The following is a 283,077-nucleotide window of genomic DNA, read 5'->3' as shown; positions in this document are numbered from 1 at the left end:
GTGTTATTGCTTCGGTGCCTACGTGTGTGTCTGAGCGTGTCGTCGTCCCCATGTATCTGTGAGTGTCCGCCGTCCCCTCCGTGTCCGTGTGTCCCTCCGTTTGGGGGTCCGTTGGTGTTTGTGCAGCCCGCGGCAACCCAGAGGCCCCTTCTCCTGGCCCTGCCAGTCCCGGTCTGCCTTCCCCGCTGCTCGGGGCAAATTCCCAAACCCACCCCCCAGATCCCTCGGAGCCCCAGATGGGGTGGAGGTGGGGATGTGAGGGGGTGGGGGAGGGATGAAAAAGAAAGCCACAGCGGGAGGGGGAGGCGGGGGTTGACCCGCAACCCGGGCCGAGCGGGGCGGGATGACTATATTAGGTGGCATGAAACTCCGCGTGTCCCGTGGCATGGGGAGGACCGGCCAATGGCGAGCCACAGAGGGCCGGTCCCTCCTTCTCCCCCTTAGGGCCTGGCCCACCTGCCCCCCAGCCCCATCCCGAGGGCCGGCCTGGAGGCGGCGGGATGGCTGTCCCCCGGGGTGCCCTCTGAACCACCCCCCCCCACCATGTTTCCCAGCCCCGCCGGGACCCCCACGCCCTTCTCGGTCAAGGACATCCTCAATCTAGAACGGCAGCAGGCCGAGCCCGGAGGCCTGGCCGGCCTGGACCTGTCTCCGCGGCCGGACCCGCCGCCGTCGCCCTCCTCCTGCATGCTGTCCTCCTTCAAGCCCGAGGCGTTGGCAGCCCAGGGCCCGACCCCCGCCCCAGCCCTCGCCCTCTCCCAGCCGGGACCCCCGCCGCGCCCCTCGCCGGCCTTCCCGCCCTCCTTCTACGCCAAGAGCTTCGCCGGGATGGACTCGGCCCAGGGACCACGGGCGGCCCCCAAAGGTAAGGTCGCCACCCGGGGGTCCAGGGTGGGCTCAGCGTCCAGGCCCCGGACCCCTCCGGGGATCCCCTCCGTGGAACCGGACCGGGTGGGCAGCGGCAGGGACGGGGCCGGGAATCCCCGAGAGGCCCCGGGAGGGACGGGAAGACTTCAGGTCCTTCCCGGGAGTCCGGGGGCCACCTGTCCGTCCGTCCTCTCCCAGCTGGGATCCGGAGAAGGGACAGTCAGGAGGCAAGGGGTGGGGTTCTCCCGGGAGAACGGGCCCGGCCCCGGGAAGGCCGGAAGGCTCCTTCTTCGGACCCGGGGCTGGACAGACCCCCCGGGGCTGCCCCGTGCCGGGAAGCCCGCACCGACCCCGCGATGGGGCCCGTCCTCCGGACGGACCGGTGCCGATCTCCATGCCGGCCGGGGGCACCGACGCTGCAGCCGGACAGGGCCCGCACCAACTCCTCGGCCGGACAGGCCCGCGCTAACTCCAGGGCCGGGCAATTCCGCCATGACCCTGACGAAAGGACTGACCCCTCGGGCTCTAACTCCAGGGCCGGGCAGTTCTGCTCTGACCCTGCCGAAAGGACTGACCCCCTCGAGAGGACTGACCCCTCGAAAGGTCTGACTCCTCGGGCCCTAAGTCCAGGGCGTGGCAGTTCTGCTCGGCCCCTGCCTAAAGGACTGACCCCCCGGGCTCTAACTTCAGGGCCGGGAAGTTCCACTTTGACCCTGCCGAAAGGACTGACCCCTCGAAAGGACTAACCCCTCGGGCCCTAACTCCAGGGCCGGGCAGTTCCGCTCTGACCCTGCAAAAGGACTGGCCCCCTCGGGCTCTAACTCCAGGGCCGGGCAGTTCCGCTCTGACCCTTCAAAAGGACTGACCCCTCGGGCCCTAACTCCAGGGCCGGACAGTTCCGCTCTGACCCTGCAAAAGGACTGGCCCCCTCGGGCTCTAACTCCAGGGCCGGGCAGTTCCGCTCGGACCCTGCCGAAAGGACTGAAGCCTCGGTCACTAATTCCAGGGCCGGGCAGTTCTGCTCTGACCCTGCCGAAAGGACTGACCCCTCAAAAGGACTGACCCCTTGAGAGGACTGACCCCTCGGGCCCTAACTCCAGGGCCGGGCAGTTCTGCTCTGACCCTGCCGAAAGGACTGACCCCTCGAAAGGACTGACCCCTCGGGCCCTAACTCCAGAGCCGGGCAGTTCGGCTCTGACCTGCCGAAAGGACCGACCCCTCGGCCGGTCCGGCAACCCCGCGGTGACCCTGGGGTCCGACGGACCTGCACTCACCCTGCGGGTGGAGGATTTGCACTCCGACCCCGAGGGTGGACAGGTCGGGAGCTGACCCTGCTGGTGCGCAGATCGGAGCCGGTCTCAGCCGCCAGACAATCCGTAGCTTGTCAGCTCCCAAACTGTCCTTTCCCGGACACCGACCCCGAGGCTGGTCAGTTTCCAAAGGACCTGACATTTCCTGGCTCTCTGGGGAGGGAAGCGGGTCTCAGCCCGCTCTCTTGGCTCGGTCTGAGAGGAGGTAGGATGAGGGGGAGGGTTTTTTTTGGGGGGGAGGGGTCGCAACCCCCACTCCCTGAGTCGGGATCATCGCGATCCGCAGTGGGGACCGGCCCGAGGGAGAAGGAATCCCGGGTCCACCGTCGGGACCGGCCTGTCGGAGACTAACGATCATAATCCCTCTGCTCTGCGCCCAGTAAGCGCTCAATAAATACGACTGAACGAATGATATTCCTTAAATGCCACGCAGTGCATTCAGTTGGGTTCCATCGCATTTACTGAGCGCTTGCTGTGGGCAAGCACTGTACTAAGCGCTCGGACGGTACAATCCAGCAACTGTACTAAACCCTGGAGTGGATACGAGCAAGTCGGGTTGGATAGAGCCCCTGTCCCCCGTGGGGCTCACAGTCTCAGTCCCCCTTTTACAGGGGAGGGAACTGAGGCCCAGAGAAGCGAAGTGACTTGCCCAAGGTCACGCAGCAGACATGTGGCCGGGGTGGATTAGAACCCAGGGCCTTCTGACTCCCAGGTCCGCGGTCGGGGCCGGCTAGGGGGAAAGGAGGCAATCCGGGCCTGATGTCGGGACCGGCCGGCCGCGGCCCGGGAGGGAAAAGAGCAGTGTGACTTAGTGGCAAGAGCCCGGGCTTGGGAGTCAGAGGACGTGGGTTCTAATCCCGCCTCTTGTCTGCTGTGTGCCCTTGGGCAAGTCACTTCACTCCTCTGGGCCTCAGTTCCCTCATCCGTAAAATGGGGATTAAAACTGTGAGCTCCCCGTGGGGCAACCTGATGACCCTGTATCTCCCCCAGCGCTTAGAACGGTGGTCGGCACCTAGTAAGCGCTTAACAAATACAATAATAATAATAATAATAATAATATCCGAGCGCTTAGAACAGTACTCGGCACGTAGTAAGCGCTTAACAGATACCATAATAATAAGATCCCAGCGTTTAGAACAGTGCTCTGCACATCGTAAGCGCTTAACAAATGCCGTAATAATAATAATATCCCAGTGCTTAGAACAGTACTCGGCACGTAGTAAGCGCTTAACAAATACCATAATAATAATATCCCAGCGCTCAGAGCAGTGCTCGGCACATCGTAAGCGCTTAACAAATGCCATAATAATAATAATAATAATAATGATATCCCAGCGCTTAGAACAATACTCGGCACATAGTAAGCGCTTAACAAAACAATAATAATAATACCCCAGGGCTTAGAACAGTGCTCGTGTGAGCCCATTGTTGGGCAGGGGTGGTCTCTATCTGTTGCCGAATTGTACATTCCAAGCGCTTAGTACAGTGCTCTGCACATAGTAGGCGCTCAATAAATACGATTGAATTAATGAATGAATGACATAGTAAGCGCTTAACAAATACCATTGCCAGTCTATTTGTTTTATTGTCTATCTCCCCCGTTTAGACTGGGAGCCCGTTGTTGGGCAGGGATGGTCTCTATCTGTTGCCGAACTGTACTTTCCAAGCGCTTAGTACAGTGCTCTGCACACAGTAAGACCTCAGTCAATACGATTGAATGAATGAAATAATAATAATAATAATAATGATAATACCCAGGCGTTGAGAATAATGCTCGGCACCTAGTAAGCGCTTAATATTAATAATAATAATAACAATTAGGGTATTTGTTAAGCGCTTACTATGTGCAGAGCACTGTTCTAAGCACTGGGGTAGATACAGGGTAATCAGATTGTCCCACGTGGGGCTCACATTTTTAAATCCCCATTTTTACTGATGAGGTAACTGAGGCACAGAGAAGTTGTGACAGTGCTCGACACATAGTAGTAAGCGCTTAACAAATGCGCTTAACAAATAAATAATGCCCCAGAGCTTAGAACCGAGCTCGGCTCATAGTAAGTGCTTAATAAATATCATAATAATAATAATGATACCCCAGTGTTTAGAACAGAGCTCGACACATAGTAAGCACTTAACAAATACCATAATAATAAATAATACCCTAGCGCTTAGAATGGTGTTCGGCACCTAGTACGCACTTAACAAATGCCGTAATAATGATAATAATAATACCTCAGCGCTTAGAACAGAGCTCGGCTCATAGTAAGCACTTAACAAATACCATAATAATAAATAATACCCTAGCGCTTAGAATGGTGTTCGGCACCTAGTACGCACTTAACAAATGCCGTAATAATGATAATAATAATACCTCAGCGCTTAGAACAGAGCTCGGCTCATAGTAAGCGCTTAACAAATACCATAATAATAATAATAATAATAATAATAATACCCCAGCGCTTAGAACAGAGCTTGGCACATAGTAAGCGCTTAACAAATACCATAATAATAATAATAATACCCCAGGGCTTAGAACAGAGCTCCGCACAAAGTGCTTAACAAATACCATAATAATAATAATAATAATAATAATACCCCAGGGCTTAAAACAGAGCTCGGCACAGAGTAGGGGCTTAACAAATGCCATGATTATGAGCATTGTCGTTATTACTAAGGGGCTCGACAAATACCATGATTATGAATATTGTCGTTGTTACTAAGGGGCTCGACAAATACCGTGATTATGAGTATTGTCGTTATTACTAAGAAGTTTAACAAATGCCATGGCTATGAGGATTGCCGTTAATACTAAGGGGTTTACCAAATGCCATGATCATGAGTATTGTCGTTGTTACTAAGGGGCTTAACAAATGCCATGATTATTAGTATTGTCGTTATTACTAAGGGGCTTAACAAATGCCATGTTTATGAGTATTGTCGTTATCAGAAAGTATTATCCTGGTCCGATGTGGGGGCCGGCCAGGCCGGAGGGGAAGGGGGAGAGGGTGGGAAAGCCGCTGAAATCCAAGGGGGAGGGGGGATCCAAGGTGATGGGGTGGTCCCCCGTGGGGCTCACAGACTCAATCCCCATTTTACCGAGGAGGGAACTGAGGCACCGAGAAGTAATAATTGTAATAATGATGGTCTTTGTTCATTCATTCATTCAATCGTATTTATTGAGCGCTTACTATTTGCAGAGCACTATACTAAGCGCTTGGCATGTACAATTCGGCAACAGAAAGAGACCATCCCTGCCCAATAACGGGCTCCCAGTCTAAACGGGGGAGACAGACAGCAAAGCAAAACAGAACAAAACAAAACAAATAGTCTGGCGTGGATATCGCCGAGAGAAATAGAATCATAGATATAGACACCTCATTAACAAGATAAAATAGAGTAATAAATAATATCTACAAATGGGCACAGTGCTGAGGGGAGGGGAAGGGGGAAGAGCAGAGGGAGGGAGTAGGGGGAATGGGGAGGGAGAGAGGAGCAGAGGGAAAGGGGGGGTTCAGTCTGTGAAGGCCTCCTGGAGGAGGTGAGCTCTTAAGCGCTTACTCTGTGCCAAGCACTGTTCTAAGCAGGGGGTAGATCCAAGGTACTTAGGTTGTCCCCCATGGGGCTCCCAGCCTCAATCCCCATTTTACAGAGGAGGGAACTGAGGCACAGAGAAGTGATAATAATAATAACGATGGTCTTTGAGAAGCGCTTACTCTGTGCCGAGCACTGTTCTAAGCACCGGGGCGGATCCAAGGTAGTCAGGTGTTCCCTCGTGGGGCTCCCATTCTTCATCCCCATTTTACAGAGGAGGGAAATGAGGCCTAGAGCAGTGAAGTATTGATGCCTGACTCCTTGTTTTGTTTTGCTGTCTGTCTCCCCCTTTTAGACTGTGAGCCCATTGTTGGGCAGGGATGGTCTATCTGTTGCCCAGTTGTCCATTCCCAGCGCTTAGTACAGTGCTCTGCACCCAGTAAGCGCTCCATAAATACGATCGAAGGAATGAATGAATGAAGTACCGAGGGGCTGACCCCCTCGGCGGATGGGGGGAAAAGCGAGAAGGCCTCGAGTGGAAGGGGAGAGGACCGTCCAGGACTGTCGAGGCCCCCGACGGCGGCGACTCTGATGGCTTCCGTGTCGTTGCAGGCCGGGGGTCGGAGTCGGAGGCCCCGGGGAGGCCCGGAGACCCTCGGCGGCGGCGGGGTCGTCGGAAGCCCCGGGTGCTCTTCTCGCAGGCGCAGGTCTTCGAGCTGGAGCGGCGCTTCAAGGAGCAGCGGTACCTGTCGGCGGCCGAGCGGGACCAGCTGGCCTCGGCCCTGCGGCTCACCCCCACGCAGGTCAAGATCTGGTTCCAGAACAGGAGGTACAAGTGCAAGAGGCAGCGGCAGGACCAGAGCCTGGAGCTGGTGGGCATCCCACCGGCCCGGAGGGTCGCCGTGCCGGTCCTGCTCAGGGACGGCGACCCCGGGCCCGCCTACGGCCTAGGCCTCGGCCCCTACGGCTTCGACGGCTACCCGCCCTGTCCGGCCTACGGAGGCTACGGCTGCCCCTCCGGCCCGGGCCCCGGCCCCGGCCCCGGCCCGGGCCCCGGACAGGCGGGACAGGCCTCGGCACTGACCGCCGCCTTCGGGAGCTTTGGCGTCGGGGATTTCAATCCGGGCCCCGCCTCACGGCCGCAGAGCAACGCCGCCCTGTCCACCCTGCCCGGGATCCGAGCCTGGTAGCGGGAGCCGTCGAGGATGGCCCCCCGGAGGGACGAGTGGACGGAGGGACGGGTAGACGGGTGGACGGAGGGACTGGAGGACGAGTCGTTGGAGGGACGGGTGGACGGCTGGACGGCTGGACGGCTGGGCGGAGGGATGGATGGACGAGTCGACGGAGGGACGGATGGACGGAGGGACGGGTGGACGGAGGGATGGATGGACGAGCGGACTGAGGGACGGGTGGACGGATGGACAGGTGGAAGGAGGGACGGGTGGACGGGTGGACGGGTAAACGGATGGACGGGTGGGCGGATGGACCAGTGGATAGAGGGACAGAGGAGACGGGTGGGTGGAGGTATGGATGGACGGGTGGACAGAGGGACGGAGGGATAGAGGGACGGATGGACAGGTGGACGGCTGGACGGAGGGATGGGTGGACGGATGGATGAGCGGACGGGTGGACAGAGGGACGGTGGACGGCTGGACGGAGGAACGGAGGGACGGATGGACCGACGGGCGGACGGACGGATTCCCGCGGCCCCCGGCGACGGCGCGACACCGGTCATCGCCGGTCAACGGGGCCGGGCCCGGCAGGCCCGGACAGTGACAAGCTAGCCACGGCAGGAGGCCGCCAGCCACCCGCCCCGAGCCCCCGCCGGACCCCGGGACAGTCCACCCCGATGACTTCCCCTCCCCGCCCCTGGCCGATCATCGCGAAAAAGGCCGGGCCGGGTGTCCAGGGGTCGGGGTCACCCGCTCGGACCCTCCGGCCACCGGCGGGGACTTGGACTCCCTTCTGCGAGAGGCGGGAGGCTCCGCAAGCTGTACGCGGGGGAGGGATGCGGGATGGTCATTAAAGAGAGCGGCCGCCCCCTGCGCCTCCATCCCTGCGGCCTTGGGGAGGGGCCGGACACCTTCCCGGGAGAGGACCGGGCCGGGGGCGAGGGGACGGGGGGGGGCCGCGGCCTGTCAGGGACCCCCAGGAGGGACCTCCCTCTTCCCCCTCCACGTTTGGTCCCCCCACTCGGGACCAATCCACGGGCTCCTCCTTGACCCCTCCACTGGCTTGACTTCCACTCCTCTAGGAGTTGGGGGTGGATTGGGGGGGTCCTCCGCGGGCTGACCCCGCATATACCTTCGCCCTAAGGTGTCAGGGGGGCTGGAGTGAGGCCCACAGACCGGACCTCACTGGGAATCCCCCCGCCATAAGCGCCTCAGTCCCAGAGGTTACTCTGCACCCAGCACTGCGCTGAGCGCTTGCGGGGACCGATCAGGTCGGACGAGGTCTGCAACCCCGGTCCTCGAGGGGGCGGGGGGGTCGGATGGGTCCAGTTCGGGTCTCTATCCCGGAATGGACGAGTGGGAATCGGGAATTCCTCCATCCTACAGAGCGGAGCAGACGACGGCCCTCTGAATCCACTCCCTTTTTGTTGGGGGGAAGATGGTGGTGTAAACGGGGCAAACCCCCTCCTTCTCTCCCCCTGGCAGTCTCGATTCGTCCCGCCTCGTCCCGAGGCCCGGGAGGACCATTTTCTTGTCTTCTCTTATGCCGTCGAGTCATCTCCGACCCATAGCGACGCCGTGGACACCTCTCTCCCAGGACGCCTCACCTCCGTCTGCGGTCCTTCTGGGATTGGATCCACAGAGTTTTCTTGGTCGAAATATGGAAGCGGTTGACCACTGCCTCCTTCCATGCAGTCAACTTGAGAGTCTCCACCCTAGACTCTCTCCTGTGCCTCTGCTGCCTAGCACGGGAGAGTTTTGCCTTGTAGCAGATGGCCTGCCACTCGCTAGCCGCCGCCCCGGCTAGGAATGGAATGGACAGGCCTCTGCTTGACTCTCCCTCCCGTGGTCGTGACTGGTAGAGGACTGGAAGCTCTCCAGGTGGGACCCTGAGAGGGCCGGGAGGACCATGCCTGACCCTGATTCCTGCTGCCGAGGGCTTCCGTCGCTCCCCCAGAATTACAGGTCCCCGGCCTGGAGGTTTAGGGAGGGGGAGAGGGGCATCGGGTGGAAGGGAGGGAGAGATTCTACAGTGGACTCTGGTGGGGACCAGTTGGGCCACGGGCGAGCCCAGTCCTACTCCACTGAACCCGTCCCCTTGTCACTGAGACCAATTCCGAGCCAGGGGCAACTCGATCTCTGCAAACTACTTGCAAAAGAGGAGCCCGTAGGTTGTGGCCATCACCTGCTGGCCCGGGGCGCCTGGACTTGCTCGTCTTAAGCCCTGGCCCGGCTGCTGGCCTGGGTTGACCACGTCCTCTTCTCCTTGCTCCGCCCAAGACCTCCCCTTTTCCCAACCTCCCACTTTCCAGGATGAAAAAACGTAACATTAGAGGTAATCATCATCATCATCATGGTAATGGTATTTGTTAAGCGATTACTATGTGCCAAGCACTCTACTAAGGGCTGGGGTGGATACGAACAAATCGGGTTGGACACGGTCCCTGTCCCATGTGGGGTTCACAGCCTCGATCCCCATTTTACAGATGAGGTAACTGAGGCTCAGAGAAGTGAAGTGACTTGTCCAAGATCCCACAACAGACTAGTGGCAAAGCCTGGATTCGAACCCATGACCTCCCGACTCCCAGACCCGTGTTCTGTCCACTAAGCCATGCTGCTTCCATTGGTGGGTCTTATTTTTAATCCCGATAAATAACGGGTTTAAATGACAAACCTCGGGGGTTGACTTGAGGATTTTATTTTTAGGATTCCTACAGCAACGTCTACCTATCCAAGACCTTCTTCGAGCAGATCCCTCCTTTCAGAAGTTCACCTACTCCCCAGTTGGTTCCCAGCGGCTGGACAGACGGGCTCCCTGGGGATGCACCCAGCGGGATCAAGGAACGGGGAACCGGGCTTTATGTGGGGTGTCAATCTCCAGCCTCAGCCCAGTTTAGCCTTGTGCGAGTGTGGAAGAGAGCGAGGGCTGCGTGCGGGACCCAGAAGTTTCATGCGACTCCCAAACGCTAAGCAAAATGGAGCCCAGGGTTTGTTACCTGAGGAAATCTCGGGTTCTTAACAGAGGGGATAGAGGGGGAAAAAAACCCAGCAGTGAAATATTCATAACTCGTTTAAAATAGCCAAGCCTTCCAGGTAGCCCACTCCAATAGATATGTGGATTCTGTTGACAGAATTGAAGATTTGAACCATTGATCACCCAAATGTACTAAATCCCTTAAAGTCCGACTGGCAGAATTGGAAAGACTTCGTCAGTAGACCCCGGCCCATTTGACAGTGGAAAAGTTAAGAAAATATCAATATTTAATTTTGGTGTTTTGGAGTGTTTACCCTTATTTCTACCCCCACAGTCTTGCTTTAAAAATGAGGGTTAATGTTTGACGAGCCTGAAAATCTCATTGTTAGCAGTCCTTCCAATAGTAACGCAGAGCAGAACTTCTGAACTGGAAGGCCCAGGGCAGGATGGGGCTGGGCAGGATGGGGTGGGACTAAGGGGGCTGGCCTGATTCAGGGGACCCTCAATCAATCAGTCAAATCAATGGCATTTATTAAATGCTTAGTATGTGCAGAGCACTGTACTAAGCACTTGGGGGTAATATTAAATAAACGGTTGATAGACAGGTTCCCTGACCTCAGTGAGTTTACATTAATAGAAATAGTTCACATTAATAGAAATAAATATACTATGGATATGTACATAATACTAATAATAATGATATCTGTTAAGTGCTTAATATGTGCTAAGTACTGTTCTTACCTCTGGGGTAGATACAAGGGTGATCAGGTTATCCCACATGGGGTTCACAGTCTTAATCTCCATTTTACTGATGAGGTATCTGAGGCATAGAGAAGTGAAGTGATTTGCCCAAAGTCACACAGCTGATGAGAGATGGAGACGGGGCTGAGGGAGGAGTGAATAAAAGGTGCAAATCCAAGTGGAAGGGTGACACAGAAGGGAGTGGGAGAAGAAGAAATGAGGGCGTAGGCAGGGAAGGCCTTTTGGAGAATAAATGCTTTAAATGAGGTTTTGAAGGTGGGGAGAGTGATCATCTACTGGATGTAAAGAGGGAGGGCGTTCCAGGCCAGAGGCAGGACATGGGTGGGGTTGGCAGTGAGATAGAGGAGATGGAGGTACAGTGAGTAGGTTGGCATTGGAGGAGCAAAGTGTGTGGGCTGGGTTGTGGTAGGAGAATGTGAGTGGCTGTGGAGTCTCCTAAAGGATTCAACTGGCACAGAGATGTTGGTTGCAGAATGGCTGTGCTCGGCCCTCAGAAACACCCCCGCTCTCAGGCCCCGCCCGGACAGTTGGACCAACAGTAAACGGGGACTCTTCCGGGGCTAGCTCAGGGCCTCCAAAAGCCCTGTTAGAAGCTGGTAGCCTCCGGGCCACTGAGCAGAAAGACCCTCCCGGTGACCCTCATTCTGCAACAAGCCCTTTCCCTTGGCTCCCTGCCCCACTCTAGCCAGGGACTGGGACCTCAGGGACCAGGGTCACCCTGGTGACACGAGTGCCACCAAGATGGCCATGAGCCTCACCCCTACCCAGATCCTCCCTGGTTTCAAAAAAAACAAAAAAAGGTATGTGTTAAGTGCCTACTATGTGCCAGGCACTGTACTAAGTGTGGGACAGATACAAGCTACTCAGGTTGGACACCTTCCCCAATTCCTCTAGACTAATCCCCAATTCCTCTAGACTGTAAACTCTTCGTGGGCAGGGAATGTGTCCGGGATTTTTATCTCGTATTCTCCCAACTGCTTAGTACAGTGCACTGCACACAGTAAGAGCTCAATAAACGACTGACAATCAATGAATTTCACAGATGAGATAACTGAGGCACAGAGAAGTGAAATGACTTGCTCGAGGATACCCAGCAGACAAGTGGCAGAGCCAGGATTAGAATCCAGGTCCTCTGACTCCCAGGCACATGCTCTTTCCACGAAGCCATGCTGCTTTTCTCCCCCTCTCTAGAGGCCTTCCGTGCTGGTAGCCCAGGAGCTAAGAAGCCTGAAAGCACCTGTCTCAGTGAAGGACGGGCTGGGAGGGAAAGGGAACGGGCAGACAGAGATTAGGGGAGGCCCCAATTCCACTTCTTCCTCACTCTCTGCAGCTGCCTGGTGTGAGTTTTCCTTCTCTCTCTGGGCCCCCTGGCTCAGTTGATCTGAGGGAGGTGCTGAGGGACAGACAGGAGCCACAAGGTGGGAAAGACAACGGAACAGGAGACGCAGCATTGCTTAGTGGAAAGAGCATTGGCCTGGGAGTCAGTTGACCTGTGTTCTAAACCCTTCTCTACCAGCTGCTTGCTGTGGGACCTTGGACAAGTCACTTAACTTTTCTGTGCCTCAGTTATCTAAGCGCCTACTTAGACCGTGAGCCCCATGCGGGACAAAGACTGAGTCCAATCTAATTAACTCATATCTACCCCAGCGCTTAGAACAGTGTCTGACACATAGTCAGTGCTTAGCAAATACCATAAAAAAGGAGCCAAAAGAGCCTCGTTCACCCCCACACTCGTGGACAATGAGAAAAGACTGCAGGGACCACGGGGAGCCTGGCGGGAGTGAGACAGGAGCCTGATGGTGTGGGAGGCCCAGTGGGCAGGTGGGCAGGCTGGTGAACAGCCCCTGGTCTGAATATTTTTGTGGAGGATTGACCATTTTGGACAGCGTGGCTGCTGGAGGGTCAGTTGGTCAGTTAGAATCCCCTGTAGGCAGAGGGAGAGTTGGCCGATAAAAGGACACATGGCTTCCACATGGGCTTCCGTGTCATGGAGATTCATGTCGCCCACACTGCCCTTGGGCTTCCACGCTGTTTCTGTTTGGAAACAACACTAAAGACCTGCAAGGAGATGTGTACAAGTCCCTTTCTCTCCGGAGCTTCGTATCTTTACTTGTGTTTTCATCTCTCATGTCCTCTGTCTCGCTCTGTTGGTCTTTCTCTGTTCTGACCCTGCTTCCTGACTCTTCCATTCATTCACTCATTCAATAGTATTTATTGAGCGCTTACTCTGTGCAGAGCACTGTACTCTTCCACTTGTCACTCCCCAGACCCTCGTCCACTCTGGCACTGCCAGTCAGCCCAGCCTCCTGTTCTGAGCACACTGCTTGTCTCCACCTTCTTAATGAATAATAATAATAATAATCGTGATATTGGTTAAGCGCTTGTTATGCGCCAAGTACTGTGTTAAGTGCTGGAGTACATACAGTATAATTAGATTGGACATAGGTCCCATCCCACACGGGGTCCATGGTCCAAGGAAATATTGGATAATCTGCTTGCTTTGGGAATATTCATTTCCCTGTCTGGGACTGGGCCTTGCCCCTGCCCGACTATCAGTTTGCTCTCCCGTTGGCTGTGCCCAGAGAGAAACGCATCTTACCCAACCTGACTAAATGCTGCTAGAGTGGGACTCCCTTCAGTCTCTTTCATAATAAGAATAATAGTAATTATGGTACTCCTAAAGCACTTACTTCATGGATACACTACCAACACGATTGCAGATGGAGAATGGGGCATTCTTGGAGAGTCACTACGGGTCGGAAACGACTCGACAGGTTAAGACAAGATGAGCCAAGCACTGTTCTAAGTGCTGGGGTAGATACAGGTTAATCAGGTTGGACACAGTCCCCGTCCTGCATGGGGCTCACACTCTTAATCTCCGTTTCACCAAAGGGGGAACAGAGGCCCAGAGAAGTGTAGTGACTTACCCAAGGTCACATAGCAGACATGTAGCGGAGCCTGGATTAGAACCCAGGTCCTTCTGACTCCCAAGCCGGTGCTCAAGCCATGAAGCCAAAAGTCTCCCAATCCAGTCCCCTGATGCAGTTTTGGGAAATCTGAATTCCCGAGGTTGTAAATGCCGCGACAGCGGGAGCCACGGTCTGTTTTCCTGGGGTCTCTCTTCCCCTGCCGCCTCTTTCCAAGTGGTGGCCGAACGGATCTCTTGCAATGAGCCCGTGGCCAGGAGCAGTTTGCAGCTCTCCAGGTAGAGGAGCCTGTAAAAGCCAAGCCGTCAGCCCAGGGGAAAAGCAGAGCAGTCTTGGGAGGAGCCTGGGGGCCCTGTTTCTTACTCCCCTGACAGAGGAGTGAGTCAATCATATTTACTGAGCAATTTCTGTGTGCAGAGCACCGGACTAAGAGCTTGGGAGAGTACAGTATAAGCAAGTAACAGACACATTCCCTGCCCATAAAGAGCTTACGGTCTATAGGGGAAGACAGACATTAATCCAAATAAATAAAATTACAGATACGTACATAAGTGCTGTGGGGCTGGGAAGGGAGATGAATAAAAAGAGCGAGTCAGGGTGATTCAGAAAGGAGTGGGAGAAGGGGAAAAGAGGGCTTAGTCTGGGAAGGCCTCTTGGAGGAGAGGAGTTGTGCCTTCAATAAATCTTTGAAGTTGGGGAGAGTCATTGTCTGTTGGATATACATTCATTCATTCAATCGTATTTATTGAGCGCTTACTGTGCGCAGAGCACTGTACTAAGCGCTTGGAAAGTGCAATTTTGGCAACAGATAGAGACAATCCCTACCCAACAAAGGGCTCACAGACTAGAAGATACGAAGAAGGAAGGAAGAGAGTGAGGAGTGCTCGGCTCAGTGGACCCCAGGGCCAGCAGCAGAGCCTGGAGTGGGTGGGGAGGGAGGAGAGGAGGAAGGGAATCGCTGAGGGTCTCCTCTCGGCCTCTCCCAGTCCCAGGATGGGTCTCATCCTTGCCTCGCCCCGGCCCGGCTGTCCCAGGAGAGGGTGGAATGGATAGACTGGAAAATTGGAGTTCCTGGCCCGACCAGCCAGGAGTCTGCCCAGCTCTGGGAGGGGCCAGATCAGTCAGCTGAGGCCCTAGACCAGGCTGTGGGAGCCTCCCCCAACCTCCTGCCTCTCCTCCCCCAGCAGCAGCCCAGAGCTCAGCTGACTGTCCCGAGCTGAGCAAAGCTGGCAGTACACCCGAGATGGCCCTCACACCTGCGGTCTCGGTTGCCTTTGCCCTTGAAGACTTCTCCTTGAGCCACAGAGATGCCCAGAGGGACCAGTGGTTGAGGCTGGAATTAATTGGGTTTAGGAGGCGGGACAGCGGCTTCGGCCTTCTTGGCTTTTCAACCTTGAAAGGGTTCCCCCCGCCCAGCTCAAGAAAATGAAGTTTGGTCCCTCAGGGATGATCTTCAAAGTCACAAGAGCACAAACTTTAATACGTCATTCGCCCCCTGATCCAGCTGGGCCAGGCTGCGGCTGAAATGAAGACCCTGGAATCCACCTTTGTGCTTTCATCGCCCAGGCACTGCAGGGCTCGGGACCGACCGCAAATATCAAGAGGAAAGTTTCGTTTGAGCTACAGGTGCTGGGCCTGTGGGGGCTGACGATAAATCCCCTCTGACACCATCTTGCTCCATCCTCGTTCGGCCATCGACCCAAGACGGGGCGGATCGCATTCCGAGCCATTTGAAGGACCTCGGCCGCTCAAGAATGCATTAGAAAGCCAGGCCTTTCCTATCCCAAATCTCCTCTGAGACCATTTCCTCCCCCTGTTGTATCAACAAAGGTCTTAGACTACCATCTGGTCGCTAGAGAAAATGAACTGAGCAGGTTCCAAACATCAGCTAAGAGAATCCCAGATTTAGCAGAGGCTTTCGAGGAAAAAAAAATGCTTTCATGAATTTCTTCCTGCAGACAAACGCGGCTCTTTTGAAGAGCTTAAAACTCCTCTAATGATCTGAGGATGGAACCCTGTGTCAACAATTCGTGGTTCTGGAATAGGAATAGAGGTGGGGGTTGCATTCAGTACATCTGCATGAACAATTGGGATTTTGTCTCTTCCTCTCCCTGAGTGGTCCTTAAAGGAAAATAAGTGGGCAAATGGGAATGGGAGGATCAGTGGGGGAGGGAGATGAAGCAGGGAGAGGAATCAGCAGGATTGGCTGGAGAAGGGGAATGGGAGGGAGAAAGGGTGAGGGGGGAAGGAAGCAGTGATAGCTTGGGAAAGCAGCCAAAGTAGGGAGGGGGAGTCCCAGGCCAGGAGGATTCTGACTGTCCGGGGAGGATGCTGGATGCGTGCTAGTCGTTTGAGTGAAGATCGAACTTCTGAAGCTAGGACTTTTACTGGAGGCATGGCCTAGTGGCTAGAGCATGGGCCTGCGACTCAGAAGGATCGGGGCTCAAGTCCCGGTTCCACTACTTGTCTGCTGTGTGACCTTAGGCAAGTCACTTCACTTCTCTGGGCCTCAGTTCCCTCATCTTTAAAATGGGGATTAAGCGTGAGAGCCCCAGGCAGGACAGGGACTGTGTCCAACCCGATTTGCTTGTATCCACCCCAGCGCTTAGTACTGGACACACAGTAGGCACTTAATGAATACTACCGTCATTATTATTTCTTCGCTTCTCCGTGCCTCAGTTCCCTCATCTGTAAAATGGGGATGAAGAGTGTGAGCACTATGTGGGACAGGGACTGTGCCCACCTTGTATCTACCCCAGTGCTTATCTACACATAGTAAATTCTTAACAGTACCATTATTATTATTATTATCATTACTGATTGGGATACTATATTCTCAGTGATGGGTTGGCTTCGATCTCCCCTTGAACTTTTGCAGCGTGTCCCAGCAGGTCAAGGGGGCGGTACGTGGGCTTGCCCAAGGGTCCCGTATTCTCATGGCTATGGAGCACGTACCCTGGGGAGGGAAGGAATCCAGAGGCTGCAGGCTGGGCCTGGGGGGGAACCGTCACATGTGACATTGCGGCTGAACAGGAGTTCCAGCTGGCCTTTCTGCTATTTGGAAACTTTCATTCAATAGTATTTAATAATGTAATAATAATAATAATGTTGGTATTTGTTAAGCGCTTACTATGTGCCGAGCACTGTTCTAAGCGCTGGGGTAGATACAGGGTAATCGGATTGTCCCACGTGAAGCTCACAGTTAATCCCCATTTTACAGATGAGGTAACTGAGGCACAGAGAAGTGAAGTGACTTGCCCACAGTCACACGGCTGACAAGTGGCAGAGCCGGGAGTCGAACTCATGACCTCTGACTCCGAAGTCCAGGCTCTTTCCACTGAGCCAGGCTGCTTCCTAAGTAAGCGCTTAACAAATACCATTATTATTATTATTATTACTAATAATTACTATTACTACTAATAATAATATTATTACTACTAATAATAATAATCCAGAGATCATCCAGTTTGGGAAACTGGAGCCCTGAGGGGACCCGTGGGTTCATAGCGCCCCCTAATGGTCCAGAATCGCATCTGCAGAAATGCACTTTGAAGAGGCTTCGTGGACCAAACTCCAGAAACATCCCCGGGAGGGAAATAATAACAATAATAACAATAATAATGGCATTTGTTAAGCGCTTATTACGTGCGAAGCACTTTTCTAAGCGCTGGGGAGGATCCAAGGTGATCAGGCAGTCCCACTTGAGGTTCCCAGTCTTCATCCCCATTTTACAGAGGAGGTAACTGAGGCCCAGAGAATTCATTCATTCATTCATTCAATAGTATTTATTGAGCGCTTACTATGTGCAGAGCACTGTACTAAGCGCTTGGAATGAACAAGTCGGCAACAGATAGAGACAGTCCCTGCCGTTTGACGGGCTTACAGTCTAATCGGGGGAGACGGACAGACAAGAACAAGGGAAGTGACTTGCCCCAAGTCACACAGCTGACAAGTGGCGGAGCCCGGATTCGAATCCACGACCTCTGACTCCCCCGAGCTCTTGCCACTGAGCCACGCTGCTTCTCATAGCCACTCACAACCCCGAGACAATAATTACAGAGCCTGGAATGGCTGGAAAGCCGGTGAGAAGAGACCATTCTTTCTTGGCCGGGCCTCGGGCTGCTGGTTCCCCAGATATTTGGGCCCCTGCTTTCTTGGGGGCTGGAGATGGAAGGGTAGATGATCTAAAGCAGGAAGAGTAATAATCATGGTGGTATTTGTTAAGCGCTTACTACGTGCCAAGCACGGTTCTAAGCACTGGGATAGATACAAGCTTATCAGGTTGTCCCACGTGGGGCTCACAGTTTGAATCTCCATTTCACAGATGAGTTAATTGAGGCCCAGGGAAGTGAAGTGACTTGTCCAAAGTCACACAGCTGACAAGTGGCGGAGCCGGGATTAGAACCCATGACCTCTGGCTCCCAAGCCCGGGCTCTTTCCACTAAGCCAGGCTGCTTATCTGCCCAGGGTCTGGGATGGGAAACCTGCAGCAGGCAGATTGGCCTGCCAAACCAGTTCATTCGATCGTATTTGTTGAGCGCTTACTGTATGCAGAGCACTGTGCTAAGTGCTCGGGAAAGTACGATATGATAAACAGACACAAGTTGGAGTTTGGGAGTCCAGTTTCAGTAAGCCTGCCCTCAGTCGGCAGCCTTTCCTACCTGGCTTGCCCTTCAGCCTAGACAGGATAATAGTAATAATGACAGCATTTGTTAAGGGATTACTATGTGCCAAGCACTGTATTAAGCGCTGAGGTGGATACGAACAAATCGGGTTGGAGATGATGCCTGTCCGCCTGCCCCATGTGGGGCTCACAGTCTCATTCCCCATTTTCCAGATGAGGTAACTGAGGCACAGATAAGTGACTTGCTCAAGGTCACAAGCAGATATACGGCGGCACCGGCATTAGAACCCAGGTCCTTCTGATTCCCAGGCCTCTGCTTTATCCACTACACCACAGGTGCAAGCGAGTAGGTAGTCAGGGGTGTACTGAGCACTCAGCCACCGAACACAACAGTCTCTTCCCCCTTGCCGGGACCACATCCCAGCAAACTCCCCTCCCCAAATTGCCCCGTCCCCAGCCCCCCGACGTCCCCAGCTCCTCGTTCTTCCCAGACCCGAGGAGGAAGATTTCCTGGCGGGGTCAGGTTGAAGAGGGTCCCTTCGTGCTATTCGAACATCCCCCTGTTGAAAAGCAGAAAGTTCAAAGCTTTCATGTTGTTCTATATTTACGGCGTCTATCTGGAGGGCCGGGTGTGTGCTGATTTCTCTGGAGACGTTCCTCGGTTCTGCCCTTTGGGGCTTATCACGAGGACAGCGGGAGACATGGGGTGTTATCATCCAGCCAGTCTCACAAATGCTGACTGGCCTCTCCCCTTTAGGCAGGAGCCGACTCCGAAGAAAAGGGCGGTTCATCCAGGCACTGCCCACCGGGCCTCCCCGCTCGGCCCTGGCACGGAGGCGCAGACGGCCGGCACGGGGGCATCAATCGGCCTCGCGAATCAGCAGATATCCTCGGGTATCGAGGACATCCGCCAGGAAAACCGAGCTACGCCCTACACATTTAATAATGTTGGCATTTGTTAAGCACTGTTCTAAGCGCTGGGGAGGATACAAGGTGATCAGGTTGTCCCACTTGGGGCTCACAGTCTTAATCCCCATTTTACAGATGAGGTAACTGAGGCCCAGAGAAGTTAAGTGACTTGCCCAAAGTCACACAGCTGACAAGCGGCGGAGCCGAGATTTGAACCCATGATCTCTGACTCCCCAGCCCGTGCTCTCCCTAGCTGGAAACTTTTCCCTCACCCATCCCACGGATCTCACACTACAGCACCGCGGCTTTTCTCTTTTTTGACTCCCCTCAGTTGTCTCATTATTAAACAAATCGTTTCTGGGATATGGCAGAGCTGAACCGTGGGGGTAGCTGCTTCTGGGTTCTTTCTTTGCATCCGGTCGCTCCCTCCAGTTGCCCTTCCCACACGTCTCCGAGGTCAGGAGGTAAGTCGCCCTGTCCCAGCTCTGGGGCCGCAGGTTTCCAGGCAGGGGAGGCAGTCACCTCTGTCGGGGCCTAATTGTTCTGCCATTAAGTCTTTCTTGTTCAAGGTCAGGCTTGGCAGCAGATAGCCCAGCTGGGGCTTCAAAGCGGAGCCGTTTCTGGGCCTCTAAGAGAGGAAATCGGGCCTCGGAAGTGATGAAATTAAGTCTCTTCCCAAATTCACACTTGGTACACTGGCCGGAGCAGCTGGCCTGCCTCTCACCGACTAGGGATTTGCCGGGCAGCGGAGGCTGGAGCCAGATCTGAATTCCCGGGCTGAAGGCTTGGTCTGGGCAGGGGGACAGAGATTCCTTGCCTCCCCAAAGAGGAGCTCAGAAAGAGAAGAAAATGAGACCACCTGCCCCCATCTCGAACCAGGCTAAGAACAAGGTAGACCCAGGCAGGAACTCCAGGGACAAAGTTCATCCCTTCTGACCCTTACTCTAGTCAGTCGATCGTATTTATTGAGAGCTTACTGTGGGTAGAGCGCTGTACTAAGCGCTTGGGAGAGGTGCAATACAACAATATAACAAACACGTAGTGTGCCGGCCCCATTCCCCCCACCCCGCCTCAGCCCACTGCAGTCCACCTATACCAGCCCAACCCATCTTAAGTCAGCACCCAGTCTAACTGGGTCCCAGCCCAGCTTGGGCAAGTCCCTTCACTTCTCTGTGCCTCAGTTACCTCATCTGTAAAATGGGGTTTGAGACTCTGAGCCCCACGTGGGACAGGGACTGCGTCCAGCCCGAATTGCTTGTATCCACCTCTGCGCTTACAGGAGAAATGCTTTGTGACATAATCAACCAACAGTATTTAATTAGTGCCCAGTACAGTGCCTGGTACACAATAAGCGCTTAACAAATACCAAAATTACTATTACTATCAGAGTACATATTTTATATACTCTATCCCTTAAGTACTAATGATGTTTATTGAGTGCTAATTGCATGATGCCCCTCTCAGGGTCACACCTGGAGAGATTCCAGTCCTCTACAAGTCTCGACTAGGGGAGGGAGAGTCAAGCGGAGGCATTTCCATTCCTAGCTTGGGCAGTGGCTAGCAAGCAGAAGGCAATCTGCTACAAGTCAAAACTCTCCTGTGCTGGGCAGCAGCGGCACGGGACAGAGTCGAGGGCGGAGACTCAAATTTACCGTGCGGAAGGAGACAGAATGAAAAACCACTTCCATATTTTGACCAAGGAAACTTTATGGATCCACTACCAGAATGACTGCAGATGGAGTTGGGGTGTTCTGGAGAGATGTGTCCAAGGCATCACTACGGGTCAGAGACGACTCAACAGCATAAGATGAGACAAAATTTGTGGTGGGCACTGTACTAAGTATCTGGGAGGGTACAATACCTATCTCCTTTTCCTTCTTCCTCCAATCTGCAAATTAGTGTCTCTATTTCCTGTTAGATTTTAAGATTCTTGAGGGCAGCAATGTTATCTAGACTCTATTGTTCTCATATTAATGCCTGTCTCCCCCTCTAGACTGTAAGCTCGTTAAGGGTAGGAAATATGCTGCTAATTCTGTTATAGTATACTCTCCCAAGCGCTTAGTACAGTGCTCTACACAGAGTAAGCACTCAGTAAATGATTGATACTCTCCCATGCGCTTAGTATAGTAGTGCATAGAGTAGGCACTAATTAAATACTGTTGGTTATGTCGCAAAGCATTTCTCCTGCCCTCTTCTGCGGGCAGACTCTCGACTTCAGCTCATCACGCAGCGGCTGCTTGAATCTCTCACTATCTCCCATGTTCCTTGACTGCTCTTCCCAGCTCAGGGGGTTACAAGCCCCGCTCAACCCTGGGAGACTGGCTCCATTCTGGTGTTAGGGATTCTGTCATGTCGAGGTTTGAGCCGGTGATGTGGATGAAATTACTTGCAAAGCCAGGAGCGCCTCCTTAAGTAAGCCTAGGCCTCACAACTGTAGAGAGAGTTGGACCCCATGACAGCCCCGAAGATCTGCAATTCGGGCTGGATCTTGTGGCTGCAGGCTTTGTTCCCCGTACCCTGCCTGCCATCGCCCACGCTGGCCGTTTCTACTCTCTACTTCATCACCATCCAATGACAGAATTCACTGGAGGCCTTCGGCACGGTTTACGGGTGACAATATGCCAGACGGATGGGGCCCAGGAGCGGTCAGAGTGAAACGGGAGAGGACAGAAGGTTCTTGAATTGTGTGGGGTCGGGGGAGGCGGAGAAGAGGTGGGTGGGGAAGGCCAGGAATCGCGATTCAAAGGAGATGAATTTGTTTTGGAGGAGAGATGAAGGAAAGTTGGTTTATACCGATGAGACTTTCCGTACCACTCTCTGTTCAATCAGTTTTATTCATGGAATGGATCCAAGTCTAGGGTCTGACGCATCTTCTTTCCCCTTCTCCCCTCCCCTCTCCACTTTTCCACTTTCCACAGATCAAGGCATGTTGGGTGGGAGGTAACTCAGCTTGATTTCCGAGGGTGGCGGGGTCCGGCGCCGAGGGTCTCTTCCATCTTAGTGTCCGGCCAAAATCCGTTCCCTTCAAATCGAGAGTCAGAAAGGGCAGCAGAGGGGGGACCGGCCCGAGCCCCAGGACCGTACGAGTTCACAGGTCATCTGCCCTGTGTCTCCCCAGGAAAAAAAGGCGCTCGGGTCAGGCTGAGCTCCTCCATCTAGAGAAACGGAAAGAGGCGTTTCTTCAGGATGTAGAGGACCGTGGCCAGAAAGAGAGCGAGGGCCAGGAAGATGAGCAGCTTGTCCGTCAGCTCCCTCCGGTTGTACTTCGTGATGAGCTTCCGGCCCAGCTGGATGGTCCCGGACATGGACTTGAACTCCTCGTTTGCGTCCAGGATCGTGCGGGAAGAGTTGGCTGAAATGAAAGAGGGGGAAGGAGGGGTCAGGCTGAGCGGACCCACTTGGCTGGGCGGCCCGGGCGCACGTCTCCTCTCTGAGAGCTGACAGGAAGGATCGCAGATTTGAACGAGTCAGCCAGGGGATGGGAACAAAAGTCTTAATAATAATAACTACTGAGGTATTTGTTGAGCGCTTTCTATGTGCCCGGCACTGTACTAAGCACCGGGGTGACTATGGCCAAATCGGGATGGACACAGTCCTTGTCCCATCATCACGATCCCACACGGGGGAGGTTAATTCTAGTCTCGTTATCACCCTCAGCAATGGCATTTATTGAGCGCTGACTGTGTACAAAGCATAGTACTAAGCGCTCAGGAGAGTACAATACAGAGCTGGTAGATATGTTCCCTGCTTCTCCCATGGACTGGGCACATCCTGAGCAGAAGTCATGGACCCTTCCGAACGGCTGCCCGGCCTCACACCACGTCGATTCGGTTCAGGGTGGGTGGGAGGGAGCGGGGCAGAGGAGCCCAAGGATCGTCGGCGGCTTGCAAACCGACTCAGAGGAGATTCATGCTTTGGTTGCCCCCCATGCTTCCCTGGAACTGTCTCCCAGACTCCCTGGAACTCCATTGTCCCCGACAACGGCACCAGGGAGAAGCCCGTCCCAAGGGAGGTGACAGGCATCCCACCTATCGGGCAGGTTGTGAATACTGCGCGACCCGAGTGATCGGAAGCCTGAAAACTCCCGTTTCTTGCTGCCGTTGACTGCTTTTTGCCTTCTTATTATGCTATTTCTTCCCTTGGGTGTCTGTCTCCAGGCTCCACAACCCTTTTAGATCGACAGCTTGGGACCGGATCTGAGTAATGATCCCTGAGTGGCTAGAGCACAGGCCTAAAAGTCAGAAGGTCATGGGTTCCGATCCCGGCTCCGCCACTTGTCTGCTGTGTGAACTTGGGTAAGTCCCTTCACTTCTCTCGGCCTCTGTCACATCATCTGTAAAGTAGGGATTAAGACTGTGAGCCCCACATGAGACGGGGACTGTGTCCAACCCGACTTGCTAGTATCCACCCCGGCGCTTCATAGTAAGCGCCTAACAAATACCCTAACTATTATTATTACTATTATTCAGCCATTCTCCAGTGCTTTTTCACTCCATGCTCAGCCCCCACGGCACTTACATCCATATCTGTAATTTACTTATTTCTATCAATGTCTGTCTGCCCCTCTAGACTGTAAGCTCCTTGTGTGCAGGGGACATGTCTACCAATTCTGATGCATTGTACTCTCCCCTTCACTTAGTACAGGGCTCTGCAAACGGTAAGGGCTCAATAAATACTACTGATTGACTGATTATTGATTGCTTTGCACCTAATATGTGCTCAATCAATGCAATGAATCCTAATCGTCATCTGCCCAGTTTGCTGAAGAGCCTGGGCTTCCGGGCTGAAGAGGGGAAGGGTCGTGAGTTGACGGTCCATCTGGCCAGGGTGGGGGAATGGAAGACCATAGGGGCCTGATCCACTTTTTGGGGGGCTTTAAATGGTATTTGTTAAGCATTTGCTATGTACCAGGCACCATACTAAGCACTGGAATTAATACAAGCTAAATCAGGTTGGACTCACACGGGGCTCACAGTCTTTATCCCCATTTTCCAGATGAAGGAACTGAGGCCCAGAGAAGTGAAGTGACTTGCTCAAGGTCACACAGCAAACAAGTGGCAGAGCCGGGATCAGAACCCATGTCCGTTTGACTCCCAGGCCCGTGCTCTATCCACGAGGCCGCCCTTCGGGCAACCCCCGCCGGAACGTACCCAGAGTCTGCATGGCTTCCTCGCTCTGCCGGACCTGCTGGGACATCATCCTGCTGATCCCCATCAGGCTTTCCGTGATGCTGCTGGTCGTCTGGGCCAGGCTCTCCTTCGTGCTTTTCCTGCAATCCAGGGGCAGGGAGGAAACCTCTCAAGAAAGGCCCGCTCCCTCTGGGTTCCGCGCCTCGTTTCCGCATTTACACGGGCTCAGCCGGCGATTGAAAAGGGAAAGGGAGAGGGGGGCTTCATACCTTTGTCTTAAGAGGTCCCCGCCTTGCAGAAGTTCATCTTTCTCAAAATTATCAATGGCGATTTTGCAAGCCAGATTGGCCTTCCTCCAGGCTGCCTGATTGCTGAAATCAGAACAATGGGCCGACTCAAAGATGCCGACGCGTCGCAAACCTGCTCGGGGCTACTTGCACAATAATAACAATAATAATGCAGAGCACTGTTCTAAGTGCTGGGGTAGATATGGGTAATCAGATTGTCCCACGTGGGGCTCACATTTTTTAATCCCCATTTTTACAGATGAGGGAAGTGAGGCACAGAGAGTTAAGTGAGGTGCCCAAGGTCACCCATCAGACAAGTGGCGGAGCCGGGATTAGAACCCTCGTCCTCTGACTCCCAAGCCCGGGCTCTTTCCGCTAGGCCACGCTGCTTCTCTTTAGGCCTTGGGTGGTCCCCGCACGTACCCCTGTACACCGCCACGCTCATCCGCCCGAACGGGCGCTGGATCCCGCAGCGCACCCTCTGGGGGTGGCACTTAGGGGGAGGGCGAGCATGACTCCCCTGCTCCTTACCTGTCCTCTCTGCCCAAGCAGCTGCAGAAAATCTCCAGTGGGGCAGCTTTCAGATGCAGTGGCGGCAAGATGCCCGGATACCTCTGCGACCGGCCCCCCACCCCCCCGGGGCCTGGGAGTCAAAGGCTTCTAATTCATTCGTTCATTCAGTCGCATTTATTGAGCGCTTACTAGGTGCAGAGCGGTGTACTAAGCGCTTGGAATGGACCACTCGGCAAGAGAGAGAGACAATCCTTGCCCAAAGACGGGCTCCCAGTCTAAACGGGGAAGACAGACGGCAAAACAGAACAAAACACGTAGTCTGGCTCTGCCATGGACCTGCTGTGTGACCGTGAGCAAGCCATTTCATGTCTCTGTGCCTCAGTTTTCTCATCTGCAAAATGGGGATTCAATACCTGTTCTCCCTTCTAGACTGCGAGTCCCACATGGGGCCTGATTATTTTGCACTTACTCCAGAGCTTAGTAGAGTGCTTGGCACATAGTAAGGCCTTGACAAATGCCACTGCTAATATTATTAGTAGTAGTAATCATAATCAAGCCCAGTTTGCTTTACAGCCAGGGTCAAAGGTCACAGCACGCACCGCTTTTTAGCCGCAACTGGCTAAAACACCAATCGGTGTCTCCTCTAAAAGCAGCAGTGTAGTCGGCTGGGGCTTTCTGGATTACTTTAAGGTTCCTCCCTGACCCAGGGGGTCACTATATATACAGACCTCAACCACCCGACCACCCGAAGGACACACAGCCCACCCCCTGCCCGCCCCTCCCTCCCTTCCCAGAGAGAAGGCATCGAAACACGTTGGCCCAGACTGTCACAAGGACCCTCAAGCACTCATAAAACGCCTCAAGGACAAGAGCCAGAGTGAAAGAATAAAAAAAAAAAGGAATCGGGGCCAGAGCCGACCGTAGGAGAAACCCGGGGAGAGGAAGGGAATTGGAAAAGGAGAGGTGATGAGCGGAAAGTCATCGATTGACTGACCCAGGCGAAGGCTGGGGATGTCTGCTCATACATTCTGAAAGAAAGAACTGTAATGCAGAGTCCCGGATTCATCAGGGATGAGGGGATCGATGGCTCCTGCAAAGTAGGGGCTGTGGCCCTCTGGATTTTCATCTACCTTTCTGGCTCCGTTCGGAGGGGTAGCTCTGATCCAATCATGCCAGCTTGGAGACGCTCAGCTCCTCGCAAACCTAATCGCTCCACTATTTCGAGCCTCAACCAACTAGAACCGACAGGGCCGACCTCTCGTTGACGTCTTCCCTCTGGCCTGGGGCGCCCTTCCTCCTCGAATTCATTCTTTCGGTAGTATTTATTGAGCGCTCACTGGGTGCACAGCACTGTACTAAGCACTTGGAAAAATACAGTCCAGCCATAAAGACATTCCCTGTCCACAGTGAGCTTATAGTCTAGGACTCAAATCCGACAGACAATCACTCCTCTCTCAAATCTGACAACGACTCTCTCCGCCTTCAGAGCCTTACTGAAGGCCCATCTCCTCCAAGAAGCCTTCCCTAAGGCCCCCTTTCCTCTTCTCCCTCTCCCTTCTGCATCACCCTGACTTGCTCCCTTTATTCACCATCCCCAGCCCCACAGCACGTACGTACCTATCCACAATTTATTTATATTACTGTCTGTCTCCCCTTCTAGACTGTAAGTTGGCTGCGGGCAGGGAATGTGTCTGTTTATTGTCATACTGTACTCTCCCAAGCGCCTCGTTCAGTGCTCTGCACACAGTAAGCGCTCATTAAATACCATTAATTGAATACATTGGTGCTAAAAAGAGCTAAGAGTTCCACCTACCTGAGCATCTGCTTTTTGTGATTCTCCACTTCCTGGAGTAAAGCTTGCTTCTCAGATTCTTTGTCCTGTTCCTTAGCCATCTGCTCAAGTTCCTTGGAGGTGAAAAGTTGTCCAAGACGTTACGATATTTCCAAATACATTGTGAGACCCCCAAAATGGCTGATTCGGCCGATTCCTGCAAACCCTGGGGTGGGATCAATTTAGTACCGCGTTCCTTTCTCGACCCGGAGTCGACGGACACCTTATTTGCTCAAATAACTGCCCGACTTGGGGAATCGTTTTGGCAACGCAAAATGAGGGGAGGGGGCTCATGTGCAGGGAATCAAATCTAGCAGTAATGGGAGCAGGATGAAAAAGAGGGGAAGAAAAAAAGGAGGGGAAAAGGAAAAGAAAGTTGAAAGGACGCTTACTTTGCCCTCTCTCAAGTGCTGCATAAAATACACACTCAGTGAATTAAGGTAACTCCCTCTCTCCCTCTCCTCCTCTTATCCCCATCTTGGTAATGTCACTCCTTTTCTTATCCCTAACAATGCCCCCATTAATGATTTTTAATTTCCTCTGAAAATCAGAGGTGGGAGGAGGGGGAATTAAAATAATAATAATTATTATTATTATGGTATTTGTTAAGCGCTTATTATGTGCCGAACACTGTTCTATGCACTGAGGTAATCATCTTGCCCCACGTGGGGCTCTCAGTCTTAACCCCATTTTCCAGATGAGGGAACTGAGGCCCAGCGAAGTTAAGTGACTAGCCCAAAGTCACACAGCTGACAAGCGGAGGAGCAGGATTAGAACCCAGGTCCCCTAGAAATCACACCGGAGCCGTTTCCAATGAATTACTCATTCTTTCATTCAATCGTATTTATTGAGCGCTTACTATGTGCAGAACACTGTACTAAGCACTTGGAATATACATTCAGCAACAGAGAGGCTACCCTACTACAACCCAATAGCTACCCTAAGCACTTACGTATTTATTCAACATTTACGTATCTTCAGCCGAATATCCTATTATTTCTTTAGCTATTACCTCTTGTTTTTTCCTGCCTCTACTGTTTTTACCTCCTGCACCCCTCATTAAATTGTACCCTCTTTAAAGCCCGGGCCTGGGAGCCAGAGGACCTGGGTTCTAATCCCAGCTCTGTCACTTGTCTGCTGGGCATCCTTGGGCACGTCACTTCACTTCTCTGCGCCTTTTCCCTCAGCTGCAAAATGGGGATTCAGTACCTGTGCTTCCCCGACCAGGTGGGTTGGGGATTGAATTTGGCCTAATTATAACAAATACCATAAAAATATCAATCAACGAATGATCTTGATTGAGTGCTTACAGTGCGCAGAGCACTGTGCTAAGCCCTTTAAGGAAGGGAATGGGTGTTTTGCTCCTGAAGAATACTCCCAAGTGCTTAGTAGAATTACTTGTAATAGCACTAATTACTACTACTGGGAGCACAACGCTCTGCACTCGGTAGTCACTGAGAAGCAGCGTGGCTCAGTGGAAAGAGCCCGGGCTTGGGAGTCAGAGGTCACGGGTTCGAATCCCGGCTCTGCCACTTGTCAGGTGGGTGACTGTGGGCAAGTCACTTCACTTCTCGGTGCCTCAGTTCCCTCATCTGTAAATTGGGGATGAACACTGTGAGCCCCATGTGGGACATCCTGATTACCCTGTATCTACCCCAGCGCTTAGAACAGTGCTCTGCACGTAGTAAGCGCTTAACAAATACCAACATTATTATTATTATTATTCAATAAATACGGCCCAAGATTCGGCATTGACTCCGCGTGCCTGAAAAATTTCACCTGGAAGAATGAACTAGCACAGCAAAGGTTAAGATACTTCAGATGATTCTATATATGAAATATACGTGCCATATACAACGGTAGAAATCCTCTTTTTGGAACATTTCTAATCACTTCTACCGAAGAGAAAGAAAGAAAAATTCTCAAGAATTAAATACAGTGTAAACTGAGGCACTAAATTCTGGAGATTTTTTTCCCCAAGTGCCACTAAGTGAGCCTTATTCCTCATCGCTTTAAATTAAACCTTGAAACGGTTTTCCAGATCTGTTGTGCTCACCTGTATTCTGAGCCGCAGATGTTGAAACTTCTCTTTCACTTTAGCGTTGAGTTCTGTAAGTGTGCTCAGGGGTCCCGTGCAATCTCGGATATCCTAGGAGACATTTAAAATATGAGGGATTTTCTTCACCCAGTGGCACTGGAAATAATAATAATAACGTTGGCATTTGTTGAGCGCTTGCTATGCGCAGAGCACTGTTCAAAGCGCTGGAGAGGATAGAAGGTGATCAGGTTGTTCCACGTGGGGCTCACAGTCTTCATCCCCATTTTACAGATGAGGTCACTGAGGCACAGATTAGTTAAGTTGGTATTTGTTAAGCGCTTACTATGTGCCGAGCACTGTTCTAAGCGCTGGGGTAGATATAGGGCAATCAGGTTGTCCCACGTGAGGCTCACAGTTAATCCTCATTTTCCAGATGAGGTCACTGAGGCCCAGAGAAGTGAAGTGACTTGCCCACAGTCACACAGCTGACAAGTGGCAGAGCCGGAATTCGAACCCCTGAGCTCTGACTCCCAAGCCCGGGCTCTTTCCACTGAGCCACGCTGCTTGGCCCGAAGTCACAACAGCTGATAAATGGCGGAGCCGGGATTAGAACCCACGACCTCTGACTCACAAAGCGGGCTGTTGCCACTAAGCCACGCTGCTTAATCGGGCTCATTCATTCAATCGTATTTATTGAGCGCTTACTTAGTGCGGAGCACTGTACTAAGCGCTTGGAAAGTAATCATGTTGGATACAGTTCCTGTCCCACATGGGGCTCACAGTCTTAATCCCCATTTTACCGACGGGTTAACAGTAGCCCAGAGAAGCGAAGTGACTTGCCCGAGGTCACACAGCAGACGAGTGACGGAGGTAGAATTAGAACCCAGGTCCTTCTGACTCCCAGGCCGGCGCTCCTACCCCTTGGCCCACACTGCTGATCGGATCATCCAGGATCTAGCCCTGGGCTCCCTCAATCGATCATTCAACCAGCGTGGCTCAGTGGCAAGAGCCCGGGTTTGGGAGTCGAAGGTCGTGGGTTCTAATCCCGGCTCCGCCACTTGTCAGCTGTGTGACTTTGGGCAAGTCACTTCACTTCCCTGGGCCTCAGTTACCTCCTCTGTAAGATGGGGATGGAGACGGTGAGCCCCACTTAGGACAACCTGATTACCTCGTTTCACCCCCAGCGCTTAGAACAGCGCTTGGCACAGGGCACTTCACAAATGCCATCATTGTTATTCTCCTTCTCAGTGCTGAATGGTGATGGTATTTGTTAAGCGCTTACTACGCGCCAAGCGCTGTTCTAAGCACTGAATAATGATGGCATTTCTTAAGCACTTGCCGATTTGTCCATTCCAAGCGCTTAGTACAGCGCTCTGCACATAGTAAGCGCTCAATAAATACTATTGGATGAATTAATGGTATTTAGGCCCTTACTAGGTGCCAAGCACTGTTCTAAGCGCTGGGGGAGATACAAAGTGATCAGATGGTCCCCTGTGGGGCTCCTGGCCTTCATCCCCATTTGACAGAGGAGGGAACTGAGGCCCAGAGACGGGAAGTGAGTGGCTCGGGGTCACACAGCAGACGAGGGGAGGAGGGGGGATTAGTAGTCTGTGCCAAGCACTGTTCTAAGCGCTGGGGGAGACAGAAGGTGATGAGGTGGTCCCCCGTGGGGCTCACAATCTTCATCCCCATTTGACAGAGGAGCAGCGTGGCTCTGTGGAAAGAGCCCGGGCTTTGGAGTCAGAGATCATGGGTTCGAATCCCAGCTCTGCCACCTGTCAGCTGGGTGACCGGGGGCAAGTCCCTTCACTTCTCTGGGCCTCAGTGACCTCATCTGTCAAATGGGGATGAAGACTGGGAGCCCCACGGGGGGGCCACCTGATGCCCCTGTGTCTCCCCCAGCGCTTAGAACAGTGCTCTGCACGTAGTAAGCGCTTAACAAATACCAACATTATTATTATTATCTGAGGCCCAGAGACGGGAAGTGACTGGCACAGGGTCACACAGCAGAAGAGGGGAGGCGGGGGGATTAGTAGTCTGTGCCAAGCACTGTTCTAAGCGCTGGGGGAGAGACAAGGGGATGAGGTGGTCCCCCGTGGGGCTCCCGGCCTCCCTCCCCATTTTCCGGAGGTCATCGAGGCCCGGGGGAGGGAAACGACTCGTCCAAGGTCACCCGGCCGTCGGGATTGGAACCCAGGACCGGCCGGCCCCTCCCGAGCCGGGGAGGCACCGGCGGCCCTGGGCGCGGCGGAGGGCGAGGGTGGGAGCACCTGGATGAAGGCCTTGACCTCCAGGTCGAAGCGGACGAGGTCCTGGTGGCAGAGGCGGAGGGGGACGGCGCGTCCGGCCGCCATCCTGGAGGAGGCGGCGGCCTCGGCGGCCTCGGCGGCGGCGGCGGCGGCGGCGACTACGGGTGGCCCCGCGGCTCAGCCCCAAACGCGTTCTCCGCCCTCCGCCCTCCGCCCTCCGCCCTCCGCCCTCCGCAGCGCCACCTGGCGACGCGGACCCGCCCCGCCGCCTCCCCCCCCCCCCAAGCCTTCTCCGCCCGCCGCAGCGCCACCTGGCGGCGCGGACCCGCACGGACGCCGGAGCCGGGAGACCGGGCCGTCAGGCAGCCCTTCGCTCGGATTGATAGAGCTCTTACTGTGCGCAGGGCACTTCCTTCCCTTCCCTCTTCCCTCTTCCCTCTTCCCTTCCCTCCCTTCCTTCCCCTTCCGTTCCTTCCCTTCCCTTCCTTCCTTCTTTCCTTCCCTCACTCCGTCCCTCGCTTGCTTCCCTTCCTTTCTTCCCTCCCTCCCTCCGTCCTTCCCTTCCTTCCCTCCCTTCTTTCCTTCCCTCCCTTCTTTCCTTCCCTTCCTTCTTTCCTTTCCTCCCTCCCTTCCCTCTCTTCCTTTCCTCCCTCCCTCTCCTCCCTTCCTCTGTCCTTTCTTTCCTTTCCCTTCCTTTCTTTTCCTTTCCTTCCCTTCCCTCCCTGTGTCCTTCCCTTCCCTTCCCTTCCCTTCCCTTCCCTTCCCTTCCCTTCCCTTCCCTTCCCTTCCCTTCCCTTCCCTTCCCTTCCCTTCCCTTCCCTTCCCTTCCCTGTGAGTCAGAAGGACTGGGGTTTCAATCCCAGCTGGGTGAGCCTGGGCAAGCCACTCCACTTCTCTGGGCCTCAGTTACCTCGTCGGTAAAATGGGGATGAAGACTGTGATCCCCACGTGGGTCAGGGACTAATAATGATGATGGTATTTGTTAAGCAATTACTATGTGCCAAGCACCATTCTAAGTGCCGGGATAGATACAAGATAGTCAGGTGGTCCCACGTGGGACTCACAGTCTTAATCCCCATTTTCCAGATGAGGTAATGGAGACCCAGAGAAGCAAAGTGACTGGCCCAAGGTCACGCAGCGGAGCCGGGATTAGAACCCATTACCTTCTGACTCCCAGGCCCGCGCTCTACTAGGCCGAGCTGCTTCTACTGCTTGGACGGCGTCCAACCTGATCAGTTTGTATCTTCCCCAGCGCTCAGAACGGTGCCGGACACAGGGCGCTTACCAAATACCCTCATTATTACTATTATTAAACAAGGGCCGTGAACTCGTGGAGGTCGCAAAAGAAAGCCGCCCACATCTGCAGTGCCAACCCACCCAGTGTCGGACGAGGTATCGAGAAATATTACATCTCTTCCCGAGGGAATCAGCTCCCGCCCTCAGCTCGGTTCGGTCTTAAAGCTCTTCCTTCCTTCTTAGCCATTCCATAAAATGGTCACTCCTTAACGATTCCATAGAACAGTCATTCCGCTGCCCTGCCAATGGGCGGACGGGTAAACGGACGAGTGGCTCGACGGGTTCGAAAGGAAGGGAAGGGAGGCCGGACACCAGAAGGCAAACTCGATTCAGACCCTTTTTTTCTTTCGGTAATTTTGTCTTTTTATTTTAAATTACAAAGGACGTTGCATACACTGATGGGTCTGTATCTGACTAGAAGTGCAGGTGCTGGAAAGTGACAGTAAACAATGTCAAGATTTTAATTGTGCCTCGTTTTCTTTTTTTTTTAAAAGAGAAAAGAAAAAAAACCGCACGACTATCAACCAACATTTAATAGAATAAGTTTCAAAACAGATCATGCGTTAACAAGATAAAGATCTTTCTAACAAAGAGAGACAAGACCAGTTCCAATAAAAAGTTTCTTAGCTCCAGTCGGAAAAGAACTACAGGATATTAACGACAGCATTACAAACAGGACCCCAAGCAACTATGCAGAAACGGGTTGCCGCCCGGTAATCAACGAACGCCTTGAATTCTCGCCCCTCGGTTCTTCTCCGTGCCTGTGGGTGCCGCAGCATTGGAGTTCGTGATCGACCACAAATGCTTAGCTATAGGATCTTTTCATCCCGTGAGCATCCCGGGGAAAGGCGACCAAAAAAAAAAAAAAAAACAGGCAGTGGAATAGTGCCGGAAGAACAGGTTCAAAAAGCAGATAAGGTACATACATACATACACGTCGATGCTTTTTGGTTCCGAGAAACCCAGTAGGGGTAAAAGGGGGGACGGGAGGGGGACGGGAGGGTGAGGGGTCACGATGGGGTCCAGGGTCAGACCCGCCACCCATCTCAGAAGTTACTCTGACTGTGTGCTTACCCTGGTATGGAAGAGGCAACCTAGTTTAGCCAAACTTGGCACATCAAGACATCCAACCTCTCTGCCATTCTTTTCGGATGACCAACCCTCCAATCCTGAAATACTGACAAGTTGGAAGCAGTTTGACGTCTCCGCTCTTTCTCCATTTTTTTTATTTTTTATTTTTTTGCTAAATAAAAATGGGAATTTGGCATAACCAAGTCTCTCTCTGACTTGAGTTGGCTAGCTGGGCAACAGGACAATGCTTAAACGCATAGTCGCCCGTTGCTCTATGGAAGAGGATGACTTATAGCACATTTTCAACATCTCTCCCTCACGTGATCTTCCCCCCCCTCCATAAGATAAAAACCTCCATCCCTGCGGCTGACCCACAAGGTCGCGCCCCGGTGGGAGCCCGAGTGATCACGAAGGGGTGGAGTTTTCGGAAAACGGTAATGCCCTTGAGTGAGATTCAACGAATCCACGATTGCAGCACTGGGTTTGCAACGCCCGCAGCATAAACGCCGAACGGAGCCCAACTGCAGTCCTGTGCAAAGTTAGGAAAAGACCCGGGGCTCCGGGCGGACCCGCAGTTCGCTTAGAGAGCGGACCGAAACCTTTTTACATGATTAACACTGAAGGCCATCGATCAGTGCATTCTCAAAATTCAGACTGCAAGGCTATCGAGAGATGCCGACCCCGGTGCTAACACGATTAGACGATGCTTCGACAGAATTTCAGGAAGACAAGCGGTAAGTCTGGAAATATCCTCTTACGCTTTAATTATTTCCTACTGAAGGCAACTGGTATCCAATTCTTGGACAGTTAACTCAGTCTTAGCAGCTAAAATGACAAGGTGGAAAAGATGTATGGAATTTTCAAAAAAGCACATCCATTCTTGACATTTTGGTGGATAAACTAACAGCTTTATTAATGAAGGCAAACATCAGAGAGTCGTACGAGATTCTTTTTTTTTTTAAATAAACCCAAACGGACAATATTGCGTTTCCAAAGTGCTTCTGATTCTCATAAAGAGACTCCTCATCTGTTTTAGCGACAGAAACCTGTCCTCTTCCTTTCAGAATGGAAACATGAAATGGAAGAATAAAGCAGATGAGCTGAACCATGCTACTGTTCAATGGAGACTATTGCTCTTCAGCCAAAAAGTCAAGCTGGGTGATGAACTCGGGAGAGTCCGAATAAAGGAGGGAGTAGAAATTAGTGCGAATCCCCACCTCTGCCCTCGCATTCCACGACCGTTTAAAACCGGGTTCCCGGACGGATGCGAGACGAAACAACTGTGAAGAGGGAGGGGATTTGCAGCCAGATCCATCTGAATTCCTTCACGATGCTTTTATTATAGTTTTGATTCTCTTCTTAAAAGGTGCAAGAGTTCAGGATTTAGGGGGCGGGAAGGGGGGGGGTAGGGCTGAAAACATTTAGTTAGAAATGTACAAGTAAGGCACGATATAAAGCCACATCGTCATCTGTCATGAAGGATACGAGAAAGGACGAGAATCATACATGGTACGACAGAACCGGGTATCGAATCGACGGAAAATGGCGCCCAATTCGAAACTCTGACGAGCTTTTGGCCGGACCGGTTGGAGAGCACGATTTACTAGGGAAATAAATGCTTCAGAGAATCCAGTGTACTTGAGATGACCAACAAAGACCGAAAGCAAATCTTAGTAGGACTCGAATGGTCTCTTTTGGATGACGGGATTATCGGGAATATGAATTCACCGTGCCTCCACTTGAAAGAGGATCCGGGACTTCGGCGTGTTCTGCATACCATGTATGAGCGCTGAAAATCTTTAGAGAATTTGGCTCTAAGGATCTTCATCCCAGTTGCATGCCACAGTTTCCCAAGACAGAACAGGTAGAGTGGTCTGGGGTTTCTTCCACCCTAAAGGCGGGTGGGTGGAGGAAGAGTGTATGTGTGTGTGTGTGTTTGTGTGTGTGCGTGTTGGGGAGGGTGAGATACAAATACACCAAATGAATATACTTTAATGATGAGAGAGGAAGCAGATTATTACTGGCATTAAAGTACAACCATTTCTAGACGGTTTAAATGCCACAGAGTCCCCTGGTTAAAATGTAAAGCTGCACAGCTTGCCTATGTCATCTTTACGATAAAGTTAAAACAGCTAAAGGATTTAACTTTACTCTACATTTTACTGCCAGGTTTTGTTTACATCAAGTATCGCTGCAGCATTCTGACCAGCCCAGATTTAGCAGCAAACGGCAGGAATCATATAAAATGCAATTTTTTTTTTTAACAAAGTGCTTTTCTAAGATATACATACATATATAAATAGGTACAAAATAAAGTGTCAACATTAAAAAGCTCAACTATTAAAAGCTTTTAACTATTAACTTAAGTAGTACATAGAAAACACTGAAATGCGAAGGTCTGGAATTCATTAAAACAAATGTCTGAAATGATAGACCACAAAAACCATTTCTGGTTTTGAGAGTGGTGGGAAAAAAAAAAATCACAAAAAAAAATCAAAAAACAAAATCCTTAACAGAGCAGCTCTAAAAGGGGCATTTTATAAGCCTCTCCATTCAATCTACCAGGTAAAAGATCTTTACCTGACTGCAAAACTGCCATATTTTAGAATACTTTATAAATCCCCCAGATACATTTTCAGTCATGACTTCTTCTCGTCAAGTTACAGACCTGTACTTTGCCTTACCCCACATGCAAAAAAAAAAAAAAAGGAACTTTTTTCAGCCAACTGACATTTTTCAAATCCTTTGAGAAAACGGCTACTTGTTGCGTTTACTCTGAGAGAGCCCTAATCAAGCTCATTTCTACCAGCCTCAAAGAAAAGCAGTGTGCATCACAATTCAACTCCGGTATCTTGGCCTCCTTTGGAATTTCTTGGAAGTGTCATGATAAGGAGGAGGCGCTGTGAAAATCTGACTCTTCCCTCCCTTCCCTCCCCCCTCCCCAAAATAAAAGAATTAACATTGCCCCTTGTTTTATGATGAGCTTCGGAGTCAAAACTTCATGTGCTACAGCTCAGGGACGCAACAAAGAAAACACTGTGCAGAGAGCTGCAATGAGGAATTAAATTCTCCAAAGGGAAAGTGGAAATACCGTATACTGTGAGCATACGAGTCCTGCAGCCCTGCTGGTCATTTTTTTTTTTTTTTTGGTATTTTTAATCCCTCTAAGCGGGGCGGGGGCGGTTAACCGTGACTTTTTTTACAAATTTGAGGTGGGGGTGTCAGCGGGGTTGGGGGCGGGGAAGGGGGCAGGCTTTTGAACCCAGATAATGATTCTGTCTCGACAGAGGACTTTCTCATCAAGAGGTAAAGCTTTAAACACAGTTTAAACACTGACTAATGAAGCTGATTTTTATATGGGCAAAAGAGCACCTAAAAACTAAATGTGTTAATATTCCTCAATCATACAAACTACAGAATTAACAAGAATAAGTCACGTATAAGTCTGAAGAAGCTAGTTTTGAAATATCTGTACAAAAATATAAAAATCTATAAATCTTTCTGTTTTAAGCTTGTGTTGATCCTTGGAAATATTACATGCACAATAATACATCGATTGGAAAAGTGGCAACTAAAGAATTAGATATCTGTAGCTTTTTCTTTCTTTACACATATATATATACACACAGTACGATAAAAAATAATCTGTATTTTGGTTGTTTGGTGGAAGTATACTACAACGAGCTAAATAAACTTTTCTGAATTCTCAAAGTCAAAAACTATTTTACCAATAGCTTACTAAAATCCAAATATATTAAAATTTTCTACAATAAGTGCAGAAAAAAAAAAGATTTACAAACTCCTAAATGGCCACCAACTTATCTACTATGGAAGCGAACTAGGGAACGGCAAAATAATATTTGGATGTATGAATGCTCCTTCTGTAGATAACTGGACCCAACAGAAATAAAATTCACAGTTCAGTAAGATCCCTAACCCTGACCTTTAAATTTTTTTTTCTTTTTTCCTTTTTTTTTTTTTCATACATTCAGTACAGTATCATGTAAGCTGTGCAAAACTTTCCTTAGACTGGCAGTTGCCATATCAGTTGCATTTGTCTTTGGTACAAAAAAATAAAACAATCGCATTAATGTGCAAGTATTTGTCCCCTTCCGGCCAAGTACCGAAATTGAGTCTTCTAGAGCCGTCTTTTTATACAATACACAGACTCTGTGGCATATATATCTACATTTCAACATTGTCCTATATACATTCAAAAATTTGTAAGAGTTGGAACAAAAACGTTTAAACCCCGTTATTATACCGTCTATACATCTTGGTTTCCCCTCCATTAGGGTTTTCATCATACAAAACGTTACCAGTTTATAGCTAGAGTTTCCCCCCCTCCCCGAAATACAAGGCACAAAGAATATACTTTTTTTTTTCTTACTTGCACGGACATATAATAGATATATGTCTCTACGTATATATCATATTGAGCTCTGAAAATAAAGTCTAATATGGCACAATAGCTTGAATGCTATGTGTGCTAATGTACAAGTGAGATTAATGGTTGCAGAAAAATTAGGACACGAAGCAGTAACTAAAAAAAACGAAACACAACAAAACGAAAAACCCCACTAGACAGTTTTTAAAAAAAAGTGCTTCCTCTTAAGTTTTGTGGTATTCAGAGTATAAACCCGCCACAACATTTGGCATTCGCTGACACTTTCCCAAGCGGAAGGCGTTTTGCACCTGCAGTTCGAATCATCGGATTTGGGACCCTTTGCTCAAAGACCCTTCGGTTTCCACACCGATGCCAGAAGTTGTGCGAGAACTGCCGGTTTAGGCTCTGAGAATGCTGTAGTCGAGCATTTTGGATCATGCTTCTCTTATACTTAGTCACTAAAACGATGTAACCTAGTTGTAAATGTTTACGCAATGCGAAACCGCCATGCAGAACAGAATGAAATTTACAACGGAGAGCACTGGACGGTGACAGACGCGTCCCCGGCCGGACAGGTCAGGGGACAGAGTCGGGCCCATTACACTTTCGACGTCGGTATCCTCAACCCTACGAGTCCTCCGGTGGGATTGCCTTCCGCTGTCTTCTCTAAGACTTGGTTCACGAACTCGGAGGTTTGCCCGGCAACTGGGAGGCCTGGAAGGTGACAGGGGGAGAGCTCCCGGTCAGTTCATTCAATCGTTCCATCCTATCTGTTGAGCGCTTACAGCGTGCAGAGCACTGTACTGAGCGCCTGGGAGAGCACACTGCAACAATAAACAGACACGGTCGCCGCCCGCAACGAGCTTACAGTCAGCTAAGCCGGCAGTGGTGACGTTGGGGGGCGATCCTGGCCCCCCTCCCCATCTCAGCTGGCTCTCCTTCCCCCTTCTCTGGGGGAGTGAAATCTATCCATCAATAATAATAATACTAATAATAATGGCATTTGTTAAGCCCTTTCTGTGTGTCAAGCATCATTCTAAGCGCTGGGGAGGATACCAGCTAATCAGTTTGGACACAGTCCCTGTCCCACGGGGGGGCTCAGAGTCTCGATCCCCATTTTACAGATGAGGTAACTGAGGCACTGAAAAGTGAAGTGACTTGCCCAAGATCACACATCAGAGAAGTGGCGGAGCCGGGATTAGAATCCAGGTCCTTTCGACTCTCAGGTCTGTGCTCTATCCGCTATGCCACGCTGCTTCTGTGGTATTTACTGAGTGCATACTATGTGCAGAGCACTGTACTAAGGGCTTGGGGGAGAATAAAACAAGAGAATTAGCAGACATGCTCACTACATATACTGGGCAGTGAAACCTGACTCCTTGCAGGACTGTAACGGCGTTGTGGGTCGGGGAACGCGCCTACTGTTGGATCGTCTTCTCCCGAGCGCTCAGGACAGTGGTCTGCATGTAGTAAGCACTCAATAAATACCACTGGTTACTGACTGACTGCGCCTACCTGTTTATGTTGATTGATTCCAATAAAACCAGCAAGAGAAGATATACCCCCACATCACAGTGTCCCAAAATATTCCAGAAAACAGTGGCTTGGGCCTGGGAAAGGCTCCCCCCTCTTCTCCAAGTTCACTTCTGAACATACGTATCGGGAACCAAATTCATGTGAACAGACAGGGCAAAGCAAGCTTTCTTAACCACCCAGGAGAGAGGCTGGGTGGTCCGTTGGGCATTTTTCAATAAGCATACGACTAACCTCGGGAAATCTGAAAATCCGGATGGACCCTGCTGTGAAAATATTATTCTTATTATTGTGGTATCTGTTAAGCGCTTACTTTGTGCCAAGCACTATTCTAAGTGCCAGGCTAGATTCAAAGTAAGGAGGTTGGACCCAGTCCCTGTCCCATATGCCGCTCACAGTCTTAATCCCCATGTTGTAGATGAGGGAACTGAGGCCCAGAGAATGACGTGACTTGCCCAAGGTCACCCAGCAGACACGTGGCAGAGCCGGGATTAGGACCCATGGCCTCGGACCCTCAGGCCCGGGCTCCTTCAACTAGGCCAAGCAGCTTCTCCCTAGGCGGAGCCAGGATTAGAACCCACGTCTTCTCTCAGGCCCGGGGTCTTTTCACTGGGTCACGGTGCCCCCTATAAGAACATATTGTTTTTCCCCGTGTTCAGGTGGGGTCTCAGGGCCAAACGTGACCATTCAAGGATCTTCTCAGGAGAACCTTCAGGGGATGCTCCTGTCTCTCTCTAGCTAACCTACCAACCCAGCGAGAGCTACGGACGTTCCTCCACACAGATACCAAGCCAAGGGGCTGACCGGCTGGAAGCGCAAAGTGAATCGAGCAGAGCCCGGTGACCACTATGTGGGGAAGCGTGTCAGGCACACCGTTCGGCTGATGCGATGTCGGGGGGTGGGCCTCCGCATGATTTTACCTGGAAGTCTCCCAGAGACCTCCGGGATGGGTTGGGGGGGAGCGGGGAAGTGGGGGGATGCCCGGGTGAACGGCACCTTTGCAGGCTAGCATGGACGATCCAAGTCTGCAGACCTCAACCAACTTGGTTTTCTAGGATCCTACCCAGCTTCGCCCCTCCCTATGCCTCGAGACTCCATCTCCACGATTTGGCTGGATCTGGGCCAAACCTTACTGGACAGAAACATTAGGAACAGGGCCAGAAGATCTGAATAGCTATTTCCTGATGAACTAAGAAGACTAAGAATCAAGAAGGGGGGAGAAACATTTCAGTGAGACAATGAAACGAATCCTCACATGCTGCAGCCCAGCTGTGGGCTGTACTGAGTGGCCAGTTGAGTGTACAGAACCAGAAATGGGGTGACTCTCAAAGCAGAGACTTTGTTTTTTTAAAAAAGATGGTATTTGTTAAGTGCTTATTACGTGCCATTAGAACGCTGGGGTAGATACAAACTAATCCGGTTGGACAAAGTCCATGTCCCATGTGGGGCTCAGAGTCTTAATCCCCATTTTACAGATGAGGTAACTGAGGCACAGAGAACTTAAATGACTTGTCACAGCACGGATTAGAGCCCAGGTCCTCCCGACATCCAGGCCCAGGCTCTATCCACTAGGCCATGCTGCTTTTCCTTTGGGAAGGAGAAGGAACTTTGGCAAGATTGTGAAACTCCAAGTCAGAAGTGGTGTTAAACTTCACAAATGGCAAATGGGGCAGGCCGGCAAGACCATGTGTCAGTCAGGTCAGTGAGGATGAGGTCCTTTCCTGCACACCTACAACCACAGCGGATAAATCAGTGTTGTCTTCCAGATTACGATTCCTACCTACAACCTGAGAAACAGAGCGAGCAGCGATATTCTTACAGCTACAAGGCTAGTTTATCATTAAGGGGAGGAGCCGGGATTAGAACCCAGGTCCACGGGCCTGGGAGTCAGAGGACCCAGCTTCTAATCCAGCTCTGTCACTTGTCTGTGGCGTGACCTCAGGCAGGTCACTTCGCTCCTCTGGGCCTCAGCTTCCTCATCTGTAAAATGGGGGATTAAGACTCTGAGCCCTAAGAGGGCAAGGGGCTGTGTCTGATCCAATTTATCTTGTATCTACTCCAGCGCTCAGTACGGGGCCCGGCACAGAGTAAGCACTTAAATACCATAAAAGTCAAAGTGAGCAAGGGCCAATGAGACAACAAAGCGACACGGCTTGATGCAAATTTAATTTACGAGGGCCAAAAGGCACGAGCTCGACAACGGCGCCGGTAAGAATTTATGGGATCTATGTTCTACGTCGGAAGAGTTAAGGATCGCCGGTGCCGACTCGTCGGCTATCTGCCTGCAACAATCAGGAAGTGAGGAGCAAGTTGACTTTCTTACCCAGGGTGTCTTTAATGAGGATATCAAGCTTCTGCCCCATGTTGGGTCCTCCATCTTCTCTTGGATTCTGCACTCGGTTTACAATCTCTTGTTTGATGGAGTTGATCACAAATAACAAGTTATCTATAATGAACAGAAGAGGACGTGGAACCGTGAAGGCATGGAGTTTCTACTTTGGCAAAGTTACACACGCTCTGCTTTGTGGGTGGAATTTACGGGAGCTCTCGAAGCCTTAGCCACGGTTCCACTTTTGCTTTCCCCATGAATAATAATAATAATAATAATAATGATGGCATTTGTTAAGCGCTTATGTGCGGAGCACTGCGCAGGGTATGCCTTAGTAGATACTAGGCCTCGGAGCCACCACCAAACAGTGATTTCCTACGGAGACAGAAGGGGAAACCGTGTCGGTTCAAAGGTTACGTTACCGTATTCCGTGTTGAGGCCCCACAGTTTCACTTTGTTGGCTTCATACTGGGCTTTCTTCTTTAGCCTGCAAGCCCTGTGAAAGAAAAAATAAATAAGCTAATTTGGGCCTTTTCCCCACTTTTAACATTCACTCCTCTAAGTGCTATCAAATCCGTAAACCTTTTTCAATCAAGAGCCGGCAGATTCCCCTCCTAACGTTTACGGAATCGGATGGGAAAAGGGGCTTCATCACAAAGTCTTCACACACACATCGGCTACTAACCCGAGAAGATTCTGATTTCTAAGGCTCGGCAGAGACCAAGAAGTGTCCTTTCGTACTGAAAAAACACCACGATTTAATTTTCGGGGTATCACTCATTTTTTCTTCCTCGGAAATACAACGGACTTGACGCTTTTGCCAAGCGGAAAGAGTGTATGACCCAAAAAGTAACAGAAAGAGCCCTGCTGCTCTAGCAAACAACTGAATAATCCTAGCTGTCAGGATTCATTCATACAGGTAACAATCATCTCGTGTTTACCTGGATGCTAGCTTGTTCTTTTCTTTCCTTGACCTTGGCCTGGCAATTAAGGGAAGTTCACTGACTGGTGTCAGGTCACTAATCACCTTATTCAGTTTCCTTAATTCATTGCCAATCTGAAGCAGTTTTTTGGGATTTGGAGTCAGGTCCTCCACGTCTGTTCTTCGGGATTTCTTCACTGCATATTTCCCTATTGGAAAGCAGAAGAGGTTTATGCTGGGCAATTGTATTTAGCAGAAGATGATTCGTTTGCATGACTACCCCTAACTTTCCCAATCTTCCCTAACTCTGGCTAGCCACCTACAAGATAAGTTACGTGTCCTTCTATCAGTGTAGTGCTTTTTTAAAGTCCTACGCACGTGGACCCAAAGTATTGATTGCTCAGCTAATGAAGGGAAAAGAAGCATCAAGCTGGGGAGTCTGAGGAGCCCTACTTCGGAGCACACTGCTCAGCCCACATGAAGAAGGGGTTAAGCCAGGTGCCCCAAACGCTGCCTGCCTCACTCCCCCCCGCCAAAACCAAGCTCAGAGAACCAAGAGAGATGGACTTGCCCTCTGCAGTACAAAAGCCAACAGGGAACGCTTGAACGTAAAGAGAGAACCACAGTGGTGTCACGGAAGATGAAGACGCTACACCATTTAGGAATGAGAAGACCTGAACTAGTTCTGTCAACTGCTCAGGCCTGGAACCGAAACTGACAAATCAAGAGAACGAAGATTTCCTGACGAAGGAGGGCTCACGAAAAGAGGTACTCGGTTCATCTTCTCCTGGAGAGATTTTCTCAGGAATCAACCTCACGATGACCCGATCTCTACAAGGGAAGCATACATCCCTCACGAGGACAGGTACTAAGGAGAAAGGAGGAGGAAAGAGTAATAGGATCCGAACAGACCCGCTGCACCGGTTCCAACGTCTGACAAGCCGATGATCACGGGGGCTTCACTGGGCGTGCTGGCTGTGCTACTGGGAAGTCACTGGGTCATCTGTGATTGGTAAGATCAATAGCGAGGTTTTCTTCCAGGACAGAGAGTGCCCCTTAATCGGCTTTGCGATCACCAACGCCGTCTTCTATTTCCCAAGGAAGACGTCTGAGAGGCACCTGCGGTCGGAATATTAGCACTTGACTGAGTAGGTGGGTATCCGGCAACATGATGCACAGACTCGGGCAGCGGGAGCTGGATGGCCCACCGATTGAGACATCCAATCTTCCCTCGGTGATCAAATCGATGGATCCAGAGTGAAGGCCATACCACCTTAACGGACGGGTCCATAGCAAGGAGAAAGATGACACTTTGCAAGGATGCTTTGCAACTAAATCGGGGAAGTCTTAATGAGCAAGGAACCTTTTAGGGCCGTACCGGCGTGAACCACTTTCCCGGAAGCCAACATTCAAGAGACCCTTAGCCGACGTCACCGGAACTGGTTTGGTAAGGGAGACTAAGGTCAAGGGATTACCCGCGGCAGAGCGTCAACACCTCACAGAGCCTCCTCACAACCCTAACGGGCTCTCTTCAGACACCTCTACCGGGACCCGAACTGGTTTGACGTGACTGACGTCGTTCTATTCAAAACTGCCATCCCCAAAACTCCTATACGTCTCGCAAGAGTCTTCGAGGATCCGCACGCCCTCGGGCTGTTTCCCGAAGTTGGATGGTCAGATCGGCAACTGCTGAAGACCGGTGATGGCTCCATCCTCTTCCCAGGCAAGGAGGTGCTCCCGGCAAGGACCTCATTAAGGCATCCTCCACTGCTGGGGACGTGGCCCTAGGAGAACCTTTCAGCCTGACGGTGCACTACCGCACTCAAAAAAAAAATGGTCAAGAGATTCATTTAAAGATCCTGGGAAGCCCAACTTCAAACAACACGGCAGAGGTGAGGACTACTGCCGGCCAACGGCGACCAGCTGGCCATTTGGGAATCCAGCAGTGGAGACTGGGGGAACTCTTTTAGAATGGGGGCTTCGGAAAGCAGCGTGTCGAAGCGGCAGGGCTGAAACGGCGCTTGACGCGGCCCCAAACTGGAAAACGGCCTGTGAGGGGGTCCGGTGTGAGGGGTGCTTTGAAGTGACAGCTCCTTAGCATGGCAAGCCTGGGTGAGCAAGGGGACTGACTCTCCTCCCTAGGCAAAAAAAAGCCATGATATATTTATTCTCTAGGAACCCCTGGAGGAGCCCAGCCCTGCTGGGGATGGAACGGGACCCTGGCCAGTGTGCTGAAATCCATGGCCCTTGGCCACATCCACCCAGCCAAGTTAACAGTCGGTACCTTCAAACAGGGAATGGCCTGAAAACATTTTTGCTCGAAGCCCACACTTACCCTTGGGTATTTCTTTTTCCCCTCTCCACCCCAGCCACCAAGTTAGGATTAACCAGTGTAATTCCCCAGAGACACGGAGGGACAATAATATCATCCGCCACTATCGCAGTAGAAACGAGGGAAGGAATCCCTGCTGCTTTTGCAGCCAAGAACAGAATTCCACTTACTAACTGTAGCAGCAGAAATAATACCAATTAAGCGCTTCTCTGTGCAGAGCACCGTACTAAGTGCCGGGGGAAAAGTACACAGACCCTCAAACGGGAGGTCGTGAAGTTTCGCCTGAATTCCCTGGGGTCAAAATGAAGTCTTTCCCTGTTCCATTCTTAATTAAAGAAATGAAAGAAACTGATGAGATGTTCTGCCATAAAAAGAACTGCAGTTTAGAAGTGGGATCCTTCTGGGAGGTCAGAGAATGCAACAGAAAGACTCAGATTTGGCTCCCCCTATTCCATCCAGCCACGTCCTCCTCCCTCCTTTCCTCGTCACCTGTCTCACCCCTTCTCCCTGTCACCGTTGGTCTCCGCTCCTCTCCACTTCCTCTTCGCCCCTTGCCCTCCTGATCGCTTTTATGGCAGCTAGATGGAGGAGAGGGAGGTGGGGTAGCCATTCGGCTGTATTCCTTCCCCACCCCCGAGGGAAGAGGAAGAACAGCGCGGAGAGGGGGTGAAGGGCAGACACTGCTCTGGGACTGGCCTTAAGAACGGGACGCGACTGAGGGCAGGGCAAAGGCTCTGCTAAGCTACCCAACCTTTCTCCACCATCGAGTTCAGCTATTCAGCGGCACCGAATAAGCCGAACGAAAGCGAGGGGATCGCGACCCCAGATCTGTGCCGGCACGGAAGAATTCTCGGGAGGTCCCTCTTACCGTGATGTAAGCCATTCTTCTGGTACATATTGCTCGGCAAGGTATCTCTACTCCACTCCGACGGCCTCAGCATCCTCTCCTGTTGCGACGGGGTAAGCTGCTCGCTGTACTCCCAGAAGTATCTTCTCTTGCCTCTTTTCCGGGAAGACACCGCTGTCATCTCCTTTAAGTCTTCCACCGAATCATTTTCATAGCCTTAAGCAATATCCACAGATATTGTAGTTTAGAAAATGCTAAAGCGGGACTGAAAAGAGTTCCGAGAAACTACCCACCCTGAAGAAAGAGGAATGAAATTCTCCGTGCACTTCTTTATGGCTACGTTAACCTCTGATTTAAATGCTCATATCCCCAGGGTACTTAGGCAGGGTTGTACAAGGGAAGAGAAGCAGCGTGGCCTAATGGACAGAGCCCGGGCTTGGGAGTCAGAAAGACCCATGTCCTAACCCCAGCTCCACCACTCATCTGCTGTGTGACCTTCGGCAAGTCACTTAACTTCTCTGTGCCCCAGTTCCCTCATCTGTAAAATGGGGATTAAGACTGTGATCCCCATGTGGGAAAGGGACGTGTCCAACCTGGTTAACTTGTATCTACCTCAAGTGCAGCTTAGTACAGTGTCTGGCGCATAGTGAGCATTTAAATACCATTAAAAAAACCCTCAAAACCAAAAGCCATCTAACTCCCTCGGAATTCAAATTTAAATGCTAGATTTTCAGAGGTCCAGAGTGTCTTCGCCAGAAGCTTTTTTTCTGTTCTAGAACTTCCTGTTACTCAGGTTTGGGGTGACTCGGTGAATTTCCCATGCCATCCGTCCCAGTGAATTTCCCACAGGACAACTGTAAAGGCATCTCAAACAGCATGCACCATTATCACCATCTCCTTGCCAAGTTTCTGCTCTGCAGCCAAAGAAATTAAACTGCCAATTAGAATCATGATGAACGGTCAAACATTTACTGTTGTTAAGTTTCTCAACTGCCAGGTATCTTTCTGCAGAGCAAGTCTGAAAATGGTATCTAATGGTCTGTACACTGGCTCTGCCACTTGTCTGCTGCGTGACCTCGGGCAAGCTGCTTCACTTCTCTGCAACTCCAAAATGGGGATTTTAGTATCTGTTCTCCCTCCTACCCATACCGTGAGCCCCACGTGGGGCCCGATGATCTTGTATCTACCCCAGTGCTTTGTACAGCACTTAACCTATAGTAAGTACTTAACAAACACCATCGTTATTATTATCGTCCAAAGGAAACTTTCAGTCAATCACTCAGTGGTATTTATTGAGCGATTACTTCAGGCAGAGCACCGTGCTACTGGGAGAGCACAATACAACAGATTTGGCAGACGCATTCCCTGCCCACAGCGAGCTTACAATCTTTCCCCTTTAGAACAGTACCACAGACACACGATTAAAACCAGGAGCACTTCCAGTTGGCCGGGCCCCATTTCAAGACGGTACCTGGTTCGGAGAAAGTATCGCTGATATCGTCGTCCTTGTCGTCCTCGTAATCCTCCTCCTCCTCCTCCTCCTCCTCCTCGTTTTCAGACAGCTCGTGCTCACTGCCAAACCCTTCGTCGTGGTCCTCGTCCTCCACGTCTTCCTCCTCCTCCTCCTCCTCCTCTTCTTCCGCCGGGGGAGCCTTGGCCGGCTGGTCCCCCAGGCCGTCTGAGACGAAGAGGGAGTAGTTGTGCTCTTCCTTCTTCTGGGTTGGATCGGAGACGGAAGCGCCGGTGGCCAGGCCGCTGCTCTCCCCGGCCACCATCAGCCCCGGGGCCTCGTGGGGCGGGGGGGTGAGCAGCAGTTCCTGGGCCTCTTTAAAGGGGAGAGCGGGCGGAGCGGCCCGCTGGAGGCCCTCCGGCCCCTTCTTCTCTTGCCTCTTCGCCACGGCTCCACAGTAGCAGGTGTTTTCCTTCGCCGCGTCGGTGGGGACCTGGCTCGTCGTCAAGGGCCGGGTCTGCTGTACCGGATTGATCTTGACTTTTGCTTTTTTCACATAGTCCTTACATTCAACATGAATATTCACCTTTTCATTATGAAACACGTTGGCCTTCACCACGATCTGTGTGCTCGAAGTGGGTCTGCTCGCTTTCTGGACACAGTCTGATAAAGGGAGCTCGGCCTGAGGGGTCTTCGACGAACACACCGGGGCGGCCGCTCTGTTCGTGATCTTCTTCCCGGGGAGCGAGGGGGTCAGGGGGTTTGGTTTGACACTGAAGAGCGAATCAGGGTAATAAAGGGAATCCGACACAGGCTGAGAGTCCTCGCTGTTAAGCTGGGCCAGGGTTGGAGTTTTACTTATGACCTCTTCGTCTTGGTAGGGGCTGGAGAAGTCATCGAGGCCCAAGTAGTCCACTTCTTTCGTTCCCCAGATGTCGCAGCTGGTCAGTTTGGTGTACTTCGTCAGGTCTTCACAGTACGTGTCCCACTGTTCCCAGTTTGAAGTGAGGGCCGCCTCGTTATCCAGTATATCGGTAAAGGACTCTAGGTTTTCGATGTCTTTGTAGTCCTCCAAAGAAAGGAAGTTGTCTCTGGGATTCTGTTGGTAGTTCATTTCTCGGTCCTGAGAGGGAGAAAACGGAAAGGTTGTCACATGATCTCATTTTGGAGAGCAAAATATCTGCCCTCTCCAGACTCCCACCTCAAGAATCTCATGGCATTTAAAGGTCTCCAATTGACAATTAGCGGTAGTGACTTCAATAAGTGACCTTCAAACCCTTATCTCCCCATCCCTCGAAGACCGCCAATGGTTGCCCGTCGAACGGAAACTCCTTTCCGTCAGTTTTAAGTCGCTCGATCAGCTCTCTTCCCGCCACACCACCTCGCTGATCTACGCCAACCCGATCTGCACACCCCGCTCCTCTAACACTCTGTACCTCGATCTCGTCTATCCTGGGCCTGACCACCGACCCGTGTCCTCCCTCGGGCCTGGGACTCCCGCCCCTTTCAATCAATCAGTGGTACTTACGGTGCTTACGGTGTGCGGAGCACTTGCGCGAGTTCAGTACGACAGAGTTGGGGGACACGTTCCCCTCCCACAAGGAGCTTACGATCCAGAGGGGGAGACGTGAGCGCTGAGAGGCTGTGGGTGGGGTGAATATCAAGTGCTTAAGGGAACAGAGGGCAGTGTTGCGTCGGCGATAAAGAAGGGAGAGGGGGTAGGGGAAATGAGGGCTTAATCGGGGAAGGTCTCTTGGAGGAGATGTGATTTTTAATAAGGCTATCACGTCTGATATATCCTTCATATCCGACAGTCTACCACCCTCCCCACCATCAAAATCCTCCGAAAAATCACATCTCTTCCAGGAGGTCTTCCCTGAATAAGACCTCATTTCTCCTATCCACCACTGCCTCGGCATTAACTACGCACTCGGCCGTGGAACCCTTAAGCGCTTACACAGTCAACCCAGCCCTAAGCAGTTATGTCTTTCTCCTTACACTGTATCATTTTCTCTATCTGTAATTTATTTTAACATCTCTCTACCCCTGTAAACAGTACGCTACTTGTGGGCAGGGATCCTTAGAGCAGGGATCCTTAGAGCACAGGCCTGGGAGTCATCAGAAGGTCGTGGGATATTTATTACCCTATTTTATTACCCTATTTATTTTGTTAATGAGGTGTACATCCCCTTAATTCTATTTATTGTGATTAAGTTGTCTGTCTCTGTCCATCTGTCTCCCCCGATTAGACTGTAAGCCTGTCGATGGGTAGGGATTGTCTCTATCTGTTGCCGAATTGTACATTCCAAGCGCTTAGTACAGTGCTCTGCACATAGTAAGCGCTCAATAAATACTATTGAATGAATTAATGAATGAATATAATCCCGCCTCCACTATATATCTGCTGTGTAACCTTGGGCAAATTACTTCACTTCTCTGGGCCTCAGTTACCTCATCTGCAAAATGGGGATTGACAATGTGAGCTCCACATGGGACAGGGACTGCATCCAACCCGATTTGCTTGTATCCTCCCCAGTGCTCAGTACAGTGCCTGGCACATAGTAAGCACTTAACAAATACCATTACTGTTATTATATCGTGTCGACCTACTCTATCACACTGTACTTTTCCGAGCATTTAGTACAGTGCTCTGTACACAGTGAGCACTCAATAAAAACCATTGATTGACTAATCAGAAGTCGCAATTGTGCTTATTTTCCATTCCATCCAATCCCCACCTTTCCATAGGATATGGGACACTGGGGGAAAAAAAAGAGTATCTTGAGGTTTGAATCTTTTGTTCAGGTTGAGTTTTTTTTAAATGGTATTTGTTAAGTGCTTACTATGTGTTAGGCACTGTACTATGCCCTGAGCTAAATATAAAGAGCTTATACACAGTCCCTGTTTTACACGGGGTTTACAGTCTGAACTGCCACTTTACAGATGAGGTAATTGAGGCACAGAGAAATTAAGCGACTTGTCCAAGGTCCCAGAGCAGGCAAATGATGGAGCCGGGATTAGAACCCAGGCCCTCTGAATCCCAGGCCTGTGCTCTATCCACTAGGCCACTCTGCTTCTCAGGTCTCCAATACAGGGTCAGTATTTACCACTGGCATTGGAACACAGGCAGGTTTAAGACCCAAAGGGCAAAAATGAATGACAAGGCCATGCTGCTTCTCAATGTGTTGGTCTATAAGGAGATTCTCAACCTCTACTACTGAAAATTTCTTCTAGTTAAGAAGACATTTAAAGTCTTCTTCAAAACCATCACATTGTGTGGAACTGGTAACTGCATTCGGCTTCCTCATTTTCCAGAATTCCACGTGGCCACTGGTTAATCAGGCCAACAAAAGTCTACGGAACAGTGCTCTTCCTTGGCAGTGGGAGATTCGCTGAAATAGCCAGGGAGCTTATCATTCTTCTCAACAACGTCTACTCTTGAGAAAACTGTTCTGTCTACCATCGCTCATGTGATTTTAGTTCATTTAAAAAGTACCTGAAATGGGCTTACAAAAAAAAATAAATAGATCAAACCTGACCAGACCTGTGTGGCCCTTCTCCCTAAAATTCCCCAGCTAGAAATAAAAATATCCATACAACCCATACTTTACTAATCGGGGCCCCCCAGAAGAAACACTTACCACTTCATACATGAAGTCTGGGTCTGAACTGTTGGCCAAGAGATCTGTGCTCATCAAAGTCTGTTCTGAAAATGAGTGGCTTCGAAAGGCATCCCCAAAAGGTGGGTCCATTCCGCTTACACTGGGCTACGACAAAATATTTTGCTTTTAGAAGGCTACACGCTTCAAGGATCGCTCCAATCATTCCCCTTCAACCCTACTGCTTCAATACCACCTTGAGCACTCCCTTTCCTTTCTCCATCATCCAGCTTCATATCGGTCGGGCTGCTTTAACGAAGCTCACCATACCCGTCTTTCAAATAACTCAGAATATCCTGAGCGAGATGGATGGTGGGTTTGGTTTAAGGTACCAGTCGGTTTGCCCTCTCGAAGCAATGCACTCAGAAAATTGGTAGAAGATAAAACTGGTGCTCATAAAATTGATTTTACCTGCCAGGACCATTTGTAGAATAAACACTTATGAGACAAGGAATGACTACCCTTCCCTGAAACATCATCCTCAAGCGACCGGAAGGCAAAGAGGCGACTTGACCACTTAGTCTGTGAATGGCTATGAATGGGCTAATGTGTCTACTATAGAGTGATGAACCCTGAAGGTCATGGCAGGAAAACAAGCAAGGAAAAACGGGCGAGAGAAGGCACGGGGTCAGGCAGATGAGAAAGCAGCCTGAGAGGCCAGGTTCTGTAGGAGAGACAGAGAGAGACAGAGGGAGAGACATGGATGGAGAGACAGAGAGACAGAACGAGAGATGGATTTTGTAGAAAGAGAATTGGGGAGAAAAGGGCCGAGCAAGGCGAAGGTGCTGGATGTGATGGACAAAGGGCTGAGGTAAAAGACAGACAGAAGTAGTTTCAAATTAAAGACGGTCCACCCTCACATCTCTCACTCCTGCCTCAGTTTAGCAGGGCCCTCTTTGAGGTTTCTGAACCTTACCGAAGGGGCCAGTTTGGAAACTCCTTGGTACTGGAAGGTACTATGGTATATGATCGGGGTGGGAGGGAGGGGTGCAACTTTCTTAACCTTGCAAGAATCACAGTGGCTCCTGGGAAGAGCAGGATTGCTCTTCATGCCCTCAAAATCCATGGCCATCCCTGAGGTAAGGAATTCTAGCTCACACAAAGGAGCAGCAGTGGAACAGAGTGGGCCCGGAGACAGGTAAGTCTGGACGTTGGGATCGGGTTTGAAGCCAGACTATGTCAGGGAAAGGAGCGCCACTGGGAGGAAAGGATGGAGAAGATTCGGAACCTAAGGATGCAGGTCTTTGCTGAGTTCAAGCCCCAAACTCCCCTTCCCGCAAAGGGATTCAGAGATTTACCTGAGGCATTTCCAAGCCCAGGTCCAGTGAATCCAATTCCAAACTTCTTTTTTGCCTTATCTGTAGAGTCTTTTCCAGCTTTCCTTTACTTTCGGGATGAAATAGACTGTCTGCGATGAATGGGTAGGTTTTCCTGGGACAACTTCTGTTCAGCTTCTTGGATCTTGGCTTCCTTTGAATGGTTCTGAAATTGAAAATTAAGAAGAGAAATTTTGCTGAGTGCCATTTGGAGGCTTAATCAACCACTTCAATCATATTTATTGAGTGCTTACTGTGTGGACAGCATGGTACTCGGCACTTGGGAGGGCACAAAATAACCAAATCGGTAGACACGTTTCCCTGCCCGCTACGAGCTTACAGTCCAGACGACGAGCTTTAAGCACCTCTTCAAAAGGATGGAATACCACAAACCAAGAGACTCTAAACTGGTCAGGCTTCAGACTACAGTTCACCCCAAAGCCTACCTTTAAAGCCCGCTCACCGTACCCACTGGTCCCCCCACTCTAGACTCAGAGCTCGTTGTGAGCAGGGAATGTCACCCTTTACTCTTGTATTGTACTTTCCCAAGCGTTTAGTACAGTGCTCTGCACCCAGTAAGCGCTCAATAAATACGATTCACTGAATGAATGGTCACACCATCCTGGAATTCCTCCATTTTTCCCTCCTCATGCCTTAACTAGACTGTTGTTCTTTCAGGGACAACAGTCCCAGTTTAACTGGGACAACTGGTCCCAGTTTAAAGGAGCATCCACCCGGCTCGCCCATACCACAGGAGAATTCTGGAATTCCACTGTAAGAATGATTACTTGTTAAGGAAAGCTCACATTGCAACCTCTGCCCTACAAACATGTGAACCGACATTATTCATTCAGTCGTATTTGAGCACTTCCTGCATCAGAGTACTGTACTAAATGCTTGACATTATGGTAAGAATGTCCCCCTAATTTTGTCATCATGTTCTCCCGGAAATACACAGTGAAAACACGTGTTCGGGCGGAATTGAGTGTAAATAGGACCTCCCCTCTGCAACTAAACTCTTGCTGTAAACTCACTAGTGACAGACGTGTTTGTGCAACATTTACAACCGGACGCAACTCCACGGAGGGATTATGTGAGGCCCGGGTGACCGGTAGCTCTGACCCTGACAGGCTCTCTTGTTTATCGGTTTGGGGAGTTAACAAAGACAATCATCACCTACTGTTCTCCTCCCTTTCCCCTGCCTCTCCCATGACCCCATCCCACTGTGGTCTAGGGATCTCCTGCTTCATCAGGAGCAAATGCGCTCACTCCTCTAAGCCGTCACCGTCTGCTGACCCGGACTCCTCGGCTGCTCTCTCGAAGGGGTCTCATTCTCTCCACCCCCACCTCGGGAAAGGGGAAGGAGGTGGCCTACTCAGCGTTGCTTCCCGTCTCTCTCTTCCCCTCCTTTTCTTCATTCTAACTCCACATCTCCCCATTCTCTATCACCCTGTATAGCTAATGCTTCTTGTTATCTATTGGGTTCCACCTCCGGTTTACCGGCTGATTTGGACGCCTTCCTCTCCTTCCTACTCTCATTCCTGTCTCCTATTTGGAACTCTGGAGACTTCAACCCCCATATTAGACGCTTAGTACAGTTCTCTGCTCACGGTAAGCGCTCACTAAGTACCATCGACTGGTGATTCCTCTGACCCCCTCTCACACCGTCCCCTTCCTTCAATAAACCAGTCCTATTTACTGAGCGCTTACTGTGTGCAGAGCACTGCACTAAGCGCTTGGGAGAGTACAATATAACAGAGTTGGAAGGCACATTCCCTGCTCACGAGAAACTTACAGTCACTTCTCAGTGCTGCCGAGCTCTTGCCTCACTCCACCGCGGCATGGATCTCATCATTTCCGGACAACACGCCAACTCCAACCTCCCCAGATCCCTCCTATTCTTCTTCGATCATAACCGTCTGGTCCGCCCCTTCGCCCACATTCATTCCTCAATCCTCACTGTGACGTCCCAGACCGAACATCCACTCAGACTGTTTTAACTCTCACAGGCACATGCTTCTTGAACTCCTTAAATCGCCCATCCTTTGATGCTGAAGTCCACACCTCCAAACTTGTCCTTTCCACTCAACTCTCTTCGTCCTCGGTCCCTCCTCCGCTCCTGCGGAAAGGAAGTCAGCCTGGTGTTCAGTCTACTTCCTCAATTCCTGCACTCGCATAGCGGAGAGTTGCTGGCAGAAAACCAAGCACCAGGCTGACTCTTGTTGCTTCAGCTCTATTTTCTCCTGCTCTAATTCAGCTCCCTCGTCTCTTCACCAACTTGCCTATTGACTCCCACCAACTATTCTGAATTTTTAACTCCCTCCTAACTCCCCTGAGTCCTCAACCTACTCTCCCTATGCCAGGAAGACCCCCCCAAACTGCTCTGGTGGTAGGGCAGACCCCCACCAGGCAAGAACTCTCCAAACCTTCTCCATCACCTCCTCACCCCTTCCTCTTTATCCTCCTTCCCAGCCTCCCCAAGGAGGTCTCCTGCCTGCTTGCTACTTGTGCCTCTGAAATCTTCCCCCCTCACTTCCTAAAAAGACCAGCTCCGCCTCTCCTCCCCTTTCTTCCAGCTGTCTTCAACTTCTCCCTCTCCAATGGCTCCTTCCCCTCGGCCTTCAGATACTCTCAGCCTCCCCTACACTGTACAAAAAAAGCCTACCCTGGATCCCACTGCCTCCTTCAGCTATCGGTCCTCTCCCTGTTCCCATTTCTACCCAAATGGAGTGTCCACACCAGCCGCCTTCACATCCTCATTAGCAGCTCTTATCTGGGTCCACTACAATCTGGATTCCAGCCCCTTGAATCCACCGAGACAGCACTCTCCGAGATCACCGATGGCTTCCTCCCGGCCAAATCCAACGGGTTCTACGTGTCCTAATCCTCCTCGACCTCTCGGCCGCCCGCAAAACTGTACATCGTTCCCTCCTTCTTGAAACCCTTTCAGACCCTGTTTTTACCAACAAAATCCTCACCTGGTGCTTTCTTTAACTCACTGAACTCCTCTCGGTCTCAATTTCTGACTCCTCTCCCTCCTCTCATTCAACTGTATTTATTGAGAGCTTACTGCCTGCAAAGCACTGTACTAAGTGCTTAATTCCTCAGCTGTGGAAGTCCTGCAAATAGCTCTGTTTGTCTCACACAATGCTCTCTTCAAGGGAGCTAATCTACTCCGTGGTTAACACCCACCTGTACATGGCTGACTCCAACAATCTATTTCTCCAACCCCAATCTCAAATCCCTCATTTCCTCCTCCCTCTAGGACAGACATATCCAAATGGCTGTCCCACTGATGCTTCTACCTCAGCAAGCCCCAAAGTGAATTCTCACTTTTCCTCTTCAAACCATTCCTTCTTCTAAACTTTCTTATCGCTACCGAAATCACCACCATCCTGACTAATAATAACTGTGATATTTGCTAAGCACTTACTCTGTGTCAAGCACTGCACTAAGCACCGGGGTAGATATAATATCAGGTCAGACCCAATCCCTATCCTACCCGGGGCTCACAGTCTAAGGAGTAGGAGGGACAGCAGGTATTGAATCCTCATTTTACGGATAAGGGAACTGAGGCACAGAGATGTTAAGTGACTTTCCCATGGTCACGCAGCAGGCCAGTGGCAGAGCCAGCATTAGAACCCAGGTCCTCTGACTTCCAGGCCCATGCTCTTTTCAAAATCTGTCACCTTGGCATCATCCTTAACGCCTCACTATCTTTCAGCCATCATTTAGCCCGTGAGCCCGTTACTGGGCAGGGATTGTCTCTATCCGTTGTCGAATTGTACATTCCAAGCGCTTAGTACAGTGCCCTGCACATAGTAAGTGCTCAATAAATACGACTGAATGAAAGTTCAGTCAACCGCTAAATACTGCTGATTCTTCCTCCAAGCCTATCCTGGTTCTGTCCCAACCTGTCTACTCACACGGATACCATCCCGGTCCAAGCTTTTGTCATCAATCAATGGTATTTTCTGAGCGCTCACTCGGTGCAAAGCACCGTCCTAGGACCTTGAGAGAATACAATTCAACAGAGTTGGTGGAGTCAGAAGGACCTGGGTTCTCACCCGGCTCTGCCACGTGTAAAGAGTGTGGGCAGGGAAGAGTGTCTACCAACTCTGTTGTATAATCCCAAAAGCTCAGTACAGTGCTCTGCACACCGTAAGCGCTCAATAAATACCACCGATCGATGGTATTCTCCTAGAAATGCTCTCCTACCTTGGTTCTACTAACCGGATACTCCCTCTGGTTATCATCCTACCTCTCTGCCTGCTCCCAGTCTCTGACAGCTTTGGCCTAATTAACACTCGGTTGTTATTACCCATATTTCCCTTATTTTTGTGACACAGCTGGTTAAGTCACTTAGGACAGAGAAGCCAGATGGAGCCATGACCCTTGTGCCTCAGTGTTCCACCTCAAAGACTGGGAAAGGCAACGTGACTCCAGCTTTTTCAGTGAACTGCCAAATGTCAAAGTCACTTACAAAATTGATATTTCAGATTTTTGCTTCTGAAAAATCTTTCTGCTACGCAAATACAGTCTCAGAAAAAAACCCTTTGAACCTTGAGGTTCAACCATTTTCAACGGATGGGGCAGTTTCTCCGATTTAAATACTCTTTTAATCAATAACTCTTTAAGGGTCCGAATCCTGTCAGGTAAAATCATTTCATCTTTCCAGAGTTCAGGAGTTATTGGCTCTTCAGTGAAGAAAGCAAAATCCGAGGGGAATCACGGAGACGGTTTTATTTCGGCTTTTCTTTTACGATTTCAAATCCTCAAACGACCAGGAAGATCACAGTCAGAAAATCAATACATTGAGTTTTATTTCGGCTCTTCTTTTACGATTTCAAAATTCCCATGCAACCCGCAAGATCGCAGTCAGAAAATCAATACGTTGACAATTATTTTTAGAAGGGTTTTGACACGATGTCTCTTACCCTATGTTCCCTAAGTGGAGCGAGTTCAGCATCCTAGAAGTAAAGACGGCACATATGTATATATCTGTAATTTATTTACTTACGAATATTAGTAACTGTCTCCCCTCCTAGACTGTGAGCTCGTTGTGGGCAGGGCAAGTGCCTGTTTGTTGTAGTATTGTACTTTCCCAAGCACTTAGTACGGTGCTTTGCATACAGTGAGCGCTCGGTAAGTACGACCGAATGAATGAAGACATTTAGAAGACCAAAGGTCGTGCGCTTCATTATTCTGGGAGAAGGGGTGGAGAGTGTAATGTTGAAACAGAAGTCACATTTTTAAAAATATTCTTAAACCAACACTTGTCTCAACACGCTTGGCAACGACCTAGAACAAGGCGCTTCCCGAGGCTCGGCATACACACCCCGAAGGGGCTACGGAGTGCGAAGAAGGTGCCAGGTGAAGAAACGCACAAGGGCAGAGCGCTGTCTTTCCGTCCCCTTGGCTCTTCTAAGCCGGCCTACCCGTTCACGAACCCCGGCCCGTCTGCTCCCCCATAAGAGCCCAGCTGCCAGGTTGCCCCTACTGTCAAAATGCAAAGTTGATACCTAGGGCCTAGACTATAATTAGCAGCGGCAGATCCCTGGGATAATGGCCGGCGAGAGAAAGAAAACAAAAACAAAACAGATCTTGGGCTCAACTCGGGCTGACTCTGGGCTAAACCCCCAAAATCGCCACTAACCCAAGCCTCTACCGTGGACGCCACGGTGCTTAAGGGCATTGGCCGTGGAGTGGTCTGCTCATCGTAAAAATTCAAAGATGAAGAAGGAAGGCCCTAGTGATCCTGAAAATATTATCTAACCTCCACTCCACTGATGCTGTCCTTTCCTGGTTCTCCTGTTTTTTTTATTGTAAAAAAAGGCATTTGTTAAGCACTAACTACGTACCAGGCACTGTACTAAGCACTCGGGTCGACAGCAGATAATCGGATTGACATAGTCCATGTCCCATATGGGGTTCACATTCTTAATCCCCATTTCACAGATGAGGGAACTGAGGGGCAGAGAAGTTAAGTGACTTGCCCAAGGTCACACAGCAGACAAGTGGCAGAGCTGGGATTAGAACCCAGCTCCTTCTGACTCCCATCCTCTTTCCAGTAGGCTCTAGCTTATGTGGGCAGGGAATGTCATTGTTTACTGCTGTTCAGTACTTTCCCACGTGCTTAGAACAGTGCTCTGCACATAGTAAGTGCTTAATAAATACAATGGAATGAATGGCCACGTTGCTTCTATTATCCTTATTCATTTAATCATATTTATTGAGCACTTTCTGGGTGCAGAGAACTGTACTAAGCGTTTAATACTAGTCCATTTCCCCTATCAGAAATTTATTTTAATGTCTACCCTCCTTTCCCCTAGATTTAAGCCCCTTGTGATTGGGAACAAGTCTACCGATTCTATTGCATTCTCCCAAGTGCTTAGTACAGTGCTCTGCACACAGTTAGTGCTCAATAAATACCACCGAATGAAGGAATGGATACCGCTAGATCTGTGTGCGGCTGAGGGAAAAGACAGACAGCTTTAATGGCAGAAACAGATAACAAATCTGCCTGTAGCTGGAGGAAACAGATGTTAGGGAGAGCAAGACCTAATAATAATAATAATAATGGTGGTATTTAAGTGCTTATTGTCTTCCAAACGCCATACTTAGCCAGTCAGCCGATGGTTTTTACTGAGTGCGTACCGTTTGCACAGGATTGTGCTAAGCACTGGGAGAGTACAATATAACTTTGCCCACAGCGAACTTAGAGTCTAGAAACTACGCGCTGAGGTAAAGGCAAGACAGATAGAGGCAAGACAACCAGGTCGGACATAGACCCTGTCCCTCGGGCTAAGGAGGAGAACAGATATTTAACCCCCAATTTAGAGATGAGGAAGCAGACACAGAGATGTTAAGGGACTTGCCCTAGGATGCACAGGAAGCAAGCGGCAGAGCCACCGAACATCAATCCGTACCTGCAAATAAACCAAGAAGCCCGTACTTGCTCAGATCAAGCTCCAGCTCTTGCGGCTGGGGGGTACCCACAGACAGGCAGCTATATTTAGGACACCCAGCTACGTACCCACGATCTGCCCCGGCCAACCCACCGATCCTATTTACTGAGCGCGTACTCTGTGTGCAGAGCACTGTACTGAGCGCTTGGGAGAGTCCAATAGAACGGAGTCCGGGAGGCCCGCTCCCTGCCCCCAGGGAGCTGGGCAGCTGCCCGGTCCTCCCTACCATCCTCTCCTCGGGATGGGTGGAGAACAGAGAAGGTTAAAGAAGTGGGGGAAAAGGAAGAAAGGGGCAGTGCCAGGATGGCAGTCCAGTCCGGGCCACGGCTCGTTTCGGGCAGAACAACTTTCCCGTTTGCGTGCTGTACTGCGCTCACCCAAGCGCTCAGAATAGTGCTCTGCACATAGTTAGCATCAAGAGATACCATGGGTTAATCAGTTGAGCCATAGTGGCATCTTAATGATCTAACCCAGCAGTCCCAGGTTGGGTAAACTGAGGGCACGCCTGTCTCTAACATTACATTCGGGGAGCGGGGAGGGGAGTGGCGGACATAATGGCTTCAGAAGGCCCAAAATGTCCCAGTCGGAGCCGATTCTTTCTTTCCCTCCGTTACCTAAGGGATGGGATATCCGTTTGTCTTTTGTGCCAAGAGCCACCCCATGTACTCCAGGAGGACGGAGGCAGGAAAAAACCCCCGAAATTCTTTTGTTGGTTTTAAAAGTCAATTAGATTTCGCTCCCCGATTATGTGGTTTCCCTTTTATCCCATCCCTGGCCATATTCGGCCCTTTCTTTCGGACTTTCGTGAAAGCTCTGGGACCCGGTTTAGAATTTAATAGGAAAAGAGCCGAGTGAGATTGCTCACAGACTACAGAGAAAAACCAACACCCCTTTCAACAAAAAGCGAGGCTCCTGAAATACTGAGCCGGTCTGCTAGTTCCCTCTCCCGTTCTCTCGGTTTCTGCCGCTCCTCTGCCACGCAGAGGTGGCAGCTGATGCCATGTTTGCAGATGAACTTCCCCTGAAAGAGTGACAGCATTCTTACGAAGCACTGGTTTCGGGGAACGTAAGGGGGTCCTGAAAAATCCGAATCAAACGGCAGGAAAAAAACCCCTCTAATTTTCCCTCTGCTTGCTGAAGTTTGGGGGTCTGATCAATTTTGGAAAAAGAGAGAAAACAGGGAGAAGAGAAAGACAAGACAGCTTAGGATCAGCAGGAACGCAGCCTCGCCTTTCAATCAGTTAATCAATCACTGAGAAGGAGCGTGGCCAGGTGCAAAGAGCCCAGGCCAGGGAGTCAGTGGACCTGGGTTCCAATCCTGGCCCCACGGCTTTGACTACCATCTCTACGCAGATGACACGCAGATCTACATCTCCGCCCCTGTCCTCTCCCCCTCCCTTCAGGCTCGCATCTCCTCCCGCCTCCGGGACGTCTCCACCTGGATGTCGGCCCGCCACCTAAAACTCAACGCGAGCGAGACTGAGCTCCTCATCTTCCCTCCCAAACCCGGTCCTCTCCCAGACTTCTCTATCACCGTCGATGGCACGACCATCCTTCCCGTCTCTCGGGCCCGCGATCTCGGTGTCATCCTTGACTCGTCTCTCTCGTTCACCCCACACGTCCTATCTGTTACCAAGACCTGCCGGTTTCACCTCTACAATATCGCCAAGATCCGCCCTTTCCTCTCCACCCAGACGGCTACCTTACTGTTACGGGCTCTCGTTATATCCCGGCTAGACTACTGTGTCGGCCTTCTCTCCGACCTCCCTTCCTCCTCTCTCGCCCCGCTCCGGTCTATTCTTCACTCCGCTGCCCGGCTCATCTTCCCGCAGAAACGATCTGGGCATGTCACTCCCCTTCTTAAACACCTCCAGTGGTTGCCTATCGACCTCCACTCCAAACAAAAACTCCTCACTCTAGGCTTCGAGGCTCTCCGTCACCTTGCCCCTTCCTACCTCTCCTCCCTTCTCTCTTTCTACCACCCACCCCGCACGCTCCGCTCCTCCGCCGCCCACCTCCTCACCGTCCCTCGGTCTCGCCCGTCTCGCCGTCGACCCCCGGGTCGCGTCCTCCCGCGGTCCCGGAACGCCCTCCCTCCTCACCTCCGCCAAACTGATTCTCTTTCCCTCTTCAAAACCCTACTTAAAACTCACCTCCTCCAAGAGGCCTTCCCAGACTGAGCTCCTCTTCTCCCTCTACTCCCTCTGCCACCCCCCCTTCACCTCTCCGCAGCTAAACCCTCTTGTTCCCCTTTTCCCTCTGCTCCTCCACCTCTCCCTTCCCATCCCCACAGCACCGTACTCGTCCGCTCAACTGTATATATTTTCATTACCCTATTTATTTTGTTAATGAATTGTACATCGCCTCGATTCTATTTAGTCGCCATTGTTCTTACGAGATGTTCTTCCCCTTGACTCTATTTATTGCCATCGTTCTCGTCTGTCCGTCTCCCCCGATTAGACCGTAAGCCCGTCAAAAGGCAGGGACCGTCTCTATCTGTTGCCGACTTGTTCATCCCAAGCACTTAGTACAGTGCTCTGCACATAGTAAGCGCTCAATAAATACTATTGAATGAATGAAAGTCACTTAACTTCTCTGTGCCTCAGTTCCCTCATCTATAAAATGGGGATTAAGACTGTGGGTCTCACGTGGGACGACCTGATTACCCTGTATCTACCCCAGCGCCTAGAACAGTGCTCTGCACATAGTAAGCGCTTAACAAATACCAACATTATTAAGTACTTAAATACCATAAAAAAAGAAATCAATGGTATTTACTTCTTCGTTCATTCATTCAATCGTCTTTATTGAATGCTAACTGTGTGCAGAGCACTGTACTAAGTCCTTGGGAGAGCACAATATAACAATAATCACACACATTCCTGCCGGGCAATGAGTTTACAGTCTAGAGAAGTCTTCTCCCGGCTGGACTGCTGTTCAAAGCCAGGTGGGGCATACGGTCTAAGTGTAAATGAAGACCCCAAGCGGATTTCGCCCAAATCGGAGTTGCAGATTGGCAAATACTGGGGGCAGCACTGAAAAAAAATCAAAGAACACTTTCTGTAGTCTCTCATTTCATTTTTAATCTCATCTACATAAACAGCGAGCAACCCTTTTTTTACAGTATTTGTTAAGCGCTTATTAGGTGTCAGGCACCGTATTAAAGTGCTGGAATACACACAAGCCAGTCAGGTTGGACGCAGTCCATGTCCTATATGGGGCTCGCAGAACAAATACCATTTAAAGAAAATAAAAAAGGAGAAGGGCAAGTGCTGGAGTGCCTTAGAGACAATGTTCAGGAGTTTCCGCTTGATGTTGAGAGGGATGGGAAATTATGAATGGTTTTTTGAGGAGTGGAGAGATGAATGCATAATAAAATTATAAATATAGGATCTGGGCAGCAGAGTGAATGAAGCATGGATTAAGAGGGAAGAAGTTGAAGGCGGGGAGATCGGTGAGTAGAACCACAACAAAAACTGCCAGGAAGGAACGGTGGCGGATTGTTTAAAGACAAGTGAGCCATACCTGATTGGCCTATAAACGGAGAAAGCATCGGGGCTGCAGTTAGGATTAGTGGGGATCTTGGGCTCAGATCCCAGTAGGGAAATAGGAAAGCCCTGAGACTTATGTGAATTAGACCTTCTACTGAGGAGGAGGAGGGGAAGAGGGAAAGAGAGAGGAGAGAAAGCGGGAGAAGAAAGTGGGAAAAGAGAGAAAGCTGGAGAAGAGAGAAAGCGGGAGAGGAGAGAAAAGTGGGAGAAGAGAGAAAGTGGTAGAGGAGAGAAAGTGGGAGAGGAGAGAAAGTGGGAGAGGGGAGAGAGAAAGGAGGGAGAGAGTGAAAGAGAAAGGAGCCCTGGAATCCAACTATGTCTAAAAATAGAACTTGTTAGTTGTGTCCTGACTACACCGACCAGAGCCCTGAAGTCTCTGGAAAGTACAAAAACGAGAAGTCACTTCTTGGTAAACTGGACCAAGGCAAAAAGAGAGCAGACGAGTCATAAATTTCCTAATTAAAGAGAGTCAAGAAAAGCAGTGTGGTCCAGTGGTTAGAGCACGGGCTTGGGAGTCGGGAGGACCTGGGTTCTAATCCCGGCTCCGCCACTTGTCTGCTGGGTGACCTCGGGCAAGTCATTATTTCACCTTTCTGTGCCTCAGTTACCTCGTCTGTAAAATGGGGCTTGAGACTGGGAGTCCTTTGCGGGACGTGCAGTGTGTCCAATCTGATTACCTCGTATCTACCCCAGTGCTTAGAACAGTGTCTGGCACATAACAAGTGCTTAGCAAATACCACCAAAAAAAAGAGGAGTCAACCGATGAGAACATATCTGAAAACCCAAGCCTGTGAAAAGTCAAACTGCAAAAGAGTCAAGACCAAAAGTATATAGCAAGAGGGCAGAGAAGTGGTAATCACTAAGGAAGACGGTGTCAGGAAAAGGCACGTAGTATAGAGTTCTACACAAAGTGCTCAGTAAATACCATTCCAAGCGCTTAGTACAGTGCCCTGCACATAGTAAGCACTCAATAAATATGATTGAATGAATGAATACCATTCATTGACTGACATACTGGTGGAAAAGCATGAGCCACGAAATAACTTCTGGGGAACAGAAAAGGACACGGATGGCAAATTCCTCTGGGGAGATAACGCGGCCAAATGAAGGAAAACCATTCCAAGTGGTCTTCAGAAGGATCTCAGAAAGAAGCCCTTGTTCAAGCAAACCGGCTTGCCTGAAGAGGCATGAATTCCGATGGTTTTTGCAAGTGGCAATTATTAAGAGTTCTCCTTCGGGAAACTCGTCGGACGAACCTGGAGTCTACAGGGCGAGGGGCAGAAAGGAAAGGGTCTAGTATGCAGCTGGTGAGCTACAATCCGGGATCCAAATCCAACCCAACTGGCACTTCTGGGCGCTCCCCAAAGAGCCTTCAGGAACAACAAGGACAAATAGTTCTGATGACAATCTGAATGGCAGGAGCCTCTCACCATTTGCAGTGCCATGGATCTCCTCTCCGCCTGTAGCCAAATCTCTGACTTTTGGACGGCTATCCCTCCTGCTGGCCGGGAGCTCTTCCACTGGAAGGCTGGCACAACTTTGCAAACAAAGTGACCGCTTCTCTAAAGACCACCTGACCGGTGTGGCCCAGAGCACACCCCCGACACCAGCACCAGGATTCCAGGGTCTGGCTGAAAATCAGAGTGGCTTCCTCCCTCCCACCAACCCAGGAGAGAGACCCTCCCACCCACCCACCTACTCTGTAAGCTCGTCCTCTAGACTATAAGCTCGCCGTGTCTGTTACATTGTTATATTGTACTCTTCCAAGCACTTAGTACAGTGCTCTACAAAAATCGCTCAATAAATGCGACTGACCGACTGACCTATCTCGCCGCCGACCTCTCACCTACGTCCTGCCTCTGGCCTGAAACGCCCTCCTTCTTCCTATCTGACAGACAATTACTCTTCCCACCTTCACAGCTTTACTGAAGGCCCACCTCCTCCAAGAGGCCTTCCCTGACTAAACCCTCCTTCCTCTTCTCCCACTCCCTTCTGCATCGCCCTGACTTGTTCCCCTTATTCACAGCCCCTTCACGCCCCACAGCCCTTATATGTACCTATCTGTAACTTTATTTATGCATATTAATGTCTGTCTCCCCCTCTAGACTGTAAGCTCAGAGTGGGCGGGAAATGTGTCTGTTTTCTGTTATATTATGCTTTCCCAAGCTCTTAGTACAGTGCTCTGCACACAGTAAGCATTCGATCAATATGACCATCTGACCTATTCGGTGTTGGTGCGCCCAACACTTAGAATTCTTGGAAGGTCGTGGCGGCTTGGATCAAATGCACCCCTATCTGAAGCAATGAGGAGGAGGCTGAAAACGCTGTGAGGTGCTGCTGCTGTTAAATAGTTGTTTTTGCCAAATTTACCGTTACTGCTTTCCCAGCGGTTCTGTCATCGGGTTGGTTCCCTGCCAAAATTTTAGACTGGCACCTCCTGCCCCACCCCCCGTCCCCGCTCGGCCAGGGATACTGTCTGAATTATTATCTTTGGACCTTGTCCCAGCACCGAGGACAGAGCTCTGCACATGTAGAGCGTTGAGCAAAAGGTATAAATATTCAGCACCACTTAACTGAATCCCTCACGGGGGTGGAAGGGGCTAGGTCCCCCACCTGATGCAGGGGGTGGTTACGGAGAAACGGTTCCCTGCCTTTAAAGAGGCTACGGCCCAGTGGAGACTTGAAATATTTCAAAATGCACTGAAAGAAATAACGTGAGGCAGCCATAAAGGCTGTGAATTCAAATGACAAAGACGTAACTGTACAAGCTACAGAGTTGTGCATAAATATAAATCTCTATATAATATAAAGATCTATCTGCTGTGTTGGAGGCGCTCAGTGACTAGAATTAGGTAGGGTCAGTCAGTCGATCATATTTACTACTAACGATAACTAATAATTATGCTATTTGTTAAGCACTTACTATGTGTCAGGCACTGTTCTAAGCGCCGAGGCATTTTCATTCATTCATTCCATCTCATTGACTGAGCGTTTACTGTGTGCAGAGCACTGTACTAAGCGCTTGGAAAGTACAATTCGGCAACAACTAGAGACAATCCCTGCCCAACAACGGGCTACTGAGCACTTGTTTCGCGCAGCACATTGTACTAAGCACTTGGGAGAGTACAATATACCAATAAACGGACACATTCCCCGCCCACATTGATCTTACAGTCTAGGGGAGATTAACCTTCCAGACTAGGGTTGATCTGGCCTCTTGGAAGACACAGTACTGGCTTGCCAAAGAGGACTGAGGAAGTGGAATTTTCAAGGTTCAGAGTCAGAGAATTGGGTCGGGAGTGAGGGCAAGGGAGGAAGAGGGGGGACAGGCAGTGAGCAGATCTGTATGACCGGAGAAGGATGAACAGGGATGTAGCGAGAGATGAGGGAGATATGGGAAAGTTGGGGGTCGTGGAAGTCTTGGAGACTGGAAGCCTAAATTCGGGTGTCTCCGACGATGCACAGAGCGGCTGGGAGCCACCATGGGCTTCGGAGGAGGCGTGACGGGATCAGATTGATACAATCTTATTTTTTTTGGTATTTATTAACCACTTCCTACATGTCAGGCGCTATACTAACCGCTGGGGGTAGATACAAGCTAATCCGGTTGGAGCCGGTCCCACACAGGGCTCACTATCTTAATCCCCATTTAACAGATGAGGGAACTGAGGCCCAGGGAAGTGAAGTGACTTGCCCGAGGTCACACGGCAGGCAAGGGGCAGAGCCGGCATTAGAACCCAGGTCCTCGAGAGCCCAGCCCCGTGCTTTATCCACTAGACCACGCTGCTTCCCAGTATAAGGGGTCTTGGTTTTGCTGGTCAAGCTGATTAGAAGAGGGGAGGGGAAAGTCGGAGAGGACCGAAGCCCAGCAAAGTCGTCGCGGCAGTAACCTGGATGACTTGGGCCTCGACACAAATGGCAAGTTTCACGAAATACTGCGGAGGAAGAAAGAGCAGAAGCAGCATTGCTATCCGGGGAAGACTTCTCCAACGCTATCTAAAGAACCAATGATTTCTTTTCCCCAAACAGGCAAATCACCTGACTAGAAAAGAGTGATTCATTCCCCTTTTGAGGGAGTTAAAGCAAGGCTTGGGAATAAAGAAGTGGTTACCATCAGGTGATAGATTACTGCGGCCTAGTAGAGCACAGGCCTGGGAGTCAGAAGGACCTGGGTTTGAATCCTGGCTCCGCCGCGTGTCTGCCGTGTGACCTTGGGCTAGTCACTTCACTTCTCGGGGCCTCAGTTACCACATCTGTAAAGTGGGGATTAAGACCGCGAGCTCCATGGGTGGGACGAGGACTGTGTTCAACCTGATTAGCTTGTATCTACCCCAGCACCTTAAAACAGTGCCTGACACAGAGTAAGCACCTAACGAACACCATCATTATTATTAATGATTAAAAAACAGAGTTCCCCAATCACCTCTCTTTCGACTAGGACCTTGTTCATTAGTTCCCCCTACTGTAAAGATTTACTAGGACTATCGAATCCATGAGAGAGAGGAAGCTGAGTTTTCAAGCCAGAAAACGGTGGTCGTGAAAGAGGACGAAGACTCCAACTTTGGCCAGAAGCAGCCCTCAGGGCAGACCACTTGAACCAATCTCCAATTCACACCGTTCCACACAGAATCTGGAGATACCCAACTGGCCAACTTGGAAGGCCAGGACTTGGGAAGGCTGTGGGTCCATCCCAGAAATTAGAGGCGATGGAAAAAAAAAAAAGATTCTCAGTTCATGCAGGGGAAAGGTCAGGATGGAGTGGAACTGTGAGAGGCAGAAAATGCCTCAAGCCATCATTTGCGAGTTTGGCGTTCCCACTCAGTAGCAGGGTCATGAACAGGATGACTTGGAGAAGATACTAGTGTTTACTATACTCTCAACTCAAGACACATCGAGGGCAGGGAATGTGTCTGCTAATTTTGTTGCATTGTACTCTCCTGAGCACTTAGTAGAGTGCTCTGCACATAGTAAGTGCTCAATAAATACCATTGATCAATTGATAGATATAGGCTTCCATGTGACTAGAGTCCAGTGCTCAACCCCTAATAGTGAATTAATCCACATGAAGTGGAATATGCATTCCCGAAGGACCCTCCTTTAAGTAAATGCTTAATTAAATGAGCTTCTCCGAGGGTCAGGCAACGTCTCCAATTCCCAACTGTGTATTTTCTCCCACCACTTAGTACAGTGCTCTGAAGCCTCTAAGCGCTTAATAAATATTACTATTACTTTTTAGGGGAAACCTGTACTGCAGTGATTACACCCTAATAGACGCCCACATGTGCACAACCATTTCTTCTGACACCTCATCACCCGTCTTTTTATTTACATGGTATTTGTTAAGCACTTATTATGTGCCAGGCACTGTTCTAAGCTCTGAGGTAGACACGAAGTAATCAGGTTGGACAAAGACCCTGTCCCACATGGGGATCTCAGGCTTATTCCCCATTTTACAGATGACGTAACTGAGGCCCATTTAACAGATGAGGGAACTGAGGCCCAGGGAAGTGAAGTGACTTGCCCTAGGTCACCCAGCAGGCAAGTGGCGGAGTTGGGATTAGGACCCGGGACCTCTGATGCCCAGGCCCGGGCTCTATCCACTAGACCACGCTGCTTCTCTAACCAGATAACTAGACAGAGGAAAGTCCTCTGATTCTTCCATCATGTTTCTAACCAAAATGGATAGTGAAAACACCTACTACAGAAGACTGCATTCGTTCAATCATATTTATTGAACACTTGTGTGCAAGGCACTGTACTAAGCGCTTGGGAGAGTACAATACAACAGAGAGACACACTTCCTGCCAAGGAGCTCAAAGTAGAGAGGAGTGAGATTAATATACATAAATAATTACAGATATATATATACACACACACATATACATATATACACACACACACACACACACATATATATATATATGCTGTGGAGCTGGGAAGGAGGATGAATGAAGAGAGCAAGTCAGGGTGACACAGAAGGGAGTGGGAGGAGAGGAGGGTTTAGTCAGGGAAGGTTTCTTGGAGGAGATGTGCCTTCAAAAAAGCTCTGAAGTCTTTTTGAAGGCACAAAAAGAGAGCAATTATCTGTCTGATATGAGGAGGGAGGGTGATCCAGGCCTCAGGCAGGATGTGGGCAGTGAGATAGATGAGATGGAGTTTCAGTGAGAAGGCCAGCCTTAAAGGAGCGAAGTGTGCCGGCTGAGTTGTAGTAGGAGAGTAGCGAGGGGAGATAGGAGGGGGGGCAAGACGATGGTGAGTTTTAAAGCCAATGGTGAGGGGGTTTTTACTGATGCAGAGATGGATGGGCAACCCCCGGAGTTTCTGAAGGAGTGGGGAAACACGGTCTGCACGCTTTTGAAGGAAAACGATCTGGCCAGCAGAGTGGAGTACAGACTAGAGTGGCAGGGAGGTCAGCAGCAAGGAGGCTGATACGATAATCAAGGTGGGCTCCAATAATCACCTGACTATTGTCATTTTTCTCCACACGAATACTGTTACTAATGAAATCCCTATCATTCCATCCTAGGTCCACTTCTTGGCCTCATGAACTTTTGGAAACAATGTTGATGCCTCCCTCATTTGTTTCCAAGTGCTCTGAGGTCAGAGAACATGTGTTTCGCTGCTGCTGTACCCTCCCGACTGCTTAACGTGCTGCTCGGCCTTCAGTTGGTGTTCAGTGAACGCCGCTGACTAGAGAAGCCTTAGCCTCGTTGCTAGAGTGAGTGAGGAGAGGCCAGCCAAAAGTGAGTTAAGGTCCCGGCCCTCGACTGCTGTCTACACTGGTGAGATGAATGCGAGAGCACGGGCTCCGGTGGAGAGTTCAACGGTGACACGGGCTCCCGTTTCGGCCGAGAGAGCACTTCTCTGAGAAGAGATCACACCGCTCGGCAGGCCAATTCTGCAATTGCTAGAAAGGTCAAGAGAAACAGCGTGACCTACTGCAAAGAGCCCGGGCCCGGGAGTCAGAGGACCTGGGTTCTAATCCCAGATCTGCCACTTATCTGCTGGGTGACCTTGGGCAAATCGCTTCACTTCTCCGTGCCTCGGTTACTGCATCCGTAAAATGGGGAGCCCCAAGTGGAACACGGACAGTGTCCAACCTGATTATCTGGTATCTGCCCCAACACTTAGAATGCCTGGCACATAGGAAGTGCTTAACAGATACCTTTATTATTAGATTAAGAAGCTGTCGACAGGAGCCGGGAGAAGGAAGGCATGGTGAGTTAGTTAACTTGAGAGGAACAAAGCGTGTCACCTGGGTTGTGGTGGAAGAAGACAGACCGAGTGCTTGGTTAGAAGGTTCTGCTTCACGTGGAGAGAAATGCACAAGCATTTAAGGTTTTTCAGGAGTGGGGAAGCGCGTGCTGGAAGACGTTTTAGAAAAATGATCCGAGCGGCAGAGTGAACTTCAGACAAGAAGAGAGGAGACTAGATTCGGGGAGATGAATGACGAGGCAGTAGTGATAAAGAAAAATAATAATAATAACAGCACTTGCTACTATGAACCGAGAACTGTTCTAAGAGCTGGGGTAGATTCAAGTTATTCAGGTCGGGATAGTCCCCATCCCACATGGGGCTCACAGTCGAAGCGGAAGGGAGTAGGGCTTAATCCCCATTTTGCAGTTGAGGTAACTGAGGGGCAGGGACGTTAAGTGACTTGCCCAAGATCCCGCAGCACACATGTGGCAGAGTCGGGATTAGAAGCCAGGTCCTCTGGCTTCCAGGCCCACACTCTTTTCACTGGGCCACGCTGCTTCTCTAGTGATGCTGGCACATGACAATCGATCAATCAGTGGTATTTACTGAGTGCCTACTGTACATAGAGCGCAGGGCCTGGACCAGCAGGGTAGAGTGTTTTGATGGAGAGGAATGGAAATGTTATGAAGAACCGACGGGACTTTTCAAGGGGCTGAATCTAGGGCTTAAAAGAGAGGGAGGAGTCAAGGATTACCTCAAGGTTGCGGGTGTCAGAAACCAGAAGGGTGGGGGTGTTGTCAATAATGATGGGAAAAGCTTGGGGGTGTAGAGGATTTGGGAGGGAAGCCGAGTTCAGTTTTGGACACACTGAGCTTGAGGTATCGGAGAAACACCCGTGTGGTGATGCCCTGGAAGCAGGGGGAAATGTGAGATCGCGGAGAAGGAGAGAGGCCAGTATTAGTGAGGTAGATTTGAGGAATCACACACACAGAGGTAGGGTAGTTGAAGCCAAGGGCTGCCGATGAAGGGAGTGAGTGTAAACTGAGAAGGACGAGGGACCCAGAACCTGCACTTGGGGGACACCCCTCTTAGGGGTGAGGGACAGAGAACGAGTCGGTGAAAGAAACTGGGAAGGACAGGGAGAAAGGTAGAGATTGCGTCAGGAAAACCAGGGTTGGATAGTGTTTCCAGAAGGGTAATGGTCTACAGTATCAAAGGCAGGCTCCAGGTGGTGGAGGATTAGGACGGAGGACAGAGTCAGATTTGGCAAGACTCTCTTGGAGAGAGACGTCTCAGTGGGCTGATGGGGATGGAAACGATAATAATAAAATGGAGATTAATAATAATAATAATAATAATAATGTTGGTATTTGTTAAGCGTTTACTATGTGCAGAGCACTGTTCTAAGCGCTGGGGTAGACATAGGGGAATCAGGTCATCCCACGTGGGGCTCACAGTTAATCCCCATTTTACAGATGAGGTAACTGAGGCACAGAGAAGTGAAGTGACTTGCCCACAGTCACACAGCTGACAAGTGGCAGAGCCGGGAGTCGAACTCATGACCTCTGACTCCGAAGCCCAGGCTCTTTTCCACTGAGCCACGCTGATTAAGACTGTGAGCCCCACGTGGGGCCACTTGATTACCTCGTATCTTCCCCAGCGCTTAGAACAGTGCTTAGCTCATGGTAAGCGCTTAACAAATACCATCATCATCATAATTGTGGTATTTGTTAAGTGCCAGGCACTGTACTAAGCGCTGGGGTGGATACAAGCAAATCGGGTGGGACACAGTCCCTGTCCCACGTGGGGCTCACAGTCTCAATGCCCATTTTGCAGATGAGGTAACTGAGGCACAGTGAAATGACTTGCCCAAGGTCACAGAGCAGAAATGGGGTGGATCTGGGATTAGAACCCACGACCTTCTGACTCCCAGGCCCGTGCTCTCTCCACTATGCCATGCTGCTTCTCCGGCACGGTGGATAGAAAAGGTTGTTGGAGAGGAAGTGGAGGGAATGGGTGAAACTATCCCATGCGAGGAGTTTGTACAGCAATGGAAAGAGGGAGATTGGGCGATGCAGTGGGAACAAAAGAAAGCTTTTTTTTTTAGGACAGGGAAGACACCCAGGGTGGGAAAGCTGAGAGAATTTCTCCCCGAGGTCCAGTGAGATGGGTCCAGAGAGGTTCGGGACCTGAATACTGTTTAAATTTTCACTGGACTCTTGATATTTTTGAATTGTTTGATTGTAACCTGTTCCTATTGATTGGACTGTGTCCTTATTGTGCTACGCATCTGTCCTCTTCCCCTAAAGTCAGGGCCTGTGCATTCATTTGATTACCTCAGCATTTAGTACAGGGCTTTGGAGACTAACTGTTCCTGCAGTTAGTATTAATCACAACAACCTCCCAACTATCCAAGACACGAGGGTGGGGGAAATCCATCAACTGCCGTTCAACGGGGGATTAACCACTTCTCCCGAGAGTTACATTGAAGTGTTTCCCCCTATCTGTTTTGAGTAAAGAGGTGGCTTCAGTTTCTAGATCATTCTGGATGGGGAAAGGGAGGGTAGAGAGAGATTAGCTTTCTCTGACTAGGTGCATTTGACAAGTTTCATGGATCTGACCACAGGACTTTATAACTACCCGAAACAGGGCTCTTCATTCATTCAGTCAGTCCTATTTATTGCATGCTTACTGTGCGTGGAGCACTGTATTAAGCACTAGAGAGTACAATACAACACATTCCCTGCCCACGACGAGCTTAGAGTCCAGAGGGGACACAGACATTAATATAAATTACAAATATGTGCATAAGTGCTTTGGGGCTGGGAGGGGATGAACATAGGAAGTCAGGGTGACGCAGAGGAAGTGGGAGAAGAGGAAAGGAAGGCTTAGTCAGGGAAGGCCTTTTGGAGGAGATGGGCCTTCAATAAGGCTTTGAAGCGGGGGAGAGTCACTGTCTGCCGGATATGAAGAGGGAGGGAGTTCCAGGCCAGAGGCAGGACGTGGGTGAGAGGTCGGTGGTGAGATAGATGAAAGGCTCTCGACCACTGCTCTCCAAAGCACTGGTGGAAAAACACACCGCGGCTTCACTCACTGCACCTCCATCTCATCTATCTCTCCGCCGACCTCTGGTTCACGGCTGTCTCTGGCCTGGAACTTCCTCCCGCTTCACGTCCGACAGACCATCACTCTCCCCACCTTCAGAGCCTTCCCCGACCGAACCCTAGTTTCCTCTACTTCCCCTCCCTCGTGCCGTCCTTGTACTTGGATTTTTTGGTCAGTCCCATGGCCGTGATTTATTTCTATTAATGCCTGTCTTTCCCTCTAGACTGTCAGCTCCGTGTGAGCAGAGACTCTGGCTACCAACTCTGTTGTGCTGCACTCTTCCAAGCTCTTGGTACAATGCTCTGCACACATTAAATGCTCAATAAATACCACTGATCCATTGATAACTGGCTAAATTAGCACCTAGATTCAGGGGACTCGAGAAGCAGCTTGGCCTAGTGGATACAGAACGGGCCTGGGCGTCAGAAGGGTCTGGGTGCTGGGTGACCTCGGGCAAGTCACTTCAGTTCTCTATGCCTCAGTTCCCTCAATCTGTAAAATGGGGATGAAGACTATGAGCCCCATTTGGGAAAGAGATTTGGTCCAACCTGGTTACCTGGTATCTACCCCAGCACTTAGAAGAGTACCTGGCATAGAGTAAGGGCTTAACAAATACCATAGAAAAGGAGAATCTCTCGTCCCAGCCAATCTTTACGGGCTACGATTTTTGACCATCCACGACTAATCCCCCCCACACACTTCAAAGTCTTATGGAAGGCCCATCTCCTCCAAGAGGCCTTCCCAGACTAAGCCCCACTTTTCCTCATCTCCCCCTCCCTCTGCGACGCCTTGACTTGCTCCCTTTGCTCTGTGTCCCTCCGCCCCACCCCAACACACCAGCTCGACAGCACTTAGGTATGTATCTGGAATTTATTTATTTGTTTTGATGTCCGTCTTCCCCCCTCTAGTCTGTGAGTCCGTTGTGGGCAGGGAATGTCACTGCTTAATGTTATACTGTACTCTCCCAGCCAGCGAGTATGGAGCTCTGCACCCGGTAAGGGCTTAATAAATATGATTGAATGAAAATACGATGCAGTGAATAATTTCATGCACATGTCTCACATCCTGCAGGGATGTCTCAAGAGCCACCTGCTCTGGGAAGTTCGGGGGGATACCCCTTCCTTTCCCTCCGCTAGCCACACTACACGCAAATGATAAGGCTGGTTTACCAATGGGTCTGACCACAAAGACAAGACCGAGAGGTGGAAGGTAGAGTCTGCGGTGGGGCTTGAACAGCAGGGTAGGAGAGCCCACTGTCGGGGGGCAGCTCCCCAATCAGTCGTACTTATTGAGTGCCTACTGTGTGCAGACCATCGTACTAAGTGCTCGGGAGAGCACAATACAACAGAGTAGGGAGACGCGTTCCCGGCCCATCAAGAGGTGAAGGTGCTAAAAGAGCTGAAGAAAATTGCTGGGAAAAAAAAAAAGGTCCAAATGAGGAACCCGGGGAGAATGCCGAAGAGAATCTGCCTCGTCGACCAAGATTAGTCAAGAAATGAGAGCCTGTGATTATATAAATTTCGGGAAGGGATTCAGATGACTGCTCTCTGTCGGATGCATTTGGGGCACTTTTTGCTATTAATATATACAGTTGTGAAAGGTAACCTTTTTAACACTCAATATGCTCCCCCAGAAACATTTCCAAAGTCCAAGCTGCAATTTAGAACAGAATAAGAATGGATAAGCTCCACATTTAAGAGAGGAAGGCACAAACTACAGCTGAAACCTTATCTTCGAGACCGAGGGCAAACCTTAGTGGCCGAAACTAATCAATCTGCTCTCTTTTAGAGCCAAGGAAATCCCAAGCCTATTCCAAAGCTGCTCGGTGAGGCAACGCTACTCTCTCACCGGGGTGGCCTGTCAACCACATCACGTCCATCAGTGCTCCTACAGGGACGACATTCAGTTCTCGGCCACTTTAGAAAACCGTATTACATTTACATCGTACCCCATCGGGAAATAAACCGCATTTAATTCTTGCCCAGTGGGCACAATGCAGAGCACCGCCTTCTTTCTCGGTCACGTCCCTTCCTCCGTCACTCCGGGAACCACAGCGTCGGAGAGGCGCTGAAAACCTCCACCCTTAAAGGGATTCCTTTTGGCACATGCTACAGCAGGCAATGTAGATCACCTCTGACCTCCCCCTTCTAAATGTTTCCTCGATTCCTCAATCGTAACGTCCGTGAAAAGCCCAGAGCTGGTGCAACTTAGCCCTAAAATGCCAAAATCCAAATTAAATGTTCTTCTCAAAAATCGGTATCGTATCACAGATTTCAAAGAAAAGGAGAAGTGATAACTGACGGACAGCAACTTCCTTGAACGAGCAGCATTCGGACCTATCTGCTTCTTATTCGTCGATTCAACTTCACATCCCCAAAATCCAGATGTCCAGTCAGGACTGCAGAAACGGGTAGAGATTCATTCATTCGTTCAATCGTATTTATTGAGCGCTTAGCGCGTGCAGAGCACCGCACTAAGCACTTGGAATGTACAATTCGGCAACGGACAAAGACGATCCCTGCCCAACAACGGGCTCCCAGTCTAAAAGGGGGAGACAGGCAGCAAAACCAAAGGAGATGTTGGACAATCACAGGTGCGTAACCGAGTCATCGGATTAAAAATCCAAATTTTGATTTCCGTAAACTGATAAACCACATTCGTGATCTGGCCGTCGATAAGAGGCTAAGTTTAGGAGGAGCGGTACACAGATGCCAACAGAGCTCTACAACTCACCGGGGACGAGACCGATTCCCCTCACTCGCCCAGGAATTAGGAATATTCCTTCTGTTTCCTCACAGCCCAGTGTGGCACGTGCATACACTGCTTTGGCATGACGTATGAGCTCAGGAATACATAACTGAGAAATGGCAGAAAGGAGCAGTGATGCCTTTTCTTCCCCGAATTTCTTCAATACCTAAAACAGGTGTTAATCGGAGCAGCCGCTCCATGCCAACAGCCAGGACTTTGCCCATCCACCTTCATATCAAACAGAAACTACCGGCGGCTTTAAACTAGCCCATCTCCACGGCCTCTCTGCGGCTTTCCTAGTCCAACCCAACCTACACATTTTGCTCCTCTAATGCCGATTTACTCACCGTACCTCAATTTGGTCTCTCTCACTTGCCCACCCCTCGCCCAGGCCGCGCCCCTGACCTGGAACGCCCTACATGACAGGCGATCACCCGCCCCACCTTCAAATCTTATTGAAGGCCCCTCTCCTCCAAGAAGCCTTCCCCACCTAGGCCTTCATCTCCTCTTCTCCCACTCCCTTCTGCGTCACCCTCGCGCTTGGATTCGCACCCATTATTCGCCCCCTCCCTCGGCACGTAGGTACACATCCTGGCCTAGCGGTTACAAGACGGGCCTGGGAGTCGGAAGGAACTGGGTTCCAATCCCGGCTCCGCCACTTGTCTGCTGTGTGACCTCGGGCAAGTCACGTGCCTTCTCTGGGCCTCAGTTCCCTCATCTGTAAAATAATAATAATAATAATGGTGGCATTTGTTAAACGCTTACTATGTGCAAAGTACTGTTTTAAGCGCTGGAGGGGATACAAGGTGATGAGGTTGTCCCACGTGGGGCTCACAGTTTTAATCCCCATTTTACAGATTCATTCATTCATTCAATAGTATTTATTGAGCGCTTACTATGTGCAGAGCACTGTACTAAGCGCTTGGAATGAACAAGTCAGAAACAGATAGAGACAGTCCCTGCCGTTTGACGGGTTTACAGTCTAATCGGGGGAGGCATGAGGTAACTGCAGCACAGAGAAGTGAAGGGACTTGCCCAAAGTCACACAGCTGGCAAGCGGCGGAGCTGGGATTAGAACCCATGACCTCTGACTCCCAAAGCCCAGGCTCTGGGGCTTAAGACTGTGAGCCCTACTTGGGACAGAGACTATGTCCAACCCAATTATCTCGTATCTACTCCAGTGCTTGGGTGAGCACTTAACCAACACCTTACTATTATTATACTCAAAATTTATTGATTGATTTATATTAATGTCACCTCCCTCTCTCTACTGTAAGCTTGCTGTGGGCAGGGAACGGGACTACCAACTCTGTTTTACCGTACTCTCCCAAGTGCTGAGTACAGCCTTCTGCACACACTGAGCACTCTATAAATACAACCGATTCCTTGGGTGATTGATTGATTGACTGACAAGGACCCGCCTGGGGTTCCAGCCTACAAGATCTCTGCTCATTTCCACGGAAATACTGCAATAACAGCCTTTGGGATGCTGAGGCCAGTAGCAAGGGGGATAAATAATCACATCACTCAATCCATAGTGCTCATTGAGGGCTTTCTCTGTGTAAAGCCCGCTTTTAAGCACCCGGGAGATCTCAACTGATTTACCGGGCACGATCTCCAGGTCTCTCTCTCCAGCCACGACCCCTCTCCTTCCGTTCATTCAGTCGTATTTTACTGAGCGCTTACTGTGTGCGGAACACTGTACTCAGCGCTTGGGGGAGTACGCTATAATAAGAGACACTTTCCCTGCCCACCGGGGGGGTTTACGGTCTCCTCTGGAGTCTCGTATCTCCTCCTGCTGTCAAGACATTTCCACTTGGATGTCCTGCCAACAACTCAGACTCAAGTCCAAAACAGAACTCCTCATCTTCCCGCCCAAACCTTAGCTTCCCTCTGTCTTTCCCATCCCATTCCCGTAGACAACACCACTCTCCTCCATCCCAAGAGCCCGTATCCTGGGCGTTACTCTTGACTGTCTCTCTCATTCATTCATTCATTCAATAGTATTTATTGAGCGCTTACTATGTGCAGAGCACTCTCTCGTTCAACCCGCACGTTCGGCCCGTCACCAAACCCCGTAGGGTCAGCCTTCACGACATCGCTAAAGTCTTCCTCATCAAGGGTATCTACTGAGTACCTCCCGCATGCAGAGCACCGTACTGAGCGCCTGGGAGAGTACAACAGAGTTCACAGACGTGCTCCCTGCCCGCAACGAGTTTCCAGAGACATGCTTACAGTCTAAAGAGTTTAAATAATAATATTGGTATTTGTTAAGTGCTTACTATGTGCAGAGCACTGTCCTAAGCGCTGGGGGAGATACAGGGCAATCAGGTCGTCCCACGTGAGGCTCACAGTTAATCCCCATTTTACAGATGAGGTAACTGAGGCCCAGAGAAGTGAAGTGACTCGCCCACAGTCACACAGCCGGGAGTCGAACCCATGACCTCTGACTCCGAAGCCCAGGCTCTTTCCCCTGAGCCACGCTGCTTCCCCTCCCGACTGTCACTGCGCTGATCCAAACCCTTATCAGCTCACCTTGACTACGGCATCCGCCTCCCCATTGAACCCTCTGCCTCCTGCCTCTTCCGACTCCAGTCCCTGCTTCACTCTGCTGCCTCAATCATTTTCTAAAAAACAAAGAAACAGAAACACTCAGGCCGCATGTCCCCACGACTCAAGAAGGTCCGGTCGCTGCCCGTCCATCTCTGCATCAAACGGAAACTCCTTACCACCGGCTTTAAAGCCCTCCATCAGCTCGCCGCCGCCGCCGCCGACCTCCCCTTGCTGACCGACTACATCCCGGCCTGCATACTAAGCTCCCCTAACACCAACCTACTCCCTGAACTGCCATTTCATGTCCGGTCGCCGACCCCTCGCCTGCATTTTCCCTCTGGCCTTTCCCCTTCGTATATGACAGACCACCTCTCTCCCCACCTTTACAGCCTTCTTCAAAGTCACGTCTCCTCCAAGAGGCCTTCCCTGATTACGCCCTCATCTCTCCGTATCGCTTATACGCTTCTTGATATTGCCCTTGCTATTCACCCCGCCACCTTTAAGCCCTTGATATTCGCTCCACCCTCAGCCCAAGACCCCGTAGGCCACATATCCCTAGTCAGGCAGTCGATCGTATTTATTGAGTGCTGGGTGCAGAGCACACTGCGCCGAACTCTTAGCAGAGTCCTATATAACAATACGGCAGATGTTCCCCACCCACAACGAGCTCACGGTCTTGTACCGGCAGTCTCCCTCTCTAAACTGTAGGCTCCTTGTGGGCGGGGAACGTTTCTGCCGACTCTGTTGCACTGTACTCTCCCCAGCGCTCAACACGGCCCTCTGCACGCCATCGGGGACTGACGATCCCTCTCAGCAAGGAATTTAAAAATCTAGCGGCTTCCTCCTCTTGAGGATGAGCCGACTGATGGGTTTCCATTTCACGCTGACCTCGCCCTCCCCGTTGAGAGCGAAAGTGTTCTGAATCCGTCGGAGCGAGACCCGAGCTCCAACACGGAGCTGTACCCTCGCCCCCAAAGTGGGGGGCCTCAGGAGTGGCTAGCGAGGCCCGCTGCCGGGTAGCCGTCCTGGAGGAGGCAACTTAAAAGGAGGGAGGGGAGATGGTCACAGCTAACGAACCTTCTCCCGGGGCCAGTTTCTCCTGGGGGGTGGCATTTGGGGGGCCAGGGCAGGGGGTGTAGCCAATTCCGATGGAGGGCACGGGCTCATTCATTCAACAGCATTTATTCAGCGCTGACTATGTGCAGAGCACTGTACTAAGCGCTTATAAATGAATAATTTGAATATAAATTAAAATGATATATCTAGACATATCTATATCTATCTACATCCAAATAGACATATACATATATAGATATGATTGAATGAATACGAATATAAATTGAAATGACAGGCATATATACTTATCTATCTACATCTACACAGGCACATATATAGTTATAGGTATGAATGAATGAATAGGAATATAAATTAAAATGAAAGGCATATATCCATATCCATATCTACCTATACCTATATAGATACATAGCTATATAGATAGAGATAGACATGATTGAATGAATATGAATATAAGCTAAAATGACAAGTATATATACATATCTATACCTAGATAGTCATATACATAGATATAGATAACGATTGCATGAATGCATATGAACATAAATTAAAATGAGACCCATATACAGATATAGATTGTAGATATAAATCTATAGAGATCTGGATCTATACAGATACAAATCTATATCGATCTAGATCTACACAGATACATAGATAGAAATCTATTTAGGTCTAGATCTAGATCTATATAGATACACAGATATACAGATGCATAGAGATCTAGATCTATACAGATACCTAGCCACCAATCTATAGAGGTCTAGATCTATACATAATAATGTTGGTATTTGTTAAGCGCTTACTATGTGCCGAGCACTGTTCTAAGCGCTGGGGTAGGTACAGGGTAATCAGGTCGTCCACACGTGAGGCTCACAGTCTTAATCCCCATTTTACAGATGAGGTAACTGAGGCACAGAGAAGTTAAGTGACTTGCTCACAGTCACACAGCTGACAAGTGGCAGAGCCAGGATTCGAACCCATGACCTCTGACTCCCAAGCCCGGGCTCTTTCCACTGAGCTACGCTGCTTCTCTATAGATGTAGATCTATAGAGATGTAGATCTATACAGATACATAGATATACATCTATAGAGATGTAGATCTATACAGATACATAGACATACATCTATAGAGATCTAGATCTATACAGGTACCTAGCTATCAATCTATAGTGATCTAGATCTATACAGATACCTAGCTATCAACCTATAGAGATCTAGATCTCTACAGATACATAGATATCAATCTATGTAGATCTATACAGATACCTAGGTATCAATCTATAGAGGTCTAGATCTATACATAGATACACATCTATAGAGACCTAGATCTACACAGACACATAGATATCCATCTATAGAGACCTAGATCTACACAGACACGTAGATATCCATCTATAAAGCTCTAGATCTACACATAGACACACACCTATAGAGATCCAGACCTTTCCGGACACATGGATATCCATCTATAGGGATCTAGATCTAACCAGATCCCTAGCTATCCATCTTGTTCATTCCAAGCGCTTAGTACAGTGCTCTGCACATAGTAAGCGCTCAATAAATACTATTGAATGAATGAATAGCTATCCATCTAGAGAGGTCTAGATCGATACATAGATACACATCTCCAGAGACCTAGATCTACACAGACACCTAGCTATCCATCTACAGAGACCTAGATCTATACAGACCCCTAGCTATCCATCTATAGAGACCTAGATCTATACAGACCCCTAGCTATCCATCTATAGAGACCTAGATCTATACATAGACAAACACCTTTAGAAATCCAGACCTATCCAGACACATCGATATCCATCTATAGGGGTCTAGATCTATCCAGATCCCTAGGTATCCATCTAGAGAGGTCTAGACCGATACATAGATACACATCTATAGACATCTAGATCTACACAGACCCCTAGCTATCCATCTATAGAGACCTAGATCTACACAGACCCCTAGCTATCCATCTATAGAGATCTAGATCTATCCAGACCCCTAGCTATCCTTCTATAGAGATCTAGATCTATACATAGACACACACCTATAGAGATCTAGACCTATCCAGACACCTAGATATCCATCTATAGAGAGCTAGATCTATGCAGACCCCTAGCTATCCATCTACAGAGGTCTAGATCTATCCAGGCACCTAGATATCCATCTATAGAGATCTAGATCTATACATAGATACACACCTATAGAGATCTAGACCTATCCAGACCCCTAGCTATCCATCTATAGAGACCTAGATCTATCCAGACCCCTAGCTATCCCTCTATAGAGACCTATATCTATCCAGACCCCTAGCTATCCATCTATAGAGACCTAGATCTACACACACCCCTAGCTATCCATCTATAGAGACCTAGATCTATCCAGACCCCTAGCTATCCATCTATAGAGACCTAGATCTATCCAGACCCCTAGCTATCCATCTATAGAGACCTAGATCTATCCAGACCCCTAGCTATCCATCTATAAAGGTCTAGATCTATACATAGATACACACTTATAGAGATCTAGACCTACCCAGATCCCTAGCTATCCACCTAGAGAGGCCTAGATCGCTACAGAGATACACACCTACAAAGACCTAGATCTGCACAGACACGCGGCTCTCCACCTATAGGCCTCCCTAGATACACAGGTACAGATCTGTATCTAAAGCTCGCTCTCTCTAGACAGAGACGGAGAGAGGACACCTAATAATAATAATAATAATAATAATAATGTTGGTATTTGTTAAGCGCTTACTATGTGCCGAGCACCGTTCTAAGCGCTGGGGTAGACACAGGGGAATCGGGATGTCCCCCGTGGGGCTCCCGGTCTTCATCCCCATTTGACAGATGAGGTCACTGAGGCCCAGAGAAGTGAAGGGACTTGCCCACGGTCACCCAGCTGGCAAGGGGGCAGAGCTGGGATTCGAACTCATGACCTCTGACTCCCAAGCCCGGGCTCTTTCCCCTGAGCCACGCTGCTTCTCTGACGTTGGCATTGGTGAAGCGCTACCTCTGTGCCCAGCCCTGGTCTAAGCGCTGGGGCAGTGTGGCTCAGTGGAAAGAGCACGGGCTTTGGAGTCAGAGCTCGTGAGTTCGAATCCCAGCTCTGCCACTTGTCGGCTGTGTGACTGTGGGCGAGTCACTTCACTTCTCTGGGCCTCAGTTCCCTCATCTGTAAAATGGGGATGAAGCCTGTGAGCCCCACGTGGGACAACCCGATTCCCCTAGGTCTACCCCAGCGCTTAGAACAGTGCTCGGCACATAGTAAGCGCTTAACAAATACCAACATTATTAGGTGGTTCCCCCCGTGGGGCTCCCGGCCTTCATCCCCATTTGACAGATGAGGTCACTGAGGCCCAGAGAAGTGAAGGGACTTGCCCACGGTCGCCCAGTTGACGAGTGTCTGTCCGTCTCCCCCGATTAGACTGTGAGCCCGTCGTCGGGCAGGGACTGTCTCTATCTGTTGCCGACTTGTTCATTCCAGGCGCTCAGTCCAGTGCTCTGCACACACAGTAAGCGCTCAATCAATACTATTGAATGAATGAGTGGCGGGGGCGGGATTCGAACTCATGACCTCTGCCTCCCAAGCCCGGGGCTCTTTCCCCTGAGCCACGCCTGGGGGGGGGGGGGGGTCTGCAGGGGTGTGGCCGGGGCGGCCCCTCCCCCCTCCCTCGGGAGCGCGCCCAACGGTCCTCCCCCCCCCCTCCGCGGGAGCGCGCCCAACGGCCCTGCCCCTCCCCGCCAACATGGCCGCCGCGCCCCCCCCCAGGCCCCGCCCCCCGCGGCCGCCCATTGGCCGCGCCGCCCCCCGCCGCGCGCCGCCATTGGCCGGCCGGCCCGTCGCTCCGGGCCGCCGCGCGCCGCCATTGGCCGGCCGGCCCGTCGCTCGGCCCGCCCCGCCCCGCCCCCCGGGCGCCGCCTCGAGGCGCCATATAAACAAACGTCCGGACCGGGCCTCTCCCCCGGCCCCTTCCCCGCTGCTTCTTCTCGCTCTTTTCATTCTCCCCCGGCGCCGCCCCCCCCCCCCACCTCCCTTCGGCCCCGCGGAGCCTGAGAGACGCCCCTCCCCGCTGCCGCCCTCAACCCGACGTCCCGCCGAGGGCCGCGTCCGCCCCGGAGTCCGCCCCTCACCTGGCGGGAACGCGAGCGGGGCCCCGGGGGGGGGAGGGGCGGGGCCGGGGGCTGCGGCTAGGGCCCGGGCCGGCGCGGGGGCCGCGGCCCCTCTTCCATGCCGCTCCGGGTTTGTTTTGTTTATGTCCTTCCTGACGGCTTCCCGGAAATCGCGTGACTCGCCCCCCTCACGTGGGCCGGGCGGGGAGGGGGCGGCGGGCGGCGACCAATGGCGGGCTCCGTTCGGCGGGCGGGGCCAATCGGCGCCGGCCCTCGCGTCACGTGGGGCGGGGGGGGCGCGCGCCGCCCGGCGCGCGCGGGCGTCCTCTCGCGCTCGTGCGCGCGCGCGCGGGAGGAGGGGGGAGGAGCCGGAAGCGGAAGTGCGGGCGCCGGGGCTCGCGCCCCCTCAGAGCGGCCCGGGCCGCGGGCGGAGATGGCGGCCGGGGCGGGGAACGCACCGAGACCCGCGCCACCTCATCCCCTCCGCAAGCGCGGTGAGTGAGGCCGGCGGGGAGGGATTGTGCGCGGGAGGGGGCGGGAGGGGCTTCTCCTCCGCTCCTGAGGCCTTCTGACGGCCCACTTTACCCCCTCCCTGGGGGGGCGGGGGGGAGGGTTGCGTATGTGGGGTGTGGGTGTGTTTGTGGGTTGAGTGTATATGTGGGTGGGGGGGGTTGTGTGGGGGGGGGTGTGTGGAGATGTGGCTGTGGGCTGTGGGTGTGTATGGGGGTTGAGTGTGTATGTGGGTGTGTGTATGTGTGTGTGGGTGGTGTGTGTATGTGGGTGGTGTGTGTATATGGCTGTGTGTATGTGGGTGGTTGTGTATGTGGGTGGTGTGTGTATGTGGGTGGTGTGTGTATGTGGTTGTGTGGTTGTGTATGTGGGTGGTGTGTGTATGTGGGTGGTGTGTGTATGTGGTTGTGTGGTTGTGTATGTGGGTGTGTATGTGGGTGTGTGGTTGTGTATGTGGGTGTGTATGTGGGTGTGTGGTTGTGTATGTGGGTGTGTGTATGTGTGTGTGGGCGTGTGTATGTGGGTGGTGTGTGTATGTGGGTGGTGTGTGTATGTGGGTGGTGTGTGTATGTGGGTGGTTGTGTATGTGGGTGGTGTGTGTATGTGGGTGGTTGTGTGGTTGTGTATGTGGGTGTGTATGTGGGTGTGTATGTGGGTGTGTGGGTGTGTATGTGGGTGTGTGTATGTGTGTGTGGGTGGTGTGTGTATGTGGGTGGTGTGTGTATATGGCTGTGTGTATGTGGGTGGTTGTGTATGTGGGTGGTGTGTGTATGTGGGTGGTGTGTGTATGTGGTTGTGTGGTTGTGTATGTGGGTGGTGTGTGTATGTGGGTGTGTATGTGGGTGTGTGGTTGTGTATGTGGGTGTGTATGTGGGTGTGTGGTTGTGTATGTGGGTGTGTATGTGGGTGTGTGGTTGTGTATGTGGGTGTGTGGTTGTGTATGGGTGTGTGTATGTGGGTGGTGTGTGTATGTGGGTGGTGTGTGTATGTGGCTGTGTGGTTGTGTATGGGTGTGTGTATGTGGGTGGTGTGTGTATGTGGCTGTGTGGTTGTGTATGGGTGTGAGTGTGTATGTGGGTGGTGTGTGTATTTGGGTGTGTGGTTGTGGGTGGTGTATGTATGTGGGTGTGTGGTTGTGTATGTGTGTGAGTGTATGTGGGCGGTGTGTGTATGTGGGTGTGTGGTTGTGTGTGTGGGCTGAGTGTATGTGTGCGGGTGGGTGGGTGTAGATGTGGCTGTGAAGATGTGGTGGGGTGTGTATGTGGGTGGTGTGAGTTGTGTGGGTGGGGATGTGCAGGTTTGAGTGTGGGGGTGGGGATGTGGGTTGGGTGTGGATGTGGGTCGTGTGGGGGTGTGGATGTGGGTTGTTCATTCAATAGTATTGATTGAGCGCTTACTATGTGCAGAGCACTGGACTAAGCGCTTGGAATGAACAAGTCGGCAACAGATAGATTCGGTCCCTGCCGTCTGACGGGCTTAAGGTCTGATCGGGGGAGACGGACAGACGAGAACAGTGGCGATAAATAGAGTCGAGGGGATGAACATCTCATTAAAACAGTAGCAAATAAATAGAATCAGGGCGATGGACATCTCATTAACGAAATAAATAGGGTGATGAAGATCTATACAGTTGAGCGGACGAGTACAGTGCCGAGGGGAGGGGACGGGAGAGGGGGAGGAGCAGAGGGAAAGGGGGGAGAAGAGGGTTTAAGCTGCGGAGAAGTGAAGGGGCAGAGGGAAAAGGGGAGCTCAGTCTGGGAAGGCCTCTCGGAGGAGGTGAGTTTTAAGTAGGGTTTCGAAGAGGGGAAGAGAATCAGTTTGGCGGAGGCGAGGAGGGAGGGCGTTCCGGGACCGCGGGAGGACGCGGCCCGGGGGTCGACGGCGGGGTAGGGTTGTGTGCGTGTGGGGGTGTGTATATGGGTTGTGTGCCTGTGGGGGTGTGGGGGGGTGTGAAGGTGGAGGAGGGTTGTGTATGAAGGTGTGTGTAGGGGGGTGGGTGTGGAGGAGGTGGGGGGGTGGCCCCTCTCACGATAATGGTGATAATAATAACGATAGTCTTGGTGAAGCGTTTACTACGCGAGCCCCACATGGGACAACCCGATCACCTTGGATCCCGCCCCGTCGCCTGGAACAGTGCTCGGCACATAGTCAGCGCTCAACAAATGCCGTGGTTATGATGATGGCGAGGGGCGAAGCGCTGTTCTAAGCGAGGCGACCCGAGGCGGTCGGGTCGTCCCACCTGCGGATTGTGGCAGAGGACGGGACGTTCCGGAGAGAGTAGATCCGTGCGGTCGCTGGGAGTCGGAAACCGTGAGCCCGTCGTCGGGTAGGGATGGTCTCTCTCTGATGCCGAATGGTACCTCCCAAGCGCTTAGTACGGTGCTCTGCACCCGGTAAGCGCTCAATAAATACTATCGAACGAAGGAATGAAACCCGGAGGGACCCAAAGACCTCCGGCTCCCAGCGGCGATGTACTGTTGTTGTTCTTCTTGTAGCTGTATTTACCCCGTTATTTCTCTCCAGCTCTTAGTGCAGCGATGGCTTCTAAGGGCTTCCAAAATATCATTCCTGCTGTGAGATTCCTTTTCCCCCCTCTGCCCACGCGGCTCAAAAATGGCTCCGTTCTCCTGGGTCTCCTTTTGGCCCGGCCTGGGCCAGATATAATAATGTTGGTATTTGTTAAGCGCTTACTATGTGCAGAGCACTGTTCTAAGCGCTGGGGGAGATGCAGGGTCATCGGGTTGTCCCGCTGAGGCTCACAGTCTTCACCCCCATTTGACAGATGAGGGAACCGAGGCCCGGAGAAGTGAAGTGACTTGCCCACAATCACCCGGCTGACAAGTGGCAGAGCCGGGATTCGAACCCATGACCTCTGACTCCCAAGCCCGGGCTCTTGCCACTGAGCCACGCTGCACCCAGGGTCCCGGCAAGCAGAACTGGATCGATTCATCTCCCTAGGGCCGAGACTTCGAAAAGTGAGGGCAGAGCCGGGAAGCCTGGCCGAAAGATGAGGACAGTCGGTCGGTCGTATTTATTAATGGTAATAATGATAATGATGATGGCATTAAAGTGCTTAGTGTGTGCCAGGCACTGTACTAAGCACTGATGAGCACTTACTGTTGCAGAGCACTGTAGTAAGCGCTTGGGAGGAAGTAATAATGATGATGATGGCATTCGTTAAGCGCTTACTATGTGCAAAGAAACACTGTTCTAAGCGCTGGAGAGGATACAAGGTCATCAGGTTGTCCCGCGTGGGGCTCACAGTCTTGATCCCCATTTGACAGATGAGGGAACTGAGACCCAGAGAAGTGAAGTGACCCGCCCAAAGTCACCCAGCTGACAAGCGGCTGGGCCGGGATTTGAGCCCGTGACCTCTGACTCCCAAGCCCAGGCTCTTTCCACTGAGCCATGCTGCTTCTAAAAAAAAATATATATATATATATATATATTAAGCGCTTACTATGTGCAAAGCACTGTTCAAAGCGCTGGGGGGATAGAGGGTGATCAGATTGGCCCCCATGGAGCTCACAGTTTAAATCCCCATTTTACGGAGGAGGTAACTGAGGCACAGAGAAGTTAAGTGAGTACAGTCCAATCATATTACAGACACATTCCCTGCCCACAACGAGCTTGCAGTCAAGAGCGCTTAACAAATTTTTTTTTTTAAAGAATCAGCGTGGCTCAGTGGAAAGAGCCCAGACTTGGGAGTCACAGGTCATGGGTTCGAATCGTGGCTCAGCCGCTTGTCAGCTGGGTGACTGTGGGCAAGTCACTTCCCTTCTCTGGGCCTCAGTGACTTCATCTGTCAGATGGGGATGAAGACTGTGAGCCCCACGTGGGACAACCTGATGACCCTGGATCTCCCCCAGCGCTTAGAACAGTGCTCTGCACATAGTAAGCGCTTAACAAATACCAACATTACTATTAGTATTATTATTAGAGGGCAGAACGTGGCAGCCTGGTGGAAAGATGAGGGCAGAGGTGGGCGGCCTCTTGGCCCAGCAGTCTCTGGCTGGCGTTTCTCTCTGCAGAGAAAGAAACGGGATTGGAAGCCATGGAAATAAAACCACTCTGAGTCTCGCACCTGTCGTCCGATCAGTCAGTCGGTGGTATTTATTGAGTGCTTACTGTGTGAAAGACGTTGTCCTGAGCATTTGGGAGAGGACAGTTCAATTCCTTCTGAATGCTTGGTGCAGGGGTCCTCTCTCCCCGTTGACCATAAGCTCCCTGTGGGTCAGAATCGCATCTACCATTTCTGTTGGCTTTTTCAATGGTATTTCATTCATTCAGTAGTATTTATGGAGCGCTTACTATGTGCAGAGCACTGTACTAAGCACTTGGAATATACAATTGGGCAACAGATAGAGACAATCCCTGCCCGACGACGGGTGTGAGGCGTTATTCTAAGTGCTGGGGTAAATGCAGGGTAATCAGGTGGGACACAGTCCACGTCCCACGTGGGGCTCACCGTCTTAATCCCCATTTTCCAGATGAGGGAACTGAGGCCCAGAGAAGTGAAATGACTCGCCCAAGGTCACGCAGCAGGCAAGCGGCAGAGCGGGGACTAGAACCTGGGTCCTTCTGACTCCCAGGTCCTTGCTCTGTCCGCTGGGCATTGCTCTTTCCCAAGTGGTCTGCACACATTCGATCAATAGTATTTATTGAACGCATACTATGTGCAGAGGACTGAACTGAGCGCTTGGAATGTACAATTCGGCAACACACAGTAAGTGCTCAGTGAATACTGTTAATTGATTTTTTTTTTCTTCTTCCTTTTCTTTCTAGGAACTTTAGCAAGGTGGCTCTTGTCGGATGTAATAGGCTGCAAATGAAAACGGACTCTTCCGCGATGCAATGAAGGCGGTAAAAAAGGATCATGTCACAGACTTGGAAGTTAAGCGTCTGCCTTTATGCAAAGTGGTTTTTGGGGTTTTTTTGGTTTCATCTTGCCTGTTTTACCGTTCACAGGTCACTCAATCGCATTTATTGAGCGCATACTGCGTGCAGAGCACTGCATTAAGCGCTTGGGAGAGTACAGTGTAACAGCCATATTCCCAGCCCACAGCGAGCGTAGCAGAGATTTTTCCGGAGTTTCCGCCGCGGAGGGAGGGCCCCTGGCCAAAAGTGGTTGGTAGGCTATGGAATAAAAACTCATTACTGAGAAAACAGTGAGGAGCAACAAACCAGGCAGATCACCGGCTTTTGAACTTATTTCCCCTGTAGTAGCAAGGGCTGTAATATTCATTCATTCGATTGTATTCATTGAGCGATTAATAATAATGATGGCATTTGTTAAGCACTTACTCTGTGCAAAGCACTGTTGGGGATACCAGATTACAGTGTTGAGAGTAAGTACAGTACAACAATGAACAGCGACATTCCCTACCCTCAGCGAGCTCTCAATCTACAGTGCGGTGCACTGGAAATGCAGGGGAATCAGTCAGGTGTATTTATTGAGCGTTTACTGGGTACAGAGCACTGTCCTAAGTCCTTGGGCCAGTATAGGACAACAGAGGTGATAAACACATTCCCTGCCCACAGCGATTTCAGTCTGGAAGGGGCAGTAGACATTAATGTAAATAAATTACGGATATGGACGTAAGGGCTGTGGGGCTGGAGGAGGGGAGAATACAAGCAAATCAGGGCGACACAGAAAAGAGGAAATGAGGGCTTAGGGAAGGCCTCTTGGAGGAGGTGTGTCTTCAGTAAGGCTTTAAAGGTGGGGAGAGTCGTTGCTGGATATAAAGAGGGAGGGTGACCCAGGCCAGAGGCAGGACTCGGGCGAGGGGTCGGCGGCGAGGTAGGCGAGATTGAGGTACAGAAAGGAGGTTGGCACCAGAGGAGAGAAGGGGATGGGCTGGGTTGTAGTAGGAGAGCGGCGAGGTGATGGAGCACTTTATAGCTGATGGTAAGGAGTTTCCATCTGACGCGGAGGTCGGGGGGCGATCACTGGAGGTCCTTGAGGAGCGGGGAAACATGGACTAAATGTTTTTTGAAGAAAAATGATCTGGGCAGCAGACTGGAGCGGGGAGAGACAGGAGGCGGGGAGAGCTGCGAGGAGGCCGATACGGTAATCGGGGCGGGATAGGATGAGTGCTTGGATCAACGTGGCAGCCGTTTGGATGGAGAGGAGAGGGCGGATTGTAGCGATGTCGTGGAGGTTGAACCGGCAGGATCTAGTGATAGATCGAATACGTGGGTTGAAGGAGAACGACGAGTCGAAGATAACGGGATAGTGGTGCTGTCTACAGTGACGGGAAAATCGGGGCGGACAGGGGCCGGGTGGGAAGGTAAGGTCCTTTTGGACATTTCAGCTGGGCGTGGAGCGTGGGGAGCGGTGGGGTCTGTCGGGCTTAGGGAAGGAGGGAGTTCTCGGCCGGGGGAGCCGCGTGGGTGAGGTAATGACAGCGAGAGAGATGAGGGCGAGAGGCGTAGTTAGGCTAACTTGGGAGGAACCGAAAGAACGAGGCGGAGAGATGCGGTCGAGGAGAGCACAGATGCAAGGTGGAGCGAGTGGGTGGAGAGCCATGAAGCCGAGTGTCAGGATTCTGGGTTCGATGCAGAGGGACACGGGGAGAACGTGATCCGTCCAGGGACGGGTGGCATAGATTGAAGCTCGCTGTGGACGGGGAAGGTGTCTGTCGACTGTGTTAGATCGAACTCTCCCAAGTCCTTAGTACAGTGCTCTGCACACAGTAAGGGCTCAATAAATACACTGGATTGACTGGCGTCGGGGGAGGCTGGATAATTCGGCCCTCAAAACTGGTGTGTGCTCGAGGGTCAATTCTGGTATTTCGAAAGGAAGGCATTTTGTGAGGCGATTGAACTAGTCCACACAACTATTTTAAAGAATATTTTTAATTAGGGTATTTAAGTGCTTATAATGTCCCAGGCACTGAACTAAGCACTGGGGTAGATTCAGGGCAATCAGGTTGGACACAGTCTTAATCCCCATTTTACTGATGAGGTAACTGAGGCACGGAGAAGTGAAAAAGGGTGGAAATGAGCTGTCTGAACTCCAGGAGTCAGTGAACTTCCCAGGGCGGTCCCCCCCGCTGCACCCTTTGTGTGTCCTTTGGCTCCTCTCTCTTCCTCCTCTTGCCTCCCCTCTTCTCCCTTTCCCTCCCTGCTCTGCCCCTCTCCTTTCGTCCCCACAGGGTGCACGTGGGCGTTAGCTCCAGCTGCCGGAGAGCCTGGCATCTTACAGACCAGGCATCGGGGACTGCTTTTTGAGGAGGGGAGGGAAGCAGTCTAGTCCAAACTACACCTGTGGGCAGCAGTTGGGGAAGCGGGAAGAGGCAGAAGGTGGCGCGTCAGGGGTGAGGCATCTTGGATGCAGGATCGGGGAGGGGACTGGGGCAGGGCCATGCAGAGGGAACGGAAAACACCACAGGACACGCGGGCTGTGGAAAACGGGCCCTTACCCTGCCCGCTTCCAAGGGCTGAGTTTTCAGTGCCTCTGGATGATGGACCTAAAGGGGGACCCCTGGCCTGACCATCTCCTAAAGGGGTTTGCCCCACAGAGGTCAAACAGATCAAACAGGGCCTTCAGCATCCATTGGGCTACGATTTGTACCACTTTGATGGATCCAAACTTTTATTTTTTTTATGGCATTTGTTAAGCTCTTACTGTGCCAGGCACTGTATTACGCACTGGGGTAGCTACAAGCTAATCAGTTTGGACCCGATCCACGTCCCACGTGGGGCTCAGTCTTAATCCTCATCTTACAGAGGAGGTGCCTGAGGCACAGAGAAGTGAAGTGACTTGCCCAAGGTCACAGCAGTGGTGGAGCTGGGATTAGAACCCGTGTCCTTTTATCCCTGGGCCTGTGCTCTGTCCATTAGGCCATGAGCATAAAATCACTGGGTTTTGTAGCTTCTTTTGTAAACCCTGTGGAACACGGGGAATAAGCCCCTTCTTCCCAACTGTCATTGTGGGCAGGAATACAACTCTGTTGTATTGAACTCTGAGTTCAATATTGAGTTCTGAGTACTCTGCACACAGTAAGTGCTCAAATACCATTGATCGATGACACCTTCCAGGGCTTGCAAACCCCCAAATCTAGTCACCAAACCAGGATCTCTTCTTTGCTGGTTACTGAACCCTTCCCCACCCACCCCCATTAAACCATCTGCAGTTTCCTTCCCAGCGGGAATTAAAATGTGATTGCCATTTCAGGCAAGATACTGGGAGTCCAGAGAACCCAACTCCCCTAATCCGGTGGAGAAAGCAAGCTGTTAATGGATCAGCACGTGAGATAGTAGAACCTAGAGTCCACAGCAACTCATGGCCTCGCTTTTAGGCCCAAAATAAACCAGGTCTTCGAGAGTGACGTTGCCATTTGGAGAGTACAGCGCATCCCCCGGTGATGTTGATAATAAATCCCTCGAGTTGATTAAAAACTTGTTTTCTGGAGTGCTTGTCCACATCAGTTCTCCATTGCCTCCCGCACAACCCCTGCAAGTCTGGGAGGAGCAGGAATCTTTGTCCCTACTGGACTGAGGAGAGAAAGGCCTAAAGAGATTGAGCTAGTTACTGAAGGTCACACAGCAAGCTCGTGTAAGAGCCAAGACCAAGCCCGGGTCCCTTGCCGCTTGACCCCGCCCCCCCTCCTCTCTGGCCCTCGTGGCCTCCGGAATAAGCCGAGACTCCCTCCCGCATGCCCAACTACTCTCGGGGTGGTGGCCTGCTCTGTCAATTTGGAAATAAGGAGGAGCAACCTACCGAGCCAGGAAACCCACCCGTGGCTTGTCCCACAAGCCAAAGAGGCCTGTAAGGGCTCCGTCGTAGTTTGAGCCCTTACCGTGTGCAGAGCACTGTTTTAAGCTTGGGGGACAGAAGAGTGTAAGTAGACATCATCGCTGCCATCAAGGAGCTAAAGATCAGCAAAACAGGCTGAGCTAAAGGCTTCTGGCGCCTCTATTTGGAAAGAAAACAGACACAGGGCATCCAGAGAAAGTAGAAACATCTTTTATTCTAAAAGGTGAAGGCAGAAATGAGAAGATCACAGTCCTGCAAATCCAGTTTGGGAGAAAATGCCACCCATTACAGAACAGTGGCTCCCGACCCTTCCTCCCCCATCTGTTGCCCCGAACCCAGGGCTGCCGCGGGGTGGATGGCTGGAAGTCTCCTGTGGGCAGGAGCTGTGCCCATCACACTTCAAACGGGGGAGGGAGAGAAGAAAACACTAGCTGATACTCAGAGCTCCTGGGGACAGAAGGGGCACAATCTCCGCTCTGACAAGTCACCAAAAGAAGTCCCCCTTTCCCTGCAGCGGGAAGTGTGAAAACACACACAAACACACTCTCTCTCTGTATTTGGTACAGTTTAAATAGGGGAGGCACTCTGTGTTTGACAGTGTAAAAATGCAGGAGAGAGAAAACAGTGGACTACTTGAGTAAGGCAATTCCAGTGGAATACTACATTTAAGGAAGGCGGGTTAAGGCAGCCTCTGGTCCTCTCGCAGATAGAGGGACGACCTTCCCTGCAAAAGAAAATCAGGTGGGTTACTCTTGTGGACGGGGACAGTGGCAGAGCTAAATCCTGCAGAGCTTCACCGTGAGTGGGGCAGAGAGCGAGACGGAGCCCAGGACACCTAAAGACTTTGGCCACGTAAAATGGAATGAGATGGAAGGAGAGAATGGTTCGTTGTCAGTTGGTGTGTGTAGGGTAAGATCGGGGCAAGTTCGGGGCTTCTAATAAAAGGTAGCTGCCGTGGATGATGCAGTTTTGGAATCGGATTAAGCCACGAGGCTTCATGGCGCAGTCGAGGGGCAGGGTAGGAAGGCTTATTTTTGGTCAGACAGGCTTCTGTTGTACAGTTTGGCCTGCTCGGGAAAGGACTGGTGGCTTGTGGCACACGGCTCCCTTCACATTAGCAGATCTGTCCAGGATCCCCTCTCAGCAGCTGTGTCCAGCAATGTGCATTACCAAACTGCCTCTCTCCCCCACCCCCCGTCCCTGCTACTCCCATTATTCCAAGCCCTCCAAGTATGGAGGCTGAGCAGGTCTTCCGATACCCATACTTTAGGCTTTCAAATAGCCGGTCTCCCTCACTGCAAAACCTGCCCTGGTGAGATTTACCTAGTTCACTGTGAGCCCGGAGACCATCCTCCTCCCCCCTCCTCAAGGCCAGTGATGCTGGAGATACCAGATGGTTTCATTCTTCAATTGGGGTCCAAAGAGAGGATTGAGTTGGGCCAGGATTGCAATCAGCCAGCTGCAAAAAGGAAAACAAGCAGTCAGAAAGGTCGCCTGCCCTCCTCAACGGCGGCCCGGGCCGCGGAGGGCCACGGGCTGCGTCCGACGGCCTACGACCCGCCGCCGCGGAAACCCCACCTAAGGTCGCTCGCCTCCGTCTTCCCGCCTGAGACACACAGAGCAGATTCCCGAGAAGAGAGACGGCGACCCCGGGGCGGGGAGCGGCCCCGGAAAGTCTGGCAGGCAGCCCCGGCCAGTGAGTATGGAAGCACTTGGGTGTCCGGCGCCGGACTCGGCCAACACAAGGCGGCCGCTCGGCCTCCCGGGGCCGCTGACCTGACGCCGACGGAGGGAGATGGAGGCAGAGGCCCCGCCGCCCGCCCGTCCACCGGTTCCCCCGGGCTCTCCTCCCGGCCTGCCCGCCGGCAGCCTGGAAACAACGGCTGTCACTAGTGTGACGGTCACGGAAAATTCCCCGGCCCCGGGGAGCAGGGCGAGCCGACGGCAAAATGGGGCCGGGTTTGATGAGCAGGCTCCCGGTTCCCCCGAAGCGGCGACTGAGCCAACCTGCGTTAGTCCCAGCTAGGCCTCAGCCTCTCTTTTATTACGAGAAAGAGGGAGACGAACCAAGCCCCCACCAGACCTCTGACCGCTAGTAATCCAGCCCGAGCCGGTCCCTGCCGGCCGCTGCCTGGGCCAACGGGCGGGGGGCGGTTCCGGTCGCAGGTTCGGGTTGAGGGGAGCGGGGACCGGGAAGCAGGCAGCCCGTCCCACCTCCTCCTTCGGGGGATCACAGAAGGCTCGGTCCTCCTCCCGGAAAGTGAAACACGGCACCCTCCCCTTACGAACTGGGGTCAAAGACCTCAGAAATGTTCCTGCCGGTGTCATTAGGAATTTCACAGAGGAATCTTCCCCCTCCTCTACCGTCCGAGCTCGGCTTCGCTCCTTCCAGCCAGGCTCCAAGCCCCGCGCGTCTCTCAGCTTGAAACGGGAAGAGATGGAAGAAAAAACTCTTTCTGAATTGATGGAAGTGGGTGGAGGGGGCGATCAGATTCCATGGGAGAAGTTATTATTTCATGCATTCCGAGGCGGGAACTGAATGTACCTAAGCTCCCTTTCACATTTCCCAACTAGACGCCATCGTGGCCCCTGACCAGCGTTGGCGTTTCCGCCAGTTTGGGGCCAAGGCGCCTTCACCCCAGTGCCAGGGAACGGTGCCGGTGGATCCTCTGCTACACCGGAAATTCCTTCAGAGAACTGAGCGTTTACTGTGTGCGCACCACTGTCTTAAGTGCTTGGGAGAGGACCATACAACAGAGTAGGCAGATACCATTCCTGCCTTGGTGGCACTTAGAGTCATTTGCAGCTTTCGGGAGGTCCAGGGGCCCGGGTACAGTCCAGCTGTCGGGGGAAAGTGGGAAAGTGGGAGGGCAAGGCGGAGGGAGGGAGGTCTGTGTGCGAGAGCTCAGGCACAAGCCGATCGACCCCTCGGAGCACCTCCCGGACCACCACCCAGCTGCGCTCACCGGGGCCATCTCCGCTTAGGGTCCCCGTCTCCTTGCCCTGTGGGGCTCTCTCTCCGGGGCAAATGGTCACTCTGGGCCGCTGATAGAAAAGCGACCTTTGCGGCTGGGCCGTTCTGGGCCCGAAGGGCTTTTAAAATGTTGCTCGTTAGGTCCCAGCCCCTTTAAGCAGCTTAGAGGTTCCTAAAGTTAGGCCTCGTTGAAATGTACGAGTCTACCTTGACTGGCCCATCCCCTTCCCCATGAGGAGGAGAGGCAGCTGAGCGGGTCCCAACTGACTTGGGTCCCGTTGGGGGGCCCTTGCCTCAGACCCAGGCCAGCCGGGGTCGGTCGGGCCCAGAGGGAAAGGGCTGGGACGGGGCGAGGCCCAGCCCGCGGGAGATCTGGAAATTGCCGGACAGAGTGAGCCCGGCGGTGCCGACTCTAGCGGGGAGAAGGTCAGCACGCTCCACCGTGGGAGGCCAGACAGTGGCCCTCGACCCCCCGGAGCCGTCAGAGGAAGGGAGGGGAGGCCGGCTGGAGGAAGGGCTCCCCAAAAGCAGCCTGCAGCACCACCCCCTCCAATCCTGGCACTCCTGCCCCCAGCCCAGAAGGCCCCAGGCAGATAAACAGTTTCCTTTGGACTTTTTGGGCACCTGTCCTGGGAAAGTGACTGTGTGCCAAGTTGGCCCGACTCCTCTGCCCTGACCACGGAGCCCAGCTCCAAAACAAGCTGCGAGATGAGAGGCCGGGCTAAACCCCCCTCAGCAGGGAGCGGAGACCACAGGTCGCCGAGCCCCGCAAACATCCCCCGGCCCAAACGGGGGCCGGCCGGAGGACCCGCTCCCGGGCTCGGGAATCACTGAGCGCTCACCCGGCAGGGCTCCCGCTTAATTAGCCTCCCCTTAATAAGCATTAATAAGCTATTTGTTAAGCGCTGACTAGACTATATATGCCAAACACTGTACTAAACACAGGGGTGGATACAAGCTAATCGGGGCCCACGAGGGCTCACCGTCTAAAGGGGAGGAAGAAGAGGTATCAGATTCCCTAAGTAATAATAATAATTTTGGTATTTGCTAAGTGCTTACTATGTGCCAGGCACTGTACAAAGCGATGGAGTGATTTGCCCCGGTCACACAGCAGACAGTTGGGATTAGAATCCAAGGCCTCTGACTCCCATGCCCTTTCCGCTAGGCCGCATGACTTCTAATTACTATGAATAATAACAATAATAATGGTATTTGCGACTTTAAGGCAGAAGACAGATCTCGCATTCCTACTTTAATAAAAAGCAGACAAGTGGCAGTATCCTGACGGACACGGGCCAGATTTCCTTCGGACTCCCCCAGCCGTAAACGAAAACCAGGCCTCGCTCGCCCAGATCCTCATTCCCGCAGCCTCCGCCCCACCCGGCCCAAGCTGCCCACAATAAAAACCTCTTTACTGAAAACAGGACAAGCCCGGGGCTGGAAACACAGCTTTGTTTAGCCCACGCAAGCCAACCCGGGGACAAGGGTGGGAGGGCCCCGATCGGGGGCAGGGGGACGGGGGAATATGCTGGGAAATATTTTCAGGCCTTAAAGGCCACAGCGGGATAAGGAACCCTCACGATTAACTCACAATGCACCACTCCCACGCCTTCGGCAACGAGGACGGAGACAGAGAAGCAGAGTTTTCCACAGTAGTTACTGGTATATTCCGGGACCTGGCTCCTCCCACCCGGAGCAAGTCAATGCCCGACTTGGAGGCAGAGGGGTGGAGCAAATAATCAGGGGCATCAGGGGTTTTCTCTGCCTCCCTCTTCCTCTCTTTTTGCACGTAGCTAGCTAGCTAGATGGATATATACATATATATCTATATATATCTATATCCCCATGTCCCAAACTGAGCCCCCAGGGAGGTCTCCCCCCCACCCTGTCCTAGAGGACGATACATATCAAACACCACCGGAACTTTCCGGTCCGGTCTGGACCTAGTGCTCCCTGAAAGGCAGTCAGTTCTCCGGTCCACGGCACCGGGGCTAAATTAGGCCCAAACTATTCCAGACGAGCAGAGCGGGAACATGTCCTGTTCTAGCACCCAAGCAGGAAAGGAGAATCCACAAACGCTCTTGGAATCCACAATCGTCCCCACTCTCTGGGACATCCCTCCAGCCCCAGTTGGGCCAGCGCTCGGCCGGCCACCCCTTATGGGCAATGGCCATTCCTAGGTTGGACGAGTGCTACAAAGTCTCCACTTGGCTATTCCTTGCGTGGGCTGGGATTTCCTCTGGAAATCCATATTATTTCACTGCTACCCTGAGTTAAAAAAAAAAAAAATGTTCTGTGGCGGTCTCTCCATGCCTCCAAGCCCCCTGTGACTGCCCATCCATCTCTGCATCAAGCAGAAACTCCTCAATGTAGGCCTTAATGCAGAATAAAGGGGGAAGGGGGAGAAAACAACATTAATATAAATTCTAGCTATGTACATATGTAGAGAATCGGCGTGGCCTAGTGGATAGAGCACAAACCTGGGGTCAGAAACTGTTAAGCACTTGGCTTTTCGTCCCAACAGGAAATGACTTCTGTATCTAACCACCTGTAATTTAATGTCTTTCTTCCATTCTAATCCTTAAACTCCTTGTGGGCAGGGATCGTGTCCACATATTATACTGTACACAGTCTCCCAAATGTTTGGTACAGTGATCTGCACATGGTAAATAATAAATACCACTGTATGATTGAACCCTGCTTCCAAGGAGTTTACAATCTAGTGGGGGAGAAGTGGGTTTGTAGATAACAGAAGGAGTGTGGTCTGGTGGAAAGAGCACAGGCCTGGGAGTCAGTGAACCTGGGTTCCAATCCCAGTTCCTTCACAGTTTCTCTGTGCCTCAGTTTCCTCATCTGTAAAATGAGGATTACAGTTCACCCCTCGCTACTTATGATTGTACGACCCAAGAGTGTCCTACCCGATTACCTTGGGTCTACCCCAAGCACTTAGTACAATGCTCGGCATATAATAAGCGCTTAACGAGTGCCATACTAATTATTAGTTGTACATGAGACCATCATGAAAACAGACATCACATGTCAAATTAACTTAATAACAAAACTTTCTCTTATAGTTTCCAAGGTGATTTTCGGATGTTAACATAAGGAAAGATGAGATCGCAAACTCCTCCTGGGCGAGGATCAGGTGCTCGGCTTCGGGGGTTCTTTCTCAATTGCCCGGCACAGTGTTCTGCACTCAGTCGACACGCAATCCACACTGCCACTTGAATTACCGATTGAAAAGAAAATGGACCAGGACCGAGATCCACTCCAATTCAGTGACCACAATGAATGCCTGTGATGCCATCATACCCCAGGGCCAAAATGCCAAGAACTAAATTAAAACTGCGCGTAAACTAGGACAGGATGCTGGTGGGTACTCACAAGAGGTAGCAGCAGACGGCACAGGTCACCAGCATGGTGTTGATCACACTGGAAGGAAAAAAATAAAGGGGGACTGGTAAGGCGCCAGTCACCTGCTCTGGAAAGGGGGCGCGGGCGGATTCCCGCAGGTAGCAGGTGCCAAGGCCTTCGGGGGAGTCTTAGTTTTATGCCGTCGAGTCGTCTCTGACCCATAGCGATGCAACGGACACCTCTCCCCCGACCCCGAACGCCCCACCTCCATCTGCAATCTTTCCGGTAGTGGGTCCAGGGAGTTTTCTTGGTCAAAACGTGGAAGTGGTTGACCATTTCCTCCATCCGCGCAGTAAACTCGAGTCTCCCCCCTCCACCCTCTCCCGTGCCGCTGCTGCCCAGCGCGGGGGAGTTTTGCCTTGTCGCAGATGGCCTGCCACTCGCTAGCCGCTGCCCAAGCTAGGAATGGAATGGACAGGCCTCTGTCTGACTCTACCTCCCGCTGTCGAGACTGCTAGAGGACTGGAAAATCTCCAGATGTAACCCCGAGAGGGGATTTAGTAGAGTACATTAAATAGGCAATTCTTGGGTTCTACTCCCAGCTCTGCCGCTGGTCTGCTGTGCGACCTGGCACAAGTCACTTCACTTTTCTGTGCCTCAGTTCCCTCTCCTGTAAAATGGGGACTAAGAATGTGAGCCCCATGTGGAACGGGGGCTGTGTCCCACCTGATTAGCCTGCATCCACCCCGGCGCTCAGTAAGCGCCGAAGAAAGACCATAAAAAGAAAAAGAGGATGTTACGGTTTCCACGGCCAAGCATCACGGGATTCTGATTTCTGGGGCCCGTCCTTCTGCCCCCGTCCCGGCCCGGGGCCGCAGGGGACACCAAGGGGCAGGCGGCCTCGGGCTGGGGGGGCGGCCCGCACGCTCCCAGCACCAGGTGGGGGTTTTTACCGGGCAACTTGTGGCCGAATTGCACATTCCAAGCGCTTTCGGTACAGTGCCCTGCACAGAGTAAGCGCTCACTAAACACGACTGACCGAATGAATGAATCTGTAAAGTAAGACTGTGCCCCCGATGGGACAACCCGATCACCCGCCCTCTGCCCCGGGGCCTCCTTCGGCGGTGCTTGGCACAGAGTGAGCGCCTAACGCATACCCCCACCACCCCCATCGTCCTCGTGATGATGATGATGGTGATGACGACGACGACGACGACGAAGCGGTCTGCAGACGTCTGAAGGTCGTTCCGAGGGCCGGGGCAGGCGGGCGTCAGTCAGGCCGGACAGAGCAGTCCCCTCCCGCAGGAAGGGCGCCGTCCCCCTCCCCGCCTCCCCCGCCCGCACCCCATTAGGGATGAGGAAACTGAGGCACGGAGAAGTAAAGTGCCTCGCCCACGGTGGCAGAGCAGGCAACTGGGTGAGCAGGGGGTGGGGGGCGGGAGGGCCCGGGCGGCCGGGGCTCCGGGGGCGGGGACGGAGACGCCGGCCACGGGAGCACCGGGGGAAGGAGCAGGGGAGGAGGAAGAGGAGGAATGGAGGTGGAGGAGGAGGAGGAATGGAGGAGAAAGAGGAGGAATGGAGGTGGAGAAGGAGGAATGATGGAGGAGGTGGAGGAAAAGGAGGAGGAATGGAGGTGGAGAAGGAGGAATGGAGGTGGAGCAAGAGGAGGAATGGAGGTGGAGGAAGAGGAGGAATGGAGGTGGAGGAATGGAGGAGAAAGAGGAGGTGGAGGAGGAGGAATGGAGGTAGAGAAGGAGGAATGGAGATGGAGGAGGAGGAAGAGGAGGAGGAATGGAGGTGGAGGAGGAGGAATGGAGGAGGAGATGGAGGAAGAGGAGGAGGAATGGAGGTGGAGGAGGATGAGGAGGAAGGGAGGAGGAGGAGGAATGGAAGTGGAGAAAGAGGAAGAGAAGGAATGGAGGCGGAGGAGGAGGCGGAAGAGGAGGAAGGGAGGTGGAGGAGGAGGAAGAATGGAGGTGGACGAATGGAGGAATGGAGGAGGAGGAAGAGGAGGAATAGAGGTGGAGGAATGAAGCATGAAGAGCAGCAGGAGGGTTGGCGCTGGTGGGGGGAAGGGGGAGGGGGGAAGGATCCCGGTGTGTCGCGTCCGGACGGGTCCCGGCACTCACCCGCGGTTGGGGCCCTTGGGGACGAGCCAGGGGAGGACGGCCCCCACCACCCCCCAGAAGACGCTCAGCACGATGATGGGCACCGTCAGGCCCCCGGACGCCATGACCACCCACCACCTCCGACCCCCGACCCCCGACCCCGACCGCAGCAAGCGCCGCCTCCCCCCGCCCCGCCCCGCCGCCCACGTGACCCGGAGCCCCGCCCGCCGCACCGCGCAGGCGCCGCCCGCTCCCTCCCTCCCCCCCGGGACTACATCTCCCGGCGGCCTCCGCGCCGGACGCGCAGGCGCGGCAGCCCCCCCGGCAGGAGGGAGCGGCCGGTAGCCGAGGAATTCATCATCACTTTAAATTCAAAGTCCTGACTTACTATCCCGAGACCAATGAGACTTAGAAAGGGCCCCACTGAGCTGGGGGAAAAGGCCAGAGAGACAGATACAACTGTCTCGGCTCTCATTTCTCTCCCCGGCTCCGTCGTCGTGCTGAAAAACCGACAGGGAGAAGGGGATTGGGAAGGATCTGATTCAGAATCGCACCTACTATCTCCAGAGTTACTTTTCGCTCGCTCAACAGAGCAAATTTCCCCACCGCGGTGGCCACCGGGGCACTTTGGCCTGACCGGTAAAGCGAAAGGGGAGGCGGCACTGCCTAGCGGATGGAGCGCGGGCCTGGGAGTCGGAGGACCTGGGTTCCAATCCCCGCACTGCCCCGTGCCTGTTGGGTGACCTCCACAAAGTCACTTACGCTCTCCGTGCCTCAGTTTCCTCACCTGCAAAGAGGGGATGCACTCCCAGGTGTCCCCGCTAAATTGTAAACCCCATGTGGGGCAATTTTGTCCAAGAGGGTGATCTTGTACCTACCCTGGCGCTTAGCACTGTGTTTGGCAAACGGTGAAGGCTGAAACAGATACCGTATGAAAAAAATGGAAAAGGCAGTCATCCACAGGGGCAAAAGCCCGCCCAGAGGCTTTAAAGTAGAACACACGACACTCTGGTTCGTTTCGACAGTTTAATCTCAATCGCGGAAGAAGATTTCATTCTTGCATCTTCTCGATGGTCTCTTCTTTGTATTTGCCCTTCTCCTTGCCGACCTGGCGAGACTTGGCTTTGCGTTCCAGGATCTTCTTGCGGTCTTTGTCCAGTTTTAGCCTGGTGATAACCACCTGGGAGAAGAGCAGCCACTCGTAAATCTAGCGCACGCAGAGCGGATGGAGAACCGACGAGGAACATCCCCGGGCTTCGCCAAAAGCACCGGGCTGCCACGAACACCCGCTCTGGAAGCCCTGCTTACAAGTCGGTACGTCCCGTGGCTTAAACATAGGTGATTTAAATCGTCCTGCTTGGTTTTGACAGACGGCACTGCTTATGGGGGATGGTGACGGTCATGTGGCCATGTCTTTGTGAAACCATCTTTTGCCCAGGAAAATAAGATATGGCCCCCTTTGTCACCACTGGCTGGTCTGAGGGCTCTGCCTCCTTAGAGACCAAGTGGTTCAGATACCAAAACAGCAAATAATTGAGATTCAAAGACCCAGAGTCCTGAGCAACTATTGCAAACCTTCCCCCTTTGAAGCTCTCCATCCCCCTTCGATTCAGTATTTACTGAATGCTTAGTGTTTGCAGAGCACTGTCCTAAGCGCTTGGGAGAGTACATAAAACAGAGTTGGTAGACACGTTCCCTGCCCACAATGAATTTACCATCTAGAGGAGAGACAGACCACAGGGAATGTGTTTTTATATTTTACTCTCCCAAGAGCTGAGTACAGTGTTCTGCACACAGAAAGCGCTCAATAAATACGAATGATTGATTAATAAATTACAGATATTGACAGAAGCGCTGGGAAGTTGAGGGCGGGGTGAATAAAGGGTGCAAGTTCAAGGTGGGCGAGGGGTTGGCGGTGAGATAGATGATATTGAGGTCCAGTGAGTAGGTTGGCATTAGGAGTGAAGTGTGTGGGCTGGGTTGTAGTAGGAAATCAGTGAGGTGAGGGAGGAGAGGACAAGTGATTGATTGCTTTAAAGCCAACGGTCAGATGTTTCTGTTTGATACAAGGTGGATGGGCAACCGCTGGAGGTTCTGAGCGGGGAAATATGGCCTGAATGGCTCTAAAGAAAAATGATCTGGACAGCAGAGTGAAGTATGGACACGTCGGGAGAGACAAGAGGCAGAGAGGTCAGCAAGGAGGCCGATGTCTACTTGTTTTGTTGTCTTTCTTCCCCTTCTAGACTGGGAGCCCGTTGTTGGGTAGGGACTGTCTCTATCTGTTGCCGAACTGTACTTTCTAAGCGCGTAGAATAGTGCTCTGTACACAGTAAGCACTCAATAAATACGACTGAATGAATGATGCAGTACTCAAGAATAGGGTGAGTGCTTGGGTCAGTGGGGTATTCATTTGGATGGAGAAGGATGAAATTTAGCCACATTGTCACTACTAACCCCTCCTCCTCTGCTAACCCCTCCTCCTCTGTCCTAGGTGCCTCAAAAGAAGTCTTCTGCCCATACTCCAATCTACCCCCTCTACCTGGTCTCAGACCCTCTTTGCCTCTCATGTATCCCGGCTCCCACTTTTCTCCCTCCCCGATCACGCACTGATGCCCGTCGGCCTCCAGAGCGGCTTTAGCCTCTCCTTTCCCTTTCCGTGGACTCCGCAAGATCCGCCAGCTAACATCCCATTTCCATAACCCATATTGGCCCCAAATATTTCAACACACTGCTATGGCTTTACCTCTCTCTTCTTGATAACAGAAAAAGGGATTTGCACACTTTCCTACTACTGGAACCGATCTCTGGGGTGAGCAGTGCGCAAGAACCTGCCCCGAGTCTCCTATAGTTCTCATTTTATCCACATTTGCTCAAGGCTCACCTGCTCCCCTGGCTCTCAGCTCCCACCACTTTGTGGACAAGTCCTCTTACATCTCACTCTACCTCTCTGCTGCTGAACCATCTGGCACTTCCTCTGGCCCACCAGGACGACACCATTTACAAAGCACGCTGGCACCTCAAACTCAGCAGGTCGAACACTGAGCCTCTCATCTTCCCCCATAAACCACCTCCTCCTCTGAACCACCCATCTCTGGGAGACCACCATCATCTGCCCCGTCCCCAAATCCCACCACCTCGGGGTCAGCCTCGAATCCTGTGATTCGGTTCTCACATTCCACCAAGCGAGGAGATAAATGCCGCCGATGTGTCGTCCGGAACACTTTCCGGGATCCGTCCCTTCCGCTCGACCGTAACCGCGACCGAACTGAATCAAAGCTTTGTGAACTCCCCATTACACTACTGCATCGGCCTAAAGTCCTACCAACCCTGCAGTGAGCAGGCAACCATTACCCTGAGCACTTCGGCATGACCACACCGCTCCGCCTTCCGCTCTTTCCACCTCTTCACTTTATCTGCTCTCCAAAACCAGCTCCTACTAACTTGCCCATCTTGGTCAAGGTCACCACTACGGACCTGCCCTGTCGCAGAGTCCCGATAATTACGGTATTCTTTACGCACCAGGGTGTTCTGGAGGCTGACCCGAATAGAGCCAATGCAACCATTCACTCATTCGGTAGTATTTACTGAGTGCTTACTATGTGCAGAGCACACGCTAGCCCCAGGGATAGCATCCCTCGCGGCAGAGGCCAACAAGCCTTTTCCTGCTACAGAGACGGCTCGCACCCAGCACTCCTAGAACGCACCCTTCATGACGGTGAAGACCGGCCTGTGGGTTTTAACAGAAAATGCACCGGGGCACGAGTTTCCTAACTCCAAGACAAGCAGCCTTACCGTGTTTCCCAGATGACAGAGCACGTTATAAAGAATGCTGGCTAACAAAATTCCTGGCCTTGTCCAACATCTGTCCCAAAGGAAGAGGAGCTGAACTACAAAACTACAAAGCTGGGCATCATTCTACCAGAAGTTGTTCAGACGACTCTCCACCAGCTGCCTTCCTAAAACCTGGTTGCTCTTTCCTCTGGCTCCACCCCAGATCCTGCTCTCGATCCCTCTCCGACAAAACCTCCCAACCATCCTCACGTCTACTGCCTCCCTTCCCCAACTCAACCCCCTGGGCAGCCTCTCCTAGACTTCCTCACCCTCCTTCCCAGCCCTCTTCAAAGGGTCGCCTCATTCAGATTCTCTCACTCACCTCCTTTGTCAGCTGTTCTCTCCCCTCCCCACAACTGCACGGTTAGAGGGCTGCATCTCTTTACTGCTTCTTCAGGTTACCCAAATCAATCAGTTATTATTTATTGAGTGCTAACTCCTTTCATTCATATTTACTGAGCGCTTACTCTGTGCAAACTACGAAGTACTTGGGAGAGTACGACACGACGGCACATTCCCTGTCCACAGTGAGCTCACAGTCCGGAGAGGGAGATATATGTTGATATAAATAAATGACAGATATGTACGTAAGTGCTGTGGGGCTGGGTTGGGGGGTGATGAATAAAGGGAGCAAGCCAGGGTGAGGCAGAAGGGAGTGGGAGAAGAGGAAAGGAGGGCTTAGTCAGGGAAGGCCTCTTGGAGATGGGCCTTTGTTAAGGCTTTGAAGGGTGGGAAAGTAGTCAAGCAGTGCTCCCTACGTACCACCAAGCCACGTACCACGTACCACCAAATGACCACCAAGTCAGTCCCCTCAAATAACGTGCTGCAATTTTACCCAAGAATCAGTTACTAAGAGAACTAGAGATCTGAGAATTTAGGATTACAGACACCAGCCCCCCCACCCCCAAAATGCCTTTGGTGGTCACCATGGTTTTTGTGCAAATACCGATTTTAAGTAAATCCCTTTCCCATACTGACTATACGCCAGCGGCGCGAAACCTGAGCTGGCTGAGGTAAAAACCCTACCTTGCTCGGGTGGATGCCCACGTGGACGGTGGTGCCGTTGGCCTTCTCCCGCTGGACACGCTCGATGTAGATGACATACTTCTTCCTGTAAACCTGCACCACCTTGCCGATCTGCTGACCTTTGTAGTGTCCCCGCACCACCTGGCAGAGGATGCAAAAGTCACCGGTTCAGGCGCCTTCCGATGGACCCCACGTACGTTATTGCTACAAACTCGTAAAACCTGCTGATTCGAGAGCCAGCTAAGGATGCCTACTGAACTCTCTGCAAAGGTTTTCGGCACCCAGGCTCAGTCGGGGCAGGCAACGGACAGAACTGGGGGAGGTTCAAGCTACTCCAATTCTAATACGTAGTCGGTGAAAATCAACCCCGAGAATCTTTTCTAAAAGAGGACACTTAAATATTCTGTCTGTTTGGAAGGGCTGGACGGAGGTGAAATGAGTAAGACTGGCGGTCAGCGTAATAAGAACTGCGGCATTTATTAGGGGCTACGGGCCAAGCTTTGGGGCGGATACGAGTTCGGATCCCATTGCCTCTCACACTGTCACTGAATTGTATCTATTGAGCACCTACTGTGTGCGTTACACTGGGCATTTGGGAGAGTACCATATAACAGACATATTTCCAGAACAGATACAGAATCCCCAATTTACAGACAAGGGAACTTGTCAGGTGATCAGCCCGAGGTCCGACAGCAGGCCCGTGGCAGAGCCGGGATTAGAACCCAGGTCTTTGGACTCCCAGACCAGCGTTCTATCCAACTAGGGCACGCTGCTTCCTCACCGGGCCAGCATATCTTGATTCTATTTAGTTGCCATTGTTTTTACGAGATGTTCTTCCCCTTGACTATTTATTGCCATTGTTGTTGTCTGTCCGTCTCCCCCGATTAGACTGTAAGCCCGTCAAATGGCAGGGACCGTCTCTATCTGTTGCCGACTTGTTCATTCCAAGCGCTTAGTCCAGTGCTCTGCACATACTACGCGCTCAGTAAATACTAGTGAATGAATGAATGAATCTGCAGTCAAGACAAGGCAGACCATGGAAGAGAGGCTGGTCCTTCAAAATCTCGAAGAGCGGGACGTGCATGACATACCTGGACTTCATCGTCCTTTCTGATGGGCATGGAGCGGACATTGTACTTCTGTCTCAGCTCCTTGGAAAGGGGAGACGACATGATCTTCCTCCGGATGTGAGAGGGGGCATTGAAGTGTCTCTTGCGGTTCTTGCTGCGGTCAGAAGTCACGAAGGGATTGAACTTCATCTTGACTGCGGGGAGCAAAAAAATGGTCCAAACGTTTACGTCTTTTCTCACCATCTTGCACGAGCATTCATTCAATCAATCGTATTTATTGAGCACCTACTGTGTGCAGAGCACTGTACTAAGCCCTTGGAATGGACAATTCGGCAACAGATACAGTCCCTGCCCAACCACGAGTCTGTTTCTGAAGGCCTGGGCGAAGTTTTTGATCTGGGTTTTATTAGTTTAACAAGCAGGCTAAGACTTTGGCCAAAAGTTCCCAGGGCTTTTTCGACCACATGCAGTTCTTCCATCCCTTTTTCCCCCGTCAGCTCTTATAATAAAGGTATTTGCAGAACGCTTACTATGTGCCAGGCACTGTAGTAAGCGCTGGGTTGGCTAAGCGGCGTGGCTCGGTGGAAAGAGCCCGGGCTGGGGAGGTCGTGGGTTCAAATCCCGGCTCTGCCACCTGTGAGCTGTGTGACTTTGGGCAAGTCACTTCACTGGGCCTCGGTGACCTCAACTGGGCAATGGGGATGAAGACTGGGAGCCCCACGTGGGACCACCTGATGACCTAATAATAATAATAATAATGTTGGTATTTGTTAAGCGCTTACTATGTGCAGAGCACTGTTCTAAGCGCTGGGGTAAACACGGGAATCAGGTTAGAACAGTGCTCGGCACATAGTAGGCGCTTAAGAAATGCCATTATGATGATGATGATGATAATGTCCAAACCCCCTCCCCGGCCGCATCGACGGCGCCATCGGCCTCCCTTCGGCCCATCCCGCCGGCGGATCCCCGCGGGGGAAGGCGAGGAGCGAGGCCCGACTGGTCCGGGGCCGAGGCGGCCGGCGGGCGGGGAGGATGGCGGCGGATGGACAAGGCTGTGGCTCACCTGGCTGCTGCGCCGCCGCCGAGGACACGGCCCAGAGGAGGGAGGGAGGGAGGGGGAGGTGCCAACGAGACTTCCGGCCTCGCCGGGATCCTAGAGGGGCTCGCGGAGCCCGCACCGGAAGCCCGTTTGGACCGGTCTTCTGGCAGGAAGGCGCCGGGGCGGGAGGGCGCCCCCTCCAGGCTCCGAAACGCCACCGCCGCCTCCCTCCCTCCAGCCGGGCGGGGCCGGGCCTGATCGTGAGGGAGGAGGAGGAGGAGAATAATAATTGGACAATCTGATCACCCTGTATCTATCCCAGTGCTTAGAACAGTCCTTGGCCCATAGTAAGCATTTAACAAATACCATCATCATCATTATTATTATTATCATTGAGGGTTGAATGAGAAGCACCGTGGCTCAGTGAAAAGAGCCCGGGCTGGGGAGTCGGAGGTTGTGGGTTCTAATCCCGACTCTGAGACTTGTCTGCTGTGCGACCTTGGGCAAGTCGCTTTCCTTCTCTGGGCCTCAGTTCCCTCCTCTGTCAAATGGGGATTAAACATGTGAGCCCCCCCCCCGTGGGACCACCTGGTCACCCTGTGTCCCCCTGCAGCGCTCAGAACAGTGCTTGGCACCTAGTAAGCGCCTCCCAGATACCATCATCATCACTAGAAGAGCAGCGTGGCTGAGTGGAAAGAGCACGGGCTTTGGAGTCAGGGGTCATGGGTTCGAATTCCGGCTCCGCCACTCGTCAGCTGTGTGACCTTGGGCAAGTCACTTCACTTCTCTGGGCCTCAGTGACCTCATCTGTCAAATGGGGATGAAGACTGTGAGCCCCACGTGGGACAACCTGATTCCCCTGTGTCTACCCCAGCGCTTAGAACAGTGCTTGGCACCTAGTAAGCGCTTCCGAGATACCACATCATCATCATTATGATTATTTATTATCATCCTCCTCCTCCTCCTCCTCCCTCACGATCAGGCCCGGCCCCGCCCGGCTGGAGGGAGGGAGGCGGCGGTGGCGTTTCGGAGCCTGGAGGGGGCGCCCTCCCGCCCCGGCGCCTTCCTGCCCGAAGACCGGTCCAAACGGGCTTCCGGCGCGGGCTCCGCGAGCCCCTCTAGGATCCCGGCGAGGCCGGAAGTCTCGTTGGCACCTCCCCCTCCCTCCTCTGGGCCGTGTCCTCGGCGGCGGCGAAGCAGCCAGGTGAGCCACAGCCTCGTCTATCCGCCGCCATCCTCCCCGCCCGCCGGCCGCCTCGGCCCCGGACCAGTCGGGCCTCGTTCCTCGCCTTCCCCCGCCGGCGGGATGGGCCGAAGGGAGGCCGATGGCGCCGTCGATGCGGCCGGGGAGGGGGTTGGCCATCATTCATTCATTCAGTAGTGTTTATTGAGCGCTTACTATGTGCAGAGCCCTGTGTCCATGACTCTGCACTCTTCCGTGCCCCAAATGGCGAGAGCCCGGGCTTGGGAGGCAGAGGTCGTGGGTTCTAATCCCGCTCCCGCCACCTCCTTCATTCAGTCGTATTGATTGAGCGCTGACTCGGTGCAGAGCACTGTCCTAAGCGCTTGGAATGGATAATTCAGCAGCAGATAGAGACCAATAATAATAATGTTGGTATTTGTGAAGCGCTTACTGTGTGCAGAGCACTGTTCTAAGCGCTGGGGGAGACACAGGGGAATCAGGTTGCCCCACGTGGGGCTCACGGTCTTCATTCCCATTTTCCAGATGAGGTAACTGAGGCCCAGTGAAGTGACTTGCCCACAGTCCCACAGCTGACAAGTGGCAGAGCCCGGGATTCGAACCCTTGACCTCTGACTCCAAAGCCCGGGCTCTTTCCACTGAGCCACGCTAGACCTGCCCAACGTCGGGCTCACTAGTTGTCAACTGGGTGACTTTGGGCAAGTCACTTCTCTGGGCCTCAGTTTCCTCACCTGTAAAATGGGGATGAAGACTGTGAGCCCCCCCCCCCCGTGGGACCACCTGATGACCTTGTACCTACCCCAGTGCTTAGATCAGTGCTTGGCACATAGCGCTTAACAAATATCATTATTATTGTTCTCTGGGCCTCAGTTATCTCATCTGGAAAATGGGGATTAAGACTGTGAGCCCCACGTGGGACATCCTCATTACCTGTGTCTACCCCAGTGCTTGGCACATAGCGCTTATATAGAGAAACAGCGTGGCTCAGTGGAAAGAGCCCGGGCCTGGGAGGCAGAGGTCGTGGGTTCTAATTCTGCCTCCGCCTCTTGTCTGCTATGTGACTTTGGGCAAGTCTCTTCACTTCTCTGTGCCTCAGTTACTTTATCTGTAAAAGGGGATTAACCGTGAGCCTCACGTGGGACAACCAGATGACCCTGGACCTACCCCAGCGCTTAGAACAGTGCTGTGCACATAGTAAGCGCTTAACAAATACCAACATTATTATTATTACCCCCAGCGCTTGACACATACTAAGCACTTATATAGAGATGCAGCGTGGCTCAATGAAAAGACCAGAGACTTGGGAGTCAGAGGTCGTGGGTTCTAATCCCAGCTCTGCCGCTTGTCTGCTGTGTGATTTTGGGCAAGCCCTTTAACTTCTCTGTGCCTCAGTTCCATCATCTGTAAAATGGGGATTAAGACTGTGAGCCCCACGTGGGACAACCTGATCACCTTGTTATCCTCCCCAAGTGCTTAGAACAGTACTTTGCATATAATAATAATAATTATTATTATCTGGAAATGAAATTGAGGCCTTGGCAGAGCTGGAGGGGGCAGAGGGGTTGGGTAAGTTCGTTGTGGGCAGGGAACGTGTCTGCCAACTCTGTGGGACTGCTTTTTATGATATTTGTTACGTGCTTATCACCTGTCAGGCTGTTCTAATGTAGTCCCATTCATTCCCCTTCTAGACTGTGAGTAGTTGTTGGGCAGGGATTGTCTCTATTTGTTGCCAAATTGTACTTTGCAAGGGCTTAGTTTAGTGCTCTGCACACAGTAAGCGCTTAATAAATACGAATAAGTGAATGAATTCAGTTTAGTCATATTTATTGAGCGCTTACTGTGTGCAGAGCACTGTACTAAGCGCTTGGGAGAGAACAATATAACAGTAAACAGACATATTCTCTGCCCACAACCAGCTTACAGTCTAGAGGACCCTGCCCTACATGGAGCTCTCATTTTATTTTGATATTTGTTACGTGCTTACTATGTGCCAGACACTATTCTAAGCACCGGCCTAGATACAAACCAATCAGTTTGCACACAGGCCATGTCCCACATGGGGCACACGGTCTGCACACAGGAGGTGCCTAATAAATACGATTGAATGATCCCCCATTAAGAATACCCCAATCAGAAACGTGGCTCAGACCGTCAATCAATCAGTGGTATTTATTGAGCACTTACTATGTGCAGAATACAGTACTAAGTGCTTGAGAGAGTACAATTCAGCCGAATTAGCAGGCACGATCCCTGCCCAAAGCGAGCCTACAGTCTAGCAGGACAGATATTAATACGAATAAGTCATTTCGAATACTTAATTTAAAGATATGTACGTAAGTTCTGCGGGGTCGGGGTGAATATCAGATGCCCAAAGGTCACAGGAGAGTGAGCTGGGGAAAAGAGGGCTTAGTCAGGGAAGGCCTCTCGGAGGAGTTGTGACCTGAATAATGCTTTGAAGGTGGAGAGAGTAGTGGTCTGGCATATATGGAGGAGGAGGGAGTTCCAGGTTAAGGGGGCAAAGTGGTGAGTTGGACAGATTTGGGGAGTAAGCTGGCCTAGAGGAGCATAATGTATGGCCGCGTTTCCATTTCGAGGTTCTTGAGACGCGGGGAGACGCGGACCAACCGTTTTTGTTGATCAGCGATCTGTGCAACAAAATATTGGATATGAATGGGGAGAGACAGGAGGCTGGAAGGTCAGCAAGGAGGCAGATGTCTCTATCTGTTGCCGAATGGTACATTCCAAGTGCTTAGTACAGTGCTCTGCACACAGTAAGCGCTCGATCAGTACTTTTGAATGAATAAATGCAGTAGTCGGGACGAGATAGGCTAAGTGCCTGGGTCAACCTGGGAGCAGTTTCGGGGGAGAGGAAAGGGCAGATTTTAACAACGTTGCAATGGTAAAATCGACAGGATTTGGTGACGGATTGAATACGTGGGTGGAATGAGAGATCAGTCGACAATGCCGCAGTTACGGGTTTGGGAGATTTGGAGGATAAGGGTGTTGTCTACAGGGATGGGAGAGGCCGGGGGGAGGATGGGAAGATGAGGAGCTCGGTTTTGGACATGTTTAATTTGAGGTGCCGGCAGGCCATCGAGGTAGATGTGTCCTGAAGACAGGAGGAGATGCGAGACTGGGGGGAAGCAGAAAAGTCAGGGCTGAAGGCATGGATTTGGGGATCATCTGCATAGAGATGGTAATTGAAGCTGTGGGGGCAGATGAATTCTCCAAGGGAGTGAGTGCAGATGGAGAATAAAAGGGGACCCAGGACTGAGCCTTGGGGGGAACCCCACTGTTAAAGGGTGGGAGGCAGAGGCGGAGCCGGCAAAAGAGATGGAGAAAGAGCTGCCAGAGAGAGGGGCAGAACCGAGAGAGCACGATGTCGGTGACTCAAGAACCTACAGTGTTGAAGGTGGCTGAGCGGTCTAGGGGGATTAGGATGGAATAGAGACCGTCAGATTTGACGAGAAGGAGGTCATTGGGTCCCATAGAGAGCTACTGATCATTCAGGAGCCAGAAGCACCGTCCCTCCAACTGGCGAGAAAAGATATAAACGTTTGGACCATTTTTTTCTCCCCGCAGTCAAGATGAAGTTCAATCCCTTCGTGACTTCTGACCGCAGCAAGAACCGCAAGAGACACTTCAATGCCCCCTCTCACATCCGGAGGAAGATCATGTCGTCTCCCCTTTCCAAGGAGCTGAGACAGAAGTACAATGTCCGCTCCATGCCCATCAGAAAGGACGATGAAGTCCAGGTATGTAACGGATGTGCCCCTCTTTGAGATTTGAAGTACCAGCCCCTTCCTTGGATCTGTATTGGCATGACTGGATTTGGTCTCCTCTGCTTCTCAGCCGCTTTCAACATTGTCGACCAGCCCAAACTCATCTTCACTGACAACCGTCCTCTCCCTGTTCTCCTCCTATCTCTCTGGCTGCTCCTTCTCAGCCTCTTTTACGGGCTTCTCTGCCTCCCACTCCCTATAACTGTAGGTGTCCCTCAAGGCTCAGTTCTGGGTCCTCTTCTATTCTCCATCTCCACCCACTCCCTTGGAGAACTCATTCTTTCCCATGGCTTCAACTACCATCTCTATGCAGATGATTCCCAAATCTACATCTCCAGCCCTCATCTCTCTCCTTTTCTGCAGTCTCGCATCTCCTCCTGCCTTCAAGACGCCTCTTCTTGGATGTCCTCCAATCGCCCCGAGCTTAACGTGTCCAGAACAGAACTCCTTATCTTCCCTCCCAAACCCTGTCCTCCCTGTGGCTTTCCCGCCACAGCACCTCCATGCCTCCTGTCTCACAAGCCTGTAAGCTTGGCGTCGTCCTTGACTCCTCTCTCTCGTTCAATCCACGTTTTCGATCCGTAACTAAATCCTGCCAGTTCGAACATCGCTAAAATCTGCCCCTTCCTTTCCATCCAAGCTATCACGTTAATCGAAGCACTTACCCTATCCTGCCTTGAGGGCCGCATCTGCCTTCTGGCCGACCTCCCTGCCACCTGTCTCCCCACTCCAGTCCGTACTTCACTCCGCTCCCTGGATAATTTTCGATCAAAACATTTACTTGATGTGCCCTCCACTCCTCAAGGACCTCCAGTAGTTGCCCATCAAATAGAAACTCCTTACTGTTGACTTTAAAGCACTCTTGTCCCCTCCTAACTTACCCCCTGCTCTCCTACTGTAATCCAGCCCGCACACTTTACTCCTCTAATGCTAACTTTCTCTCTGTACCTCGATCTCATCTATCTTGCCGCCGACCTCTCGCCCACGACCTGCCTCTGGCCTGCCTCCCTCCTTATATTTAACATTCGATCACTCTCCCCACCTTCAAAGCCTTGTTGAAGACACGTCTCCAGGAGGCCTTCCCCGACTAAGCCCTCATTTCCTTTTTTCCCCACTCCCTTCTATGGGTCTGTCTCCCCCTCTAGATTGTAAGTTCACTGTGGGGAGGGGGTGTATCTACCAACTTTGTTCCGTTGTACTCACCCAAGTGCATAGTACAGTGCTCTGCACACCGTAAGTGCTCAAATGTGATTGATCTGCTGGTCTGGTGAGACAGGTGGTGGACATCCTGGGTCCTGGCCCCGCTCACCCAACCAGTCAGTCGTTTTTACTGAGCACTTACTGTGTTACTGAGTGCTTGGGAGAGTATAATATAACAATGTAGCAGACACATTCCTTGCCCACAACGAGCTTGTAGTTCAGAGGACTGTCCAACGCCCCCAAACGTAGATTTGCCTTCATGCTCTGACCGTGAAGGAGAGATCCTCGGGAGTGGGTAGCCAAATAGGTTCCCTGCGTGGCCGGGAGAAGCCCTGCCCTCTCTTCCACCCACCCACACATTCTTCCCTCGGAGGGAGAGAAGCACCCAGCGGGGTAGTGGAATGACAGTCCTTTGTCCTGTTCTGCTTTGAGCGTCGTGGAGCACTGTTAGAGAATCTCAGGATTGATTTTCATCAGGTACATACTAAAACTGGAGTAGCTTGAACCTCCCCCAATTTTGTCAGCGGCCTGCCCTGACTGACCGAGCCTGGGTGCCCAATATCTTTGCAGAGAGTCAGTAGGCATCCTTAGCTGGCTCTCGAATCAGCAGGTTTTACGAGTTTGTAGCAATAACGTACGTGGGGTGCAACGGAAGGCGGCTGAACCGGTGATTTTTGCATCCTCTGCCAGGTGGTGCGGGGACACTACAAAGGTCAGCAGATCGGCAAGGTGGTGCAGGTTTACAGGAAGAAGTACGTCATCTACATCGAGCGCGTCCAGCGGGAGAAGGCCAACGGCACCACCGTCCACGTGGGCATCCACCCGAGCAAGGTAGGGTTTTTACCTCAGCCAGCTCAGGCTTCGCGCCGCTGGCGTATAGTCAGTATGGGAAAGGGATTTACTTAAAATCGGTATTTGCACAAAAGCCGTGGTGACCACCCAAGTCCATAGGAGGGGTCCGAGGTTCTCCTAGTAACTGATCCTCCGCTGAAATTGCACCTAGTTGTCGTGAAAAGGTCGACCTTTTTTATGGTCCCGGTTACTTGGTGTCGGGCGCTGTACTAAGCGCTGGGGTTGATACAAGATAATTGGGTCGGATAGACTCCCTATCCCGCATGAGACTCACGGTCTAAATCGGGGGGAGGAGGAGGATTTAATTCCCATTTCGCATTTGAAGTAACGGGAGCAGAGAGAATTGGTTAAGTGATTTGCCCATGATCACACAGCCGATAAAAAGTCCCGGGATCGGGATTAAAAATTAGGTCCTCTGATTCCCAGGCCCCTACTCTTTCCGTTAGACCACGCTGGAGGTTATTTGCAGACTGAATGCCGAGAGCACCGCACCAGCCTAAGGAAGCAGTAAAGAGATGCCACCCCTGCCCTTCTCTTTCCTTAATCCTTTAATGTGGGGGGAAAGGGAGATGAAAACAGCTGATAAAATAACAGAGAGAATGGTTGAACTTGAAAGAGGTGACCCTTTGAGGACTGCAAGGGAGTGTTTTGAAAGTGAGTGAGACGGCGGCTGTTGAGGTGGTTGTGTTGGGCAGGGAAAGGATGTGGAAGTGAGAGAGGTTGGGAGGTTTGTTGGAGAGGGAATCGATCCCTGGTATTCCATTGAGTACTTAATGCATGGCGAGCACAATATTAAATATTTGGGAGAGTACAAGGTGATAGAATTAGTAAACGTGTTCCCCTCCCATAAGAAGTGGATGGAGCGAGAAGAAAGAGCAGCTAGGTAATAGGGGGTCAGCTGGTGGAAGGTCAGGGAATCTTCTGTACAACTTTGTGTAGGATGATGCCCGGCTCTGTAATTTGTAATTCAGCTCTCGTTCCTTTGGTGCAAATGTTCGACAAGCCGGACTTTTCTTAGCCAGCTTCCCCCTGTGGGCGACCAGGTAGGCCCCGCTTCTTAGTAACATGCCTAGTAATCTGCGAAACACACTAAGATTGCAGTTCTTGGAGCTGGGGACAAATATGGTGGACTTTCTTAAATGCAGTGCCACGACGCATGATTCTCGAAAACCCACAGACCAGTCTTTATCAGGAGGGTGTGTCCTGGGAGGCCTGGTTATGAGCAGACTCCATGTCTCGCTCTGGCTCTGTAGCAGGAAAAGGCTTGTTTGCCTTGGCCACGGGAGATGCTACCCCCGGGGCTAGTGTGCGGTGGTTGAATCGGCCCAATTGGAGTCACCTCCCGGGACACCGTGGTGCCTAGTGAATACCGTCTCTATCGGGACTCTGTGACACGGTAGGTAGTGGTGATCCCGACCGAGATGGGAAAGTTGGTAGGAACTGGTTATGGAGAGCAGGTGAAGCGAAGAGGTGGAAAGAGCGGAGAGTGGATCGGCGTGGACCTGCAGAGGTGCTCGATGGAGGGCTGGTAGAGACCCGGACCATGGCAGCAGCCTCTAGTCCTTGTACATCTCATTAACAAAATAAATAGGGTCATAAAAATATATACAATTGAGTGGACGAGTACAGTGCCTCTGAGGGGAGGAGAAAGGAGAGGGGGAGGAGCAGAGAGAAAGGGGGGAAAAGAGGGCTTAGCTGAGGAGAGGTGAAGTGGGGGGTAGAGGGGGAGCAGAGGGAAAAAGGGAAGCTCAGCCTGGGAAGGCCTCTTGGAGGTGGTGAGCTCTCAGTAGGGCTTTGAAGAGGGGAAGAGAATTGGTTTGGCGGAGGTGAGGAGGGAGGGCGTTCCGGGACCGCGGGAGGACGTGGCCCAGGGGTCGACGTTGGGAGAGGTGAGAACGGGGGACGGTGAGGAGGTGGGCGGCGGAGGAGCGGAGCGTGCGGGGTGGGCGGTAGAAAGAGAGAAGGGAGGAGAAGTAGGAAGGGGCAAGGTGATGGAGAGCCTTGAAGCTAGAGTGAGAAGTTTTTGTTTGGAGCGGAGGTCGATAGGCAACCACTGGAGGTGTTTAAGAAGGGGAGTGACATGCCCAGAACGTTTCTGCAGGAAGATGAGCCGGGCAGCGGAGTGAAGAATAGACTGGAGCGGAGAGAGACAGGAGGAAGGGAGATCGGAGAGAAGGCTGACACGATAATCCAGCCGGGATATTACGAGAGCTCGGACCAGACTCTTGGGGTCTGGAAGGGAGGGAAAAGGTGGAGGGAGCGGTGAGGACGACGAGCTGGTCCCTGGCTCCTCCTCGGTGCCCTCCTTCCCGAGGGCACAGATAATAATGTTGGTATTTGTTAAGCGCTTATTACGTGCAGAGCACTGTTCTAAGCACTGGGGTAGATACAGGGTAATCAGGTTGTCCCACGTGAGGCTCACAGTCTTCATCCCCATTTTACAGATGAGGTCACTGAGGCCCCGAGAAGTGAAGTGACTTGTCATCATGTTGGTATTTGTTAAGCGCTTATTATTTGCAGAGCACTGTTCTAAGCACTGGGGTGGATACAGAGTAATCAGGTTGCCCCACGTGAGGCTCACACTCTTAATCTCCATTTTACAGATGAAGTAATAGACACAGAGCAGTGAAGCGACTTGTCCACAGTCCCACAGCCGACAAGTGGCAGAGCGGGGATAATAATAATGTTGGTATTTGTTAAGCGCTTACTATGTGCATAGCACTGCTCTAAGCGCTGGGGTGGACACAGGGCGATCAGGTTGTCCCACGTGAGGCTCACAGTCTTAATCCCCATTTTCCAGATGAGGGAACTGAGGCCCAGAGAAGTGAAGTGACTTGCCCAAAGTCACACAGCTGACAAGAAGCAGAGCCCGGGATTAGAACCCATGACCTTTGACTCCCAAGCCCGGGCTCTTTCCACTAAGCCACACTGCTTCTCATAGCCCAGAGCCAGAGGAGCGGATGAGCTTCTCAACAAGTGTGGGCACCGTGAGATGTGGAGGGAGACTCGGGGCAGTTTCTTGTGCACCGCTCGCCCCAGAGATAGATTCCAGCAGGAGGAAAGTCTGCAAATCCCTTTTTCTGTCATATATCAAGAAGAGAGTTAGTAGAGGTCAATCTTCCCACCTTCGAAGCCTTATTAAAGATACGTCTCCAAGAGGCCTTCCCGTCTAAGCCCTCATTTCCTCTTCTCCCACTCCTTTCTGTGCTGCCCTGGATCTTTGGACTTGCACTCTTTATCCACCCCTACCTCAGCCCCTTCGCATTATCTCTAATTTATATTCAAGTCTGTCCCCCCTCCAGACCCTAAGCTCGTTACGGGCAGGGAACGTGTCCATCGACTCTGTTATTGTATTCTCCCAAGTGCTCGGTACTTGATAAGCATTCAATAAATATAATTGATTTGCCGAGGCATCGATAGCACTTTTGAAACGCGTGTCTGACGGATTCATTTTCACCAGCCAAGACGTTGGCCAGGTCATCGAGGACTGAAGGCGGCTCAGAGGGAATTATGAAGGTTTGCAGTAGTTGCTCAGGACTCTGGGTTTTTGAATCTCAATTATTTGATGTTTTGGTTTCTGAAACCCTTCCACTCTAAGGAGGCAGGGCTCTCAGACCAGCCAGTGGTGACAAGCGGGGGGGCATACCTTATTTTCCTGAGCAAAAGATTGTTTCACAAAGGCATGACCGTCAACGTCCTCCATAAGCAGTGCCGTCTGTCAAAACCAAGCAGGACGATTTGAATCACCTATGTTTAAGCCACGGGACGTATCGACTTGTAAGCAGGGCTTCCAGTGCGGGTGTTCGTGGCAGCCCGGTGCTTTTGGCGAAGCCCGGGGATGTTCCTCGTCGGTTCTCCATCCGCTCTGCGTGCGCTAGATTTACGAGTGGCTGCTCTTCTCCCAGGTGGTTATCACCAGGCTAAAACTGGACAAAGACCGCAAGAAGATCCTGGAACGCAAAGCCAAGTCTCGCCAGGTCGGCAAGGAGAAGGGCAAATACAAAGAAGAGACCATCGAGAAGATGCAAGAATGAAATCTTCTTCCGCGATTGAGATTAAACTGTCGAAACGAACCCGAGTGTCGTGTGTTCTACTTTAAAGCCTCTGGGCGGGCTTTTGCCCCTGTGGATGACTGCCTTTTCCATTTTTAAAAAAATGGTATCTGTTTAACACTCAGTGTGTGTGAAGCACAGCACCAAGCGTTGGGGCAGGTATCGAACGCGTTCCGAGAATAGATATTGAATCTTCACTTTGCACATAAGGAAAGAGGCTTGGAGATTGGAAGCGACTTTACCGAGATCACCCGTCAGCTACGGGGCCGATCCAGAATCAGAACCCAGATCCTCCAGCTCCCAGGTTGTGCTGCCTTTCTTTTTTCTTTAACAGTCAGGCCAAAATAATATTGCGGTCACAATGTTGCCGGAATTTTTTTCTGTTTAGCGGGCAAAAGGCAATTCTTAAACGTAGTATGTGTGATTGGGGAAACACCCTTCCGAATTCCCTTCTCCCTCCGCACATTTCGGCACCACGGAGCGCAGGGTGCAAACGGGGGCCAAGACGGTCGCATCTGAAGCGGCGTGGCCCAGTGGAAAGAGCCTGGGCTTGGGAGTCAGAGGTCACGGGTTCGAATCCCGGCCCGGCCACTTGGCAGCTGTGTGACTGTGGGCAAGTCACTTCGCCTCTCTGTGCCTCAGATCCCTCATCTGGAAAATGGGGATGAAGACTGTGAGCCTCACATGGGACAACCTGATTCCCCTGTATCTACTCCAGCGCTCAGAGCCTGTCAGTGGGCAGGGACTGTCTCTATCTGTTGCCGATTTGTACATTCCGAGCGCTTAATACAGTGCTCTGCACATAGTAAGCGCTCAATAAATACTATTGAATGAATGAATGCCCTGCACATAATAAACGCTTCACAAATACCAACGTTATTATTATCCGTCGCCCTCTCCGCACTCGGTGGGCCTCTCTCTTCATCCCCCTCGCACACGGGACAAGTCAGCACTGGGAAAAAATCACCGAAAATTCGTATTTCTGGAGTGGTGGGGCGGAGAGAGGGTGCGAGGGTGCGCTCAGAAAACGAGGCCATGCCCCAGGGCGGTGTCAGGCTGCAGTAGGAGGCGGGGAGGGCTTCCCCGAGCCAGACGGAGCGTTGTCCGTAGGTTGTGAGCGCGTCGGGGTCGGGATTGTCGGGTTGCACGGTCGGTCCCGCTGCCCTTAGGGATAAAGCACGAGGAAGGACTGAGCCGCCCGGCCGCTCCCTCCTGCCGGGGGGGCTGCCGCGCCTGCGCGTCCGGCGCGGGGGCCGCCGGGAGATGTAGTCCCGGGGGGGGGAGGGAGGGAGCGGGCGGCGCCTGCGCGGTGGGGCGGGCGGGGCTCCGGGTCACGTGGGCGGCGGGGCGGGGCGGGGCGGGGGGAGGCGGCGCTTGTTGCGGTCGGGGTCGGAGGTCGGGGGTCGGAGGTGGTGGGTGGTCATGGCGTCCGGGGGCCTGACGGTGCCCATCATCGTGCTGAGCGTCTTCTGGGGGGTGGTGGGGGCCGTCCTCCCCTGGCTCGTCCCCAAGGGCCCCAACCGCGGGTGAGTGCCGGGACCCGTCCGGACGCGACACACCGGGATCCTCCCCCCGTCCCCCTTCCCCCGTCCCCCTTCCCCCCTCCCCCTTCCCCCCACCAGCGCCAACCCTCCTGCTGCTCTTCATGCTTCATTCCTCCACCTCTATTCCTCCTCTTCCTCCTCCTCCATTCCTCCATTCGTCCACCTCCATTCTTCCTCCTCCTCCACCTCCCTTCCTCCTCTTCCGCCTCCTCCTCCGCCTCCATTCCTTCTCTTCCTCTTTCTCCACTTCCATTCCTCCTCCTCCTCCCTTCCTCCTCATCCTCCTCCACCTCCATTCCTCCACCTCCATTCCTCCTCTTCCTCCACCTCCATTCCTCCTCCTCCTCCACCTCCATTCCTCCTCCTCTTCCTCCTCCTCCATCTCTATTCCTCCTTCTCTACCTCCATTCCTCCTCCTCCACCTCCTCTTTCTCCTCCATTCCTCCACCTCCATTCCTCCTCTTCCTCCACCTCCATTCCTCCTCTTGCTCCACCTCCATTCCTCCTTCTCCACCTCCATTCCTCCTCCTTTTCCTCCACCTCCTCCATCATTCCTCCTTCTCCACCTCCATTCCTCCTCTTTCTCCTCCATTCCTCCTCCTCCTCCACCTCCATTCCTCCTCTTCCTCCTCCCCTGCTCCTTCCCCCGGTGCTCCCGTGGCCGGCGTCTCCGTCCCCGCCCCCGGAGCCCCGGCCGCCCGGGCCCTCCCGCCCCCCACCCCCTGCTCACCCAGTTGCCTGCTCTGCCACCGTGGGCGAGGCACTTTACTTCTCCGTGCCTCAGTTTCCTCATCCCTAATGGGGTGCGGGCGGGGGAGGCGGGGAGGGGGACGGCGCCCTTCCTGCGGGAGGGGACTGCTCTGTCCGGCCTGACTGACGCCCGCCTGCCCCGGCCCTCGGAACGACCTTCAGACGTCTGCTGACCGCTTCGTCGTCGTCGTCATCATCATCATCATCACGAGGACGATGGGGGTGGTGGGGGTATGCGTTAGGCGCTCACTCTGTGCCAAGCACCGCCGAAGGAGGCCCCGGGGCAGAGGGCGGGTGATCGGGTTGTCCCATCGGGGGCACAGTCTTACTTTACAGATTCATTCAGTCGGTCAGTCGTGTTTAGTGAGCGCTTACTCTGTGCAGGGCACTGTACCGAAAGCGCTTGGAATGTGCAATTCGGCCACAAGTTGCCCGGTAAAAACCCCCACCTGGTGCTGGGAGCGTGCGGGCCGCCCCCCCAGCCCGAGGCCGCCTGCCCCTTGGTGTCCCCTGCGGCCCCGGGCCGGGACGGGGGCAGAAGGACGGGCCCCAGAAATCAGAATCCCGTGATGCTTGGCCGTGGAAACCGTAACATCCTCTTTTTCTTTTTATGGTCTTTCTTCGGCGCTTACTGAGCGCCGGGGTGGATGCAGGCTAATCAGGTGGGACACAGCCCCCGTTCCACATGGGGCTCACATTCTTAGTCCCTATTTTACAGGAGAGGGAACTGAGGCACAGAAAAGTGAAGCGACTTGCGCCAGGTCGCACAGCAGACCAGCGGCAGAGCTGGGATTAGATCCCAGGTCTTTGTGACGCTCAGGCTAGTGCTGTATCCGCTGGGCCACACTGTCCCCCTTTCCCACGTTGCAGGTAGGACGACCTCCTCAGTCCGGAAGCGGGGTTTTTCCCGGATCTGCGGCCCCGTGTCCGTGTAGGTGTAGAGTCCGTCCCGCACGTACGACTGCAACCGCGCCCAGCGGGATTGGGGACCAGACAGGGCCGGCGGTCTGCGCGGCACAAGCCGCTACTGCCGAAATCAGCGGTCCCTGTCGGGGCTCGGCCCCGAGATCCCAGGCCGGGGCGCATCCCCCGCTGGAGCCCCCCACCTCTCCGAAGCCCAGGCTTCCCTCAGCCTCCGGCCCCCAGACCCCACCCCTGCCCCGTAGCCTCCTCTAGAACCTGCAGAACTTTCCACCCGGGCAGTGGAAAGGAGCTTTTCCCCCCGAGCAAACTGAAGGGAGGAAGTGTGAGAGCAGCGGGGCCAACTGCAGGAAGTTCCCCATTTTCTCCGGCCTGTTTTTCTCCTCTTAATCCTCACGGTCACCATTCTCTCCAGCCCCATCTTCGCCGACCGGTCGAGTATTTTCCGCTCCCCCTCTCGTCCCGTTCCCGCTAGTTTCATCTTGGGGATGAGCAGTCCTCTATTCCCGACTGTCCTGGAGGGGACGGTGGGCCCCGGGCACCTGCTACCTGCTAGGATCCGTCCGTCCCCCCTTTCCAGAGCCGGTGACTGGCTCATTACCAATCCCCCTTCTTTGTTTTTTCCCTTCCAGTGTAATCAACACCATGCTGGTGACCTGCGCCGTCTGCTGTTACCTCTTGTGAGTACCTACCACCATTCTGTCCTAGTTTTCGCGCGGTGTTAATATGGTTCTTGGCATTTTGGCTCTGGGCTGAAAGACAAGCATTCATTGTGGACTGCTGCTCACTGAATCGGAGTGAATCTCCCTTCGGGTCCGTTTTCTTTTCAATCGGTGATTGAGGCGGCGATATTGATTGCGTGTCGACTGAGGACTTGGCAATCTAATTTTTCCTCACGTTAAACGTCCAGATTTCTCCTCGGCGATGTTAAGAGAAAGTTTGCTGCCACGAGAAGCGTAAAGATTAGAGTGGGAGACAGACATGTCTTAGTACAGTGCTCACAGTAAGCGCTCAGTAAATACTATTAAATGAATGTCATTTAGGGTTGGGGCGAAACTCAAACTGCTTATGAGTTACTGACCAGGTGCATAAGCGATGCGGAAGGGAGGGCAAATAGGGGAAGCGAGAGGTTATCAGGGAAGGCTTCTTGGAGAAGATGAGATTTGAGTAGAGCTTTAAAGATTGGCCAGTGGCGTTCTGTGGGATAGGCATGGTTCTTTCTCATCGCTGTAGAAAACACCACTATCCACCCTGTCTCACAAGCCTGTTACCTTGGCATTATCCTTAACTCGTCTCTCCAGTTCCACCCATACATTGTCACCGAATCCCGTGGCTTCTATCTTCACAACATCACAAAATCCACCCATTTCTCCCCCATCCAGTCTGTCGCTATTCTGATTCAAGCACTTGTAGCCCTCCTTGATTTCCGCGTCAGCCTCCTCGCTGACCTCCCTGCCTCCTCTCTCTCCCCACTCAAGTCCGTACTGAAGTCTGCTGTCCCGATCATTTTTTCCAAAACAGTCTGTCCACATCTTTCCACTCCTCAAAAACCTCCGACGGTTGCCCGTCCATCTCCGCATCAAGCAGAGACTCCTTACCGTCGTCTTTTAAGCGCTCAATCAGCTCGTTCCCGCCTGTCTTACCTCTCTGATTTCCTATTAAAGTCCAGCCCACGCTCTTTGCTCCGCCAAGGTCAACCTGATCACTGTAGCTTAACCCCAACTATGTTGCCGAGGATCCCTTGTCTACGACCTCCCTCTGGCCCGGAACCCCCTCCTCAGTCATATGCGACAGACCACTCCTGTCCCCCGCCGCGAAGCCTTGTTAGTCATATTAATTCAGTTTTTAGTGTTGGCAAAACACTCCACTACACACTCGGGAGAATTGAATATAACAGTTGATAGACGTGTTCCCTCTCCACAAGGAGCTTACAGTGGAGAGTGGAAATGGGGAGAGAGGTGAGAAAGGAGAGAGTCCTTCATTTCCCCTACACCCTCTCCCATCTGTGTTACCAATGCACTTGAATCTGAACCCTTTCAGCACTTGATATTCACTCCACCCTCAGCCCCGCAGCACTTTTATACATAAATATATACAACTGATACATTTAACGTCCCCTCCCACCTAGACTGTGAGCTCCTGGCGGGCAGGGAATGTGTCTACCAAATCTGGTGTATCGTACTTTCCCAGGCACTTACTAAAGTGCCCTGCACACAGTAAGCGCTCAATAAACACTATTGATTGTGATTGAGTTGGGAGGGAGTTCCGGGCCAGAGGGAGGACACAGACCAGGGATCAGCAGCAAGAAAGACAAGATTGAAATACAGTGAGAAGAGCGAAGTGCGTGGGTTAGGTTGTGGTAGGAATTCAGCGAGGTAAAGTAGCGGGGGCCAAGCTGATGGGGTGCTTTAAAATCGATGGTAAAGAGTTTGATATGGAGATGGATGGGCAGCCATTGGAGTTTTCTGAGGAGTGGTGAGATGCGGGCTGATTTTGGGAAAATAATGTGGGCAGCAGACTTTAATATGAACTAGAGTGGGGAAAGACAGGAGGTAGGGAGGGCAGCGAGCAGGCAGGTGCAACAAAGTGAGATACCACCTTGGTAGCGTCGGAGCAGTTTAGGTGGAGATGATGTCTTCTCCCAAACGCTGAGCACAGTGTTCTGCACCCACAAGGTGCTCAATACCCTTTATTGGTTGATAGCTACTGACAAAATTATATCGAGAGACGTCCTGCAAATTTCCCTCAGAAGACTTTGCCTCCCTAAGGGATTTTTTTGGCATAAATTAAGGGCTTGAGCTTTTAATTAGAGTTTATTTAAGAATGCATGGCAATTGCAACCCACTGGTAATGGTTCCTGGTTAATTAATGCCTCCAACTACGAAGGAGTTATTTTTCAATGTTTATTAGGCTTTTTCATTTTGCACACTCTTGAGGCTTATGCAGTGTTGGGGGTACCAATCCAAGTGCCTAGATGACCCAGGAGGTTGGGAAAATCGGGTGAGGAGATGAGAGGCTTCCTGGTAGGACTTTTGAGATTGGGATATTGCCGGTCTGTTGGAAATGTAGGATGAGGGAATTCCAGAGAAGAGTGAAGTCGTGAACAAGAGGTTGATAGAGAGATGAAAATTAAGGCACAGTTTCAGGAGGAGCAAAGTGTGCTTGGGCTGGGTTACAGTGGAAGGGAATGGGAGTTAGGTTGGGGGGAGACTGCATTAAGGCCTACAGTGAGGAGTTTCTTCTTGATGCAGAGATTGGATGGGCAGTCACTGGGGGTTTGGAAGTGTGGAGAGATAACCATAGGACTTGTGTTTTTAAACTCGGTAGCAGAGTGAAATATGGATTTCCAGAGGAAATCCCAGCTCACACAAGGAATAGCCAGGTGGAGACTTTGTAGCACTCGTCCAACCTAGGAATGGCCATTGCCCATAAGGGGTGGCCGGCCGAGCGCTGGCCCAACTGGGGCTGGAGGGATGTCCCAGAGAGTGGGGACGATTGTGGATTCCAAGAGCGTTTGTGGATTCTCCTTTCCTGCTTGGGTGCTAGAACAGGACATGTTCCCGCTCTGCTCGTCTGGTGCCATGGACCGGAGAACTGACTGCTTTTCAGGGAGCACTAGGTCCAGACCGGACTGGAAAGTTCCGGTGGTGTTTGATATGTATCGTCCTCTAGGACAGGGTCGGGGGGAGACCTCCCTGGGGGCTCAGTTTGGGACATGGGGATGTATATACATATATATATATATATATATATATATCCATCTACCTATCTAGCTACGTGCAAAAAGAGAGAGGGAGACAGAGAAAACCCCTTATGCCCCTGATTATTTGCTCCACCCCTCTGCCTCCAATGTTGGACATTGACATGCTCGGGGTGGGAAGAGCCAGGTCCCGGAATATACCAGTAACTACTGTGGAAAACTCTGCTTCTCTGTCTCCGTCCCCGTTGCCGAAGGCGTGGGAGTGGCGCATTGTGAGTTAATCGTGAGAGTTCCTTATCCCGCTGTGGCCTTTAAGGCCTGAAAATATTTCCCAGCATATTCCCCCGTCCCCCTGCCCCCGATCGGGGCCCTCCCACCTTTGTCCCCGGGTTGGCTTGCGTGGACTAAACAAAGCTGTGTTTCCAGCCCCGGGCTTGTCCTGTTTTCAGTAAAGAGGTTTTTATTGTGGGCGGCTTGGGCCGGGTGGGGCGGAGGCTGCGGGAACGAGGATCCGGGCGAGCGAGGCCTGGTTTTTGTTTACGGCTGGGCGAGTCCAAAGGAAATCTGGCCCGTGTCCGTCAGGTTACTGCCACTTGACTGCTTTTTTATTCAAGTCGGAATGCGAGATCCATCTTGTGCTTTAAAATCGCAAATAAATTTGGAATTCTAAATTTTGCCTCCCCCTCTGGACCGTATGGGTGAGGAACGTGACGCTAATCCTGTTGTATCGTACTCTCCCAAGCGCTTAGTACGCTACTCTGCACGTAGTAAGTGCTCATAAATACAACTGATGGGTTATGTATGTATTTCGTAATTCCGCCCTCGGCCTGCAAAACAGCGTTTTGTAATGGATAGAGGACGGGCCTGGGGGTCAGGAGGTCATGGGTTCTAATCCTGGGTCCCCCACTTGTCTGCCGTGTGACCCCGGGCAAGTCACTTCACTTCTCTGGGCCTCAGTCACCTCATCTGTAAAATGGGGATTGAGACTGTGAGCCCCACGTGGGACGGGGACTACGTCCAACCCCATTTGCTTGTATCCACTCCAGCGCCTAGCACAGTGCCTGGAACATAGTAAGAACTTAACAGATACTGTAATTATTACTCATAATAATTAAAAGTCATGCGGCCTAGAGGAAAGGGCATGGGAGTCAGAGGCCTTGGTTTCTAATCCCAGCTCAACCAGCTGTCTGCTGTGTGACCAGGGGCAAGTCACTCCATCGCTTTGTACAGTGCCTGGCACATAATAACCGCTTAGCAAATGCCAAAATCGTTACTTAGGGATTCTGATACCTGTTCTTCCTCCCCTTTAGACCGTGAGCCCCACGTGGGCTCTGATTAGCTTGTATCTACCCCTGTGCTTAGTACAGTGTTCGGCATATGTAGTCTAGTCAGCGCTTAACAAATAGCTTATTAATGCTTATTAAGGGGAGAGGGCAATTAAGCGGGAGCCCCACCGGGTGAGCACTCAGTTAGCCCGGGGTGTCCTCCGGCCCAGCCCCCGGCCCCCCTGGATGACCTGTGGTCTCCACTCCCAGCCCGTGGGGGGGTTTAGCCCGGCAGCTCATTTTGCAGCTTATGTATGGTTTATAAACCCAGTTGATTTCTGCTCAGGAGCCTCACCCTGCTTTTGGAGCTGGGTTCCAAAAGGCACAACACACAGTAAGTGCTCAATAAACATCACTGATCGAACCCTGGTACCGAAGGAATTTCCAGTCTGGCAGAGGATCCACCAGTACCATTCCCGGACCACTGGGGCGAAGGCGCCTCGGCCCCAAACTGGCAGAAATCCCAATGCCGGTTAAAGGCCGGATTGGTGTCTAGTTGGGAAGTGTGAAAGGTAGATTGGGCACATAGGCCTCGGGATGTATGAAATAATAACTTCTTTGGTGGAATCTGATCGCCCCCCCACCCCCCACCCACTTCCATGAATTCAAACTGAGCTTTTTCTTCTATCTCCTCCCATTTAAGGCTGAGAAACACATGAGGCTCAGAGCCCAGGCGGGAGGAGCAAAGCCGAGCTCGGACGGTAGAGGAGAGGGAGGGAAGATTCCTCCGTGAAATTCCTAATGACAGCAGCAGAAACATTTCTGAGGTCTTTGACCTCCGTTTGGAGGAGGGTGCCATTTTCTACTTTCCCGGAGAGAGAGGACTGACCCTACTATGGCCCCCGAAGAGCGAGGTGGAACAGGCTGCCTGCTTCCCGGTCCCCGCTCCCCTCAACCCGACCCTGTGACCGGAACCGCCCCCCACCCGTTGGCCCAGCTGTTAGGGACCGGTTCGGGCTGGATCACTAGCGATCAGAGGTCTGGTGGGGGCTTGGTTCGTCTCCCTCTTTCTCGTAATAAAAGGGAGGCTGAGGCCTAGCTGGGACTAACGCAGGTTGGCTGAGTCGCCGCTTCGGGGGAACCGGGAGCCTGCTCGGCAAACCCGGCCCCATTTTGCCGTCGGCTCGCCCTGCTCCCCGGGGCCGGGGAATTTTCCGTGACCGTCACATTAGTGACAGCTGTTGTTTCCAGGCTGCCGGCGGGCAGGCCGGGAAGAGAGCCCGGGGGGACCGGTGGATGGGCGGACGGCGGCGCCTCTGCCTCCACTTCCCTCTGACAGCGTCAGCGGCCCCGGAGGCCGAGCGGCTGCCTTGTGTTGGCCGAGACCGGTGCCGGACACCCAAGTGCTTCCATACTCAATGGCCGGGGCTGCCTGCCTGACTTCTCGGGGCCGCTCCCCGTCCCGGTGTTACCGTCTGTCTTCTTGGGAATCTGCTCCATGTGTCCCAAGCAGAGTGACCTTAGGTGGGGTTTCCGCAGTGGTGGGACATGGGCCGTCGGATGCAACCTGTGGCCCTCCGCGGCCCTGGCCGCCACCGAGGAGGGCAGGCGATCTTTCTGACTGTTTCTTTTCCTTTTTGCAGTTGGGTGATTGCAATCCTGGCCCAGCTCAATCCTCTCTTTGGACCCCAATTGAAGAATGAAACCATCTGGTATCTCCAGCATCACTGGCCTTGAGGAGGAGGGAGGAGGATGGTCTCCCGGGCTCACAGTGAACTAGGTAAGTCTCACCCGGGCAGGTTTTGCAGTGAGGGAGACCGGCTATTTGAAAGCCTGAATATGAGTATCGAAAGACCTGCTCAGCCCCCAACGCTGGGAGTTTGGAGGGGGGGAACCTTGATGAAAAATGCCCCAATCCCTTGGCCGAGTCGGCTCTGAGGCACTGAAGTGGGGACGGGCCTCTGGGGCCGGCTTGGATCCCTTCCTGGGGAGGGAGGTGGGACGGGGGCAGTTGGTGCAGGACAGCGCGGACACCCCCCCCCCCCCCCCCCCCCGTAGCCAGGCACCTGAGGCTTCGCTGGAGGGATGCCACGATCGCTGACTGTTGGGTTCAGTTTCGGGGCCGGCACTTTCTGCTGGGCACGTGAGGAAAGACTTGGAAAGCGGAGGGGGAGAGAGGCGGGACATGCAGATGTTTATACGTTTGTTGGTAAACAGATTCCCGTGGTCTTTCCCGCTGCAAGCCTGTCCCCTCACCAGCCCCGTCTGGAGCTGGCTGGCCGTGCCTAGGTCTAGGTGGATTGTTTGGAGGGAATCTTCAAGCCAAACTTTTTAAAAATTCCAATGTGCAAGAGGCAAAGTGAGCTTCAAGGATCAATGCCTACAGGGAGGGAGGACCGTCCTGGACCGATCTGCTCATGTGAAAGACTGACATCTGCCACATGTCAGTCCTTTCCTGAGAAGTCCAAACTGTAGAACAGAAGCCTGACCCAAAATAAGTCTCCCTACCATGCCCCTCGACCCTGCCGCCACCCCCGGAGACTCCGGGCAGACCCTGCGGTCAAACATGAGGCCCCGTGGCTTAATCCGATTCCAAAACTGCATCATCCACGGCAATCCTTTCATTAGAAGCCCCAAACTTGCCCCGATCTTACCCTACACGAACACGAAGAACCAACTGACAACGAACCATTCTCTCCTGTTCTCACCTTTCATCTCATTCCAGTTTCCGTGGCCAAAGCCTTTTAGGTGTCGTGGGCCCCGTCACGCGCTCTCTGCCCAGCTCACGGTGAAGCTCTGCAGGATTTAGCTCTGCCGCTGTCCCCGTCCACAAGAGTAACCCACCTGATTTTCTTTTGCAGGGAAAGTCGTCCCTCTACCTGCGAGAGGACCAGAGGCTGCCTTAACCCGCCTGCCTTAAACGTAGTATTCAACTGGAAATGCCTTACTGAAGCAGTCCACCGTTTTCTCTCTCCTGCATATTTACACTTTCACACAGAGTGCCTCGTCTTTTTAAACTGTGCGTATGTGTGTGCACGCACTTTCCTCCATGGTGTGTTGGGGGGGGTTCTTTTAGTGAATTGTCAGTTCCGAGTATTAGCCGATGTCCTCTTCTCTCCCTCCCCATTTTGAGGAGTGTGACGGGCCCAGCGCTTCCCCACTGACTTTCAGCCACCTACCCCGTGGCGGCCCTTGGGGTCAGGGCAGCCGAAGGGGTGGGAGCCATTTTTCCCTACCGGGTGGAATTTTCCCCCACACTATTTTCAGAAGGATTTTGATCTCCTAATTTCTACCTTCACTTTTTGGAGTAAAAAGTTTCTGCTTTCTCTGGATACCTTGTGTCCGTTTTCTTTACAAATAGAGGGACCACAAGTCTTTAGCTCAGCTTGTTTTGCTGATCTTCAGCTCCTTGACTGCACAGATGGTATCTACCTAACACTCTTCTCTCCCCCAAGTTTAAAACAGTGCTCTGCCCACGGTAAGAGCTCAAATACCACTGACTGACAGACAGATTTTTAAATAGAGTTTTAGAAACCCGGTCCCGATCACCGTTTACTACCAGTTCGGAGTCCGTGCTCTCAGAAGGCAGGAAGGAGGAGTTTTGGGTTCCCCCATCCTCAATTGAGGGGGGGCCAAGCCTCGGGTCTGGGTTGGCCGCTCCTCTGGCCTTCCAGGAGTGCTCTCTGCCGGCTACCGCCAGAAAGAGCCTCCGCCCCCTCTGCCAGCAGGCCACCGCCCCTGAAAGTAGTCGGGCACGCTGGAGATAGTCTCGGCTTATTCCAGAGGCCACGGGGGCCAGAGAGGAGAAGAGGGGGTGGGGATGTGTACCAAGGTGTGTGAGTTTGGTCTTTATGTTCAGTGGCCACAGAGGACTCTCAATCTAGTGGGATGGGAGGAGGTGGAAGAAAGGAAAAAACAGGCACATTTGGCAAGCAGTAAAAGTACAGCAGTTCGTCACCGCTCAGACCCTTGGGCTCCACTTCGGGCCCCGCTGCCTCGGTCCAAACCACCGTAACCTTTCCAATACTCCGCGTTCCTCGGCCCCTCCTCGGTCCAGCTCCTCGCCCTATCCTGGCCAGTCTGTTCCATCAGCCTTCTTCCCGGCCTCTCCCCTCCCCACCCGACACTTCATTCTACCACAAGGATCTCTCGAAATGTCATTCTGCACAAACCTTTCCATGCCTTAATAAGCCTTCAGTGGTTACCCATCCCTTCTGCACCTCAAGCAGACACTCCTGACCGTAGGCAGTAGTAGACTCCTCGTCAGCTGGCCTCAACGCAATACCTAGCGAGTCAACAGCTACTGGATTTTTTTACAAACACTCCTGACATTTAGTTTAAATCCTAATCAGGTTCCGCCTACCCTGTCCGCGGTGCGTTAACACCGACGACGCTGCTTTATGCTCGTTTGACATTTCGGGCGGCTCCCTTCAGTCAATCCGCCCAGGCCACCTTTAGAGTCTATTTCAATCGGTTTTCAAGAAGTTCACCAGTTCACTCCTACTTAGACTGTGAGCCCAATGTGGGACCAGATGATTTAGCATCTACAGCAGCGCTTAGTACAGTGCTTGACACACAGGAAGCACTTGGGAAGCAGCGTGGCCTGGTGGATAGAACACGGGCCTGCGAATCAGGTCGTGGGTTCTAATCCCAGCTCCACTACCTGTCCGCTCTTCGGCCTTGGGCAAGTCACGTCACTTCTCTGTGCCTCAGTTACCTCATCTATAAAATGGGGATTGAGTCCGTGAGCCCCACGTGGGACAGGGACTGTCCCCCACCCGATTTGCTGGTATCCACTCCAATGCTAAATACAGTGTCTGGCACAAAGTAAGGGCTTAACAAATGCCACAAGTATTAAACACAACAATTATTATTGTTATTAGTGTCACTTACAATGGGCATCACCTCCAACCAGGTCAGATTCCATTCAGGACAATCCAGCAGGCAATACCTGGGACCTGAATAAGTATATTTTTGATAATGCTGCATCTACGTCAAGAGCCCTTAAATCTGGATCCCATCCAATTCAACTCTTTGTCGTCCCCTGAAACGCCGTGTGAAAACGATCCGAATCGGCGGGCCCCTAAATCAGGTTTACCTGATGAAGAAGTTCAAAACTCACGGACGGAAGGACAGAGCCTGGTCGCTCAGCCCAGGCTGCGTTCTCGGCTTCAGGGGCGCCATTGGTTTCAAGGACACACACGTGAGGTACTTGGAATTAAAAAAAAAAAATCACATCTTTTTAATCACTTTCAGCCCAGTGGGTTTGGGAGAGAACCAATTTCCTTTAAAAAGGTTTTGTTAAGGGTCCCGTGGGGCGGAGGCATCCCTTTATTAGTTCCCGACAGTCCACGAGTGGAGAAACTCCATGAAAGAGGGACTTGGCACACATCTGCATCCCACACGGGTACGTGTACACACACACGCGCGCGTGCCCACACCCCCACCCACAGAGGGACTGTTCCCATCTTCATTTCTAGACGGAAAAAAAACCACGTATTACAAAAATCCATCCAAACAGCTACCGATACGAGAACTAATTCGATCCGGTTTACAACTCTGATCTCAATTAATAAGGGGGAGGGGAAGGGGACGCGTTTCTCTAAGTCAGCGTCTTAATCCGTAGAGGTTGCTGGGAGATTAAAAATTATAAACGTCACAGATTGTATTATAAAAAGAACTTCAACCAGACATTCTCCCTAATTACAAAAAGTGAGGAGACGATCTTACTTCGGCTGGAAAGCGGGAGAGCGGTTCTCTAGCTGGGGTCGACTGGAGTCCTTGAAATTCATTTAGGTTGTCGGTCAGGCCCGGGGGGCTGCACCGCCTTCCCCGTGCTGAGCTGTCGGGGAGGGGGCAGCGGAAGACGCGTGTCTCGTGGGGGCAAGAGGAGGCAGGAGCCGCTCGGAGGGGCGAGTCCGGCTGGGGGTCGCCACCGGCAACGGGCCACTAGCTGCCAGGTGCCCATTATCTCGGAAGCCCCCAGACGGACCACAGTGCCGACGGCGGGGACCCGTTATTGCTGTGAGCTAAGGGCGTAGGGGGCGGTGAGCGAGCCTCCGTAACCCAGCCACGGTGAGAAAGCCTTCCCTGTGCTCTATCTACGACGTTGGCAATAAACTCCAGCGGCCTGGCACTGAACTGGCGCCAGTGAGGAACCCGTTAGAGGAGCTGGGGGCTCCCTAGGTCCCGCTTCTAGGCCAGGTCAGTTCTGGACCCCTCCGCTCCCTCTCCCACCCCAGTGATGCACGTTTTGGCAAACTGGTTCCTTAGGAGTTGGGTTCAGGGGAGGGAATCCCTCTCCGGAGAGGGGCTGGTGACCCCCAGAACCGCTGGCCCTGGGGAGAGGGTAGTTTAAGGAACAGGAGAAAAAAACGACCAGACTGGCAGACAGCCCCAAGTCTTAAACACCGTTCGACACTGCTCTCCTTCCCCGGGAAGGCCACGGGATGTTGGCTCGACCGGATCCACCATCCGCCTGCACCCGCGGGCCTCGCCCCGTGCTGGAGGCTCGACCGGCCTCCCCCGGCAACCAAAACCGGCCCTCGGTCAGGAGGGCGGCCCACCAGGGGAGAGAAAAGCAGGAGGCCGGGAAGAGAGGAGGCACGCTGAGCAGAGCCTCCACTGTCCGGGGCCGCAGTTTTCGGCAGCCCGAAATAGCCTCTGGAAGGGAAAAAGAAATCCAAGTTTCCCCCAATTCTCAGGGTGGGCCCGGCGGGGTCCAGGCCCCCAACTTCATAACAGAGGCGCCACAGGGGTCGGTCCTCCTGTCCGAGGACACTTAGGGTGGTCTCGTCGGCCTCACCCCTTCACGCCACGCTGCTTCTGCAAGGCCCGGAATCAGAGCAGCACGATCCCCCCAACGGAGGTCTAGAGGAAGTTCCGAGAAGCCGCTCTTTGCCGACATGAGTCCGGAACCTCCTCTGGGGCTGAAACAGGACTTCCTTTCCCCCCAACCCCTCCAGAGAGCCTTTCCCCACCCCCATCTTCCTGTCAATAAGTGCCCTGGAGGAGCGAGTTGGGCGATTGTCATAGCATTGCTGAGAATTCGACCCAGATGTGCCGACTGCTACCCGAACAGGCCTGGCAGCAGAGGAAAGGGGGTGGTGGGGCATCACCCCCAAAGGGAGGGGCCGCCTCACCCTCTACCCTGGAATGCTTTCCTAATTCCGAGTCTGCCTTGAAGAGAGGTCTGTGGGCCCTGGAGAGATGTGGAAAACCAAAAATCTCAGACAGTGACTACCCTACCCCCGGACCTTTAAACTGACAAAACACAGAACTGATTGAGACCAACAGAAAGGAAAGGAAAGAAGAACCAGAAGGGATGGATGGATGGTTGGATGGATGGATGGATTGTGGAGCCTTCATTCGTGTTCCCAGGTGAGAGAGCGTGGCGCTTCGACGTTACTGCATCTTCCCGAGCTGGATCTTCTTCCAGGCTTCGGAGGCTGTGAAGATGCAGGAATCCAGGATCCCTGCCACGGTGAATGTTCCCCCTATGATGGCACAGATCTGAAAGGAAGAGATTCAGAGAGAAGGGCTGGGACGCTTTCTCGGAAATTGGAAATCCCCCCACGGCCCCTGCAGGGGATGCTTCTCGGAAAAGCAGCGAGGCCTAGTGGATAGAGCACGGGCTTGGGAGTCGAAGGACCTGGGTTCTAATCCCGGGTTCTCCACTTGTCTCCTTTGTGACCACGGGCAAGTCGCTTCACTTCTCGTTGCCTCGGTTCCCTTCCAGATCCGTAATTAATCTTTAAAAAAAAAAACCTGTTTTGGAATCTTGTCTTTGGAAAAGAAAATCTAAATACCTGAAGGCTTCTCGATCCACATATTTACTGGCTTTTTTCAAAAAACTCCAGCCTATCACAGAGGCAGCATGGTTGTCCCTTTAGAAAACCATGTTGCCTTTCAAAGCGCTCACCGATCTTAAACTTAATTATACTACCAAAATAATGATGGTATTTGTTAAGCATTTACTATGTGCCAAGCACCGTCCCAAGCCCTGGGACAGATACAAGTTAATCAGTTTAAATCCAGTCCCTTTCCCACACGGGGGCTCAGAGTCTAAGTAGGAGGGAGAACAGGCCAAGTGAATCCCCATTTTGCCAATGAGGCAACCGCAGCCCAGAGAAGTGAAGTGACTTGCCCAAGGTCACCCAGCAGGCAAGTGGCAGAGCCCGGATTCCCAGACTCGTGCTCTTTCCAGTAGGTAACGCTCTGTCAAGTCTAAAGGAGTGCGATTCAGTGGCGTGTAATTGCCAGGATCATTCCCCCGGGCCCCAGTGAAATGGCTGTTTGTTGAGTTACACACTTTGGCCGTTCCCCTCCAAGTTCCTTCAGAACAATCTACGGTGGACACCACCCAACCCAAGTCATTTGTTTACATCTTACAGCTCCCTTGGTCTAAAACATTCTAAATGGTTACCATGGTTTAAACCAGATTCACTGCCCCGTTGCTGCAAAAACAAGCGAATCTTTTCTTTTGAAAATGGCATCTGTTAGGTGCTTACTATGTGCCAGGCACTGTATTAAATGCTGGAGTAGATACAAGATAAACAGGTGGGATAAAGTCCCTGAAACCCTTGGGGAAATCACAGTCTTAACCCCCATTTTACAGATGAGGAAACTGAGGTACAGAGAAGTTTTGTGACTTGCTCAAGGTCACAGAGCAGGCAAATGGTAGGGCCAGAATTACAACCCAGGGCCTCTGACTCCCACGTCCCGTGCTCTTTCCACTAGGCCAGGTGCTTCTCCAGTATTTTTCTCAACAAAGAACTGAATTCATTGAGCCTCTAAGGCTATTTCTTTTTCATCGCCGAGTGGACATTTTGTCAAGAGACCTGTCTGATTTTTACCGCCTCCTGTTCCACTCCACCAGCTCTCTCCTTGACCCACCTCAATCAAGCTTTTGGCCCCTTCGGTCCGCCGAGAGGGTATCTCCAACGTCATCAATGACCACCTCACGGCCAGGTCCGGCGGGATCTATCCCAACCTCAACCTCCTTGACCTCTCTGCTACCTTCCACATGCTGGTCCATTCCCTCTTCCCTGAAACAGGATTAGACCTTGGTTTTGATGCCCTCCTGGTTTTCCTCAACTGACTGACAGATCTTCCTACCATTCTAACCACTCCTTCTCGGTCTTGTTCAGTGACTCCATTTCCACCACTCATCCCCAGTGTCTGGTATCCTGCTAGGCCCTGTTGCCATTCTCTACTCACTCTCCCAGGGAACCAATTGACTCACACGGCTCCCACATCGACCTCTCATCTAATCTAGAGCCTTGCATTTCCTCTTGCTCCAGGCCACTTTGTTTTATTTTTTTTTTGCTTGTTTAAATCTATTTGTTAAATAGTATTTGCTAAGCACTAACTATGTGCCAAGCACTGTACTAAGCGCTGGGGTAGATACAAGCTACTCATGTTGGACACAGTCCCTGTCCCACATCAGCCTCACTTTTAATCCCCAGTTTACAGATGAGGCATCTGAGGCACAGAGAAGTTAAGTGACTTTCCCAAGGTCACACATAATAAAAAAAATAATAATAATTATGGCATTTGTTAAGCGCTTACTTTGTGCAAAGCACTGTTCTAAGTGCTGGGGAGGATATAAGGTGATCAGTTTGTCCCACGTGGGGCTCACAGTCTTAATCCCCATTTTACGGAAGGGGTAACTGAGGCACAGAGAAGTTAAGTGACTTGCCCAAAGTCACACAGCTGACAAGTGGCTGAGCCGGGATTTTAATGACTCCCAAGCCCGTGCTCTTCCCACTGAGCCACGCTGCTTAAGATTAGAACCCAGGATCTCTGACTCCTAGGCCCATGCTCTTTCCACCGGACCACAGTGCTTCTCGATAATGTATAATAATATATAATTATTGCCACTTGTCGGCTGTGTGACTGTGGGCAAGTCACTTAACTTCTCTGTGCCTCAGTTCCCTCATCTGTAAAATGGGGATTAAGACTGTGAGCCCCACGTGGGACAACCTGATTCCCCTGTGTCTACCCCAGCGCTTAGAACAGTGCTCGGCACATAGTAAGCGCTTAACAAATACCAACATTATTATTATAATAATGACAATTACAGAACTGTGCTTTTGTTAAGTGCTAGAGCGGGGCAGATACAAAACTTCAGGTCCCACATAGGGCTCGCAGTCTAAGTAGGAGGGAGAACAGCTGAATCCCCATTTTATAGATGAGGAAACTGAGGCCTAGGAAAGTGAAGTGACTTGCCTAAGGTGATCCAGCAGACAAGTGGTGGAGCTGGGATTAGATGCCAGGTCCTTTGACTCCCGGGCCTGTGTTCTTGCCACTAAGTCACACTGCTTCTTGCTGATAGCTCAATCGGGCTCTCCGCCAGCACCTCAAACACAGTATGCCCAAAACTGAAACACTCATCTTCACTCCAAACTTACTTCTCCCATCTTCCCCATCTCCCTCGACGACACGACCATCCCCCTGTCCGAGAAGCCCGCCAACTCAGAGCCGTCCTCGACTTCTCACTGCCTTCTGGCTCTCACATTCGTTCATTCATTCAATCGTATTTACTGAGCCCTTACTCTGTGCAAAGCACGGTACTAAGCGCTTGGGAGACTACAATATAACAAGAGACACATTCCTGCCCACTCTCATTCATTCAAATGCTAAATCCCACTGGTTCTTTTCCCATGATATTTTCCAGATCTGCCTCTTCCTCTCCACAAGCTCTTGCCCATTTTGTCAAGTGGTTACCCTCCCCTCCCTACTACACACTGCTGCACAAATCACCTTCCTGAAGTGTCAGTGGGCACACATCTCTCCACTCCTCAACAACTCCAGTGTCTCCATATCCTCCCTCCACTTTGGTACTGTCCACTAGGTTTCTCCTTCTTACACAACAGGTCTCTTCACCCAGAACGCCCCAGCTCACACTCTGGTCTGCTCAGGCTCTCCCTCTAACTGCATCTCATTCTTCACTCTCCCATCACTGACTTCTCGCTCACAAAGTCCCCCCCCAAACCCTAAATCCATCAGACCATAGCTCTCCCCATATTCAGAACCCTCCTAAAAAATGCCCCCTCCTCCAGTTAGCCTCCCTTCCCTGATTCATTCACAACACTCCAGTCACATCAATCCAATCCTACTTTCGACACTTACATATTCTGTCCCTATCCTCAGCACTTAAACTCTGATTCTGTTTTAAAATGGTATTTGTTAAGCACTTACTGTGCGTCAGGCACCGTACTAAAACTCTTGGGTATGTACAACCTAATCAGGTGGGATAGAATCCATGTCCCACATGGGGCTCACAGACTTAATTCCCATTTCCGTGTCCCACATTTTACAGTCTTAATCCCCATTTTACCGATGAGGTAACCGAGGCATGGAGAAGTGAAGTGACTTGCCCAAGGTCACAAAGCAGACAGATGGCAGAGCCGGGATTAGAGCCCACGGCCTCTGACTCCCAGGTTCGTGTTTTTTCCACTTGGCCATTATTCATTTCTCGTTGTACATTCAGTCACGATGGCCCTGATCTCGGCCCAGTGAAAGATCATCGAAAAACTCTTTTGGGGCTACTGAATTTCGTGTTAACACATGCTCTCCTCGCCTTGTCAGGCTTTCCTGTTCTCACCCGGCTGAGTCTGCCCTCTTTGAAAGGCCAATCCTTTCCCTCGGATTCTTTCTTTTTTATGCCACCAGCCAGCCACGCCAGTTGTGCCAGCCTTGCGGGGCTCCTCTTCGGTCCACCGGGTTTGTATTTTGGTGGCACCTCTGTGATGGTGTTCACAACCACCAGCCTCCTAGCCGGTTACTTGCATTTCTCAGTTAATTCCTTAATGAATCTTCATGTTTTTTCATAGTTCTATAATTAACTATCCTTCTTTTCTGGGCTTCCCTCCCTACCAAGAAGGTTAAATTCTACTGCGATGTGATCATGAGTCTAAAAAAGCCCTTCCCCCCACACCTCTTGCATCAGATCCTGTCCATTACTAGGAACTAAATCCAGTTTATTTTCTTTTCTCGCGGGTTCCAGGACTAACTGTCCTGAAAGCAATTGTTTTTCTAACCCAAACCCTACCTTCCTAAAAACGGAAGCCTCCGCCCCGACTGACTACTCTCGTTTTACAGCTACTCCGAGTTCGGCTTAACTTCTGCTCCTCCCGGTCAGCAGTTGGGGAAGAGAGAAAGCAGGCCCCTTATGGTGCCGAACCTCCGGCTGCAGGTCAGCCTGGCTTAGCGGGAACGCTGACCCGGAGACACCAAATCCACAGCCGTTTCTCTAGCCGAGCCCAAGAGGAGGCCGGAAAACCACCCAACGGCCTCAGGACTCTTGACGGCCGAAAAGCGGACCGGAGGGAGAAGGGAGAGGAGAAGTTTGAATGAAACTTATAAATATGTTATGAAATATAATATTTCCATGAGATGAGCTCAGCAAGAGGCAGGGGAGGCCTGGGGGATAACGGACCAGGCCCAAAGGACCTTAGCCGCACAGCTGGCACGTCAAGAACAACAGCCACAGAAAATGGAGCCTGGCATATAGTAAATGTTCAACAAGTACCATTAAAAAGAAAAAAAAAAGGAAAAAAAGCACACCAATCCATACTTCACTCTGCTGCCTGGATCATTTTCTACAAAACCTTTCAGGACTTGTCACCCCACTCCTCAAAAAACTCCAGTAGTAGCCCATCCACTTCCACATCAAACAGAAACTCCTCACCACTGGCTTTAGAGAGCTCCATCACTTTGCCCCCTCCTATCTCACTTAGCTACTCTCCTACTAAATCGCAGCCCGCACACTTCGCTCCTCTAATGGCACATAGTAAGCGCTTAAATGCCATCATTATTAGGATTATGATGATTATTATTTTTATTACTATTATTAATGCTAACCTTCGCACTGGGCCTCCATCTCGCCACCGACCACTCGCCCATGTCCTATCACTGGCCTGGAAACGCCCTCCCTCCGCTAAATCCGACAATTACTGTCCCCCTCTTCAAAGCCTTATTGAAGGCACATCTCCTCCAGTTGGCCTTCCCTAAGAACCCCCCCCCTCAACACTTTCCTCTAACCCCACTCCTTTCTGCGTCACCCTAGCTCCCTTTGTTCTTCCTCCCTCCCAGACCCTCAGCACTTCTGTACATATCTGTAGTTTATTGATTTGTATTAATGTCTGTCTCCCCCGCTCTAGACTGCAAGCTCTTTGTGGGGAGGGAATGTCACTCTTTATTGCTGTATTGTACCCTCCTAAGCACACAGTTCAGTGCTCTGCACAGAGTAAGTGCTCAATAAATACTACTGAATGAATCAATGAATGAATGGCTTTTTCAGGTGGGCTGATCACCCCATCCCTGGATGACGCAGAGGTACTTTCGGGGAAGATGACGGCAGGAGAGCCGGTCTATTTCCGTAGCGAGCGGAGCAGATGACAGGAGGTTTTTATACCACAAGATGCTTTTAGGGCTTGCATCAGAGGGTCGGAGAGTCTGACTTAATTGCGGTAACACAGAACACACACAGGTCTGCAAACAATTTTAAACGACTGTGTGCTCATGACTCACTCACACCTGGCAATGACTTTTTGCTCAGAGGAGAAAGAGGCAACATACGTGGTTCCTTTCTGGCTGGCAATAAAAGACCCTTAAGCAGCACACTGGCTTTGCCCGCTCCCTCTGGGAAGGAAGAGGGACCCAGGGCCCTTCCTTTGGCATGGGGGATGGAAAGGCAAGAGGTTAGGAGTCCAACCTGAAGAACTGAAAAAGGCAGTCAGTCCCCTGAGACAGATCCCCCCCTCTCTTTAGGAGTTCAGCCATGCCAGATTCGCTCAGAATCTATTCCCCGCCAGGACCACGGGCTGTCATTTTGTCTCGATTTCAAAATTTGAATCGCAGAACTGTTCCCCAAATTAGGCCTTCCCTAACCCCTCGTTTGCTCACCTCTCCTATGCACTTGAGTCTGTACCCCTTAAGCCCTTTGAACTCACCCCACGGCAGCCCCACAGCACTTTTGTAAGCATCCCTACACCCTGTGGCTTCCCCCATAATTTATTTTAATGTCGGTCTCCCCATCTAACCAGGAAGCTCCTCAAGGGCAGGGAGCAGTGCGGCCTAGCGGAGAGGGCGCGGGCCTGGGAGTCTCGGCTCTGATACCTGTCTGCTGTGTGACCCTGGGCAAGTCACTAAACTTTTCTTGACTCAGTTACCTCATCTGAAAAATGGGGATTATGACTGCGAGCCCCCTTGGGACATGGACTGTGTCCAGCCTCATTACCTTGTATCTACCCCAGCGCTCAGAACAGTGCCTGGGACATAGTGAGTGCTTAACAAACACCATTAAAAAAATGTCTATCGACTCTATCACACTGTACCCTCCCAACCATTTAGTACATTGCTCTGCACACGGTAAGTGCTCAAGAAATGCCACGGATCGATTACCTGATTGGGTCCAGGCTACGGGGAGTAGGTCAACTCCGACCCAAGCTTGGAGCAAGTTAGCTCAGATTTTGAGTTCCTGCTCGGGAAGGGCAGAGACTTTTTAACTTGCTTTTACTCCTTTTCAGCCACCCCGCACTGCTTCACTTCTTGATGCAGAGACCCCCCTCCCTGGAGGCTCCAATCAGAGGGCGGCCCTTTCTCAGTCACCCCCCTGAGGTGCCCATACCTGAGAACAAAGGTGCCAGCTCTATGGAAGTATCAGCGCTCAACAAATACTAATAATATAATTAATAAAAAAAAAAAAACTCCTTGATCCTACTGATATTTTCAGACTGCCCATCTCAGAGAGGACCGAAGCTTTCTCTCTGGCTCCCCACCCCCGAGCCGTGAAGGTCTTCCCGGTGCTGACTCCCTCGGCCGCTTCACTTCCCTTTCCCGTTTCTGCCCACGCACTCCGTCCGGGTCGACGGACAGGGAGGAGAGCAGCTGGGGGTCCTGCGGCCTCCACTCACCGTGGTGATGAACCGGTAGAGAGGCTGTCTCCTCTCTGTGTACTTCACTGTGATGGGGCTTAGGTCATAGCGGAACCAGATGGCGGGGATGATGCGGCCAGTGTGGCTGTAGGCGACGTACTCCTGTGGGGAGGAGAGACAGAGACGGACGTGAGCCCTAAGGAGCTTCCACGTTGACTGCGCCCGGCTTCTGGTCCCGGGGTGACGGGACCTTCCAGTGCAGCCCCAGAGCTCAGGACAGAAGGAATCGTGCTGGTGTTGGCTCATTCATTTGTATTTATTAGTGCTTCTCGTGTTAGCACAATACAACAATAAACAGACCCATTCCCTGCCCACAACGAGCTAATATTCATTCATTCATATTTATCATTATTATCATGTTGGTATCTGTTAAGCGCTATGTGCCGAGCACTGTTCTAAGCGCTGGGGTAGATCCAGGGTAATCAGGTTGTCCCACGTGAGGCTCACAGTTAATCCCCATTTTACAGATGAGGTAACCGCTTTTGTGTGGTCAGTGGAAAAAGCACGGGCTGGGGAGTCAGAGGTCACGGTTCAAATCCCGGCTCCACCGCTTGTCAGCTGTGTGACTCTGTCCAAGTCACTTCTCTGTGCCTCCGTTACCTCATCTGTAAAATGGGCATTAAGACCGTGGGACAAGCTGATCACTTTGTATCCTCCCCAGCGCTTAGAACAGGGCTCTGCACATAGTAAGTGCTTAACAAGTGCCATCATCATTATTATCCTATGAATCGATGCCTTTTCGTGGCAGGATACGCTGATGAAGCTTTGAGCTATGCCATACAGGTCTACCCAAAATGGAAAGGTCTAAGCCGAAGCGACAGACAAAACCTATTCTCCTGTGCTGGGCAGCAGCGGCATGGGAAGGAGTCAAAGGCGGAGGATCAAGTGATCGAAATGTTGATCAAAGACAACGGCAGAGGCTCGAGTTTTTACCGGGCGGAAGGAGGCGACGTTAAACCACTTCCGTATCTTTACCGAGAAAACTCTACGGATTCACATCCTGGAACCACTTTAGGATAGGAGATGGGACGTTCGGAAGAGTGTGTGCCCACGGAGGCGCTAGGGTTCGAAAATGACTTGACAGCATTTGAAGATGAAGATACCGTGTGCAGAGCACTGTATTAAGCGCTTGAGAGAGTACAATATAAAAAATGCAGACACATTCCCTGCCCACAGCGAACTTACAGTCTAGACAGGGAGACAGACAGCGCGGCTCAATGGAAAGAGCCCGGGCTTAGGAGTCAGAGGTCATGGGTCCTAATCCCGGATCCGCCATCTGTCAGCTGTGTGACTTTGGGCAAGTCACTTAACTTCTCGGTGCCTCAGTTACCTCATCTGTAAAATGGGGATGAAGACCGTGAGCCTCACGTGGGACAACCTGATTACCCTGTATCTACTCCAGAGCTTAGAACAGTGCTCGGCACATAGTAAGCGCTTAAAAAATACGAACGTTATTATTAATATACATAAATTACAAATAAATAGCACTGGGGTGGGGGCTGCATCTTGTCTTTAGGGGGTCCCAGCTAGCTCTAAGGGATGGGGCTGACTAGCCACAGTTGCCCACTAGGGCCCCCAAAGCTAGGGGTTTGCCTGCTAGGTGCCAAACCTACGAGGGCGATGACACCCTCACACCCCTGGAGGCTACTGCTAGAGCAGGGCTGATCAGTACAGTGCTCTGCACATAGTAAGCACTCAGTAAATACCCCTGACTGATCAAGTGACCTGAGAACCAATTTCTCCATCTGTGCATATCCATATATTCTGTTGCTTCCCCTATCTGGAATTTATTTTAATGTCAGTGTCCCTCACTATACTGTAAGTTGCTCAAGGGCAAGAATCATGTCTGCTAACTCTATCGTAGTGCTCAGCACACTGCTTTGCACCCAGTAAGCGCTCAAGAAATAGCATCGATTCCTACATTTTGAAATGTGAATATTTTCATGATCTCACCTATTTAAAGAGTTCATTCAATAGTATTTATTGAGCGCTTACTATGTGCAGAGCACTGTACTAAGCGCTTGGAATGAACAAGATGGCAACAGATAAGAGTTGGAACAGCCCATGAAGAGCTGGCTGGCCTTGACCTAGAGAAGCAAACGGCTAGTAGACCCAACAAAAGACACCACTTGGGGGGAATGGGGCACTTTTCAGGTGCAACTGGTACAAAAAGAATCCTCAACACCCCATCTGCGGGCCTCCTTCCAGCCCGGAGAGGCCAATCACAGTTGGGAAAGAAAGGCCACACCAGGGCATGTCACCTGGGTGGAAAAGTGAATTCACTGCATTGGGATCTATACAACTGGAGCGGGGTTTCAAGCTGCCGGGGTTTCAGCGGACGAGGGCTTGAGCAGTGAACCAAAACACGATCCATCTAGCTGGGGAGTCTGCCTCTGAGAATGACCACAGGAGAGCTGGTGGAATTGTGAACTGGTCGCCCTCACGGGCATTGATCCTCATGGTTCGAGATGGGCCACAGAGGGACTTTAACTCAAATAACCCATCAGGGACCCATGTGCGGGACCTGATTTCATCCTTCTCAAACCTCCAACATCCCTAGTGTTTCCCTCTAATAAACCCCGATCAATGTCTCATCTGTGAATTTATCCAAAGTAGAACTGGATGTGATATTCCAGGAAAAGTGAGTGCCTAAACGTTGGAGGCTCTCAGAGAGGGTGCGCTGAGAATGGCGGCTTCAAGCTGAGGATGGGGTGGAGAATGGAAACCACCGGGAGTCGGTCCTCTGCAGGGTGAACCTCTAGAGATGGAAAGAAGCCTCGGGTGGGGGCGGGGGATGATAAAAATGAGCCTCAGCTCTCCTCGCGGAAACCGGGGGCTTTAGCCGCTAAAGAGCACGGCTGGTATAGGATCGCCCTCCCTCCTCAAATCCCACAGTCCGTTACTCTCTCTCCCTTCAAAGCCTTATTGAAGGCACGACACCTCCAAGAGGCCTTCCCTGACTACAAGCCCTCCATTCCTCCTCTCCCTCTTCCTTCTGTGTCTCCCTTACTCGCTCTCTTCATTCATCCCCCGACTCCCAGCCCCACAGCCCTCGAGTCCATTTCTGTCACTGATTTATTTATATGAACGTCTGCCTCTCCCTCTAGACAGGAAGCTCGTTGTGGGCGGGGAATGTAGCTGTTTATTGTTATACGCTACTCCCCCCAAACGCTTAGTACAGTGCTCTGCACATAATAGGCGCTCAATACACAGGACGGACTCCTCCACTGGAGCCCTTTTCTCTACCAGCAGAGGCCGCTACCGCACTTTGATGTTCAAGTCGGAGATGCGGCCCCAAGCTGCGGCAAGAAAGGAGCCTGGCCTCTGGTCCCCTCTCCCCAGGCCGCCTCCTCACCTTGTTGGCTACGGTGTACTGGTAGGAGTAGCGCTGCTTCCCGTTCTTATCTTCGTACACGGTGGGTACTATCTTCAAGATGTAGTCATATGAAGCAAGGGCTGCGGGGGGGAGAAACGGCACCGTGTGAAAACGCAGGATTTCGCTGGCTGGAATTAATAGTAAAGCCCTGACCGGGTGGGGATTTGCAGAACGAATCTTGCGACTGTTTAAACCGGGCCTCTCGGTTTCGTGTTTTCCAAGAGGGTCCGCGGACTGCTTCTGGAAGGGAGGTGTGTGTGTTGGGGTGGTGGGGGGGGGAGGGGGGCGGTACCCTAAATAAAGCCACATCCAGTCTTTGGCTTCCAGGAAGTTCTGGAGAGTCTCACATTTAGAGAACGAGTGATCAGTCCCCAAAGTTAGGCCCCGGGGCGTTGATTTACCCACATCAGTACCACCTCAGCCACATTAGCCAGCCTCAACCCAGACCCGGTGGCCAAGCTGACCCCTTTCCCAGACTGAGCTCCCCTTTCCCAGACTGAGCTCCCCTTTTCCCTCTGCTCCTTCTACCCCCGCCCCTTCACCTCTCCGCAGCAAAACCCTCTTCTCCCCCCTTTTCCTCTGCTCCTCCCCCATCCCGTCCCATCCCCTCGGCACTGTACTTGTCCGCTCAACCGTGTATATCTTCATCACCCTATTTATTTTGTTAATGAGATGCTCATCACCCTGATTCTATTTATTTGCTACTGTTTTAATGAGATGTTCTTCCCCTCGATTCTATTGATTGCCATCGTTCCTGTCTGTCCGTCTCCCCCGATTAGACCGTAAGCCCGGCAAAGGGCAGGGACTGTATCTGTTACCGATGTGTCCGTTCCAAGCGCTTAGTACAGTGCTCTGCACACAGTAAGCGCTCAATAAATACTACTGAATGAATGAATGAAAGCCAGGCCAGACCCTTCCCCTGTGCTCCATTCCAGTTAATAATAATAATATAATTATATATTTTTAATAATTAAGGTATTTGTTAAGCGCTACGTGCCAGGCACTGTACTAAGCACTAGGGTGGATACAAGCAAATCGCGTTGGACACAGTCCCTGTCCCGCATGGGGCTCACAGTCTCGATCCCCATTTTAGAGATGAGGCGCAGAGAAGTGAAGTGACTTGCCTAAGGTCACACAGCACTAATTCCCACCCTAACTGACCAGACCCAAACCAGAGGCCCTCAGGCTGAACAGGATCAGGTATTGGCAGATCCAAAGAGGAGGGATGAATAAAATACAGGGTAATGATAATAATAATTAGGGTACTTGTTAAGCGCTTAGCATGTGCCAAGCACTCTTCTATGCGCAGACATAGTGACAAATTAATCAGGTTGGACACTGTCCCTGTCGCACGTGGGGCACAGGGTCTACTAAGGAGTAGGGCGCAGGATTTAATCCCCCATTTTACATTTTGCCCGAGGTCACACAGCAGACACATGGCAGAGCTGGGATTAGAGGCCAGGTTCTCTGACTCCCAGGCATGCGCTCTTTCTGCTAGGCCACCCTGCTTCTCACAGCCCCCAGTTCAGCTTCTGGCAACTAACTGCAGCCTGGGCTAGTGTGGAGTCAAAGGCCCCGGTTCCCAGGAGCCCGGATTGGGAGAAGCAGCGTGGCTCAGTGGAAAGAGCCCGGGGCTTGGGAGTCAGAGGTCATGAGTTCTAATCCCGGCTCCGCTTGTCAGTTGTGTGACTCTGGGCAAGTCACTTAACTTCTCTGTGCCTCATCTGCAAAATGGGGATTAAAACTGTGAGCCCCACGGGGGACAACCCGATCACCTTGTATCCCCCCTAGCGCTTAGAACAGTGCTTTGCACATAGTAAGCGCTTAACAAATACCATCATCATCATCGTTTGGCAGAACAAGAGCGCTGTGAGTGAACTCAGAGTCATGTCAAGGAGCTCCTTCTCCAAACTGACCTGCTGGTCTTTGACCTCTGTGTTCCAGTCCTATTACTTGGCGTCTTGTAAGAGGCCCAGAGCGGGGTCTTTGGGGCACGCGACCCTCCCATCTGCAGACCCTAGGGATGCAGGGAGGGGTGACCGATGCCAGGGACCTTCATTAGAGTTCAGTAGCTGACCAGCTGGAAATCATGAGTCCAAGTGCTAAACAATGGGCTGACCACATTCTATCAGGCCCGGGATGACTCACAACATGTCAATGTATAAGCGCTGAGGACACTGCCCTTAGAACACGGACCTGGGTTCCCCGGGGACCTGGAAAACCACTAGGCGTGGGGAGGGAGGGAGCTTGAAGCAGGGGTCGGGGGGCTCCGAAGGAGGCACGCGAGGGAAGAGCAGAGCAGAATACCTGAGATTTTTCCTATTCGGAGCCTGGGGCCCCAAAGACCGGCAGAGCTAGTCCTCTCAGTGCAGGGCCAGGATTCCGAAGGTAAGGAGTTAGGGAGGTTCCAACAGTTACAAAGAGAGAGAGAATGGGAAGCAGAGAGAGGGAGACAGAGTAGAGGGGAGAGAGATGGAGAGGGGGGAGACGAAGAGAGGGAAACAGAGAGAGGAAGACAGAGAGAGGGAGACAGAGAGTGGAAGACAGAGAGGAAGACAGAGAGGAAGACAGAGGGAGGGAGACTGAAAGGGAGGCAGACACTGAGAGGGAGGGAGACAGAGGAAGGGCGATAGAGAAGGAGACGGAGAGGGAGGGAGGCTGACAGGGAGGGAGACCGAGACGGAGGGAGACTGAGCAGAGAAAATCAGTAGGGTAATCTTACCCCCAACCTCTCTAAATTGCTCCCCGGAAGCTCCAGGGATCAAAGCCTTACTGCCCGGCCTGAACAAGCAGCCGGTAGAATTCCTCCATAACCACTGCTAGAGCAAATAGTTTCCCCCATCTCTCCCCGTCCTGCTACGCCAACGCCTCGAGTGGCAAACAGATGCCCAGCCCCCAGGATCCGTACGGTTAGAGCTGCGTTTGTCTGCTCCTCCGAGGGCATTGAATGCTCCGTGAATGTTCTGCACCTGAAATAAAAACAGTATGGAAGCGTGTTAAATAGAAGCGGGAGGACTCAGCACAGCCCCAGTGGACCCATCAGAGAGCCCGGGAGGCAGGGAAACCCAGTCCAAAGAGGTGTTCAAAGTGAAGCTACACTCTAAAGGCTTCCCAAACCCAGAGACAGTCAGTTGCCAAGTCAAGACACACCACCAAAAAGGAGAGAGAGAGTCTGTGCCCAGAAAAATTAGGCAGCATTAGAAAATTGCCAGCCGGGGCTACCAAGACCCGATTTCAAACGGAAGGTTTGGATTCGAGATGGGGAGGGATGGGGTTAGTGAAAGGGGCTGACCATTCAGTAAGTGGCACTGTCGACTCTGAGAGCTCATTGTGGGCAGGGAATCTATCTGTTACAGTGTACTCTTTCCAAGCGATTAGCATAGTGCTCTGTCCACGGTAATCAATACGATGGATTGATTCCAAATCTTAAACACTGCCACAGAACTCCCCAGGACAATCGCTTTTCCCAGGCCTCCGGCGAGGTCTCCCAGCTGGTCGCAGGCAGCTGAAGGTACGACCGCACCAGGCCATCGGTGGGTAGGACCCCTAGCCCATTTGGAAGCACCGTGAGAGGGCTGCCCTCTTGGACAACCATCTTCGTGCTAAAGGGTGGAACTTCAGATAACTCCAGCTTTTCCCCCAATCACCTCTATGCACGGCTCACCTGTGCACCTCTTCATTCAGTTGTATTTATTGAGCGCTTACTGCGTGCAGAGCGCTGTACTAAGCGCTTGGGAGAGTACAACAACAAACAGATACATTCCCTGCCTACAGTGAGCGCACAGTCTAGACTGGAACTTACTAGGTTCACAAATCCCCTTTAGGGTGTAAGTTCCCTGTGGGCAGGATACGTGTCTGGTGCTTCAGCTGAACCTCTCAAGCGCCTAGTACAGTGCCCGGCATTCAGGAGGCGCTCAGCCGATACCATGACCGTTACTATTACAAGCAGCATGGTCTATTGGAAAGACCAAGGGCTTGGGAGTCAGAAGAACCCGGGTTCTAACCTCAGCTCTGCCACCGGTCTGCTGTGTGACCCTGTGCTTCACGCAACTTCTCTGTTCCCTCAACTGTAAAACGGGGCTTCACTACCGCGAGCCTCACGAGGGATATGGACCGTGTCTAACCTGATTAGCTTTTATCTACCCTAGTGCTTAGTAGAGTGCCTGGCACTTAGTAAGCACTTAACAAATGCCATAAAAAACCAAAAACAAGAGAAAAAGCCCCTTCCGTGGCTGGGGCTAAGGCCTCACCTGAAGCTTGTCCCCAAAGGAGAGCTTGTGGATCACGTGAGTCATGTCTGGATTCTGGGGCTGTGCTGTGGCACTGTGGGTAGACACGTGAAAGTTGCCAGGGACCTACAGTGGCCAATAGCCCAAGGGATAGAAAACAAAAAACACAGTTTTTATGGATCCTCTCACACCTCTCCATCTTCTCCCTATCCTGTCATGGAGGCTATTACCCATACACCCTGGTGATGATTGGGGGTGGAAGTGGGGGGTCTGGGCCAGGTGTGACCAGTTTGACCTCTGGCTGGCTTTTAATATTTCCTGGTTGCGGGGGAGGTGGTCCAACCACACAGCAAGCTTTGCTTTCTAGACCATTGCCTTTATCCATCCCACTTCTGGGAGCCTTAATACTTCATTTTCTTCTCTGAGAGGGGATGTTGTTTAACTCATGTCTACCCCTCAGTCACTCTCCAAGATCTTCATATCCTGTTGGTCTTTACCCAGCCAGTCAAAAATAGCCATTCCTTCCTCTTGGGTCTACATTTCTGCTGTTACGGCTGAATGCCCTGAAGCTTCAGAAGATCTGGCTCGTATCCGAGGGTCTAGGTAAGTAAATCTACTGGGATAGTTCTCTCCCCCTTTCATCTTCCCCCTGTAGACCGTAAGGTCGTTGTGGGCAGGGAATGTGTCTGTTAACTCGCACTGTACTCCCCCAAGCACTTAGTACACCGAAGAGCACAGAGTAAGCGATCAATAAATATCATTGATTGATTACATGTTGGCAAACCATGGCCAGACCCCCAACAGGGGGCTTGGGGAGGGCAGGGAGAGAGAGGGTCTCCACCTCACATTAGTTCTGTCTGTCCCCTGCCCACCCCTTCCTGCATACCTGAGTGCTGGAGCCGAACTTATGGAAGGAAAGGAGAACTGGAGCAATTTGAAATAGAAAAATCACATGGGCTGCCTAACCAGTATAAGAACACAGCCAAGTTTGGTTGCTCAAACTCAATGTCCCGCTGACACTCCGATCCCATCGGCTCGGAAAGATGAGCTTCCCCCTAAGCATTCAACCCAAGACATGGGATTTGAGTCAGGAGGTTGGAAACATTCCAACTCTGGCATCATCTGGGCTACGGAGACGGCCCTGCCTCTGACTTCTCAAACCACAAACTGGGTCCAAGTTCAAGGCGATCTTTGTTCCGAGAATTTCGGGGTGAAGGTTGAAGGAGCGCTCCTGACCAACTCCCCGGAAGTTCTGGGCAGAAGGAGGAACAGAGGGGCCCACGCTGAAGTCTTAGCTGGTAGGACTGGAGTGTCCTTGTCCCTGGGAGTTCCAGGGTCCCGGTTGTGGGGAGGGGGATTCTTCCGCCTTCTGGCAGATCCCATGGGGTTGGCTGAGTCTGCCTTCCCATCCTGTAGGATGCTGAGAAGGTTAGCACTTCCTCACCAAGGACTGCTGCCTCAGGCAGCAAAACGTCCCCCCTTCCAATTATTTCCTATGAAGCTTCAATGCTTCTAATCTGGAGTGTTGAATTCTAATTTGCTCTCATATTGTTTGTGATTCATTCTTTCCATCCCACCCGTCTGCTCTCTCTGACTTGTATTTACCACATGCTGTATATACCCAGCATTCGATCTGCTGCTTTGCCCAAAGAACGCACTTCATAAATGCAAACAGTACCAAGAAAATAAAAATAATCCTCCTGAAAGACACAAGAGGCACCTTATTTAGTCTCTCTAGTCACCTTGTTGATACTGAACTGTCCCTCGAATCGACAGCCATCCCCATTGTTCAGGGGGATCTTCATCGAGTTATCAATGTGTCCCACTTCGTGTCTTCCCATCTCATCCTGGATGTCCAGCCCCACCACTGTGGAGACAAAAGACCACAGAAGAGCTGAAGGCAGGGCAACCCCTCGGTCGAGTTGCCCTCTTCAAGTAGCTAAAATCGCCAGAGTCAAGTGAGCAGACAAGAGTCCCAGAGAAAGGTGGGCCAACCGAAGAGACAAGGGGAGCCCCCTCAAGCGAGGTGAGGTCAAGCGGAACCCAGCTACAACTCTACTTTAGCTTGGAAAAGAGAAAACCAAAGTGGGGTTAAAAAAACCAGAAGACACCGAAGGACAGCGATGACAAAGGAAGGTCCAGGAGGCAAGGCAAGGACAAAGGGAGGGAGTTCTCTACCACAGGTGAGATTGATGGGGCGAGGGTCTCTGGTCCCACAGAAGAAACTGGTGGAAAAGGGCTGCAGCCTAGAAGGAAGGAGTGAAAGGAGCGCTCTTTGAAAAATTAGAGTTTCCTGTCACAATGTGGGCTGTTTCATAAGAAAGCCCCAGGAGGGGTTAATGGGAGTCCAGGCCAAGCATCCGCTGGGCGAGGTTATCAGCCCGTCAAGCGGCAAACTGGAAAGTCGCAGATGGTGGATTCTATCTCCAACTCCTCTGCTGACTTGCTGAGGAGCTCCATTTGGAAACTGTGAAATAGAGGATAACAACTGCAGCGCTTCACCCAAGTGGGACAGACCCCCGCGAATAAAACAAATGGAAAATACGCCGCGAAATGCATACCGCTCTAGAAATGCCAAAAAAAAGGCACGGCCCAAGGATTAGTTTTGAAGCCGGTGGAGGATCGACAGCTGGAAGCCGCTTAAGGGAAAGAGGAGGCTTTCGGCCTACCCCACTCTACATTAATCAAACAATCAGTGGTATTTGTTGAGTGTAACTGGGCAGAGCACTGGATTAAATGCTTGAGAAAATACAATACCATAGAGTTGGTAGACAGGCTCCCTGCGAACAAGAGTCTACAAGGGGAGATGGATATTAAAATAAATTACAGATGAGGAAATAATAGGGAAATCAAGTCACCTTTAAGGCCAACTACCGCACTGAAGACTACTGGGTTTTGTCTTGCCCATCTCCACTCCACTGAGGCCCTGGACTGGGCTGATGGGAGCTCGGAAAGGAGGACATATGATTTTTCCTTTACTCCTTCTCCCTTCTGCGTTGCCTTCTGCACTTGGGAGCTGTAACCTTTAAGCACTTGATACTCACCCCACCCTCAGCACCACAGCACTTATGTACAGAGCTGTAAATGATCTATTTATTTATTTTATGACATTTGTTAGGGCTTACGATGTGCCAGGTGCTGAATTAAGCTTTGGGGTTGATAACCAGATAAAAGGGTTGGACGAGGTACCTGTCCCACAAAGGGCTCACGATCTCAATCTCCATTTTACAGATGAGGTAACTGAAACACAAGGAAGTGACATGCCCTAGGTCATACAAGAGACAGGGGGCAGAGCCGAGATTGGAACCCTGGTCCTGGGCCCTCTGGGGTTGTGCTTTTTCCATTAGGCCTTCAGTCTCCCCGTCTAGTAAGCTCCTTGTGGGCAGGGAACTTGCCTACGGAGTCTGTTGTCTTCTCCCCCAAGCACTGGGTACATTGTTCTGTACACAGAAAGCACTCGATAAATACCATTGTTCGATTGCCTCCGGGGGGACCCGGGGCACGGAAGAACAGTCCTTTCCCCAGCCCCCGAGATTCCGTCAGAATGACCCTGCCCCGGCTCCACGACATCCGCTCCTTAACCAACGACCCCTGAAGGGTTTGTTTTTCTCGGAGAAAAATAAAGCCAACCTCTTTCAACAGCCCTGGCCTCCTGGCCCCACCCCAGCAATGATGTAATTCCCCTCAGTCAGCCCAAGACCAACAATGTGGATGAAGTCCTCATTCAATTTCTGATCTGATATTCCCCAAGGTTTGATTCTTGGCCATCTCTCCTTACAAGCCGGCGGAGAGGGGGAGTTATTGGCGTCGAAGGAAAAGCAGGCCGGCAGGGACACGACCAGGATTAGAACTCAGGGTGGGGAGTGGGCCGGGCTGCCGAAACCGAAGTCCAGGGTACTCACAGTCGCAGTGCAGGTTCGGTAAACTGATGTTCAGGCTGACGTCTATTTTGCCTCCGCTATCCTTATCCGGGTCGTCGACATACAGCTCGTTCACTCTGCGGAAAGATAAGCACAGGAAACCTTCACTTGTACGGACGGAGGCCTCGTAGCAGCTTTTTCACCAAGAAGCCTCTGCCACTCCGCTACGCCATTTCTCTTTGCCAAGATTTTCCCCACACTCCAGAGGTTGGTCCTGTCAAAGGCAAGACGGTTCCATGTGCTAACCTGTTAGAAATGATTTTTTTAAAAAAAATGGTATGTGTCAGACACAAACTGTGTGTCAAGCACTGTTCTAAGCCCTGGGGTCAATACAAGACGATCAGTTTGGACACAGTCCGTGTTCCACACGGGGTTCACAGTCCTCGTTCCCAATTTACAGATGAGGGAACTGAGGCTGAGAAGCCCAGTGACTTGCCCAAGGTCACACAGTAGAAAAGTGGCAGAGCCGGGATTAGAACCGAGGTCCTTCTGACTCCCAGGCCTGAGCGATATCCACTGGGCCACGTGTATCAGGCACTTACTCTGTGCCAAACACTGGGGGAAGATACAAGATCATCGGATCAAACACAGTCCCTGCCCGACACGGGGTTCAAGGTTTAAGAGATAGGGAGAGTAGGGAGAGTAGGTATCTTGCCCCGTTTTCCAGATGAGGAAACTGACACCCAGAGAAGTTAAATGATTTGCTCATGACTCCCAATACCACTCGTTCTTTCCCCTATGAAGAGACGACAGTGAGTTAAAGTAAAAATAAAGGAAACTTCAGCCTCGAGGAATCATTTGCTGCTCCCCTCACGACCAAGGTCCAGACCACTGTGTCCAGCATGTCACAGAGCCCTAGTGGAAAGAGCACGGTCCGGACCTGCGTTCTAACTCCAGATCTGCCACCTGTTTGCTGTGTGACCTTGAGCAAGTCACTTAGCTTCTCTGCGTCTCAGTTCCCTCATCTGCAAAATGGGGATTCGATACCTGTTCTCCCTCCTACTTAGACTGTGAGCCCCATTTGGGGCCTGATTATTCATTCATTCAATAGTATTTATTGAGCGCTTACTATGTGCAGAGCACTGTACTAAGCGCTTGGAATGTACAAATCGGCAACAGATACAGTCCCTGCCCACTGACAGGCTTACAGTCTAACCGATTATCTTGTTTCTACTCCAGCACTTGAGACATAGGAAGCACTGAAATACTATTACACTTAAATACAATTAAAAGCAGCATGGCTCAGTGGAAAGAGCCCGGGCTTGGGAGTCAGAGGTCATGGGTTGGAATCCCATCTCTGCCACTTGTCAGCTGTGTGACTGTGGGCAAGTCACTTCGCTTCTCTGTGCCTCAGTTACCTCATCTGTAAAATGGGGATGAAGACTGTGAGCCTCACGTGGGACAACCTGATTACCCTGTATCTACCCCAGCGCTTAGAACAGTGCTCTGCACACAGTAAGCGCTTAACAAATACCAACATTATTATCATCATCATTATTCTTTTTCTCTCTGTGTCAGAGGGAATTCCACTTCTAGAAGGGAGGCCGGAGTAGAGCTTCCACCCCTCTGCAGCATTAAGTCAGTCTTCTCCTTCGCCATTACTTCCGTGGGCTCCGGTCTGGACACAATTTTTAGGGGCCAGAGAGTTACAGAGAATATTGACAATATGGCCTCTTCCTCTGAGGAGCTCCCTCTCCAGATGGAGTGATGAGACCCAAGAGAAACAGCGAAAACACAAAAGATCCCGGAGGAGGGACCCATTCTTCCAAGCCTGGCACCAGCTGCCCAGGGCCCTCACTTCTTTTTGGCTCTAAAATCCGTGTGCACTGGCTCCACAGGGTGGCAGTGCCAACCGTCTCCCAACCTGGGTCGCACCGGCCTAGCTCGCTCTCTCTTAGAGCCCGGAATTCACTCAATCGCATTTATCGAGGGCTTACTGGGAGCAAAGCGACGTACTAGGAGCTTAAGCCCCGTACTAAGCGCTTAAATGGGGGCTTGCGCGTGCCGTGGTGGAGCAGGGACGGAGTTAGGGTATTCGGCCTCTCCCCTGTACTCAGTGAGGTGCAGATCTGACCACTGGACTCTCTTGGAGCCTCCACTCTTCTAAAAACTCAATCAATAGCGTTTACTGAGCAATTACTCCACGCAGAACGCTGAGAGCCAAGAGACGCATGGGAAGTAGGTTGGGGGTTGGTATGAGAGGAGCAAAGTGGGCGGGCTGGGGTCAGAGGGTATGAGGAAAGGAACAGGCACACAGACACAGGGAGCCAATCAATAAATTATATTTACTGAGTGCTTATATGTATGTGCAGAGCACTGAATTAAGTGCTTGGGCGAGTACAATTCAACAGAGTAGGTAGATACTTTCCCTGCCCCGACGAGCTTACAGTCTAGACAGGGAGACAGACATTGATATAAATAAATAGCGGATATGTACAAAAGTGCTGCGGGCTGAGGGAAGGGTGAAAATCCCAGTGTAAGGGTGATGTGGAAGGGAGTGTAAGCTCATTGTGGGCGGGGAACAGGTCCTCTCCCAAGCGCTTAGTAGAGTGGTCTGCACACGGTAAGCACTCAAAAAAATATGCTTGATTGAGCGGCAGAAGAGGAAATGAGGGCTTAGTCGGGGAAGGCCTCTTGGAGATGTGCCTTTAGTAAGGTTCTGAAGGTGGGGAAGGTGATCGTCTGTCGGATGTGAAGAGGGAGGGAGTCGCGCGCCAGAGGAAGGACGTGGGCTGGGGGTCGGGGACGAGAGAGCCGAGATCGAGGCACAGATTTGCGTTAGGGAGAATTCCCTATTTCCTTAAGGAATTAGTGCTGTGCTGGGATGACAACAGTCCTTTGGCCTCATTCCCTTGCCCAGCTCCGAGTCTGCCCAGGCCCGGTCAGTTCAGGGAAGGGGCAGACAGACCTGCCCGCAGGGCAGCTCTAGCTCTTGGGCCGTAGGGGGACTTCGGGAACTTCGGCTTCTCGCCGTAAAGTCACCGGGCGGCGGCAGGAGCAGCAACAGGATAGGTGGGGCGGCCTCCGCCTTTCGCTCGGGCTGGTCGCAGCCCGTCGGCCCAGGAACGGCGAAGGGAGGGCGGAGGATCCCCGCTGCGGCCGGCTGACTAAAAACCAACGAGCACGTGCCCCCCAGCTGCTCTGACCCTACAGTTCGGAGCTGTAGCGGAGAAAATGACCAGCTGGCAGGAGAATTACTAGGTCAACAGTGAGGTGGATTGTTTTCTCTATCGGCTGGATGCCTCTCCCCACCGCCCTTCGGCATCCCAGCTCCGCTCCCTGCTCGCTCACTCATCACCCAGCGGAGGGGGGCTGGTGAGAAACATACCGGGGGGAACTTCTGAGTGATTAAGGAGAGGGTCACCGAGCGCGGGGGAGGAGCGCGGCTGTCTCCTGAAAGCCGGTTGAGATCTTTCTGCCCGACGACTCCCCCTTCCTCCCGGGGCTGATTGTGTGAGTTGCACAGCTGATGCTGACTTCCCCCTCCTCCCCCCGTGCAATGCAGACAGAACCGGCTCTCCATATTGCTCCGGGAGTGAGCTCACCCAGGTGAGGTGGTAACCCTTGGGGGGAAGACAGCATGACTGCACCTGTCTGGGTCCCATGAGTGGCTCACCTACGTCTATGCCCAGCCCCGTCAGCCTAGGCTCCCCACCCTGCCGAGTCTCTGCTGAGCAATGAACGGGCAAGGCTGTGCCTAATAATAATAATAGCAACAATAATAAAGGTGCTTACTATGTGCAGGCACTGTTCTAAGCACTGAGGTGGATACAAGATAATCGGCTTCCCTGTCCCTGTCCTTCATAGAGCTCACAATCTTAATCCCCCTTTCACAGATGAGGGAATTTAGACCCAGAGAAGTGACTACCCCAAGGAGATGTAGCAGACAAGCGTTAGAGGCGGAACTAGAACCCGGCTCCAATGCTGTCCCCGCCAGCCGGCTCACAGTGGGGGCTACCAGTGCCCTGGCAGGGCACATTTCCAAGGCTCAGACGGAACCCGAAGTCCCAGCTCTGGCTTCAAGGGGCCAGCCTTGAAGGTGGGTGGGCTACATGAGACTCCCTTGAGGGTCTTACGTTCCAACATCCTCTAAGGCTCGCTCGTTTCCTGTAACTGTACCTTCTTTACGAGGGGACAAGCAGAGAGGCGGGAAGAGATCCAAAAATCTCCAAGGCGCAGCCTATTGAAAACCGACGGCTGCCGAGAAATTAAATCCAGGGGTCCCCAACTCAGACTCTCCCCTGACCTCCCCAGGTCTAACGGGGTGAGGTTTGGAGTCCGGAGGCCCGGGACCAAAAATGGGGGAAGTGAGTTGGCCAAAGGAGCAGGAGTGGATTCCCTGGGAATAGGTTCTAAGCTCAAAGTCCTGGGGGTGGCCAAAAACGACCAGGTGAACTTCAAGTCTCCACTGGGGTCAAGGACTCCAATTCCCAGCTGCTTCTCCCCCTCCTCCTACCCCACTCCCTAAAGGACAAAGCACCATGAGCGGGTGTCTGGAGCAGTTACGGGAGGACCGACAAGATTTGATGGAGGTGTGTTCGGCCTCGCCGGGGCCGGAGTAGTTACGTAAAGGGGAACACAGGCCGAGATGCCCAAGTCAGGGATTTTTTTTTTTTATCATAAGATCAGTTTGCTGCGCCAGAAATGTCTGTGCCTAAGCCTGAGCCACGGCTACCCCTCCGACTGGGCTCAGGCCAGGGAACAAAAACCATTAGGGTTCAGGCCGGGTCAGCCTCGGGCTCCAACCAGGCTACCTACATCACTGAGCCCTGATCTCCAGTGGGCACCAGCAGGATGCCGGGGGGGGGGGGGGTCGGGAAGGGGCGTGGAGGAGGGATAGAAGAGAAGCTCTCGCCTCCTCGGACGGTCCGAGGGTTTGGAGCCCATGCCGGAAGGCGAGGCCGAGGCTGCTGTGGGCCAGGCCCAGAAGATTCCGGCGGGAAAGGGGAAGAGGAAGCTGAAGCTGGGAGGGAGGAGAGAAAAAGGCTGATGAAAAGGGCAGGCTTGAGTTCAACCCCCTATAAGCCAGAGCCTCGATCCCTGTTGTTTGAAGGAAGACTACTGTGAACAGTTCTTCCTCTGGCCTTCTCTGTCCCTACCCCAGGCCCGCGCAACAACTTCCAAACCCTCAACCGGCCCTCAGGGAGTGCCTTCCGCTGCCGGCTTCCCTGCTGGGGTGGAGAGAGGCAGCCTGCCACGGCTGCCCAGGGGCCAGTAGGTATGGAACTAAGGAGCTTCCTGTCCGGTTCCCTTACTCTCTGCCAAGCACTGAACTAAGCGCTGAGATGGATAAGCAGATCAGACACGGGCCCTGTCCCGCAGGAGACTCACAATCTAAGAGGAAGGACGACGAAGAAACGGAGGCACAGAGATGTTCCGTGACTGGACCAAGGTCACACAGCAGGCAAGGGACAGAGTCACGATTAGAAGCCAGGCTTCCTTACTCCCAGGCCTGTGACCGCTCTAATAGGTGGCGGGTAAGAGGCGCTAGCAGCCGCTGTAGGGAGGCCAGCACGTCTCCAGCTCTCTTCCCCTTCAACTGCCCAGAACAGAAAACTCCTTGCAGAAACTCCACTACCACCATCTTTATTTATTGAGCACTTACTGTGTGCGGAGAACTGTACGAAGCTCATAGGAGAGTAAGTAGACGAGCTGACTTGGAAGAATTGGCCATAATAACAATAATAATAATAGTATTTAAGCGCTCATGGGAGAGTAAATGGACATGCTGCCTTGGAAGAATTGGAAATAACAACAGTAGTAATAATAGTATCGAAGTGCTTACTACGTGTCAGGCACTTTACTAAGCACCGGGCTGGATACCAGCAATTCAGGTGGGACACAGTCCATGTACCACATGGGGCTCACAGTCTCGTCGCCATTTTACAGAGGAGATAACCGAGGCACAGAGAAGTAGTAATAATAATAATAATTATGGCATCTGTTAAGTGCTTACTATGTGCCAAGCACTGTTCTAAGCACTGGGGTAGCTAAAGGTAGTCAGGTTGTCCCACGTGCGGCTCACGGTCTTAATCCCCACTTTAACGATGAGGTAACTGAGTCCCAGAAGAGTAAAGTGACTTGTCCAAGGTCCAACAGCAGATACATGGCAGAGCCGGGATTAGAACCCATGACCTCTGACTCCCAAGGCCAGGCTCTATCCACTAAGCCACGCTGTCTCTCTCCCCCTCTAGCCTGTAAACTCGCTATGGGCAGGGAATGTGTCAGCTTACTGTTATATTGTACTCTCCCAACCGCTTCGTACTGCCCTTTGCACACAGTCGGCGTTCAGTAAATAGGAATGAATGAATGGAAGAACTGGTCGGAGGAGAGGAGAGCAGAAGCCACTTACCTCCAAACCCCCAACAACTAAGCGTGGGATAGTGACAATATCAAAGACAGTCCAGACAACCGCAGGCCCCTCCAAGCATCTCCCCACAATTTCAGAACCCGCTCTCTTCGCATCCTCTCATTTGGGGGCCACCAGGCCCTGAGGCTTGCAGTCCCGGAGGGAGGGCGGGCAATCGGCCGGCACGCTCGGGAACACGCAAAGAGCAACCCTCTTCGGGGTTACAGAGGCCGACCCGTTTCAAGTCGGCAATAACTGTGTGAATTAAACATGGTCACCGGGAGGACAGGGCTTCCCACCCACCTCCTGTCAACACACTCCTAATTACCCCTGACACCATCATCTTAACAACGGCCGGCACCTCCAGCTCAAGGAGCCCAGGTTTTACCACTATTAAGCTCTGCCAACCCTTAATGAGAGTAGTTGTAAAATCTGGTAATAAATGCCTTGGATTTTGGTCACGCCGCTTCTCAGAGAGCCACCCTGCCACCAGCCCTGGGAACTGGAAGGGGCGAGGATTGTTATTCCCGTTACATAAATGGGAGTCATTAGACTGTAAAGCTCCCCGAGGGCAGGGACCATGGCTTCTACTTTTATAGTTCGTGCCCGAGGGCAGAGAGTACCATGCTCGTCACCCACGGGGGCTCAAGTACCAACTCTGTTTTATTGTACTCTCCTGAGCGCTTAGTTCAGGGCTCCGCACACGGTAAGGGCTCGATAAATATGACGGGCTGATGAAGATACAGAGTTTTTTGCCTGTGGTCCCTCAGACAACGCCAGGGCCCGGAGCCTCGGTCTAGCCACAGGATTGCCCTCCCTTCTGGGGAATAATAATAATGTTGGCATTTGTTAAGCGCTTACTATGTGCAGAGCGCTGTTCTAAGCGTTGGGGGAGATACAGGATAATCAGATTGTCCCACGTGAGGCTCACGGTCTTCATCCCCATTTTACAGATGAGGGAACTGAGGCACAGAGAAGTGAAGTGACTTGCCCATAGTCACAGAGCTGACAACTTCTAGACACCGGCGGCTGAGCCCTCGGGCCCAGGCCCGATCAGAGCACCGTGACCGAGGCCGCCAGTCATCAGCGAGGGGACACCGAGCACGCGCGGAAAGGACCGGGGTCCATCACGGGCAGCTCTGGACCGCGCCGCATAGCGTGAGATCCTGGTGGTCCCACGGCCAGGTGGCACCGGTGGCCGCGGGACGGAGTCGGCGCCCTCGGAGCCGACCGGGGCGCTCTCTCAGAATGAACCCATTAGCTCATTAGCTTGACAGTTGTTATTCTAGCCACCACACTTGACTGGAGTTAAAATGAAAGAATAATAATAATTACAACAGCGAGCGGTGACTTCATTCCCTTGGTGCACAACTTAACAGGAGGAGAAGGAGGAGGAGGAGAAGAAGCATTCCAAGTCCAGTGAGTAACCACCTCCTGGAGGCCCGCCTGCTGTTGCTGTCACCGCAGCTCTCCCACCCAAGAAATGTGAGGCTCAGTGCCCACGTCCTAGCCCACCCCACCAACCCCACTCCTACCCACCGGCAGCCCGTGGCCTGCAGTGGACTCGAGCTGTGACGTAAGGCCGCGTTTTTGTCTCTTTCAGTCTTCCCAGAGAGACGTCTACTTATACACATCCACTCCCCCCGCCTCCTCCCCAAATACCATTTTTGAGCTAGACTCCCACACTTGCTCATTGAAGGCCTTAACAAAAACTGAGTTTCTGGTCTGTATCAAGGAGACAGAAAATGGTGGCTTTCCTGCCTATTAGCTCCCTGATACCTGTTCCCTCCCGGTCACTTTTAAAATGATATTTGTTAAGCACTTACTTTGTGACAGAGACCGCACTAAACAGTCTCTGTACTGAGAAGCGGCATGGCTTAGTGGAAAGAGCTTGGGCTTGGAGGGGGTCAGAGGTTGTGGGTTCTAATCCCGGGTCCACCTCTTGTCAGCAGTGTGATTTTGGTAAGTCACTTAATTTCTCCGTGGCTCAGTTACCTCATCTGTAAAATGGGGATTAAGACTCTGAGCCCGTGGGACAACTGGATTATCTTGTATCTACCCCAGTGCTTAGAACGGTGCTTGGCACATAGTGAGCACTTAACAAATACCAACATTATAACTAAACGCCAGGATAGATAGAAACTGATCAGGTTGGACACAGTCCCCGTCCCACATGGGATTCCCATTTTACAGATGAGGTATCGGAGACACAGAGAGGTGAAGTGACTTACCCAAGGTCAAACAGTAGACAAATGGCAGAGCCAGGATTAGAATCCAGATCCTTCTGACCCGCTGGCCCACGCTCTATCCACTCGGCCATGCTCCTTCTCATCTCCTCTAAAATCCCCAATCCCCTTTTCACCCCCGTGTTCGAAAATAAAGTCGGCACCTTTGTTCCTCTCTCAGATTCCTTCCGACCCCAATCTCCTAGGACTCGCTTTCTCTCCCCTACTCCTCAGGGTTCCCTCGCCCACGCTCGTCGCTCCCTCCGTACCGCTTTCCCCCGTGCACTGCCCTGGCCGCGGCCCCGGATACGGGCCTCTTCACGACCAATCCTGCCGCTCGGCAGGGAGGGTTGTTGCTTCAAGGAGGGATTGGGGGCTGAGTCGCTTCTTGCTTTACTGCCCAAGCAGACTGCGCTGGAGGAAGCCGAGAAGGATGACATTCCCCCACCACATCGTCAGAGTCCGTTCAGAGATCGTGCACCCCGCCCATCAATCGATCAATCTTATTTATTGAGCGCTTACTGCGTGGACGGAGCAGTGTGAGGAGCATGCTGCCTAGAGGAAAGAGTACAGTCCTGGGAATCAGAGGACCTGGGTTCTACTCTCGGCTCTGCCACCTGTCCGGTGAGTGATTTTGGGCAAGTCACTTAAACTTCTCTGTGCTTCAGTTACCTCACCTGTAAAATAGGTATTAAGATTGTAAGGACGGGGGACGGGGACTGTGTCCAACCCGATTTGCTTGTATCTTCCCCAGCGCTTAGTAGAGGGCTTGGCACATAAACGCTCAACACATATCACGATTGTTATTATTATTACAGAGCACCGGGAGAGTACAGTACCACAGAGTTGGAATACTCGTTCCCTGCCCACACCGAGCTTAGTCTAGAGGGAGAGACAGGCGTTCAGATAAATTACAGCCTCCTCCATTAGTGCTTCCCTATGATAAAAAGGAGAAAGTCACACGGAGAAGTCAGAGATGGAGTCTAGCCTAATTCCCTGGCACGTTCAGCAGGAGATATTGCCAAACGCCAGACAGACCCAAGAACCGGTAGCAGCAGAACCTGTACGAGAGCAAAGCCCAATTGTGGCAGGAGCTTTGAGTGGCCAGACTAAGCCCGGAGGGCTGGCCCCAAACTGGCTGGGACTCCTAGACCTGGGAGCAGGGAGGAAAGCCTGCACCAGCAATGCCTGCACCAGCCCCTGAGGGCCTTTCCCCTCACACAGCCTAGAAATTTTCAGATCCATCTGGAAGGGGCATGGGCTCCGTTTGTGGGGCATCACTGCACTGGGGGGGGGGGGGCAGGAAATAATAATAATAGCATTTGTTAAGCCCTCACTATGTGCCAGGCACTGTAATAATAATAATAATGGTGGTATTTGTTAAGAGCTTACTAAGCGCTGGGAGGGATACAAGGTGATCAGGTTGTCCCACGTGGGGCTCACAGTCTTCATCCCCATTTTACAGATGAGGTAACTGGGGCCCAGAGAAGTGAAATGACTTGCCCAAGTCACACAGCTGACAAGCAGCAGAGCCAGGATTAGAACCCATGACCTCCGACTCCCAAGCCCGTGCCCTTTCCACCGAGCCACCCAAGTGCCGGGGTAGATACAAGCAAATCGGGGTGGACCGTCCCCATCCCACATGGGGCTCATAGTCTTAATCCCCATTTTACAGATGAGGGAACGGAGGCCCGGAGAAGTGAAGTGACTTGCCCAAGGTCACACAGCAGACAAGCGGCGGGGCCGGGATTAGAACCTATGACCTTCTGGCCCCCAGGTCCGTGGTCTATCCGCTATGCTATGCTAAGGGCCTTTCCCCGACTCTGGAACAATGTGAGGTGGGCCCTGGGGTTGGGCGCCAGTTCGACCCTTTCATCAATCTATCGGATTTATTGAGCGCTTTGTGTGTGTTGAGCATTGTATTAAGCGCTTGGTAGAGTGTGATACAACAGAGTTGGTAGGCACGTTCCCTGCCCAAAATGAGCTTACAGTTCAGAGGTTCACTTGGCACTTGTTTCTCCTGCAAGTTCCCCCACAGGAGAGCTGGAGGTAGGTGGGAAGAGGACAAGACCTAGACCTCACTGGGAGAGAACCACGCGCCAGGCCTTCCACCTCAATGTCACGGGACTTTAAAAGTCGGCGTGGGACTGACCGACCTCGTGCAGCTGCATCTCTGAAGAACCTGATAAACCCCTTAAATGACACTCCTTTTACAGTATTTCCGATGCAGATTAGTCCCCCGAAACCCCAGGGAGTCGAACGAGTCTGCTCCTTCTGGTCTCCCCCATTCCAAACTAGGGTGTGGTTGAGCAGAAAGATTCCTAGTTCCGCTCTGGGGAACCCCCTGCTGAACATCAGGGTGTTCACTGACAAGAGAGTGCTCTCATTGCAAAAAGAGGAAGAGGGGGGATGGGAGGGTCCGAGGAGGGTCTTGAAGATTCATTCACTCATTCAATAGTATTTATTGAGTGCTTACTATGTGCAGAGCACTGAACTAAGCACTTGGAATGTACAATAAGGCAAAGATAGAGACAATCCCTGCCCAGTGACAGGTTTACAGTCAAAAAATCGGGGGAGAGAGACGGACAAAAACAAGACAACATAATCACGGTAAATAGAATCAAGGGGATGTACACCTCATTAACAAAAGAAATAGGGTCATAAAAATCTATACAAATGAGCACAGTGCTGAGGGGAGGGGAAGGGGGAGAGGAGCAGAGGAAAAGGGGGCTTAGCTGAGGGGAGGTGAAGGGGGGAAGGGGGGAAGGGGGAGGAGGCAGAGGGCGGAGGGGGAGCGGAGGGGGAGCGGAGATGGAGCAGAGGGAGCAGAGGGAAAAAGGGAAGCTCAGTCTGGGAAGGCCTCTTGGAGGAGGTGAGCTCTCAGTAGGGCTCAAAAGTCTAAATCAAGCATGTATGCCTGTTGGGGAGGGCAGCAGTGAGAGCTCATTAAGACTGTAAGCTTGTTATGGGCAGGGAAAGTGTCTGCTAACTCTTCAGCTCCACCACCTGTCTGCTCTGTGACCCTGGGCAAGTCACTTCACTTCTCTGTGCCTCCGTTACCTCATCTGTAAAATGGGGATTGAGACTGTGAGCCCCCTATGGGACAGGGCCTGAGTCCAACTTGATTTGCTTGGTAGAGGGCCTGGCATATAGTAAATGCTTAACAAATACCACCATTATTATTATCATTATCCACTCTACTGTCTAACCGAGGACTGCTTCACATGCTCAAGCATCCTCTCTGCTTGTCAACTTATCAACTGCTTGTCCAGGGAGTTTTGTGAGCCCAGGAAAGGACAGGAAATGGGTCCGAGCTGATCGTCTGCATCTACCCAAGCACTTAACACAATGCTCTTGCATATTTGAGACACTCAGTACCAGTTTATTATCATTATTATTGTTCCTCATACTTTAAAAGCGGCCAAACTTTGGTTTTCGTTTCGCTTCATATCCACCTAACTCAAGGGCGCCAGTTATACTGAGGGAATGTGGCCATTATTGCCAACTCAGGGGCTCTTCCTGATGCCCCCACCAGAAGTCCAAACTAGGCCCGGAGCTGCAATGGACCGAGAGGAATGACAAGTGATGTTGTGGGGGATGGTACGGGGGAAGGGCTGGCAAGGAACGGCTTAATAGGTTGGCACGGGGCAGGAGACGGATGATGTGTTCATGTCCAGTGGTTGCCTATCAACCTCCGCTCCAAACAAAAACTCCTCACTCTAGGCTTCAAGGCTCTCCATCACCTTGCCCCTTCCTACCTCTCCTCCCTTCTCTCTTTCTACCGCCCACCCCGCACGCTCTGCTCCTCACCGTCCCTCGGTTTCGCCTATCCCGCCGTCGACCCCCGGGCCGCGTCCTCCCGCGGTCCCTGAACGCCCTCCCTCCTCACCTCCGCCAAACTGATTCTCTTCCCCTCTTCAAAACCCTACTTAAAACTCACCTCCTCCAAGAGGCCTTCCCAGACTGAGCTCCTCTTCTCCCTCTACTCCCTCTACCGCCCCCCTTTCACCTCTCCGCAGCTTAACCCTCTTTTCCCCCCATCTCCCTCTGCTCCTCCCCCCTCCCTTCCCATCCCCTCGGCACTGTACTCGTCCGCTCAACTGTATATATTTTCATTACCCTATTTATTTTGTTAATGAGATGTACATCGCCTCGATTCTATGTAGTCGCCATCGGTTTTTACGAGATGTTCTTCCCCTCGACTCTATTTATCGCCACTGTTCTCGTCCGTCCGTCTCCCCCGATCAGACCGTAAGCCCGTCAGACGGCAGGGACCGTCTCTATCTGTTGCCGACTTGTTCATTCCAAGCGCTTAGTACAGTGCTCTGCACATAGTAAGCGCTCAATAAATACTATTGAATGAATGAAGGAATAATCTAGTCCTAGGCCCTCTCTGCCTAGCCATCTCTCTGCCATCTCTTTTCTGTCTGACCAACCCCTGAGATATAAAGGGTGTGTACGGGAAGGAGGGGAAGGGGGGAAGGGGGAGAGAGACCTCTTCTGGTTTTAACTGAACCCTCTAAATGGGAGTCGAGTCCAGGGGTCAACCCTGAGACAGTCCCACCCCGTTCTGCAGAGGAGCAGCATGGCCTATTGGATACAGCAGGGTCCTGGAAGTCAGAAGCACCTGGGTTCTAATCCCAGCTCTGCAACTCGTCTGCTGTGTGACCCTGGGCAAGTCACTTCGCTGTAGCTCACTAGCATCATCTGTACAATGGGGATGAAGACTGTGAGCCTCAGGTGGGACAGGGACTGTGTCCAGCCTGATCAGCATGTATCTACCCCAGTGCTTGACACACAGTAACCGCTTAAATACCATCATCATCATCATCATCATCATCATCTCAGAATTCCCAAACCAGGACTGGCCAGCCCAGCCTGAAGTATTCCCTGAAAAGAGGCTGCAGGCTGGAACAGATCTCCCAGGACTACCTGATCAATCAATCAATGAAATGTATTTATTGAGTACTTACTCTCTGCAGAGCACTGTACTAAGTACTTGGGAGAGTACAGTATAACAGAGTTGACTGCTCACCAGAAAGCCCGGTTTTGTGGGATGGGAGAGCTCCAAGAGACTGTGGGAGCCATTGGGAGGCAGCTAATCTCACTCAGCAGCAGTCTTAGGCTAGTTAAACACTGGTTATGGGCTGATGGGCCTTCGGCAGCCTCGGAATAGTCATACCTGAGTGCATTCCTTTTGAAGGCAGGTACTAACAAACAAAAAGCTCACCACCGAGGGGGAAACCTGTTTGGAAATTAGATATTTTTTGATTAAAGCCTAGGCCAGGTAAGGTGAAGGTCTAGCTTTCGCAGTGACTAAGCATATTTTAAAGCAACAACAACCATAAAAAAACTTGAAAAGTCTCCAGCATCTAAAAAAAAAAATATCCAAACCTAGGAATGGTACCCGAAGCCCTGGTTTTTCCCAAGTTTTCTGGACCCAAACCCCAAAATGAGAACCACACAATAGTTCTCCGTGTTCAACAGCTTCACCCACCAGTCAGGACCCTGTCGTATCCAAGTCTATTTCAGTGGGTGTGATTGTGATTAAAGAATTCCTTTAGGAAGCCTGCCTCATGCCCATCCCAATGACCTCATGGAGAGATGATGAGGACGATGAATAATTCTAAGAATTAAGGATGGATTCACTGTAGGTCAAAGCCCAGGAGGAAATAGCTTCAGTTACTGAAAAATGAGTACAGGAAAGGCAGATCAGAGGGAGCAGGAAGAAATGGCTTTGAAGTGAAAATACTAATAGGTGACGTGCCTTGCTCCTCTCTGGACAGGAAATTGCACCCATTTTTCTTTAACTCAGAATAAATTTTTTCATCGCCCTGACCGAAAGGAAACTGGTCACGGCTCGCGGTAGGCAAGAGGCACATCTTCACACAAGTATTAACGATTTATGCTCAAGACATAAGGAGAGGAGAATCAAGTTTCTTTCAATCTGAGACAAAGAGGGCTACAAGCACACAATAAAATCAACAACTGCATCCCAGAAAAGAAGGTTCTGTTGTCCTTTAGAAAGAGAACTAGCCCTGCTCAGGAATCCCAAAGATTCCCTCATCAATTCTGAAATTCCTCTGTCTGACCACAACCTCCTCACCTGCTTCCCTCCCACAAACCTCCTCCCCACAAATCTGTGCAATTCGCCAACACCTCCGATCTTTAACATCCAGCCCATTTTCCCAACTCTTCACGAATCCCAAGGAGTTAAAGAAACGGCTCCATTTCTGTGCTCTGGGTTTGAATGAAAGGAGAGTGTGTTTCACCACCCCTCCCCCCCCACAGGTCTAGGGGGCTCAATCCACCTGTCAGAGGAGTCCAGAAGGCATTTTGGCACTTACCTTGATCACCTTTCACTGCTGACCCCTCGCCCACATCCTGCTTCTGACCCCTCCGACCCCTCACCCACAGCCTGGAATGCCTTCCCTCTTCATATCCGATAGACGATCGCTCTGCCCACCTTCAAAGTCTTAATAAAAGCACATCACCTCCAAAAGGCCTTCCCTGAGTAAACTCTCATTTCCTCTTGTCCCACTCCCTTCTGCGACGTCCCTGCACTTCATTCATTCATTCGTATTTATTGTGCGCTTACTGTGTGCAGAGCACTGGACTAAGTGCTTAGAAAATACAATTAGGCAACAAATAGAGACAATCGCTACTCAACAATGGGCTCCTTTATTCACCCCTCCCTCAACCCCTCAGCACTTATGTACATATCCATAATTTATTTAGATTAATGTCTGTCTCCCCTTCTAGACCGTAAGCTCACTGTGGGCCAGGCATGTGTCTACCAACTTTGTTATACCGTACTCTCCAAGCACTTTGCACACAGAAAGTGCCTAATAAATATGATTGATTTTGATTGTTTAGACTGTGAGCCCGTCACTGGGCAGGGATTGTCTCTATCTGTTGCCAAATTGTACATTCTAAGCGCTTAGGACAGTGGTCTGCACATAGTAAGTGCTCAATAAATACTACTGAATGATTGATTGACTTACCCAATGGCTCACAGGCTGGGGTAACAAGGGAGGGGGTGTGTATATATGTATGTGTATATATATATATATAAAAGCACCACAACCCTGTGCCCTACCGGCTGGGCAGATGCAATCTGACACTGGAGGTCACAGCAGTTGAAGAGTTCAACATTTGCAAGTGTCCCAGAGATCGGAGCTTCTCCTTCCGAAATCCTTGAACACTTTAGAAATCACTCCTGTCCAGGGGTATTTTACTTACATTTCTGTGGCTATGAATCCCGTGAGCTCCGAAAGGAAGAGGAACAGAATAAAGAGGCAACAGCAGACAGAGACTGGAAGAAAAACAAAAACAAAAAACCACCGTGGGTGAGAAAAAGTATTATGGGTTTGGGGTCACAGGTGATGTTCCATGGTTTTTTATTTTGAGGAATTGCATGGATGGAGATTTTTAGCCCTTTCTCAAATTCCATGTTGTCTCTGCAGTCCCTGTAACCTGAAGCTGCCACATTTGGGAAAAGTTTGGCTGGGTGAGGGGAGGGGTGGAGGCCTCAAAACACTGTACATGCCTTTCTCCTCCTCCTCTTCCCTGTGGCCATGGCCTTCCTCATCCTGATCTTGGGACCCTGCAGGGGCTTGAGTAGGAAGAAGCAGCCATCGATCAATGGTGTCTGTTGAGCATTTACTCTGTGCTGAGCACTGTACTAAATGCTCTTCGGAGAGTACAATAGAGTAAACAGACAATCCCTGGGTTCTAATCCCGGCTCTGCCACTCGTTTGCGGAATTATCTTGGCCAAGTAACTTAACATCTCTGTGCCTCAGTTACCTCATATGTAAAATGAGGATTGAGACTGTGATGCCCCCGTGTGACATGGACTGTGTCCAACCTGATTAGTTTGTATCTGCCCCAGAGCTTGGCACATAGTAAGCACTTAAATACCATTAGGAGATAAAGATTCCTGCCCCCAAGGAGTTTGCAATCTGGTGGGATTCTCTTGAAGAGACACCACACACAACGCCATCCTGCCCCTCAGGTTTATGCAGGAATATCTGCTTGGGGTGGCCGAACCTTTCCTTTAAATTGGCCTGCCAACCCTTAAGATCAACCTGTTAAAAAGACAAATGCTGCCTGGCAGGCAGAAGGCAATCTGCTTCCACGTTCCAGGCAATGGAACGGGCAAAGAGGCAAAGGAAGCGTGATCCTGCATATTTGCTGCCTTTCATTTTAATTAATTCTGCTATTAAGTGCTTTCTCTGTGTCAAACACCGAGACGGATCTGGGATTCATCACATTGGGCACAGTCTCTGACACACAAGTGGCTCTCGATCTATCTTACCCCCATTTTACAGATGTGGAAACTGAGGCCCAGAAGTTGGGTGACTCGCTACAGGCCGATGTCAGGGCTGGGATTAGAACCTGGGACTCTGGGGCTCCTAATCCAGGGCTCTTTCCATTAAGCCATGCTCCCTCTTCTGCTCTGGGAAAGACTCTGAGACAAGGTGTATTTAGATTCTTACTACTTCCTCAATAAGCACATCTGCTATGGAAGATGAAATAAAGCCCTATATCCATTTAAAAATGCACTATCTAGATCTCCAGGCTTGGAATTGCTTTGAAAAAAAAAAACCCCAAAACCATCAATACTTCCTCCCCTTCTTGTAACAGTACCCTGCAGGACTTAAGCGCGTGGCTCAGTGGAAAGAGCACGGGCTTTGGAGTCAGAGGTCATGAGTTCGAATCCCAGCTCTGCCACTTGTCTGCTGTGTGACCTTGGGCAAGTCACTTCACTTCTCTGGGCCTCAGTGACCTCATCTGTAAAATGGGGATGAAGACTGTGAGCCCCACGTGGGACAACCTGATTCCCCTGTGTCTGCCCCAGCGCTTAGAACAGTGCTCTGCACATAGTAAGCGCTTAACAAATACCAACATTATTAAGCCTTCACTCCCCAACCCTGATCGCTCCCTTCTGCATCCGCCTAAATCCTCTGATACCCAACCCACCCCCACAGCACTTATATGCATATCCTTAGAATCTGCCATTTACCGTACCTGGAATTTATTTGAATGACTGTCGCCTCCTCTAGACTGTAAGCTCCTATGTGGGTAGAGTACATGTCAACCAAATCTGTTACACTGTACTCTCCCAAGCGCTACTACAATACTCTGCACCCAGTAAGTGCTCAATAAATATAATTGATTGACTTACTGATTGGGAACATCACCCCGAACTCCATGGCCCGAAGCCAGTCTACCGCTTCAGGGTCCTTGGGTTCTGCCAGAGCCCCCAGTCTGCTGCTGAAAGAGGTGCATTCCATCATGGAAGCCTGGGCCCACCCCCAAAGGATGCCCTAGCAGGGAAGAAATCGGGAGCTCCCAAATGCTTCCGAGAGGAAAATAAAGGGAAGAAAAAACGGTAAACTCCAGGGTATCTGGAAGCTGCAAGTTAACTCTCTCTTTCACCAACTGAACACCACCTCTTTCCCTAGGCCTTCTCTTCATTGTCTCCCAAATGAGACTTTATTATTATTATTAATCTTTCCAAAGTGAGTTTGGGAATTCTGCATGGAAATTACCTCTATTCTATTTAATCCCAGATACTTCATCCATCAATCGATGGGATATTTGGAGCATCTACTGTATGCAGAGCACTTTGGAGAGTGTAATAGAGTAAAATGATATGATCCCTCCCCTGAAGAATTTTACAATCTGGCAAGGGAGACAGACGCTAAAATAATTTCCAGAGAACGGGATGAACGAAAAGGGGATTTGTACAGGAGTCCGTGCCAAAGTAATAAACGAATGTAAAATATGTACATAGTGATCTGGGCAGCTCTGAGTAAACCAGTGCTTGGGTGGCAAAGAAATTCATTCATTCGATCGTATTTATTGAGTGCTTACTGTGTGCAGAGCACTGTACTAAGCGCTTGAAAGTACAATACAGCAAGGGAGAGGCAATCCCTGCCCACAACAGGCTCAGCAGTCCCCCCACCACTCCAGACTGCAAGCTCGTTGTCGGACAGGGAATGTGTCTATCAACTCTGTTATCCTGTTCTCTCCCAAGTAGTAATCTGCGCGCAGTAAGCACTTAATGAATGATAGAATCGAGGGGACAAATATCTAAGATTAGCAATCAATAGGGGAAGGCTTCTTTGAAAATGGGGAGAGCTGCTGTCTTTTGGATTTGAAGTGATAGGGGCTTCTGGGCAGGGGGAAGAGGAGTGAGCAAGAGGTCAGCAGTGAGTAGAATAGTTTGAGAGGAACAAAGTGCGCGCTCTAGGGTGCAGCGGGAGGAGAGAGTGGAAGGTAGGAGGGAGAGCTGACACAGTACCTTAAAGCCAGGAGTTTCTGCCTGATGCATTGGAGGGTTTTGAGGGGATGCGTGCAGAGTGACATTTCTGAAAAATGATCTGGACAGCAGAGTAAAGGATGGACTGGAGAAGGGAGAGAATTGAGGGGATCAGTGAGGAGACTGATGCAGAAGCAGCGTAGCTCAGTGGAGAGAGCACGGGCTTGGGAGGCAGAGGACGTGGGTTCTAATACCGGCTCCGCCACTTGTCTGCTGTGTGACCTTCTCTGTGACTCAGTTACCTCACCTGTAAAATGGGGATTCACAATGATAATTATGGTATTTGTTAAGTGCTTACTATGTGCCAAGCACTGTTCTGGGATGAAGACTGTGAGCCCCAAGTGGGACAACCCGATTACCTTGTACCTACCACAGCACTTAGCACAAATACCATTATTATTATTAATAATAATAATAAACCAAGATACGACAAGTACCTGGACCAGCACGATAGCTGCTTTGAAGAGAGGAAGGGGAGGATCCCAAAGTCGTTTTGGAGAAAAAGCTGGCATGATGTGGCAACAGATTGAATACGGGTTTGAAAGAACCAGGGATAACGCCATGGTGTCAGGCTTCAGAGACAGGGAGAGTGATTGGTGCTGTTGTCTACTGTAATGGAAAAGTTGGACGGAGGAGAGGACTTGGAAGGAAAAATTAGGACAAAGCAGGACTAATCTAGTGATCTCGACAGGAGTGGAAAGTATCTTCATCTTAACTGATTTCCGACTCCCAAGATATAGTTTACACTCTCAACCCATGTTTGGTCAACGAACTAAAACCCCGCACCACATCTTCCAGCAATGAGTCAGGCTCTGGCCGGTGCCTGTTACGACACACCGGGGGAAGAAGCAGGCGTCCACTGTCATGCCATCGGGACTGGGACTCAATCACAAGGCCCATGAATGGGCCACTGCTACAGAGGGGGTCACTGGCCATCAGAACAAGAAGCCACGTTAGATAACTCGTTACGAGCTTCACACAATCGGTCCAATTGTGTGAACCCTCCCAGACCTTCACGGCCGGGACCGGCGTTCCCTCCCCTCAGACTCCCGGCCCAGAGACGCCGGGCCCGGGGCAGCCTGGAGCTTCCGGGCTCTGGGCGGCCTCTCTCCGGACACCACGGGAGCAGAGGGCAGGCAGAACTCACCTTCGAGGAGCTTCCGGGAATTGGTTCCCATTACCCTGTTGAAAAGTTGGGGTGGTTTCTCCCCAAGAGCCGTCAGCCTGGAGCAGCTGAGGTAACCCAAGGACTGCCCCTCCTGGGAGAGACTGTCTGGTGTTTGAGACGTTGAATTTTGATTTGTTTCCATTGTCGATTGGATTACATTCTTACTGGCTTTAAGTCTCTTCCTTTAGACTGTGGGCCGCCAGGGGAACCGGGCTCAGGGGCTTAATCGATTCTTGAGTCATTTCCCTAGCACTTAGCACACAGAGGAAAGGCTTAATGAATGTTAGAAAGGAGGAGGAGAAAGGATAAGGGCGACAGGCTGGCAGAGCTAGACAGAAGGGGAGTCAATACCAAGTCATGGAAAAAATACGGTGACTCTTCGGCCCTCTGGTCTTTATTCTCAGGTCTTAGAACCAAGTCCCCGGTCTGGGGCCAATGGGCCCTCTTCCCGTCCCTTCTGTCCTACCCTAAGGCCCGCAGAGCACACCGGGCGGCTAGCTGGCCCGGAGTAGCCTTGCTCCGCTGTTCTCGGAGTTTCCAATTAGCCACCTCATGGGTCATTCACGTCCCACTGTTCCCAGCAAGCTAGCAGATTCAGACGCAAGGTTCTTGCCAGCACCGCAAGCTGGGAGTCCCTCTCCTGATTCAGGGCCCGAAAGGATCAGGCTTCCTAGAGTGGAGGATGAGGAACAAAACCCTGGAGTCTGAAGGCTGCAATGGCCCATTCTTATGGGACGGAAAGAAAGTGAACATGAGGGACGTGAGAATGCCGTAGGTAAACTGGAACAACCCCGGGGAAAGAAAAAGACTCCCAGTCGTCCTTCCGGTATCAATCAATGGTATTTACTGAGCCCTTATTTCGTGCAGAGCACGTGGCATAGCAGCAGAGCGTAGTGAGAAGCAGCACGGTGTAGTAGACAGAGCATCGGCCTGGGGGTCGGAAGGTCATGGGTCCTAATCCCGGCTCCACCACTTGCCTGCTGTGTGACCTTGAGGGAAGAGGGAACGGGTCCCCATTTTACAGATGAGAAAACTGAGGCCCAGAGAAGTGAAATGACTCGCCCGAGGTTACGCCCGATTCCCAGGCCCGTGCTCTACCCACTGGGCCATGCTGTTTCCCTGTCACAGGAAGTACCCAGCTCACAGGGCACGGCCAAGTTAGGTGAAGAGGATCGCTCCGGAAGACCACCGCATCCAAGGAGGTCTTAGCGGCCACACTTGGCCTGAGCCTCGGCACGTCCCGAAGTCTCGGGATCTCTCCCCGGAAAGAGATGGATTGGAAGCACAGAGGAATGTAAACAAACATCTCATCTTACCGGGGTGCTGCAAGTAAATCACTGATGGTGCTAGTAAATCTAGTCCGCTCCGAAGGGCCGGCCGGACACTCCACAGACTCTATAAATGATATTAAGAGTGTAGGCTCCATGCTCGCTGTGGGCAGGGGATGTGTCTACCGATTCTGTTGCACTGTCCTTTCCCAAGTGCTTATTAGTAATAATAACAATTGCGGTATGTGTTAAGCACTTACTATGTGCCAGGAACTGTACTAAGCGCTAGATACGTGACAATTGGGTTGGACACAGTCCCTGTCCTACACAGGTCTCCCAGTCTTAATCCCCATCTTCCAGACGAGGGAACCGAGGAAGAGAGAAGTTAGGTGACTTGTCCAAGCAGACGAGTGCCAGAGTCAGCATTAGAACCCGGGTCCTTCTGACTCCCAGGCCCCCCATGCTCTATCCTCTAAGCCACAGTGTTTCTTACAGTCCAGTCCTCTGCACGCAGTTAGGGCTAAATAAATGTCCGAATGATGGATATAAAGGATCGGCGAGCCCCTGTGGCCGGGAGGCCTCTCCCCGCACCCGGAACCGCAGAAGGTGGCAAGCGAGCATCTGGCGAGCCGCCACAGCCTTGTGGGGGGGCGGCGGGGAAGAGGGACGGGGGAGAGGGTCCCTCATGGCAGCCCCTACTCTGCTGGCTGGATAATAGCTCTCTGTGCCTGTAATAGCCTAGGTGTGCATTAGTTCTCCAGCAAAGATTTTAGTTCTGCTATATAACCGTCTCTGGGTGGTCTGTGCTATTCTCGGCGGTGTCCGTGAAATTCGAAACCGAACCAACCGCCGTCGCCAGAGCTGCGGCGGGGAGGAGGGACCCGGAATTAGAACCGTAGATCCCAGGCGCGCGGGCCAGCAAGGGGCCACAGGATGCCCCCAGAACTCCTGACGTGGCCACCCTCCAAACGAACGGCCCAACTCGGCCTTGGAGGATTTTACTTTCCATTTAATCCCAGTAACTTTATCAGGTGGGGGCAGCGGGCAGGAGCCTGAAGGAAGAGGAGGACAAAGACGGCGTCGGCCCAATACTCACTGATCGCCCCGGTGTACGTCGGCTGGGTGAGGTCCTTCGGCACCTTCCTGTAGATGTCAAATCTGAAAAGGGGAAAAGTGGGAGGCGTGAGGCAGGCGGGACATCACATTCCCTGGGTGCTAAGCGTCTCTGGCCACCTTTCCTTTTGCAGTCCCGGACATATTTAGGTTTTACAGTGAAGGTTGGGGACAGAAAAAGATTTGCCGTTTATACTTTTGTCCCCGTCTCCATCACTACATCCCTCCTCCTCCCTAACCCCTTTTTCGGCATGTCCTTCCCAACTTCAGCAGCTCTGGGGTCTGAAATCCCCAAGCCAACTGGTAGCTATTGGCTTCTGATCAAGGTGACTCGATGGATCTGAAATTATGAAAGCATATTTCAAACTTGCAATGAGAAGCAGTATGGCCTAGTGGATAGAGCACGGGCCTGGGAGTCAGAAGAACTTGGACCTGGGTTTTAATCCCAGCTCCTCCACTTGTCTGCAGTGTGACCTCGGGCAAGTCACTTCACTTCTCTGTGCCTCAGTTCCCTCATCTATAAACTGGGGATTAAGACTGTGAGCCCCAAGTGGGACAGGGCGGACAGTAATAGACTGTGAGCTCTTTGGGGGCAGGGACCGTCACTCTTTATTGCTGCACTGTACTTGCCCAAGTGCTCAGTGCGGTGCTCTGTACATAGTAAGTGCTTAATAAATACAACTGAATGAATGAATTTGAATAAATGAATGAATGACAGGGACCGTGTCCAACCCGATTAGCTTGTATCTATACCAACGCCTAGGTCAGTGCCTGGCACAGAGTAAGCGCTTAACAAATACCAAAATAAAAAAACCCCAAAAAACAACAACTGCTGTCTTCCAGTTCTTCCACTTTGGCTGAAGCAGAGACTTTGAGTTTATGACAATTGTCAAATACTTCTGGAATCCCCAGGGAGCAGGTTCTCTTAGTTGGGTGATTGGGTATAGAAACTCAAAATACTCTTTAGAGAACAAGCTGGGGCATCAACCTCTTCTCTGAGGGTAAAACACCTAATCAAAGACAATTCAATATTTGGGGCAAATAGTTTCTCTTGTGTAAGATTCCCAATCAGTCGAAACACTGATGATGCCTGCAAAGATGCCGTAATAACATAACCGTGGTTTTCGTTCAGTGCCTACTGTGTGTCAAGAACCGTACTAAGGGCTACGGTAGGTACAAGATAATCAGGCCAAGAGGGGCTCACAGTTTAAGTGGGAGGGAGAACAGGAACTGAATCCCCATTGTGCAGATGGGGGAACTGAGGCACAGAAGTGAATTGCCCCAAATCACACAGCAGACAAGTGGCGGAGCTGGGACTAGAACCCAGGTCCTCCCATTCCCAGGCCGGTGCTCTTTCCGCTAGGCCGTGCTGCTTCTCGCCAGAGGCCTCTGATTTTCCCAGACTCTAGGATAAAAATATCACAACCGGCAGTCACCTCGTTTTCTTCTATTCCCGTTCTGTTTACGCTTGAGCACCCCCTTCTATCCCCAGTGCTCCGGGGCCTTTAATTCAGCCAGCACGACCTAGGCTCCAGAAATTCTATCTCCAGTGTCTTCCCCCATTTCTGGAGAGGATTCAGAAGACGGGATGGTTTTGAGAGAGTAGCAAGAGAAGGAAAGTGCGGACATAACCGGATGCTCTTTTCCTGGGGCTCAAGGAAGAGGGGATATTTGTAGAGCCCGTCCCCAGGGGCCACGCTGTCAGGACGTCCTCTGACTTCGAAGTTCCTAATGATGTTGCCAAGAACTTTGTCGGGTTCGGGCGGGACGAGGAACTCGGACAGAGGAAATGATTCCACTGACAGCAGCGCCTCTCGCCCTCTCTGATCACATCCCCCCTCCAGGGGCACAGAGAGCCACAAGTGACTAGGCAATCAGAGCTGCAGCGAACGGCAGAGTGCTCCCAAAATTTCTTTTTAGGTGCAGGACTCATGTGCCCGCAGCAAAGCACCAATGCTGTGCTACAACTTCATATCCCAGAGTGGCTCAGTGGAAAGAGCCCGGGCTTGGGAGTCAGAGGTCATGGGTTCGAATGCCGGTTCTGCCACCTGTCAGCTGTGTGACTGTGGGCAAGTCACTTCACCTCTCTGTGCCTCAGTTACCTCATCTGTAAAATGGGGATTAACTGTGAGCCTTCCGTGGGACAACCTGATTACCCCCAGCGCTTAGAACAGTGATCTGCACATAGTAAGCGCTTAACAGATACCAACATTATTATATCCCACCGGGCACTCGTCTCTCGGGAGCCATGGCAGTCTCCGTTGTCCTCGTCAACGGGATCCACACAAGGATTTCTGCGGGGCCTGTCCGGAATGTCCCGAGTGGATCTCTGGCCCGAAACCCTTGCCGTCGGCGGCACGGTCTGTGCTGGTTCAGTGGAAAGCAAGGGACCTGGGTTCTAGTCCTGGTTCTTCGAGGAATGTCTTACTGGGGCTCTACCCATCAATGCTGAAGGATGTTTCTAATGATAAAATACTGATCAGTCTGATTTGAGGACTTTATTTTTTTTTTTAAGGTATATGTAAGCTCTTACTATGATCCGGGAACCGTACTAAGCGCTGGGGTAGGTACAAGCTAATGGGGGTGGACACAGTCGCTGCCCCGCATGGGGCTCACAGTCTTAATCTCCATTTTACAGATGAGGGAACTGAGGCAAAGGGAAGTGAAGTGACTTGCCAAAGGTCATGTTGCAGACAAGTGGAAGAGCCCTCTGACGCCCAGGCCTGTGCTCTTTCTGCCAGGCCAAACTGCTTCTCAAAAATGGTATGAAATGGATTAGGAGAATTTGGGGAACAACATTCCTCTCAAAAGGATATAGTCTGTAATTAATACAGCCAGAGGGCCCAAAAGAGAGCAAGTTCTGGGAATCCCAAGCCAGATACTGAAAACCCAACAGAGCCTTCCATGTATTCCCTCGAGGTAAGAAGCAGCGTGGCCTAGCGGATAGAGCGTGGGCCTGGGAGGACTAGAGTTCTAATCCCAGCTCCACCATGTCTGCGACGTGACCTTGGGCAAGTCCCTTAACTTCTCTGGACCTCCACTCCCTCAACTGTAAAATGGGGATTAAGATTGTGAGCGCATGTGGGACAGGGGCTGTGTCCCAACTCAGTTAGCTTGTATCTAACCCAGCAGTTAGAACAGTGCCTGGCACATAGTAAGCGCTTAATAAATGCCATTTTAAAAAAGAGAGAGGGGCAAAGTGTGGGCTTGGGGAAAGGAACAGATTCTCACAGCCCCGGCCAAACACACCACCCTACCTCAACCAGGAGGCTGACTGTAAGCTCGTTATGGGCAGGGAACATGTCTGCTAATTCTGTTATACCGTACTCCCCCAAGTGCTTAGTTCAGCGCTCACACAATGCCATTGATTGATCGAGGAGAATGGAATAATTCAGACCTGAGGCAGGAGGATGGTTTCTGCGGACGACCGGCAGGTAGCTCTCTCTGTTTGCGGCCCCACGCAGGCCAGAGACAGAGCCCAGGGGACTACATTCACCTGAGGAAGGCTGACGCTTGTGGCCAAATCGAGCCCTCCCGAGGCCCTTCCCGGAAGAGATCTCAAGGAGCCGTCCGGATGAAGGGACGGGAACCGTCGGAAATGGGACAGCGCACCCGGCCTCGCCTCAGAGACCTGAGCTGTTTCTGGAAGAAGGAAATCACACGCTCAAGGGAGAGCCCAGCCCAGGCTTGGCCTAGCCCAACTACAGTAGTGTCAACCTTTATCTGGCCACTGGCGTCAGTCAGGTCTCACTCTGGGGAGAAACGGGGGTGTTAGCTCCATGCGGGAGGTGAATACGTCAGTTCTTTACACTTCCCAAGCACTCAATAAATGCTAAAAGCGGGCGACGGATCCCCACAGCGGGGACTTCCGCATTCATCCATGAACTTCAGCACGGATCGGGGGTCCGTGGCCCCGGCCCTCGATCAATCAATGGCATTCATTGAGCGTTTACTGTGTGCGGAGCACTGTATTAAGTGCTTGAGTGGGTGGACACGTTCCCTGCCCACAACGAGCTTCCACTCTAGAGGAGGAGACCCAAACGGGGGGACTGGCGGGATGACCTGAGTCCGGAGCCGCCGTTCCGGACAGGGCCCCGGGGCACGGTGGGTGCCGAGGGAATCTTATCGAGAGAATCTGAAACGCCCGAGACTGAATCGGGACCGAAAAAACGGAATCATTACAGAAACATGAGAAAAATGCAGCAGAACCCAAAGGAAACGTACACAGACCTCATTAAGCCCTCTGGAAATGCCTGACTAATACGCTTAGTCTAAAAGTTCTTTTCAGGGCCGAGTGGCTCCGCTTTGCTATTTTAACCTTCCCGGTTAGGCGCTCGCTTCCCCCGTGATCCCGAGGGATGGATTTCCGATCACTTTGGGCTCCATCCTGTGTGGGCAGGCACCAGGCTGCCCATGAGCTCACTATTTCCAAGACTTAATAAAATCAATTACCCCATTTAAAAACAAATCATTGAAAGTCGTGGGAAGTGGCAAGCTATAGGGTTTTCTGTTCCTATTTTTGGTTGGATTCGCCGCCAGAAAGTGATTATTATTCTAGCTCTGGCTCCAAGCAGCCCACCCCCGTCACACCAGACGCTGCGCACCCTCCCTGCCCCGTCCACGGCCGGGCGACCGTGGCGCCGACAAAGCACCCGTGAGCTCCGGGGAAATCCGTGGGTCCCGCCAGAATGAGGCGGCCAGGTGGAAGGGGTTAAGTCGGAGGGTCCGGATGTCGGTCGCGGCTCTGCCATTTGTCTGCTGTATGACTTTGGGCAAGTCGCTTGACTTCCCTGGGTCTCGGTTTCTCCATCTGTAAAAGGGACACCCCTTGTGAACAGGAACTCTCCCCAACCTGATTATCTCTGTAGCATGGCCTAGTGGATAGAACACGGGCCCGGGACTCGCAAGGACCTGGTTCTAACCCCAGCTCCGCCACCTGTCCGTTGTGTGAACTTGGGCAAGTCACTTCACTTCTCTGAGCCTCGGTTCCCTCATCTACAAAAGGGGGATGAAGACTGTGATCTCCATGTGGGGCCGGGACTGTGTCCAACCCGATTTGCTTATATCCACCTTAGCACTTAGAACACTTCCTGGCACAAAGTGAGCGCTTAACAAATGCCATAATTTTTATCATTACCCCAACACTTAGTTCAGTGCTCGGCACATGGTAAATGCTTAATGAGTACCATTCTTATTATTATTGAAAACATCGTTTTCACTGCGGAATCAGTCCTATCACTTCGTGTCACGAGGTCACGCTCTCTAACTCACAACACGCCCCTCTTCACCAGTGCTGGGGCCGGATCTGTATCATCGATGGTATTTACTCAGCTCTTACTATGCGCAGAGCATTGTACGAAGCCCTTACCCTGTACAAAGCAAGCTACTCCTGCTTCTTGCCTACCTCACTGAATCCATCGATCGGTGGTATTTACTGAGCGCCTGCTGAGTGCGGAGCACTGTCTGAGCACTTGGGAGAGTTGAAGAGAAGCAAGCACGGGTTCCCCACTCTCGAGATTCTTACAGTCAGTCAATTGTATTTATTGAACGCTTACTGTGTGCTGAACTAAGCACCTGGAAGAGTGTAATATAACAGACGCATTCCCTGCCACAACGTGATTACAGTCTAGAGGGACAAAAAAAAAGCTCAGGGAGGAAAGAGGAGGGAGGACAAGGATAGAACACCACCCACCACATTATCAAATAACAGTCTCCATGGGTGCTCGTGAGCACGGACAAGCTGGGCACCAGTGCTCAACATGGCAGAATGTGGATAGAGCACAGGCCTGGGAGTCAGAAAGTCATACTATGTGCCAGGCACTGTACTAAGCGTTGGGGTGAATACAAGCAAATCTGGTTGGACACACAATCCCTGTCCCACGTGGAGCTCACAGTCTCAATCCCCCTTTTCCAGATGAGGGAACTGAGGTACAGAGAAGAAAAGTGACTTGCCCGAAGTCACACAGCAGACAAGTGGCAGAGGCGGGAAAGCAGGGCCCGGCAGGCTGTCACAAAGAAGACTAGGCCCAGGGCGCCTGACCGGACAAGGCTCCTCTGGGGAATAAAAGAACGGAACTTTTGAGACTGAATTCTCCGCGTTACAGAAAGTCACCCAACACTTTCAGGAGCTGCCCTGTTGTAGCCACCCCAGCGTTTAGTACATTATCTGACACATAGTAAGCGCTTAAATACCATAATTATTAATATTAATAACAGTCCCTTAACTGAAATGTATCAGTGTTTGTCTCCCCCAGCTAGACTGCAAGCCCCTGGTAGACAGGGATTATATCTACTATTTCTATGCAGATGCAACCAGGGAGTCAACATTTAGCCAGAACTGAAAGAAGGCTAAATTTTCTGGGGTGGCAATTCTTGAGCTGGGATGGCACCCCCCGCCACCCCAACGGAGGCAGGGAAGAGAGCTTCTGGGAGTTGGCTGGTCACCCCAGAAAGCGAGACACGATGGGGTGAAATGTGTGATGGAACTATTAGCCCAGAAGAAACCAGGTTGTTCAGGGCACGAAAAACTGGGAGTCCCCTATATAACTGCGGTACCTGTCAAGGGCTTACTATGTGCCAAGCCCTGTACTAAGCACTGGGGTGGATACAAGCAAATCGAGTAGGACACAGATAAGGTAACTGAGGCACAGAGAAGTTAAGTGACTTGCCCAAGGCCATAAAGTAGATAAATGGAGGAGCCGGGATTAGAACCCATGACCTTCTGACTCATACGTTCCTCCGTATGAGGAACAGCGTGGCCCAGTGGAAAGAATATGGGCGCGGGAGTCCGAAGACCTGGGTTCTAAATCCTGGTTCTGCCACGTGCCTGTGGCCCGACCCTGGGCAAATCACTTAACTTCTCTGCGCCTCAGTTTCCTCAGCTGTAAAATGGGGACTCAATGCCCCTTCTCCCTCCTATTTAGATCGTAAGCCCCATGCGGAACAAGGACCGTGTCCAACCTGATAAACCTGTATCTCCTCCAGCGCTCAATACCGTAATTATAATATAATTATTACAGCAAGGCCAGAGGTAATGTTTTCACAATTCCCAGCCTCGGGAAATGATAGCAAAGGCCCGGGTTATGGTAAAAAAAAGGACACAAAACATGTGATGTAGATAGGATGGAGCGGTCCCAACCATTCATCCATCAATGGTATTTACTGAGCGCTTCCTATGTGCGGAGCCCAGTACCAAGAGCTTGGGAGAGTATAATAAAACAGAGTTGGTAGACCCATTCCCTGCCCAGAACGAAGAGGAAGATGGAGACTTAGGAGGTCATCTTTGGTCAATCTCCCCGTGTGGATTTAGGGCAAGGCCTAGCATCCAAATCCTCAACTAAAATGGCACAGCAAGATACAGATTATGAAGCTGTGGAGGTGCAGTTGGGGTGCGGTCAGTGAAGAGTAGAAGGGCCTTCCTTTCGCTCTGAGCTCAGGGCCACGGATTTTCCCTTTTTACCACCTTCCCTCTTCCCTTGTCTTCCCCATCTCTTTTCCCTGCTCTGAGTTCACTCACCCCTATTCACAAAATTAAAAACTGGTGCCCCTGGGCTGAATAATCACTTCAGATGGACCCTAAGCCCCCTTTTGCCCTGCTCCTCCCCCTCTCCCTTCCCTTCCCCTCAACACCGTGCTCATTTGTATCTATTTTTATTACCTTATTTATTTTGTTAATGAGGTGTACATTCCCTTGATTCTATTTATCGTGATTAAGCTGTCTTGTTTTTGTCCGTCTGTCTTCCCGGATTAGACCGTGAGCCCGTCAGCAGGCAGGGATTGTCTCTCTGTTGCTGAACTGTCCATTCCAAGTGCTTAGTACAGTGCTCTGCACATAGTAAGCACTCGATAAATACTATTGAATGAATGAATCTATCCCTGCAAACATCAATCAATCAGTCAGAGGTATTTACTGAGCACTTACTAGGTGCTATTGTTCTAATCAGGAAAGATGAGTAAAGGATTTAGAGGCGGATGGAATCCGCGATGACTCTGAAAATAAAAACCAAACGACAGATACGAGATAGGAAGAGGCCGCCCGGGCCCAAATATAGCCAAAAAGGGCACGGATGTCATTTCGGGCCACAGGCTTAAAGTCGAGCTGGCAATATGGTGCTGTGGCTTTAAAAAGTCTAACATGATACTGGATGGTGGGGGCAGGGTGGTTTGAAAAAGAGTTATGCCACACAGGACCCGGAAAGTGATCTTTCCACCAAACGAGAAGCAGAGTGGCCTAGTGGAAAGAGCTCGGGCCTGGAAGTCAGGGCACCTGGGTTCTAATTCCAGTTCCTCTATTTGTCTGCTGTGTGACCTCGCGCAAGTCACTTCACTTCTCAGGGCTTCAGTCGCCTCATCTGTAAAATGGGGACTCAACCTCCCTCCTTCTTGGACTGTGAGCCCCATCTGGGACAGGGACTGTGTTCCACTTGATCGATTTGCATCTACCCCAGTGCTTAAAACCCACAGCATTTGTGTGCTTTAAAAAAACCCATTTTTTAAAAAAAAAAACCCAACTAAAAACAGAAACAAACTCGGTCAGGCCCTTGGGCAGGGAATGTGTCTATTATATTGTTATACTGTACTTTCCCAAGTGGTTAGTACAGTGCTCTGCACTCCGTAAGCACTCAGTAAATACAATTGATTAGTATGGTGTCCAGTTTTTGTCTCCCTGTTTTAAGAGGGGTGTGGAGGAAAACTGGAAAGGCTACAGAGAAAAGCAGCAAAAATACATAAATAAGAAAAATGGGAGAATTGGGAACAGTACTCCTGGAGAAGAGAAAGCTCAGGAGGAAACTGATAAGCATTATAAAGGACTTTCACTAAAGTGGATGCTGATGGCTCCTGACTAGGTGAGAAATTTTGTTTGACTACGGATCTGACCCTCGTCACTTCAGTTCCACGTTCGTACACATTTAAACCTTAAAACGATCCAGAGATAATGGTTCTCTTTCCTAGAATCAATCGTATTTATTGAGTGCTTACTGTGTGCACAGCACTGTACTACGTGCTTGTCAGAGTTCCACAACTTCCCCTGAGAGCCCGTTCAGAGTTATTAATAATAATAACGGTATTCGTTACGTGCTTACTCTGTGCCGGGCACTGTACTAAGCACTGGGGTAGATACGAGCAAATCAGGTCGGGCAGAGTCCCCGTCCTCCGCGGGCCTCACGGGCTCAATCGCCATTTTACAGATGCGGTGACTGAGGCACAGAGAAGGAAGTGACGTGCCCAAGATCACACGGCAAGTGGCAGAGCGGGGACTAGAGCCCACGGCCTCCTGACTCCCAGGCCCGTGCTCCATCCGCTACGCCATTCTGAACGTGATTACCGTTAGAGGACTCCGCCGACCGCGTGGGCGTCTCTCCCGTCACCCCCGCAACTCTTGGCTGGGCGATTCTATGACTCCAAATAACCGCTTTTCAAGATGTTTTTCTTCGCCAGCCCCTGCCCTGCCTGCCATGGAGATCTCTGAACCGGGGGCCCATTTACGGGCCCGCGGTCATTGAGAACACATCTGGAAAAAGATGTTTACGTTCCTTCCACCGACCCAAGAGCAGAAAAAGTGAACCAGAACAGCTGATGACATCATGGCCAATCTCGCCGAGGAAAAGAACTCGACTTCCTGCTCGAAGCGCACTACAGGCCGCCGAGGTTGGCTCGGTGGTGCCCTTCTCGACTCGCGGGCGAAGAGTCAAAGAGAATTAAGTCAGGCAGTGAGCAACAACCCCGGAGTGTGACCAAAGAACTGGAAACAGGAAATAGCTCCGCGCCGCCGAACATTAAAAACAACACCCTATATGCAGATACTATAAATGGCAATGTGTTCTTGGTGGGGCACAATATTAACAGATTTCAAAAGCGATCCATCATTGGATAAAAATATAGACACACTAAAACGCTGAAAGGCCGGAGCTATTCTGGGGACAGGGCTCTCATTCCTGTGGCCGCCCTCCAGGTCCCAGACCTGACCGTGGATTTAAAAGGAATCATTTTTATTTTTATTTCCTTCAATCACCCACGCAGTCTTATTTTGGGAGGAGAAAAATATTCGGTAACAGGATCTAAAACCGACCGGGCTCCGGCTGGGACCGTCCCTCTCTCACCCACCGACACCTTCTCTTCATATCTAACCAAGGCCCTTTCGTGCGACGCCTCGCGGAGGCCCGGCCCGGCCCCCGGGCCCGTATTATTTTTAGCCCTCCGCGTTCTGGATCGAATTCAGGTGCAGCCTGCGGGTCACCACCTGTGCGGACGTCTACGGAAAAAGCAAGTCAGGGCCATCGTCCCGCATGAAAGCAGGCCCCCAAGGGGGACAGTTGTAGAGCCACTGCCCTGCGCCTGCGAGTGGCTCTCCTGACCGCGGTCCATCATCCTCCTCATAGATGGTATTTACTGAGCATTTACTGTGTGCAGAGCACTGTATGAAGCGCTTGGACTTTTCCCAGCTTGAATCTCCTCTTTAGAGAGGAAGTTCACGGTGGAAATTCACTGGCCCTGGAGAGGCTCCTTCTCCTCTAGTCAGTCGTATTTACTGAGCGCTTACCGTGTGCCGAGCACTGTACTGAGCGCTGGGGCGAGTACGATATAACAATAAACAGACACATACCCTGCCCACAACGAGCTGCTGACGGAGGCCCACACTCTTCTCCTCCACTGTCTCTCTTGAAATGGGCCCCGTTTCTTTCCCAACACACCAAAACAGCAGCACAGCCAGGCCTGGGAGTCAAAGAATCTGGGTTCTAATCCCGGCTCTGCCACTTGTCTGCTGTGCGACCCTGGCCAAGTCACTTCACTTCTCTGTGCCTCAGTTACCTCGTCTGTAAAATGGGATTAAATTCTCCCTCCAAATTAGACTGGGGGTCTCATGTGGGGCAGGGGCTGTGTCCAACCTGAGTACCTTGTATCTAAGTGCTTAGAACAGTGGTCCGTACACAGGAAGTGCTCCATAAATAAGATCGATTCATCTACCTCAGCGTTTAGTACAGTGCCTGGAACATAGTATGTGCTTAAGAAGGACCATAAATGAAAAAGAGAAAAGAAAAGAAAATCTAACCCTTAGGCAGTTCCGAGAACAGTATCAAACCCACGCTTTCGCATTATCCACGGACTTTATGAAAGCGCTTGGTATCAGTAGATCAGGTCCGGAAATTATTTAGGAAGTCTGGCTGCCCTGGAAAATTCATCAAGATCCTGAGAAGACTTTGCAAAGGCACCGCTGGCCGGGTCCGAGCTGAGGGTGACCCGCCCCTTCCACTGCCCACTGCCAATGGTTGTGAACTAGTGGGCAGAACGTCGGCCCGGGAGTCTGAGGGACCTGGGTTCTAATCCCACCCGGCTCTGCCACGTGTCCGTGGACAAGTCACACTTCACTGGGCCTTAGTTATCTGTAAAATGGGGACTAAGACTGTGAGCCCCATGTGGGATAGGGACTGTGTCCAATCCAATCTGCCTGTATCCTCCCCAGTGCTTAGTACAGTGCCCGGCACACATTAAGCGCTGAACAAATACCACCATTTGTAGTATTATTACTCTATACACCCACACTGGAAGAAGCAACGAGAGATCTGGATACAGGTGGTGATTAAATGTGGTTCGGTACCCTGCTCGCAACTAGACGGACTTCAAGGATCACCCCGAACCCCAGAGAAAGGCGATCGAAACCTAAACCCACTGTTTGCCGATGCCCGTGCGTTAGAAGGACACACCCAAAAAGGCATACAAATGATCGCAGAGCCCACTTTGCTGAACCGGCCAGGTGTTGCCGGCTGACTCTGAAGCTAAAGAAATCCGAGGTGACGTGGCAGCCTGCCCCAGGGAAGCCACGCACGCAAGCGAAAATGGCTACTGGCAACAGGGATCTAAAAGCGGCCCCGGAATTCAGCCACCCAAGTGGCGCTCTGACCGAGGACGCGGCAACAGACAAGGAAGTACCGATCGTATTTACTGAGAGCCTACTGTGTGTAGAGCACTCTACTAAGCGCCTGGGAGAGCACGATACAACAGACACATTCCCTGCCCACAACGAGCTTACGGTCTAGAGGGGCGGAAACCAAATCAAGAAGTTCGGCACATCCTCTGTGAGGCTGGGAAACGGAGTGTGACAGTTTCCGTTCGTTTTGGGACCCAAGACGTTTCAGTCCAAAGAACCCGGGCCCAAGTGAGCCACAGCAGGACAATTCATTTTTTTTAAACGGAATTTAAGCGCTTACTATGTGCCGGACACCCTTCTAAGCACTGGGGTAGATACAAGGTAATCGGGTTGGTCAGAGTCAATTTCCCACATGGGCTCAGAGTCTTAATCCCCATTTTACAGATGGGGTAACTGAGGCCCGGAGAAGTGACTTGCCCAAGGCCACAGGGCAGACAAGTGGCGGAGCCGGGACTAGAACCCAGGTCGTTCTGATTCCCGGGCCCGTGCTCTATCCTCTAGGCCACGCTGCTTCCTTCCAGTACCCATCTGCTTCTTGCACTTTCTGTGACGACTGCCCACAGGAAGCGAAACAGCTCACACGGGCTAGGGCAGCTGCTTTCCGTTCCGTCCATTTGGGGGTGATCTGGCCGGAAAGGCCGGGGCCCGCCCCACAGGTGTGAAATCCTCCACGGTCTCGGCCGCCCCAGGAGCAACAGAGCCCACTCTGTTCATTCTCACCTACTTCCGCTACCTCCGGTGGCATCCTCGGTCTTCCTCCTGCTCTATCCACCTCGCCACGCTGCTTCTCGCCCCTGTGTGCGGTGCTCAGATTTGGCCAACGGGTTTATAAATCATTTTTGTCCATTTGTTCGTTCTGTGGTTTTTATTAAGCACTTACTTGGTGCCAAGCACTGTACTAAGCACTGGGATAGATACAAGCTAATCAGGTTGGACACAGTCCATGTACCACATGGGGGTCACGGTCTCAATCCCCATTTCAGATGAGATGACCGAGGCACGGAACAGTGCAGAGAGCTGCCCAGGGTCACGCAGCAGATGAGTGGGGGAGCCCAGGTCCTCCTGACTCCCAGGTCTATATGTCCTATCTAGTGGTTGCCTACCAACCTACGTATGAAGCGAAAACTCCTATCGGCTTCAAAGCTCTCCATCCCCCTTGTCCCCTCCTACCTCACCTCCCTTCTCTCCTTCTACAGCTCAGGCCGCACACTCCACTCCTCTGCCCTTAACCTCCTCACGGTCCCTCGTTCGCACGTGACCCCTGGCCCACGTCCTACCTCTGGCCTGTAATACCCTCCCTCCTCCCATCCGCCAAACTCTCTTCCCCCCTTCAAAGCCCTACTGAGAGCTCACCTCCTCCAGGAAGCCTTCCCAGACTGAGCTCCCCTTTTCCTCTGCTCCTCCTCCCCTCCCCCAATGCCCGACTCCCTCCCTCTGCTCTACCCCCCCCTCTGCCCCAGAGCACTTGTGCTTATATCTATAATTCTACTTATTTATAGCAATGCTATTGATGCCTGTCTACTTGTTTTGTTTAAGTGTCTGTCTCCCCCTTCTAGACTGTGAGCCCGTTGTTGGGTAGGGATAGAATCTGGTGCCGAATTGTACTTTCCAAAGCGCTTACTACGGTGGTCTGCACACAGCAAGCGCTCAATAAATGATTGAATGAATGAATGACTATCCACTAGGCCGCGGTGCTTCTACTGTCCGTCTGTCTCCCCGTAAGACTGTACGCTCCTAGGGGGCGGGGGACGGATCTTCTTTCTGCCATACTTTCCCAAAGGGATGGGTCACTACTGCACACTCAGTTAATAGCACTTACTGATCCAGCTGGTTCGCCGTTTCCCGGGGCTAGAGCAGGTCACTGGCTGGACGACTGCTCCCGATTTTCCAGCCCTGGGAGGCTCTAACCTTTGGCCCAAGACCTTCATTCTTCCACTGAATGAAATGAGGAAAAGCCACCTAAACCGAAATGTGTACATTCCCACCAAGGCCTCCTCAGGGGGCATTACTGCTCACCTGGGGTTATAAACCCGTCAGCCAAATCTGAGGACCACACACAGGGGTGAGAAGCAGCGTGACTAGGTGGATAAAGCACGGGCCTGGGAGTCAGAAGGTCGTGGGTTCTGATCCCGGCTCTGCCACTCGCCTGCTCTGTGACCTTGGGCAAGTCGCGTCACTTCTCTGGGCCTCAGTTAACTCATCTGTAAAGTGGGGATTGAAACGGTGAGCCCCATGTGGGACAGGGACTCTGTCCAACCTGATTTGCTTGAATCCACCCCAGCACTCAGTACCCTACTCGACGCACAGTAAAGCTTAACAAATACTACGGTTACTATTATTATTGAGCGGGAGGTCCGGGGGAGATGAACTCGGCTGGTCTCGTTAGAAGCGACGGTGGCTTTGGGTAGTGAGTCGGGGGACTGTGACTACCAAAAACTGGAGGGGGACAAAGCCAACATCAGGCCAGCCCAATCCAGATCCCTGCTGCCCCACCTGGACAGCACTTCCCCCCGCCGCCCCGATCCCAGCCCCACGGCACTTCTGTACATATCTGCAATTTTATTTATGCGTATTGACGACTGTCTCCCCGTGAGCTCATTGTGGGCAGGGAATGTGTCCGTTTGTTGTCATGCTGAACACTCCCAGGTGCTTAGTATGGTGCTCTGCACACAGGAAGCGCTCAATAAATATGACCGAATGAATGAATGAGCCAGAAGCATCCAGTCTAGCATCTATCAAACTCCAGTCTCGGTTTTTTAATCGGACCCCCGCCGCCGCCTCCTCAGCCGCCATCCTATTCAATTTTCTTGGCCAGATGGCCGACTGGCTCTCTCTCCAACCTCCCTGGCACTTCTCAGCCAAACAACAGCAGGCCAGAAGCAACCTCCAGAGGTCACCTTGCCCAGTTCTCTCCTTTCACCTACATTAACGAGTCAGAGACTGTTGATAGGATTTTTCAACTGTCCTCTGCCAACGGTTCCAAAGCCTCCCTCTTTAATATTTAATCAATCCAGACAAACAAAAGGTTCCGCCGCCCAACCCGATCGATCAGCGGTATTTATCGAGCGCTCGGTGTGTGCCGAGCACTGGTCCCAAGTGCTTGGGAGAGTACAGTCCAACCGAACTGGGGGACACGTTCCCTGCCCACAACGAGTTTAATGTCTAGAGCTCAGTCTGAACTGAACTCTCTCTTCCATTTAAGCTCATCCAGGACTCCCATCAAATGTGCAGTGGTTGGGGGCTGCGTTGGTGGGAGAGGTTGGTTAGAGAGGTAGGAGATCCATCCTCTCCACCCAAGTTCCCGGGAGCTGCTTCTTTCCCTGGTTCTCCCCCACTTCAACTTCCCTCCTTGGAAGGAGGAATGGGATAACTATTGACTGGACAGAAATTCCAGACCCAGGTCCAGAAGGTTCTGATAATCTAGCCTGGGCACAATCGACCTTAGTGAAGGACAGTTTTAGGAGTGTGAAGAACCAGGCACTTTCTTCCTTTCTGCCAAATCTCTCCGGCTAGCTGGTTTCTCTAGTCCTGCAGTACCCAGCGGATTTACTGACTAGAGAAGCAGTGCGGACTCGTGGATAGAGCAGGGGCCTGAGAGGCAGGAGAACTTGGGTTTTATTCCCTGCTCTCCCATCTTGTTTGCTGTGCGACCTTGGGCGAGTCACTTCACTTCTCTGTGCCTCCGTTACCTCGTCCATAAAACGGGGATTAAGACTGTGAGCCCCATGTGGGAAAAGGACCGTGTCCAGTCTGATTTGCCTGTATCTACCCCAGCACCCAGTACACTGCTTGGCATAAAGTAAGTGCTTAACAAGCACCACAGATATTCTGTGACGTGCTCGAGGTCACCTGCCAGGTATGTGGTAGAGCAGGATTAGCACCCAGGTCCCCTAACTCCCAGGCCCATCCACTAGGCCATGCTGCTTCTCAAGATGGAAGGAGAAGAAAGGGAGGAGGCTGGGAGAGAGAAAGGGGAGAGAGTAAGTGGGGCTCTGTAGCACTGAGGCTGAGGAGCCAAGGAGAAACACTCAACCGTTTTAAGACGGAAGCGTTCTCTGTCTTCCCTCTCTGTCTTCAGCCTCCCTGAGCCTCAGTGCTACCCAGGGCCAAGGAACACAGGCACTGAGCAGCTGTCATGTGCTCAGCGGGGCGTGGGCTGGGTGCATTCGCACTCAAAAGTCCAGACGGACCCGTTACATTTTCTCCGTATGTAACAAAGTGAAAGCTGTGAGTCATAAAGGATCGTCCCCTTCCACGTCTCATCAAAATGGGAATATAAATCACAGAGTAAAAATGCTCAAGTAAGAGGTCTGGTATTTCTACAGAACAACTCAGTCTCTGGCAGAGGGGACGGTGGAGGAAGGAAAGGGAAAAGGGGGCAAAAGATGAACCGATCTTTATTTATTAAGTGCTTACGGTGTGCAGAGTACGGTACAAAAAATTGGGAGAGTACAATACAACCGACCCATTCCCTGTCCTCGACGAGCTTACAGTCTAGAGGGGGTGAAACAATCTTTTCCAAAAGCCTGTACCCTGCAGCCTCCATTATCTCTCTGTCGATTCCCTTCTTGACTCCCTGCTCTCTGCAGTTCTTCCCAGTGTTCTCTAAAGAGAAAGCCATCTGCTTTCCAAAACGGACTCCCTCCTACCTCTCCGCTGACTCATCCCCTCTCCCCTTTTAAAACCACTTGTTTCCACCCTAGTCACCATCTTTAAGGGCTCGCTCGCCGACGGCTCCTCCGGCTCCTCCTAATCTACCTTCCAAAAAGTTCCCTTTATACTGAAATAGCCTTCCCTGGACTCCACTGCATTCATTCATTCAACCGTATTTATTGAGAGCTTACTGTGCGCAGAGCACCGTACTGTACCCATCCCATAGCATGATGAAGTGGACAGAGCACGGGCCTACGAATCAGACGGTCATGGGTTCTAAACTCGGCTCTACCCCGTCTGCTGTGTGGCCTTCGGCAAGTCACTTCATTTCTCTATGCCTCAGTTCCTCATCTATAAAATGGGGCTTAAGACTACGAATCCCATGCGGGACAGGGACTGTCCCCAACCCGATTTACTTGTAAACACCCCAGCGCTCTGTACAGGGCCTGACGTAGTGAGCTTTTAACCAATACTACAATTACTATTATTATCCTGCCTCCCTCCTTCCATTTCTTTTCAAACTCCTCAAACAACCTGCTACCTCCAACTGCATTTTTTTAAACCGCTGTGTGGTCACCAGTGACCTCTTCCTTGCCAAGTTAACAGCCTCTGGTCTAATCCTCCTTGACCACTCAACCACATTTGACTACTTCCTCCTCCTGGAAATGCTATCCAACCTTGGCTTGCCAGCCCATTTCTCTCCCGGCTGCTCCTAAGTCTCTTTCACAGGCTCCTCTTCTGTCTCTCTCCTGCTAACCGCCTCTCTCTCTCCATCCAAAGGCATCTTGATCCAGGTGCCTGCTTTATCCTGACTGGACTACTGAAATCAGTCTCCTCCCCTGGCTCCCTGCCTTCAGCCTCTCCCATCTCCAGGCTATACGTCACCCTGCTGCCTGGATCAGTTTTCTTACGCTTTAAAAAAAATTATTATGGTATTGGTTAAGCCCTTACTATGTGTCAGGCACCGTTCTCAGCACTGGGGTAGATTCAAGATAATCAGGTCGGACTTAGTCCCTTTCTCACACGGGGCTCACAGTCTAAGAGGGAGAACAAGGCATTGAACCCTCATCTTTTCACTCCTCAAGATCCTTCAATCGTTACCCACTTCTTTCCACATCCTACAGAACCTTCCGACCCCATACTTATCAACTCTCTCCTCCTACTACTCGCCAACTCACAATCTTCACTCCTCACTGAACCTCACGCTCACTTCTTCCACCGTTGGTCCCCTTGCTCGTTTCCTTCCTCCTGCTTTATCTCCCAACTGCCATGCCGACACACACCCTGAAAGCGTGTTGTGGGCAGGGAATGCATCTACCAACTCTCCTATATTGTACTCTCCCAAATGCTGGGTATAGTGCTCTGCAAACAATAAGTGCTCAATAAATATGACTGATGCCCCACGTCACCGACAGCTGTACAACTTTCGTACACGTCATTTTACCTTCTTGACCATCTGAGCCCTTTCTCTTCATCTATCCATCCCCCATTTTCTTTTTTTCCTCTTACCTACATTTTATCGTGTCTGTCTTCCCCATTAGATTGCCTGCTCCTTGAGGACCAAGATCATGTCTTTGCCCTCGCTTGCACTCTCCCGAGTGCTAAACGCGGGGCTCTCACCCAAGTAGGTGCACAGTTACCACTGAATGGATTTTCCCCTCTTTACTAAGACCACATTCACCAAAATCTCCAGTACTTCCTTCACGCCAACTTTAAAGGACTATTCTGTTCCAGTCCTCATCGGTTACCTCGCCGCACCATAAAACTCTCTTCAGCTTCGGTTTTACGGACTCAGTCCCCTCCTGGTTTTCTTCTCACCTCTCGGAGCTCTACGTTCTTGGCCTCTTTATATGGTTTCAACTCCCCCCTCCGTTAAAATAGCCCTACCTAACCAACCCTAACCTCTCTACTTTACAAACTTGTTTAAGCAAGCAGAGCTTGGGATGGCACAATATAAGAATAAACAGACACATTCTCTGCGCACGATGAGTCTACAGTCTACAAGGGGAGACAGATATTAATGTAAATAAATTTCATATATGAGCACGAATGTGGGGTTGGGAGGGGGCGACTCAGAAGGGAGCTGAAGACAAGAAAAAGAAAAAGAGGGCTTAGTCAGGGAAGGCCTCTTGGAGGGGATGTGCCTTCAAGAAGGCTTTGAAGGTGGGGAGAGAGAACGACTTTCGGAAATGAAGAGGGAGGGTGTTCATTTATTCATTCAATTGTATTTATTGAGCGCTTACTGTTTGCAGAGCTTGGAAAGCACAATACTACAATAGAGAGAGAGAATCCCTGCCCACAACGGGCTTACAGTCTAAAGGGGAAGGAGAAGGATGGCGGTGCCCTCTACGGTAATGGGAAAGTCAGGGGGATGACTGGGTTTGGGTGGGAAGATAAGGACTTCTGTTCCTGACACGTTAAGCTTGTGGTGAGGGGAGGACATCCAAGTAGAGATGTCTCGTAGGCAAGAGAAAATGCGAGACTGCAAAGAGGAAGAAAGATCAGGGCTGGAGATGTAGAATTGGGCAACATATGCACAGAGGAGGTAGTTGAAGCCGTGGGAGCGAATGACTTCTCCAAGGGAGTGGCTGTAGATGGAGAATAGAAGGGGACCCAAAACTGAACCTTAAAGGAACCCCTCAGTTAGGGGGTGGGAGACAGAGTTCCAGGCCAGAGGCAGGACACGGGCGAGAGGTCGAGTGAGACAGAAGAGATCGTGGTACAGTCAGTAGGTCGGCAATAGAGGAGCGAAGTCTGCAGACTGGGTTGCAGTGGGAAAGTAGCAAGGAGAGGTAGGAGGGGGCAAGGTAAATGAGTGCTTTAAAGCCAAAGGTGAGGAGTTTCTGTTCGGCGTTTGACCCCCTCCCTACCGAGGACCCCACCGTTCTCCCAGCCCCAGAGGTTCACGACTTCGATATCATATCGGACTCCCCAGGGGAAATCTAAATCCTGCCGGTTCCTCCTTTTTATTTCCGGGCCCACCCCTTCGGCCACCACTCTGGTTCAAACCCTCGACCCCTCCCAACCGGATTACCGTGTCAGCCTCCTGCTGGCCTCACCACCTCAACCCTCTCCCTGTCTCAGACTCTCCTATATATGGCGATTCCTATCATCCTACTAAAATGCCTTTTGAAACACATCACTCTCATTCTCGAAAACGTCCGCCGACTACCCATTTCTCTTCCCGTTAAACAAAAAATTCCTACCCTAGGCTTTACGCTTCTCCAGTGACTGCCTCTCTCTTAACTCATTTTTTTCCTCCTGTTACCTTCCAGCTCACACTCTTCATACTTCCTCACTCCACCTGCTGCCTCACCTCACCTCACCTCACTCGTTTCTGACCCACAGTGAGACTGGGACCACCTTGCTAAATTACCTCAAGTGAGAAGCAAGAATCAGAGCTCTTTTCCTAATCGAGGCCTTCAAAAGGGACAGGGGAGAGTTAAGGAGTCTGGCCGAGATTCCATTTGCAAGCAACCCTGAGTAGGCCTCTTGGGCAGCTAAGAAGTTTTGTTGAACATTTTTGAGAAGGAATTCACAGATACGATATTAGTAAGTCATAGTAACCTACTCAGAAAATACTTATTGCATGGTCTAATGGAAAGAGTCTGAGACTGGAAGTCAGGAGATCCAGGTTGGGTTCCTGGCCCTGCTGCTTTTCTGCTGAGAGATCTTCACTTCTCTGTGCCTCAGTTTTTTCAGCTGTAAAATGGGGCTAAACAGTCTGTTTTCCCTCCCTCTCAGATTATGAGCCCCAGGGGGGACTGCATCCGGACTAATGATCTGATATCTAGTTCGACCTTTGGACCTAGAAGATTGACATGTTTAATTGCTTAGTAGATGTTATAATAAGGATTGGAATTTGAAAGGGAAAAGCAAATATGTACTCCGTACACTAGAAAAGCAAACCCTTACTGCTATGCTAACCTTCGCAGCAGGATTGATTAAATGCTCGGGAGGGAGACTCCTCCCTGTCATCTTCAGAGTCAGGCTCTGAGCAGGAATGAGGCCCAGCCATCTGCAGCAAGGGCAGAGGGAAAAGAGCCTGAAACTCAATCAAAGATAACGACTGAGCACTTACTGGGTGCAGAGCATTCTGCGAAGCGCTTGGGAAAGCTCAATACCATTAGAGTTGGTAGATATGATCCCCGCCCACAAGGAGCTTGGTCTAGAGAGGGAGACATTAAAATTGATCAGAGACAGAGGAAATGATGGAGCAGAGGATAGGTACCTAAGGAGCAGCACGGCAAAGTGGAGACAGCACAGGCCGGGGAGTCAGAAGGTCATGGGTTCTAATCCCGGTTCCGCCAGTTGTCTACTGTGTGACCTTACAGTACAGTAGTAAGCGCTTAACAAATACCATTAAAAAAAAAGTTTCTTGGGGGCAGGGCCTTTCATTTTCACTATCTTCCCAAACCAGTGCTCTTCAGAGTTGCCACTGAGGCCAACGCTCCGCACACAGTGCAGTGTTGATAAAAGTGATTTTACCATCTGCGCTTAGTGCTCGGCACATGGTAAATGCTTAAAAAATGCCATTATTATTTATTATTTACTTCTTCCAACGAAGCCAACAAAGTGACACCCACTCCCACAGGGAGAATTCCGAACAGATTTAGGAAAGACCACGGGGGGGGGGGGTTGTGCTTTTTTTTTTTTAAATAGTATTAAGCGCTTACTAAGGCACTGTGCTAAGCGCTGGGGTAGATACAAGGTCATCAGGTTGGACAGAGGCCCTGTCCCACATGCGGCACACAGTCATAATCCCCGTTTTACAGATGAGGTAACTGAGGCACAGAGAGAAGACACAAAGTGACTTGTCCAAAGTCAGGGAGCAGACAAGAGGCGGATTTGGGATTAGAAGCCAGGTCCGTGCTCTATCCCCTAAGCCAGGACCCTAAGCCCTGTGACTGGCTAGCACCAATGGGCTAATGATGGGCCAGGACCAGGTAGGAGCCAGGGAAGGCTGGTCCCCAGCTTTCTACCCACAGGATTTGAGAGTAGCCTTGAAACTATCATTTGACCTTGTATTTATTCAAGCAAAACACACCAAAAAATTCCAATAGTCTTATCTTTCCTCACAGAGGTTTCTGTCAATCCTGTGGACACACAAAGGATGCCTAATATGCAAGGGTTTCTGGTCCAGATAATACTATCACCTTGTATTTCCATATCAGCTTTCTAACCACGAACTCCCCCTATCCAAATTCTGGGGATGGGTGAGACTCTCTGTGAGGGAGAAACTGAAGTGCCCAGGAAATGTCAAGCTGGGAGGTTCCAGAGGAGGTCTGGGTTGCCTGTTTTCCAAACTTGTAGCCAGGCTTTGGCTACCATTCCCTCTGGCTCAGACTCCCCTCTAACTTGACTTTAAACCCATCAATGCCTAACCAGGACCCCAACATTTTTACCCTTGCGGCTTTTCTCTCCCTGAATGCCTGCAAGATTTTAGGGTATTTTAAAAAAAAAAACAACAACCTTAGTTTCCTAGAGTCCCTCGTCATGGGCAACCATCTCCCACAGGCCTCCGCAGGTCCCAACCAGGTGACAACCTTGCTCTATTAATGAACCAAGGCAGGTGATTGAACTTCACATAGGGAATATCAGACGTGGTTCTTCTTGACCCGCTCCGTAGTTATGGAACAGGAGCTCTGGCTCCTTGGGTGGACTCGGTACCGTGAGGGAGACGCCATTACCCTCTCCTTCACTGCTTTCTGGGCAGGAAGAAGCTCACCCGTCGCGCTTCGTTGATATGGAAGGGACTAAGAGAGAATCAAGCTGGAGGCACCGCTCCTTGGCCTCTGCTGGCAGCACGTGATGACGGCGATGGTATCTGTTAAGCCCTTATTATATCACGCACAGGTCTAAGCACTGGGGTAGACACAAGCTAATCGGGTTGGACACAGTCCCTGTCCCACCTGGGGCTCACCGTCATAATCCCCATTTTGCAGATGAGGTAATTGAGGCCCAGAGAAGCGAAGTGACTTGCCCAAGGTCACAGAGCAGACAAGTGGCGGAGCTGGGATGAGAACCCGGGTCTTTTTGACTCCCAGGCTAGCGGTCTATCCATTAGGCCATGGGGTTCATTCATTCAGTAGTATTTATTGAGCGCTTACTATGTGCAGAGCACTGTACTAAGTGCTTGGAACAAACAAGTCGGCAACAGATAGAGACAATCCCTACCCTTTGACAGGCTTACAGTCTATTCGGGGGAGACAGACAGACAAGAACAATGGCAATAAATAGAGTCAAGGGGGTTCTACCCTCCCCATTTTCTCACCAGACAGCAGAGCAAATTGGAGCTGCTCTTGGAACCCTCCCTCCTCCTCCTCCTCCTCCTCCTCCTCCTCCTCCTCCTCCTCTTTGCCTCTTCTTCCTCCTCCTCTTCCTCCCCCACCCCTATGTAAGCAGCAGTGACCCAAAGGCCAGCCAGCCAAGCCAGGAAAGGAAGGGAAACGCCTCACCCCCACCAATGCTCCACCTCAGCAGCAGACACTGTCCACTGACGAGGGGCATGGAGAAGCCCCTATACTGGGCACCACACTCCCCATGAACAGCACTCTGGGAGGGGGGCAAAAATGTGTCCTAGCCCCCAGCACCGTACTCCCCTCAACCCCCCGAGAAGCAGCCTAGCCTAACGGAAAGAACACGGGCATGGACGTCGGACAGCGCGGGTTCTAATCTTGGCTCTGGCCACTTGTCTGTCCTGTGACCTTGGACACGTCATTTCTCGTCTCCGTGCGTCAGTTGCCTCATCTGAAAAATGGGGATTAGAACTGGGAACACCCTGGTGTTGGGGGGGACTGTGGTGGTCTTGCATCTACCCTAGCGATGAGTACAGTGCCTGGCGCGTGATAAACGCGTAACGAATACCATTTAAACAAAACAAACAGCACTGGAGGAAAAGATTCACTCCCACCTCTAGCAAACCAAGTCTAGAGCAGAGGTGGTGGCACAGGAGGAGGAGGAAGAGGAGGAAGAGGGGGTGAGTTAGACACAGAGGCAGATACCCACCCTGACCCCTTCCAAAAGGAACCAAGATCAAGTTTGTAGTTGTTCTCTCTCCTCCTCTCCCCCACTTCTTCTTTCCAGCTCCCCTTCCCCCTTCTGCTTCTATGGTACGAGTGCCGACTTGTTCATTCCAAGTGCTTAGTACAGTGCTCTGCTCTGCACATAGTAAGCACTCAATAAATACTATTGAATGAATGAATGACTCTTCACTCCCCGACTGCTTAAAGGTTTTCTTTTATTTGGCTCTTCTGCGTGAAAAGATGGCCCATCGCGGTTCTCGGCCACAGGCGCTGGATGGGAAGGGCATGATAAAAAAAAAAAATGTTGGTATTTGTTAAGTGCTTACTATGTGCAGAGCACTGTTCCAAGCGCTGGGGTAGATACAGGGTAATCAGGTTGTTCCACGTGAGGCTCACAGTTAATCCCCATTTTACAGATGAGGTAACTGAGGTCCAGAGAAGTTAACTGACTTGCCCAGAGTCACACAGCTGACAAGCGGCAGAGCCGGGAGTCGAACTCCGAAGCCCAGGCTCTTTCCACTGAGCCACGCTGCTTCCCTAGCCAGAGGGGAAGGAGTCTGTATCATGAATTTCCTACTGGAGATCATAAATTCAGAAATCCTTCAGGTTTAAGAAAGCTGAAACACAAACCTGCCGGCAGGCTGAGAGGTGAGTTATCTGGAGAATGGGTGGGAGCGGAGGTGACGAGTCCAATTGAAAGTAAGATGGTAAGAATTCAAAAACAACATGACCCTGAAGACAAACCCGGATGGAAATCCTGGTGATTATGCAGAGGGGGAAAGGTCGAGAGCCAAAGCTTATAGAGAATGGGGCAATTAGTGAAACTCCTGGCCAAGTGACAGAATCTCTTATCTTTGCTGGGATCAGCCGCCTCTGAGTCTAGAGAATGAAAACCAGAATGAAAACCAGTTGGGAGCCCCCGGGTGAGCCTGAAACGAAAATGGGTGACTGCTGCTCATAAATCCTGGCCCCTAGTCTCCGCTGACACCCAAAAGGTGGCTGCGCCATCAAAGGTATTTATTGAGTGCCTACCGCGGGCAGAGCACCGTACCAAGAGCTCGGTCGCAGAAGGGGTTCCGACAGCACTTTCGGACGGGTTTCACGGGAGGGAGTCTTATTAGACCCCAAATTTAGGGTTACAGATGGCCCTTCCCGGGGGCTGGCAGGATTCTTGGCACCTATGACGCATTGATTCCATCAATAAAAGAGCCTCACTTAGTCAGACACGCGTGTTACACGATTACGTAACTTCTGAACAGCACCCCTCCGCCCCCAAAAGCTAACAGTGCTCTGCGTAGTGTAAGCGCTCAATAAATATCACCGGTTGATGAACTGAGAAAACATCTGACAGAAGAGCCTACCACATTTTTCCCTTCTAGACTGAAAGCTCCTTGTGGGCAGGGAACCAACCAACTGTTACGCTGTATCCCCAAGGGCTTAATACTTAACGAGCGCACGATAAAAACTATCGATTGACTGATTTTTCCAGCTCGGGCGCTGGACGCCGAGGGCTGTGCTATAACAAAGGGGAAGGGGAGAGGAGAGGGAAGCGGTGGTTGGGGGGAAGAAGGAGCGGGAAAGGGGAGTGGAAAAGAAGGGAAGCGAGTCAGGCAAGAACAAACTCCCGGAAAGGGGAAAGGAACCAGCAAAGGACCCCTGCTCTGTGTTGCCGTTTTAGAGCCACACTGGAACTCCGGGTGATGGAGCAAAGCGCTCATTCTGTGTAGCCTTGGGGAGAAATACTGGTGAAAAAGGCAGCAATAAAAAAGGAAAGCTTGTAAAACCAGTTAATGCAGGAAAAGTGAAAGAGCAAAAAACAGAATACTGATAAGGATGGTATCTGTTAAGCGCTTACCACGTGCCAGGTCTAAGCGCTGGGGTAGATACAAGGCCATCAGGGTGGGAGCACCCCAGAGACGACAGGCAGGGGCCGGGCAAGTTCTCTGTGGGCAGGGAATGTGTCTGTTTTATTGTACTCTCCCAAGTGCTTGGGACAGTGCTCTGCACACAGTAAGCACTCGATAAATACGACCGATTGACTGAAAGGCATCATAACAGTTACAGCCGGCCTGGGATCCTGAAAGGCACGAGGAACACACTTATTTTAGGAATTTAGAGGGAGACCTGCCCACAGCCAATATCCTAGGTTTAAAATACCAAAAGAATGATGCATCCGTTACAAGTGCAAATTTTACAGAGACGAACAGATACTTAAGATTTCAGAGGAACTGATTACTGTTTCTAAACATTACAAGTTCAGTAGTATACATCTACCTGTGCAGCGCAAGAGGCTTATTAAATCTAAACGGAGATGTTCTTTGATCCCCACGGGTAATTTTTCTAATTGAGATTCTGATTTAGTTTATCGTGGGAAGAAAGACTATCCTGAGAGCCCTAGGACCCTGCTTATTACTATTATGCTCTTGGATCTGCACCCTTTATATACCTTCAGCCCCACAGCACCTAAGTGCCCACCCGTAATTTAATTACATTAATGTGTCTCCCCCTCTGAACGCTAAGCTTCTGGTGGGCAGGGAACATGCCTACGAATTCTGTTACACCGAAACTCTACAAAGCGCTTAGGACAGTGCTCTTTACACGGTAAATGCTCAAAAATACCATTATGAAACTCCCCCTCTACACGGCAAGCTCGTTGGCAGGGAATGTGTCTGTTCTATTGTTGTGTCGTCCTCTCCCAAGCGCTTAGTAGAGTTCCCTGCACACCGTAAGCACTCAATAAATATGACTCAATGAATGAATGATAAGAAGAACTGTATTTGTTAAACACTTACTATGGACCAAGCATCGTACTAAGCGCTGGGGAAGTTACAAGATAATCAGATCGAAGAGTCCCTATCAGTCTACGGGGGGAGAAAAGAGGTATTTCGTTTCCATTCTACAACAAGGAAACTGAGGCAAAGAAATGTGAAGTGACTTGCCTAAGATCACACAGCAGGCAAGTGGCAGAGCCCGCATTAGAACTCGGGTCCCCCGCCTGCTAAGCCCCGCCGTTTCACATCACCCGTAAGTCGGGGACTAAGCGAGCCCTCCGCCCCTGCAGTCACTCACTCCCTGCTTCTTCGGGACCGGTAAGAGCTAAGAGCTCACGGCACCCTGGGGGAGGGAACCCCGAATGCCTCTCCCCCGGCCCCCCAACTACAGATTCATTCTTGGGCACCATTTTGGGCCCCGCCCTTCTGGAAAACACGTCATTCCTGACAGGGGCTCTGAGTGAGGGCAGTAAAACAGATATTCAGATGAACTGGGTGCTCCTCCATTTTGGAAGTTTAAGATGTTTAGCTCTTCTCAGACTCATCCGGCCGGCGCCACAATTCCTAAAGGGAAAATTAGGGTCGGGGCACGACTTTCTGGGGGTTCTCCAAACTCCAAGCTGCAGGGGAGGCTCTGTTCTTTGGACCTATCGCCCTGGGCCCTGTTGGCAGCCACGGAGCAGGGCACCTGGGGCTAGCAGACCTGGGTTCTTCCAACTTGCTCCAAAGGCCATCTCCCAGTCAATCAATGCTATTTACTGAGCGATCACTGTGAGCTGAACACTGTACTAGATGCTTGAAAGAGCACAAAACAGTATAGGTGGCAGACACATTCCTGGTCGGCAAGGAGCTTACAGACCTTATATGTCGCTCGCCCCCACTGCGGACATACACCCTAGGCAATGGACACCTGGCAGCAACAGGAAAGACCTCCTCGTTTCCCTGTCCTGGTGTTCGTTTCTGTGTGCCAAGCCCTGTTCTAAGCACTGGGGTAGTTACAAAATCATCAAGTTGGATACAGACCCAGTCCAATAAGGGGCTCGCACTCTACAGGGGAAGGAGAACAGGTATCTCATCTCTGTTTTACCGATGAGAAAGCTGAGGCACAGAGACAATGAGTCACACAGCGGGCAAGAGGCGGAGTCGGGATTAGAATCCAGGTCCCCTGATTCCCGGGCCCGTGTTCTCTCCACTAAGTCCCCCCCCGCCTCAACGCACTAGGGGCGGAGGAGACGGGTAGGCATAAACAGAAGAACCACGGCCGAGTCATTCTCTAACCACATGCGGCGTTTTCACCTAGGGCCGGGACTAAAGCAGTTCCATAAGTGAAATAGGAATTCCTTCAAGTTCCCCGTGGTGGTGGGTGCAATCTGGTAGGAGAACCGAAATAGCGAGGTCCTGTGCCACCCCCTTCCCCATTCCTCCTTATTCCTTACTTCCCAGCTGGTACTGCCTGCTGTCAGGGCAATGTTTGGAGAAACAGAGGCCTCTGTGTCTTCTCCTACATGTTACCAAGTTCCTAGTACAGTGCTCTGCTCACAGCAGGCACTCAAATACCGACGATGTTGAAGATTACGTTAAGAGGAACATAGAAGCAACAGAGAAGCAGCCTGGCTCCGTGGAAAGAGCATGGGCTGGGGAGTCAGAGGTCATGGGTTCAAATCCCAGCTCCGCCGCTTGTCAGCTGTGTGACTTTGGGCAACTCACTTCACTTCTCTGTGCCACAGTTACCTCATCTGTAAAATGGGCATTAAGACTGTGAGCCCCACGTGGGACCACCTGATCAATCTGTATCCTCCCCAGTGCTTGGAACAGTGCTTTGCACATAGTAAGTGCTTAACAAATGCCATCATTATTATTATTATACCAGACTCTAGAACCTAGCAGCTTTTAGAAAAGCCCCTGCCGCTCTCTCCCAAAGGGGCCTCACCTTTTTTCCACTCTCTAAGACTCACTGGGAAATGAGGAGGAGCTGGTTCCCTTCTGGATTCCTAATTTACGCCATCCCACCTCCCCATCCCTCTCTTTCCCTACCTTGGAAGCCCACCCCATCCATCTCTACCACCCGCTCCAATTACTAGTCAGCACCAGCCAGGCTCTTCTTCCGACTCTCTGAACCATTTTGATTTCTTTCGCACATTCCTTCTCTCTTTCCCCATCCCTACCCCGACCCTTGGGGACCTGGATATCCATGTGGATGTTTCCAATGACCTTTCCACTGCCCGCTGCCTCCCACTCTGCCGGGCTCCACCCCACCGCACTAATTCACCTACCTGGAACCCCATTCGATCTCATCGTCTCGAATCACTGTACAATCCCTAACCACACCGACGCTGCAGTTTCCGACGCTGCAGTTCCACTCTCATACCATTATCTCCTCACCTGCCTTGCCTCCCACACATCTTCTCCCCTCACAACTGTCCTACTACTCCCCCGGAGACCTCCAATCTCTCGACCCCCTCCGATATTCCATAGGGATGGAAGCCAGATTGCCATGGGGTCAAGGAGAGGATTGGAGAGGACGGGGAAACGGCAGCTAGAAAAAACTAAAATCCAGGAGTTCGGGAAGGAATGGTGGGAGGGGGATGGGGTGATACTCGGAGGATGTCATGGGAGGTCTTTTTTTTAGGATTAGGGGATACACAGACATGTTTGAAATTGGTGGGGAAGGCGCCATAGGAGAGTGAGTGGCTGAAGATGTCAGGAAGGGGACAGGTGTTTGAATAAAGTGTTGAGGGATGGGGCTGAAGGTGCAGACTTCAGACCCTAAACTCGTTGCGGGCAGGGAACGTGTCCGTTTACTGTTGCACGTACTCTCCCAAGCACTTGGTACAGTGCTCTGTGCACAGTAAGCGCTCAGTAAATATGATTTAATGAATGAACGAGTGAAGGTGCAAGTGGATGGCCTAAATTTTAAAAGAAGGCGGGAGCTCTCCTCTTGAGAAACTTCTGAGAAGCGATGAGAGTTAAAGAAGGGGCGGGAGGAGGGGTGGTATCAGGGAGATCACACCCGGTGGTTTGTTTTATCGATGAAATAGGTGACAGGCTCATTAGGGGCAAACAGTGGGGGAGCAGAAGGTTTGAGGAGGGAATTCCAAGTCTGAAGCAGCTGGCGTAGCCAATGCACATGGGAGCCAATAAGGATGGAGAAGTTTTGTTTCCGAGCTGAGGAGCAAGGCAGAGTTTAAAGCAGGGGAGGACGAGTTCGAGATGGAGGAGGTGGGCCTGGTGTCTGGATTTCTGCCGGCAGCGCTCCGCATCTGGAACAAAAGGGCAGGGGAAGTGCACTGTGGGGGTGATCAAAGGCTGCGGGTTGGTGCTACGAGATCGACGGATTACCGAGCGTCGTGTGCAGAGCAGTGTACTAAGAGTCAGGGAGAACACGAGAGAGTTGGTAGTCACGTTCCCTGCCCGCAAGGAGCTTACGGTCTAGAGGGGGAGAGAGCCATTAATTTATAATTATGAGGGGAGGTGATCAAAGGCTGCAGGTTGGTGCTACGAGATCGACAGATTACTGAGCGTCGTGGACAGAGCAGTGTACTAAGAGTCTGGGAGAACACGAGAGAGTTGGTAGTCACGTTCCCTGCCCGCAAGGAGCTTACGGTCTAGAGGGGGAGACAGCCATTAATTTATAATTATGTACATAAGTGCTACAGCAGAAATGGCCCTCAAGTCACCAATAACCCCCCTCTTGCCAATCCAATGGCCTCGACTCCATCCTAATCCTCTCTGACCCTGTGGACCCCCTTCTCCTTGAATCATCATCTAACCTTGGCTTTAGTGACACTGTCCTCTCCTGATTCTCCTATCTCTCCGGCTGCTCATTCTCAGTCTCTTTTGTGGGCTCCTCTCCTGCCTCCCACCCCCTAACTGTGGGGGTCCTCCTTGGTTCTAGGCCCGGCTCCACCACTTGACTGCTGTGTGACCTTGGGCAAGTCACTTAACTTCTCTGTCCCTCAGTTCCCTCATCTGTAAAATGGGGATAAAGACTAGGAGCCCTGTGTGGGACAGGGACTGTGTCCAAACCCACTGTCTTGTACCTACGCCAGTGTTTAGAACAGTGCCTGGCATACAGTAAGCGCTTAACAGACACTATTATTATTATTCAAGGCTCAGTTCTGGATGCCCTTCTATTCTGCATCTACTCCCTTGGAGAACTCATTTGCTCCCACGGCTTCAACGACCATCCCTATGTGGATGATTCCCAAATCTACATCTCCAGCCCTGATCCCTCTCCTCTGCAGTCGCACATTTCCCGCTGCCTTCAGGCCATCTCTATTTGAATGTCCTGCCAACGCCTCAGATTTAACACGTCCAAAACCGAACCCATCTTCCCAACCTCCTCTTGACTCTCCCATCATTGTAGACAACACCACCGTTTTCTCTCTCTGTCACAGGCTCATAACTGTGGCATTATAAATACCATTGATTAATTTTCCTCAACTCGACCGGCTCATTCAACCCACATATCCAGTCTGCACCAAATCCTGTCGATTCTACCTTCACAACATCTGTAGAATCCACCCCTTCCTTTCCATCCCAACTGCTATCATGCTCATTCAAGACTTACCATATCCCACCTTGACTACTGCACCAGCCTCCTCACTGACCCCTCTCCCCCCTTCTCTTCCCACTCCTGTCCTTACTTCCCTCCGGTTGCATTTACAGTGTGTTAGACAATGTACTAAGCGCTGAGGTGGACACAAGCAAATCGGGTTGGACCGAGTCCTTGTCCCTCATGGGGCTCACAGTCTCAATCCCCATTTAACGGATGAGGAAACTAAGTCAAAGAGAACTGAAGTGCGTGTCCAAGGTCACACAGCAGACAAGTGGCAGAACCGGGATTAGAACCCATAGCCTTCTGACTCCCAAGCCCGTGCTCTATCCACTACGCAGGTTGCTAATGGATACCATCCATCTCTGCTCCAAACAGAAACTCCTTCCCATCATCTTTAAGGCACCCAATCCCCTCTACTCCAAGCTCAGGAAGATCCATGCTGCCAGTGCCTGGCTGGGTAATAATAATAATAATAATAATGTTGGTATTTAAGCGCTTACTTTGTGCAGAGCACTGTTCTAAGCGCTGGTGTAGATACAGGGTAATCAGGTTGTCCCATGTGAGGCTCACAGGCTTCAACCTCATTTGACAGATGAGGTAACTGAGGCACAGAGAAGTGAAGTGACTTGTCCACCGTCACACGGCTGACAAGTGGCAGAGCCGGGAGTCGAACCCATGACCTCTGACTCCCAAGCCCGGGCTCTCTCCACTGAGCCGCGCTGCTTCTCTAAAGGGAAGCCAGGGCAAAAAGACTTGGGCTGATAGAGCTAGTCATCATGAGGTGCCTCTTCCTCCCTTCTCTCTTCCCCTCCCAGTGTGTTTTCACCTTCTCCCTTTCCCCCCTTCTCCATTCCACCCTGGCACTAACAACATGAGGCAGCCACGTCACCTGACGTCATCATCACACCTTGTCACACACCGCGTGACACAATGACATCCCACGGGCGGTCCATATAGCGCACGCTCGGCTCTTTGCCCACTAAGCGCTCAAAGGTTTCTTTCTGCCCGGCTCGTCTACTCCAAAACGTTCCCGGCTCCTGCTCTAATACTTCCTTGACCAAGTCTGCAGGGACCCAGGATGAGCTGGAAAGCCGGGGCCTAGTTACTGACACCAAGTGGGACAAGGACTTGTGTCCGAACTAATTCGAACCTACACCTGGAACAGTGCTTGACACATAGCGAGAGCTTAATACGATCATTATTATTAGCTCGTCTCGGGCCGACTCAAACCCCCCAGCCCAGCTGGGCCTGACCTCACATCTAGAGGACAAGGGTGAGGCAACGGACACAGAAACACAAACACCCAGACGCGGCCACTGTAATCCATTCTAAGTCTACGGCCCCAGCGATCCCGGGTGCATTCCGGGCACCTGGAAGCGCAACCGCCTCACCAACTTGTTGACACGGTCGGGACAGTGATTCAACAGGAGAAAAGCAGAGAGTTACAGCGGCTCCAAGAAGAGTTCTGTTAAGGCACGCTCCAATTAGACGACGTCAACTGTGCCTGCCTGCATTTCCCAGAGAAAATCTGCTAGGCTTTAAATAGAAATTTCTACCCGATAGGGGTCCATTCCCATTGATCATTTTGACTTCCCTCACCAACAGTAGCAGGATGGAGTTGGCACGCAAGACCGCTGGACTCCCAGCTCTTCCTCGGAGAAGAGAAGGAGATTAAGCTTCTAAGCAATAACTCTCTGTACCAGATTTGGAATCTTCCCTTCATGCAGTCTTCGAAATGAAAAGGTAGGAAAGGACGGCTTGCCGCTTTTCTTAAGGACAAAGAGTTTTTAAGGAGGAGAATGAAGCCAGACAAAGAACCTCTCCTGGGGAAGGGTGCGGGAAGAGCTCTGGACCGTACGTCGTTGTGAGCGGAGAATGGATCTGCTAACTCTGTTTCATCAATCATATTTATTGAACGCTTACCGTGTGCAGAACACTGTACTAAGTACTCAGGAGAGTACAACACATCAACGGACACACCGTGCTCTCCCAAGTGCTTAAGGCAGATCTGTGCAACAGTACGTGCTTGATAAATACCATCGAGTGACTGACCAAACGGTTAAAGTCGAGGGATTGAAAGTCCCGACCTCCACAGCAATCCCACAACGCCCTTCCCGACAAGAGCTCCCAAGGGTGGAAGGACAGAGGCGACAGCAGCGGGCTCCAACACACCTCTCTCGCAGCAGCGGGCTCCAACACACCTCTCTCGCCCACGCAACCAATGTGGGGCCTCGCAGAAATCTCTTTCTGTGTGTGTGTCTCTCTCTCACCTTGAGCTCTGCACCACCCAAGCTGACACCAGAAGAGAGAGCAAATGTCTGTGGGCAATTCTGCTTGGCAACATTTGCAAATCCTCTTGCCTCAGGGGAAAGAATTGAGAGGGAAAAGTAAGCTGTTGGTTCCTCCTTGAAGGACCAGTCACTGGACACCTCTGCCTCTGATGTGTTTTGCTGCACCTGCAGGTTCTTCGCTCTTTATAAAGAACAAGACAGACACTAGAGGGAAATAAGCAGCGTGATCCTCAAACGAGGCTGCAAAGAGACGAGAATTCGGCCCGTTCTTTATCTCCACCCGGTCGTTCCTTCTTTATGGTTACTAAGCCCTCGACGGTGGTCAGAGCAATAGCTTCCCCCTCTCTCTTCACTTCCCAAACCACATTTTTCCAAGGGCTCCAAGTCCTCTCCATTTTGGGGAACAATTGAGCACTGAGACACCGAGATGTCAACTTTTCATTTTGGGCAGAAAAGAGGGCAGGGACTTTAGGGGGAGGATGAAAAGGAGGATTAGGATGGAAGGGGCTTCGACGAACTAGGCGGCCAGGAGGCGACAATCTTGGGTCTTCCGCAGCCACGATGGGAAACCGTCAGGTCTTCCCGTCAGCCAAAGAGTTCCAGGAGTTGGGAAACTGGGGGGCAGGCGGGGTAGACCGGCACCTAGGGAGCTGTCTTTTCACTAGGACTACTTTACTGCCCTGCCTGTTGCTTCACTGGCCAGTGCCAATGACAAAATAATAATGTTGGTATTTGTTAAGCGCTTACTATGTGCCGAGCACCGTTCTAAGCGCCGGGGTAGATACAGGGTCATCAGATTGTCCCACGTGAAGCTCACAGTCTTCATCCCCATTTGACAGATGAGGGAACCGAGGCACCGAGAAGTGAAGTCACTTGCCCAAAGTCACCCAGCTGACAGGTGGCGGAGCCGGGATTAGAGCCCACGACCTCTGACTCCTAAACCCGGGCTCTTTCCGCCGAGCCACGCTGCTTCTCTAAACCGACTAAAGTCCGAGAAGAGCCCTAGGGTTGGAAGATAAACATTGATTCTGTTACGGTATAAACCCAATAGAGATGCACTGGCCGATCCGAAACCACCCTCCGCCGTCTGCTTGGGGCAGATGACCGGGAGGGAGCCTCCCCAAAGGCAGCCACGGGAAAGGACTGCGGACTCCCTCACCGACGCCTCGGCTCTTCTCCAAAAGTCTCCCAGAGCCGGCTAGCGTCCTCCCGTCGCCCCAGCGGCCATCCTGTACTCTAGACGGTGAGCTCGCTGTGGGCAGGGAATGTGTCTCTTTACTGTTACATCGCACTCAAGCACTTGGAACGGTGCTCCGCAAACGGGAAGCGCTCGACAGATATGCCCGCCTGACTCCTGCAGCCACCTCCCCATCACTCTGAAGCCCCGGGGGCCTTGCTGGGGATTAATGGAGACAGAAGGTCTGGCGGGCTTTTCTGGAATCACAGCAGGGAGGGCCAGCGGGGTCACCTACCCCTCTCCCTGATCCCCACGGCTAGTAAATCCTCTCCTTGGCCTCTTCCGGCTCGGGTTTCGGCTCGCTTGGACACACGGTGATTTGCGCCGGCTTTACAGGGGTGCAGGCGGGGTTGGGTCAACGATGTGGCCAGAAAGCTGACCGCTCTAGACCGCTGCAATTGTAGACTCTTTACTCTTGGAGATAAGCAATACGATCCCAAAATTAGGTTAGTGGGCGCACCAATAGCAACGGGGGCACGGATCGGGGGCGAAGCTGGAAAAGAAAGAGGGTCGGGTGCTATCATGGCAGGGGAATCGGGGGGGGAATGGGGCTGGTAATGAGCAGCCACCCCCAGCCCTCGTCGTCGTCATAAAATTGATATCTGTTAGGCATTTATTACGTGCCAAGCACTGTACTAAGCACAAGACAAGGTTGGGTAGAGATTAGTCTGACAGTGGACTCAGCCTAAGAAAGAGGGAGAGCAGGTATTTAAACCCTTTTTTTCAGAGATGAGGTAACTGGGGCCCTGAGCACTTAAGGGACTTGCCCAAGATCACACAGCAGGCGGACGGCTCCGGGATTAATAATAATAATGTTGGTATCTGTTCAGCGTTTACTATGTGCAGAGCCCTGTTCTAAGCACTGGGAGGATACAAGATGATCAGGTTGTCCCACGTGGGGCTCACGGTTTTAATCCCCATTTTCCAGATGAGGGAACTGAGGCCCAGTGAAGTGACTTGCCCAAAGTCACACAGCTGGCAAGCGGCGGAGCCGGGATTAGAACCCAGGACCCCTGACTCCCAAGCCCGGGCTCTTTCCACTGAGCCACGCTGCTTAGAATGCGGGCCCTCTGACTCCCGGGCCCGTGCTTCTTCCACTAGGCCACGCTGCTTCCCGATGAAGGTGCACCCCCAGCCCCCCAAATCAATCGATGGTGTTTCTTGAGCGTTTACGGTGTGCAGAGCCCTGTACTAAGCGCTTGGGAGAGTCGGCGCAACAGAATCGCTGTGGGCAGGGAACGTGACGCTACTGATGTCAGTCTCCTCGTTCTGTTGCCCGTCTCCCTACTTCTAGACCGCGAGCCCGTTACCGGGGAGGGGGTGAAGCAGCGTGGCTCGGTGGAAAGAGCCCGGGTTTAGGAGTCGGAGGTCATGGGTTCTAATCCCGGCTCCGCGCCCCGTCACCTCTGTGACTCTGGGCATGTGACTTCACTTCTCGGTGCCTCAGTTCCCTCATCTGTCAAATGGGGATGAAGACTGTGAGCCTCACGTGGGACAATCTGATTCCCCTGTATCTACCCCAGCGCTTAGAACAGTGCTCTGCACATAGCGCTTAAGAAATGTCAACGTTTTTATTTGGTGCCGACTTGTACGTTCCAAGCGCTTAGTACAGTGCTCTGCACACAGCGAGCACTCAATACGACTGCATTCATTCAATCATATTTATTGCGCGCTATGTGCAGAGCACTGGACTGAGTGCTTGGAATGGACAATTCGGCAACAGATAGAGACCGTCCCTGCCCAACGACGGGCTCACAGTCTAATCGGGGACTGAATGTCCATTTATTGTTACGGTGTACTCTCCCGAGCGCTCGGCACAGTGCTTTGCACACAGTACCCGCTCAACCCCCAGCTCTGAATGAAACGAGAATGAGCAGCCACCCTCCCTGCCCCTAAGGAGCTTAGAGTCTCGACCGGAGCAGCCCGGCCGTTGCAGGGTCACACCTCCCAAGCGCTGGGTCAAACGTTCTGCACACAGAAGCCGCGTGGCTCAGCGGCAAGAGCCCGGGCTTGGGGGTCGGAGGTCACGGGTTCAAATCCCGCTCGGCCTCTTGTCAGCTGGGTGCCTTTGGGCAAGTCACTTCATTCGTTCAACAGTATTTATTGAGTGCTTACTATGTGCAGAGCACTGTCCTAAACGCTGGGAACGTACAATTCGGCAACATACCCTATTTATTTTGATAATGAGATGTACATCCTCTTGATTCTATTTATTGCTATTGTTTTTGTCTTTCTGTCTACCCCGATTAGACTGTAAGGCCATCATTGGGCAGGGATGGTCTCTATCTGTTGCCGAATTGTCCATTCCAAGCGCTCAGTCCAGTGCTCTGCACCTAGTAAGCGCTTAATAAATACTACTGAATGAAGATAGAGACCATCCCTGCCCAACACCGGGCTTACAGTCTACTTCTCTGGGCCTCAGTGACCCCATCTGGAAAATGGGGATGAAGGCCGTGAGCCCCAAGTGGGACCACCTGATGCCCTTGCATTCCCCCCCAGCGCTTGGCCCAGGGCTTGTCACGTCGGAAGGGCTGAATAATAATAATGGCCGATTAATAATAGTCGGGCTAATAATAATAGCCCGATTAGACTGTAAGCCTGTCAAAGGGCAGGGACCGTCTCTGTTACCGATTTGCACGTTCCAAGCACTTAGTACAGTGCTCTGCACATAGTACGTGCTCAATAAATACTACCGAATGAATGAATAACGTCGGCATTCGTCGAGCGCCTACTGGGTGCCAATGGTTCTAAGCAGCGCGGCTCAGCGGAAAGAGCCCGGGCTTTGGAGTCGGAGGTCATGGGTTCGAATCCCGGCCCTGCCACTTGTCAGCTGGGTGACTGTGGGCAAGTCATTTCACTGGGCCTCAGTTCCCTCATCTGCAAAATGGGGATGAAGACTGTGAGCCCCACGTGGGCCAACCTGGTGACCCTGTGCCTCCCCCGGCGCTTAGAACAGTGCTCTGCACATTCAATTCAATCGTATTTATTCAATAGTATTTATTGAGCGCTTACTATGTGCAGGGCACTGTACTAAGCACTCTGAATGAACAAGTCTAGATTAGACTGTAAGCCCGTGATTAGACTGTAAACCCGTCAGAGGGCAGGGGCCGTCTCTATCTGTTGCCGACTTGTTCATTCCAAGCGCTTGGTACAGTGTTCGGCACATAGTAAGCGCTCACTAAATACTACTGCATTGCACGTAACAATAATAATAATAATGTTGGTATTTGTTAAGCGCTTACTATGTGCCGAGCACTGTTCTAAGCGCTGGGGTGGACACAGGGTCATCAGGTCGTCCCACGTGAGGCTCACCGTGAATCCCCATTTTCCAGAGGAGGTCACTGAGGCCCAGAGAAGTGAAGCGACTCGCCCACAGTCACCCAGCTGCCAAGGGGCAGAGCCGGGAGTCGAACCCATGACCTCTGACTCCCAAGCCCGGGCTCTTTCCCCTGGGCCCCGCTGTGGGCGTTTAACCGACACCCACATGAGGGTTATTATTAAGCGCTCAACCAATGCCCTCCGTCAACTGTATTTATTGAGCGCTGACTCCGTGCGGGGCGCTGTCCTAAGCGGCCCCCTCATCCAGTGCCGTCGTGGTGACGAGGATTTTGCAGCAAACGGCGCTGGGATTGCGGGGGGGAAAGGCGCGGGCCCGGGCGTGGACCCCTGACCCACGTGGGCCTCCCGGGAGCTGGGGGGGAGAAGAGAGGGGGGGGTCGTCAGGGCTGGAGGTCGCACTCACCTCCTGAGGTCAAAGGGCATGTTGGAGCCGGCGGCGGAGCAGGACCGGCACCTGGGCGGGGAGGGATTTCGCAGCCCGGCTGGCCAACCTTGGGGCTCTGCGGGCCGCGCACGCGCAGACCCGCGCGCGCCCCCGACCCCCGCCGGGGCTGGGGGCGCGCTCCCGCCAGGCCCCCCCCCCCCTCCCTCCCACTGCGCGTGCGCCGCCTCCCTCTCCCGCTCTCCCCGCGCTGGCCCGTTGGGGCCGGAAGTGACGTAGCGGCAGGGCGCTCTGCCCCCTCCCGCCCTTGGGTCACGGCCACGCGGCACTTCCGGGCGACGAGGCCTTCCCCAGTCACTCATGCCACCATCCACCCAGCCCCAATACGGACAATAAAAATGATGCTGGCATTTATTCAGCCATCCAAGAGTCTTGATTGAGCCCTTACTCATAAGCATGTTGGTGTTTGTTAAGGGCTTCCTCTGTGCCGAGCCCTGTTCTAAGCGCTGGGGGAGACACAGGGGAATCAGGTGGTCCCACGTGAGGCGGTCTTCATCCCCATTTGACAGAGGAGGGAACTGAGGCCCAGAGAAGTGAAGGGACTTTCATTCATTCATTCGTTCAATAGTATTTATTGAGCGCTTACTATGTGCAGAGCACTGGACTAAGCGCTTGGGATGAACAAGTCGGCAACAGATAGAGACGGTCCCTGCCGTTTGACGGGCGCACGGTCTAATCGGGGGAGACGGACGGACGAGAACGATGGCACTAAACAGCGTCAAGGGGATGAACGTCTCGTAAAAACCGATGGCAACTAAATAGAATCGAGGCGATGTACAATTCATTAACAAAATAAATAGGGCACAGCCACACAGCTGACAGGTGGCAGAGCGGGGATTCGAACTCATGAGCCCTGACTCCAAAGCCCGCGCTCTTTCCACTGAGCCACGCCGCTTCTCCGCTTACTAGGTGCGCGGCACTGTCCTAAGCGCTTGGAGTGTCCAATCATCCTTATAAGAATAAAGATCATGTTGGCATTCACTCATTCAGTAGTATTTATTGAGCGCTTACTAGGTGCGCAGCACTGCCCTAAGCACTTGGAATGTTCAGTCATTCAATCCTAATAATAAAAATCATGTTGGCATTCATTCAGTAGTATTTATGAGTGCTTATCAGGGGCACAGCACTGTCCTAAGCGCTTGGAGTGTTCAATCATCCTTATAAGAATAAAGATCATGTTGGCATTCACTCATTCAGTAGTATTTATTGAGCGCTTACTAGGTGCGCAGCACTGCCCTAAGCACTTGGAATGTTCAGTCATTCAATCCTAATAATAAAAATCATGTTGGCATTCATTCAGTCGTATTTACGAGCGCTTATCAGGGGCACAGCACTGTCCTAAGCGCTTGGAATGTTCAATCTTTCAATCCCAATAAGAATAAAAATCATGTTGGCATTTATTCATCTATCCAATAGTATTTATTGAGCACTTATTCGGTGCGTGGCACTGTCCTAAGCGCTTGGAATGTTCAATCATTCAATCCCAATAAGAATAAAAATCATGTTGGCATTTATTCATTCATCCAATAGTCCTTATTGAGCACTTACTAGGTGCACAGCACTGCCCTAAAAAACGCTTGGAATGTTCAATCACTCATTCAGTCCTAATAATGATAAAAATCATGTTGTTGGCATTTATTCATTCCATAGTATTTATTGAGCCCTTACTAGGTGCACAGCACTGTCCTAAGCGCTTGGAATGCTCAATCATTCATTCAATCCTAATAAGAATAAAAATTATGTTGGCGTTTATTCATTCATCCAATAGTCTTTTTTGAGCACTTACTAGGTGCGCAGCACTGTCCTAAGCGCTTGGAATGTTCAATCATTCATTCAATCCTAATAAGAATAAAAATCATGTTGGCACACATTCATGCATCCAGTAGTTACATTCATTCATCCAATAGTCTTTACTGAGCGCTTACTAGGTGCACAGCACTGTCCTAAGCGCTTGGAATGTTCAATCATTCATTCAATCCTAATAAGAATAAAAATCATGTTGGCATTCATTCAGTAATATTTATTGAGCGCTTACTAGGTGCACAGTACTGTCCTAAGCGCTTGGAATGTCCAACTGGGCAACAGGGACCATCCCTGCCCCATGACGGGCTCCCAGTCCAAACAGGGGAGACAGCAAAGCAAAACAGAATAAAACAAAAACAAGACAACAATATCATGATAAATAGAATCCAGGGGATGTACACTTCATTAACAAAATAATTTCTTTATTAAGAGCTTACTATGTGCCGAGCACCGTTCTGAGCGCTGGGGAAGATACAGGGTCATCAGGTTATCCCACATGGGGCTCCCACTTTGAATCCCCATTTGACAGATGAGGGAACTGAGGACCAGAGAAGTGCAGTGACTTGCCCAAGGCCACCCAGCTGACAGGTGGCGGAGCGGGGGTTAGAACCCATGACCTCTGACTCCTAAGTCTGGGCTCTTTCCACTAAGCCACGCTGCTTCTCTTATTTATTAGTCAGAGGTCATGGGTTCTAACCCCCGCTCCGCCACCTGTCAGCTGGGTGGCCTTGGGCAAGTCACTTCACTTCTCTGGTCCTCAGTTCCCTCATCTGTAAAATGGGGATGAAGACTGTGAGCCTCACGTGGGACGACCTGATTACCCTGTAGCTCCCCCAGCGCTTAGAACAGTGCTCGGCACATAGTAAGTGCTTAACAAATACCAACATTATTATTATTATTATTTATTGAGAAATTGCCGTGTGCAGAGAACGGTCCTAAGTGCTTGGAATATACAATTAGGCAAGAGATAGAGACAATCCCTGCCCAACTTACAGTCTAAAAAGGGGAGACAGACAGCCCTGGGGCTCTGTGGGCCGTGTCTGAGGCGCAGCGGCCGTGGCCTCCAGGGCAGCCCCACGTTGGAGTTAGAGAAGCAGCATGGCCTAATAATAATGATTAATAATAATAATAATAATGATGATGGTATTTGTTAAGCGCTTACTGTGTTCTAAGCACCGAGGTAGATCCAAGGTGATCAGGTTGTCCCTTGTGGGGCTTCCAGTCTCAATTCCCATTTTACAGAGGAGATAAATGAGGCACATTCGTTCATTGAATGAATTCATTCATTCAATAGTATTTATTGAGCGCTTACTATGTACAGAGCACTATACTAAGCTCTTGGAATGGACAATTCGGCAACAGAGAGACCGTTCCTGCCCAATGTCGGGCTCACAGTCTAAACTCAGGGGAAGAGGCCAGAAAGCTGAGGAGTAGAGAGCTGAGGCACAGAGAAGTGAAGTGACTTGCCCCAGGTCACACGGCAGACAAGAGACAGAGCGGGGATTAGAACCCACAACCTCTGACTCCCAAGCCCACACACACACACACCCTGAAAAATGGGGCCCCGGGGCTCTGTGGGCTGTGTCTGAGGTGGAGCGACTGTGGCCCCCAGGGCAGCCCCTCCTTGGGGTTAGAGAAGCAGCATGGCCTAAAAATAATGATTAATAATAATGGTATTTGTTAAGCGCTTATGTGTTCTAAGCACTGGGGTAGATAGAAGGTGATCAGGTTACCCAATCAGGTTACTCAGAGAAGCAGCGTGGCTCAGTGGAAAGAGCCCGGGCTTGGAAGTCAGAGGTCATGGGTTCGAATCCCGGCTCTGCCACTTGTCAGCTGTGTGACTGTGGGCAAGTCACTTAACTTCTCTGTGCTTCAGTTACCTCATCTATAAAATGGGGATGAAGACTGTGAGCCTCACGTGGGACAACCTGATCACCCTGTATCTACCCCAGTGCTTAGAACAGTGCTCTGCACATAGTAAGCGCTTAACAAATACCAATATTATTACCCCATGTGGGGCTCCCAATCTCAATCCCCATTTTACCAAAGAGGTAACTGAGGCATAGAGAAGTGACATGACTTGCCCAAGGCCCCCCACTAAAGTGACGGAGTCGGGATTAGAACCCACAACCTTGGACTCCCAAACCAGGGCTCTTGCCACTAGGCCGTCTTTGTCTCCCCTAGTGGATAGAGCCTGGGAATCAGAAGGACCTGGGTTCTAAATAATAACGATGGGATGTGTTAAGCGCTTACTATATGCCAAGCACTGTTCTAAGCACGGGGGTAGATACAGGGTAATCCGGTTGACCCACGGGGGCGCTCACAGTCTTCATCCCCATTTTACAGAGGAGGTAACTGAGGCCCAGAGAAACTAAGTGACTTGCCCAAAGTCACCCAGCTGACAAGCAGCGGAGCCGGGATTCGAACCCATGACCTCTGACTCCCAAGCCCGGGCTCTTTCCACTGAGTCACGCTGCCTGAGTTCTAATCCTCGCTGTTCCACTTGTCTGCCGGGTGGCCCTGGGCAAGCCACTTTACTTCTCTGGGCCTCAGTTATCTCATTTGTAAAATGGGGATGAAGACTGGGAGCCCCACGTGGAACAGGGACTGCGCCCCACCTGATTTGTGCTGGTATCCACCCCAGTGCTTAGTACAGTGCCTGGCACATAGTAAGCACTTAACTACCATTATTATGATTATTATTATTAATACAGTACTTTGCACACAGTACGTGCGCAATAAATACGATTGAATGAACGAATACACTGTGTGCAGAGCACTGTGCTATTGTACACTGTACTAGTGTGCTCTCCCAAGCGTTTAGTACAGTGCACTGCACACAGTAAACACTCAATAAATGAATGAATAAATGAAAGGAGCTAGGGAAAGCAAGTACAAAACAGCAGAGTCAGTAGATTCGTTCCCTCACGATCCAGAAGGGGAGGCAGGCATTGATATAAATAATATTAATATAAAGAGAAAATTATGGAAGACAGCTTGGTTTTGATTAGTGCTTTTATTCCCTTATTCCCTACTCCATTGATATAAATAATATTAATAGAAAGAGAAAATTATGAAAGACAGCTTGGTTTCCATTGGTGCTTTTATTCCCTTATTCCCTACTCCATTGATATAAATAATATTAATAGAAAGAGAAAATTATGAAAGACAGCTTGGTTTCGATTGGTGCTTTTATTCCCTTATTCCCTACTCCATTGATTTAAATAATATTAATAGAAAGAGAAAATTATGAAAGACAGCTTCGTTTCGATTAGTGCTTTTATTCCCTTATTCCCTCCGTCGGCCTCCTACCCTGGATCACCTCCAGAAGATGCTTCCTCCGTTCCTGGGCCCGAGCTGAGGAGCACTACCGGAGGAAATCCGCACATCTCTCCCACCTTGTCCACCATAGATTCGTTCTTAACTGTTTCGATTCGGCCCTCCCCACTGCCCTACAACAATACTTCCTAATAACGATGGTATTTGTTAAGCGTTTCCTATGTGCCAGGCACTGTACTTCATCGCTGGGGAGGGTACAAGCAAATCGGGTTGGTCCCAGTCCCTGTCCCACATGGGGCTCACAGTCTTCGCCCCCATTTTATAGATGAGGGAACCGAGGCCCAGAGAAGTAAAGTGCCTTGTCCAAGGTCACCCAGCAGACAGTAATAATAATGTTGGTATTTGTTAAGCGCTTACTATGTGCAGAGCACTGTTCTAAGCGCTGGGGGAGATACAGGGTGATCAGGTTGTCCCACGTTGGGGCTCACAGTTTTAATCCCCATTTTACAGATGAGGTAACTGAGGCCCAGAGAAGTAAAGTGACTTGTCCAAGGTCACCCAGCAGACAACTGCCATACTCATTGCCTCAGCCAACTTTCTTAGACACTGAACACCCTCCTCAAACTTCCTGTCCCCCAGCCCCCACCATCTCCTTCCCCTAATGACTCGGCCACCTACTTCATTAACAAAATTGAAACCATCAAGCGTGATCTCCCTAAAATCTCCCCTGCTCCTCTCTAATCCCCCCTCCTCCACCACCCTCTTCGACTCTCCCTATACTCCCTGCGGTAATTCATGACGAAACCTCCCACCTTCTCTCTAAATCCACCTCGCCCCTGTGCTTCTGACCCTCTCCCTTCAGACCTCTTTAAAACACTCACCGCCTCCCTTTTCCTCTCCTTGACTATCATCTTTAACTCTCCTCACCCCAGTGGCCTGCTTTCAAACATTCATTCATTCAATAGTATTTATTGAGCGCTTACTCTGTGCAGAGCACTGTACTAAGCGCTTGGAATGGACAATTCGGCAACAGACAGAGACAGTCCCTGCCCGACGACAGGCTCACAGTCTAAACGGGGGACACAGACGGCAAAGCGAAACAGAACGAAACAAAAACAAGACAACATTATCACGATAAATAGAATCAAGGGGATGTACACCTCATTAACAAAATAAATAGGGTAATAGATAATATATACGAATGAGCACAGTGCTGGGTGGGGGGAGGAGCAGAGGGAAAGGGGGCTCAGCTGAGGGGAGGTGAAGGGGGAAGGGGGGAGGAGCAGAGGGCAGATGGGGAGCAGAGAGGGAGCAGAGGGAAAAGGGGAAGCTCCGTCTGGGAAGGCCTCTTGGAGGAGGTGAGCTCTCAGTAGGGTTTTGAAGAGGGGAAGAGAGTCTGGCGGAGGTGAGGAAGGAGGGCATTCCAGGACAGCGGGAGGAAGTGGGCCAGAGGTCGAAGGCGGGATAGGCGCGAACGAGGGACGGCGAGGAGGTGGGCGGCAGAGGAGCGGAGTGTGTGGGGTGGGCAGTGGAAAGAGAGAAGGGAGGAGAGGTAGGAGGGGGCAAGGGGATGGAGAGCTTTGACGCCAAGAGTGAGGAGTTATATAAGTATAACATGCTTATATATCCTCTATCCTCATAAAAAAAGAAACCTCCCTCGACCCCACGGTTCCCTCCAGCTTTCACCCCATCTCCCTTCTACCGTTTCTCTCCAAACTTCTTGAGAGAATTGTTTACACCCGCTATCACCACTTCCTCTCCTCCAATTCTCTCCTTAATCTCCTCCAATCTGGCTTCCGCTTCCTTTGCTCCACAGAAACAGCCCTGACTAAGGGAACCAGTGGCCTTCTTCTGGCCAAATCAGACCGTCGCTACTCCATCCTAATCCTCCTAGACCTCTCAGCTGCCTTCGACACTGTAGACCACCCCCTTCTCCTCGAACCTTTATCCAACCTTGGCTTCACTGACACTGTCCTCTCTCGGTTCTCTTCCTATCTCTCCGGCCGCTCCTTCTCCGTCTCGTCCGCCGGCTCCCCCTCTACCTCCCACCCTCCGACACTGGGGTTCCTCAAAGCTCAATTCTAGTTCCCCTACTATTCTCTATCCTTCTCCCTTGGATAACTCATTGGCTCCCATGGCTTCAACTTCCATCTATATGCAGGCGATTCCCAAATCTACACCTCCAGCCCCGACCTCTCTCCTTCCCTGAAATCTCACATATCTTCTTGACTTCAGGACATCTGTACCTGGATATCCTGCAGACTCCTCAAACTAAACATGTCATTCATTCATTCGTTCACTCGTATGGATTGAGCGCTTACCGTGTGTCCAAAACTGAACTCCGTATCTTCCCGCCCGAACCCCGTCCTCCCCGTGTCAACACTGTAGACACACCACTGTCCTCCCTATTCCACAAGCCTGTAACCTTGGCACTGTCCTCAGCTCGCCTCTCTCCGTCCACCCACACATTCAATCGGTCACCAAATTCTGTCTGTCCTACCTTCAGGACGTCGCTAAAATCCGCCCTTTTCTTCTCCATCCGAACGGCTACCGTGCGGATCCAAGCACTTATTCAGTCATTCATTCAATAGTATTTATTGAACGTTTACTATGTGCAGAGCTCCGTACTAAGCGCCTGGAATGTACAAATCGGTAACAGATAGAGACAGTCCCTGCCCTTTGCCGGGCTTTCAGTCTAATCGGGGGAGACGGACAGACAAGAACGATGGCAATGAATAGAATCAATAGGGGAGGAACATCTCATTAAAACAGTAGCAAATAAATAGAATCAGGGTGATGTACATCTCATTAACAAAATAAATAGGGTAATGAAGATATATACAGTTGAGCGGACGAGTACAGTGCTGAGGGGATGGGACGGGAGAGGGAGAGGAGCAGAGGGAAAGGGGAAAGGTGGCTTATCCTAGCCCACCTGGGCTACTGCATCCGCCTCCTCGCTGACCGCCCGGCCTCCTGTCTCTCCCCGCTCCAGTCCGTACTTCACTCTGCTGCATGGACTGTTGCCAAACTGTCCATTCCCAGCGCTTAGTACAGTGCTCTGCACATAGTAAGTGCTCAATAAATACTACTGAATGAATGAATGGATCATTTTTCAACAAAAAGGTTCAGTCCATGTCTCCCCACTCCTCAAGAACCTTCAGGGGTTGTCCATCCACCTCCGCATCAAACAGAAGCTCCTTATCGTCTGCTTTAAAGCACTCAATCAACTCATCCCAACCTACTGATCTCCTACTACAACCGCGCCTGCCAAGTCCATTCTTCTAATGCCAGCTTACTCACCGTGCCCTGATCTCATCTCTCTTGCCGCTGACCCCTTTCCCATGTCCTCTCCCTAGCCTGGAACTTCCTCCCCTCCATACACTCCACATCAACACTCTCTCCACCTTGAAAGCCTTATTAAAGTCACATCTCCTCCAATTAAGCCTTCTTCTCCCTGGCTGACTCCCTCCTGAGTCATCTATGTACTTGGATCTGTGACCTTTGGGCATTTGATATTTGCCCCACCCGTAACTCCACAGCACTTACATACGTAACTTTAAATTATAAATTACTATTTATTCATATGAATGCCTGTCTTCTCCTCTAGACTCTAAGCTCGTTACGGGCAGGGAACGTGTCTGCTAATTCAGATGTAACCCACACTCTTAGTTACTTGCTCTGAACATAGTAGGTGCTCAATAAATACCATCGGTTGATCGATTAGCAGTGTGGCCTGGGGGAAAGAGCACGGATCTCGGGATCAGAGGACCTGGTTTTTAATCCCAGCTCTGCCTCTCACCTGCTGGGTGATTTTGGGCAAGTCGCTTCACTTCTCTGGGCCTCAGTTTCCTCATCTGTAAAATGTGGATTAAGTCCTGTCCTCCAGTGAGCCCCATGTGGGACAACAACTGTGCCCAATCTGACTGACATGAATCTACCTCAGTGCTCGGTACACATAGTATTTAACAAATACCATAAAAATAAGAAGAAGAATTTCACTTTTGCCCCCACAACAACTCCATTATATAGGCAGAGAGGCGAATGTTATCATCCTCATTTGGGAGATGAAGAAATTGAGTCATAGACTGGCAGGCCAGGAGGAGAGCTGGGACACCAATCCTAGTCCTCTGCTTTCCAGAACCGCGCTCTTTCTCCTCACCACCCTGCTTGTCGCTACTGTCCATAATCCCCCGCCGCGGTTCTGGGTTTCAGCGCTGCCCGTTTTAATACTCAAACCTAAAATTACGTACAGTAGCCCCAAACCACCGTGCAGCCGCAGCACAATTTGCAGCGTGGCTAGCTGGGAGGGGAGGTCTCCTGCCTTGTTGCGGGCTGGACCTGACACTCAGCTGCGGCTTCTGAGTCCTTGTTCTCAGTGGCTGAGAACAAACCTGCTTACCAGCCTGAAGGTAGCCTGCATTTTCTGGAGACCAAAGGAGCGGAGCGGGGAACGGACGGAGCCAAAATCCTAACCCTAACCCCAGGCCTCCAAGTCCCGTCTTTCAGGACTACGAATAGCCCAGTATGCTGTCTCAAGTGTGGTAAGCATTCGGCGGCGGTGTGGCCTACTGGACAGAGCACGGACCTGGGAGTCAGAAGGACCTGGGTTAATAATAATAATAATGTTGGTAAGCGCTTACTAAGTGCAGAGCACTGTTCTAAGTGCTGGCGTAGATACAGGTAATCAGGTTGTCTCACGTGAGAGTTAATCTCCATTTTACAGATAAGGAAACTAAGGCACAGAGAAGTGAAGTGACTTGCCCACAGTCACACAGCTAAGTGGCAAAGCCGGGATTCGAACCCATGACCTCTGACTCCCAAGCCCAGGCTCTTTCCCCCGAGCCACGCTGCTTCCCTCAATTCCGGCTAATTTCGGCTCCGCCATTTGTCTGCTGTTTGACCTTGGGAAAGTCACTTCACTTTTCTGTGCCACCGTTACCTCATCTGTCAAATGGGGATTAAGACTGTGAGCTCCACGTGGGACATGGGCTGTGGTGGCCAACCTGATTACCTTGTATCTACCTCAGCGCTTAGAATAGTGTATGGCACATAGGGAGTGCTTAACAAATACCATCCAAAAAAAACAAACAATTAAATGGTCTCAGGGAAGTTTACCTGACCAGTAAGGTGATGGGAGGGAAGCAGTGTGGCCTAGTGGATAAAGCACGGGCCTGTGAACCAGAGGACCTGTGTTCTAATCCCAGCTTCACCACTTGCCTACTGTGTGACTTTAGGCAAGTCACTTAACTTCTCTGTGCCTCAGTTTCCTCAACTGCAAAATGGGGATTCACTGCACTAAGCACTTGTACAAGACCTGACTCGCTCTCTCGCTCCCCCCACCCGCCCCACAGCACTTGTGTTATTTACGTACATATCTATAATTCTATTTATTTATATTAATCCTGCTTTACTTGTTCTAGCGTATATATATCTATCTCGAATTCTATTTATTTATATTGATGCTATTGATACCCATTTACATCAATAAATGTTGATGTCTGTCTTCCCCCCTTCTAGATTGTGAGCCCGCTGTGGGCAGGGCTTGCCTCTCTTTGTTGCTGCATTGTATTTTCCAAGCGCTTAGTACAGTGCTCTCCACACAGGAAGCGCTCAATAAATACAATTGAATGAATGAGTGAATACAATACTACGAAGGGTTCGCGCTAATGCTCTGACGTGGAGATAGGGGAGGGGCGGGCACTGAAGCAATTGACTCTCTTCCGGGAAGAAGGTCCAGCAACCAAGGGCAGAAGCAGTGTGGCCTAGTGGAAAGGGCATCAGTCTGGGAGTCAGGAGGGACTGGGTTCTAATCCTACCTCTGCCATTTGTCTGCTGTGGGATTTTGACCAAGTCACGTCAGCTCTCCGTGCCTCAGTTATCTCAGGGAAATCCTCATTTAACAGATGAGGTAACTGAGGCACGGAGAACCGACGTGACTTGCCCAAGGTCACACAGCAGACAAGTAGCGGAGTCAGGATTAGAAACCAGGTGCTTCTGACTCCCGGGCCCGTGCTCTATCCACTTGGCCATTGTGCTTACCGCTTACAGACTTCAACTTCTTACCGCTACAGACTTCAACTTCTTATCCAGGAATATTGAGGTGATAATCACCAAAGAAGGCCGATTTTATTGATTCCTCAGGTAAAGGACAGCAGCTAAGTCATAGATCTGCTTCCCTTCAGTTTCTCATCTTCTCTGTCCCATGACAGGACTCACTGACGTGACTGACTCCCTTCTGTCGTAGGTTTCACACACGAAAAAGACGAATGAGCTGTTTCTGGCCCTTGTTGTTGTAATGACATATGTTCTAGAAAAGCGTTAGGTAATTAGAGAAACTTGACAGGCTGCCAACTGGGTGTGACAATTTAGTACACCTCTCTGGATTAAAGGAGATAAAGAACAAGAATCTTCTGGCTCGACCAGGGTTCCTCAGCTTAATGACGGGCCTTTGGAAGGACGACGTTATCGAAGTCACCAGACCGAAGTCCCAGTCACGTGTAGAAGTGACGAGTCCTCAACTGCCTTAGGGCCAAGTCTGGGAACCGGGCCTGCCAACCGGGCCTGGTTGATGCGACCTCATAGTGCGGAGACGGAGGTGCAGGATGTTGAATGAGAAACTAGGGCTTCTCCCCATTTCCCGTGCCCTTCTCGCCCCTCCTAAAACCATCACTGCCCAGCTCCAAGCCCAAAAGAACCCAGGAACGGTGCCCCAGATACTACCTGGGGAGCGTTCGTCTCTGACCCTCCTTCACTCCAACCTTGGCCATGATCTGAAACGAGGCCCCGAAATTCAGGAGTGTCTTAGGGGCATAGCTTCACTGTACCCGCTGTACTAATGGTTTTGATTGAGCAGCTACAGAGAGCCATGCCCTGTCCGAAGCATTTGGGAAAACACAACAGTAGCTCAAGATCCATTTCCTGCTTACAAGGAGCTTGCCCTCTAAAGAGAGATACCAACATAAAATATTTACAAGAAGCGAAATCAGAATAAATCAGTTGAATGCTCCATCGAATATACAAATGCAGACAAGAGCCAGGGGTGGGTGTAAAAAGCTTAATAGGTAAGGGCAGGGGCAGCGGGTGGATTGATTGGATTGGGAGGGCTGAGTAGGCAGGGAAGGCTTGTTGGAGGAGGTGGGGTTTTAGGGGGTCTTTGAAGATAGGGTTGCTCCTGGCAGATGGCTGGGGGGATGGGAGTTCCATTCCTGAGGGGGTCGGCGTGAGCAAGGGGTTGGAGGTGGGCACAGAGATGGAAGAGAACCGGGATGTAAGGTGGAGTAAACCGCCCAAGAGCCTCAAAGCCACAGGCAAGGAGCTTCGGTTTGCTCCGGAGGGAGATGAACATCCATTAGACGGTTTAGAAGAGAAGGAAAAAAATGCGCCGACATTTTTGGAAGCAAGTTTTAGCAATAGATTGGACATGAGAGCAGAACGACAGGAATGGGTCAACATCAAAACCAAGGTCGTGAAGCTCGGTTACAGGGAGGCTGGAGGTGTTGCCAGTGGAGATGATAATTAATAACAATGATAACTATGGTATCTGTTAAGCCCTTACTCTGAGTCAAGCGCTGTTCTAAGCACTGGGGTAGTTACAAGTTAATCAGGTTGGACGCAGTCTCTGTCCGACATGGGGCTCACAGTCGAAGTAGGAGGGAGTAGGATTTAATCTCCCTTTTTACAGATGAGGTAACTGAAGGACAGAGTCGTTAAGTGACTTGCCCCAGGTCACACAGTAGGCATGTGACAGAGCTGGGATGACGATGATGGTATTTGGTAAGCGCTTACTATGTGCCAAGCGCTGTTCTAAGCACTGGGGTAGATACAAGATAATCAAGTTGTCCCACATGGGGCTCTCAGTCTTAATCCCCATTTCACAGATGAGGTCACTGAGGCACAGAGACGTTAAGTGGCTTGCCCAAGGTCACACAGCAGACAAGCGGCAGAGCTGGGATTAGAACCCGCATGCTCTGACTCCCAAGCCTGGGCTCTTGCCACTAAGCAACTCTGCTTCCCTACACATAGTAAACTCTGAAAAAACACCATAATTAATTAATTTAGGGGTCAGAGAAGGGTCTCCTAGATTTTCTCGATCCACAGCCCAGGCTACAACTGCTCACCTCTTCCAAGCAGAGACCCTAAATCTAACTACTTAGGAAAGCTTGGGTTTAACTCCACTTCCCCTTTCTCAGCCCCTCCATCCTCAAAGCAGCGTGGCTAAGTGGAAAGAGCACAGGCTTGGGAATCAGAGGCTGTGGGTTCTAATCCTGGCTCCGCCACTTGTCTGCTGTGTGACTTTGGGCAAGACGTTTCACTTCTCTGTGCCTCAGTTACCTCAAGTGTAAAACGGGGATTAAGACTGTGAGCCCCACATACGACAATCTGATAACCTTGTATCTATCCCAGCGCTTAGAACAGTGCTCGGCACACAGTAAGCGCTTAACAAATATCATTATTATTATTATTGTTATTATTAAACCGGAAGGCTCCTATCCCCATCAGGGTGGTGCTGTTCACTGTCTGTTGACTACCATCAATAAATCAATCGATCGTATTTATTGAGAGACTACTGCGTGCAGAGCTCTGTTCTAATTAATCGATGGTATTTATGAAGCACACACTGTGTGCGGAGCACTGTACTAAGTGCTTAGGAGAGTACAATACAACAGGGTTGGCCAACATGCTCCCTGCCCACAGCGAGTTTACAGTCTAAATGTGCTTTCCTGGTGATCAGGACTCCGGGATTCTAGATCTATCTCTCACCCACCCTACCCAAGTCCTCTTTAATAATGATGATGATAGAGTATTTGTTAAATCCTTACTATGGGCCAAGCACTGTTCTAAGCACTGGGGCACATTTACAATCCCCGTCCCACTTGGGGCTCACACTCCAGATAGGAAGGAGTAAGATTTAATCCCCGATTAACAGATGAGGACACTGAGGCACAGAGAAGTTAAGTAACTCGCCCAACAGGTAAGTGGCAGAGTGGGAATTAGAACCCAGGTCCTCTGACTACTTCCAGGCCTGAGCTCTTTCCACTAGGCCACACTGCTTATTCATCCCACCCTCTCTCCCCACAGCATTTAGGGATATATCTTTATACTCAGTTCCTTCCCCTACCTGTAATTTGATTTTAGTCCTGCTAGATTGTAAGCCCCTAGGGGGAGGGATGGTGTGTACTGACTCTAGTGTACTCACCCAAGTGCTCTGTACCATTGATTAATTGATTGATTGATTGATTGATTGAAAAAGCCCCTCCGGCTCCCTTCCCACTTCAGGGGATCCAGGCGGTGGAACTCCCAGCCCTTCAGGGAGGGCGGTGGGGGGAGGGGGTGGGTGGGTAGAAGAGTAGTGATTATGACTCTATTTATTACTGATTGATTCTATTTATCGTGATTATGTCGTCTTGTTTTTGTCCGTCTGTCTCCCCCGATTAGACTGTAAACCCGTCATCGGGCAGGGATTGTCTCTATCTGTTGCCGAATTGTACATTCCAAGCCCTTAGTAAGGTGCTCTGCACATAGTAACCGCTCAATAAATACTATTGGATGAATGGTGACAGATTCAACCTGGGGAAAAAAATCAATTTTTCTCCATCACCGTGAAACCTTCCTTGCCATTTCAGATCAACCACACTCTCTCGCCTTTTCCTTTACGGCCTGACTATGCCCAATTATCTAAAACGTCTGCCCCAAATCCCCCATGGAGTGCTGCAAGTCACCCTCATCCATCCATTTTGCGTGTCCTATCTGGTTTGATCTTTAATCCGTCTCATGCCCTGGGTACTCTGATGAATTCTCCCGCCAGGGGTGGACTTTGCCCAGTGAGGCACAAGCTCCACAGTCATCGTTCGGCCCTGCAGCCGGAACCCCGGCGTTTCGGCGAGGGGGAGGGCGGGTCGCCAGCTCCCGACGGCCTCTTCTGGGGTCTTGGGGGGTCTCGTGTCCGGCTGACGGGCCCTTAATAGGGTGGCCGAGGTAGGGTCCACCCCGCCTCCCACGCCGAACCACCCTCCGGGAGGGGAGGGGAGAGAACTGCCCCCGACATCTGCTCTCGTCTTCCGTCCCGGTGTGTCACAAGGCCCGCGCCGGGAGTCGGGGCTGAAAATGACACGCCGATGAGTAAAACGATGCCTCTAGGAGAGGGAAAAGTAATCCATTATGATTTCATCTAAGTCGGGCGAACAGAGGGAGCTGTGTCCTCAGACCCAGCTGGTTGTTATTGCATATGATGTCCGCATCATTAGGTCAGATCTAGGCTGCGAGGTGTCATCGTTTTCTGTGGTTGCCGCAAATTACACAGTTAGGAATGAATTCTTCCCTTCAGGTTTTGATTGGAAGGCTGTTTGGAGGGCGGGAGGCAATTGAGAAATAGGAGTCCTTGGAAACATTACAAGTTCATTACTTACAGAAATCTCCCCTCTCCCTTCCATATTACCTCGTTCGGTCAAGCGAAGCCTAGTGGGTAGAGCTCGGGCCTAGGAGTCGGAGGGTCCTGGGTTCTAATCTCCGCTCCACCACTTGCCTGCTGTGTGACCTTGGACAAGTCATTTCACTTCTCTGTGCCTCAGTTCCCTTATCTGACAAATGGGAGTTAAGACTGTGAGCCCCATGTGGGCCATGGACTGTGCCCAATCCAATTAGCTTGTATCTATCCCAGCACTTGTGCCTGCCACATAATAAACACTTAATAAATATCATTTTTAAAGTATTCATTCATTCAATCGTATTTACTGAGCGCTTACTGTGTGCAGAGCACTGTAATAAGTACTTGGAAAGTACAATTCGGCAACAGATAGAGACAACCCCTACCCAACCAAGGACTCACATTTGAGGAAATGGGAAGTAGGTATAGGCATATATTGCCTATTTTCCCCAACCTTTGCTTTCTCTGCCCTCAGTTTTTCCCTTCTTCCTCTTAGAAAAGATGTTCTTTTGGCACTAAATTCACTAGAAGCAGGGGGGCCTAATGGAAAGAGCAGAGGCCTGGGAATGGGAAGACCTGAGTTCTAATCCTGCTTCTGCCACTTGCCCGCTGTGATACCTCGGGGAAATCGCTTAACTTCTCTGTCTCAGTTACCTCATCTGTAAAGTGGGTATTCAATACCTGTTTTCCCTCATACTTAGATTGTGAGCCCTGTGTGGGACAGGGACTGGGTCTGACCTGATTACCTTGTATCTCCCCCAGCTCTTAGAACAGTGCTTGACACACAGTAAGCACTTAACAAGTACATTATTATTATTATAATTCTTGCCTCTCATCTGTAAAATGAGGAATAAATACCTGTTCTCCCTCCCTCTTAGACTGAGTCCCACGCGGGACAGGGACTGTGTTCGATCTAAAAGCCTATTTCTACCCCAGTGCGTGGCAAATAGTAAGGGCTTAACAAATAACGCAGTGATTATTATTTGGCTTTCTTTTATAGGTCAATTTGACTTCTTCACCATTCACCTTCTATCTTGGGCAAGTCACTTCCCTTCTTTCTCTGCCTCGGTTACCTCATCTGCAAAATGGGGATTAATACCATGAGCCCCGTATGGGACGTAAACTGTGTCCGACCTGATTGCCTTGTATCTACCCCAACGCTTAGTATGGTGCCCGGCACGTAGTAAGCGCTTAACAATACCATTAAAACAAAAACAAAAAGTACCCGACCCTTTGTTTCCCTTTCATCTCCTGTCTGATCAAGCTCCTCTCTCTGCTATCCCTTGGCTCCCCAAAGTACCCCGGCAATCAGGTGCTCCTGAGCATCTCCATTTTCACCCCAATCCTGGATCTCCAATCCTGGAGATCTAGAGGCTTCCATCTATTTCCCGGATCGCGGGGAGAGTCTGGAGGGGGTGGGAAGGAGGAAAGACAGGGGTCTTTCTCCCTTCCCCTGTTGATAAAGTCCGTCATTGACCTCCCTTCCCCCAGCCAGAAGGGGAGAATCGGGGTGACTAATAAATAACTTTCCTGGTATTGCACAGAAACTTTACCATGACGGTTGGCTGATTTTCCTGAGCGGGCCTCTGAGTCGGTTCTGGACCCTCGTCATGAAGAGGAACAAGGGGACAGACGCTCAGCTTTAAACAAAGAATGAGTCATGATGTGTGCAAGAGCATGGGAAGCCCTCTAGTGTCATTTCCTGAATTCTTGACAGGAGAGGCTGTACGGTCTTCCCGACGGCCCCAACGACCCGTTCTCTGCTCCCAGGGAGCAAAAATCAGGGCTCGGCCCACGGGGAGGAGGCGGGAAGAAAATCCCCCGCAACCCGGCCTCGGCCCAGGGAAAGGTAAGGAAGACAAAACCCTGGTTCGCCGTCAATGGCCCCAGCGATTTGCCAGTTACGGAAGGCTGAGGTGTCCAGAGGCTCTGCCAGGGACCCGCTCTGAGCCGTGGGAGCCACTGGTTGACGACCGACGCTGACTGGAAGGATTGCGAGGGGAAGAGAAAGGGAGAGTTGTAGATTGCAGCACGCCGCGACTGTGGGAACCGTGAGGGCAAGGTTTTGGGGTGAGGGCACCCCGTCTCAGTCCCCTTGGAACGCCGACAGTTCCTCCTCTTGCTGAGTCACCGAGGCCAGGGCCCTTTCTGATGTCACCGGGCTTGGGGACGGGCTTCAGGATAGGGATCTCACGCCGGCGTAGGCCGGAGCGACAGAGCGGAAGAACTCCCCCGAGTGCTGACGTCACTTCGTGTCCCTTCCCGCAAAGCCCCGTTCGTTTTCTGTGTTCTAGGGATGGTCTCCTTGTCCTTCATTATTGATGGTATTTGTTAAGCGCTTACTATGTGCCGAGCGCTGCTCTAAACGCTGGGGTGGATACAAGGTCATCGGGTTGTCCCACATGGGGCTCACAGTCTTCATCCCCATTTGACAGATGAGGGAGCTGAGGCACAGGGAAGTCAAGTGACTCACCCAAAGTCACACAGCTGCTCAGTGACGGAGCCGGGATTAGAACCCACGACCTCTGACTCCCAAGCCCGGCCTCTTGCCACTGAGCCACGCTGCTTCCCATGTGCAGGTGTGGTCCTAACTGCCCCTATTTCGCATTGGTTTGACACTCTGAAGTTCAGTTGTTAATTATGATGCCAGGATTAGTTCATTCATTCATTCATTCATTCAATCGTATTTTTTGGGCGCTTACTGTGTGCAGAACACTGTACTAAGCACTTGGAAAGTCGGCGACAGATAGAGACAATCCCTACCCACCAATAATAATGTTGGTATTTGTTAAGCGCTTACTATGTGCCGAGCACTGTTCTAAGCGCTGGGGTAGACACAGGGGAATCAGGTTGTCCCACGTGGGGCTCACGGTCTTAATCCCCATTTTACAGACGAGGTAACCGAGGCCCAGAGAAGTGAAGTGACTTGCCCACAGTCACCCAGCTGACAGGTGGCAGAGCAGGGATTCGAACCCGTGACCTCTGACTCCCAAGCCCGTGCTCGTTCCACTGAGCCACGCTGCTTCTCTAACACCTCCTCCTCTAATCAGTCTTCCTTGATTAACTCTCAACACCCAGCACGGGACCGACTGCCAGGGAAGCAGCTTCTAATCCCGGCTCCGCCACTTGTCCGCTGTGTGACCTTGGACAAGTCACTTACCTTCTCCGGCGGGGGATTGTTGGCGGGTCGGTTTTATTTCTTCGTACGGTATCTGTGATGTCAGGCACAGTGCTTGGACTGGGGGTAGATACGAGCTAACGAGGTGGGACACGGCCCCCGTCCAACATGGGGCTCCCAGTCTCCATCCCCATTTTACAGAGGAGGTAATGGAGGCACGAGAAGTGAAGCGACTTGCCCAAGGTCACACGGCCGGCAAGCGGCGGAGCCGGGATTAGAACCCAGGTCCTCCTGACTCCCTGGCCCGGGCTCGGTCCTCTAGGCCACGTTGCTTCTCAAACCACAGGGCGGAACGGTCTTTCCCGGGCCTCTCTCTAGGGCACGTTGAGTTTGAAGAAAGGAAGGCCCTAAGTCTGTTGAGAGGAAGAGAGCTAAAGATGGTGGGACACTGAAGAGGGAAAGCCAAGCGGAAAAATACCCCCCATCCCTGTGAAATTCATCCCTGCAGACCGGTCACCAGACTGTATTTAGCTGGCCGGAACGCAACTGAATTAGATCACTCTAACGAGAGACGCAGTGGGCGCCCGGCCTCCCCGGCTCCCGGCTGAAGCCTGCCAGTCTCCGAGGGCGATCCTACCGAGAGGCTCGGGGGAAACGAAATGGCTTGAGTTTCCGAACCAATGACAACGCTCTGGACGGCAGCCAGTGAACTCCCAGACGGAGTCTGGGGTGGCCCCGTGATGGTTAAGGCAAATCACCCCTGGAGACGGGCAGAGGGGAGTCGGCGCTGCCCCGGCTTGCGTGGTCCCGATAAGCCGGGCTGGTGTACTCCCCTGAGCGCTCAGTACGGTGCTCTGCCCACAGTAAGCGTTCAATCAATACGACTGAATGAGTGAATGACCACCGGGGTGGACCGGCCACCCCTTCCCGGAAGAAATAGCACGGGGAGGCTACGTGGCCTCGGGGAGTCGGAGGACCCGGGTTATCATCCCAGCTCTGCCACTTGCCCTCTGTTTGACCTTGGGCCCGTCTCTGTGCCTCGGTTTCCTCAACTATAAAATGAGGATTCATAATAATAACGGCATTTGTTAAGCACTGACTATGTGCCAAGCACTGTTCTAAGCACGGGGATAGATACAAGGTGATCGGGTTGTCCCATGTGGGGCTCACAGTCTTAATCCCCATTCTACGGATGAGGGAACGGAGGCCCACAGAAGTGAAGTGACTTGCCCACCGTCACACAGCCGACAAGTGGGGGAGCCGGGATGGGAACCCACGACCTCTGACTCCCAAGCGCATGCTCTTTCCACTAAGCCACGCTGCTTCTCTCAATACCCGCTCCATTGATCAACTGAATTTATTGAGTGCCTACTGTGTGCAGAGCGCTCCACTACGTGCTTGGGAGAGCACCATAGAACAATATAAGAGTTGGTAGACACATTCCCTGCCCACAACGAGCTTACAGTCTAGAGGGTAATCGGCAGTAGACCGTGACCCCCATGTGGGACAGGGACTGTGTCCAACCTCAGATGTATTTATTGAGTGCTTACCGCGTGCTGTGCTAAGCGCTTCGGCGAGTACAACGCAACAACAGACACACCTTCCCTGCCCTCATCAAGCTCCCGTTCTAGAGACGGAGATGGACGTTAATATAAATAAACTACAGATATGACCAGATTGTCTTACATCTACTGCCGGGCTGGCCATACGGTAACCGCTTACCACATAGCCCAAGTAGTAGCCAAAGGTCACTGACTCAAGGAGAGGACCGTGATCGGCTAGCCCCTGATTGATCAATCAAACACCGTCTCAGTCGGAAGACCGCTGCTCGGAAAACCAAGAGTCCTGGGTTCTAGTCCAGGTGCTTCCTGCAGTTGGAGATGACGGGGAGAGGTCACGCATGCAGTTCACGTGTCCTGCTACGCCTCCTGCCTACTCGCTCACTGCACTGTTCATTCATTCATTCAATCAATCGTATTCATTGAGCGCTTACTACGTGCAGAGCACTATACGAAGCGCTTGGAATGTACCATTCGGCGACAGAGAGACAATCCCTGTCCAACGACGGGCTCGCAGTCGAAACGGGGCTCACAGACAAGGGTTCCACTTTTGCCGAACGCCAAGTTAAGGAAAATTTGTGTTGTATCCACCTGCCCCGCCGTGGCATCACGGTTTCCTCCGACACCACGTCACATTGTGTCCAGACAGACAAGTTTTTTGGAACAGTGCCTCCCCATTCTGCCATGGACCGCGCTCTGAAGAACAAAAATGCAAGCATAAGGATTCGATGCCGGTTTGAAGAACAAAAATGCAAGCATAAGGATTCGATGCCGGTTTGAAGAACAAAAATGCAAGCATAAGGATTCGATGCCCGTTTGAAGAACAAAAATGCAAGCATAAGGATTCAAAGTCCATTCCCCCTCCTATTTAGACCGTGAGCCCCATGAGGGTCAGGGAATGTGTCCGGGCCTGATTATCTTGTATTTATGGCAGGGTGGGGCATACGGTAACGGCTTAACACGTAGCACAGATGTGTGTTTTTGGAAAAGTGCCTCCAAATTCTGTTATCACCTGCTCTCTAAAGAGCATGAGTTCTGGCAGAACTGAGCGGGTTTGGGAGTCGGTGAGCTCAGAAGTGGTAAGAGAGCTGTGAAGCTGAGATCCAGGATACGTCTCGGTTGGTGCGAAGGATAGAATTCAGTGATGATACAACCGGGGTGGTCCGGGGGGTCAGTAGGCAGGAGGAAGATAGGATCGATTTCGGGGGGGTGGCTACAGAGGATGACACCCTCCAATCCACCTGCAGAAACTCCCGCCTGGAATTTTTGACTCTTACAGACACCACAGCTAAGCAGAAGCGTATTCCTAGATGCTGTGTGGCCTAGCGGATAGAACACCAGCCTGGGAGTCGGAAGGATCCGTGTTCATTCATTCATTCATTCAATAGTATTTATCGAGCGCTTACTATGTGCAGAGCACTTAGCGCTTGGAATGGACAATTCGGCAACAGATAGAGACAATCCCTGCCCAATGACGGGCTCGCAGTCTAATCCCGGCTCTGCCGCTATCTACTCTGTGGTCTTAGGGAAGTCACTTCGCTTTTTTGGGTCTCAGTTACCTCATCTGAAAATGGGGATTAAGACTGAGAGCCCCATGCGGGACACGATGATGATGATGATGATGTCGGTATTTGTTAAGCGCTTACTACGTGCAGAGCACTGTTCTAAGTGCTGGGGTAGATACAGGGTCATCAGGTTGTCCCACGTGAGGCTCACAGTCTTCATCCCCATTTTACAGATGAGGAACTGAGGCACAGAGAAGTGAAGTGACTTGCCCACGGTCACACAGCTGACCAGTGGCAGAGCCGGGATTCAAACCCATGACCTCTGACTCCCAAGCCCGGGCTCTTTCCGCTGAGTCACGCTGCTTCCCCATCCTGTATCTGCCCCAGCGCTTAGAACAGTGCCTGGCACATAGAAAGCACTTAACAAATACCATAAAAAAATAGGGTTCATGTGGCTGCTCTCTGCCTCCCCTGGGTGTTTGCACACCTGACTGTAAACTCCTTGAGCGCAGGGATCATGTTTGCCAATTTAGTGCTCTGTACACCGTAAGCACTCAACGAATACCACAAATGGATTGATTGATTATATTGTACTCACCCAGCAGCTTTTTTTTTTAAATGGCATTTGCTGAGCGCTTACTATATGCCAGGCGCTATACTAAGCCCCGGGGGTAGATACAAGGTAATCAACTAGGACACAGTCCAAGTTCCACACGTTGCTCACAGTCTTAATCCCCTTTTTATAGATGAGGCAACTGAGGCACAGAGAAGTTAAGCGACCTCCTCAAGCTCTCACAGCGGACAAGTGGTGGTGGAGCCGGGATTGGAACTCAGGTCCTCTGACTCCCAGGCCCGTGCTCTTTCCGCTAGGCCACGCTACTCGGCACTCGGTAAGAGGTCGGTGAATACCACTGGTTTATCGGTGGATTGGTTGATTGATTAGCGGAGCCCCTAACCTTCCCACAGGCAGCATCTAGGAATCACGGGCCTCAGTTACCTCATCTGTAAAATGGGGATTAAGACTGGGAGCCCCACGTGGGATAGGGATTGTGGCCATCCTATTTACCTTGTACCTACCCCAGCACTTAGAACAGCGCCGGGCCCATAGTAAGCACTTAACAAATACCATAATAATAATCATTACTATTTTCAGGCAGATTCTGGGTCAAAGCAGGAGGATTCAGTCCCTCAGCCCCAAATGCTGGTTTTGTGGGGAGACTGAGGCAAACCCATTTTAGCAGGTTGGCAATAAGTGATAAAAAAGAACTGGCTGGCACCTCCCCATTCGCTCGATTAAAAACGAAGCTAGATTTAAAAAAAAACTCTGGGGCCTGGGGGAAGGGAAATGAGATTTGCCTTGAGAAGCAGTGTGGCCCAATGGATAGAGCACAGGCCTGTGGATTAGAAGGACCTGGGTTCCAATCCCTTTCTGCTGTCCGTGTTTGCTTGGTGACCTTGGGCAAGTCACTTAAGTTCTCTGGGCCTCAGTGACCTCATCTTTAAAATGGGGATTAAGACTGTGAGCCCCAAGTGGGACAGGGATTGTGTTCAACCTGGTTACTTGTATCTCCCCAAGCCCTTAGAACAATGCCTGGCATCTAGTAAGCACTTAACAATTACGATAATAATCATTATTTTTACATCTGGCCAAGGAGCCCTGGGCTTGTTTACATTTTACAGTATTCTCAGGGGCAGAGTCCCATAGGCACTTGCTGTCGCCCCTTGGTGACAAAAAAAGAAAAGAAAGGAGAGGCAAACACACCACTCCCAAGGCAAACTCACTCTTGGGCCATCCCCCTTTCCTCTTCTCCTACTCCCTTCTGCGCCGCCCTGACTTGCTCCCTTTATTCATTCATTCAATAGTATTTATTGAGCGCTTACTATGTGCAGAGCACTGTACTAAGCACTTGGAATGTACAATTCGGCAACAGATAGAGACAGTCCCTGCCCATTGACGGGCTCACAGTCTAATCGATCCCTTTATCCATCTCCCCTCCCAGCCCACAGCACTTAGGCGCATATCTGTAATTTATTGATTTCTATTCAGGTCTGTCTCTCCCTCTAGAGTGCAAGCTTGTGGTGGGCAGGGAACATGTCTGTCCTATTACTATAGTGTACTCTCCCAAACGCTTAGAACAGTATTCTGCACACAGTAAGCGCTCAGTAAATACGACGGACTGATTTTGATGTGTCTTCAGAGACTCTTCTTGAGTGCATACTGCCATCGAAAAGATTTCACGTAGACACCTCGTGTCTCTCCTCCATCCCTCACCACATCAAGCAGAATCTCCTCACCGTCGGTTTTAAGGCACTCCATCGCTCCCCTCCCCCTGCAACCCAGCCCGCAGGCTTCACTTTCCTAATACCAACCTCCTCAGTATGTCCCGATCTTCTCTCTCTTGCCATCTTCTCACTCTCACCCTCTCTCTTGCCCCTTCACAGCCGATAGACTACGGCTCTTTCCCTCTTCAAAGCCCTTCTCGATCCATCAATCGTATTTACTGAGCGCTTACTTTGTACAGAGGACTGTACTAAACGCCTGGGAGAGTTCGTAGACACATCCCCGTCTCCTCCAGGAAGGCTTCTCTGACTAATCTCTGAGCTCTCCAAACTATCTCCCTCCCCGCTGCGTGACCCGTTCCCTTGAGTCCGCGCCTTCCAAGCACTTGGATACTCACCCCGCCCTCCCCCTCCGTAGAATTTTTGTACAGATCAATCCATCGATCGCATTTATTGAGTCGGTTGTGGGCAGGGATCGTCTCTCTTTGTTGCTGAATTGTACTTTCCAAACGCTTAGGACAGTGCTCTGCACGCTGAAAGCGCTCGCTAAATACGACTGAATGAATATTTATGGAGCAATGTGCAGAGCGCTGTACTAAGCGCTTGGAAGACTACAGTACCACAGAGTTGGTAAGTCCATTCCCTGCCCACAAGGAGCTTACGTGTCCTTATACTTCCTCTCCTTATACAGTTGCTTCTCCTACTCGTAATTTAATTTAGAGTCTCTCTCTCCTGCTAGATGGTAGGATACTCAAAGGAGGGAGAGCATCTATTAACTCTATCCTACTCTTCTAAGTGCTTAGCACAGTGCTCTTCACAGAATAAGTGCTCAGCAGATGCTACTGAGTGATTCCTACGCAGAGACCTCTTTTTTTCTGAAAAACTGCCATCTCCTCTCTTCCTTTCCCCCGTTTTCCCATCGAGAGACATCTGCTCTTTGTCATCTTTATCCTCAGCACCAGCCACATCTGCGAGGGGACCCCAAAGGAAGGAGAATCCTCTAGAACCGGAGCGATGTATTGTCCAAGCATAGTACAGTGCCCTGCACCTAGTGAGCGCTCAATAAACACCAGCGATCGATCGGTGGCATTTCCTGAATCCTCTGGGATTCCCCATTAAATCTTTTCGGACATCCATGTCAGAAGGAGTGTGGCCCAGCGGAAAGAGCGCGGGCCTGGGAGTCAGAGGACCTGGATTCTAATCTCGGCTCCTCCACCCACCCGCTGTGTGACCTTGGGCAAGTCACTTAACTTCTCATCTGCCAAATGAGGATTCCTTCATTCCTTCATTCATTCACTCAATAGTGTTTATCGAGCGCTTACTATGTGCAGAGCACTGTACTAAGCGCTTGGAATGGACAATTCGGCAACAGATAGAGAGAATCCCTGCCCACTGACGGGCACTAATCGGGGGAGATAGACAAAAACAGTAGCAATAAATGGAATCAAGAGCAATAAATAGAATCAAGAAATGGTGGTGTCTGTTTAGCGCTTACTATGTGCAAAGCACTGTTCTAAGCGCTGGGGGATACAAGGTGATCAGGTTGTCCCACGTGGGGCTCACGGTTTTAATCCCCATTTTACAGATGAGGTAACTGAGGCACAGAGAAGTGACGTGACTTGCCCAAAGTCACACAGCTGGCAGGTGGCGGAGGGGCGGGATTAGAACCCATGACTTCTGACTCCCGAGCCCGGGCTCTCTCCGCTGAGCCACGCTGACGAATCCCTGTTCTCCTTCCTCCTTAGACTGCGAGTCCCGGGTGAGAGCCGATTACTTTGTACCGACCCCAGTGCTTACAGCAGTGCTTGGCGCATAGAAAGCGCTCCCCAAATACCATTATTAGTATTACCATTCCTATCTTTTCTCCTCCTCCTCGCCCACCAGAGGGTCCGATCGCCAGGGTCACACGCGTTCTTTCCCCGGTGACTCGGTGGGAGGAGGCGGGCGGCTGGATCCTCTGAGCCTACGAAGTCCGCTGCGGTATTTCAGCCCCGAGAGCAGGCAGCTCTGCCGAAGCCAAGAGGGATTGGAAAGGGTCGCGTTCCAAAGAGAGAAAGATCCAGAAAAGAACAGTTCATCATGCATTGCAACAGGGGAGAGTCATCTTGGTTTCCTCCCCAGTGACGTTTCAGAGGCTCAGAAGAAACTGTACTGTACAAGTTGGCTACGCCCACCAGTAGTTGCACAGCGCGGGCCGGCGCTCCCCCGGACTCGATCTCGGCCCCAGCGAGCGCTCCCCTGCCTCGACCTGCTCGGCGGGGGTGTCATTGTTCCCAACTCAGCATTTCCCGTTGGCCTGCGTTTCCTTAAGAGTTAGGTCGATTACAGTCTCGAGATGCCTGGCCTGACGACGCTGAGGTTAGATGAAATGCTTTTAGGATCCCAGCATTGTTTCTAGTTTCCTATGTCCTTCCTGAGCTGCCTCAGGAGCGTTCTTATTCTGCCACCGCATCCGGGGCGAGGCCCGAGAGGGTGGTGGGGCCCGGGCAGGAAGAGGGCTGGGGGACCGTTCCGGACGCCTCGACGCCTGGGACTTCTTCGGGTTTCGCTGAGGAGGCCAGGCTGACCGAGGGTCGCTTTGGCCACTCAGCCCGTCGGTCGATCGATCGCGTTTATCGAGCGCCGTTTTAAAAGATGTCGTTTATTAAGCCCTTACTACGTACTAAGCGCCAGGGTAGCTACGAATTGATCTGTTTGGACACAGACCGTGTCTCACGGGGGCTCACTGTCTTAATCCCCATCTTACGGATGAGGGAACCGAGGCCTAGAGAAGCGAAGGGACTTGCCCAAGGTCACGCGGCAGACAAGGGGCGGAGCCGGGATTAGAACCCAGGTCCATGTTCGATCCATTAGGCCTTATCGCTTCTCTATTATTACATGCAGAACACTGTACTAAGCACTTGGGAGAGTACAATACAACAAAATTAAGTAGACACATTCCCTGCCCACAGCGGGCTTGGAGTCTAGAGGGGAGAAGGCTGGATAAAGGGTTTTTTTAGGGCTCAGTCTCTTCACCTCCTTTTTTTCTTAAAGATTACAACTACTACTACTAATAACTGTAGTATTTGCTAAACGTTTACTACATGCCAGACACTGTACTAAGTGCTGGGGTATGTCTGTCTCCCCCGATTAGACCGTAAGCCCGTCAAACGGCAGGGACCGTCTCTATCTGTTGCCGACTTGTTCATTCCAAGCGCTTAGTACAGTGCTCTGCACATAGTAAGCGCTCAATAAATACTATTGGATGAATGAATAGGAGGTAATCTGATACTAATAGTACTAGTAGTAGAGAAGCAGCAGGGTGTAGTGGACAGATCCCGGGCCTGGCAGTCAGAAGGTCATGGGTTCTAATCCCGGCTCCGCCATTTGTCTGCTGTGGAACCCTGGGCAAGTCACTTTGCTTCTCGGAGCTTCAGCCACCTCATCTAGAAAATGAGAATGGCGACTGCGAGCCCCAAGTGAGACAGGGACTTTGTCCAACTCGATTTCATCGTATCCACCCCAGCGCGTAGTACAGTGCCCGGCACACAGTAAGCGCTTAACAAATGCCATAATTATTAGTAGGAGTAGTAATAATAGTGATATTGGTCTTTCTTAAGCGTTTACTAAAGTGCCAAGCACTGCACTAAGCAATGGGGTAGATACAACATAAGCAGATTGGACATGGGGCCTGTTCCACATGGGGCTTCCCATGGGAAGGAAAACAGGTATGTCAACCCCATTACACAGTTGAGGAAACCGAGGACCGAGGAGCTAAAGAAGAGGAAACTGAGGCCAAGATCACACAGTAGGGAAGTTGCAGGGTTAGGGTTTGAACCCAGGTCCTCTGACTCCCAGGCTCGGGTTTTTTCCACTAGGCCATGATGCTTCTCTTTTAAAAATTAAAGCGCCTTTCCCTTGGTCCAGGCGCCACTCGGAGAATTAGCGGGCAGCGTGGCTCAGTGGAAAAAGCCCGGGCTTGGGAGTCAGAGGTCATGGGTTCGAATCCCGGCTCCGCCACTTGTCAGCTGGGTGACCGTGGGCAAGTCACTTCACTTCTCTGTGCCTCAGTTACCTCACCTGTCAAATGGGGAGGAAGACTGTGAGCCTCACGTGGGACAACCTGATGACCCTGTATCTACCCCAGCGCTTAGAACAGTGCTCGGCACATAGTAAGAGCTTAACAAATACCAACATTATTATCCTCGTCGTGAGTGAAGTCACTGCAACTCCTCCATCACCTCTTCCATGAGCTTTTCCAGGGTCAGGGTGCTCGGTCAGAGAACTGTGAAGCTCCTTTGAAACTTGGCCACCACTTCTCCTTCTCCCATCTCCTCGCCCTCCTGCCACCCCACCGAAAACATTCGATTAATCTATCAATCAACTGCATTTACCCAGTGTTTACTAGGTGCAGATCATCGTCGCTCGGGGGAGTACCATAGTACAGAATCAGCAGACGCTTCCCCTGCCCATACCGAGCTTACAGTCCGGAGGGGGAGCTGGGCATTCATATGAATAAATCAGTAATTTATAAGGTATAATTTAAAGATATGTACATAAGCGCTGCGGGGTCGGGGCGAGTATCAAGGATCCAAAGGTCACAGATTAAAGTGCGTAGATATTCCCCATCCCAGAGAGGCAAACTTCCAGGGCAAATTTTGATCCAAAGCCTTGCTCCTCGGATTAATCCTTTCATCCTCGGGATTCTTCCTGCAGGAGAACGGAGGGGCCTTTACTTGAGAGAGCAGGAAGGGGGTCAGGAGGAGGAAGAAGAGGGAACTGTGGGGAGGCAGAATCTTCTTCAGACCGTTTATGTCACTCTGCTCTATTTACCGTCTCCGTGGTGGAAGTAAGGGTGCTTCTTTCGCTTTCAAGAGATGACAAAAGTGCGAGAATCGGAAGGTCTCAAACGGTTCCCTTGTTTGGTGACCGGAGCGCGTGGCGGCTGGCGTCAGTGGCACCGGGGCAGTCCGGGGAGGCGACCACTAAGAGGTTGGTGCAACCTGAATTTCCTCCCTGGACCTCTGCGGCCTCCCCGGGGACCATTACCACATCCAGCATAAAGCAGAGGCAGCGCTCTCCTCTGGATTGCGGGATGTTTCATAGTCTCTTCCTATTGCCAAGCCTCCCAAGTGTCTGCTTGGGTTCAGGGCATGAGCTAGGGATCTTTTCCAAACGCACGGTAGCTTGAGCTTCCCGGAGCCGGGGCGAGCCCGCTCTGCAATGGCGCCGGACGATCTGGAAAAGTAGGTAATGCTTGAAATCGGATGCCATGGAAATAGCGAAGTTGTTTGGCATTCACCAAGTCCTTGAGGACTTCCAGGTCCTCGCCCCACATCATCTAGAGACAAATCGCGGGCAGGCTTCCTCATCATTATCAAAGTTTTATTAGCGATACTCCTTAAGCACTTACTATGGGCCAAGCACCGTTCGAAGCGCTGGAGTAGATACAAATTAATCCAGTTGGATGCAGTCCCTGTTCCACAGGGAGCTCACAGTCTCAATGTCCATTTTCCAGATGAGGTAACTGAGGCCCAGAGAGGTGAAGTGACTTGCTCAAGGACACAGAGCACAGAGCCGGGATTAGAACCTAGGTCCTTCTGACTCCCAGGCCCGTGCTCTGTCCACTAAGCCACGCTACTTCTCCATTGCAAAGATGCAGAAATTGAGTCTGGTCTGAGATGGGTGAACGATCTACCCGGGACCGTGGCAGTGTGGTGAATTTGCCTCATCGGGAAGCACGTTCCGTGTTTTTTACACGGCATCCCCTCCCGGTTGTCCACGCGCCATCTCGCCTGTCGATCCCTTGGTTTCCCTGTCCTCCCTGGTGTTGACTGAAATTCCCATCCCTACGGTTTCCATGGTGACCTCCATTCCCCGCCCCTCTCTCAGCCCCTCCACAGGGCAAACACATCCCCATCCCCATCCCCATCCACCCTAAATCCCCTCTGGGGAGCCGCTTTTTTGAAAGTTGTTGACTTTAAGCTCTTTGTGGGAAGGGAACGAGTTCTACCAACTCTGTTGTATTTTACTCTCCCAAGCGCTCAGTACAGCACTCTAGGCACAGTAAGCCCTCGATAAAACCATTTATTATTATTATTATTAACAGTAATAATGATAACAATAATTATGGTATTTAAGTGCTTACTACGTACCAGGCACTGTACTAAGCGCTGGGGTGGATACAAGCAAATCGGGCTGGACACAGGTCCTGTCCCACTGTACTAAGCGCTGGGGTGGATACAAGCAAATCGGGCTGGACACAGGTCCTGTCCCACTTGGAGCTCACAGTCTCAATTCCCATTTTACAGATGAGGTAACTGAGGCCCAGAGAACGATAGTATTTGTTAAGCGCTTCCTATGTGCCAAGCACTGTTCTAAGCACTGGGGGGGAGATAGAAGGTAATCAGGTTGTCCCAGATGGGGCTCTCAGTCTAAATACCCATTTTACAGATGAGGTAAATGGGGCACCGAGGTGACTTGCAGATGAGTTACCTCATCTGGAAAATGGGGATCAAGACTGTGAGCCCCATGTGGGACAACCCGATCACCTTGTATCCCCCCAGCGCTAAGATCAGTGCTTTGCCTATAGTAAGCACTTAACAAATACCATCATCATTATTATTATTACAGTGCCTGGCAAACAGTAAGCGTTTCACAAATACCGTTACTATCATTATTATTGACTGACTGACTCGTTGACAGCAGGGAACGTCTATTAACTCTGTTATAATGTACTCTCCCGAGCACTTCGTACAGTGCTCTTCAGGCAGTAAGTGTTCAGTAAATAGGATCGAAGCGAGACGTGACACGTGGGGGGTTCGGGGCCATACGGTGGGGGAGTGTGGGCAGACTGGGAGATGGATCAGGGGACCCAGGGGGTGGGCCCAGGGGAACTGTGGGCTCAGAAGTTTCAAGAGCTTAGACTGTAAGCCCGTCAAAGGGCAGGGACTGTCTCTATCTGTACCGATTTGTCCATTCCAAGCGCTTAGTACAGTGCTCTGCGCATAGTAAGCGCTCAATAAATACTATTGAATGAATGAATGAAAAGCAGCGGAGAGAGGGGGGCGAGGGAGACAGGGATGGGAGTGGGGCTTCCCCGACCGACAGGCCAGTTGGACACGGGCAATAGAACGGGATCCCTCATGAAGAGATCCGCAACGTGCTTCGGGAGGAAGTGAGATTCGCCCAACTGCCGGGAGACATCAACTTTAAATAGATTTGATTTCTCTGGGGGTGTGATTTTCTTTCCTTTTTTGGCTCTGGGGTGACTGGGGGAGTAGTAGTGGCTAGAGCACGGGCCTGGGAGTCAGAAGGTCAGGGGTTCTAATCCCGCCTCGGTCATTTGTCTGCTGTGTGACCGTGGACAAGTCATTTCACTTCTCTGGGCCTCAGTTACCTCATCTGTAAAAGGGGGATTGAGACCGTGAGCCCCACGTGGGACAGGGACTGTGTCCAACTCAACTTGCTTGTGTCCACCCCGGCGCTTAGTAAATAAAATAAAATTTTAGTATTTGTTAAGCGCTTAGTATGTGCCAGGCACTGTTCTAAGCGCTGGGGTAGATACAGGGTAATCAGGTTGCCCCACGTGGGGCTCACAGTCTTCATCCCCATTTTACAGATGAGGTAACTGAGGCTCAGAGAGGTTAAGTGAGTTCATTCATTCAATAGTATTTATTGAGCTCTTACTCTGTGCAGAGCACTGTACTAAGCGCTTGGAATATACAATTCAGCAACAGATAGAGACAATCCCTGCCCAATGACGGGCTCACAGTCTAATCGGGGGAGACAGAAGGACAAAAACGAGACAACGTAATCACGATAGCCAAAGTCACACAGCTGACAAGTGGCGGCGCCAGGATTAGAACCCATGACCTCTGACTCCCAAGCCCGGGATCTGTCCACTGAGCCACGCTGCCAGTACAGTGTCTGGCACACAGTAAGTGCCTAACAGCTGCCATAATTATCGTTATTATTATTATAAAAGGACAAAACTTCTCCCCACCGTTTATCAATGTCTGCCTCCCCCATTAAAGCGTAAATTCCTTGTGGGGAGGGAATGTATCTTGTGCTTCTGTTATACTTCCCGAATGCTTTGTACAGAGCACTGCATTCAGTATGTCAATCAATCATATCTATTGAGCGCTTACTGCGTGCAGAGCACTGTACTAAGCGCTCGGGCGAGTACGAGATAATAGAGTTGTTGGACACGTTCTCTTCCTCACAGCTTGGAGGTGGTGACTGTCACTAAAATAAATTACAGATATGTACAAAAGGGCTGAGGGTGGGGCGAACGAAGGAGACGAATCCAACCGCGGGGGCGACGCAGAAGGAAGAGGGGGTAGGGGAAATGAGGCCTTAGTCGGGGAAGGCCTCTTGGAGATGTGATTTTAATAAGGTTTTGAGGGAAGGGAGATTAGTGGTCTGTCGGTTAGGAAGGGGGAGGGAGCGCCAGGCCAGAGACAGGAAGCGGGCAAGGGGTTGTCGGTGAGATAGAAGAGATGTGGCGAGATAGATGAGATAGTAGGGGCTCAGTAAATACCATTATTACGATTACTACGACGACTACTATTAGTATGAAAAACCCGGCTTTACTCTTCTGTTAAAAAACCAAGATTCAACCGCTGCAGGTTGAAGGGGTGCAATCTCCCGGGTCCAGCAGCTTTGGGCTTGGTTGGAAGGAATCGGGGAACCCCTCAATAATAATAATAATAATAATGTTGGTACTTGTTAAGCGCTTACTATGTGCAGAGCACTGTTCTAAGCGCTGGGGTAGATACAGGGTAATCAGGTTGTCCCCCGTGGGGATCACAGTTAATCCCCATTTTACAGATGAGGTAACTGAGGCACAGAGAAGTGAAGTCACTTGCCCACAGTCACACAGCTGACAAGTGGCAGAGCAGGGATTCGAACCCATCCTCCAGGAGGCCTTCCCAGACTGAGCCCCCTTTCCCTCTGCTCCTCCTCCCCTTTCCATTCCGGGAATTCGGAAATAGTTCTTCGATCAGAACCTGAGTGTGAGGGGGAAAGCAAGGTAACGAGGTTGGGAGACTGATGGAATCTGGAGGAGAATTTGAGGCGGGAGGCCCAGAGTATCCGGGGAAGAATTTGAGCTCCCTCTGGGATGAATTTGGGACTTCTTCGTGGTATGCCATCGAACCGGGGCCAACAGATTGACCGCCCCAAGCTTGCCAGCATCCGAGACGGGTAGGGAGTCAAGGCCTTCCACCGGGCAGCCCCAACGAGTACTTAATTCGGGACGAAAAATAAAAACGAACACAGGACGTTGAGGGAGAAGTTCCCTGCCCACAACGCGTTTACAGTCCGGAGTCTAGAAAGGTTCAAAGTACCGGTAGGCGTGGTATTTAAGTCCCTTCTTAGTGCAATGCACTGCAATAAACACTTGGGAAAGTACAGCAGAAGTCACACAGACACCTGTTTCCTGCCCACAAAGAGTTAACGATCTAATGAGGAAATAATGAATCAGAAAGGAACCGGCTTAATGGTCCTCAAAATGTACTTCTTGTGTTTTCTTTCCCATCAAGTTACAAAACAAATGGAAGAGCTGAGTCTTGAGGCTTGGCCGGGGTTTACTACACGTCGATAGGGCGGAATAGCGCAGCAGAAGCTCCTCCCGTAAATCGAGAAGTAATAATAGTAATGATGGTACTTGTTAAGGGTTTACTATGTGTCAAGCACCGCTCTAAGCGTTGGGGTAGCTATAAATCCATCGGATTGGACGCGGCCCCTCTCCTCCGTGGGGCTTGCCATCTCAACCCACATTTTACAGATGAGGCAACCGAGGCACAGAGAAGTTATCCCACTTGCCCGAGGTCACACAGTAGACGAGTGGCAGGATCGGAATTCGAACCCGGGCCCTTCTGACTCCCCAGCCCATCCACTATCCACGAGGCCATGCTGCTTCCAGGAAGATATCCTAACAGGTCAGAGAGCACTGGGTCAGGATGTTGAAATTTGGTCAGAGATCCCCAAGGGAGAGTTTTCAATCACGCAGTGGTATTTACTGAGCACTTACTATGAGCAGAGTACTGCAGGAAGCATTTGGGAGAGCACGATACAACAGAATTAGCAGACACTTTCCCTGGACGTAAGGAGCATAGAGTCTAGAGAGGGAGACAGACGTTACTCTGAATAAATCATTTATTAAATATAATTTAAAGATATGTACATAAGCGCTGTGGGGTTAGGGATGGGCTGAATATCCAAGGTCCAAAGGAGTCTCGACATCAGCCGAAAAAGCTCTTCTCTAGACTGTAAGTTCACTGTGGGCAGGGAAGGTGTCTGTTTATTGTTAGATTGTACTCTCCCGAAAGCTTAGCCCAGTGTTCTGCACAAGGTAAGGGCTCAATAAATCCGAATGAATGAATGAATGAAAACTTCATGGGAGCCTGGTCAGCCCAGAACCCTGCCTTGTGGGTCTTTGTAAGCTCCAGGGCAGTCATCGTGGCTAGTGCTGGCTCACAAGCACTCTGTATTATTGTATTATTATTATTATTATCAGTGCTCTGTATTATCAATAATATCATTGATTGATCCGATGAACTGTATTCCAATCCCTCTTACCCCACACAAGCCCCAGCCAAAGGAAACAGGGGAAAATGCATTTTGATTTTCAAGATGGCTATTTCAGGGCCTGACATTTTCCCCCCATTAGATTTTTGCCCTCAGTTTCAAATCTCATAAAAAGCAGAACAATCTGTAAACTGAGCCGTGGCCAGAGCCATGACATAAAGGAAGGGAAGCTGGCCTAGTTCGGGGGGGGGGGGCGGGGGGAGGGGGTTCCCATGGACGGACAAACTCAAATCCACATGAATCATTTGCGCCCAGATGATCCAATCTATCAAAAAAACAACCCGATGGGATTTTGTGTAACTCCCAGGGTCAAAAGGGGAAGAGAAGAAAAATACAAAATGTGCTCTAAGTCAGATCTGAGGACAGTGGGGGCAGGGTGTGGATCCGAATACAGTATTGCATATTTAACCCCAACCCGTGAAAGCGCAGGTTGCGGCAATGTCCTCAGCGGAGTGAGAAATACGGGGGCGGAGGTCACGGCTTTCCAGAAAAAGGAATGAGAGGGTGAGGCGGTGGGGCAGCAAGGCGGAGAGCTGGGCCCAAGGTCTCCCCGCCCTCGACGGTAAAATGGGGGACCCCGGAGGGCCAAACGCAAAGGGGGGTAAGGGCATCTTTGGGGTCTTGGCTTCGGATGCCAAGCGACCCCTCCCCATCATCCCCCTGAAGACCTGACTGTGCTCTCCTCCCTTTCAAAGCCTCGCTGAAGGCCCATCTCCTCCAGGAGGCCTTCCCTGACAAAGGCCCCCTTTCCTCTTCTCCCCCTCCCCTCTTCATCCCCTTGACTCGCTCCCTTCATTCCCACAGCGCTTCTGTCTATATCTGTCATTTTATCTCATTCACTCCCTCATTCGATCGTATTCATTGAGCGCATACTGTGATCTGAGCACTGTACTAAGCGCTTGGAAAGTACAATCCAGCGACCAATAGAGAATCCTTGCCCAGAATGGGCTCAGAGTGTAGAAGGGGGGGGAGACGGGCATCCAAACAAGTAAAGAGGCGATATTTATTTCTATTAATGTCCGTCTCCCCCAGGCCCAGACTGTGAGCCCGTTGTGGGCAGGGAATGTGTCTTCTTTATTGTTGTACTGCGCTCTCCCAAGAGCTTAGTCCTGAGCTTTGTGCACAGTAAGGGCTCAATAACTGCAATTGATTGACTGACTGACTGACATGAGAAGCAGCATGGCTTAGTGGAAAGAGCCTGGGCTTGCGAGTCAGAGGTCCTGGGTTCTAATCCCGGCTCTGCCGCTTGTCGGCTGTGTGACCTTGGGCAAGTCACTTCAGTCCTCTGTGCCTCAGTGACCTCATCTGTAAAATGGGGATGAGGAATGTGAGCCCCACGTGGGACAACCTGATTAACCTCGTATCCACCCCAGCGCTTAGAACAGTGCTTTGTACATAGTAAGCGCTAAACAAATATCATTATTATGACTGACTGAATGACTGACTGAATAACTGACTGGATGTCTGACTGACTGAATGAATGAATGACTTTCTGACTGACTGAATGAATGACTTTCTGACTGACTGAATGACTGGCTGACTGAATGAATGAATGACAGGCTGACTGACTGAATGACTGACAATGAAAGACTGAATGACTGACTGAATGAATGACTGAGTGGCTGACTGGCTGACTGACTGATTGAATGACTTAATGATTGACTGAATGAATGACTGACTGACTAAATGAATGACTGAGTGGCTGACTGACTGACAGTGAAAGACTGAATGGCTGGCTGACTGGCTGACAATGAAAGGCTGACTGAATGACTGACAATGAAAGACTGAATGGCTGACTGATTGACAGTGAAAGACTGAATGGCTGGCTGGCTGACTGACAGTTTGACTGTCTGACAATGAAAGACTGAATGACTGAATGACCGACAATGAAAGACTGAATGGCTGACTGATTGACAGTGAAAGACTGAATGGCTGGCTGGCTGACTGACAGTTTGACTGTCTGACAATGAAAGACTGAATGACTGAATGACCGACAATGAACGACTGAATGGCTGGCTGACTGTCTGTCTGACAGTGAAAGACTGAATGACTGAATGACCGACAATGAAAGACTGAATGGCTGGCTGACTGCCTGTCTGACAGTGAAAGACTGAATGACTGAATGACTATGAAAAACTGCATGACTGAATGACTGACTGGCAATGGACGACTGAATGGTTGTCTGGCTGAATGACTGACTGACAAGGAAAGACTGCCTGACTGAATGGCTGACAATGAAAGACTGAATGGCTGACTGACTGAATGAATGACTGACTGGCTGACCGACAACGAAAGACTGAACGGCTGGCTGACTGAATGACTGACAATGAAAGACTGCCTGACTGAATGACTGAATGGCTGACTGATTGAATGAATGAATGACTGGCTGACTGAATGACTGACAATGAAAGACTGCCTGACTGAATGGCTGACTGATTGAATGAATGACTGACTGGCTGACCGACAACGAAAGACTGAACGGCTGGCTGACTGAATGACTGACAATGAAAGACTGCCTGACTGAATGACTGAATGGCTGACTGATTGATTGAATGAATGACTGGCTGACTGAATGACTGACAATGAAAGACTGCCTGACTGAATGGCTGACTGATTGATTGAATGAATGACTGGCTGACTGAATGACTGACAATGAAAGACTGCCTGACTGAATGACTGAATGGCTGACTGACTGAATGAATGACTGACTGGCTGACCGACAACGAAAGACTGAACGGCTGGCTGACTGAATGACTGACAATGAAAGACTGCCTGACTGAATGGCTGACTGATTGATTGAATGAATGACTGGCTGACTGAATGACTGACAATGAAAGACTGCCTGACTGAATGGCTGACTGATTGATTGAATGAATGACTGGCTGACTGAATGACTGACAATGAAAGACTGCCTGACTGAATGACTGAATGGCTGACTGACTGAATGAATGACTGACTGGCTGACCGACAACGAAAGACTGAACGGCTGGCTGACTGAATGACTGACAATGAAAGACTGCCTGACTGAATGGCTGACTGATTGATTGAATGAATGACTGGCTGACTGAATGACTGACAATGAAAGACCGCCTGACTGAATGACTGACTGGGCCGGGACGAAGAAAGGAAGGAGCGCAGGGGCCACGCCCGCGGCGGCCCCCTCCCCCCTCCCCCCTCCCCCCTTTCGGGCGCGCGCGGGGCCAACGGCCGGCGCGAGGAGGCGAGGGCGCGCGGAGGGCGGGCCGATGACGTCTTCGCTTCGGGGCGCGCGCGCTGGGGCCCCGAGCCGTTGACGTCACCCGAGGCCACGTGATCCTTCCCCCCTATATAAAAGGCGGCGGAGAGCGGGACGGAGGCGCAGTGGAGGCGGAGGGCGGGCGGGAGCGTGACCTTTGACCCCGCGTTTGCCAAAAGTTGATTTTTGGGGGCGGTTTTGGGGGTTTTTTGTTTTTTTTTTCCCCCCCCTCCAACGTCCGGCGATGGTGACCCCGGAGGTCGGGTCGTTGGACTGCTTGTCGCTGCGGGGGCTGCTGCGGGAGCGCGGGGCGCCCTGCCTGCTGCTCGACTGCCGCTCGTTCTTCGCCTACAGCGCGGCGCACGTGTCGGGGTCGGTGCACGTGCGGGTGAGCGGCCTGGTCCGCCGCCGGGCCAAGGGGGCCGTGGGCCTCGACCACATCCTGCCCAGCGAGGAGCTGCGGGCCCGCCTGCTGGCCGGCGCCTACCGGGCCGTCGTGCTGCTCGACGAGCGGGGAGGACAGCCCGACCGGGCCCGGAGGGGGGACAGCACCCTCGTCCTGGCCGCGCACGCCCTGGCCCGCGAAGCCCGAGCCGCACGTCTCAGCGTCCTGCAAGGTACGGGGGCGCCGGGGGGCGGGGGCGGGGGTCCTGCCTGCAAGCAGCCGTATCTGTGGAGCTCCTTTGGGCGGGGAGGGAGCCCTTTCCTGCCAACAGGGTGCTTATGGAGCTCCGGTTACGGGCGGGGAGGGAAACCCTTCCTGCCAGCAGGCGTGCATTCGGTCGGATTTATGCAGCTCCTACGATGGGCGGGGAGGGAGCCCTTTCCTGCCAACAGGCGTGCATTCAGTGGGATTTACGGAGCTCCTACGATGTTCAGGGAGGGAGGCCTTTCCTGCCAACAGGCGTGCATTCAGTGGGATTTACGGAGCTCCTACGATGTTCAGGGAGGGAGGCCTTTCCTGCAAGCAGGGTACATTCAGTCGGACTGAGGGAGCTCCTCCTATGGGCGGGGAGGGAGGTCTTTGCTGCAAGCTGGCGTGCATTCAGTCGCACTTAATGGAGCTTCTACTAGAGGCGGGGAGGGAGCCCTTTCCTGCAAGCAGGGTGCTTATGGAGCTCCTGTTACGGGCGGGGAGGGAAACCCTTCCTGCAAGCAGGCGTGCATTCATTCGGTCGGATTTATGGAGCTCCTATTATGTTCAGGGAGGGAGGCCTTTCCTGCAAGCAGGGTACATTCAGTCGGATTTATGGAGCTCCTACTATGTTCAGGGAGGGAGGCCTTTCCTGCAAGCAGGGTACATTCAAGTCGGACTTAGGGAGCTCCTACGATGTGCGGGGAGGGAAGCCTTTCGTGCAGGCAGGCGTGCATGCAGTCGGACCTATGGAGCTCCTACTATGGGCGGGGAGGGAGGCCTTTCCTGCAAGCAGGGTGCTTATGGAGCTCCTGTTACGGGCGGGGAGGGAAACCTTCCATGCAAGCAGGGGTGCATTCAGTCGAATTTGCGGAGCTCCTAGTATGTGCGGGGAGGGAGGCCTTTCCTGCAAACAGGCGTGCATTCAGTCGGATTTATGGAGCTCCTTTTACGGGCGGGGAGGGAAACCCTTCCTGCAAGCAGGCGTGCATTCAGTCGGACTTAGGGAGCTCCTACTATAGGGGAGGGAGGCCTTTCCTGCAAGCAGGGTATATTCAGTCTGATTTATGAAGCTCCTACGATGTGAGGGGAGGGAAGCCTTTCAGGCAGGCAGGTGTACACACAGTCGTATTGAGCTCTTACTGTGTGCGGGGAGGGAAGCCTTTCATTTTGCTTGTATCCACCCCAGCGCTTAGTACAGTGCTTGGCACGTAGGGCTTAACAGATCCCATCATTATTCACGCATTCATTCAGTCGTACTTATTGAGCGCTTACTATGTGCCGGATGGGGTGGGATGATGGGCGGGGAGGGAGCCCTTTCATGCAGGCATTCATTCAATCGTATTTATGGAGTGCTTACTATGTGCAGAGCACTGGACTAACCCTTGGTGTGGACAGTTGGGTAACAGATAGAGACCATCCCTGCCCAACAACGGGCTCGCGGGCTAAAACGGGGGAGACAGGCAGCAAAGCAAACCAGAACAAAACAAGTACCCTGGCGTCGATACCGTCAAGATAAATAGAATCATTGATAGAGACACGTAACTGACAAAATAAAAAGTCGTCATAAATAATATCTACAAATAGGCACAGTGTTGTGGGGAGGGGAAGGGGGAAAAGCAGAGGGCGGGAGAAGGGGGATTGGGGAGGAGGAGCAGAAGGAAAGGGGGGCTCAGTCTGGGAAGGCCTCCTGGAGGAGGGGAGCTCTCAGTAGGGCTTGGAAGAGGGGAAGAGAGGGAGTTTGGGGGAGGTGAGGAGGGAGGGCAAAGGATGGGGAAGTAGGGGAGAGAGTTGAGCGGCGGGGATGGAGATGGGGGAGGGGGGACTTTGGGGAGGCCTTGGCTGACGGGGCGCGCTCCCCTCTTTTGTCTTTGCAGGCGGCTTCGAAGCCTTCGCCGCGGCCTGCCCCGAGCTCTGCACCAAGCCGGCCGCCCCCCTGACTCTCACCCTGCCCCTCAGCGCCCACGGCCCGGGCAGTGCCAGCCCCACCCGCAGCCCCTGTGGCACCCCTCTCTGCGACCAGGTCAGTGCGCCCGGTGGGCCGGTTGGGGGGCACCGGCGGGCGGGAGGGAGGGGTGGCTCTCCGGCCCCCTCGCCCCCTCCTAACTCACCTGCCTTATCTCCTTCTCCAACCCAGCTCGCAAGCTTGGCTCCTCTGATCACCTTCTCACTGTGCCTCCGTCTCACCCCGGTCCACGTCCCACCTCTGGCCCGGAGCGCCCCATCTCCTCAATCCGCCAGACAGTTCCTCCCCCCCCCCCGCCCCTCCTTCAAAGTCTTAAGTGCTTGGCACATAGTAAGTGCCTAACAAATACCATAATTATTACCAGTCAAGCCCCATCTCCTCCAAGAGGCCTTCCCAGACTCAACCTCGCATTTCCTCATCTCCCCCTCCCTTCCGCCTCACCCCGGCTCGCTCCCTTCCCCCCTCCCCACGTCACTTAGGTATAGATTTGCCATTTTGTTTACTTAGACGTCAATACGAGCAAACGACACCAGTATGTCTTCCCCCCTCGCCCTCTCCAGACTTTGAGTCCGTTGCCGGCAGGGATTGTCACCCTTTATTGCTGTATCGTACTTTCCCAAGAGCTTAGTACAGGGGCGTGCACACAGTAAGCTCTCAATAAATATGAATGAATGAATGAATGCGGGGCGGTGGGCAAGCGGGGACGGTCGGCGTTCGAATCCCATCCCCCGGCACTTTAAGAAAGCCCCAGGGCCGAAAGCTCGTGCTGGGCAGGGAATTGTTTGTTGCTCTCTCAAGCGTTTAGCGCAGTGCTGTGCGCACGCTAAGCGCTCAATCGATACGACTGTCAGGAAGGCTACGGTTGGGGCCCCCTCCCCCCAGCTTCGAAATCCTTCTACAATTTGCAACGTTTCAGCTTGAGCGCGCGCCCTCCCCCCTAATTCATCAGCATCGGTGTCTGTTTTTCCCAAACCATTACGTCATTCGCTTTGGCTCCGGCTTTTTGTGTAGCGGGCGGCGTGGCCGATGGGGAACAATGCCAGGATTCTGACCATTGTTCTCTTTTTTTTCCCTGTCCTCCGGTAGGGTGGTCCGGTGGAGATCCTCCCCTTTCTGTACTTGGGCAGTGCCTACCATGCTTCCAGGAAGGATATGTTGGATGCCCTGGGCATCACGGCCCTCATCAACGTCTCCGCCAACTGCCCAGACCACTTCGAGGATCACTATCAGTACAAAAGGATCCCTGTGGAGGACAGCCATAAAGCTGACATAAGCTCCTGGTTCAACGAAGCCATTGACTTCATAGGTAAGTAGGGTTCCTTGCTTCCTCCTGCCCTCTCTCTTGCAGAAAATCAAGCTCTTCCCCCAAACCACCGTCCTCTGGAGTCTGAAAATGGGCATAAAGGAGACTCCCTCCCGCCCCGCAGAAGGAGAACCCTTTTTCATTATAATGTACTGTTACTGAGCTAGAGGTTCAGATTTCACTGGATCTATAAAAACCCTTAATAAGTGGAGGAAACCAGTGGTTCTGTTTTTTTTCCTCCACCCCCTCCCTCCCAGGAGTAGGGTATGTTAGTGTCAGTCGTCATTACGGGACCTAGAAGGTTGCCATTTCGACGCTGGCTCAGATTCCCCGGCTCCGAAGGATTTGGGGTGAAACTGGGTCGGGGGCACCACCGACAGGCCAGATCACCTGTTTGCCCTCCAATTTCAGACTCGGTGAAGAATGCCGGAGGAAGAGTGTTTGTCCACTGCCAGGCGGGCATCTCCCGCTCCGCCACCATCTGCCTTGCCTACCTCATGAGGACCAATCGGGTCAAACTGGACGAGGCCTTTGAGTTCGTGAAGCAGAGGCGAAGCATCATTTCCCCCAACTTCAGCTTCATGGGGCAGTTGCTGCAGTTCGAATCCCAGGTCCTGGCCCCCCACTGCTCCGCGGAAGTCGGAAGTCCCGCCTTGGCTGCGCTAGACCGGGGGGCTTCCACCACCACTGTCTTCAACTTCCCGGTCTCCATCCCCGTCCACCCGGCGGCCAGCGCTCTAAGCTACCTTCAGAGTCCGATCACTACTTCCCCCAGCTGCTGAGAGGCCTGGAAAAGTTGTTTCGAAACCCTCCGGGGCTTGAGACTTGGGTTTGTCTAAGACAAAGTGCAATAACTTTTGGAAGGTGTAATCTTCGATATCCTTTGGCATTCCACCCGGCCCCGCGCTTGGGGCTTCTGAACCACAGAGTAATAACGTGTCACGGGAGATGTCGGACACTGGACACTGCCTTGACGCCGGACGGTGGGCATCTCTCCCGTCCGCTAAAACTCCTAGTGGGTGTGGGACCGGTGTTGGCTGGCACACCACGGGGTATGGAGAAGGGACCCAGAGGATGCAAAGACACTGCTCACCTGGTGAGCTCTTCCCTTTTGTCTTCTACCTTCCCTCTCTACCTTCCCTTCCCTCCCCACCCGTCTCTCCGCCGCCCCTCCATCCTTAAGAAACCCGCTCCTTGTGTTTGACGAACCCGCCGCCGTTGACATTCCTGGACATTCTGGAGGCGGGTTCTTCCTTCCTTAATGGCTTTTATATATATAATAAGGAAACTTCCATTATTTATTTTTTGTGTAAATATATTCTGCCTTTACCAGCCTCTCTCCACCCCCTGATAAACCAAATACCTCAGTTTTTTTTTTTCTCTCGAGTACCGCGATCCTGTAAACACAGCTTAAACCCATACTCTCCATGCTGACGGAAAAGCACCTGGCGAGAGGGCTTTGAGTGGTCAACAGTTGTATGTTTATTTATGACCTGAAATAATATATTTCTTCTAACAAGAAGACATTTTGTTACATAACTGACTTTTTTTTTTTATACAAGCAGAATAAATTATGACATTTCTATTGCCATTTGATTCTTAACTCCATGTTTCCTTGGCCTCTAGGGAAATTTGACCAAAAAACTGGTGGTGAATGACCCGGCCCCATGGTTGGCAGCCCTGGAGGCGGATCCTGGGTTTGAGTCCAGGGAAATACTGGGAATCTGGGGGCAGGTCTTTCCATCAATGGGGCTTGAGAGGTGGAAAATTAGTAAGGGCAAAGGTCTAAACGGAAAACTAGATGCTGTGTCAGGTCCAGCCGTACTGGGTAACGGAGGAAAGAAAAGTCTGTTTCTTTGCAACTAACAGAACATCCCGGTCATAACGCTTTGCCATAAAAAAAAAAAAAATTAAACACCTAAACCATTCTCTTGAAGATGGGGAGGTCAGGGGAGGGGGGCACATTTTTGAAGCTACTCTTCAGGCCCGTGGAAGAATCCCTTAATTCAGGCTTCCGTGAATATATGTGAAAGTAAATGGTAATTCTGAAAGTGCCCGATTCGCTTCCAGGAAAACCTTCGGCCCTGGGAGAATCTGCTCTGTGGTTCCCCTGAAGGCTTCCTCTTGGTTTCCCCTTCTCCCTTGGTGGCACTAGGGAAATGCTAGCTGGATCCAAATATAGAAACAACAACAGCTTGGTTTGAGTAGGAAGCGATTTCTGCCACATCTTTCACAGGCAAGCAACTCCCTCGGCTTTTAGAAGAAAGGTTTTATCCCGGCTTCGCTGGGGCCCGGATGACATTTGTCGGAAGGCTCACATGAGTGAATTCTTCCCATGTCCCATCCCAAGTGAAGCTCTGGGTTTTTTTTTTCCTCCAGTGAGTGCATGTGAGAGGCTCCAGGCTTGCTGTGAGCCACTACGCTAGCTCAAAATGGCCCCACAACTCCTCACTCATGACTTCCTTTGTTTAGCACAGCACCCACCACCACTCTAAGAGCTGCCAGCAAGATCTTTGAACCGCAAACCTGATCCTGAAAAGGTAAGGTAGGAGAAAATACGGATGAATTCGACAAGCCGGTCAAAACTCATTACCCGGGAGAGCTTCACCTCACAGTTGTCGTAATATTTTCAAAAGAAATAATCCACAACTCCTCTCCCCGATCTGATCAAGCTAAGATCACAATCCTTATTTCATGGAAGTCTAATAATGAGGTTTCTTCCGAGGAATTCTGTTCTTGACGTGAAAGGCGTGAGTCCAACCCTTCCTGCTTGGCACAGAGCTAAATAAAAACTTTGAGTTGGAAGAATAGTGGAAAAATACAAGCTTAGCTGCAACTCCAAGGATAGAAAAGACTCACTGAGTGCTTTTTCCGGGGCTTTCGCCCCTCATCTGCCTTGGGGCGTTGCCTGTGCGAAAACCATAAAAGTGGGACTCATCAGCCATTGTCCGTAAGGGCCCAAGAAAGGGAAAAGGGGTTTCCAAGTGCCAAGAACTCTGGAGGGAAAAAGCTCCCCGAACCAAGGTGAAAACTATACTTTTCCCAGGGAGGAGAAAAGTGTAGAAATTCACCGCGTATCCAGAGCCCGGCAAGTGCCTTCGAGCTGTGAGGACTTAGCTTCCCAGAAAGGATGTCTGTTTCTCCTCTATCCTATTGAAAGTTTCTCTGAAGTTTTAACTCTTTTCAGCTCCTCGCCATAGCTCAACTGGGGATGGGTCGGTGGGGGAGGGTGGCTAGCCGGGCCCTTTAAGATGGGGTGTATACTTCTGCGATTATTCGGTTGCCCACATCCCCATAGCAACCTCTAGGAGTTTCCCTTCGCCGAGGAAGGTGGTGATGTCAGTTCCCACTGCTGACAAATCAGTTTGCCGGGCGATTAGAAACGGGGCCTGTGTGGAAATGCTGGTGCGGCCCCTGCGGCCGGGTGTTGGGCCGGGTTACTAAAACACAGGGGCAAACAATGGGACTCGGGGAGATGGAAGTAAACACAGAGTAGAGCAGGAAATATCCCCAGCGCAGCTTTCCCCTTTAGGGAGAACTACTAGGGGCTTTCCTTCGTTAGAAACCACAAGCCCCCAGACAAAGGCCTGGCCCCAGTGGCACCTCAGAGGGAGCTGTCAGGTTCCGATGGGAGGGAATTTCCCCCCCCGGCCTGGTACGCCCCTCCTACAGGCAGAGGTTCTCAGCCCTGAGGGGTTGAGGGTTTTGGGGGTTGGGGGTGCTGTCTGCATCACCCAACCTCCCCTTGGACTTTCCCAGGCCCCCGGGGGCCAAACCGTCCTATGAAGAATGACACTTTTTCTTTCTGCCTGCTGGAGGAGGGGAGAGGGACTGAGCTAAGGAAGAAAGAAAGCGTGAAAGTGTGAGGGAGGTGGAGGGGCAGACTGGCCATTCTGTCACCCCAGAGGGACTTAATGCCCCTCCCCTTAGACGTTTAATGATAACATTTGAAGTGGCTAGAATATTGTTACATTCATTCATTCACTCATTCAATAAATAGTATTTATTGAGCACTTACTATGTGCGGAGCACTGTACTAAGCGCTTGGAATGGACAATTCGGCAACAGTTAGAGACGATCCCTGCCCAAATGACGGGCTCACAATCTAAACGGGGGAGACAATAAAGACCGTAAGCCCTGAAATGCCGTCCTCCACCCACGGAGGATGAATCCTCAGGCTCCTCTCAGCTCCTGGCAGGGTCCCAGGGGCTCCCACAGCCCTAACCTTCCCCACACGTTTTTTTGTTTTGTTTGTTTTAATGGTATTGGTTAAGTGTACTATGTGCCACTGGGGTAAATACAAGATAATCGTGGTGGGACAGAGTTCCCTTCCCAGTTGGGGTCCACAGTCTTAATCCCCATTTTACGGATGACGAGGTAACTTTAGACAGAGAGGAGTGAAGTGACTTCCCCGAGGTCGCACAGCAGAAAAGTGGCAGATGGAGGATTATATCTGGGGTTCTCGGACTCTGAGGCCCGTGTCCTTTCCACTAGGCCACACTGCTTCTCCCACAGTTCCGACAGTCGTTACAGAGTCTTCTTCTTGCCTCTGCTTCTGCCCTCCCCAACTCCTTTAATTGTTTTTTCCTTTTCTGCTCCCGCCAAAACGATCCCCTCAAGCCCATAGCCTTTAAGCCCCCTTTAAAGTTCTTATGGGCAGGGAACATCTCTGCTAATTCCGTTGTACTGTACTCACCCAAGCGCTTAGTACAGTGCTCTGCACATAGGAAGCACTCAGTAAATACCACCGATCGATTGGTGAGACCCATTAGGTCATTTGCCACCGGAGGCAGGAAATAGAAAGGTAGAATTGGGACTGGGCTTTGGTTCTAGAGCTTTGAAGCAGGAAAAATTTAGGGATAGGGTCAATTTGGCCTCCATCTGACATTCCGTCTCTAATCGGGTTCTAGCAACGTCTTGTCTGCTGCGTGACCTTGGACAAGTCACTTCCCTGGGCCTCAGTTCCTTCATCTAATAATAATAATAATAATAATGTTGGCTTTTGTTAAGCGCTTACTATGTGCAGAGCACTGTTCTAAGCGCTGGGGTAGACACAGGGGAATCAGGTTGTCCCACATGGGGCTCAGTCTGAATCCCCATTTTACAGATGAGGTAACTGAGGCACAGAGAAGTTAAGTGACTTGCCCACAGTCACACAGCTGACAAGTGGCAGAGCTGGGATTCGAACTCATGACCTCTGACTCCAAAGCCCATGCTCTTTCCACTGAGCCACACTGCTTCATCTGGGGATTGAGACTGTGAGCCCCAGGTGGGACAAGGGACCTGATTCGCTTGTATCCACCCCAGTGCTTAGTACAATTGCCTACTGTGGGCAGCATATGGTACTTAAGTGCTTGGGAGGATACAATACAGCTGGCAGGCATAATCCCGAGAGGCAGCGTGGCTCAGTGGAAAGAGGACGGGCTTAGAAGTCAGAGGTCATGGGTTCTAATCCCACCTCTGCCACTTGTCAGCTGTGTGACTTTGGGCAAGTGACTTCACTTCTCGGTGCCTCAGTTCCCTCATCTGTAAAATGGGGATTAAGTCTGTGAGCCTCATGTGGGACAACCTAATTACCTTGTATCTACCCCAGTGCTTAGAACAGTGCTCGGCACATAGTAAGCACTTAACAAATACCAACATCATCCCTTCCCTCAAGGAGCTTCACGGTCTAGTGGAGCCGGGGCGGGGAGGGCTCAGGAAGGCCAGAGCCAGTGGCTGAGACAAAAGACAGATGGGAAGCAGGGTACGAATTACAACCCGGTCTGGTACTGGGGAGAGCCAGATTTATATGGTCAGCGAAGCTCTCCTCAGCAAACAGATCACCGTTGGACCGCCGGCCGGAAGACCAGGAAACATTTCCGGAGGGGAGATGGGAAGCGGACCAGATCAGCCTTGCTGGGGGTTTAGCAGAACCTTTCAGCTACAGTAATGTCTCCCTTCTTCCCGAGGTTTACAGCACAAGGGTCTCTCCGCACCCAGCTTGGCTGCTCTCCCTGACCAGCCTCTCCGGGATAGACAATTCAGACTGTACGTTCCTACTTGTCCGTCACCCGATCTGAGCTCGACTGATCAGACCTAACTTTTGCCAAGCCCCTCTGTGGGCCGACGGGACGACGGATGCTGTCACACTGCTGAGGACGCGACTAGTTGAAGAGAAGCCCCGTAGTCCGAGACTGGACGGGACAGAGGCCGTCCCCTAAAAGATGAGCCCCCTCCCGTAGCGAGGCTGCTCTTCTTCCTTGCAACACTGCACCGCCATGCAAGGGACACCCACCTCAGACCGGGCCCTGGACTGCTGTAGCTTAGCTACAGATGAGGAAACTGAGGCACAGAGAAGTTAAGCCGCTTGCCCAAGGTCACACAGCGGCTAAGCGGCGGAGCCGGGATTAGATCCCACCACCTCTGACTCCCGGGCCCGTGCTCTTTCCACTACGACCCGCTGCTTCTCCAGTAATAATGATGGTGATTATTAGGCGTCTGCTACGTGCCAGGCACTGAACTAAGCGCTGGGGCGGATGCAAACAAATCGGATTGGACGCAGTCCTTGTTCCACTTGGGAGTCAGAGTCTCAATCCCCATTTTACAGATGAAGTTCCTGAGGCCCAGAGAAGTGAAGCGACTTCCCTGTGCCAAGGGAACTGAGGCACAGAGAAGTTAAGCGCCTTGCCCCAGATCCCTCGGCAGACAAGTGATGGAGCCTGGATTAGAACCCGGGTCCTGACTCCCAGGCCGAGCTCTAGCCAGTAGGCCATGCTGTTTCTAAGTATAGGACACTGTGCTAAGTCCTCCGGAGAGTACATTAGAATAGATTTGTGGGGCAGGGACGCCCAGCTCCGGTCTGAGAGGATCTACCGGGATGCCAGGACCCCTGAGCGGGTTCTTTTGTGGAGGTTCAGGGTGGAGCGGGAGAGGAGGCCGGTAGGGCCGATTCAAAGGAAAGGCTGCTCGGTGACGCTTGGTTTGAAGCCTTTCCCATTCCTGGCAGTAGATGTGGGTGGGGGAAGGCCATTGGCCAAGAGGAAGGCTGCCCAGGGTGGAGTTCCCACCCAGGATGGACCCGTTCTGTGGGCTGGGTCGGGCCAAGTCCACGGATTCGGTCTTGGCCCAGATAATAATAATAATCTTGGCATTTGTCAAGTGCTTACTACGTGCAGAGCACCGTTCCAAGCGCTGGGGTAGATACGGGGTAATCACGTTGTCCCACGTGAGGCTCTCAGTTAATCCCCATTTTCCAGATGAGGTAACTGAGGCCCAGAGAAGTGAAGTGACTCGCCCACAGTCACACAGCCGGGACTGTGTGGCAGAGCCGGGAGTCGAACTCATGACCTCTGACTCCGAGGCCCAGGCTCTCTCCGCTGAGCCACGCTGCTTCCCTAAGCAGAAGCTGCGAGGCCTAGTGGGTAGAACCCAGGCCCGGGAGTCAGAAGGACCCATTTTCCAATCCGGGCTTTTCCACTCGTCTGATGGGTGACCTTGGGCAAGTCATTTCCCTCTAGACTCTAAGCTCCTTAGGGGATGGGAACGCACCTGCTAATTCTGTTGTACTCTCCCAAGCGCTTGGTACATAGTAAGCGCTCAGTATATACCACTGATTAACTTCTCCGTGTCTTGGTTATCTCATCCGTTGAGTGGGGATGAAGACTATGAGCCCCAGGTGGGACATGGACTGAGTCTCACCTGATTAGCTCGCATCTGCCCCAGCGCTTCGTCCAGCGCCCGACACGGAGTAAGCGCTTAATAAATACCACTATTATACGTAGGCTCTTGACCACCCCCTGCCCCATCAACTGTTCAGGGTGGACTTGGGGTAGCTGCTTTGATGCCAAATGGGTGTAAAGAGCATTTCCGCTGGGTTATTGCCTTCACCCAACTGGCCGGCTATGGCCCCGAGGGTGACCAGGGAAGGGAGGGGGCGGTTTTCTGCGGTGGGCGGGTAGCCAAATCTGTCTCAACGTCATCAGCCTGGCTGCGGGAGCCCCGCGGCACTTATGTCCAGATCTGTAATTTATTTTACTATCTGTCTCCCCTTCTAGACTGTAAGCTTGTGGTGGGCTGTTTTATTGCCATAGTGTACTCTCCCAAGCGCTTAGAACAGTGCCCTGCACTCAGTAAGCGCTACGTAAATACCACCGATGGACTGACAGTGAGGAACCGGCCCACCAGAGTGGGTCGCACTGTCCTCGCTGTCTGCCCTCCTCCCTCCCTGCTTGTCCTGCTCCTGACTTGACTTGCCAGGAGTCCTTTTATAACTCGCTCACTTAATTCCTCCATTTATAGCTCCTCTTCCAAGCCGCCGGTGGCAAGGGCTTCCGCACACGGGTCTGCAGGGCATTTGGCCTAGTGGATAGAGCGCGGGCCTGAGAGTCAGAAGGTCACGCGTCCTAATCCCGGCTCTGCCGCTTGTCTGCTGCGTGACCTGGGGGAAGTCACTTAGTTCCTCGGTGCCTCAGTGCCTTCGTCTGTAAAATGGGCATTGAGATCGTAAAGCCCGTGTGGGACAGGGACTGTGTCCACTCCAGCATTTAGTATAGCGCCTGGCACGTGGTAAGCGCTTAACAAAGGCCGCTATTATTATTATTTCCACCTCCTGTCAGCGCTCTCCTTCAGTCCATGCCTGGGCGTCTATCTGGGTGCCTGGGACTCGTACTGAGGGGGGCGGGAAGGGGGTTAGGAGGCGGGGAGAGAAGCGGCGGGGAGCTAGTGTGCCAACCTGAAATCGGAGGCTGAAACTCACTTCAGTGCCAGCTGTTTGCCCTCCGGGCACCAGTGGAAGTTCCGCCCCTACTCCTTGATGGCATGAGCTCAGAGCAGGCCGCCCGTAATTTGGGGCCAGGAGCAGGAGGGGCAGAGACCGAGGGATTGGCAGGGTGCGCTGAGCCCGACGGGGGCCGCGGCCCTCAAAGATAGAACTGGAAAAGCCCAATCCGACCCTCGGCTCCCAAGCAGAGAACGGGGCGACCAGTTTGTAGCTCCGTCTGAATCTACGCGGACGCAGACTTGGTCCCTCTGGAGTCCCGAGGTCAAAACTCCTCAGTTTCTCTCTGGTTTCCGTAGGGAGCAAGTAGACAAAAAGCCCTAGGGAGAGTCGGGGCTAAAAGCATGGAGAGGAGGCCAGAGAGGTGTCTTGGGAACTTGAAGCATTCATCCATTCGTTCATTCAATCGTATTTATTGAGCGCTCACTGCGTGTACAGCAGTCTACTAAGCGCTCGGGAGAGTACGTTATAACGATAAACATATTCCCCACCCAGAATGAATGTAGAGGCTAGAGAGTCTAGAAGCAGTGTGACCTAGTAGAAGCAGCGTGGCTATGAGAAGCGGCGTGGCTCAGTGGACAGAGCCCGGGCTTGGGAGTCAGAGATCATGGGTTCGAATCCCGACTCTGCCACTTGTCAGCCGTGTGACTGTGGGCAAGTCACTTCACTTCTCTGGGCCTCAGTTACCTCATCTGTAAAATGGGGATTAACTGTGAGCCTCACGTGGGACAACCTGATGACCCTGTATCTACCCCAGCGCTCAGAACAGTGCTCTGCACATAGTAAGCGCTTAACAAATACCAACATTATTATTAGTAGAAAGAACCCAGGCCTTGGAATCAGAGGATCTGAGTTCTAATCTCTTCTCTGCCACTTGCCAGCTGTATGACCTCAGGCAAGTTACTTAACTTCTCTGGGCCTCGGTTTCCTCACGTGTAAAATGAGGATTGAATCCTCCTCCCTCCTACTTTAGCTGCGAGCCCCTTGTGGGACAGGGACTGCGTCTGACACGATTAACTTGTACCCACACCAGTGCTTTGAACAGTCCTTGACACATAATAAGTGCGTAAATACCATTAAAAAAACCCCAAGAAGTCTGAAAGTCAGGGCCCCAGAGATTGCTAATAATAATAATAATTGTGGTATTTGTTAAGCACTTACTATGTGCCAGGTACTGTACTAAGCGCTGGGGTGGATACAAGCAAATCGGTTGGACACAGTCTCTGTCCCCCAAGGGACTCACAGTCTTACTCCTCACTACTCTCCTCGAGCCCAATCCGACCCTCCCCTCGGCTTCCAGGCAGAGAATGGGGCGGCCAGTATGTAGCTCCATCTGAATCTACGCAGACTTGGTCCCTCTGGAGTCCCGAGCATCAGCGCGGACGGGAAAAGCCGCCTCGCGCAGAGGCCAGGTCTTCATGGAGCCACATTCACTGCTTGTTTTCCAAACAAATCCCCAATCCACGTGTTTCCGGCTCAGCCGTTCCTTGCGTCATTTTCCGTCCGTGGGAGCCTGGCAAAGAGTACCTTTCGCCTTTATTTAGATTTTGACCCGGCCAGATGTGGATTTCAGGCTCTGAGACTCTGTCCTCAGGTGAGCCCTCCGATCAGCCCGAGTGTACTGCTCAGTGCCCTGACCTCAACTAGACAACTTGAACAAGATTGGAAGCTCCTCGAAGGGAGCAATCACATCTACTAATTCTATGGCACTCTCTCAAGCGCTCAGTACAGCATTCTGCATAGAGTAAGCGCGTAAGACTTTTGGTTGATTAACTGATCGATAGAAGAAGTAGCACGGTATAGTGGATAGAGCATGGGCTTGGGAGCCAGGAGGTCACGGGTTCTAATCCTTACCCTGCCACTCGCCTGCTGTGTGACCCTGGGCAAATCACTTCATTTCTCCGCGCCTCAGTTACCTCATCTATAAAATGGGGATTGAGACTGTGAGCCCTACCTGGGACAGGGACTGCGTCCAATTTGATTTGCTTGCATCCACCCCAGTGCTTAGTACAGTGCCTGGCACATAGTAAGTGCTTGACAAATACCATCATTATGATTATTATTGATTGAACTCTGAAGACCGACCCAAGGACCCTTGGGTGGTAGAAAAGCTGGGGGCCAGAGCACAGGAGGAGAAGAGCTTGAGGTGTTCAGGTGGAAATGGGTTTCTGACGTCAGGTTTCTGGAGCAGGCGCCGAGGTAGATCTACTCTCTTCTACTTCACATGATCCCTGCCAATCGTTGTTCTCATTTCTGGTATTTGCTAAGCGCTTACTATGAGTCGGGCACTCTTCTAAACACGGGGTTAGATACAAGCTAATCAGGTTGGACACAGTCCCCGTCCCACATGGGGCTCACCCTCCTAATCCCCACTTGGCAGATGAGGTGACTGAGGCACGGAGAAGTGAAGTGACCTGCCCAAGGCCATACACCTGACAAGCGGCGGAACCGGCATTAGGACCCGGGTGTTCTGACTTCCAGACCCGTGCTTAGTCCATTTGGCCACACTGCTTCTTGATGCTAATGCTAGTTTGGCATATAAAATATAAAATTTCCCTTTTGCTAAGCAGAGAGAGATTTTTACAAAATCAATCAATACATCAATAATAATAGTGGTATCTACTAGGCACTTACTATGTGCCAACCTCTGGGGTGGTTACGAGATAATCAACTCTGACACAGTCCCTGTCCCACACAAGGCTCACAGACTAAGGGGGAGGGAGAACCAGTATGGATGGACTCTCCCATTTTACAGATAATAATAATGTCGGTATCTGTTAAGCGCTTACTATGTGCAGAGCACTCTTCTAAGCGCTGGGGTGGATACAGGGTAATCAGGTTGTCCCACGTGGGGCTCACAGTCTTCATCCCCATTTTACAGATGACGGAACTGAGGCACAGAGAAGTGACCTGCCTGCAGTCACACGGCTGCCAAGTGGCAGAGCCGGAATTCGAACCCACAACTTCGGACTCCCAAGCCCGTGCTCCTTCCACTGAGCCACGCTGTTTCCCATGAGGAAACTGAGGCACAGAGAAGCGATTTACCCAAGATTACACAGCAGGCAGGTGGCAGAGTCAGAATCCCTTAATTCCCAGACCCATGTTCTTTCCACTAAGCCCTGCTCCTTCTTTAATCAGTGGTATTTATTGAGCGTCTACCGGCAACAGAGTGCTACAGAAGCAGTTCCTACTCTCAAGGAACTCGGGATCTAATGGGGGAGAGAGGCAGGCACACATTATTTACAAGGAGGGGAAGTAGGAGAAAGAATAAGGATAGAACTGGTAGATGTCAGAGTATGGCGGGAAGAAGTAAAAAAAAATAAATAAATTGGTGACTAAACAGAAAGGTGGATCGACAGATATCGCCGGTCTTGAGATTGGTAGGAAGGGGTGTACATACGTGGGTGTTAAGCTGAAAGTGGTTGGGTTGATGGTGATTTGGGATGATGGGAGTTAATTGGGAAGTTTTCTTGGAGGTTGTAGGATTTTGGGATAGGGCTGAAGACGGGGCAGTTGTGGCCCGGTACATTGGAAGGGGAAGGGCGTTCCATCTAGAGAGAAGCGGCGTGGCATAAATGGCAAGAGCTCGGGCTTGGGAGCCAGAGGACCTGGGTTCCAATCCCGGCTCCGCCCCTTGTCTGCATTGTGACCTTGGCCTAGTCACTTCACTTCTCTGTGCCTCAATTCCCTTATCTGTAAAATCGGGTGAAGACTGTGAGCCCCACGTGGGCCAACCTGATTACCTTGTATTTACCCCAGCGCTGAGAACAGTGCTGGGCACATAGTAAGCGCTTACAAACACCGTTGTTATTATCTAGGGGAAGAGCATGAACAAAGGGCAGGAGCTGGGGAGGAATGAAAGGTGCAGGCTGGGGAGTAACTCTGTGCCTCAGTTACCTCATCTGTAAAATGGGGATCAATACTGTGAGCCCCACGCGGGACATGGACCGCGTCCAACCTGGTTACTTTCTATCTACCCCAGCACTTAGCGGGGCATTTAACAAATACCGTAAAAAAAATGGGTGAAGAGAATGAATATGTAGGCTGGAAAAAGATGGGCCACCGCAGGTGGTCCAGGCTGTGCCCCATCAAGGACAGGTGTAGTATAGAGTCACGGTATTTGTTAAGCACTTACTATGCGTCAAACACCGTGCTAAACGCTGGGGTCGATACAAGATGATCAGGTCAAACATAGTCCCGGTCCCACCCGGGGGTCACAGTCTAAGGGGGAGGGAGAACAGGTATTCAATGGCCATTTAACCGACGGGGAACCTGAGGTCCAGAGAAGCTGACCCACTTGCCCAAAGTCACACGGCAGGCAGGTGGCCGAGCCGGGATTAGAACCCAGATCATCTGACTGTCAGGCCCGTGCTTTTTCCTGTAAGCCGTGCTGCTTCTCTAGTCTCCAAAGGGAAGGTGTGTGTTTCCCTTTGCCCTAGCTGAGCCAAACTGGAGCTATTCAGCGTGGAAAACACCCATAGGAAGCCGACATTCTTCCTCTCCTGCCCCAGGAAAATCCAGACCCAATTCAGCTCAGGGGAGGAGACAACAACCCCTAAGCTGCCCTGGGGCCCTTCTTTGACCAGGGTCTTCAGGTGGGCAGAAATGGAGGCGGCTCAGGGGCGGAACTGGGGTTGGGCCAGGCAGGGCTCTATGGAATTCCACCTAAAATTCAGAATGGAACATATCTGGCTCTTTCCAGCGCTCCCGTGCTGCTTCCTGGGGAAATATCACCACACCCAGACCCAAATCTGACCCATCCAGGCAGGAAAAGCGGTTGATCCCTCAGGTTCCTATGCTGTTTGTCTACATCCTGAGCTCCATCCTCCCCCATACAATCTTTCCACTGGGCAGACAAAGGGGCCGAAGGTAGCCGGTTCATTCATTCATGCATTCATTCATTCGGTCCTATTTATTGAGTGCGTACCACGTGCAGAGCACTGTACTAAATGCTTGGGAAAGTACGGTATAACAATAAACAGACACATTCTCTGCCCACAACGAGCTTACGGTCTAATAATAACAATAATAATAATTATGGTACTTGTTAAGCACTTACTACGAGCCAAGCACTGTTCTAAGTGCTGGGGTAGATCCAAGGTAGTCAGGTTGGACACAGTCCCTGTCCCATGTAATAATAATAATAATAATGGCATTTGTTAAGCCCTTACTATGTGCAAAGCACTGTTCTAAGCGCTGGGGAGGATACAAGGTGATGAGGTTGTCCCACGTGGGGCTCACAGGCTTAATCTCCATTTTACAGATGGGGTAACTGAGGCAAAGAGAAGTTAAGTGATTTGCCCAAAGGCACACAGCTGACACGCGGCTGAGCAGGGATTTGAACCCGTGACCTCTGGCTCCCAGGCCCATGCTCTTTTCCACTGAGCCACGTCGCTTCTCTATAGGGCGCACACTCTTAATCCCCATGTTACCGATGAGGTAACTGAAGCCAAGAGAAGTGAAGTGACTTGCCCAAGGTCACACAGCAGACAAGTGGGGGAGCCGGGATTAGAACCCACGACCTTCTGACTCCCAGGCCCGTGCGCTATCCGTCGAGCCACGCCAGAGACTAGACTCTAGGGCTGGCGGGGGTGGCCGACTGGCATCTATTTTGGCCGGGGTAGTTACGTGGTAGTTCTGGCTGGGGTGGGATAAGGATGGCTCGGAGAGGGTACCAACTATTTGCCCAAGGATGTTTTCTCCCGGGTGCGGCCTCAATACTGCAGGTACAGATGAAGCTCAATTTTCTCCCCAAGATGCGAGTGATTACTCTGGTCTGTAAACTCGCTGTGGGCAGGGAAAATGTCTGGTATACTGTGGTGTGTACTCTCTAAAGCGCCTAGTAAAGTGCTCTGCAGAAATCGCTCAATAAATATGATTGATTGGGCCAGGTCCAGCAGCCTGGGTCAGTTTGGGAGACGAGCTTGTCCTGTGACGGAGGGCCCTTTGGAAGGTCACCTTTTTTTCTTCTAAATTGTATCTGTTGTGTACTTACTATGTGCCAAGCACTGTACTAAGCACCAGGGTGGATATAAGATGATCCAACTGGACACAGTCCCTGTCCCACACGGGGCTCACGGTCTTAATCCCATTTTACAGATGGGGGAAAAGAGGCCCGGAGAAGTGAAGTGGCTTGCTCGAGGTCACACGGCAGACAAGGGGCAGATCCGGGATCCGAACCCAGGTCCTGCTGGCTCCCAGGCCCGTGCTCTACCCATTAGGCCACGTCACTCGGCCACTTGGGAACGGAGCCTGGGCTGGTGCTACCCGGGGTTTACTCCCTCCCACTCTCAGGCAACCCCCTGGGATGTATCCATCCATCCATTCTAGCTCTTAGCTCCCCCAGCTCCCACGACTCCCATCCGCCTTGGGGGTTTTTCGACTCCAGCTTGTTACCAAAGTCCGAGAGCAGGACGGGGGCTGGCTGAACCCTGGCCTCTGAACTAAGTATTCCTTCAGACAAGGAGGAAGACTGGGGAGGCCCGGTAGCTCCACGTGGGACAGGGGCTGTGTCTGACCTGATTATAAGGTATCTACTCCAGTGTTCAGCACATAATGAGGACTGAACAAATTCCACAATCACTATCATCATCATCATCATTATTTTGAGACGTAGGATAGGATGGGGCTGGGAGAGACCCTCTCCCCGGACTCAGAGGTGGCTCAGGGGGCTGATGGTTGTAGCTAAGGTCTCTCAGCATGAGGTGCCACTCTTCCACCCGCGTTCCACACTGACCTGACCCCAGTACAATCCACCAGGGACTACCCCCCCTTTCCTCCCCGCCACGTCCTCTGCCCCCGTCAGCGTGCAACACTGTGGGGTGGGGAAATCTCATCTGTGGAACTTTCAGTTGAGGAAGTTAGAGAAAGTGGAAAGAGGATGTGGTGAGGAAGCCACCCCTCTCATCACAGAAACACAGCCTGCCCGGAGCTGGGGATGGGGGAAGGGAGGGGAGCTCCAGGCCTATCCTCTGACAGTGGTGGGCAGGCAGCCCTTCGTTCGGAGAAAGCAGGGCACACACGGATGCCAGTCTCTATTCCTGGAGAGATGGCAGGAAATGTGCTCTTCCATGGGAGAACTTGATTTGGTCCGGCTAGAGTCTGAGAAAACCAATCATCAGCCTGGGTCAAATACCATTTCTGGGAGAAAGGGTAGGGGGCCCGATCTTAAAGAAGGCTGGGAAGCAGCCTGGCCTAGTGGATAAAGCATGGGCCTGAGAGTCAGAAGGCTCAGGGTTCTAATTCCGGCTCTGCCACTTGTCTGCTGTGTGACCTTTCACTTCTCTGTGCCTCAGTTTCCTCATCTGTAAAATAGGAATTAATACCATGAGCCCCACGTGGGACAGCCCCTGTGTCCGACCTGATTAGCTTGTATCTATCCCAGCTTGGCACGTAGTGACACTTAACAAAAACCGTAAAAAATAAAAGATTGCAGCGAGGGTATGGGACACCAGCAAGTTGGGATAATTAGGCTAAAAGGAGGTTGCAAAGATGGTCAAACACCCTTTCAGAGAAAAGTTCGGGAAGGCGCCAGGGAAGGGAGGAAATGAGGCTGGGCGGGAGCAAGGCAGGCCCAGGCCAAAGCTGGATGGGGCTGCTACAACAAGAATCTTTCCCCTGCTCGACTTCCAACCCAGCGTTGTGGGGACTCCAAGGGGAATAGCGGTGGAAACAAGGAGGAAAACAAGCTAAGTCTTGTCCAACACCTCCAAGGGGCAGGCACATCAGACAGCAGTAGAGGAGCCAGTTCCCCTGAACACATTTCCTAAAAATAGTATTGATGTGCTAACTATATGCCAGGGACTGTACTAAGAACTGGGGTAGATACAGCTAATCAGGTTGGACACAGTCCCTGTCCCACATGGGGTTCACAGTCTTCATTCCCATTCTTCTAGACTGTAAGCCCAGTGTGGGCAGGGATCGTCTCTCTTTACTGCTCAATTGTACTTTCCAAGTGCTCAGTACAGTGCTCAATAAATACGATTGAATGAGTACAGACGAGGCGACTGAGGCACAGAGAAGTTAAGTGACTTGCCCAACATCATACAGCAGCCAAGTGGCAGAGTGGGGATTAGAACCCAGGTCCTTCCGACTCCCAGGTCTGTGCTTCATCCACGCTGCAAGGGAAAGGCTGCTCAGAGGACGGCTGGCCTGGCTGGCCAGTGATGGGTGCCAGGGCTGGAGTAGAGGGGTGATTTCCTGATCTTTCCCCGGAGAGCCAGGACTCAAATGTGAGGTTTTAATCAATCGGTCAATCAATCAATCAATCTTGTGCCTAAAGCATGTCAACCACTCTACTAATCACTCAAGAGAATATAACAGAGTTAACAACAGACCTATCTCTTGCCTTCAAGAAGCTTACAATCTAAAGAGGAGACTGAAGGCTAAAAGTAATTACTGATAAGAGGAGATGAGAGTATGACAATATGCACATAAATGCTTAGGTGGGGCAGATGTGCTGAAAGGATAGTCGTTTTGTAGGAGATATGTGAAATTAATCAGGGAAGGCCTCAAGGAATCAATTAATCGTGGTTTTTACTGAGTGCTGTGTGCAGAGAACTGTGCTAAGCACTTGGGAGAAAACAATAAAGCAGGTAGACAGGATACCCGCCTTCGAGAAGCTTACGCTCTACATTACTATTTAGCTTGCAGCCTAACATCCGGGAGGAGATGAGATTTCAGAAGGGCTTTGAAGGTGGGGAGAACTGTAGTCTGCCGGATGTGAAGAGGGGAGGAGGGAGTTCCAGGAAGTGGAGAAGGTGTGAGCAAGAGGTTGGTAGTGGGAGAGAAGAGAAAGAGGCACAGTGAATAGGTTAGTTTGAGAGGAGCACTGAACGTGCCGGAGCACAGCGGGAGAAGAGAGTGGATAAAGAGGGAGAGATCTGATTGAGTGCCTTAAAGACAACAGTCAGGAGTTTCCGCTTGATGCGGAGACCAAGGAGGTTTTTATGGGGTTGGGAGACATAATGCAGAAAGACGGTTTAGAAGAATAATCCAGGCAGCAAGGTGAAGTATAGTATAGAGAAGGAGAGATCAGAGGCAAGGAGACCAATGAGGAGGCTTGCACCTGGAACCAGCATGGTGGTTGTTCGTTTGCAGGGAAAGGAAGGGGTATGTTCTGGAAATGTTACCGAGAAAGAACGGATTAAGCGACAGGCTCATTACGGGGGCTGAAAGAGAGAGAGGAGTCAGGATATCGGCAAGGTTATGGACAGAGAGGATGGTGGCGATGTCCACTGTGAGAGGGAAGTTAGGTGGAGAAGAAGATTTGGAAGGGAAGATGAGTTCACTTCAGCTTGGTGACACAGCCATGTAGAGATGTCCTGGAGGCGGCAGGAAATGGGTGATGGCAGGGAAGGAGAGAAGTCACAGGGTTAGTGAGATCAGTTTGGGAGTCATCGTCATAGAGGTCGCAGCTGAAGATGTGGGAGTGGATCAGGTCTCCAAGGGAGTGAGTGGAACTGGAGGAGAGGAGAGGGCCCAGAACAGAGCCCTGAGGGATACCTGCGGTCAGAGAATGAGAAGCAGAGGGAGAACCAGTGAAAAGACAGAGAAGGCTCCGCCAGAGTAGATCCAGGAGAGAACGATGTCAGCAGAGCCAAGGTTAGATAGCGTTTCCAGGAGAGAAGGGAGTGGTCCATGGGGTCAAAAGAGCAGGGACGGAGTAGGTCATTTTCTGGTCCCCATGACTGCCTGCAGTGGGAATTCCCTGAATCCTGGGGCAGTCTGAAGTTCCCCAGAGAACTCAGATGTACCAGCAAATTGGGGGCCCCCTTCTAGACTGTGCACTCATTGTGGCCAGGGAATGTGTCTGTTTGTTGTTAGTTTGTACTCTCTCAAGCACTTGGTACCGTGCTCTGCATTCTGTAAGTGCTCAATAAATACGACAATGAAAGAATGGTTAAATGGGTGGCTGTCTCTGGACTTGGGGGCTTCCATTTCTGAGTTTTCCCATCTGACTTCCTGCTGCCTTGCCACCTTCACTGAATACAATTGATTGATTCATTGATTCGTTAGCTACTCCCTTGATTTTGCAGTTCCAGCGGGGCCTTAGACCTGAGCAGTCTGCTCTCCCCTTGCCTGTGGTCCAAAGAGAGGAAGAGGCCTGGGGTCAGGGCCAAAGTCGAGACTGAGTGGCTATTGAGTGTGGATTGGGGCACTTTCCCTCGATCCCATGGGTTTCTCTTTGGCCTTTCCCTCTTAGTCCTTGCCCCCAATTTGGCTGTTCCCTCATTAAGTGAGGCTGGGTTCAGTGACCCCGGTCGGCAGCTTGGACCCCACCAGCAGCCAAACACCCTTGTATGGCTTAGTGGAAAGAGCCCGGGCTTGGGAGTCAGAGGACGTGGGCTCTAATCCCGGCTCCACTGGCTTGTCTGTTGTGTGACCCTGGGCAAGCCATTTAACTTTTCTATGCCTCAGTTACCTCATCTGTAAAATGGGGATTAAGGCTGTGAGCCCCACATGGGACAACCTGATTACCCTGTATCTGCCCTAGTGCTCAGAACAGTGCTTGGCACATACTAAGCACTTAAACATCATTATTATTATTACCCTTCCCATCCCCCTGCCTCCCAATCCACGGTTGCTGGAGTGTTCCCTGGGAGAAAACTTAGAAAGCAGCCAGGCCTTGTGGATAGAACAAGGGCCTGGGAGTCAGGACCTGGGTTCTAATCCTGGTTCTGCCACTTGTCGGCTGTGTGACCTTGGGCAAATCTTTTCACTTCTCTGTGCCTCAGTTACCTCATCCGTAAAATGGAGATGAAGACTGTGTCCAACCTGGTTACTCTGTATCTACCCCAGTGCTTAGAACAGTGCCTCGCCCATAGCGCTTAACTATAGAAATAAAAATTAAAAAAGCTGTGTGAGGGCTAGGTTACAGAGGCTCCCAAGTTAGGGAACCCTAAGGCTGGACTGTTTTGGGGGATTCTCCTAGTAGTCGGGCTCTGCCGGGGGAACCCCGAGAACATTAAATCTGGATAGGTAGAGAAAGGGCCGCTGAGAAGCAAAAACCTGGGGCTATAAAAGAACACATACGAAAGACAGTTCAACCCCAGCCATGAGGGCAACGTCCAACCACGGAGCCCCACAGCCCAGAGCCCAGGGAATCCTGCTAAGCATTTAAAAAATTTCTTTATGACATTTGTTAAGCATTTACTACTATGTCAAACACTGTTCAAAGCATTGGGTTAGATACAATTAGGTTTAACTCAGTCCCTGTCTCATATGGGGCTCACAGTCTAAACAGGAGGGACAACAGTCAGGCTTTGCCCCTGGAGCTAGGCCATCTGGCTGCCCAGCCCGGGCCTGATCCAAGATCAGGAGTGGCTCTCACACGGAAGATCCCAGGTCCACCCGGGACTTGCCGCCACAATCCCCAGAGCCCAGGCCGAAGTCAACGCCACAATCCCCAGAGCCCAGGCCGAGCCCAACGCCACAACTTCCACGGCCCAGGCCCAAGCCAACACCCCAACCCCAGAGCCCGGGCCGAAGCCAACGCCGGAACCCCCACCGCCCAGGCCGAAGCCAACGCAAATGACTCCCCGACTCAGGAGGAGATGAGGGTCCCCGGCACAGGAGCCTGAGCTGCCAGGCTGGGGATGAGAATGGACCTGTTTGGTGGGTGTGAGTAAGAAGCAAGTCAGGGCAAGCAGGTGTGTGTGTGTGTGTTTGTGTGTGAGATCAGAGAAGGCACGGGGCATCCCGCCCTGGACCGCCCTGGACCGGGGCTGCGGGCAGGGGCTCCACAGTCGGTCGTGTCCCACACAGTCCACTCCCTCCCAGCTGGCAGGCTCCCGGGGCGAGAATGGGGCCGTGACTACAGACATCTCCATCTGGGATGCATTCTCATTTCAGGAACGGACACTTGAGCCTCCACCAGGCCCAGCTTTCCACGGGTTCTTGGGCAGGGACCGTGTTTACCATCTCTGTTATATTGTGCTCTCCTACTACAACCCAGCCGGCACACTTCGTTCCTCTAATGCCAACCTTCTCACCGTACCTCAATCTCGTCTATCTCGCCGCCGACCTCTCGCCCACATCCTGCCTCTGGCCTGGAACACCCTCCCTCCTCATTTCAGACAGATAATTCTTCTCCCCCACTTCAAAGCACATCTCCTTATTGAAGGCACATCTCCTCCACAAAGCCTTCCCTGACTAAACCTTCCTCTCCTCTTCTCCCACTCCCTTTTGCGTCTCTCTGACTTGCTCCCTTTGCTCTCCCCACCTCTGCTAACCCCACAGCACTTATGCATTTATCTGTAATTTTATTTATTTGCATTGATTTCTGTCTCCCCTCCCAGACTGTGAGTTTCTTGTGGGTGGGGAATGTCACCGTTTATTGTTTTACTGTACTTTCCCAAGCATTTAGTACAGTGCTCTGCACACAGTAAGTGCTTAATAAAAACATTTGAATGAATGAAAGAGAGAGAGTCAGGACAAGGAAAAATTACCCATCTTTACTCAACTCAGTTTTTTTTTTATGGCATTTATCAAGCACTTACTCTGTGCCAAGTACTGTTCTTAGCGCAGGGGTAGATACAAGCTAATCAGGTTGGATGCTAGGTCCACATCATAACATAGGGCTTGCAGTCAATCCCCATTTAACAAATGAGCTGAGACACACGGAAATTAGGTGACTTGCCCAAGGTCAGACAGCCGACAAGCGGTAGAGCCAGGATTAGAACCCACCTCCTTCTGACTCCTAGGCCTGGGCTCTATTCACTAGGCCGTGCTGCTTCGGTTGCCCAAGTATCAGCAGGGTTTTCCTATCTGCCTTCGGAGCCAGCCCGCCAGCTGGAAAAATACTACAGGACAGAATCATCAACTCAAAAATGGAGTTTCAGAGTTACTGCTGACGGGTGATGCCGTTATTGAAGTGAGTGAGTGGGGCTATCTTGAAAGGCTTCATGGGTTCAAGGTGGGTTTCGTTAGAATTGAGAGAGGAGGAGAGGGGCGGGGAGGGAATTCCAGGCTGGGGAAAGGTCACTGGAAAAAACCTAGAAGCAGGAGATTTGTGGAGGGGGGAGAGGGCACTCGAACAGGTCCGATTGGAGCCGAGGCACGTGAACAGGGGACTGGTAGGAGAGCAGGGTAGCTTTGTGGTTCTGGGGAGGAGGAGATGAACGACAGGGAGTGGAAGGCTGGAAGCCTCGATCCCAGGCTGGCTTCTGATGCAGAGAGGGGCAGGCAGTCACCTGGGGGCTCAATGTCCGGCTGTGCGTGGCTGTGGTTGGAGGGTTTAAAATCTTAAAGCACACCTTCTAGACTGTAAGCTCGCTGTGAGCGGGGAATATGTCTGTTATACTGTACTCTCCCAAGCGCTTAGTACAGTGTTCCGTACACAGAAAGCGCTCAATACTATTGACTGACTGGCCTGGGAGGGGAGCTCACGACTGGACTCTAAAGTCAGGGGGCAATGGGGTTGGGGGTTTGCCCTGGGGACACCTGCATATTCGGGGGTTAGATTGGACTTTGAGATGAAACCATTACGTTATGCTGTGTAGACCTGCCATGTAATGAAATGACATCATGGAGAACGGGGGCGTCGGCCAATTTTCCCCTGCCTCAGGGCCATCTAAGGTCTGAAGCCCTGCTCCGCATCAGGAGTTTGGATTTGACTGGGGCTGGCTTCTAAGCTGGGGAGGGGACAAGGCCCAACCGACAGCGCCGGAAGCCGATTCCCACGGCCACCGTCGGATGGAGTGGTGGAGGCTGGAGGCCGTGAGAGTAATAATAATTATTTTGATGTTTGTTAAGCACTTATTATGGGCTAGGCACTGTACTGGGCACTGGAGTGGAAACCAGTAAATTGGGTTGGACACAGTCCCTGTCCCACATGGGGCTCACAGTCTCACTCTCCATTTTACAGATGAGGTAACTGAGGCACAGAGAAGTGAAGTGACTTGCCCAAGGTCACACAGCAGACAAGTGGAGAAGGAGGGATTAGAATGCAGCTTCTTCTGACTCCCAGGCCTGCGCTCTATCCATTAGGCCACACTTATAGGCCATTGCCCCTTCTTCCTAACCAAACAGCCATCACTCTGGTCCATGTGCTCATTATATCCTAGCTTGGCTATTCTCTCAGCCTTTTCACTGGTCTCCCTGTTTCCAGCCTCTCCAGAAGGGAGCCCCGATCACATTTTTAAACACTGTTCTGCACCGGTCTCTCCACTCTTTGAAATCTTTCAGTGGTTACCCGTTCCTCCTCCACAGGAATTCTCGACCAATGGCTTTAAGCCAATCCCTCAACTCTCTCTTACCTATGCACTCTCGTCCACTACGCCCTGACTCATTCTCCATTCCTCCCAAATTCACCTTCTCATTATGCCTCGTTCTCAACTCTGTTGCCTCCCTCAGTCACTCAGTGGCATTTGCTGAGCACTTACTGTGTGCAGAGGACTGTACTAAGCACCCGGGAGAGTACAATAGCACAATAAACAGATACATTCCCTGCCCACACTGGGCTTAGAGTCTAGAGGGGGACCTGCCTGGAGCTCTGTCACCCCTTAGCCTGGAACTCCCTCTCCCTTAAAATGTGTATCAAATTATACAATTTACAATTTCAGCCCTTTTTTCCCCTCTCTTTATATTGCTTTGTCTCTCTCCATTTAATTGTTAGCTTCTTGAGGGCAAGAGTCAGATCTTCTACCTCTATTGTACCCTGCAAAGTTTTTTGAATTATGAAGTTTGAATTATAAAACTGTGAAACTGTGGAATCAAGAAACTGTATCTCTTCCCACCGTGGGTACTCAATAAATATTATGGATTAACCAGACATCCACGGGGATCTGTGAGTGGGAAGAGGTGATCAGAAGTTTAGAGAGCAGATCAGCACTGGATATGTCAACTTGGGAGTCACATATACTAATAATAATTATAATTATGGTATTTGTTAAGCACTTACTTGTGCCAAGCACTCTTTTAAGTCCTGGGGTAGGGAAAAGATAATCAGTTCCTGTCCCACATGGGGCTCACAAGTCTAACTAGGAGGGAGAACAGGTATCGGATCCCCATTTTACAGTTGAGGAAAGTGAGGCACAGAGCAGTTAAGTGACTTGACCAAGGTCATACAGCGGGCAAGTAACAGAGCTGGGATTAGAACCCAGGTCCTCTGATTCCCAGGCCCGTGTTCTTTACATTAGGCCACGCTGCTACCCTCTGAAGTCATGGCTGAAACAGGGTGAACTGAGGAGTTCCTGAAGGAGTGTGAAGGGAGAGGTATAGGGAGACCACGTCTGTGCCTTGGCGAGGCAAATTTTCAGGGTGCCAGGCTTAGGGCAGGGTGAGGGGCATGGTGGGGAGGCACGGGAGGCTCCTCTCTCAATCCACTCTCCCATACGCTTCCTTTCTCCCAGCTCTCCATCACCGTCTTCACTGTCTCTCCCACTCTTCCTGACTCCCTCAGTGTCCCCTTTCCTTCACCCTGGCCTTTCCCAGGGCACCCTGGCCCTGTGGTGAAGCCTAGGATGGTAAAATGGAGCCGTGGCTGCCAAAACTAGCTCTAGCCCCAGCTGTGAGGGATTCTGGGATGAACAGCCAGTGGCATAACCCTGGCCCTATCTTCCAGGCCCTTTACGTTCCCTGGAGCCCAGGAGATTCAGAAAGAAAAATGATCCACTACGTTCATCTGGCTCAGTCCCCACTTCGTGACTGACTTGCCCATTTTCTCCTCTCCTGCCTGCACCCTCGCCTTCCCAAGCTTCTCAAACAGTCCCACAGGCAGCAGATAGAAGCTGGTTAAGCTGTGGCAGAACCTCCATCCCCCATTCGTCAGGGTTCTGGGGCAGCAGAGAACCCTGTGGCAGGGGGAAGGGCATTATCTCCGCTCTCGGGGAGCGTAGACTGATCCGGGACCTCCTCTGGCCACTCGGCAGGACGGGGGAATCCGCCAGCCCTTCCCAAACTCACCTGATCCCCCCGGGGTCTCCAGGACCCCAACCCCCGTTGTCTGGGTGCATTCTGACCTCCAGGCCCCTGGCTGGTGGATCCCGGTAGCCTGAGTCCAAGGACCTGGCCAGAACCAGACCATCCGTGGATGACAATGAGGGCCAGGGAACCCTCTCTGTCAGCTACCAAACAATCAGTCCCTCAGGGAGCCCTCCCCTTCTGCCCCGCAACAGCCCAACAGTTAAGAGCAGGAATATTTGGGGGAAACAACCTAACTGGACAAAGGTCTCCCAGACTCTGCGTTCCAAGTCACTTCTGTTAGCTTGCATTTGTCCACTGTGTCCTTTGGAGTCCTAGGGGCAGCAACAGCTGTCTCTAGCGGTGTGCAGGGCCAGAGCCCCAGATACACAATACATTTGGCATCTATTTAGAACTCACTACTCACTCATTCCATCACTCCCTCTCTCTCCCTTCCCCACTGCCTCTCTTCTCCCTCCTTTCCAAGATTTTCCATTTTTCCCAGATAGGCCTAGGGCGAGGCAGCTGCCTCTTGTCTGACCCTCTTACTGTCCCGGCTCTCTTTCTTCCCGCTTGCTGCTCTCCCAGATGTGATTGGGGGAGGCGCGGAAGAGGGATCAAAGCCGCTGAACCTGGGGTGTCTCCTCAGGCCCCCTGCCTCGACTGACCTGCCGTCGTGCCGACCTCGGCCCTGCTCCACCCGAAAAGGGGCAGAAGCAGCGGCTGGAGGTGGGAGCTGGCAGAAAAGCAGCGTGGAGTAATAGAGCCAAGGCCTGAGAGTCAGAAGGTCACGGGTTCTAGTCCTGGCTCCGCCACTTGCCTGCTGTGTGACCTTGAGCAAGTCACTTTACTTCTCCTTGCCTCAGTTACCACATCCGTAAAATGGGGATTGAGACTGTAAGCTCCATGTGGACTGGGTCCAACCTGATAAACTTGTACCCGCTTTAGTCATTAGTACAGTGCCCGGCACATAGTAAGCGCTTAACAAATATCACAATTATTATTATTATTTTTAAGGTTGCCGCTCCGGGCTGGGCATCCTCAGCTAGGCGTCTGCTCTCCCCACTCCTCTTCCCCACCAGCAGTAAATAGATTCCAGATTCTGAAGTGAAATCGCTCTGTGCTGACACTGGAAATTCAGACCGAGTGAGTCACTCTGATCCCCTAGCAACCTGGCAGAGACCCTGCTCCAAATACACAACACCGTGGGGGCTGGGCAGACCCGGAGGGACCCAGGCACCAGCAGCAACAGCAGCAGCAGCACCTTGGAGCTGCACAGTTTGGCCAGGGCTCGGGGACCGAGGGCAGAAAGGCCCCAGTCCCGCGTGGCCCAAGAGAATGGCTCTTGGCCCGGCTCTCCTCTCCCAGTTCCTGGAGCTCAGCGTCTTTAGCAGTATTTGGAGAGAAGAGGGGCTGGGATAGGTTGGCCAGAGGTCCAGTATTATACTGAGCAGGCCGGTTTACAGTTGGCCTCTCCCCTGTCCATTTCTGGTTTTGAATTTTCATCCCCAGCCTCCCAATGCCATGGCTGCTTCCATTAAGGGGCTCGGACCTAGAATGGGAATGTCTCGGGCCACGGAGAGGGTCAGCTACCCCGGAACTAGGCTCTGCGATTGGGTTGGATTAAGGGAATTCATCAAAATGGCGGCCGAGTGTTGGTATAATGTATGTGTGGCATCTGGGTTTCTCCGGTGCTGTTGCTGATCACTGTAGACTGGGCAGTGGGGAAGCTTCTACCCTGCCTCACTAAGCAACCCCTTCCCAAGGGAGATTTATTTCAAGATGTCTGTCTCCTTTTCCCCAGCATCCCGGGGGGCAGTGGTTTTGGCGCTCTGGTCCAGCCGCAGGCCTTGGAGTGGGGACTATGGGGACTATAAAATGAAGAGGGTGAGTGGCTCAACCGCAGTGGGACAAGAGTGTTCCTCCAGAGCTCCACCTGGCCTGCCCAGACAAGGAGGACTGGAGACCGGACCGGATCAGGTCTGGGCCCAGAAGAACAGGGAGCTGTATATCGCCGAGTAGGGACTTCAGAATCTGCCCAGCCAATGGTACTTCTGCACAT

The 283,077-nt window shown here is 51.5% G+C and overlaps 9 protein-coding genes and 2 long non-coding RNA genes across 12 annotated transcripts; 6 read left to right on the top strand and 5 right to left on the bottom strand.

Annotated features, from left to right (window-relative positions):
* Nucleotides 1-409: 409 nt before the first annotated feature.
* Nucleotides 410-7,749, top strand: NKX2-5 (NK2 homeobox 5). The gene is made up of 2 exons (XM_029050524.1): nt 410-865; nt 6,321-7,749. Exons 1-2 carry the CDS (start codon nt 544-546, stop codon nt 6,896-6,898), a joined length of 900 nt encoding a protein of 299 aa, XP_028906357.1. The 5' UTR covers nt 410-543; the 3' UTR covers nt 6,899-7,749.
* Nucleotides 7,750-9,465: 1,716 nt separating this feature from the next.
* Nucleotides 9,466-10,155, top strand: LOC114806429. The gene is made up of 2 exons (XR_003754465.1): nt 9,466-9,506; nt 9,587-10,155. It is a non-coding gene; the product is annotated as an uncharacterized LOC114806429 (long non-coding RNA).
* Nucleotides 10,156-21,890: 11,735 nt separating this feature from the next.
* BNIP1 (BCL2 interacting protein 1) lies at nt 21,891-31,266 on the bottom strand. Its single transcript, XM_029050526.2, has 6 exons — nt 31,145-31,266; nt 28,893-28,985; nt 26,819-26,910; nt 24,475-24,576; nt 24,227-24,345; nt 21,891-22,428 (listed from the first exon to the last, which is right to left on the bottom strand). Exons 1-6 carry the CDS (start codon nt 31,226-31,228, stop codon nt 22,232-22,234), a joined length of 687 nt encoding a protein of 228 aa, XP_028906359.1. The 5' UTR covers nt 31,229-31,266; the 3' UTR covers nt 21,891-22,231.
* Nucleotides 31,267-32,934: 1,668 nt separating this feature from the next.
* CREBRF (CREB3 regulatory factor) lies at nt 32,935-78,476 on the bottom strand. Of its 2 annotated transcripts, XM_029050518.2 has the most exons (9): nt 78,370-78,473; nt 52,248-52,431; nt 50,932-51,057; nt 47,312-48,413; nt 45,862-46,056; nt 42,681-42,870; nt 42,162-42,235; nt 41,734-41,856; nt 32,935-38,591 (listed from the first exon to the last, which is right to left on the bottom strand). In XM_029050518.2, exons 2-9 carry the CDS (start codon nt 52,254-52,256, stop codon nt 38,476-38,478), a joined length of 1,935 nt encoding a protein of 644 aa, XP_028906351.1. In that variant the 5' UTR covers nt 52,257-52,431; nt 78,370-78,473; the 3' UTR covers nt 32,935-38,475. The 2 variants fall into 2 exon arrangements, 1 of the variants encoding a protein (XP_028906351.1); XR_003754462.2 differs by lacking the exons at nt 32,935-38,591; nt 42,681-42,870 and having other exon boundaries at nt 41,767-41,856; nt 78,370-78,476.
* A 5,470-nt stretch (nt 78,477-83,946) lies between these two features.
* Nucleotides 83,947-89,000, top strand: LOC114806427. The gene is made up of 2 exons (XR_003754463.2): nt 83,947-84,071; nt 88,873-89,000. It is a non-coding gene; the product is annotated as an uncharacterized LOC114806427 (long non-coding RNA).
* A 4,036-nt stretch (nt 89,001-93,036) lies between these two features.
* LOC100681949 (V-type proton ATPase subunit e 1) lies at nt 93,037-101,452 on the bottom strand. The gene is made up of 4 exons (XM_029050530.1): nt 101,306-101,452; nt 99,207-99,254; nt 94,172-94,307; nt 93,037-93,572 (listed from the first exon to the last, which is right to left on the bottom strand). Exons 1-3 carry the CDS (start codon nt 101,407-101,409, stop codon nt 94,214-94,216), a joined length of 246 nt encoding a protein of 81 aa, XP_028906363.1. The 5' UTR covers nt 101,410-101,452; the 3' UTR covers nt 93,037-93,572; nt 94,172-94,213.
* An 844-nt stretch (nt 101,453-102,296) lies between these two features.
* LOC100084504 (60S ribosomal protein L26) lies at nt 102,297-108,354 on the bottom strand. The gene is made up of 4 exons (XM_029050528.2): nt 108,275-108,354; nt 107,233-107,405; nt 106,142-106,282; nt 102,297-102,464 (listed from the first exon to the last, which is right to left on the bottom strand). Exons 2-4 carry the CDS (start codon nt 107,398-107,400, stop codon nt 102,336-102,338), a joined length of 438 nt encoding a protein of 145 aa, XP_028906361.1. The 5' UTR covers nt 107,401-107,405; nt 108,275-108,354; the 3' UTR covers nt 102,297-102,335.
* Nucleotides 108,355-109,387: 1,033 nt separating this feature from the next.
* On the top strand, nt 109,388-119,358 carry LOC103165713 (60S ribosomal protein L26). Its single transcript, XM_029050527.2, has 4 exons — nt 109,388-109,454; nt 113,034-113,206; nt 115,124-115,264; nt 119,191-119,358. The coding sequence occupies exons 2-4, from the start codon at nt 113,039-113,041 to the stop codon at nt 119,317-119,319; spliced, it is 438 nt and encodes a 145-aa protein (XP_028906360.1). The 5' UTR covers nt 109,388-109,454; nt 113,034-113,038; the 3' UTR covers nt 119,320-119,358.
* A 1,354-nt stretch (nt 119,359-120,712) lies between these two features.
* On the top strand, nt 120,713-130,849 carry LOC103169489 (V-type proton ATPase subunit e 1-like). Its single transcript, XM_029050529.2, has 4 exons — nt 120,713-120,863; nt 123,185-123,232; nt 129,161-129,297; nt 130,379-130,849. The coding sequence occupies exons 1-3, from the start codon at nt 120,760-120,762 to the stop codon at nt 129,252-129,254; spliced, it is 246 nt and encodes an 81-aa protein (XP_028906362.1). The 5' UTR covers nt 120,713-120,759; the 3' UTR covers nt 129,255-129,297; nt 130,379-130,849.
* A 1,886-nt stretch (nt 130,850-132,735) lies between these two features.
* On the bottom strand, nt 132,736-214,760 carry ERGIC1 (endoplasmic reticulum-golgi intermediate compartment 1). Its single transcript, XM_029050525.2, has 10 exons — nt 214,639-214,760; nt 176,419-176,480; nt 169,801-169,873; nt 153,967-154,061; nt 151,807-151,931; nt 150,086-150,190; nt 148,744-148,804; nt 145,815-145,915; nt 142,439-142,561; nt 132,736-135,029 (listed from the first exon to the last, which is right to left on the bottom strand). Exons 1-10 carry the CDS (start codon nt 214,656-214,658, stop codon nt 134,922-134,924), a joined length of 873 nt encoding a protein of 290 aa, XP_028906358.1. The 5' UTR covers nt 214,659-214,760; the 3' UTR covers nt 132,736-134,921.
* Nucleotides 214,761-252,583: 37,823 nt separating this feature from the next.
* On the top strand, nt 252,584-257,945 carry DUSP1 (dual specificity phosphatase 1). Its single transcript, XM_029050521.2, has 4 exons — nt 252,584-253,068; nt 254,963-255,108; nt 256,138-256,357; nt 256,766-257,945. Exons 1-4 carry the CDS (start codon nt 252,696-252,698, stop codon nt 257,134-257,136), a joined length of 1,110 nt encoding a protein of 369 aa, XP_028906354.1. The 5' UTR covers nt 252,584-252,695; the 3' UTR covers nt 257,137-257,945.
* Nucleotides 257,946-283,077: the final 25,132 nt, after the last annotated feature.

The sequence above is a fragment of the Ornithorhynchus anatinus genome, chromosome X1, assembly GCF_004115215.2.
Source record: "Ornithorhynchus anatinus isolate Pmale09 chromosome X1, mOrnAna1.pri.v4, whole genome shotgun sequence".
Lineage (NCBI taxonomy): Eukaryota > Metazoa > Chordata > Mammalia > Monotremata > Ornithorhynchidae > Ornithorhynchus > Ornithorhynchus anatinus.
Note: the sequence above shows the minus strand (reverse complement) of the source record. Positions and strands in the feature narration are given on the sequence as shown.

Bases quoted from the DNA above. Each gene is read 5' to 3' on its own strand.
- DUSP1 (XM_029050521.2), top strand. From the start codon at position 252,696: ATGGTGACCCCGGAGGTCGGGTCGTTGGACTGCTTGTCGCTGCGGGGG. The intron at 253,069-254,962 runs GTACGGGGGCGC...TTGTCTTTGCAG, and splicing joins ACGTCTCAGCGTCCTGCAAG to GCGGCTTCGAAGCCTTCGCC. The intron at 256,358-256,765 runs GTAAGTAGGGTT...CTCCAATTTCAG, and splicing joins CGAAGCCATTGACTTCATAG to ACTCGGTGAAGAATGCCGGA.
- LOC100681949 (XM_029050530.1), bottom strand. From the start codon at position 101,409: ATGGCGTCCGGGGGCCTGACGGTGCCCATCATCGTGCTGAGCGTCTTC. The intron at 99,255-101,305 runs GTGAGTGCCGGG...TTTTCCTTCCAG, and splicing joins CCCAAGGGCCCCAACCGCGG to TGTGATCAACACCATGCTGG. The intron at 94,308-99,206 runs GTGAGTACCCAC...TCCTTTTTGCAG, and splicing joins GCCGTCTGCTGCTACCTCTT to CTGGCTGATTGCAATCCTGG.
- LOC100084504 (XM_029050528.2), bottom strand. From the start codon at position 107,400: ATGAAGTTCAATCCCTTCGTGACTTCTGACCGCAGCAAGAACCGCAAG. The intron at 106,283-107,232 runs GTATGTCATGCA...ATCCTCTGCCAG, and splicing joins GAAAGGACGATGAAGTCCAG to GTGGTGCGGGGACACTACAA. The intron at 102,465-106,141 runs GTAGGGTTTTTA...CTCTTCTCCCAG, and splicing joins TGGGCATCCACCCGAGCAAG to GTGGTTATCACCAGGCTAAA.
- CREBRF (XM_029050518.2), bottom strand. The intron at 42,236-42,680 runs GTAAACACGAGA...TTTCTTTCACAG, and splicing joins AAGAACAAGCTAGCATCCAG to GGCTTGCAGGCTAAAGAAGA. The intron at 38,592-41,733 runs GTAAGAAAGTCA...GTCACCTTCCAG, and splicing joins CCTCATTAAAGACACCCTGG to GCCTCCCAGTTGCCGGGCAA.
- NKX2-5 (XM_029050524.1), top strand. From the start codon at position 544: ATGTTTCCCAGCCCCGCCGGGACCCCCACGCCCTTCTCGGTCAAGGAC. The intron at 866-6,320 runs GTAAGGTCGCCA...GTGTCGTTGCAG, and splicing joins ACCACGGGCGGCCCCCAAAG to GCCGGGGGTCGGAGTCGGAG.
- LOC103165713 (XM_029050527.2), top strand. From the start codon at position 113,039: ATGAAGTTCAATCCCTTCGTGACTTCTGACCGCAGCAAGAACCGCAAG. The intron at 113,207-115,123 runs GTATGTAACGGA...ATCCTCTGCCAG, and splicing joins GAAAGGACGATGAAGTCCAG to GTGGTGCGGGGACACTACAA. The intron at 115,265-119,190 runs GTAGGGTTTTTA...CTCTTCTCCCAG, and splicing joins TGGGCATCCACCCGAGCAAG to GTGGTTATCACCAGGCTAAA.
- ERGIC1 (XM_029050525.2), bottom strand. From the start codon at position 214,658: ATGCCCTTTGACCTCAGGAG. The intron at 169,874-176,418 runs GTGAGTATTGGG...TTTTTCTTCCAG, and splicing joins GACGTACACCGGGGCGATCA to TCTCTGTCTGCTGTTGCCTC. The intron at 145,916-148,743 runs GTACGGATCCTG...TCCCCCCCGCAG, and splicing joins AGACAAACGCAGCTCTAACC to CCCTTGCTTCATATGACTAC.
- BNIP1 (XM_029050526.2), bottom strand. From the start codon at position 31,228: ATGGCGGCCGGACGCGCCGTCCCCCTCCGCCTCTGCCACCAGGACCTC. The intron at 26,911-28,892 runs GTGAGCACAACA...TTCACCTCCAAG, and splicing joins ATCTGCGGCTCAGAATACAG to GAACTTGAGCAGATGGCTAA. The intron at 22,429-24,226 runs GTACGTTCCGGC...CTTTCATTTCAG, and splicing joins GGAAGCCATGCAGACTCTGG to CCAACTCTTCCCGCACGATC.
- LOC103169489 (XM_029050529.2), top strand. From the start codon at position 120,760: ATGGCGTCCGGGGGCCTGACGGTGCCCATCATCGTGCTGAGCGTCTTC. The intron at 120,864-123,184 runs GTGAGTGCCGGG...TTTCCCTTCCAG, and splicing joins CCCAAGGGCCCCAACCGCGG to TGTAATCAACACCATGCTGG. The intron at 123,233-129,160 runs GTGAGTACCTAC...TCCTTTTTGCAG, and splicing joins GCCGTCTGCTGTTACCTCTT to TTGGGTGATTGCAATCCTGG.